The 288,358-nt window shown below is 45.1% G+C and overlaps 3 protein-coding genes and 1 pseudogene across 6 annotated transcripts; 3 read left to right on the top strand and 1 right to left on the bottom strand.

Moving 5' to 3' along the window:
* Positions 1-89,609: 89,609 nt before the first annotated feature.
* NANOS3 (nanos C2HC-type zinc finger 3) lies at positions 89,610-91,508 on the top strand. The gene has a single exon (XM_077473483.1). It carries the CDS (start codon positions 89,615-89,617, stop codon positions 90,128-90,130), a length of 516 nt encoding a protein of 171 aa, XP_077329609.1. The 5' UTR covers positions 89,610-89,614; the 3' UTR covers positions 90,131-91,508.
* A 13,156-nt stretch (positions 91,509-104,664) lies between these two features.
* On the bottom strand, positions 104,665-176,946 carry BRME1 (break repair meiotic recombinase recruitment factor 1). 3 transcript variants are annotated; one of them, XM_077470451.1, is made up of 7 exons: positions 176,854-176,946; positions 149,542-149,579; positions 138,324-139,126; positions 135,808-136,701; positions 124,939-125,063; positions 107,604-107,675; positions 104,665-105,231 (listed from the first exon to the last, which is right to left on the bottom strand). In XM_077470451.1, the coding sequence occupies exons 2-7, from the start codon at positions 149,564-149,566 to the stop codon at positions 105,135-105,137; spliced, it is 2,016 nt and encodes a 671-aa protein (XP_077326577.1). In that variant the 5' UTR covers positions 149,567-149,579; positions 176,854-176,946; the 3' UTR covers positions 104,665-105,134. The 3 variants fall into 3 exon arrangements, with proteins under 3 accessions (XP_077326577.1, XP_077326579.1, XP_077326578.1); XM_077470453.1 differs by lacking the exon at positions 107,604-107,675; XM_077470452.1 differs by lacking the exons at positions 149,542-149,579; positions 176,854-176,946 and adding an exon at positions 148,985-149,518.
* Positions 176,947-177,016: 70 nt separating this feature from the next.
* CC2D1A (coiled-coil and C2 domain containing 1A) lies at positions 177,017-276,670 on the top strand. Of its 2 annotated transcripts, none has more exons than XM_077470449.1 (29): positions 177,017-177,158; positions 184,347-184,470; positions 187,289-187,395; positions 189,689-189,754; positions 193,947-194,078; positions 214,951-215,299; positions 216,045-216,163; positions 219,249-219,327; positions 222,588-222,656; positions 226,566-226,696; positions 228,751-228,823; positions 229,526-229,689; positions 231,820-231,907; positions 233,655-233,827; positions 233,918-234,040; positions 238,771-238,829; positions 245,135-245,251; positions 247,025-247,098; positions 247,178-247,236; positions 249,023-249,074; positions 249,156-249,255; positions 249,340-249,430; positions 251,099-251,230; positions 252,204-252,268; positions 259,766-259,826; positions 262,250-262,376; positions 265,151-265,227; positions 267,498-267,545; positions 275,285-276,670. In XM_077470449.1, exons 1-29 carry the CDS (start codon positions 177,105-177,107, stop codon positions 275,303-275,305), a joined length of 2,934 nt encoding a protein of 977 aa, XP_077326575.1. In that variant the 5' UTR covers positions 177,017-177,104; the 3' UTR covers positions 275,306-276,670. The 2 variants fall into 2 exon arrangements, with proteins under 2 accessions (XP_077326575.1, XP_077326574.1); XM_077470448.1 differs by having other exon boundaries at positions 222,585-222,656.
* Positions 276,671-281,837: 5,167 nt separating this feature from the next.
* LOC143964662 (U2 spliceosomal RNA) lies at positions 281,838-281,962 on the top strand (annotated as a pseudogene).
* The last annotated feature ends 6,396 nt before the right edge of the window (positions 281,963-288,358 follow it).

The raw sequence follows: 288,358 nt of genomic DNA, 5'->3' as shown, positions 1-288,358 counted from the left end.
AATATCCACGTCATCTCCCCCCACTGTAATATCCACGTCATCTCCCCCCACTGTAATATCCACATCTCCCCCCCCACTGTAATATCCACATCTCCCCCACTGTAATATCCACGTCATCTCCCCCCACTGTAATATCCACGTCATCTCCCCCCACTGTAATATCCACATCTCCCCCCCCACTGTAATATCCACGTCATCCACGTCTCCCCCACTGTAATATCCACGTCATCTCCCCCCACTGTAATTCACGTGCCCCCCACTGTAATATGCACATCTCCCCCACTGTAATATGCACATCTCCCTCACTGTAAAATCCAGGTCTCCCCACATCTCCCCCACTGTAATATGCAGATCCAGGAGCAGATGAGGTGGACGGTGATGATGTCATCAGCGTGCCGCTCACCTAGGCCGCCGCCGGGTGTACCAAGATGGCCACATCTCCCCCCACTGTAATATCCACGTCTGCCCCCACTGTAATATCCACGTCTCCCCCACTGTAATATGCACATCTCCCTCACTGTAATATCCATGTCCCCCCCACACTGTAATATCCATGTCATCTCCCCCCACTGTAATATCCATGTCTCCTCACTGTAATATACACGTCTCCCCACATCTCCCCCACTGTAATATGCACATCTCCCCACATCTCCCCCACCATAATATGCACATCTCCCCACATCTCCCCCACCATAATATGCACATCTCCCCACATCTCCCCCACCATAATATGCACATCTCCCCCACTGTAATATCCACGTCACCCCCCCACTGTAATATCCACATCTCCTCCCACTGTAATATCCACGTCATCTCCCCCCCACTGTAATGTCCACTTCATCTGGCCACATCTCCCCCCACTGTAATATCCACGTCTCCCCCCACTATAATATCCACATCTCCACCCACTGTAATGTCCACATCTCCCCCACTGTAATATCCATGTCCCCCCCCCCACTGTAATATCCACGCCTCCCCCCCCACTGTAATATCCACGTCATCTCCCCCCACTGTAATACCCACGTCTCCCCCACTGTAATATGCACATCTCCTTCACTGTAATATCCACGTCTCCCCACATCTCCCCCACTGTAATATGCACATCTCCCCACATCTTCCCAACTGTAATATCCACGTCTCCCCTCCACTGTAATATGCACATCTCCCCCACTTTAATATGCACATCTCCCCACATCTCCCCCACTGTAATATCCACGTCTCCCCCCACTGTAAAATGCACATCTCCCTCACTGTAATATCCACGTCTCCCCCACTGTAATATTCACATCATCTCCTCCCACTGTAATATCCACATCATCTCCCCCCACTGTAATATCCACGTCTCCCCCCACTGTAATATGCACAACTCCCTCACTGTAATATCCACGTCTCCCCCACTGTAATATGCACATCTCCTCCCACTGTAATATCCACGTCATCTCCCCCCACTGTGATCCATGTGCCCTCCACTGTAATATGCACATCTCCCCATGTCTCCCCCCACTGTAATATGAACATCTCCCTCACTGTAATAGTCAGGTCTCCCCACATCTCCCCCACTGTAATATGCGCATCTCCCCACATCTCTCCCCACTGTAATATGCACATCTCCCCCACTGTAATATGCAGATCCAGGAGCAGATGAGGCGGGTGGTGATGATGCCATCAGCATGCCACTGATCTAGGCCACCGCCGGGTGTACCAAGATGGCCATGTCTCCCCCCACTGTAATATCCACGTCTCCCCCCACTGTAATATGCACATCTCCCTCACTGTAATATCCACATATCCACCCACTGTAATGTCCACATCTCCCCCACTGTAATATCCACGTCTCCCCCCCCCCCCACTGTAATATCCACATCATCTCCCCCCACTGTAATATCCACGTGTCCCCCACTGTAATATGCACATCTCCCCATGTCTCCCCCCACTGTAATATCCACGTCTCCCCCACTGTAATATGCACATCTCCTTCACTGTAATATCCACGTCTCCCCCACTGTAATATGCACATCTCCTTCACTGTAATATCCACGTCTCCCCACATCTCCCCCACTGTAATATGCACATCTCCCCCACTGTAATATGCACATCTCCCCCACTGTAATAGCCACGTCCCCCCCCCCCCCCCACTGTAATATGCACATCTCCCTCACTGTAATATCCACGTCTCTCCACATCTCCCCCACTGTAATATGCACATCTCCCTCACTGTAATATCCACGTCTCCCCACATCTCCCCCATTGTAATTTGCACATCTCCCCCACTGTAATATGCACATCTCCCACATCTCCTCCACTTTAATATCCACATCTCCCTCACTGTAATATCCACATCTCCCCCACTGTAATATGCACATCTCCCCCACTGTAATATGCACATCTCCCCCACTGTAATATGCAGATCCAGGAGCAGATGAGGTGGGCAGTGATATCATCAGCGCGCCACTCACCTAGGCCACTGCCGGGTGTACCAAGATGGCCGTAGCTCCGGAGCTAGGCCGAAGCCGCGGCCTTTCCTATGGGCTCAATCCGCGGATCGAGAGGCGAGAGCCAGATGTAGCCATCAAAAGAGCCACATCTGGCTCTTGAGCCATAGGTTCCCGACCCCTGCTCTATGCTGTATGTTCTCTATGTATCTTTTGTGCTCTGTATTCTGTGTTATATACTGTATGCACTCAATGGGGGTTATTTGCAAAAGGGAAATCTACTTTGTACTGCAAGTGCACTTGGAAGTGCAGTCGCTGTAAATCTGAGGGGAAGACCTGAAATGAGGGGAAGCTCTGCTGATTTTATCATCCAATCACGTGCAAGTTAAAATGCTGTTTTTTATTTTCCTTACATGTCCCCTTCGGATCTACAGCGAAAGCACTTCCAAGTGCACTTGTAGTGCAAAGTGGATTTGCCTTTAGTAAATAACCCCCTATGTATCCTTTGTGCTCTGTATTCTGTGTTTTATATGCTGAATGCACTCTATGGGGGTTATTTACGAAAGGAAAATCCACTTTGCACTGCAAGTGCACTTGGAAGTGCAGTCGCTGTAGATCCAAGGGGGACATGCAAGGAAAATAAAAAACAGCATTTTAGCTTGCACATGATTGGATGATACAATCAGCAGAGCTTCCCCTCATTTCAGATCAACCCTTTAGATTTAGAAGGACTGCACTTCCAAGTGCACTTGTAGTGCAAAGTGGATTTGCCTTTCGTAAATAACCCCCTTTGCATCCTGTGTACACTGTGTTGTGTGCTGTATGTCTTCTATGTATACTTTGTGCTGTGTACTCTCTATGCTGTATGTCCTCTGTGTATACTTTGTATTGTATACTGTACCTGTGTGCTGTATATATTCATGTTTTACTGTGGGGGGGTCTACTTTAAAAGACAAATCCACATGTACCAATAATTGGAATTGCAATATTACACACCAAGCCTTTCTCCTGTTTTTGCTGATCTGCATTATACAGGATTTTTGGACTTTGCACACATCAATCGTACTTCACACTCCCCACCTGAATAAATGGCCGTGTGTTATTTGTCATCTCCATAGAAATGCATCAAACAGGAGCTGCCGGAAACCATGTCACTCTGTTGCTAAGGTGTGTGTGTCTGGTTGCCAGGCAACGCTCGCAGACTGTGGTCAGGCAGGCAGGAAGTCGTTGTAGGCTGCAGACCGCACAGCATCATCTTCCTCTCCCCCTCCCTCCCCCCCCCCCCCCCCCCCGTCACCCTTCCCTAAAATGCAGCAAGTTGTGCAATGCAGACGGCTCATAACTGCCAAAATTCTGAAGTCCTGCTTAAGGACATCGTCCCGCTGAGCTGCGGCCCCTGAGCTCATCTGAATAAAATTATTGTGAAGTCAGAGCAAGTCATTCCATGTTGGGAAGTTACTATATGTGGAGCAGCTGTGCATAGTAACCAGTCAGCTTCTAGCTATAGCTTGTTCAGTTAAGCTTTGAAAATGAAAGCTAGAAGCTGATTGGTTGCTATGCACAGCTGCCCCAGATTCTATCTGCTCCAGTCATAAGGCTCTTTCAGACATGCAACTGTAAAAAAAGGCGACTGAGCTGCAGTTTTACTGTCCTTCACCATGACAACAATACCAGACAGGGCTGTACACATGTCGTGGCCATGATCCTTTGGTTTGCACGCACACCATTATTAACTTGGGTTGCAGACTTTGACAGGAGACACTGCCTGTTAAACTCACCTGTGGAGTACAGTGGGGTTGCACCACATCCAAGATACGAAAACTTAATTGGCAGTTGCGGCGTGGTCCCACAATGTAAAAATTACCATTTAGCAATTCAAAAAAAAAAAAAAAGGGTGATCAGTGGCAATAGTGCCTCCAGAACACATGTCAACCACCACTGTAGTGACCATAACACTACAATTTTGTTATCTGCTGGATGTGCGATTTAGATCAGATTTGATGGGTCAGGATGGAAAATTATCAATCATTTTGCATTGATCTGAAGCACTGAGATGCTTTCTTCATGAATATGATCATATTTCAATTGATTGGACTACAAGAATACATGGTGGAAACAGATGCAATTGATAATTACGATCGTAAATTATGATCGTGTAACCAGGACTATAGTTGCTGTGGGACTTTGTTGCTTCTTTTGCTGTTGCTACATTATTCTACTGTGGACCTGACAAAGAAGCCATCTTTAAGAAGATCACTAGCTGATCATCTTGTAAAACAGGGGTGTTAAAGCCACCATTAAGGAGACCACAGGGGGCAGCTATTTTGGGGGGTTTCTGGATTATCCTGAAAAGATAGGGACTTGAGGACAAGAAAAAGAAAGGGGGGGAACTGGACAGAAGGGGAGACAAGAGACGCATGCGTGGTGAGCGGGCGCAAGAGAGGGAGCAGGGAGTCGAGCTGAGCACCGGTAAGGAATCCTGGTGTTGGTGATGGCTTTCATTGTGAACCTGCAGTCCCACTGCTGGTGTCTGCCACAAAGTGCATCCAGAACCCTGCTACTGGAGGCCGCTACGGAGTGAGAGCAGGACTCTGTTGTAGGTGACTGCTGCTGAGTGGCCCTTCCAGGAATCCCAGAAACAGACTGTTTTTCAGAATCTTGACTTGGATTTCAAGAATCCATTCCCTGGGAGGGTATGAGGTATGCTGTGAACACCCTGTGCATATGAACTGCATTAGAGAACCTCCCCTCCCGCTGCTTATATTTTAGAGAAAGGAAAAACTGCTTCAATTGAAAAAATTGTGAGCTTTACAAGTGGGGGGGCTCGTCCGGGATAAACATTTCAGACCAACAATAAAAGGGATGACCGCCTCCATCAACCGAGCCGCCACAGTCGCTGCTGCTGCCCAATGGTGCGAAGAACAAAATGGTAGAACTGGGCTCTGTGTAGTTATAGGCTTTACAAGAGTAACCTGGATAGACCAGCAGATCAAGCGAATGGGTCTGAACAGTTTTGCCTCACCAGATGGTGGATCTGAGAGTTGGTCAGGCAGTCTCTTGTCTTAGCCCACGTACACACGGTCGGAGATTTTGCCAACCAAATCCGTCGGATTTTGCACGTCGGATTTAGTCCGACGGATTGTGTCCGAAACTGTTGCATACACACGGTCGGGCCAAGCTGGCGAAAAATCAGATCTTTCAGAACGTGATGACGTTACGATGGGACTACATTCAGGCTAGTAGCCAATAGCTTTAATGTAGGAATTTGATCTGAGCATGCGTGGCACTTGGTCCGATGAAAATGCTCTACACATGATCGGATTAGGTCCGTCCGGCCCAGTTGGTCTGGAAATATTTCCAACATGTTGGAAAATTGGGTCGGACGGAGATTCGGACGGAATCAGTCCGATGCATACCACACACAGTCGGATTATCTGACGACACGGTCCGATAAGACTCATTCCGACAGATTCTCCGACCGTGTGTACAAGGGCTTAGAATGGAAGACAGGAATCCAAACCGGCTTTCAAGGGGACAGAGTACAGTTAGCCGTGGGACTCAAAGCTCATCTGATTCATCTGCGAGTGCAGAACGCTGACCTTGACAGCTCAAGCCAGGCAACCTCAATCACCATAGGGGCAGAATTCTTCACCGCCCTGGAAAGTTTTATGACTAAGTGTAACCAGGCAAGTGTTGTCCATTCAGGAGTAGTGATGGCCGAACGGTTCGCCCGGCGGTCGTTTCGCGGCGAATTTCCGACATTCGCGGTCCGCACGTTCGAACGCCTTTTTCCGTCGTTCGCCGCGGCGGACTTACGTGTTTAATGTATACAAGAACTTTAACCTTTGGTGACACGTTTATCATGTGATACAGGACAGCCAATTGAGACATGACAGCACATGGACACTTGTACATTCCCCCTAACCTATAAATACACCCGATCCGGTGGCCATTTTACATTCTTTCTTCTGTTAAGATAGGGACAGGTTCCTGTGTGGAGTAGGGAGAGATAAACCACTAGCTATTTGGTACACAAAAGTTCTTTTCAGGACTGGTATAGGTGTTAGGTGTTGATAGGTTTGCTGTGCTGCTGATTCTTGCAGCAGCCTGAGTGTCTTTTGTTAGTTTAGAGAAAGGGAAAGGACGGTGTATGCTACAGGGACAGCCAGATTAGTCTTTCATCATCATCATCATCATCATCATCATTAGCTGTTACTATCAAGGTCCACAAAAGAGCTGTTCCAGTAACCACTAATCGTTCTCTTTTTTTGCCAATTTGTATAGGGACAGGAAGGAAGCAGTGTTGTCAGGCAGTGAGGGTAATTTTAAAGACTTGCTGTTATTATTAGTTCCACAAAGGTTCTTTTCAGGACTGGTATCAGTGGTACAGTAATAGGCTTGTACATGTATAATATTCTTTCTTCCAAATATAGAAAGGATATTATACTTGACTGCTGCCCTTCTGCTGCAGTCTGCTAAACATTCACAACTCACTTGTTCCACAAAAGTTCTTATAAGGACTGGTAACTTGGTATAGGGTGCTACGGTACATAGGCTTGAGTGCGGTACAGTCTGCTGTTCTGTAAGGACCGCTATCGGTCCACAATAGATAGGGTTGACGTGCACCACTGCTGACCGCTGCCCTATACTGCAGCAGTCCTTCAGCGGTATAGGGACTGACGTACAGTCTGCTAATCACTAACACACAACCTGCTTGTTCCACAAAAGTTCTTATAAGGACTGGTAACTTGGTATAGGGTGCTACGGTACATAGGCTTGAGTGCGGTACAGTCTGCTGTTCTGTAAGGACCGCTATCGGTCCACAATAGATAGGGTTGACGTGCACCACTGCTGACCGCTGCCCTATACTGCAGCAGTCCTTCAGCGGTATAGGGACTGACGTACAGTCTGCTAATCACTAACACACAACCTGCTTGTTCCACAAAAGTTCTTATAAGGACTGGTAACTTGGTATAGGGTGCTACGGTACATAGGCTTGAGTGCGGTACAGTCTGCTGTTCTGTAAGGACCGCTATCGGTCCACAATAGATAGGGTTGACGTGCACCACTGCTGACCGCTGCCCTATACTGCAGCAGTCCTTCAGCGGTATAGGGACTGACGTACAGTCTGCTAAACACTAATACACAACCTGCTTGGTCCACAAAAGTTCTTATAAGGACTGGTAACTTGGTATAGGGTGCTACGGTACATAGGCTTGAGTGCGGTACAGTCTGCTGTTCTGTAAGGACCGCTATCGGTCCACAATAGATAGGGTTGACGTGCACCACTGCTGACCGCTCACCTATACTGCAGCAGTCCTTCAGCGGTATAGGGACTGACGTACAGTCTGCTAAACACTAATACACAACCTGCTTGGTCCACAAAAGTTCTTATAAGGACTGGTAACTTGGTATAGGGTGCTACGGTACATAGGCTTGAGTGCGGTACAGTCTGCTGTTCTGTAAGGACCGCTATCGGTCCACAATAGATAGGGTTGACGTGCACCACTGCTGACCGCTCACCTATACTGCAGCAGTCCTTCAGCGGTATAGGGACTGACGTACAGTCTGCTAAACACTAATACACAACCTGCTTGGTCCACAAAAGTTCTTATAAGGACTGGTAACTTGGTATAGGGTGCTACGGTACATAGGCTTGAGTGCGGTACAGTCTGCTGTTCTGTAAGGACCGCTATCGGTCCACAATAGATAGGGTTGACGTGCACCACTGCTGACCGCTCACCTATACTGCAGCAGTCCTTCAGCGGTATAGGGACTGACGTACAGTCTGCTAAACACTAATACACAACCTGCTTGGTCCACAAAAGTTCTTATAAGGACTGGTAACTTGGTATAGGGTGCTACGGTACATAGGCTTGAGTGCGGTACAGTCTGCTGTTCTGTAAGGACCGCTATCGGTCCACAATAGATAGGGTTGACGTGCACCACTGCTGACCGCTCACCTATACTGCAGCAGTCCTTCAGCGGTATAGGGACTGACGTACAGTCTGCTAAACACTAATACACAACCTGCTTGGTCCACAAAAGTTCTTATAAGGACTGGTAACTTGGTATAGGGTGCTACGGTACATAGGCTTGAGTGCGGTACAGTCTGCTGTTCTGTAAGGACCGCTATCGGTCCACAATAGATAGGGTTGACGTGCACCACTGCTGACCGCTGCCCTATACTGCAGCAGTCCTTCAGCGGTATAGGGACTGACGTACAGTCTGCTAATCACTAACACACAACCTGCTTGTTCCACAAAAGTTCTTATAAGGACTGGTAACTTGGTATAGGGTGCTACGGTACATAGGCTTGAGTGCGGTACAGTCTGCTGTTCTGTAAGGACCGCTATCGGTCCACAATAGATAGGGTTGACGTGCACCACTGCTGACCGCTGCCCTATACTGCAGCAGTCCTTCAGCGGTATAGGGACTGACGTACAGTCTGCTAATCACTAACACACAACCTGCTTGTTCCACAAAAGTTCTTATAAGGACTGGTAACTTGGTATAGGGTGCTACGGTACATAGGCTTGAGTGCGGTACAGTCTGCTGTTCTGTAAGGACCGCTATCGGTCCACAATAGATAGGGTTGACGTGCACCACTGCTGACCGCTGCCCTATACTGCAGCAGTCCTTCAGCGGTATAGGGACTGACGTACAGTCTGCTAATCACTAACACACAACCTGCTTGTTCCACAAAAGTTCTTATAAGGACTGGTAACTTGGTATAGGGTGCTACGGTACATAGGCTTGAGTGCGGTACAGTCTGCTGTTCTGTAAGGACCGCTATCGGTCCACAATAGATAGGGTTGACGTGCACCACTGCTGACCGCTGCCCTATACTGCAGCAGTCCTTCAGCGGTATAGGGACTGACGTACAGTCTGCTAATCACTAACACACAACCTGCTTGTTCCACAAAAGTTCTTATAAGGACTGGTAACTTGGTATAGGGTGCTACGGTACATAGGCTTGAGTGCGGTACAGTCTGCTGTTCTGTAAGGACCGCTATCGGTCCACAATAGATAGGGTTGACGTGCACCACTGCTGACCGCTGCCCTATACTGCAGCAGTCCTTCAGCGGTATAGGGACTGACGTACAGTCTGCTAAACACTAATACACAACCTGCTTGGTCCACAAAAGTTCTTATAAGGACTGGTAACTTGGTATAGGGTGCTACGGTACATAGGCTTGAGTGCGGTACAGTCTGCTGTTCTGTAAGGACCGCTATCGGTCCACAATAGATAGGGTTGACGTGCACCACTGCTGACCGCTCACCTATACTGCAGCAGTCCTTCAGCGGTATAGGGACTGACGTACAGTCTGCTAATCACTAACACACAACCTGCTTGTTCCACAAAAGTTCTTATAAGGACTGGTAACTTGGTATAGGGTGCTACGGTACATAGGCTTGAGTGCGGTACAGTCTGCTGTTCTGTAAGGACCGCTATCGGTCCACAATAGATAGGGTTGACGTGCACCACTGCTGACCGCTGCCCTATACTGCAGCAGTCCTTCAGCGGTATAGGGACTGACGTACAGTCTGCTAAACACTAATACACAACCTGCTTGGTCCACAAAAGTTCTTATAAGGACTGGTAACTTGGTATAGGGTGCTACGGTACATAGGCTTGAGTCCGGTACAGTCTGCTGTTCTGTAAGGACCGCTATAGGTCCACAATAGATAGGGTTGACGTGCACCACTGCTGACCGCTCACCTATACTGCAGCAGTCCTTCAGCGGTATAGGGACTAAGAGTTTTGTCACAGGGTCATTTAAAAAATGACATGCAGAGGAAGAGGCAGGCCCTTCCGCAGGGGTGGTAGGGGTAGGGCAGGAGCAACAGGCTTGAGCCAAAGTGGGAAGTTGCAGAAGGTGCGTTCAATTACTTTAAAGGATGCACCAGACTTGGTTGAGTGGCTCGCTCAGCCTTACTCTTCTGCACCCTCCTCATCCTCTCGATCTGCACCCTCTTCTTCACTCTCTGCTATGTGCACCCCCAAAGACACTACCACCAACAACACGACCACCACCACCACCACCACATACCTTCCGCTTGAGTCACTGGAATTATTTTCCGATCCATATCAAGAGGACATTTCTGATGCGCAGCCACTCTTGGTATTGGATCAGGAAGAGGAGGTAGCAACAAGCGCTACTCAGCAGTCTGACGCCAGTACCCAGATCAGCCCAAGGAGGAGGTTGGTCCCCGGTGTTGCTGCCTACTCCGAGATCTCTACTTATAGCGGTGGGGAAGGTGACGTTGATGATGACGTGTCTAGTGATGTCACGTGGGTGCCCACAAGAGAGGAAGAGGAGGGGAGTTCAGAGGGAGATATGGACCAGCAGATAGGGAGGAGAAGCAGCAATGACTTACATTGCACAGCAGGGACAAAGCAGACTGCAAATGTATCAGGAGCGAGTCATCGACCATGTACGGTCACATCTGGCGCTCCCAGGACACCGGCACATGGCTCCGCAGTGTGGGCTTTTTTTAACGTGTCCGCTGCTGACAATAGCGTTGCCATCTGCAATCTTTGCAGTCAACGCGTTAGTCGCGGTAAGCCCAATACTCACCTAGGGACGACCGCCTTAAGAAGGCACATGAGCAGCCATCACCGAGCCCAGTGGGAGCAACGGAACACACAAAGCCACACTGCAGGCTCTCACCGTCCAGCCTCGTCTTCTACTTCTCCTTCTCCTCTCTCCTCACAATTGTCCTCCACTCCACCTTCCATCACGCCAAGCTCACATTTTTCTGCAAAAAGGCAGGCTTCCGTGGGCCTAATGTTTGAGCGTAAAAAAATGATGATGCCGGATAACCCTCTTGCCCAACGGTTGGCGGCTGGCTTGTCAGAACTCATAGCCCGCCAACTACTGCCATATAAACTGGTGGACTCGGAGGCCTTTCGCAAATTTGTGGCCATTGGAACACCACAATGGAAGGTCCCAGGAAGGAAGTATTTCTCAGAGAAGGGCATCCCAGAGCTATATGGCCATGTTCAGCGGCAAGTGAATGTATCTCTGGCACACAGTGTCGGTGCCAAGATACATCTGACCACAGACACGTGGTCTAGCAAACACGGGCAGGGAAGGTATATCAGTTTTACTGCCCACTGGGTGAACCTTCTGACGGCCGTCAAGCATGTAACCCGTGGCACCCGTGTAGATTTGGTTTTACCGCCACGGATTGCATGCAGGCCTGACTCTTCTTCTCCTCCTCCTACTCCATCCTCCTCCCTCTCCTCCTCAGCTGCCTCCTCCTTTTCCGCTGCTAGCGTCTCTTCCACTGCACCGCCCAAGCTCCCCAGAACCTATTCCACATGCCAGGTGAGACGTTGCCATGCCGTGCTGCGTCTGTTGTGCCTGGAAGCAAAGAGCCACACTGGCCCGGCACTCCTTTCAGCTTTGCGTTCACAGGCAGATGAGTGGCTAACACCGCTCAATTTGACAGTTGGTAAAGTGGTGTGTGACAACGGTGCCAATCTGCTTAGCGCATTGAAACAGGGCAAAATCACGCACGTGCCGTGCATGGCACACGTCTTAAACTTGGTCGTGCAGCGATTCCTTGTCAAATACCCTGGGGTCCAGGACATCTTGCGGCAGGCAAGGAAAATCTCGGCCCATTTCAGAAGATCTTACACGGCCATGGCTCGCCTTGCTGACATTCAGCGGCGACACCATCTGCCGGTCAGACGTCTTATTTGCGATTGCCCGACGCGATGGAACTCAACCTTCTATATGCTTGATAGGCTGCTCCAGCAGAAACGTGCAGTTAACGTCTACCTGTATGAACTCTGCGAAAGAAACGGTTCTGGGGAGCTGGGTTTTTTTTCACCGCGCCAGTGGCTGCTCATGCGCGACACATGCAGACTTCTGCGGCCATTTGAGGAGATCACCAAACTGGTCAGTCGCAGCCATGGCGCCATCAGTGACATGGTACCTTATGCCTTCTTTCTGGAGCGTGCATTGCGTCGTGTCATTGATCAGGCTGTGGAGGAGCAGGAGCGGGAAGATGAGGAAGTCGCAATGCTGGATGAATTCCCAGGGGGGGCTACTCTATCTGAGACAAGTCAACAACAGGAGTCTGATGAGGAGTCAGAGGAGGATGGTGCCGGGGCGGATGAGCAGGAGCAAGAAGAGCATGCTTTAAACCTTTCTGGGATCCCTGTTGTGCGAGGATGGGGAGAGGAGAATGAAGAGGACGACATTATCCTGGATGATGAGCAGGAGCCAGGCCACCACACCGCTTCCACTTTAGTGCAAATGGGGGCCTTCATGCTCCAGTGTTTTAATAGGGACCCCCGTATAAAAAGCATGAGGGTCAAGGACCAGTACTGGGTGGCAACGTACTTAGACCCCCGGTACAAACACAAAATGGCGGAAATGTTACCGCCGTCGCAGAGGGCTGTCAGAATGCAGCACTTCCAGGCCTTGCTTCGAGAAATGCTGCATTCTGCTTTTGCGTGCGCTGGCAGAGGAGCAATTCCCACTCCCAGAGAAGGATTTGCGGGTACCAATCCAACAGCGCCTGCAAGAAGAGGCCGGTTTGAAGATGTGTTGGTGACTTCGGATATGAGGTCATTCTTTCAGCCGACCCATCGACAGGTGTCATCCGGATCCAGCATCAGGGAACGCCTAGACCGTCAGGTGTCCGACTACATTGGGTTAACGGCCGATGTGGACGCTCTGAGGAGTGATGAACCCCTAGACTACTGGGTGGGCAGGCTTGACCTCTGGCCAGAGCTTGCCCAATTTGCAATCGAACTGTTGGCTTGCCCCTCATCCAGTGTCCTGTCCGAAAGGACGTTCAGCGCAGCAGGGGGGATTGTGACCGATAAGCGTACTCGCCTAGCTCACCACAGTGTTAACTACCTCACATTTCTAAAAATGAATGAGGCATGGATCTCGGAGGAATTCAACACATGTGACCAGTAGACCATGTATATGTCTATAAACTATTTTTTTAATCAAGCACACAGACCTTCTTAATTCATTTGGCTCACTTCCTTGACCCAAAAAAGCACACCGTACTATATGCCCCTACCCTCCTCTTTGAAGAGGTTGAGCGGTGTCATATTTCTACTGGGGCTGCTTATGATATCCCTGTGCTGTGCTGACTTCCTCCTGGGGGTTCTTATTATGAAGGGATCACACTATCCCTGTGCTGTGCTGACTTCCTCCTGGGGGTTCTTATTATGAGGGGATCACACCATCCCTGTGCTGTGCTGACTTCCTCCTGGGGCTGCTTACGGTGCTGCTGTCAGTGCTGTATGTCACGGTGCTGCTGTCAGCGCTGTATGTCACGGTGCTGCTGTCAGCGCTGTATGTCACGGTGCTGCTGTCAGCGCTGTATGTCACGGTGCTGCTGTCAGCGCTGTATGTCACGGTGCTGCTGTCAGCGCTGTATGTCACGGTGCTGCTGTCAGCGCTGTATGTCACGGTGCTGCTGTCAGCGCTGTATGTCACGGTGCTGCTGTCAGCGCTGTATGTCACGGTGCTGCTGTCAGCGCTGTATGTCACGGTGCTGCTGTCAGCGCTGTATGTCACGGTGCTGCTGTCAGTGCTCTGTATTACGGTGCTGCTGTCAGATGCCTCTATCACGGTGCATGTGTCATTCCGGTATGTCACGCTGCTGGTGATCATCTCCTGCACCCTCTTCTTTGCCTACCCTGGTCCCTGACCTTCCCTCTCCTCCATTGCCTTCATTAGCTCCATAGTCCTGAATTGTTAGAACAATTTCCCAAATAAAATAAAAATGCTTGTAGTTATCGATCCCAAATTCACCTCATACATGTATTATGTCATTGTCCAGATGGTGGGACTACGTTTTACCCCCTAATAATTACCACGTGGCCGCAAATTCGACATGAAGGTTTGCAAAGTTCGCCTCCCATTGAAGTCAATGGGGCCCGCGGCGAACGGTCGGTTTCGCGAACGTTTGGGTCCGTTCGCATTTCGCGTTCGCGAAACGTCCCGTCGGAAGTTCGTCCATCACTATTCAGGAGCAGGCTATAGGAAGTTGTGATGCTTCTCTGGAGCACAGCCAGTGCCTACCGTAAAAGAAGAGTACAAAACCTGGATGGGAAAGGCTATGCAGGCTTTGGAAGAATGGGACGTCCCAGAAATGCAAAAAAACTATTAAAGTGGAGTTCCACCCCCAAAAAAAAATGTATTAATGTGCTTAAAAAAAAAAAAAAATTTGGAGAAAATTTTTTTTTTACTCGCCTCTAAATGCTTGTTGCTAGGGGGTCTGCCTCCATCAGCGTCTGGGCTCCTGACATAACTTCCCCAGTGCAGGAATGGAGATCGCCTCTCCCCCCTCCCTCTTGTCAATCATCTGAGACACGTGACAGGTCCCAGATGATTGCGCGACCAGTTAAGGCGTGTGGCGAGGCTCGCGCATGTCAACCGCAATATCGCAGTCCCGCTATAAGTTGCTGAGTGCCACCATTACTAGTATAAAATTTCGGTATTTATCTCAAAGGTTGGATTTTGGAAAATATGTATCAGAATACATATTGGCCTAAATTCATGAAGAAATTTTGATTTCTTTTAAAAACTTTATTGTATATGTTTTATGGCAGAAAGTAAAAAATACATTTTTTTGTTTTTGGTTATAGCATAAGAAACCAAGTGGTGATCAAATGCCCCAAAAAGAAAGCTCTATTTGTGGGGAGAATTGGACATAAATTTAATTAATGTACAGCGTTGCATGACTGTACAATTGTCAGTTAAATTAATGCAGTGCTGTACAGCAAAAAATGGTCTGATCATGAAGGGGAGTAAATCTTCCAGAGTCAAGTAGTTAAAGTAGAAGTTTATATCATTTATTAATAATACAAATAATAATTTAATTTATTTTGAAAAAAACATGTAGGTGGAGTATAAGTTGACTGACAACAGTTTTCACTTTGTTCACACTGTAAAGATATCTGGAGGAGGTTCTGCCAATCAGACTGTGCCACAACCCACCAGCTTGTGTCTATGGTGTGTATGTGCTGGGACTAATAGAGAGGTGAAACCTCCATCAGTCAAAATCTTATATCTCCTCCAAGTGCTTCGAATTACGAGGACATTATGGAGGGAGGGAGGGATTTAGCAGTGTGTATACCCTCACATGTGTGACTCTATAGTCACGTGGTCTGCACAGATAAGAAAAAGGATGAAATGATGAAGCGCTTAGAAGAGAACTGAGATTGGAGCATACTCAGAAGATGTGGCAACGGCTGTTCCACACAGTCTAAGGCTGCAGTGGGGACACAGACCAGAAGGGAGGGACAATGAACAGCAGACTCAACCAGTTTTTTTTTTGCAATCTACAGAATACAAATGCTCTAGTGGCAAAGTGAGTATTCACACAATGTAATATATCATGGTCAAGGCAGGGATAGCAACCTTGAATTTACAGATGTCACAAGGGATGTAAATGATGACCTTAATAAAAACCAAAATCATTGTATCACTCAACAAGAGTGTTCCAGGGCCCAACCAGTTTTCAACCCCTAAGGCTGTCCCTGCTGACAAGCCAGCGAGTCAAGTGATCTGTTTTAATTGCAGAAGAGTGGGACACCACCGATGCAAAATAAAAGCTGGAAAGTCTACATCTAAAGCCAGCGGAAAAAATTAGAGGACCATAGTGTACGAGCAAATCGGGTGCCCAACTAAGTCAGTTTGCTTTACAAAATCACAAAATCAAAACAGAGTGCGGATGAGGCTCTCTTACACCAAGCCTCATCCAAAGCCTCAATTAGGCTGCCCAAATTATCATCAGGCTCTGGCCCCAGATCGAGAGAGATCAGTGAACACCAAACTGCATACCAATGGTCTAGACCAGGGATCCTCAAACTACGGCCCTCCAGCTGTTGCGAAACTACACATCCCATGAGGCATTGTAAAACTCTTACATTCACTGACATGACTAGGCATGATGGGAATTGTAGTTTCTGAACAACTGTAGGGTCATAGTTTTGAAGACCCATGATCTAGACAGCAATAGAATCAACATCCGACCAAAAGAGGAGTTGCAAGTTTTCAGACACGCTGGTAGGCCTTTCTTCAATAGTGCCTGTTCAGGTGGATGGTGTATACACAAAAGCCCTTCTGGACTTCAAGGCTCAAATCATTTCGAATCTACCATGACTTTTATGACAAACCTCTGAAGCACTTGCCTTTACAGAACCTGAAAGTCTTGGCAATATGGGGAATAGGGACTAAGAAACTGCTAATTTTGTGTTAGTAGAAGTTTGTTGAGTGTTAATTCGTGCTTTTTTTTTTCATTTATCGCTTTTCATTTTGTGCTTTACAGTTAGTTTCTGAACGGCCGTTCGTCAACCAGACGTTGCGGAATCGGAGGAGAAAACGTTATTTATTATTAGCCTTGGAGTTATTGCTTTGACATTTATTTATTTGGTTGAATAATGATTTGATTTGGTAAATTTTCTATATTTTTGGATGCATAGAATGCACGTTTTGGTTATTTTCTATTGGCAGATAGCTGTCTAATTATTATTTTTTTTTTTTAATGCACAATAAAAAACATGTAGCATAATTCTTGGCTATGTGTTTTACTTCAAATGACAGTTTGGGAGTAGGGAGTTACATTTAAAAAAATACAATGTAAAATTGACAAGGGACACCAACATAGTTGTATCTTTGATCTTAAAAACTACGGGATAATGGTGTTGTGGTAACTTGCACAAATTAAAAAAAAATATATATATATCATTCTTGATATCACTAGAAAAAAAAAAGCCTTTGAAAATTAGTTTGCAAGAAAGCAGCTTCATTATTATCCCATTAAAGAAGAGAATTGTGCGCTGCATTTTGAGATTTCATAATTTGCCACGTCACGAATGGTTATTCTCCATTATGACCGCTAGTTTGCAAGACCGACTGCTTTTGCTTCCGAGCATGCGTGTTTGTATTTTGGACTTTTGTCCGACGGACTTGTGTACACACGATCGGAAAGTCTGACAACAAACATTTGTTGCCAGAAAATTTGAGAACATGCTAGCCAACATTTGTTTGTGGAAAATCTGACAACAAATGTCCGATGGAGCATACACATGGTTGGACTTACTGCCAACAAGCTTACACCCAACATTTCCTGATGGAAAATCTGATCGTGTGTACGTGGCATAAGTGTTTCAGTTTGTATGCAGTTAGGCAGGCCCTTGCACTACATGGTTTTGGTAAATCTGAGGATAAAAATCTGCAGAAAATCTAATAGTGTGTATGGGGGTCTAACTCTTCCCATTGATTCAACCCCAAGTCTCTCTGTAACCTTAATACCGCGTACACACGACCGGACTTTCCGACAGACTAGGTCCGACGGTCTTCCCGACTGACTTTTGGCAGAGTTCCGACGGACTTTCTGAATGAACGGACTTGGCCACAAACAATCACACTAAAGTCTGACGGATTCGAACGTGATGATGTATGACCGGACTAGAATGAGGAAGTTCGTAGCCAGTAGCTGCCCTAGCGTTGGTTTTTGTCCGTCGGACTAGCATACACACAAACGGACTTAACTATAGGAACTGGGTCCGGAGGAGTTCCGGCCGAAAAATTTGAAACATGTTCTATTTCTAAAGTCCGTCAGATTTTTGGACAGCAAAGGTCCGATGGAGCCCACACACAATCGAATTGTCCGACGGAATTGTTCTGGCAGACCTTTGCTGTCAAAGTCCGATCATGTGTAACACTCCTCCGGCATAACACTTTTTGTCAATACTAACAGTAACCCTCCCTGCAACCTTAACATTAACACTTATAACCTCAACAGGAACTTACCTTGTAAGGCCAATGCTAATGATCCCTGTGACTCTTTACTAAAGCTCCCAATAACTTTAACATTAACCCTTTGTTACACCTTCCCTGCAACCCTAACACTGATCCACCCTTTAATCCTAACACTAATTCTCAGACTATAACACCTTGTAACCTCAACAAAAACCCACTCCCTAACCTTCACATTATCCTTCTTTTAACTTAAATTTTCCCCCAGGATCCTGTGTGCTGACATTCAACCCTTCACTGAAAAATACCAGTGTCGGTATCCCGGCACTAAAATTTACTGTTTTGCTGTGGAACCACTAAAATGCCCATAAAATACATCATAAAGGCTTTTATACAATGTATAAAAGAGCACAAGTACTTACATGTACATGCATGCACATACATGGTTGCACTCAGAGTATGGACACATATGCATTTTCAGGAAGCACGTGAAGTCAAATCTATGGATTTTATAATGAGATTTTCATCCATCTGCTGTGTGGTTTAAGCAAACTTTACAAATGTCATTGCTGTTCCTGCACTGTGAGTGGCCGGAGCAGCGATACCTGAAAGAAGATGGATGCTTCGTGCTACAGGGGACAGCGCTGGCTCCTGTATCAGGTAAGTAACAAATAATAGGCTACTATGCGATGGTAGCCCATTATGCTTTACCTTTGCAGGGAGACAAAGAAGAAGTAAACCCACCAGGGTTTACTTCCTCTTTAAAAAACATGAATACATTGGTTTTGAACAATGTTTTGGTATGTAACATGAAGAAATATCCATCATGCTTTGTAGTTGCAGTGTTTATTGCTTGTGGTGTGGTCGATAATAATCGCATATAAATGCAGATTAATCCAAAAATGCACATAAATACTCTTGTGATGACTGTAAGAAATGCACTGTGGGAACAGGTTTTTTTTTTTTTCTTGCGCTGCAAGCAAAACCGTGTCCTTTAATTTCTAATACACGTGACTAAACCACATGGGAACATGTTCTCACACTGCCAACCAGCACTGCTTTGCAAATTTATTAGTACATTGGCATGATTTATACTTTATTTATTAGCTGTGATTGGTGTCATGGCTTTGGTGCCCATGGCAACCAGATGGGGTGGCACTTTGGGTTCAGCAGGTCCCATTTCAGCAATTGAAGTGGTTCTGAAGTCAGTTTTTTACCTTAATGAATCCTCTGCATGAAGGTAAAAACTACCTTACTAACTGTCCCCCCAACACTTACCTGGCCCCTCTAATCCAGCGTGGTTCTGGCTACGGCTGGGGAAAAAATCAATTTAAATCTTGAATCGAGTTGAGAGGTAATATCGATTCAAAATTTCAGCAAATAGATTTTATTTTTTTTCTTTCACCAGGGCCCGCGCCGGTCCTGAGGAGCTGTGGGCAGGAGTTTTTAGGCAAGGCCGTGGCCTCAGCCTAGTCCGCAAGACTGGACGCCGCGGACTAAGCCGAAATCGAGACCTCGCCTAAAAACTCCTGCCTGTAGCTCCCCAGGACCGGCGCTGACACCTCGCCGGTCCTGGGGAGCTGCAGGCAGGAGTTCTTAGGTGAGGCCATGGCTTTGGCCTAGTCCACGGCATCCGGCCTCGTGGACTAGGCCGAAGCCGCGGCCTCGCCTAAAAACTCCTGCCTGCAGCTCCTCAGAACCGGCGAGGTGTCAGCGCCGGTCCTGGGGAGCTACAGGCAGGAGTTTTTAGGCGAGGTCTCGATTTCGGCTTAGTCCGCGGCGTCCAGTCTTGCGGACTAGGCTGAGGCCACGGCCTTGCCTAAAAACTCCTGCCCACAGCTCCTCAGGACCGGCGCGGGCCCTGGTGAAAGAAAAAAAATAAAATCTATTTGCTGAAATTTTGAATCGATATTACCTCTCAACTCGATTCAAGATTTAAATTGATTTTTTCCCCAGCCGTAGCCAGAACCACGCTGGATTAGAGGGGCCAGGTAAGTGTTGGGGGGACAGTTAGTAAGGTAGTTTTTACCTTCATGCAGAGGATTCATTAAGGTAAAAAACTGACTTCAGAACCACTTCAATTGCTGAAATGGGACCTGCTGAACCCAAAGTGCCACCCCATCTGGTTGCCATGGGCACCAAAGCCATGACACCAATCACAGCTAATAAATAAAGTATAAATCATGCCAATGTACTAATAAATTTGCAAAGCAGTGCTGGTTGGCAGTGTGAGAACATGTTCCCATGTGGTTTAGTCACGTGTATTAGAAATTAAAGGACACGGTTTTGCTTGCAGCGCAAGAAAAAAAAAAAAACCTGTTCCCACAGTGCATTTCTTACAGTCATCACAAGAGTATTTATGTGCATTTTTGGATTAATCTGCATTTATATGCGATTATTATCGACCACACCACAAGCAATAAACACTGCAATGACAACACTGAGGATGTCTCACCTTTTTTTTTTTTTTTTTTATATACTAGTGCTTGAAATCTAATACATAGGTGATATTACTGGAAATACAAATTAAAACATCAACACAATAATAAAGAGAGCTATAGAAAAATTGTATAGGTAAATTCACAGATACATAGCAATATACCTCCAATTTCTGTAAGGCTGTCTATAGATGGATCCATTTTTGTTTTTTTGGTCAACCAGCAGGTTGACCAAAAAAACAAAAAAAACTGACCCCATTCCCCCATCAACACATTGAAGGTCAGGGGTGGACTGATAACTCATGGGGCCCCCGGGCAATAGGAGATTATGGGGCCCCCAGGCAATCAGAGATTATGGTGCCACACAGTATACACACACACAGTATACAATCACACAGTATACACATACATGTACACACAGTATACACAGACACGTTTCTATAGGCTGAGAAGGTACTGGAGAGGTGGGGCAGCTATAATCTCAGGATTTTTAGACCGAAAGGATGGGTAAGGGACAGTTCAGAGACAGATGTAAAAAAAAAACACAGATTTTTACATACTGTCCCTGGTTTTTCTGAGGCTGGCAACCTTGATGGGGCCCCATAGTGGCCTGGGGCCCTCGGGCAGTGCCCGAGTGGCTGAATGGTCAGTCCGCCCCTGTTGTATTCTCACAACGGGGAATCCTCCCCGTTGTTCTGGCAGAAAGGAGACTTCCCTGCCATTGGAATACACTGTTCAGCATTGCAGGCTTTACCCTGCAGTGCTGATCAAGCAGGGAAAATTTGGCAGGGCAGTTGTACAGTTGAAGTTCATTAGTAGATAGACTTCTGTACAACCACAGTGCCCATACATGGATCGAAATTCGGCCTGTTCAACAGAGCCGCCTTAACACCGTAATGAAGGATACCTTTTGGCGTCAAAACTGCTCCTGGTCCCGCCAAGAATACTCAGACAGGCGAAAGCCGACTATCAACAATTCACATACAGCTGACACAGTGAAGTGTATGTTCAAACATCTGCAATCGTCACCATTGGCAACAAATGGATAAAACAAAAAACACAAAGTGCTTTCAAAGCATTGCAACAAATCTTTGCTTTCTTAAATAGTTGTACCACGCCCTGTTCCCAAATCTCATCTTGTTTCTTGGTTTATCAGAGCCTTTCTCAACCTTTGGTGTACGTAACACATGCTTTTTTTTTGGCTGGGCTGTGACCTACCTGACCTACATACACTGACCTATCTGACCTACAGAGACTGACGGTAGTGACCTACATACACTGACTTACCTACACTGATGGTAGTGACCTACATACACTGACCTACGTACACTGATCTAGATACACTGACGGTGGTGACCTACATACAGTGACCTACCTACACTGACATTTACATACACTGACCTTTACATACACTGACCTACCTACACTGACCTACATACACTGACAGTACTGACCTACCTACACTGACCTGCCTTACCCACATACACTGACATTTACATACACTGTCTGACCTACCTCAGCTCAGCCATGCGATGTCACAGCAGCCAGGCAGTTAGTCAGTCAGTCGTCAGAGGAGGAGGAAAAGAGGAGAGGAGAGCAGCCCACCCGAGTGCCGAGCGGGGATGTGGCGCGGCGACCGCTTTGTACTTCCCGCCTTCTGGAGCCTGCAGCACCTATGATGGACGTCGCACGTCCCGCGGTCCCGTCATTGGACCAGTGGGACATCCATCAAAAGCGTTGCAGGCTCCAGAAGGCGGGACCTGCTATGGCACTCGGCCGCACTTGGCGGCACTCGGCCACACTCGGCGGCGCTCGGGATCAGATCGGTTGCGGTACTTGCCGCTCAGGGCTAACAATGGGGAGCTGCATGCCTGAGACTCGGGGCTTTTCGGGGCCACATTCAGGGCTTCAGCCCCCCCCCCAGCCACCCCCTGCCAGTGGGAAGAATGCTCCTTACATTGGTAGACAGTGGAAAGAAGGTGCATGACATTGGTGTTCAATAGAAAGAACACACCTTAAATTAGTGGTCAGTGGCAAGAATGCTGCTTACATTGGTTGTTAGTAGGAATGAGCTGACGGTTCAGACTAAACTTTTTAGGAATTCAGATAAACCCACATATTTTCCCGTTTCAGCCCCCTGCTCAGTGGGAGCCAAGCATCATGTTTAGAAACAGTATTTCTACCATTTCTATATATGACAAATTCCTGCTGCCATTGGTTCCTAAGGAAGCAGCGAGTGTTTGTACCCGCCAGGTCCTTAGGATCTACTGATGTCACTGGGAATCTCCACTAGGTATGCAAAGGGTCAGGGATAGCAGTGACATGACGGGGCTAATATAGCCACTGATGTCACCACTAACCCCACCCCTTTCCTTATAGAGCTTCTTACAGCTGCCATTTGGCTAGCAGTATCATCAGGATCGGTCAAGCGCATAGGGTCGTCAGGTTTTTTTTTTTCCCGACGAGTAGGCGAGCATCGTGATGATGGATTTTTTTTGGATATTTGTTAGGGATTATTATTTTTTTATAAAGGACTTTCAGGTGTATTTATTTCTAGAATTCAATTGTTGCCTCAGACCTAAAAGCAGAACAGTTTTGGATAAATAACAGACAGATCGAGTTGAACCCAAAAGAGAGGGAGAGGCAGGAGCAAAGGTACTAGATAGGATTTCCAAACACGGCCCAAGGAAAGTAGCCAAAAACACGCGATCGGACATTCCGACAACAAAATCCATGGGATTATTTCCGACGGATGTTGGCTCAAACTTGTCTTGTGACGCGTACACACGACCAGACTTTGACGGACCTGGTCCGGTGGACAATCCGACGGACTTTGCAGTGGAGGTCTACCGGACTTTCAAATGAACGGACTTGGCCACACACAATCACTCCAAAAGTCCAACGGATTCGAACGTGATGCCGTAGAATAAGGAAGTTCATAGCCATAGCCAGTAGCCAATAGCTGCCATAGCATCAGTTTTAGTCCGTCAGACTAGCACACAGACGACTGGATTTTTTGACCGGACTCGAGTCTGTCGGACAGATTTGAAGCAAGTTTTATTTCCTGGTCCGCTGGACTTTTGGGGAGAAAAAATCAGCTGGAGCCCACACACAATCAAATTGTCCGACGGATTCCAGTCCGCCGGACCAAGTCCGCTGAAAAGTCTGGTCGTGTGTTCGTGGCATTACACACACAGTCATACAATGTTGTCAGAAATTCCGAATGACGTACAACAAGCTGAGAAAATTGAAGTTCAATAGCCAGTGCGGCTCTTCTGCTTGATTCCGAGCATGCGTAGAACTTTGTGCGTCAGAATTGTGTACACATGATAGGAATTTCCGACAACCGTTGTCGGAAAATATGACATCCAGATCTCAAATTTTGTTTGTCGGAAATCCCGATGGAAAATGTCCGATGGAGATTACACAAGGTCAGAGTTTCCGACAAAAAGCTCCCATCTAACATTTTCCGTCGGAAAATCCAACCGTGTGTATGGGGCATAAGAGAAAATTGCTGGTCAACCAGTTTATGATAGCTCACCACCTACAGTTTTATTGCTTCATAAATGTGACAAAGACTGACAGCTATCTGTAATGTTATATTTAATGAATATTACAGGGCCTTAAAAAAGTATTCACACCCCTTGAAATTTTCCACATTTTTTTCATGTTTCAACCAAAAATGTAAATGTATTTTATTGGGATTTTATGTGATAGACCAACACAAAGTGGCACGTAATTGTGAAGTGGAAGGAAAATAAAAAATTTTTTAAACATTTTTTTACAAATAAATATGTGAAAAGTATGGCTTGGATTTATATTCAGCCCCCCTGAGGCCGCGTACACACGCGCGGACTGTTCGCCCAACCTTGTCCGCTGAACAGTGTTTGGGCGGACAGTCCGCTCGTGTGTGGGGCTTCAGCGGACAGTTTCAGCGGACAGTTGGCCGAACAAGGTCTTACGGAAATTCCGAAAAACTGTCCGCTGAAACAAGGTTTCAGCGGACTGTTCGCTCGTGTGTAGGCTTGTTCGGCCAACTAAGTCTCGCGCATGCTCAGAAAGGATTTCCACGTCGGAAGGTTGCATTGCAGTGTATAGGACGTCGTATTTTTCGTCCCGTCGTACGTGCCGTTCACGTCATCGCGCACGGTTTCAGCAAACTGTTCGTCCGTCGTGTGTGGCCATGTCCGTCCATGCTAAGTTTGAGCGGACTGTTCGCTCAAACTGTTGGACGGACAAAGTTGGGCCAACAGTCCGCGCGTGTGTACGCGGCCTGAGTCAATACTTTGTAGAACTGCCTTTCACTGCAATTAAAGCTGCAAGTCTTTTTGGGGATGTCTCTACCAGCTTTACCCATCTAGAGAGTGAACTTTTTGCCCTTTCTTCTTTGCAAAATAGCTCAAGCTCTGTCAGATTGGATGGAGAGCGTCTGTGAACAGCAATTTTCAAGTCTTGCCACAGATTCTCAATTGGATTTAGGTCTGGACTTTGACTCAGCCATTCTAACACATGAATATGCTTTGATTTATACCATTCCATTGTAGCTCTGGCTGTATGTTTAGGGTCGTTGTCCTGCTGGAAGGTGAACCTCCGCCCCAGTCTCAAGTATTTTACAGACTCTAACAGATTTTCTTCTAAGATGTCCCTGTATTGGGCTCTATCCATCTTCCCATAAACACTGACCAGCTTCCCTGTCCCTGCTGAGTAAAAGTATCCCCACAACATGATGCTGCCACCACCATGTTTCACAGTGGGGATGGTGTGTTCAGGGTGATGTGCATAGTTCGTTTTTCCGCCACACATAGCGTTTTGCTTTTAGGCCAAAAAATTCAATTTTGGTCTCATCTGACTAGAGCACCTTCTTCCACATGTTTGCTGTGTCCCCCACATGGCTTCTCGAAAACTGCAAACAGGACTTCTTATGGCTTTCTTTCAACAATGGCTTACTTCTTGCCACTTTTCCATAAAGGCCAAATTTGTAGAGAGCACGACTAATAGTTGTCCTGTGGACAGATTCTCCCACCTAAGCTGTGGATCTCTGCAGCTCCTCCAGAGTTACCATGGACCTCTTGGCTGCTTCTCTGATTAATGCTCTCCTTGCAAGGTTTGTCAGGTTAGGTGGACGGCCATGTCTTGGTAGGTTTGTAGTTGTGCCATACTCTTTCCATTTTTGTTGATGATGGATTGAACAGTGCTCCATGAGATGTTCAAAGTTGGGATATTTATTTATAACCTAGCCCTGCTTTAAACTTTTCCACAACTTTATCCCTGGCCTGTCTGGTGGGTTCCTTGGCCTTCATATTGCTGTTTATTCACTAAGGTTCTCCAACAAACCTATGAGGGCTTCACAGAACAGCTGTATTTATACTGTGATTAAACTACACACAGGTTGACTCTATTTACTAATTAGATGACTTCTGAAGGCAATTGACTCCACTGGATTTTAGTTAGGGGTATCCGAGTGAAGGGGAATGAATACAAATGCCTGCTACACTTTGTGTTGGTCTATCACATAAAATACCCATAGAATACATTTATGTTTTTGGTTGTAAGATGACAAAATGTGGAAAATGTCAAGGTGTATGAATACTTTTTCAAGGCACTGTATATGTGGCCCTTTGTTGAGGTCAGGGGCCACAGTTGAGCATCCCTATATGAAGCAAACAAAGCCCTATTCTAAGCTTTCCATACCTCAAAATGTGTTTAAGGTTTGTACCTCAGAAGAATGTGCACTGGCTACAGATACACTTTAAAGTGGTTGTAAACCCTTACAGACCACTTTTACCTACAGGTAAGCCTATAATAAGGCTTACCTGTGGGTAATGGAAATATCCCCTAAAGCTGCATGTTTAGGAGATATTTCCGATAACGATCGTGCCGTTTCTATCAGGCCCGCGCCATAACCGGTGGCTCCCGCGTTCATGCGCAGGAGTGACGTCACGCAACCCCAGCCAGTCAGAGAGCCGGAGTCTACGGCCCCAGTAGAAAGAGGGGTGAAGATGGACATGGCCACCAGTGGACACATCACGGGCTTCGTTTTCAGGTAAGTGCCACATAATGTGTTGCTTTTACTTTGCAGGGGAATAAAGAAGAAGTAAAACCCATCAGGGTTTACTTCCTCTTTAAAGCGGAGGTCCACCCTAAAGTGGACCTTCCGCTCATCGGAACCCTCCCCCCCTCCGGTGCCACAATCGGCACCTTTCAGGGGGGAGGGGGGTGCAGTTACCTGGATAATCCAGGTAACTGCACCCACTTCCGGGATAGCTCTCTGCGGAAAGGGGCGTAACTTACGCCCCTTTCCGCAAGTGCCCGCCCCTTCCCGCAAGTGGGAAACACACAGATCCCAGAGGCAGCGGGGAGCGTCCTTATTGCGCAGCGCGATTCGCGCATGCGCAGTAGGGAACCGGGAAATGAAGCCGAAAGGCTCCATTTCCTGATTCCCATACCCAAGATGGCGGCGGCAGGACCCGACAGGCGACCTAGAGATCGGCTTCGGGTGCCGACATCGCGGGCGCACTGGACAGGTAAGTGTCACTATTTTAAAAGTCAGCAGCTGCAGTATTTGTAGCTGCTGGCTTTTAAAAAAAAAAAAAACGTGGAGTCCCGGTGGACTCCCGCTTTAAAGACACCTTTGGAACATATTAGACGTTTCACCCGTATTTAGGGTGGAATATGTAACATGTTACAGCTTCTGCCCCCTCTCCCCCTGATCCACCCCTCCCTGTGACAGTGGGTGGAGGTTCTTCTCTTCCTGCACCCTCTGTTCATTTTTAAAAACAGTGTGGCTGTGTGGAGCTCTGCCCACATAGTCGCATCATTCACAGATTCACCGTGAATAAATAAACTACAAGTACCATCTGCCACCACGGCAGACTTGTCGTTTCAATGAGCTGCAGAGGCATTGATGAGCTTTCTGGTAGTCTGCTGACATGTCCTGAAGCTTTCAAATAGAAATACCGAGGTACAGGCTGAAAGTAACGGGCATACCTGCAAGAAAAAACTATCAAATGCACTTTTTTTTCAAAAATATGTGCATTTATTTATTTATTTTTCCTGTAAAGGTGAACTTAGCATCCCTGCATGTTTTTATTGCTGTCTGTAGTGGTGCTGGGAGATTTACCCTATTTGCCCATTATAAAAGTATATCAGTACTAGCACAGAGTACCAGTGGCATAGCATGGGTTGCCAGAACCCAGGGCAAGGCAAGTATTGTGCTGCTACACACTCGGCAGGAGCATGCCGCTTGCTCTTCTCAACTCCGCCCACTGTGACCAAGAATCACCTAGCCGGACCCGTCCACATAGTCTAAAATGGAGAGAAAGGAGGGAGTGCGCCACTGAAAGGACTCAAACACGAGTGCATACAAACCGATCTTCTGCCTCTTCCCAACACAAATTCCTTAATAAATTTTCAATCCTCTGCAACGGCCCCTGTGGCCCCCGTGCACACAACACCACTACAATTTTCTCATTTAATTTCCTTCAACTGTGTAGTGCAAGGGCCTGCCTGAAAGTTTTTTGTTTTGACCTCATATATATTATATGGTTTTGGTAAAGCAAAAGGAAAATTGTACAGGAAAATTGTATAATGTATGGGCGGCCTTAAGAAATGTGACATTACCCTATCTTTACACATCTATGCTCTAAGCCCTTGTACACACGGTCGGAGATTCCGTCGGAATGTGTGCGATCGAATCGTTTTGTCGGATATTCCGACTGTGTGTGGTCTGTACTGGACTGTTTCCGTCGGAATATCCGTCGGACCAACTTTTCCAACTTGCTGGAAATATTTTCCGACAAAATGCTCCGATCGGACATGCTCCGATCATGTGTAGAGAATTCCGATCGGACAAAGTGCCACGCATGCTCAGATCAAATTCCTACACCAAAGCTATTGGCTACTAGCCTGAACATAGTCCCGTCATAACGAAATAACGTCATCACGTCGGATTTCCCGACAACTTTGTCCGACCGTGTGTATACAACAGTTTCTGACAGAATCCGACGGATTTGGTTGTCGCAATCTCCGACCGTGTGTACAAGGGCTTAGGGGTTTTTTTTTTCTATACTTAGCACAGAGACAACTCTGTTCAATTGCACTTACTTTGTTATGTATCAAATGCATAAAAAAGGCACTAAAACACACTGAAATGTATTACAATGCACACAGACAAAAGCAATAGAAAAAAAATCAATTTTATAAAAATGTATAAAATTGAGGCAAAAACCACAATTTTTTTCTTCTGCCTTTTAACAAGCTTCTACACGCCGAGCAAAAGCATTTTAGAGAATGAACTTCAACGTGTTGAAAGGCTGGGATAAGACTTCGGAAATAAGTCAACTATTTTGGATACTAAAAATAAAAAGGAAATAGGCAACAGTTTTTCCAAGGTTGCCAGATCAGACTTTAAACTTGTCAAACTGTCGGCGTTGGATGGAAGTTACGAAAAAGCCAGACTATGCATGTTCAGGCAGCCCCCCCGGTCCCCCCCCCCCCGCACCTATAACCAGCATAGTGTATATATACAGTATAGATATATATACAGGGTATTTTCTTACTTGTGCCAGTTTTTTCTTATGACCCGGCAGACTGTTCTGGGCAGGCAAAGGGCTGTACGTTGGCAGACCGGCGAGTGACTCATGGCTGAGATATGTGGCATTCGATGACTCACAGTCGGGTGGGGATGCACCCCTTCCCCCCCCCATCCCAGTCGCTGACACAGGCGCAGCATGCTCAGAATAAAACGCACACTTTTGTGATCTTTGCCTAAATCCATCCTCTTAAATTAAAGAGGAACTCCCTTCTAATTGGAACACAAATGTTAAAAAAGAACAAGTCGAAATCACGACATATATCTGATTGCATTTTAACTTTCTTTTCTCTCATTGAGAAGGTAACGAAAATGTGAGACGGGAACAAACGCTATTACAAATGATCAGGTTTATGGGGTTATCTACTAAAGGCAAATCCACTTTGCACTACAAGCGCACTTGGCAGTGTACTTGGAAGTGCAGTATCTGTAGATCCGAGGGGGACACGCAAGGAAAATAAAAAGCAGCATTTTAGCTTGCACGTGATTGGATGATAAAATCAGTAGAGCTTCCCCTCATTTCAGATCTACCCCTTAGATCTACAGCGACTGCACGTCCAAGTGCATTTGTAGTGCAGAGTGGATTTGCCTTTAGTAAATCAACCCCTTAGTCAATAAAACAGAGAACCAAGTGTGAGGTGCAGTTACCCAGACCAACCAATCAGAATTCATCGTTTAGTTCGTTATCTGAGGGGCAGCACAATGCACATACGCCTTGCACCACTGGGGTCCTTGCTTCAAATCACAGCCAGGACACAATCTGCATGGAGTTTGCATGTTTTTTCGGTGCATGTGTGGGCTTCCTCTAGGTCACGTATGTCAAACACATGGCCCACGGGCCAAATCCGGCCCGCCATGTGGACCTTGTACCCAGTTTGTGCAACTCCATTCTGCTACCTCCGGCTCTCACCCTTGGCTCCCATTCCCTGCTGTCACTTGGAAACATATAAGCCTTTTGTGTTTAGAAGAGACAGCTTTGCTCTCAGCAGATCCCAGAACTATAAGATTCCTGCATGCACTCACAGTGGGGCATAGCAGAGACAGATCTCCAGAATCTGAGAGAGAATGATCTCCATACAAGTTGAGTCAGAGCCGCCTACACAGGAAGGTAGTAGAGCTAGAGCCAGGTATAAGAGAGAGAAGCAAGGTAGCTTTTAGGGGTAGCACACCCCTAAACCCTGCACTCTTTACACAGCACACCCCTGCACTCTGTGATCTGTACATAACACACTCATGAACCCTGCATCCTGTGCATAGCCCACCCCTAAACCCTGCACTCTTTACACAGCACAACCCTCCATTAGGGGTGCTGAACCCTCTCTTCAGGCCACCCTCTATATGCAATGGATAGAATAATGCATAGCACGAGTCACGTGGTGCTTTGTGAATGGCCAGCTTCTCTTCCGGGACACACACAGGTCCCAGAAGGTAGCGGGGGTGAAGAAGGCAGGCTCGCGGCAGAATAGGAAACGACGTCCTGTGCCTCGGCCAAGCTAGGACGGAAGTAAACTTACTACTCCTAAAAAGGTATGAAAAGGAAAAAAAAAATCCCCAAAGATCCAAAAACAAGGGGTCTTTGGTTTAAGACCACCTTGTAAACGTGGGTGGAACTCTGCTTTAATCAAGCATGGATGGATTGTCCAGCAATCTATTTAAGCATTCCTAATTGAGGCTGGTGTGCATTGCAGCATGACCTGTGTTCAGTGCTAAGTAACAACTGGCAACTGGTTACCACAATCTCTTCTTAGGGTGTAAGGCAGGCCAAAGATGATACGAATTTTCTTTCCTTCTACCACAAGTGTGGAAGGAAAGAAAATTGCTTGATGCACCCATCAACACAGTCAGTGTTGATGGGAGAATCCCTCCCGTAGAGCTATTGTGTTCTGTCAACAGGGAGCCCTCCTGGTCAGCAAAACACAATGCTCATTGCTAGTGGCTATAGTCACTGTGAGCAAATGCATGCAAAAAATCCAACAAGCTGATTGTACTTAAGTCGATCGATGGATCAATTCTCGGCCTGTCCCTGCTGAACTGGCTGGGATTCAATCCATCTATGACCGGCTTAACACTTGTTTTTAACAAGGTAGTCTTTAAAAAGAGTTTCAGGAAGGGTTGCTGGTACAAACCCTGCGGGTAGTGTTGCACTCTGCTGGAGGTTGGTACGGTCAGGTACCGGTCTATAAGAACAGGTCTAGGCAGGTCTTGCCCCTAACACCAGAATCAGAAAAAAAAAATACAGAACAAGAGACCAAAGCCTAGGTAATTTTTATCAATTCACTAGGAATGAATGACATCAGCGGGGGATGAGGAACTAAGCGCATCACTGACTAATGATATCACTTGTTCCTGGAGGAACTTAACACTCTGCATTCCAATTCATACCAGTTCAGCTTACTTGTGTCACTTTACAGATCTGAACACGAGAGGAGAGACACACCTCATTATGAACAATGTTCATTCACTCACAAGTGTCAAAGATGAATTCCAGGCATCCTTGGGTTCTACATAGTTATATTGTTCCAGCTTGGTCCAACGTAACTATGTACATACTGTACCCGGCTGATGCCCCCGGAAGCGCTAAATCAGTGAAATAGACCGTTTGTATATTTTCAACATGGTTACATTAAAGACTTTTTTTCCTCAAAGAATAGGTGTAGGAACTACCCCTTTCTGAGTCAATTCTTGTTTCCGCCCCCTACCCATCTCTGAGCACCATCCTTTGATTCCACCCCCTACCAATCTCCCAGTACTGCCCCTTTTAGAGAATACAGAGCCACGTATCTTTTTGTGGTGCTTAGTCATTTGTATGAATTTTGCTAATAATAAGAAGAAAATCAGTAAAATAGATCCCCTGCAGTCAGCAACAATAAATACCCCCCAGTAAAAATAGATTCCCTCAGCAGCAATGGACCCCGCAACAAAAAATCCCCCAGCAGCAACAGATTTCCCAGCAGCCCCAATTAAACTCCTCCTTTAACGGTAGGTACTTTCCAGCAACAATTGACACCCCCTGCAACAATAGATCCCCACCAGCAACAATAGACAACCATACAAGGATAGATCCCCTCCAGCAACAATAGATCCCCAAGCAGCCAGCATCAATAGACTCTCTAGCATACCTCAGCACCCCTTGCCATTACATATAGTACATTCAGTGCCGAAACTACATTTCCCCACATTCTAAGGCCTGGTTACGTTGTTCCAGCTTGGTCCAATGTAACTCTGTATATACAGTTGTGCTCATAAATTTACATACCCTGGCAGAATTTATGATTTCTTGCCCATTTTTCAGAGAATATGAATGATAACACAAAAACTTTTCTTTCACTCATGGTTAGTGTTTGGCTGAAGCCATTTATTATCAATCAACTGTGTTTACTCTTTTTAAATCATAATGACAACAGAAACTACCCAAATGACCCTGATCAAAAGTTTACATACCCCAGTTCTTAATACCGTGTATTGCCCCCCTTTAACATCAATGACAGCTTGAAGTCTTTTGTGGTATTTGTGGATGAGGCTCTTTATCTTCTCAGATGGTAAAGCTGCCCATTCCTCTTGGCAAAAAGTCTCCAGTTTCTGTAAATTCTTGGTCTGTTTTGCATGAACGGCATGTTTGAGATCTCTCCAGAGTGGCTCAAGATATTGAGGTCAGGAGACTGAGATGGCCACTCCAGAACCTTCAATTCATTCTTCTGTAGCAAAAGACAGGTCTACTTGGCCTTGTGTTTTGGATCATTGTGATATTGGAATGTCCAAGTACGTCCCATGCATAGCTTCCTGGCTGATGAATGTAAATGTTCCTCCGGTATTTTTTGATAACATACCGCATTCATCTTGCCAGCAATTATAACCAAATTTCCTGTGCCTTTGTAGCTCTCACATCCCCAAAATACCTCCATGTTTCACAGTAGGAAGGGTGAACCTTTCATCATAGACCTTGGTGACTCCTCTCCAAATGAAGCGTTTATGGTTGTGGCCAAAAAGCTCAATTTTGGTCTCGTCACTCCAAATGTCTTTGTGCCAGAAGGTTTGAGGCTTGTCTCTGTGCTGTTTGGCGTATTGTAAGTGGGATACTTTGTGGCCTTTGTGTAGTAATGGCTTTCTTCTGGTGACTCGACCATGCAGCCCATCTTTCTTCAAGTGCCTCCTTATTGCGCATCTTGTAATAGCCACACCACATGTTTTCAGAGAGTCTTGTACTTCACCTGAAGTTATTTTGGGGTTTTTCTTTGCATCCCGAACAATTTTCCTGGCAGTTGTGGCTGAAATTTTTGTTGGTCTACCTGACCGTGGTTTGGTTTCAACAGAACCACTAATTTTCCACTTCTTGATTAGAGTTTGAACACTGCTGATTGGCATTCTCAATTCCTTGGATATCTTTTTATATCCCTTTCCTGTTTTATACAGTTCAACTACCTTTTCCCGCAGATCCTTTGGCAATTCTTTTACTTTCCCCATGACTCAGAATCCAGAAACATCAGGGCAGCACTGGATGAAAGATGCAAGGGTCTGTCAGGAGTCTAGAAACTCATTGACCTTTTATACACACACTAATTAGGAGCAAACAGATCACAGGTGAAGCTGGTTACCTTTTATAGCCATTCGAACCCCTTCGTGTCAACTTGTGTGCATGTTTTTAGGCCAAAATCACCAGGGTATGTAAACTTTTGATCAGGGTCATTTGGGTATTTTCTGTTGCCATTATGATTTAAAAAGAGTAAACAGAGTTGATTGATAATAAATGGCTTCAGCCAAACACTAGCCATGAGTGAAAGAAATGTTTTTGCGTTATCGTTCATATTCTCTGAAAAATGGCCAAGAAATCGTAAATTCTTCCAGGGTATGTAAACTTATGAGCACAACTGTACCTTACCTGGCTGACACAGCTACTCCAGTGATCACCATTTGCTTCTGGGTCAATGCAGAACAGCCAACCTCCTGTGTTCACAATGCAAGAGGGTAGCCACTCAGCATTCAAATCCATTCACAACATAGGCAGTTGGCTTTTCGGCATGGTCGCCATTCAGAGAACGCATTGTATTTTCCAAATGGATGCAAAAAATTTGAAGCATTTGAGAGATCGGATGGTGCTGTCACACTCTCCACCTTGTCCAATTAGAGAACGCTTTGCATTCGTTCAAAAAATTGAAAGTATTGTCTAAATGGTGGCCATGCCAAGAAGCCTGTGTTCAGTAAACAGAGGTGCAGAAGCTTGGCACAGGCATAAAGACAACTGAAGCCAGATTGTAAATTTTTGTTGGTAGTGGTTTACAGCGATGGTGTGTGGTCCTGCAGGGGATTTGTGCTTACATGGTTTAGCTAGACAAGCTCTTACTGAAAGACCAACACCAAGTAGCACTGTCTGAACCAGCCAGGGATATACACACAAGTATTGAGTGGTGCTTTCTTCTTTCTGGGTTCATGGTATATACAGTACATAGTTACATTGGTCCAAGCTGGACTAATGTAACTATACTATATCACCAGAAGTATTGAGACACCTGCCTTTACACGCACATGAACTTTTATGGCATCCCAGTCTTAGTCCATAGCGTTCAATATTAAGTTGGCCCGCCCTTTGCACAAATAACAGCTTCAACTATTCTGGAAAGGCCGTCCACAATCAGCGTGTCTATGGGATGAGAAGGCCTGTCTCGCTGCTCTAATTCATCCCAAAGATGTTCTATCAGGTTGATGTCAGGACATCCATTTCTTTATGGACCTTGCTTTTTGCACTGGTCCAAATCATTTGGTGGAGGGGGGATTATGGTGTGGGGTTGTTTTTCAGGGGTTGGGCTTGGCTCCTTAGTTCCAGTAAAGGAAACTATTAAGGCGTCAGGACATTTTGGACAATTTCATGCTCCCTACTTTGTGGGAACAGTTTGATGATGGCTCCTTCCTGTTCTAATATGACTGCACACCAGTGCACAAAGCAAGGTCCATAAAGACATGTATGAGCGAGTTTGGCGTGGAGGAACTTGACTGACCTACACAGAGTCCTGATGTCAACCCGATGAATTGGAGTGGAGACTGTGAGCCAGTCCTTCTAGTCCAACATCAGTGCCTGACTTCACAAATGCGCTTCTGGATGAATGGCCAAACATTCCCATAGACATACTCCTAAACCTTGTGGACGGCCTTCTCAGAAGAGTTGAATCTGTTATAGCTGCAAACGGTGGGCCAACTCAATATTGAACCCTACGGACTAAGATTGGGATGCCATTAAATTTCATGTGTGTAAAGGCAGGTTGTGTCCCAACACTTTATAGTGTACGTATAACGTACAAACGCCGGGAAGTATTCTTTAATTCATAGTTGGACAATGACAAGTGGAGCAACCTACTGACAATGAAAGTTCATTAGGAATTGCTGACAGATTTTCCAGCATGATGTAAATGTCAGAATATGTAAACTCAAAGCCCAACACAAGTTTGGATATCTAAGGAAAGTGTTGGAGATTTGTCTCCTGTCTATTTGGTGATCATCAAGTAGAACAGTTGGTAAGGGACAATCTTCCCACTTCCTGTCTGTTTGACGGCTTTAGGACAGAACAGGAAATGAGCATAAATCTCCCCAAAGGGAACACCGGTGAGCATAGTAAATAGAGATCAAGTAGAATGAGGTATATTTAAGTGCAGAAAGATCTCAGATATGTCAGTGGGCACATAATTTTTCTTTCCACCAATCTTGAACATCCGGTCACAAGATAACTGCTTCTGCTTAGGCGTGCAAATTTTTGTCTCCCACATAATCTGGAAGTTTAATGGAGCTGCCAAATGGTCAGAATGCCCAGATCTGACTGTGATTATTGTAAAAAAAGAATAGACTTAAACAGAAAATATTTCAGTAAACACATGTTAAGTCAGACAACTTCAGAGAGAATTCTTTCTATATTTGGACAGAGCAAGGAAAGGTTAGAACCCTTGTTAGCTTTTATTGTTGTCTGTGACACCCTTGGGGAGATTTATCAGAGTACTCTGTGTCTTGGAGACACCGTTGAGAGGCTAGGACAAGAAATACGGATCTGAGGGTCACCGGGACAGGGAGGCACACACATTAATAAAAACCTGACCGGGGTTTTGTTGTGTGTGTTTAATTTTTTTTGTGTCACCTCTTAGGTGTACTAATTGCTTTTTTGTCACTACCTCTTATAGATTTCTCTTTACTTATTGTCCTTCTGATTCCTTGTCACTGGAACAGAAAGTAAGAGGAGCTCTCCCAAAGTGTGGACCAAGACTACATGTCCCATACACGGTGGAGGCAGAGTTGAAGAGAATGCTACCCTTACACCTCCTGTCTTGTTTCCCCTGCAGTTGATAACAGGATATAACATGCCATAGAGTGGTATGGGTGCCTGGAGGACAGGGGTCAGCAACCTTTTTCCACTTAAGGCCCAGATTCAATGTATGTGAATGCATTGAGGGCCGCATTCACCTGCTAATAAATGAAGATAACATTACACAGCCCCTGCACCTCTGGCCACCTTTACATTACACAGCCCCTTACCTCTGGTCCCCTTTACATTACACATCCCCCTGCACCTCTGGACCCCTTTTCATTACACAGCCCTCCACCTCTGGACCCCTTTACATTACACAGCCCCTGCACCTCTGGACCCCTTTATATTTCACAGCCCCTGCACCTCTGGACCCCTTTACATTACACAGCCCCGTACCTCTGGACCCCTTTACATTACACAGCCCTGCACCTCTGGGCCCCTTTACATTACACAGCCCCCATACCTCTGGACTCCTTTACATTACACAGCCCTCATGAAAATCACACAGCTCCCCCCCCCCAGCTGTGTAAGAACACTGTCCCTTTGAACAAAAAAATTCTGATCACTTTTATTGCTGTCAGAAGGAATGTAAACATCCTTTGCGACAGTAATAGGCAGTGACAGGTACTCCTTATGAAGGGATATTGGGACTCCAAATCCCTCCTTTGAACTTAAAAACATTCAAAACTCCAAGTTTGTCTGTTTTGAATACTGTCATTTTTTTTTTATTTGGCGCATTTAAATCTTCACTAAACCAGAAGTGATGTCATGCTATTGCGTCCAGGTTATTAGATCCGAAACTCAATTGAAGATTTTTCCAGCTTTGTTCGGGTCTCCAGGCCAGCCACTGGACGTGGCGGCTGGTCACTCAGGCCTCCCGGTGGGACGGTATGGTGTGGGCGGGCTGTGGAAGGCGGCAGGGGGGGTTCCCCCCTCCCTCTGCTTGGGATAACAGCCAATCAGCTTCTTAGCCACAACTTTTATCCCAAGAAAGCCAACTGCCGGCTTTGAAGGTGTTAAAATGTCCATGTGTCGCGTGCACATGAATAAATCACGTACACTGACAGGCTGGACATTTAGCGACGGCTGGCCGGGGTCCGTAAAGGATATCCTGGCCATGAGACACTGTAGCAGTTGCAGAACTGAAGATTGGTAGCTGGCAGATGTAGGATCAGGAAAGTGTGGTCAGGCAGGCAGGAGTCGGCAGCAACCAGGCAGCAGAAGTTCTGAATCAGTAAACCAAAGCAGAGTCAGGGATGGGCCAAGGTCAGTATCTGGCGGGCAGAGAAGGTTCCGGAACAGCAGGCAGAAGACAAGGTCAGGTCACAAGCTGGAGTCAGCAACAGAGTTTCAAGAGCAAACAGAGTCAAAGAAACCCAAGTCAAAACACAGAAGAAAAAATGGGATCAGGTCACAGGTAATAGGAGCTGAAGACCACTTAGTGATCTTCTTGCCTCCAGTGATTGGAAGGCAGTAAAACCACAGCTCAACTGTGGGGTTTTACCACAACCGAACCGCTGGTGTGAACAAATTCTAAGGCGGAGGGGGGATTTACTCTCACATTTTCTCATTCCTTCTCGTGTCTCTTGAACAGGAAGTGAAACTAAATAATGGGACACAGACATGAAAAAAAAGGACCAAGGGTTCACCATTCCACAAAACTGATAAAAGAAACAGCTTTGACTTTAACCTTAGCAGCTTTTCAACAGACAGCCTTAGATTTACCTTTAACTATGTACTATCAAAAATCCCATTTAAAGTGGAATTCCAGCTTATACCGAACAAGCTTTGAAACTTTACCCTCACCCTTCCTAACAACTATGCTGTTTAACCTGTGTAAGAAAGATGTATATACCTACTTATTTTCAGGTCGCTTTGGCCCAGTCCCCTGATCCCCTGTGTCAGCCAGCAGTGGCTGCAGAGGAAAGGAGTAAGCGCTCAACAGCGGCTAGTAAAGCCTGGAGTGGTGACATCACCCATAGGCTCCTATATCCCATCCGTTGTTGGCATTCCCTGCTCTCCCCTGCAGCTGAACCAGCTGACACAGGCGCACTGGATCACATGACCGGACCAAATCCGGTGGAAAATAGGAAGTATATACATCATTACACTGGTTAGTCAGCATAGGTGATAGGAGTGGGGAAGAGTCAGTTTTAAGGCTAGTTAGGTGTATGGCCAGAATTCCAATATAGTTAAACATAGTAATAGCCCAAAACACTGTAGTTTTATTGTGAGAGGGCAGCAGCTACAGGCCAGGCGACGTACCTGTACATTGCCCAGCACATGCTCACTGGCTTTGAGCGGCCAGACTATCATGTGATTGCTATGCTATGGGTTTTATTCATAACAGCTGTGCTTAGTATTATGATGCTGTGATTGGCCTACAGCTATCGCATGGTAACTGGGCCAGTCACAGCACCCTGTACCATGTGATAGCTGTGGGCTAATCACAGAATCACAACAGTAATCATAGTTGTTATTAATGAAACCCAAGAAAATAAATGTTAAAAATAAGATAAAAACTATACTAAATTAATAAAAACAAACTAATTTTGTTTAACATACTGTCACCCAGTCAGTATCCCTGATCATCTCCACACCAATCATATGATGACGCTGTACTGCACTGGTGACAGTATTTAACCACTTCAATACCGGGCACTCTTACCCCCTTCCTGCCCAGGCCAATTTCCAGCGCTGTCGCACTTTGAATGACTATTGCATGGTCATGCAATGCTGTACTCAAACAAAATATTACAGTTTTTTTGGAGACAGCTAGAGCTTTCTTTTGGTAGTATTTAATCACCACTGGGTTCTTTATTTTTTGCTAAAAAAAAAAAAAAAAAATATGGAAAACTTTGAAAAAAATAACATTTTTTCTTTGTTCTAACATTTTGTGAATAAGTACTTTTTCTCCTTCACTGATGGGCACTGATGAGGTGGCACTGATGGACATTGACAAGGAGGCCCTAATGTGCAGAACTGATGGACATTTATAGGGCACTAATAGGCAATGATGGGCACTAATGGGTGGCACTGATAGACAGAATTAATAGGTGGCACTGATGAGGAGGCACTGACAGGTATCACTGATTGGCACTGATTGGCATCACTGATGATTACTGATTGGCATAACTGGTGGGCATCTCCTGGTGGACAGCACGGATGGGCATCGCTCATGGGGCTGCACTGATAATCACTGCAGTTATTATCAGTGCAGATCTCCCGTCAAGAGAGCCGCTTATGGGCTCTCCTCTACTCACACTCTGTCAGCGTGAACAGAGGAATGCCGAAATTCCTAGTTACGCTGTAATTAGCTGTGATTGGACATAGCTGATCACATGGTAAAGAGCCTATATCATTGACTCTTTACCATGATCAGAGATGCGGTGTGTTGGAGCGACACACCACATAACCGATTGCCAAGATGCGTGCCCCTGAGCGAACACGAGCGGTTTGTTCTGAAGGACATCCAATCAGAACAGGAGAGCTACCACCTGGCTGTCATTTTGCTATAGGCCTGGGCAGGATGTGGTTAAAGCTGTAGTAAACCCGCTGAAAAAATTTTTTTTCATACCTCTAAGGGAAAAGGCATAATGAGCTAGTATGCACCGCATACTTGCTCATTATGAAATACTTACCTTAGAACGTGGCCCCAACATCTCGCCTGATACACGCCAAGGGAGCTGACATGTTCCCTCGGCGTGTCTTCTGGATATCCGGCGCTGCGAGTGGCCGGAGCAGCGATATCGTCACTCCCGCGCATGCGGAGATTTCTCTCCGGTAAAGTCCGGCGTCTGCCAGGCTTTCAGCCGAGAATCCCCTGTGCACATGCGCCGCTGCAGTCAGCAGCTCATTGCCAGGGTAATATCTCCTAAACCATACAGGTTTAGGAGATATTTTTTTTACCTACAGGTAAGCCTTATTATAGGCCTTATTATAGGCTTACCTGTAGGTAAAAGTAAAAAAATAGAGTACTGTATTTTCTGGCGTATAAGACTACCCTTTACACTTAAAAAAAATGCCCAAAAATCGGGGGTCGTCTTATACGCCGGGTATACAATGCTGCCCAATGGATGTCAGCCCCCAAATGTCTGATAATACTGTATGTGGCTTCAGCTACAAACAGTATACGCCGTTGAGCAAATCCCGGCGAGCGATGTATTCTATTAATGAATACAGAGCCTGCTTGGATTGGAGTAACAACCTCTGTCAATCCGAGCAGGCTACATAGAGTAGCCTGCTCGGATTGGATTTGAGAGAGAGAGAGAGAGAGAGAGAGAGAGAGGCAAGGGCTGATGATGCTACAGCCTCTGCCAATCCAAGCAGGCATTGTATACATTAAAATAATACACCGCTCACCATACTTCCCTAGGTAAATCCATTCACTGATCTCCTACTACTATACATCCTGCTGTTTGCCTTTTGAGGTCCCAGGCACCCAAGAGGGACAGGAAAATCTGGGACATATGACAGAGGGTTTATTAAATGCATTTTGGTGGACAATTCCCATAGAATGTAACCCAAAAGTGGTATAGGTTTGGTTAGTGAAAAATTCTACTTTCCAGAGTTGTGGCATTCAATAGATCTCTGTTTGTGTTATTATTATTTGATTTACTTTATGACATATCACAGCATGGCGGATGAGTAGTTGGCATTCTTGCTTTGTGTTTTTTAATGGTTCTAATGTTTTTTTTAAATGGTGTTGCCTCAGAAGGGGGGTAGTCTTATACCGCGAGTATTGCCTAAAACCTATGTTTTCACTTGAAAAATAGGGGGTCGTCTTATACGCCCTGTCGCCTTATACGCCTTATACGCCGGCAAATACGGTATACAACCGCTTTAAGAAAAACTAATTTTATTTAATTTCTTCCTTTTCCAAAAATTGAGACAAAAAATTATAAAATTTCAATAAATTTCATAAAACTCACCATACCTCTTACTAACAACCTCAGACTGTCCACTTTCCAAAAAGAGATAATTTGGAGGATATTTGTACTGTCCTGCCATTTTAGGGCCTCAAGAATTGACATAGGCCATCAATCATTTTTCAAATAAAAACTAAAATAAAATACATTTTATGAAGAAATTAGATTGTAGTGGATATGTTTTATAACAGAGAGTTGAAAATATATTTTTTTGAAAAAAAATGTTGCTCTTTTTTTGTACATACAGTGGACATAAAAAGTCTACACACCCCAACGCAAGCACAGCATGTAAACGCGGCAAAACGGACGTTATAAACGTTGGTTACTATATGTCAAGTTAAATTGTTCAGGAGAGGTTGTAAAAACGTCCCGTGTACATTAAGCCTTAGGCCCCATACACACAGATTTTCTGCAGATTTTTAACTTCAGATGTACCAAAACCATGTAGTAGAAGGGCCCGCCTGATTGCATACAAATTGAAACAATTAAGGTTTGACCTCATATTATATGGTTTTGGTAAATCTGTTTCAAATCTTCTCTTTATTATTTTTATAATAATCATAAAACATACATACCCATTTACAACATCATCATACAACATCATACATAAAACCCAAACATTTTACTCATCATTTAATATAATAAAAAAAAAATAAAAAACACAATCCCCCTTTTCTCCCTCCCTTCCCTCCTCCTCTCCCTCCCCCCCCCCCCTTTCTTTAAATTATAAATATTCTACCATTCCTTTTGAGGACCGAAACTCTTCCCATTTTTTCCACACCATTGGTATCTGGCTTTTCACATAGCCTTCTTCTCTTATTTGTTTTTCCATAAAACACATCTCACTCATTTCGCATATCCATTCTGATATTATTGGACTAGTTGTTTCTTTCCATTTACATGCTTTTATTGTTCTAGCTGCTGTTGTCATATATTGAATTATCCCGTTTTTCATACTATCCAATGTATCTGTCGTAAGAGAAAATAATGCTACCTTTACATCTGGAATTCATTCTTTTCCGGTCACTTTTTGGTATATCTCAAAAATTTTTATCCAGAAATTTCTCACTTTTTTACATCCATACCAAATATGTTCCAATGTTCCTTTTTCTGTCCCACACCTCCAGCGCTTCTCTGTATTTCCTTTATTAACTATTTTTAATGCCACTGGACTCCAGTACCATCTCAGTGCCACTTTATAATTTCTTTCTTGATGTTTTAATGCCGTTGGGGTTTTATGTATTATCCCTAAAAAAAATTTCCATTCTTTTTCTGTAATTGTCTCTCCTAATTCTTCCTCCCATTTTCTAATTCCTATTAGTTTTAGTTTAGTTTTGGTAAATCTGAAGACAAAGATCTGCAGAAAATCTAATAGTGTGTATGGGGTCTAAATGTGACCTATAAACTGTACAACTCAGCTGAACAACAAACTGAAATCTTTTAGGTGGAGGGAAGTAAAAATGAAAAACTTAAATAATACGGTTGCATAAGTGTGCACACCCTTAAACTAATACTTTGTTGAAGGAACGTTTGATTTTATTATCACTCAATCTTTTTGGGTATGAGTCTATCAGCATGGTACATCTTGACTTGACAATATTTGCCCATTCTTTGCAAAAACACTCCAAATCTGTCAGAAACCGTGATTCAGACCAAGACAGAAGTACAGTTAATTACACTTGTTTAATAATAATAAAAGGATAGACAGAGTAAGCGTAGTGAATACATAGCCAGAGTTCAGTAACCAGATCAGGTAGTCAGCCAATGCCAATGTCAGAGAGCCAGAGATCAAAGTAGTAGTACAGCAAGCAGGATCAGGAGCCAGAAAGGACGTCAGCCGAGCAAGTCTTCAACGGGAAGGCAGGAGAAAGTCTGAGAGATGTGACCAAAGGCGAAGGCAGAGATGAAGTGAGCTGGACGGCTTTAAGTAGGCAGGACTGATGAGCAGGATATCATCAACAGCTGAGTAACTGTGGAGAGATAGGAGCTAGCAATTAGCCAACAGCTGAGCAGCCAGCTCAGAGAAGGAAGGGCTAAGCCCAGCCCTGACAGTCAGATTGTGAGGGCATCTCTTGAGCACAGACCTATTCAGATCACCCCACAGATTTTCAATGTGTTTCAGGTCTGGGTTCTGGCTGGGCCATTCCAAAAATGTAATTTCCTTTGGTTAACCGCTTGCAGACCGCCTCATGCCGATATACATCGGCAGAAGGTCTCGTGCAGGCAGAATAACGTACCTGTACGTGCCCTTTAAGAGGCGGCCGGGGGTACTCGCAATTGCCTCACGGGGAGGAAGAACGGAGAGATGCTAATGTAAACAAGCATCTCCCCGTTCTGCCTAGTGACAGTGTCACTGATCTCTGTTCCCTGTGATTGGAGCAGAGATCAGTGATGTGTCACACGTAGCCACACCCCCCTACAGTTAGCAACACAACCCTGGGACACACTTAACCCCTACACTACCACCTAGTGGTTAACCTCCTTCACTGCTAGTGTCATTTACATAGGCATCAGTGCATTTGTATTGCACTGATTGCTGTATAAATGACAATGGTCCCAAAAATGTGTCCAAAATGTCCGATGTGTCCGCCATAATGTTGCAGTCATGATAAAAATTGCTGATCGACGCCATTTAAAACAAATATATATATTAATAAAAATGCCAAAAAACTATCCCCTATTTTGTAAACGCTATAACTTTTGCGCAAACCAATCAATAATCGCTTTACCAAAAATATGTAGAAGAATACGTATTGGCCTAAACTGAGGAAAATAATTGTTTTTTATATATTTTTGGGGGATATTTATTATAGCAAAATGTAAAAAATAATGCATTTTTTTCAAAATTGGCGCTCTTTTTTTGTTTATAGCGCAAAAAATAAAAACCACAGGGGTGATCAAATACCACCAAAAGAAAGCTCTATTTGTGGGAAAGGGGACATCAAACATTGTTTGGGAGCCACATCGCATGAGCACACAATTGTCAGTTAAAGCGACGCAGTGCCGAATTGCAAAAAGTGCTCTGGTCAGGAAGGGGGTAAATTCTTCCGGGGCTGAAGTGGTTAAAGCCATTCCTTTGTTGATTTGGATGTATGCTTTGGGTCGTTGTCATGCTGAAAGATGACGTTTCTGTTCATGTTCAGCTTTCTAGCAAAAGCCTGACGTTTTTGTGCCAATATTGAATGGTATTTGGAATTGTTTATAATTCCTTTTACTTTGACTAAGGCCCCTGTTCCAGCTGAAGAAAAACAGCCCCAAAGCATGATGCTGCCACCACCATGCTTCACTGTGGGTATGTTTTTTTTTTGGTGATGTGCAGTGTTGTTTTTGCACCAAACATATCTTTTGGAATTATGGCCAAAAAGTTCAACCTTGGTTTCATCAGACCAGAACACATTTCCCCACATGCTTTTGGGAGACTTCAGATGTGTTTTTTCTTCATAAGAACAGGCTTCCATCTTCCCACTCTACCCCATAGCCCAGACATATGAAGAATACGGGAGATTGTTGTCACATGAACCACACAGCCAGTACTTGCCAGATATTCCTGCAGCTCCTTTAATGTTGCTGTAGGCCTCTTGGCAGCCTCCCTGACCAGTTTTCTTCTCGTCTTCTTATCAATTTTGGAGGGACGTCCAGTTCTTGGTAATGTCACTGTTGTGCCATATTTTCTCCACTTGATGATGACTGTCTTCACTATGTTCCGTAGAATGTCTAATGCCTTGGAAATTCTTTTGCACCCTTCTTCCTGACTAATACCTTTTAACAATGAGATCCCTCTGATGCTTTGGAAGCTCTCTGCAGACCATGGCTTTTGCTGTAGGATGCGACTAAGAAAATGTCAGGAAGGACCTACTAGAACAGCTGAACTTTATTTGGGGTTAATCAGAGGCACTTTAAATAATGGGCGTGTGTTCTGACTCCTATTTAACGTGAGATTGAATGTGATTTCTTAATTATGAACACAGCTACACCCCCAGTTTTTAAGAGGGTGTTCACACTTATACTGCAACATAATTTTTTTTTTTACTCCCCCCCCTCCCCAAAAGAGTTCTACAGTTTATAGGTTACATTAGAGGTGGAAAAAGTTCTGAAATTATTTATCTTTGACTCGTTTTTTTACATCACAGAAACCTGACATTTTAACAGGTGAGTGTAGACCTTTTACATCCACTGTATAGCAAAAAAAAAAATCCCAGTGGTGATCAAATACCACCAAAAGAAAGCTCTATTTGTGTGAATAAAATTATATAAATTTAATTTTCATACAGTGTTGCATGACCGAGCAATTGCCAGTTATATTAGCGCAGTGCTGATTAGCAAAAAATGGCCTGGTCACGAAGAGCAGAGATCAAGTGGTTAACTGAAAATCCGCTATTTTGTCACTTATAGCACTGCAATACTTCACCTCCAGTGGTGTCAGTGTGCGGAGACTCGTTTCTTGTTGTACCGGTATCTTTATGTCACTATGATTTTGTAATACGCAGTGAAAGTGTGTTATACAAGCTGTGTTATACAAGCTTTGTCACAATGACTCCACTGTTTCTCAAGCATTCTTTTACTGCTTTCTGAAAACTTTTTTTCCTAAGAACTAGAACGTGTATAACTTAATAGGGTTTATCAAAGGCAACCGACAGGCAAGGTGGGCAATGAAGGCACAAAATCAACACGAGTAAGGTTCAACACGCCAAAGGCTCTTTGCCAAGAATGATAGGGCTATTCATCCAGGTTGCGATAAGAGGGCAATCCCCCGTATTCAATAAATTCTTGCCAACCTGTTGATAGAGTCTGATTTACGAATACCCAACTGAGTGTGGAAGGTGTATTCAGGAAGTAATGGTTTCCACACATTTTTTTCTTTAGTTTGGTATAGACTGGGTCAAATTTTTATTTTTTTCTTATTTGGTGTGATAAGAAGATAGGAAGTCACCAGCACTCCAATTAAATATGTATCACATTTTATTGTGAAGACTGTATCACAGCTGTCCAAGAATTCTGATGTTTCTGGGCCCACAGCATCCCTTCCTCAAGTCAGCATGGATTCCATATTGTCTTGAGGAAGGAACCCTGCACGACCCCGAAAATATCAGTATACCTGGACTTAAGTGTAGTGGTGTATTTTGGTTTTGTGTTGCCCTAGGCAAGACTAAAATCGGGCGCTCCCCCCCATCTAAATTTGTCCCACCCCAGCCGCCGTATATCATTCTTGCCTCCGGGTCTGATGAGGAAGCTGCAGCCATTCACACTGAAAAACTGCGGCTTCCTCATCAGACCCGGAGACATGATTCATCCAAGTTCCATATATAGAATTATTGCCCATGACCTGATGTTCGTGGTGATACCTAACGTGTGAGACAATCAATGTTTGCGCTCATGCGTGCGTGTGGGAATGACATGCACGTTTGCCTTTGCGTGGGAGGACAGGGGGACACTTTAAAAATAAAAAAATGTAAATTATTTTATTATTACACCGTTGCTTTCATTTTTTTTTTTTATCACATTTATTTCTGTCACAAGGAATGTAAACATCATTGTGACAGCAATAGGCATGCGACAGATACTCTTTATGGAGAGATTTGGGGTCTATAAGACCCCAAATCCCTCCTCTGCACTGAAAAGCATTCAAAACACCAAGAATGCACTAGATTTTTAAAAACTGGAGCAGATGGTGTCTGAGTAAACCCCGAAGTAATGTGATGTCATCGGTTCCGGTTTACTGTTATGAACAGCAGATCCTGGCTTTGCTTGGCTGTCTGGCCAGCTGGTGGAATGCGCCGGCTGATTGCTCGGGTCTCCCAGTAGGACGGTGGGATGGGAGAGCCCGAGAGGGCTGCGGAGGGAACGCCCCCTCCTGCTGCTTGTAATAGCAATCGAGCGACTGGTAAGCCTCTCCGACTGCTATTACAAGAGAGCCGACCGCTGGCTCAAAAAAAGGATGCCTGCAGCTGCAGATATCATCCCGGTACAACCACCGGAAGTCCAGTGGCCTCCGGGTAGGACACTGGAAGGGAAGAAGTTAAAGAACCACCTCTGCAATTCTTCCTGGGAGGGGTGGACCCCTGAAAAGTGCCTCCCAAGGCAAACACCTTGGTTGCCTGGCAATGGATATGCCTCTGCTTATATGATGCTGTCTTCACAATAAAATATCATTGCAGTTTACTTCCTGTTTTCTCCTCTGGTTTTAGCATGGGACCATCTGTCGAAATCACTACTAATAATAAGTACTGCTAGAAGGGAAGCTTAAAACGTAGGCTTTACCAACATTATTTGGTGTGATTGCTCAGTCCCTGTCCCCTGTCAAATGACAGGATTCAAGGGGAAATTTCCCCAACATGGACACAGCAATATAAAACCTGGTGGAGGTTCTAACCCTACTTGCTTTATCCCAAAGAAATATAACCATAGCCATAAACCTCAACCTAACACAACCTTAAACTAATCTCTTTAGCCGGGTTCACACCTATGCAAATTAGATGCAGGTTTCCCTGCATCTAATTCGCATTGCCGGAGAATTTCAGGGCCGAATTCAGGCATAGAATCAGCTCTAATTCATCCCTGAAAAGGGGAACAGGGATGCACAGTGCTCCTGTGCGATCTGCAGCGAGTTACAGTGTGAACCCGGCCTCAACCTTCAACTTAAGCCTTAATCCTAATGCTGGCCATACACTGAGCAAATTTCATCTGGTTCTTGATGAACTGGCCGAAACTCACTCAGTGGGTGTGGGTGGCCCGTGCCCCACCCCACTAACATGTTTGACAAAATGAGTTTGACTTTTGATTAAAGAGACTGTTGGAAAATCTTGGGACAAACAGCGGCTGAAAATAAGATATGGCCAGCTATATAGCCAGCATTATGGTGGCCACTCAAAGCTCTATTTTTTTTTCATAGCCTGAATGAGTGAAAATTAATCCATTCTCCTCCATGCTACATTTGGCAGTGAGGAAATCTCCACTACTGGATGTAGTAGTCAGACAGCCATTGCCAGCCATGACACTCATACAGTCACAATGCTGCAAACAGTTCGGCCAATAGTCACTGTTCGTCCAATAATTTTCCATATGGCTCAGTTAAAGAGGAGTTCCACCCAAAAGTCGGCACCCACTTCCGGAAATAGACTCCCGCGGGAGTCATGCCCCTTCCTGCACACCCCCCCCCCCCCCGTGCGCTGTCTCCTGGGAAACACACAGGTCCCAGGAGATGGGGGAACCATTTAGGACACGCGGCACGACTTGCACGTGCGCAGTAGGGAGCTGGGAAGTGAAGCCGTAATGCTTCACTTCCTGATTTCCTCACCGAGAATGGCGGTGGCAGCAGCCAAGAGCTGAGCGATTGATCGGCTTCAGCTGCCGACATCGCTCGACTAAAGTAAAGGTAAGTGTCCATTTATTAAAAGTCAGCAGCTGCAGTATTTGTAGCTGTTGGCTTTTAATATTTTTTTTTTTTTTAGGTGCACTCCCACTTTCATTTTTAAATTGACTTTTGTCAAGCCAGGTGGTGCTTACGGGCCACCCATGGCACAAAATCCAAGATGTGGGTGGCCCTTCAAGCATCACCTGGCTTGATAAAATCGATTTAAAAACTGAGCAGTCTGTGAGGTCCCTAACCATAAGTTTCAACATAAAACTTTAAAGTGAACTTTTGCTAAGTATTTATCATTCTGAACAAGCAATAAAAGCACATTAAAACAACCCCTTGGGCTGGGTTCACACTGAAGCACAGAGGAGCTCACAGCTTTCACAGAACCCAGCCTCACTGATCTTCCTAACTGAAGGCATTGTGAAGAAATGAATTTTTAAAGTTCACAACAGAGGCACTGAACTCACAACTCCTCTCCATTATTTTCTGTGGCAGCACAGGTTGGCAAGCTGCCAGCCTTAAAATGCAAACAAATGCCAGTGCTGTTAGAACAGGGGTAGGCAACCCCTAGCATTCGATTCCCTCCCCATCAGCAGAGCAGTGCAGGGAAGTGTCGGTGAGACACTAATGCATTCCATTGTCAAAATTCCCCACACGGCATATGCACTGAGGGGGAGGCACTGTGCCCCCACACATTGTAAAAGATGATTGGTTCTCTAACTTTGCTGTAGCTGCGATCGTCAGCTTTTGTGATAGGGAAGAGATTGGGTGCAGTTCTGCTGGGGGGGGGTTCCTGTTTCCAAAAGGAGGATTGTCTTGGCCACTGCTAAAGCCAATCACAGTCCTGCTAGCCCCGCCCACCATCTGGAGGAAGATGACTCGCTTGGTTGCCTCTACTGATCTCAGAAAGAAGAAATTTCACTGTGATTGGGAAAACCACAATCAGGTGACAGTTTGTGGAATTACTGTTGAGCTTCTGGGAACTGTTGAAATTATTCCTGAACATTTGCGTCACTTACTACTGAACCCCTCTGCACTCTGTGTCCCTTTAAGTCAGAGCCAGTATTCAGCACAATGAAAATCATGCCCTAATCTTTCTTTGGCACAGAGCACTGGACTTTTTGTCAGCTTTGGGGGCCCAAATTATGATCCTGCACACAGGTCCACTGCTTTCACAAAATGACCTGAGCTCATCATTGCTCATCCATTCCAAATGCTTGTATGTGACATCACATACATCCCATATATCTCATACATCCCATATATCTCATACATCACATATATCTCATACATCACATACATCCCATATATCTCATAAATCACATGCATACCATACATCTCATACATCCCATACATCCCATAGAAGCACATGGGCTAGATGGAAGAGGTGGATCAGCAGGATGAGTGTGCCAGGACAGGTAGATGTGCCTCATCTCTGCTTCCTTTCACCACTCTGCATAGTGCGCATATCATAGATAAGAAGAGGGTACAGCAGTGAAGCAGATGAGTAGGAGGGTACAGCTGTGGGGCAGATAAGCAGGGGGTGCAGAGGTGGGGCAGATGTGCAGAGGAGAACAGAGGTACATCAGTGGAACACATGAGCAGGGGGGTTACAGTGGTGGGGCAGAAGAGCAGGGGGAACAGAGGTGGAGCAGATGTGCATGGAGGTACAGTAGTAGGGCAGATGATCAAGGGGTTACAGCGGTGGGACAGATGTACAGGGTAGTACAGTGGTGGGGCAGAAGAGCAGGGGGAACAGATGTGCATGGAGGTACAGTAGTAGGGCAGATGATCAAGGGGTTACAGCGGTGGGACAGATGTACAGGGTAGTACAGTGGTGGGGCAGAAGAGCAGGGGGAACAGATGTGGAGCAGATGTGCATGGAGGTACAGTAGTAGGGCAGATGAGCAAGGGGTTACAGTGGTGGGACAGATGTACAGGGTAGTACAGTGGTGGGGCAGATGTGCAGGGGGTTACAGTGGTGGGGCAGATGAGAAAGGGGGTTACAGTGGTGGGGCAGATGAGAAAGGGGGTTACAGTGGTGGGGCAGATGAGCAGGGTAGTACAGTGGTGAAACAGATTTGCGGGAGGACAGTGATCTGAGGTGTAGAGTTGCAGGAATTGGGGCTGATCTGAGGCGTGAGAGTTGTAGGATGTTAATTTCTCACTACTAAAGTAGTTTACAGCATTTACTTTATAAAAAATCCATTTCGTGATTGAGAATATGAAGTTAACATTTTTTTTTGTTATAAAATCAGCGCACTCAATTTCTTTGAAAACATTATTCGGCACACTGTGCTCAAAAGGTTGCCTATCCCTCTGTTATAAATTGCCTGCTGATTTACATGGGCTGTCTGATCAGGTCTGCCTGTCACTTTTTCAGGTGGGCCTGATCAGACCCTCCAGTCTCTTCTATGGAGCAGCAGAAGTCAGCATCTGATGCGACCCTGTCTGTCAAAATCAGACGGATGGTGGTCCAATTCCTCATCTGTCCAGCGGATCGAATCAGATGGAAATGGACCACCAAATCGATTGCCTCATAGAGGAGAGCGGGTCTGTGTCCATGTCTGCTCTGCATATCGGAGCAGACACGAACCTGTCTGCTTAGCGGGTATCAGCGGAGAGATCCCCCACTGAGAAAGCGGATTCCACTTAGTGGAGGTGCTCATGTGAAAGGGGCCTTAAGAGTGATCTTTGAGCATGAATTATTTCTCAGCTAAAGAGGTCGATGGCTCTGTTTACTTTTTTCTTTTTTTTTTTTTTTACTGCCTGTTAAAAAGCGGAACTTCAGTATTTTTTTTATCTTTCCATCTATTAAATCTTCTGCCTTTTTGTTTTTTTAACTTTGGATAGTAAAACATTTTTTTTTATGCCAGGAAATATTTTATACAGCCCACTTCCTGTTTCTTGTCTGGTAAAAAGCCTGGTCTTATGACATGATGCACAGCTCATTCTCTCACTTGTGAGAGTTTGCCAAGAAGGGAGGGGGGATGAGTCATAAGAGGGCCAATGAGAGCTAGGGCAGGGCTACAGAGATGGAGATGTGCCTCTGCGTGTCTGTGTAAATCCAGGAAGTGAACAGGTAGCAGCTTCAGCTGACTGCAGTTAAAATAGTTGCAGCCAGGCTTAGTGGAGGGAGATTTCTGCAGCATATTTGGAAGGTACAGAATCACAGTATATATAAAATAATGTAGCGGTACCCCCTTAGGGGCTGCTGAGTGTTGTGGCCCACCTGTCACCCTGCCTGGCCCGGCGTTCACCTCTCAGACACTCCAAGACAGAAACAAGGCCATTGTGCTTGTTTCTATGTTTTATTGGGTGATTTAAACTTGGATGGGGTAGAGGAAGTAAGAGATGCCCAATGGAATTTTGCAGAACTTGCTGGGACAAACTATAGACACTCTAGTATAATACACTCCGTTTCTCCTCCTGCACATCACTTCCTCTCTGATTCAGGTGCAGCTAGCACAAATTGATTAGGCCTGACACTGGTAAGCCAGGCCTTAGCAATTGCCTTTTGCAGGCAGGGACCACGGGCCCCTTTAGTGTAGCAGAAGTGTAAAGTTGGTGCTAGCTGTCCTACATGTGGCTACTGAGCCCAGTAACCCATCTTCAGGCCCTGCCAGCCCTCCTGGCTGCAGCTGCCCATCTCCACTGCCCATGACACCACAGTCCACTCCACTGGCTCTGCACCGTCCCAGACTGCATGCTCCCAGTCCTCTCAGGCGTGCCTCCCCAGTCCCCCTGACTGTGCCTCACTCACCAGCCGTCTCCTGGCTGCGACCAGTTGTTCCTCTCTCTGGACACTTGCCAATGCTATCCCCAGCTGTCCTCTCTTGCTCCTCCTGTGGCTCCTGTCCAGAACACCTTTGTGATTTCTTGAAGGGCTGCATCCGCACCTGAGCCCAGACCAAAGGTCACCCCCCCCCCCGAGACTGGGGGAGCTACCTCAAAGGCCCCTGACAGCCAAGCATTCCATCTCCAAGCTCTGAACAACTCAACTCCTCCCCAGCTGGGCTGACCCCGGGTATTTAAGGAGGCCTGCCCCCTGCCAATCCGGATTGGCAGTTGGGCAGGTCTCCTTAGAAAACCCCAGGCAGCTCCACCTCTCCTCCTATCTTTCTAGAATCTTCTAGAAAGAAAAGGGAGGTGTCAGTGATGCTGCCTGTGAGTCACCAGCTGCTACCCTGAGCCACTCCCAGACCAGAATAAAAAAAAAACAGGCCTAGCCACCAGCTAGGCCTGCCTACATTTTCCTACTCTGCTGGAAAAATCTTCACTCTAGCACCTACCTAACTAGAGGGTGCTACAATAATATGCAAAGTGGTTGGAGGGAAGCTTCATAATGGCAAAGATGTTTTTATTACAAATTATGTGAGCAGACTGCAGTTCTTCTTTAATATATAAAAAAAACTCTAATGACCATTTTCTGGGCACAAGTACTCTTAAAATAGAATTAAATGCAAAAAAAAAAAAAAATTCATTTAGGATAGGTTAAGGAAGGGTTATTAACGCCTGCCAGGTTTTTTTTTTTTTTTTGTTTTTTTTTTGCCAACTTTCTTCATTGGGGACATTTCCCCCCACCAAAACTAGTGTTCCAGTTGGAAGACCCCCCCCCCTTCTTCTTCTGGTGACAACTCTTTTACCTTCCCTTTCAGTGATAACTGTCACCAGGACAAACGAGAGGGTGATCTTACCTAAAGCCCCGTACACATTATGTCCGACAGACTTCCGAAGGAGTTCTGCCGGAGTTCCGACAGAGTTCTGACGGACTTTTCAACTGAGCAGACTTGGCCACACACAATCACACTAAACTCCGACGGATTTGAATGTGATGACGTATGACTGGACTCGAATAAGGAAGTTCATAGCCAGTAGCCAATAGCTGCCCTAGCGTCGGTTTTAGTCCGTCGGAATACCATACACACGAGCAAATTTTTCGAAGGGACCGGGTACGGCGGAGTTCCGTCGGAAAAATTTGAAGCATGTTCCATATTCTAAAGTCCGTCAGACTTTGGTGAATCAAAAGTCCGTTGCAGCCCACACACGATCGAATAGTCTGACGGAATCAGTCCGTCGGACTTTGGATGTTGAAAAGTCCGCACGTGTGTACGCGGCATAACAGGCACACAGACAACAATAAAAATCTGTTCCTAGTTAGTGTTCCTAGTTCCTCTTCTCTCTATCCTTCTATTATGTTTTAACCCTAACCCCAATCATAACCCTAAACCTCACCTGACCCCTAAAGTTCAACCTAACTATAAACCTCAATCTAACCCCTAAACCTCAACCTAACCCCTACACCTCAACCTAACCCCCAAACCTCATCCTAACCCCTACACCTCAACCTAACCCCCAAACCTCAACCTAACCCCTACACCTCAACCTAACCCCTAAACCTCAACCCAACCCCCAAACCTCAACCTAACCCCTACACCTCAACCTAACCCCTAAACCTCAACCTAACCCCCGAACCTCAACCTAACCCCTGAACCTCAACCTAACCCCTACACCTCAACCTAACCCCTACACCTCAACCTAACCCCTAAACCTCAACCTAACCCCCAAACCTCAACCTAACCCCTACACCTCAACCTAAGCCTTGAACCTTAACCTAACCCCTACACCTCAACCTAACCCCTAAACCTCAACCTAACCCCCAAACCTCAACCTAACCCCTACACCTCAACCTAACCCCTAAACCTCAACCTAACCCCCAAACCTCAACCTAACCCCTACACCTCAACCTAACCCCCAAACCTCAACCTAATCCCTACACCTCAACCTAACCCCAAAACCTCAACCTAACCCCTAAACCTCAACCTAACCCCTAAACCTCAACCTAACCCCTAAACCTAAACCTAACCCCTACACCTCAACCTAACCCCTAAACCTCAACCTAACCCCCAAACCTCAACCTAACCCCTAAACCTAACCCCTACACCTCAACCTAACCTCTAAATCTCAACTAACTCCTAAACCTCACAATATCTAAATATACATTTCTACCTAACCCCTAACTATAAACCTCAACCAATGCTATCTCCCGTCTTTAGATAGCTAAACAGTTAACAGGCTGATTACATTTATTATTACCTGGTGTTGCCCTGTTATTGTGTTATTGTGGCACCTTTCTAAAACAGGATTTACGTGTTGTCACTACCAACACCGATAAAATAAACACAAGGATTATTTGTCATTGAAAGGAAACCAGACATAATTGGGATTATGCAAGAAATTGAGTAGGATTCATAAAGAGATTCTCTCATTTCCCATTCAAGGCAAAGCACTGGTTTATTTTAGGGCGGCTGTAACAGCCTTGTTAGGCCTGGGCACCTTTGGCACACACCTGGGAAGTTCCAGGAAGTGATTATACAACTGGATGATAACACCTCTATCCAAAGAAAGGAATAATGCCATCTTCACTGACCTGCAGAGCTGTGCAGGGAAGTGACCTGTTTGTTCCCCAGTCAGAGCAGACTATGGAGATCTACGCCAATGCATTACAGGTCACATAACTGTGCTGTGGGCAATCCATAGTACTTGGTTTGTGCAGGGAATTCACAATGGGACGGGAATGGTGTGCTTCCCTGTGTAGTCTTGCAAGCAAGCAACTTACAATATATTGCCAAAAGTATTGGGAAACCTGCCTTTACACACAGATGAACCTTAGTGGCATCCCAGTCTCAGACCGTAGGGTTCAATATTGAGTTGGCCCACCCTTTGCGGCTATAACAGCTTCAACTCTTCTGGGAAGGCTGTCTTCAAGGTTTAGGAGTGTGTCTATGGGAATGTTTGACCATTCTTCCAGAAGTGCATTTGTGAGGTCAGGCACTGATGTTGGATGAAAAGTCCTGGCTCGCAGTCTGTTCTCTAATTTATCCCAAAGGTGTTCTATCATGTGCTCATCATATGTAGCCTGTGTGCCCATCATATGCAGCCTGTGTGCCCATCATATGTAGCCTGTGTGCCCATCATATGTGACCTCTGTGACCCTTCCCCCCCCTCGCCGTCTGACCGGCACACACTTACCCCATCCTGGCGGTGGGTGATGGCTGCGAGCTGTGGGACATGCAGCAGGTGATGGCGGCGTGCTCCTGTATCCTCCATGGCTCTCTGTCCTTCCGGTCTTCCGTTCTGTTAGGCGTCCAGAGGCGGCTCAGTGTTAGCAAGGCAAATTTTCATTTGCTTTGATAACTCACCTGGGTGAACTGCGAGCACAATGCTTTCCGCTTGCAGTTCACCTTTGTTGAAGCCTATTATGCCGCGTACACACGATCAAATTGTCCGGCGTACTTAGTACGGCAAACAATCCGGCGGATAGTCCGGCGGACTTTCTACCGAACGGACTTGACCGCACACGGACACACAGAAAGTCCGGCGTTTGCTAGCGCGATGGCGTACAGCACGTACGACGGGACTAGAAAATGGAAGTTCAATAGCCAATAGCTTCCTTTTCGTACTTGCTTCTGAGCATGCGTCATTCTTAGTCCGCCGAACTAGCATACTGACGAACGTATTGTCCGCTGAAACCCAAGTCCGGCGGAAAGATTGGAGTGCAAAAATACTTTCTAAGTCCGCCGGACTTAACGCTGAGAAAGTCCGCTGAAGCTCACACACGATCGAATTGTCCGGTGAAATGCGTTTCAGCGGACTAAGTACGCCGGACAATTTGATCGTGTGTATGCGGCATTAGAGTCTATGGCTCTAATCAGGTGTATCAAAAACATCCCCCCCCCCCCTGCTGCAATAATTCTGGCACCCAGTGACCGAAAAGGGACCAGCTGCCTGAATGGGGGTATCTACAGCGGCCATGAATAGATTCATGCATTCATGCATGGCCAGCTTTAAGGATACCGAAGGGAGGTGGAGCTAACTATACAATGCACTTCCTAGCTACAGTGTAAGGTAAGGATAAAATAAAAAAGGCAAAGAAATAGACAATGCCCTAAATGTCCAAGATCTTAATATACCACAAAAACACACTAAGGCTCGGTTCACACAGGGGGCGACACGACTTGCCGCGCCGCGACCTGACAAGTCGCCCCCGTTCTGTACTACGGAACCATTCTAAGAGGAGCGACTCGAGTCGCTCCGACTTAGAAAAAAGATTCCTGTACTACTTTTGGGCGACCTCGGGCGACTTTCATTTACTTCTATACAGAAGTCGTTTGCGAGTCGCCGCTGAGGTCGCGGCAGGTCGCGGCGCGGCAAGTCGTGTCGCCCCCTGTGTGAACCGAGCCTAAAGCATTATTTTCATTTGTCACAGCTAAAATACACATTCTTTGCCCACAGGAGACCCATTTTACTGAACAATCTACTTCTACGTTTTTCAGCTCCTCTTATCCACATGTATATACAGCCTCAGCAGCTACTAAACAACCAGGTGTTCTTATAGCTATTCACTGTACAACCCCATTTGTAATTTCATCTGAAATGAAAGATCTTGAAGGCCATTACCTCATTCTTATTGGGCACATTTCTGATGTTGCTGTAACCATTATATCATATTATGCTCCTAATAAACATCCATTATCATTTCTTTCCCATCTCTTTCATGTAATGGATTCACCCAAGTTAGGTACAGAGATATTATGTGCAAACGCGAACCAAGTTCTTTTTCCCTTCTTGGATAAATCTCCCCCTTCTCCCTCCTCCTGTTCCCCTAAACTTTTATTTCAGCAACTTATCTCTAAGCATAACATGTTAGACTCTTGGTGTGAGCTCAATCCAGCTCTTAAACACTTTACATATTACTCCCATCCACACAAATCGATTTCTAGGATTGATCATATCTTCCTAAGCCCTTGTACACACAGTCGGACATTCCAACAACCAAATCACGGATTTTGCCCGACGGATTTTGTCCGAAACTGTTGCATACACACAGTCGGACAAAGTTGTCAGAAAACCCGATCGTACTTAACGTGATGACGTTATTTCGTTAGGACGGGACTATGGTCAGGCTAGTACCCTATTACTTTGGTCTAGGAATTTGATCTGAGCATGCGTGGCACTTTGTCCGATCTGAATTCTCTACACATGATCGGACAAAGTACGATCGGATCATGTTGTCGAAAATTTTTATAGCCCAGATGGAAAACTTGGTCCGTCGGATACTCCGACAGAAACCGTCCGATGGAGCCCACACACGGTCGGATTATCCAACAACACGGTCCTATCGGACATTGTCCATCGGAATGTCCGACCGTGTGTACAAGGGCTTAGGGTTGGCATGGCCCCAGAGATCATCAGTTATTTATTTTGTCCAATCATAGTGCAGTTTGTACTACCATCTCCTTGCCTATCCTGAGATCCCTAGTAGGGATGAGCCGAACACCCCCCTGTTCGGTTCGCACCAGAACCTGCGAACAGACTTAAACTTCGTGTGAACTTTAGAACCCTATTAATGTCTATGGGACTCGAACGTTCACAATCTAAAGTGCTCATTTTAAAGGGTAATATGCAAGTTACTGTCCTAAAAAGTGTTTGGGGACCTGGGTCCTGCCCCAAGGGACATGGATCAATGCAAAAAAAAGTTTTAAAAACGGCCATTTTTTCAGGAGCAGTGATTTTAATAATGATTAAAGTGAAACAATAAAAGTGTAATATTCCTTTAAATTTCGTAGCTGGGGGGTATCTATAGTATGCCTGTGAAGGGGCGCATGTTTCCCGTGCTTAGAACTGTCCCTGCACAAAGTGTCATTTGTGCAGGAAAAAAAGTCTTTTAAAATCACTTGCGGCTATATTGTCGGCTCCCCGTAATACAGAGAACACTCAATGAGTGTTCTCTGTATTAGCCGACAATTCATTCATCATGATAAAAAAAAAAAAAAAGCGTGGGGGTACCCCTAAATTCAATTACCAGGCCCTTCAGGTCTGACATGGATATTAAGGGGAACCCCGCATCAAATTAAAAAAAAAAATTGACGTGGGGGTCCCCCTAAAAATCCATACCAGACCCTTTATCCGAGCATGCAACCTGGCAGGCCGCAGGAAAAGAGGGGGGGGGGCGAGAGAGCGGCCCCCCTCCCTCCTGAACCGTACCAGGCCACATACCCTCAACATTGGGAGGATGCTTTGGGGCTCTGTGACCCCTCAAAGCACCTTGTCCCCATGGGCGTTACATCAGAGGGGGCGGGGTCACCCATACGTCACTGGGGAACCCCTGGCTTCCCTCTCCAGCGTCAGAGGGGCGGGGTCAGGTGACGGGTGGCCCCGCCCTCCTAATATAAGAAACGTCAGCGCTGGGATCCCCGCAGTGTCTCCGCACTGGAGACAGAAGACGGATGTATGGACAGCGCTGGACTGAGAGATCCCCCGTCGCTGGATATGATCATCCATCGCTGGACCCCGGAGATCCGTCGCTGGATAGCAAGAGTGGATTAGCACCGCTGGAATCTTTTTTTAATTTTTTTTTATTTTTAATAAAGGAATTTTTCAAAGGTGTGTTTGTCTTATTTAACAATTTTTACACTTTCTTTGTGAAATGGTAGGGGTACTTTTGTACCCCCTTAACATTTCAAACAGGGGGGGGGGGCTGGGATCTGGGGGTCCCCTTGTTAAAAGGGGCTTCCAGATTCTGATAAGCCCCCCGCCCGCAGACCCTCACAACCACCGGCCAGGGTTGTGAGGATGAGGCCCTTGTCCTCATCAACATGGGGACAAGGTGCTTTGAGGGGTCACAGACCCCCAAAGCATCCTCCCAATGTTGAGGGTATGTGGCCTGGTACAGTTCAGGAGGGAGGGGGGCCGCTCTCTCGTCCCCCCTCTTTTCCTGCGGCCTGCCAGGCTGCGTGCTCGGATAAAGGGTCTGGTATGGATTTTTAGGGGGACCCCACGTCAATTTTTTTTTTTAATTTGATGCGGGGTTCCCCTTAATATCCATATCAGACCTGAAGGGTCTGGTATGGATATTTAGGGAGACCTCCACATCAATTTTTTTTTTAATTTGACACGGGGTTCCCCTTAATATCCATGTCAGACCTGAAGGGCCTGGTCATTGAATTTAGGGGAACCCCCACGCTTTTTTATTTATTTATTTTTTTTATCAATGAATGAATGAATTGTCGGCTAATACAGAGAACATTCATTGAGTGTTCTCTGTATTACGGGGAGCCGACAATTTAGCCGCAAGTGATTTTAAAAGACTTTTTTTCCTGGAAACATGCGCCCCTTCACAGGCATACTATAGATACCCCCCAGCTACGAAATTTAAAGGAATATTACACTTTTATTGTTTAACTTTAATCATTATTAAAATCACTACTCCTGAAAAAACGGCCGTTTTTAAAACTTTTTTTTGCATTGATCCATGTCCCCTGGGCAGGACCCAGGTCCCCAAACACTTTTTAGGACAGTAACTTGCATATTACCCTTTAAAATGAGCACTTTAGATTTCTCCCATAGACTTGTATAGGGTGTTGCTGCTTTTCGAATTTGCTGCGAACAGCCCAAATTGTTCACTGTTCGCTGAACAGGCGAACAGACAATGTTCGAGTAGAACATGAGTTCGACTCGAACTCGAAGCTCATCCCTAATCCCTAGATTCGTCTTGGTGCATTCATGATTCCATTCTAACTCACCCGTCCCATTGTCTAGATATTAACCACTTGACCACTGGGCACTTAAACACCCTTAATAACCAGACCAATTTTCAGCTTTCGGTGCTCTCGCATTTTGAATGACAATTACTCAGTCATGCAACACTGGACCTATATGAAATTTTTGTCCTTTTTTTCACACAAATAGAGCTTTCTTTTGGTGGTATTTAATCACCGCTGGGTTTTTTATTTTTTGTGCTATAAAGGAAAAAATACCGAAAATTCTGTAAAAAAATGAATTTTTCTTTGTTTCTGTTAGAAAATTTAGCAGATTAGTAATTTTTTCTTCATAAATTTTGGCCAAAATTTATACTACTACATATCTTTGGTAAAAATAAGTACAAATTGGTGGATATTATTTGGTCTTTGTGAAAGTTATAGAGTCCACAAGCTATGGTGCCAATATCTGAAAATTGATCACACCTGAAGTACTGACGGCCTATTTCAATTCTTGAGACCCTAACATGCCAAAAAAGTACAAATACCCCCCAAATTACCCCTTTTTGGAAAGAAGACATTCCAAGGTATTTAGTAAGAGGCATGATGAGTTTTTTGAAGTTGTCATTTTTTCCCACAATTCTTTGCAAAATCAAGATTTTTTTTACTTTTTTTTTTTTTTTTCACAAAATTGTCATATTATCAGGTTATTTCTCACACACAGCACATGCATACCACAAATTACACCCCAAAACACATTCTGCTATTACTCCCGAGTATGGCGATACCACATGTGTGAGACTTTTACACAGTGTGGCCACATACAGAGGCCTAACATGCAGGGAGCGCCATCAGGTGTTCTGGAGCATCCAGGACAATTCTGACATTTCTCTCCTACATGTAAAAATCATCATTTATTTGCTAGAAAATTACATAGAACTCCAAAACATTATATATGTTTTTTTAGCAAACACCCTGGAGAATACAATGGTGGTCTTTGCAACTTTTTATCTCGCACGGTATTTGCGCAGTAATTTTTCGAATGCTTTTTTTTGGAAAAAAAAACAGTTTTGGGCTTAAAAAAAAAAAAAAAACAGTAAAGTTAGCCCAATTTTTCCATAATGTGAAAGATGAAGTTACGCTGAGTAAATAGATACCTAATATGTCACTCTTCAAAATTGCACACGCTCGTGGAATGGCGCCAAACGTCGCTACTTAAAAATCCCCATAGGCGACAATTTAATTTTTTTTTTACTGGTTATATGTTTTGAGTTACAGAGGAGGTCTAGGGCTAGAATTATTGCTCTCGCTCTAACGTTCGCAGCGATACCTCACATGTGTGGTTTGAACACCGTTTTCATATGTGGGCGGGACTTACGTATGCGTTCGCTTCTGCATGCGAGCACATGGGGACAGGGGCGCTTTAAAAAAAAACATTTTTTTTTATTGTTCATTTTACTTTATTTATTTTAGTTTGACATTTTTTTCCCCAAAAATAATTTTTTTGATCACTTTTATTCCTATTACAAGGAATGTAAACATCCCTTGTAATAGGAATATGGCATGACAGGTCCTCTTTACAGTGAGATGTGGGGTCGATAAGACCCCACATCTCACCTCTAAGCTGGGAAGCCTGAAAAAAATAAAAAAAAATAAAGATTGTCTTTGATCGTATTAGCGATTCGATAGAAGCACCGGAGGGCGGCGGAAGGGGGGGGGGGGGATGTCTATGGCTGGGTATTGCAGGGTATCACCGACTATGGCTGGGTATCTCAGAGTATGGCGTTGCAGAGTATTGCATTGCAGGGTATTGGCGGGTGTTGCAGAGCATTGCAGAGTGTTGCAGAGTATTGGCGGGTGTTGCAGAGCATTGCAGAGTGTTGCAGGGTATTGGCGGGTGTTGCAGGGTATTGCAGAGTGTTGCAGGGTATTGCAGAGTGTTGCAGGGTATTGCAAAGCGTTGCAGAGTGTTGCAGAGTATTGCAGAGTGTTGCAGGGTATTGCAGAGTGTTGCAAGGTGTTGCGGAGTGTTGCAGGGCATTGCGGAGTGTTGCAGGGCGTTGCGGAGTGTTGCAGGGCGTTGCGGAGTGTTGCAGGGCGTTGCGGAGTGTTGCAGGGCGTTGCGGAGTGCTGCAGGGCGTTGCGGAGTGTTGCAGGGCGTTGCGGAGTGTTGCAGGGTATTGCAGAGCGTTGCAGGGTATTGCAAGGTGTTGCAGAGTGTTGCAGGGTATTGCAGAGTGTTGCAGGGTATTGCAGAGTGTTGCAGGGTATTGCAGAGTGTTGCAAGGTGTTGCGGAGTGTTGCAGGGTATTGCGGAGTGTTGCAAGGTGTTGCGGAGTGTTGCAGGGTATTGCGGAGTGTTGCAAGGTGTTGCGGAGTGTTGCAGGGTATTGCAGAGTGTTGCAAGGTGTTGCGGAGTGTTGCAAGGTGTTGCGGAGCGTTGCAGGGTATTGCGGAGCATTGCAGGGCATTGCGGAGTGTTGCAGGGCATTGCGGAGTGTTGCAGGGCAATGCAGAGTGTTGCAGGGCAATGCAGAGTGTTGCAGGGTAATGCAGAGTGCTGCAGGGTAATGCAGAGTGCTGCAGGGTAATGCAGAGTGTTGCAGGGTAATGCAGAGTAATGGGGTATTGCAGAGTAATGCAGAGTAATGGGGGTATTGCAGAGTAATGCAGAGTAATGGCAGGGTATTGCAGAGTGTTGGCAGGGAATTGAGGGGTTAAATTTCGGTGCGCAGCGATGTGGGCACTGCAGATGCAGCCCACATCGCTGCTGATACCGATCTCTTCCCCCTCCGCTGTACCGATCGGTACAGAGAGGGGGAGGGAGGAACCGGCGTCATAACATGACGCCGGTTTGTTTACAAGTGATCACTCCGTCATTTGACGGAGCGATCACGTGGTAAACGGGCGCGCTGAGCGGCCGTTTACCGTGATTCGTGATGCGCCGGGTCCTGTGGACCCGGCGGTCACGGATGCTCTCGAGTGCGCGCCCCAGGGGGCGCGCGAGAGCAGAATTCTGGGAGGCCGTTAATTAACGGCCTCTCAGAGTTAAACAACCGCCCTGAAGCCGTTAATCGGCAATGGGCGGTTGTTAAGTGGTTAAACATGCTCTCAGTCTCAATGACTATCTCTTTAATAACACTTCTGCAGATATTTCCCCTCCCCATAAACCTGTAATTTGAGGTAAGCTTATCCGGCAAGCAACATTTCTCAAACGCGAGCGTAAGCTCCTTCACCAAAAATTTGAAAATTACTTCAATCTGTGTCACGATGCATTCCAAAATTCTCCCTCCCCTTCTATTAAAGCTAAGCTTGATAGAGCCCCCTTAGAATTCAACCTGTTTTTCACTGACTCTGCAGATGAATTAAAGCAGAGTTCCACCTAAAAATTGAACTTCTGCTTTAAGTGCAGGTGACCCTCCCATTTGGCATGTAATTTTTTTTTATGGGGGAATGGACGGACGGATACCCTCTTTTTAGAGGGATCCAGCTCCCACTTCCTCCTGGGGCACCGTGTTGCCGGAAGCAAGTTAACCTCTCCCCCTACCTCTCGGCAATCATATGGGACACGTCACAGGTCCCAGATGACTGCCCCCACAGTGACACAGAGAGGAGGGGGAGAGGAGCAGGGCTTCGTTCGCCCACATTGCTGGACCATGGGACAGGTGAGTGTCCGATTAATAATATTATATTATAATTCTATGGGTGGAATTCACTTTAATATGTAAATCACAACACCTTTATTACCTCAAAGCAAACAAACCAGATACCCTATTAGCTCGCTCACTGCAAAAACCTATGACATCTGTGAGAATCAAACTAAACTGTGATTCATATACAAGTAGCCCTGTTAAAATTTTACACACAATCCGCTCAAATCTGGCTAAATTGTATTCGCTCAACCATAGATTTGACCATGCTGCTATTGATTGCCTTTTTTTCACAAATTACCCTTCCAATACTTGCCCAAACCCACCGTGAACGACTCGAGTATCCCATCTCTGCAAAAGAAGTCATCGCGGCTATTAAGGCTTTAAAACTTAATAAACGTCCCGGCCTAGATGGATTTTCTGCTTCCTACTACAAGAAAGTTTCTGATATATTATCTCCTATCCTAACTGAGGCCTTCAATATTTTGTTGAGGGGACACTCTTTTCGTTCAGAATCCTTAACCGCTTCAGCCCCGGAAGATTTTACCCCATCCTGACCAGAGCACATTTTGCGATTCGGCACTGCGTCGCTTTAACTGACAATTGCGCGGTCATGCGACGTTTCACCCAAGAATTTATTTTTTTCCCACAAATAGAGCTTTCTTTTGGTGGTATTTGATTACCTCTGCAGTTTTTATTTTTTGCCAATTTTTCGCCAATTTGAGTGCCAATTTTGAAAAAAATTCAATCTTTTTTATGTTTCCTATAATAAATGTCCCCCAAAAATATATAAAAAAATATGTTTCCCTCAGTTTAGGCCGATATGTATTCTTCTACATATTTTTGGTAAAAAAAAATCACAATAAGCGTATATTGATTGGTTTGCGCAAAAGTTACAGCATCTACAAAATATGGGATCGTTTCATGGCATTTTTATTATTATTTTTTTTTTAACTAGTAATGGCGGCAATCTGCGATTTTTATCAGAACTGCAACATTATGGCGGACACTCCGGACAATTTTGACACATTTTTGGGACCATTGTCATTTATACAGCGATCAGTGCTATAAAAATGCATTGATTACTGTAAAAATGTCACTGGCAGGGAAGGGGTTGACACTAAGGGGCGATCAAGGGGTTGTGTTCTCTGAGAGGTGATTCTAACTGAAGGGGGAGGGGACTGTGTAGGGGAGATGATAGATCGCTGTTCATACTCTGTATAACCAGACGATCTGTCTGTTCTCCTCTCAGAGTTTACAAACACGGATCCCTCTTCTCAGTGTGTCAGCCGCGATCGCTGTGGACACAGGGCAAAGCAACGTAGCATAACGCTGCTTCGCCCAGCCGTGCCATTCTGCCACAGTACAACTGTAGCGGCTGGACGGCAAGTGGTTAATGCCCATAATTTCCATGCTTCCCAAATCTAAAGCCCCCTACATACTATCAGATTTTTTGCTGATTTTTGTCTTCAGATTTAACAAAACCATGTAGAGCAAAGGCCTGCCTGATTGCATACAAATTGAAACTCCTAAGGTTTGACCTCATATTATATGGTTTTGATAAATCTGAAGGAAAAAATCAGCAGAAAATCTGATAGTGTGTATGGGGCTTAAAACTGATACAACCTCTTACTGTCCTATTTTGCTTCTTAAAGGAGTTGTAAAGGCAGAAGTTTTTTTTATCTTAATGTATTCTCTGCATTACTATAAAAAACCTTTTGTGTGTAGCAGCCTCCCCAGCACCCCCCCAATTACTTTCCCCTCTCTCTCCAGTGATGTCCATGAATATCTAAGCCATCCGGGACTCTCTCCCTGATTGACTGAGACATAGCAGTGGCGCCACTGGCGCCTGCTGCTATCAATCAAAGTCAGTTAGCCAATCAGGGGCAAGAGGGGGGCGGGACCAGGTCGGGGGCTCCGTGTCTGAATGAATACACAAAGCTCTGACTCAGCCCGGGTGCCCCCATAGAAAGTTTCTGGCGGAGGGGGGCACTTGATAAGAGGGAGGGGCCAGGAGCAGCAAAGAGGGACCCGAGAAGAGCAGTATCTGGGCTGCTCTGTGCAAAACCAACTGCACAGAGGAGGTAAGTATAAAATGTTTGTCATTTATATATAAAAAAAACAAGACTTTACAATCACTTTAATATTGACATTAAACGTTTAGCCAAAATACTTGTGACCTGCTTGAATCAAGTAATAGGCGAACTTGTTCATCGAGATCAAGTTGGGTTTATCCTCTCATGCCAAGCAAGTGATAATATCCATAGAGCTTCTTTACTCGCCCATGTCGCTAAATCCAGATGTCTACCTGCATGTTTTTATCGCTTGATATAACAAAAGCATTTGACACTGTCTCACAGTTATACTTATAATGTGTTTAATATGTTTTTTTTTTTAAAGTGTATTTTTATCCTTATACGACACGCCAAATGCATTTATCAAATATGCTGGTTTTAAACCAGACCCTTTCCCTTTTGGAAGAGGCACCCATCAAGGATGTCCTCCTACCCTCATTTGCACTCCTCATTGAACCCTTGGCCCATTTAATTAGATCTGATCCAAACATAAAAGGTATTGAATTAGCTGGATGTTTTCATAAAGTATGTCTTTTTGAGATGACATCTTACTCTTCATGTCATCTCCCCATATCACAGCACCTAATCCCCCTCTCTGTCCTAAACCATTTTGCACACATTTCGGGAGTAACAATTAACTATCAAAAATCGACTGCACTCAACATTTCCTTGCCTCTTTCATTAGGCTCGGTTCACACAGGGGCAACACGACTTTTGGAGGAAACTTGGACGTGACTTGACGTGACTTGATGTGATGTGACTTGATGTGACTTGACGTGACTTGGACACGACTTACAACACTACTTTAAGTCGCCCCAGGCCAGGCGACTTGCCGTGGCCAATCAGAGAATGAGCTCTCAGGGGGGAACTCCTTTTGAGAGCTGATAATTCTCTGAGAGTCGCCTCTGTATATACAGAGATCCGACTTGGAGGCGACCTCCATTGAAATCAATGGGTACCAGTCGCCTACAAGTCGGATTGAAGTAGTACAGGAACCTTTTCTGAAGTCGGAGCGACTTCAGTAGTGTGCATTAAGACAGCTCTCATTCACTTACATTGATTTCTACATGTTGTGCGACCTGAGGTGACTAGGGGCGACTTGAAGTCGGATCTGAGTCGCCCCTGTGTGAACCGGCACTTAAGCTTGCTAAAGATTCACTTCCCTTCATTTGGACACAACATACCTAGGAATACAACTCACTCCTAGGATAACTGACTTATACTCAGCTAACTTTCCTCCATTATTAAAACAGGTTACTGAATTATTATCACAATGGTCCTCTATCCCTCTATCCTGGTTAGGGCCGGTTCACACTGCAGGCGAGGCGAGGCGACTCCGACTTGCCTCGCCGCGACCTGCAGCGGCCTCGGCGGCGACTTGCAAATGACTTCTGTATAGAATGCAAGTCGCCCCGAGGTCGCCCAAAAGTAGTACAGGAACCTTTTTTCTGAGTCGGAGTGACTCGAGTCGCTCCTCTCAGAACGGTTCCATTGTACAGAACGGGGGCGACTTGCGAGAGCGAGGCGAGGCGAGTCGTGTCGCCTCGCCCGCTGTGTGAACCGGCTCTTAGGCAAAACAAATTTAATTAAGATGGCTATATTGCCCAAGTTTTTGTATCTTTTTAGAGTCTTGCCCATCCCAGTATCATCAAATTTTTTACGGCTTATACAGTGCAGAATTATCTCCTTTTATCTAGGGTAAAATGAAACCTCGAACATCTAAATCCACTCTCTGTCTCCCACAATGCTGCGGAGGTTTAGGTCTCCCAAATATTTCTGCTTAGTATCATGCTGCACATCTTGCACATTTGCCAAAATTCCATGCAATCAAAGAAATTCCTTTATGGGTAACAATTGAGTCTATTACTCGTGACCCTATTTCAGTATTAAGACCAATTGATCCTACTCTTATGCCACATACACACGATCAGAATTTTGGTCGGAAAAAGCTCTGATTTTCCCGGGGGAATTCCAACGGGATTTCGCTCAAGCTGTCTTGCATATACACATAGTTGTATCTGAGTATGCGTGAGATTTTGTGCGTCGGAATTGCATACACATGATCGGAATTTCCGATAGAAACTCTTTCCGTCTGAAAAAGAACCTGCTCTCAATCTTTTGTTGGCAGAAATTCGGCCAGCAAAATTCCGATGGAGCATACACACGGTCGCATTTTCCGAAGAAAAGCTCTCACGGTCTTTTGCTGGCCGAAATTCTGACCGTGTGTACGTGGCATAATTCGCAATCCTATCACAAAACATTCTTTATCCATCTGGGACAGATTCAAAACTTCTCTTGGCCTTGAATCTCCTCATTTACTGCTCCTTTCTTTTTGTTAAAAATTCTGAATTTTACCCTGCCTGGATTTCTCCTAATTCTTTCAAAGCATGGAGTACAGCTAATTGACCCCGTTTATATAATTTGGTATCAGCCTCCTCCATACATTCTTTTCCTACTTTGTGTGATACATTTGGACTTCCTCAATCGGAACCTTATCTCAATTCCCACTCCCAACTATCCCAGATGTCGCGTTTTGATGCATATGTACTTCCGACCCTCATGCTAGAGGACTTGTTTCGTTTCTCTATAAGCACATTTTAGCTAGTACTAACACTGGTCCCCCCTCATATGTCTCCAAATGGGAACTAGACCTTAATCGCTCGTTTAATGCTTCTGAATTGTCTAGAATATGGTCCACCACTAAGTTTGCTTCTTCTAATGTTGTTGCTGTGCAAGCTAACTTTTTAAGGCACTAACCCGTTGGTATTTGGACCCTGCTAAAATATCGAAATATGCTTCTGATTACCCTGGAGCTTGATTTCGTGGCTGTTCAGAGTCTGGCGCTGAACTTCATATTTGGTGGGATTGCCTAAAATTCTGGAAGGCAGTTTTTGACCTCCAAAATCTTTGATACATCTATACAGCCCAATCCTGCTACAGCCCTAATAAACCTGAAACCTAATGGGATCACACAGAATCAATTTCACCTTCTTTTACAGCTCCTAAGCCGCAAAACAAACCATTGCTAAGGCACGGAAAACTAAATATTGAATTCTAGCTGAAACCATACACAGAACGAATAAAGCTCTTATTCATTCTAAAATGGAAGCAATTAAAAGAGATCGAATCTCTGCTAAGCATTGTTTACCTCCAGACTTTGGTGACACACTATTGTTGCTTTGGTAATCTTACTCTATTTGCCTTGACTATACTTTCATTTGGGATCGCATCACCACTTGTAACCCCCCCCCCCCCTCCTTTTACTACCCTCTTCTCTCTATCTACTCCTATTTTTTGCTTTCTACCTTTCTTTTCATATTGTGTGGTACTTATTATCTCTTCTGTTTTTAATCTATACCTATTAGATTGATCTCCTTATTACTGCTCTTGCAAAATGAACCAATAGAATAGAATAGAATTTTAGAATGCTTTCAATGTAATACTTTATTGGTTTATTTGTTGCTCTACTCGCTACATTTTTACATTGTTATATACTCATCCTGTTCATAAAGCGATATGTTTAGCTTTATTGCTATTTGAATATTGTACCACCATCCTTATATGTACTCAATTTGTCAATCATTGTTATATTTAAAAAATAATAAACAAATTTGACGAGAAATAGACAATGCATGTGTAACATGATACTCCTGTATTTCAAATATCAAAAAATTTAAGTGGAGTTTCACCCAAGAGAGGTGCCACATTTGGCACCTTTCGGGGGGGGGGGGGGTAAAGGGGTACCTGTTTTGACAGGTACCCCTTCCCCTTTTCTGGGAGACTGCACTGCGGTGCCGTCCCTCAGAAGTTTGGCCCCCTCTTCCTTCCTCCGCCGCTGGGCCAGTTAGAAAGCGCAGTGTGCTTCGCGCATGAGCAGTAGGGAACTGGCTTCACTGTCGGCTTCCCTTACCAGGAATGGTGGTGTCAGCACCCGGGGGTTGATTTGAAAATCGCCTGGCGTACCGACATCGCAGGCTCCCTGGATAGGAAAGTGTTTGTAGCTGCTGACTTTAATTTTTATTTTTTTTACCCAGGCGGAACTTCTCTTTAAGAATTGAGTCCAAATATTTTCAAGAGAAGACTTATATTCCAGGAACATATGACAAAGAGGAAAGGGAAGAACAAGGAAGAATCATGCAAACATTAAAAGCCATTACTCACGGCTTTAAAATAGAACAGAAGACAGCTTATGAATCTATCTTTCAGGGGGGAAGGCAGCAAAAGAGCCCCTCCAAGTGTATATCTAGACTAGTGACTCTGCAACACTGCTGGGTGTAAGCCTCCGAGGAGCCTGTCCTGCCCACTGTAGCTGTGAACTTAAAAAAAATGGAAAAAGAAAACCAGGAGACCACATGGTCTATGGAGTGACAGATCGGCTTCAGCTTATCCTCTCCCTAACCATGCCCTCTAATGCATTTCACCCAATCATGGTCTTAGTCGTAGAGGTTTTATAAGCTCAGCAATTTCAGCAGCAAACACAGCTGCACAGAATTCAAGCCTGTAATGGTATGTGCTGGTTTTTCAGTCAGCTTGGCCATACCGAGGACAAAACCCACACTTACTTTGTTTCCTTGACTTTGGTTACCTTGAGGTAGACTACCATAGCTGTTGTTTTAACGGAAGAATCAGAGAAAACAAGGATCTCTTTTACAGTGACATCTGTTAGGAATGCCAGGATGTAAGAGCATGGTATGTGAAGTTTTTCGAGAGCTTTCCATAATTTCTATCTTTGTTGTTTCTTTCTTCAAAGCAGATTTAAAAGAATCTTTACCCTGTGTTGGATTGAATTCATATAATACTTCTGGTATTTGTTCATGATTGATAGCCAAGCTATTGTTCTTCTGATTACAAAGCTTTCATGTGCTTCATTCAACTGAGGCTAAGTGGCTATCTCAATCATGAACAAATACCAGAAGTATTATATGAATTCAATCCAACACCCTGAATAGTAAAGGGTGCTATGAAACCCAGAGGATCATAAATGCTGTTCACAGCAGACAAAACTCATTTCATGAAGGTCTTATCACAAGTTGATACTTGAAATGTGAACCTGTCTTGTTTAACACCCCAAAGCAGTTGGAGGCTATGTTGCGTAAAAGGAAGATCTGTTCTTAGCTTGAATCCCTTTACACTAACGGCAAGTCACCAGAGGGAAAGGATTACATTACCTTGTCACTATTAGAGGCAACTTTGAGAAGCCTGATGTTGGCAGTGGAAAGCATATCCTTCTCTTCTCAAGAGTTCTCTTGAGAAGATCAATTGCCTCTTTTCCTGTAGGCAAAGATTTGAACCCATTGTCTATGAAGAAATGATTTTCCGATCCAAATTCTTTTTCACTTTCTTGAGCTGTCCTTCTCAGCCCATAAATTAGGACTGGTACCGAACACAGATACTTTCATTTGGATAGTCTATGACTTTATTGTTGACATCACTGTTGCAAAACCACTGGAACCTGAGGAAATTTCTGTGGTCTTCTCAAACAATGAAATAGTGGAACATTGATGAATGTCACCTATAAAGGCAACTGCTTCTTGTCTGAAGTGGAGCAAAACTCCTATAGATTTGGCTCAGTAAGAATCGTGTCATTGAGGGAAAAACAAAGACCACCCTGATCTGGCACGCAAGGGTGGTACACACCAAAACATTGGAGGTACCAACATTCCTCTACTTTCCTAAGAGTTGGTACAGGCTTAACACGTTCTCTTGCAAACACTTTCTGCATAAAAGTCACCAAATTTTTTTCATCTCAGGTTTTCGGTTCTTTCTGGGCTGGAAAGAAATAAATTATGCTTCTGCATGCTGACTAGTATTTGGTAGTCTCTATCTTTCAGGTTGACCCTTGAGGTATACATGAACAAAGCATATTTTGTTACAGAATTTGTCACAGAGACTTTGCACACAGATTTATGTACATGTAGAGAAAACAAGTTTTGCCTTGGGAGATTACCTGTGGACATAGTGGACTGTCTTGAAATGGATGAAGCCCTTGTATGTGATCATCACTGTTGCTGTTGTTCTATGCACTTAACAGAAGTCTAATGCCCTGAACACACGATCGGACTTTCCGACGGGAAATGTTGGATGTGAGCTTGCTGGCGGCAAGTCCGACCGTGTGTATGCGCCATCGGACAATTGTCGGACTTTCCGCCAACAATTGTTGGCTAGCATGTTCTTAAATTTTCCGCCAACAAATGTGTGTTGTTGGACTTTCCGATCATGTGTACACAAGTCCGTCGGAAAAAAGTTCATAGTACAAACACGCATGCTCGGAAGCAAAAGCAGTCCATCTTGTAAACTAGCGTTTGTAATGGAGAATTAACATTTGTGACAAATTATGAAATCTCCAAATGCAGCGCACAATTCTCTTCTTCTTTAATGGGATAATAATGAAGCTGCTTTGCTGCTAATACTGATGGAGTTATTGCAAACGAATTTTGAAAGGCTTTTTTTTTCTAGTGATATCAAGAATAATATTCTTATGTTTTTATTTTTTATTTGTGCATTAAAAAAAAAAATTAGACATGCTATCTGCCAATAGAACTTAACCAAAAAGTGCATTCTATGCATCCAAAAATAGAGAAAATATACCAAATCAAATCATTATTCAACAAAAAAAATAATGTCAAAGCAATAACTCCAAGGCCAATAATAAATAATACATTATCTCCTTCGATTCCGCAACCTGTCTGGTTGACAAACAGCCGCTCAGAAAGGAAATGAAAAACGTGAAAAGAAAAGTGAGAATCAACACTCACCAAACTTCTAATAACACGAAATTAGCAGGAGCCCAGAGGGTGGCCCTAAAGAGCTGAAAAAACAGGTAGTATGTCTAGTACGTCACTATGTTCGTAATTGTTGGCCAATATTTGTGTGACCGTGTGTATGCAAGACAGGTTTGAGCCAACACCCTTTTTGAACAAAATTCCAGTCAGAAAGTCCGATCATGTGAACGGGGCTTTACAGTTTTAAACAGGGTGTTCTGTGGAAGCACAGCATTTGAAGCAAACCCCAAATTTCTTCACAAGCTCATTGCATCCTTGCAAAGGTTTCTTTCTGAAGCCAATACATTTCCTAAGAGGGTGTCCTTTGTTATGTATAGGACATTGGCAATTTGGGTCCTCGGTTTTTTTGTTCTGATTAGTGTTTTCAGGGACTGTAGTATGTGCAGGTCAAATGTCAGTCCTTTTCAAAAACATCGGACAAATGCGGTCTGTATGTAAAATGCATGAGCTCCCAGGCCTTGGGGAAGGTGGCCCGAGAGGGTTGAATTCACCATAGGAGAAACATGGATCATTCTTAGTATCTGCAATTTTCCTAATGAACTCCCAGAAGCAGGAAAAAGGAAGAAATAAAATAATTTTTTCCTTGTACCTTGATCCAAGTTATGCCCATTTTTCCTTTATACCATAAGATAACTTGATGACTATTGGGTTGACCCCATATTATTTAGGTAACTAAGGCAAGATAGGTGGGTATTAGCTTTGGTGAACTGAAGCTCCAAGAAAAGGTCACTGAGCTCTTGAAACTTTATATTGTCTCTGCCAGATATGTTTGGGAAACTTTGCAACCTTTTAAATAAAGTATCCTCAAATACTTCTGGGCTGCCGTAGTTATGCTCAAGTTGGTCCCAAGCAGCATTAGGACCTGCGACAGGGTTTTTTTTTTAAAGCCGATGGCGTGCAAAACACACACAAAAACTTCACCCGTGCCAAAAAAATGTGCACAACATAAAGAGGTGACACAAAAACGTGCAACGGGTGTACTCAAGCCCTCTAAAATCAAAGGGCCTTGCCCTGAATCCCCCGGGGTGTTCGGCTCCTGATGTGGACAAGGGTACTTACATTGGTTCATCTGGCCGAAACCAGACGGACCCCTTTCTCTGGAGAGTCTGCCGAAACAGACCCACCCAAGTACTCGGTGGGACTCCCCTAAAGGGAGACCCCATGAGAGAAGGTGAACTAAGCCAAAAGGCCATGTCCATCGCCTCCCAAGACTTTCAGAGCAGGCTCAAGGACCTACACCCTACTCCTCACACACATGTAAAACCGTGTACAAACACAGAAATACAAAAAGTGACACACAAAGGAATAAATTAAATAAAATGGGGAAGGAATAAGTGTAGAGTGAAAAGGTGGCCATTTTGTAAAACAATGACCATGCCCTCCAGCCAGGAATAAAAAAATTCCTCTGGTCCCAGCTAAAAGGCCCCGGCCCAAGAGGCAGATGCTAAAAAAGTGTGCTATATGGTGCAGTGACCTTGGTGCCAAAAATCATAGTAACCCTCACTCACAGTGATGTTATGGCACCCCTGGACTGCCACTCCAGGGGCACATACTTCATAGGTTTTTGAGACCATCCTGACCAACAGCCCAGACCACAGCAGCCCCCACCCCAGCCAGGAAGGCATGAAGTTCTGGATGCTTGGGGAGAGCCCAGACCTCAACAAGCTCAACCCTCGCTCCCATCACTCTTACTTAATTATATTCGGGAAGTACTAACCACTCCACCCTGGTGCTGTAGGCGAGCAAAACTGTCCAGAGCTAGAGCTACCCCAATCTAGGCCAGAAGGCCAGGGACCCGACCCTCTGGGTCAGACCCTCTGCAGCACCCATCTTCACCAGGAGAACCCTTCTGGACGGCTCAGACTCGAACATTCACCAGCCCCCAATATCTGTCGGGCAGCACGGCGTGAACCGTCCTTTCAGGTGCTAATGACGCCATTGGAGTTGCGAGCTGCCCCTCTCTATAGGGGAAGCACAGCACCTCCTCTGGCAACTGATAAGAACAGATACTACACTTGATCTTAGCTAAAAGACATGCGACAGGGTTGTGAATGTGAACAGATTTGAATATTTTGATAAATTCTGCCGATTGAGAACCGGCCACCTGATAAGCAGGTGTAGTTCTTCTGCAGTTCACTGATTGTGGCTTTGAAGGTTGATTTCCAGACAAGTTTTTGAAGCTGTCATCAAATTTAGCATGTGGAACAAAGTTAGTTACATTAGCTGATGAGCTGAAATTGAGTGACCTTGGGAGGTATGGTGGTGCAAAGGCATTCATACCTGACACTGGCTTAGAATTGATTGCTACTTTGGGTTGCGACTGTGGAGCGGGGTACCTGGTAAGAGGTGATTGCCTAGCCCCATGGTAAGGTGTATTGTCTATGTTTGCATGCTGGAGTCCACAGTTTGCAGAGGTGTGAAAGCCTGGTGTACGGAGGGACAAGTAGTCAGATTTTCTTGAGAAGTGGTAGGCACAGTGTACTGACCTTGGTTGAGGGATACAGCTGCTGTGATTGGGAGATAGTGTGAGGAATATGATATATACAATGCAACTGAGTGTCTGCCATTGTTATGGCCTTCACTTTGGCCAGCAGCTTGCTCTAAAGACTTTCACCTTGCAATGGCTGTGGCTTGCTCACATTGTTTCTCCAAAGTTTCCAATTCTGATCTTTTTCGTGCAGCTTCTGCTTCCTTTTGGGCAATGGCTGCCTGAATTTTGGAAGTTTTAATAAGTTGTTGGCTGAGAGTGGAAGAACTTGATTGTAGAATCTTAGTGGATCTTGAGGAGTGTCTGGTAGATGCAGAGCAATAAGATTTAGATTCATGAAGTTGTGTGATTTTCACTTCTGACCTTGTCTTTAGTAGTAAACGGTCTCTTTCTAGATTAAGCTCACAAAACGGCTCTTCAGTGTTGTACCGCTTTAACAGTTCAGTATATTTAAAGTGGTTGTAAACTCAAAGAAAGATTAGTGCCAGCTCCTCTATTCTACCAAGCCATATTACACTGTGTACGTTTGTACAGTGCCTTGCGAAAGTATTTGCCCCCCTTGAACTTTTCAACCTTTTGCCACATTTCAGGCTTCAAACATAAAGATATAAAATTTTAATTTTTTGTGAAGAATCACCAACAAGTGGGACACAATTGTGAAGTGGAACGAAATCTATTGGATATTTTAAACTTTTTTAGCAAATAAAAAATTGAAAAGTGGTGCGTGCAAAATTATTCGTTCCCTTTACTTTCAGTGCAGCAAACTCACTCCAGAAGTTCAGCGAGGATCTCTGAATGATCCAATGTTGTCCTAAATGACTGATGGTGAGAAATAGAATCCACCTGTGTGTAATCAAGTCTCTGTATAAATGCACCTGCTCTGTGATAGTCTCAGGGTTCTGTTGAAAGCGCAGAGAGCATCATGAAGACCAAGGAACACACCAGGCAGTTCCGTAATACTGTTGTGGAGAAGTTTAAAGCCGGATTTGGATACAAAAAGATTTCTCAAGCTTTAAACATCCCAAGGAGCACTGTGCAAATGATCATTTTGAAATGGAAGGAGTATCAGACCACTGCAAATCTACCAAGACCTGGCCGTCCCTCTAAACTTTCAGCTCAGACAAGGAGAAGACTGATCAGAGATGCAGCCAAGAGTCCCATGGTCACTCTGGATGAACTGCAGAGAACTACAGCTGAGGTGGGAGAGTCTGTCCATAGGACAACAATCAGTCGTACACTGCACAAATCTGGCCTTTATGGAAGAGTGGCAAGAAGAAAGCCATTTCTCAAAGATATCCATAAAAAGTCTTGTCTAAAGTTTGCCACAAGCCACCTGGGAGACACACCAAACATGTGGAAGAAGGTGCTCTGGTCAGATGAAACCAAAATCAAACTTTTTGCCCACAATGCAAAACGATATGTTTGGCGCGTAAAAGCAACACAGCTCATCACCCTCAACACACCATCCCCACTGTCAAACATGGTGGTGTCAGCATCATGGTCTGGGCCTGCTTTTCCTCAGCAGGGACAGGGAAGATGGTTAAAATTGAGGGGAAGATGGATGCAGCCAAATACAGGACCATTCTGGATGAAAACCTGTTGGAGTCTGCAAAAGACCTGAAACTGGGACGGAGATTTATCTTCCAAGACAATGATCCCAAACATACAGCAAAATCTACAAAGGAATGGTTCACAAATAAACGTATCCAGGTGTTAGAATGGCCAAGTCAAAGTCCAGACCTGAATCCAATCGAGAATCTGTGGAAAGAGCTAAAAACTGCTGTTCACAAACGCTCTCCATCCAACCTCACTGAGCTCGAGCTGTTTTGCAAGGAAGAATGGGCAAGAATTTCAGTCTCTCGATGTGCAAAACTGATAGAGACATACCCCAAGCGACTTGCAGCTGTAATTGCAGCAAAAGGTGGCTCTACAAAGTATTAACGCAAGGGGGCTGAATAATTTTGCACGCCCCACTTTTCATTTTTTTATTAGTTTAAAAAAGTTTCAAAAATCCAATAGATTTCGTTCCACTTCACAATTGTGTCCCACTTGTTGGTGATTCTTCACAAAAAATAAAAATTTTATATCTTTATGTTTGAAGCCTGAAATGTGGCAAAAGATTGAAAAGTTCAAGGGGGCCGAATACTTTCGCAAGGCACTGTATAAAATGAAGCCTCTAAATACCTTATTTTAGTTCATGACTGGCTGGTTACGAGACCTACGGCCGCTCTCCTCCCCCAATCTAAGAGCTACAGTGGGGGGGGGGGGGATCCCCCTCTGATGTCAGCCAGGAGGTCACATGACCGCTGCGCTGTCCATTCAGCCCCTCCATCTATAGCCCTTAGAACGGGGAGGAAAGTGGTCAAATGCTTTGTGCACTGGTGCGCAATCATGATGGCCCCAAACTGTTCCCACAAAGTTGGGAGCATGAAATTGTCCAAAATGTCTTGGTATGCTGACACCTTAGGAGTTCCCTTCACTGGAACTAAGGGGCCAAGCCCAACCCATCAAAAACAACCCCACACCATAATCCCCCCTCCACCAAATGATTTGGACCAGTGCACAAAGCAAGGTCCATAAAGATATGGATGAGCGAGTTTGGGGTGGAGGAACTTGACTGGCCTGACCCCAACCCAAAAGAACACCTTTGGGATGAATTAGAACAGAGACTGCGAGTCAGGCCTTCTCGTCCAACATTAGTGCCTGACCTCACAAATGTGCTTCTGGAAGAATGGTCAAACATTCCCATAGACACACTCCTTCCCAGAAGAGTTGAAGCTGTTATAGCTGAAAAGGGTGGGCCAACTCAAAATGAAACACTACAGACTAAGCCCTTGTACACACGATCGGAGATTCCGACGGAATGTGTCCGATCGGAGCGTTTTGTCGGATATTCCGACTGTGTGTGGTCTGCATCGGACTGTTTCCGTCGGAATATCCGTCGGACCAAATTTTCCAACTTGCCGGAAATATTTTCCGACAAAATGCTCCGATCGGACATACTCCGATCATGTGTAGAGAATTCCGATCGGACAAAGTGCCACGCATGCTCAGATCAAATTCCTAAATCAAAGCTACTAGCCTGAACGTAGTCCCGTCGTAACTAAATAACGTCATCACGTTCTGAACGATCGGATTTTACGACAACTTCGTCCGACCGTGTGTATACAACAGTTTCGGACAAAATCCGACCGATTTGGTTGTCGGAATCTCTGACCGTGTGTACAAGGGCTAAGACCGGGATGCCATTAAAGTTCATGTGTGTGTAAAGGCAGGCCTCAGAATACCTTTGGTAATATAGTGTATATTATAAAATTATCTACTGTAAACTGAGAATAAGTTCTCCTGTAGGTTACTTGACTCTATCCTGTTCTTCATAAAAATCACAGATTTAGCAAATATCACTGCCAAGCAAATGGGTAAGGGGTAGGCAGAAGAGGCAGCCGCCTTGGGCGCTTCAGCACGAAACAGACATAATTCACCCAGTGTGTGACCCTTTTGGCCCCCTTTCTCCCGAAATGCCTCAATGAAAAAATGAAGGATCCAGGTGAAAAATGTTCAGTATCCAATCAGATGTAGCCTTGGTTTAGCTATTTTTACAGATAGTGGGGTTGGTTGTCAAAATACACTTGGCACAGCAGGAGATTCATCCATCTACTGTAGGCTGAACAAAAAAATCTAACAGTACATGACCAGCTTAAAGAGGAAGTAAACCCTGATGGGTTTACTTCCGCTTTCATTCTCTGCAAAGGTAAAGCATAATAGACTACTATGCATCGCATAGTAGTCCATTAGGTGTCACTTACCTGACACAGGAGCCAGCGAAGTCACCGCTGTCCCCTGTAGTCCGGCGCATCCATCTTCTCGGTGGGTCTCCTGCTCCGCCGCTGTCATTCGCCGAAGCCACGATGACGTCACTCCCGTGCATGCGCATGGGAACTGCCACTTGCGGCATATCGCCGTTGACCGCGGCGCGCTCAGTGCGCCTGCGCGCCACTGTCTATGGCCCATGCGCCGTAGACAGTGGTGCCTGTCTTTCGGCAAATATCTCCTAAACCATGTAGGTTGAGATATTTCTTGGACCTACAGGTAAGCCTACCTGTAGGCCAAAGTGTGTTGTAAGGGTTTACAACCACTTTAATCTAGGCTTACCTGTAGGTGAAAGTGGTTTGTAAGGTTTGTAAGGGTTTACAACCACTTTAAAGTGGAAGAAAAGCCTAACAATAACAAACTAAATTGTTTCTTATAATAAAAAAAATGTTATGTGCCGTGGTTTTACACAGAGCAGTCCTGATCCTCTTCTTCTGGACTTCTCCTCCAGCGCTCTCCGCTCCTTATTTCCTGGGTGTGCCCCAACAGCAAACCATGTGCTGAGGGGGCACACATGCGAGCATGCTCTCCAGCCAGACTGTTTGTAAATCTATAGACTAGTAATGAGCCAGATGTTCGAGTCGAACGTAAGAACAATATGCGGTGTTCGTGGCAAATTAGAAAGCCGCCAGAACACGGTTAAAATGGACACTAACATGAAAAATCTAAAATGCTAATTTTAAATGCTTATATGCAAGTTATTGCCATAAAAATATATATATAAATATATATATAAATCTTTTTTATAAACTGAATTTTTTTTTCGGGAGCAGTGATTTATTTAATGCTTAAAGTGAAAAAATAAAAATTAAATATTCCTTTAAATATCGTACCTGGGGGGTGTCTATAGTATGCCTGCAAATTGGTGCAGTTTTCCCTTGTTTAGAACAGTACCACAGCAAAATGAAATTTCTATAGGAAAAAATGTCATTTAAAACTGATTGCGGGTGTAATGAATTGTCGGGTCTCGGCAATATAAGTAAAACTCATTGAAAAAAATGGCATGGGGTCCCATTACCAGGTCCATTACCAGGCCCTTTGGGTCTGGTATGAATAGGCAAAGCAGCTGGAATTTGGTGTGTAAGTCTTTTGTGGAGTTACGCTTTGGGATCTCTTCTGTTTGTTTTATCCCATTAAATCAATGTGGCTGGGATGAGAGACGCTCTAAGGAGGAGATATACAGATAGGAGTTACCAGCCGTGTATCTTGATACAAAGGTCCAGACTGGGGGTTAAATTTGCAGGCACGTTTGATCTCTTTAAAAAGAGATCTGGCTAGCTGGTAAGCCTCACTGGATCTAGTGGTGGAGGATTCTTTCCTTGGTGCACTTGCTTCATATTCTGAGGGTGCTGTCTGCGGTGTCACCTAAGTGGACTGAAGCTTTATTTCTTATTTTGCCTCTATATTTAACCATCGGCTTCTCATTCAATTTTGGACTATATACATTTGTTTCTTATCATCTTTTTATTTCCATTTAAGTTTGTAATATCAATAATTTTTGTATACATGGTGAGAAATATGTTTTTTTCACGGTGGTAATGATTTATTTTAGCACTATTTATGGCATATGAGCATATATCACATATTTTTATGATCTTCAGCGCAGCTTCTTTTTCTTAATTGGTTTTCATTGTGTGTATTTCACATTAAGTTGCAGCAGGAGTTTTTTTAATATTTTATTTTGTCCACGGATATTAATTTATTTATTTATAGACAGCGCTGTTTTTTCACTTTTTGCATGAATATTAAGGGGAACCCCGAACCAAAATGTAAAAAAAAAAAAATTGCATGGAGTCCCCCTAAAATCCATAACCCCTTCAGGTCTGATATGGAAATTAAGAGGAATCCTGGGCCAAATTTAAAAAAAAAATGGCGTAGGGGTCCCCTCCAAAATCCATACCAGACCCTTATCTGAGCACGCAATCTGGCAGGCTGCATGAAAAGAGGGGGCGAGGTGAACCGTACCAGGCCACATGCCCTCAACCTGGGGAGGGTGCTTTGGGGTCTGACAAGGGCCTCATCCCCACAAACCTTGCCCAAGGGTTGTGCGGATATGTGGATGGGTAGGCTTATCGGAATCTGGAAGTCCCCTTTAACAAGAGGACCCGGAAATCCCAGCCCCCCCCCCCCCCCCCGTATGAATTGGTAATGTACCCTACCATTTAACAAAAAAGTGTCAAAAATGGCAAAAAAGACAAGAGACAGCTTGGGACAAGTCGATATAACTTCACGCCACCCGACGTACCGTAAAACGAAAAAAAAAGCCGCAACCGATCCACCAGGAGCCTCCCATGAAGGCGGATCGGTTGCGGCTTTTTTTTTCTTTCCCCATGTTGATGGGGACAAGGGCCTCATCCCCACAACCCTTGCCTGCATACCCCCACAACCACCGGGCAATCGTTGTGGGGGTATTGAGGCCCTTGTGCCCATCAACATGGGGTCAAGTTGCATTGGGGTCAGACCCCAAAGCACCCTCCCCATGTTGAGGGCATGTCGATATAACTTCACGCCACCCGACGGACCGTAAAACGAAAAAAAAAGCCGCAACCGATCCACCAGGAGCCTCCCATGAAGGCGGATCGGTTGCGGCTTTTTTTTTTCTTTCCCCATGTTGATGGGGACAAGGGCCTCATCCCCACAACCCTTGCCTGCATACCCCCACAACCAACGGGCAATCGTTGTGGGGATGAGGCCCTTGTGCCCATCAACATGGGGTCAAGTTGCATTGGGGTCAGACCCCAAAGCACCCTCCCCATGTTGAGGGCACGTGGCCTGGTACAGTTCAAGAGGGGGGGGCACTCTCTCGTCCCCCCCCTTTTCCTGCAGCCTGCCAGGTTGCGTGCTCGGGTAAGGGTCTGGCATGGATTTTGGGGGAGACCCCTACGGCATTTTTTTAAAAAAATGGTGCAGGGTCCCCCTTAATTTCCATATCAGACCTGAAGGGCCTGGTATGGATTTTAGGGGGACTCCCAAGCAATTTTTTTTATTTTGGTTTTGGGGGGTTCCCCTTAATATTCATACCAAACCAAAAGGGCCTGGTAATGGATACATGTCACCTGGGGCAGAACCCAGGTCCCCAAACCCTTTTTATGGCAATAACTTGCATATAAACCATTAAAATGAGCACTTTTGATTATTCATGTTCATGTCCCATAGACTTTAACAGTGTTTGTGTGTTCTGCCAAATTATTTGCCTGTTCAAATGTTCTGCTGCGAACTGAATCGGAGGGTGTTCGGCTCATCCCTACTATAGACACACACACAGCATGGCTTGGTCCCGCTCCCCCACTCTATCCTCAAAGGATTTGACTGACAGCAGCAGGAGCCAAACTGAATACAGGAAGAGGGTGCAGCATTGCTGTAGATGGGCAAAGCGCTGGATCAAGAGAGGACGACGGTGAGATTTTAAGAGGGGGCTGGTACTGGAAGGCTGTTTCCCTTAATGCAGGGAATACATTAAAGTAAAAAACCTTTTGCCTTTAGAACCCCTTAAAAATGTTCCCTCCCTCCTTTTCCTACCTATCCTGCATACCATGTGTAAAAAAAAGACATGTACTTACCACTTTTTTTTCACTCTGGTCCAGTGATGTGATCCTGAAGCTCTGATTCCCCTGTGTCAATGACAGGCTGCTGCAGGGGAGAGGAGGGAGCGCCGACAATGGCTGGGCCATGGGGAAAAAACAAAAGCAAACAGTTGTCACCAGTTTATACAGGTGGTATACAATGTGTACCTGCTTTAAACCTACAAAAAAAATATTAAAGGCCAGCAGCTGCTGACTTTTAATAAATGGACAGGGTACAGCGATGTTGGCAGCCGAGACCGATCAATCGCTCGGCTCTCGGCTGCTGTCGCCGCCATTCTCGGTGAGGGAATCAGGAAATTAAGCGTTGCGGCTTCCCTTCCCAGTTCCCTACTGCGCATGCGCTAGTTGCTCAGCGCAATGGGAATGGTCCGCGCTGTCTCTGGGACCCGTGTGTGTCCCTGCAGACAGCGCACCGAGACAGGAAACAGCATAGAATCCCGTGGGAGTCTATGCCTGGAAGTGTTAGACAGGTCTCTGCAGGTATCTTAGACAGGTATCTGCACCCCCCTCCCCCCTGAAAGGTGCCAACTGTGGCACCAGAGAGGGTTCCAATGAGCGGAAGTTCCACTTTAGGGTGGAACCCCGCTTTAACTAAGTCACTAAGACCCCTTTCACACTAGAGGCATTTTTCAGGCTCTTTTGGGCTACAAACAGCCCCAGTGTGAGAGCCCAAGTGCTTTCACACTTGGGCGGTGTGCTTGCAGGACGTTAGAAAAAGTCTAGCAAGCAACATATTTCGGACGGTGTGGAAGCAGCAAATACACCACTCCTCCACTGTCCCTGCCATTGAAATCAGTGGGCACCGCTGGCAAAGCGATTTGGCAGAGGAGCTTTGCAGGCACTTTTAACCCTTTATTCGGCCGCTAGCGGGGGTTAAAAGCATCCCATTAGCAACTGAAAAGTGCCACTATTACAGCGGTAAATCGCTGCTAAGATTAACAGTGCTTTACTGCTACTCCCCCCGCCCCAGTGTGAAAGTAGCCTTAGTGACAGCGGCGTACTTTGTACATCAAGGGGGTCCCCCTAGTCTGCCGGCAAAGTGGCGCATGTGTAGAACCTGCTGCAGCAAATATGAAAAAAAATCACCTTTAAATTGACTCACGGGTGTTCACCCACCCCCCTCCCTGTTCCTGACCTGCCAGGCTGCATGCTCAGATAAGGGCCGGGTAAGGATTTTGGGGGGACCCTGCACTTTTTTTTTTACCTGCAATTTTTCTTCATTTTATTATTCAGCTGTCAGCGGGGAAGCCCATTGACAGCTGACGACTCATCGGTTGTTAGGGTGTAGAATGCACTGTGTAGGGTGGCTATGACAGTTTCATTCCGGGACACGGTATTGTTCCAGAATGAAGGTGCCCGGGACCCAGGACGGACCTGCAGAATACAGGATTGTCCTGGGCATTTCAGGACACGTGGTCACCCTACTGGGCCATGGGTGATGTCACAGGTTCTAGAATTCATAGAAGTGGTTGAGCACTCCCTAAGCCCCCATTCAGACCAGTGTGACTTGCCGTGCAATCTGATAGATCAAAGTCGCATGACAAGTCGCGCCCTATTTCTGGCTATGGAACTGTTCATATCGGTGCGACTCCGACTTGCACTGATTTTGAAAAGGTTCCTGCTCTATTTTTAGTGATTTCTTGTGCGACTTGCATTGACATCTGTGCATGAAGCCGCATATGAAATTACACTGACCGGCAGCTGAAGTAGTGCGATTTCAAAGTCGGGTGTTACACAGGAGAGCCTGAGCTGCAGGATCATGTAATTGTCCTACGTAAAAAAAAAAAAAATAGGAAGTTCTCTACACAGATCTTTGTTTTTGTTTTTACAGGGTATTCAAGATAGTTAGCTAGAAGGAAATTTTTTAGGAATAGTTAGTGTTGGGCTTTTCTTCCACTTGCTTGTTTGCTGTCAAGTAGTAGTATAAATCCCAGCAAACAAATGATGGGGTAATAAGTGTGTATCCGTTTCTTTAAGTTTTGTTCTCCTCGTCCCCTGACTGCCCCCTCCCCTCCCCCTACACTCCTTCAGCCTACAACAGGAAGCTACCTGATACAATGTAATCTTTTTTTAGAGGATGTTTTCACCTTCTTTGTTATTATTGCAGGAAATTGGTGAAACACTGCCATCTACTGGCAAGAGTTCTCCATTGCAAAGTACATAAGCAATGGGTGAGATACATAGGATGGAGCAGCAGTCTTTCTCACCCTTTTTACCCCAGAGGAACCTTGAAATAATTTTCTGATTTGGTAAAGCCAATGCATAGGGGGTCAATGGAAAAAAAAAATGCCACTTAGTGGAGGTTAACACTGCTGAGATGCGGAACCCTGCGAATCCACTGCGGGTTCCCGCATTGCATGTCTCCCAGCGCAGTTCACACTGCCCTATGCAAACTGCTGGGAGCATCAGTGAAAAGTTAATGACGCCCTCAAATCAGTTTGCATATCGCAGTGAGATCTGCAAATTTGGACAGGAATCGGATCGCATGGGTGTTCACAGTTTCCAAAGAAAGGGTCTTGTTGTGTCTGAATGCGATGCGATTTCAGCCATACTATCTATATGGTTGAGATTGCATCCCACAGATTTCGCATTTGATTTGCACTGCAGTGCGGTACGAATCACATCCGATCTCGGACATCGCAGCAGTGTGAACTGGCACTTGCAGTGGCGGTCCGTGGTAAGAAAGCCCCCCTTACAATGGTGGTCACAATGCCAACCTTACAGATACCTAAAAAGGTCATTGGTGTCACGCCTGTGAATCTGCAATGTAGCTTTGGCCCCCTCCCCAGAACTATGTAGGCACCGTTAGATGGTAGGTCACCCAGCCACTGCATAAAGTGGTTGTAAACCCACTTTTTGGACTTCTACCTATAGGTAAGCCTAGAATAAGGCTTACCTATAGGTAATGGAAATATCTCCTAAACGTACGCCGTTTAGGAGATATTTCGCTTGTAGTCCGCTGAAAATTCCTACGGCACATGCGTGGGGGAAGAAAAAAAACGAAGTGCCGTTTCTTCCCTAGCCTGTGCCGTTAGTCGCGGCTCCTGTGCGCATGCGCGGGAGTGACGCCACGCAGCTCCAGCGGATCACAGAGCCGGAGTCCGCAGCCTGGAAGGAAAAGCGCCAGAAGATGGACGCTGCCCAAACAGGGGACATCGCTGGATTCTTTTTCAGGTAAGTGGCACATAATGGGCTAGTATGCGATGCATATTAGCCCATTATGCTTTTCATTTGCAGGCTGCAGCAGCGAGCAAAAGAGGAAGTAAAACCCATCAGGATTTACTTCCTCTTTAAGGAGTAATGAGCCATCTCTGGAGGAATCCTGGAGTTTCGACAGAACTATGGTTGAGAATGGCTGGATTAGATAGATCGATTGATCGATATAGATAGACAGATGCACAAATAAGAAGATGATAAATATCTAGATTGCATTTTATATATTGCAAGATAATAAACCAGGTTAATAACATTAACAGAAATAAAAAACAGGCAGGTAGCTGCAGCCGCAAGTTTCCTGTGGCAGCAATCGACGGAATGTTGATGCTGGAATGACCGTGCCACGCAGTTAGGAGCGGGCGCTCAGCCCATTTAGACGAATAACCGGCTGACAGCGGTTGCTGCTGTTCACATGTAGCCACACACAGAGCTGTTATCTACAGGCAGTGACAGGCATCCGTGTCAGGAAGCGATCAGCTGCGACCTGGTCACTGCAGCAGCGAGAAATCCGCCAATTCATGCCACAGGGATCCAGCAGCCGCAGCTACCCGACCGCGTGAAAGAGGCCTTAGAAAAAATGGTAAATTCCACTTATACTGTAAGATAGTAAAAATGACTTAGGCCCCTGTCACACCTATGGACCGTTCAGGCGGACCTGAACGAACGCTCCATTCACCTCCATGGAGCGACGGATGTCAGCGCTGACATGTCCGCTGACATCCGCTCCGTTCGGCTAAATCCAGACGGATGGAAACCCTATATTCCATCGCTATGGCAGATCAGATGAAAACGGACAGACAGATCCGTTTTCATTCGACCCCCCATAGAGGAGAGCGGGGCTCTGACAGGTCCGTCTCTGCACAGTTTTTTCATTTTGGATAGAGTAATGGAGAGTTATAACCCCTGTAGGATTTATTTTTCCTATCTTTTTTGCTATCTTTATCTCATTGGGGAGATTCCTCTTCATTTCCTGTCCCATAACCAAAAGAGGAAGTGAGAGGAAATCCCTGCAAATTAAGGGGATCCTTTGGGGACCCCCAGGTAACCAGAACTAGTGTCCTCATTCGAATATTTCCTCTATATTACTTTTCTGGGGACAACCCAGCATTTGGATTTTCTTTTACTTTCAGTTTCAATGATAATGGTAAACAGGACAAATAGAGAGGGTGAATCTACCTAACGGGGGGCACAGACAGCAATAAAAACTAATGCCCTGTACACACGGTCGGAAATTCCGGTGGAAAAAGTCAGATCGGATCATGTTGTCAGAAAATCCGATCGTGTGTGGGCTCTATCGGACTTTTTCTGTCGGAAATTCAGACGGAAAAAGTTTGAGAGCTGGATCTAAAATTTTCCAATAACAAAATCCGATCGGACTTTTTATGATCGTGTGTAGAGAATTCCAACGCATAAAGTTCCTCGCATGCTCAGAAATAATTTGGAGACAGAAGCTATTGGCTACTGGCCTCTACGTAGTTCCCTCATTTTGTACGTCACCTCGTTCCGAACGATCGGATTTTCCAACAACTTAGTGCGACCGTGCGCATGTAAGACAAGTTTCGGGCAAAATCCATTGGAAAAAATCTGACGGATTTTGTGGTCGGAATGTCCGACTGTGTGTATGGGGCATAACAGGTGTTCCAATCCCTCTCCACTCCAGCTGGGTATACATTATCAGAAAATAAAAATTTCGTACGAGGAATGATCGATTTTTGTATAATGTGGACACCATTTTCAACATCCGATTCAGACTTTCCAAATGAATTTCCGAAGGGACAAACTCCAAAGTTTTTCCAAAGTTTTTCTCATAAGTGAACAGAACGAATGATTTTCATTTAACGTGTACTGTTTTTGTACGGTTTTCGTTGGGGAAAAATCTATATGCGAAAGATACGAAAGATACGAAAAGAAAAGATACGAAAATTGGCACACGATCAGAAACAATAAACAGCAAAGTAAGAAGCCTTTGTGGTACAAGAATTTTTGTAACCATAACATAACAAGATAGATAGATAGATAGATAGATAGATAGATAGACAGGTAGGTAGGAAGGTAGGTAGGTAGACAGACAGACAGACAGACAGGTAGGTAGACAGACAGACAGACAGACAGACAGACAGACAGACAGACAGACAGACAGACAGACAGACAGGTAGGTAGGTAGGTAGGTAGATAGATAGATAGATAGATAGATAGATAGATAGATAGATAGATAGATAGATAGATAGATAGATAGATAGATAGACAGGTAGGTAGATAGACAGGTAGGTAGATAGACAGGTAGGTAGACAGACAGACAGACAGACAGACAGACAGACAGACAGACAGACAGACAGACAGACAGACAGACAGACAGACAGGTAGGTAGGTAGATAGATAGATAGATAGATAGATAGATAGATAGATAGATAGATAGATAGATAGATAGATAGATAGATAGATAGATAGACAGGTAGGTAGACAGACAGGTAGGTAGGTAGATAGATAGATAGATAGATAGATAGATAGATAGATAGATAGATAGATAGATAGATAGATAGATAGATAGATAGATAGACAGGTAGGTAGGAAGATAGGTAGGTAGACAGACAGACAGACAGACAGGTAGGTAGGTAGGTAGGTAGATAGATAGATAGATAGATAGATAGATAGATAGATAGATAGATAGATAGATAGATAGATAGATAGACAGGTAGGTAGATAGACAGGTAGGTAGATAGACAGGTAGGTAGATAGACAGGTAGGTAGATAGATAGATAGATAGATAGATAGATAGATAGATAGATAGATAGATAGATAGATAGATAGATAGATAGATAGACAGGTAGGTAGGAAGATAGGTAGGTAGGTAGACAGACAGGTAGGTAGACAGACAGGTAGGTAGATAGATATAGATAGATAGGTAGGAAGATAGATAGGTAGGAAGATAGATAGGTAGGAAGATAGATAGGTAGGAAGATAGATAGGTAGATAGATAGATAGATAGATAGATAGATAGATAGATAGATAGATAGATAGATAGGTAGGAAGATAGATAGGTAGGAAGATAGATAGGTAGGAAGATAGATAGGTAGGAAGATAGATAGGTAGGAAGATAGATAGGTAGGAAGGAAGATAGATAGATAGGTAGGAAGATAGATAGGTAGATAGATAGATAGATAGATAGATAGATAGATAGATAGACAGATAGGTAGATAATCTAAAGATGGATACACATAGAGAGAGATATGAGAAGATGATAGAGATTAAATTGTATATAATGCATGACATCAAACCTGAATAATAACATCAATAACAATAAAATATTAAAAAAATACCTATTAATTCCACTTATAGTAAAAATGACATGAACCTGTTGGATCTTATATATGAGATTTGGGTGATTGGGTTCTCATATTTTGGAGGGCAGGATTTCTGTGGGGTTATGACATGTCTTAGAGTACTATGGAATGAAAACCTACAAACTCCTGTAATTTGTACAGCCAAGTGTTGACTAGAGCCATGGAGTCTGGAGCCCTGTTGTCTGGGGTCACGTCATGTTTGTCTGATAAGGGTTCTTTGTTGGTGGGGCAGTCGTTATTTGGGGTGGGGAGGGTTTGTAGGCACGTGCAGTGTTGGGAGGTGTCAGACCTTACAATGATGTCCCGTGAAGACAGAAGGAGGAGGATATCTCAGGGGCTTCGCTTACACCCGCTGGCCCGGCTGTACCGAGACATGGAGCATGCAGTGATGGAGAAAAGGTCGCAGTTTTCTATGTGGAAGGACTATCTAGGTTTACATACTGTTCTGGAGCGCACTTCACATCAGTGGAGCCAAGAGAACTTCCAGCGGCAGGAGGAGCTTCCAGAGCCTTCCCATGGTACCACCTCGGCAGAGCCAGGTCGAGATGGCCCCTCTGGTCCTCCAAGGAAGATCTCTGAACGCGGCGAGTGCACCTTCTGCAAGCAAAATGGAGAGCACTGGAGGGTGTACAGCGCCCACAACCTGCGGGATCGAGATGGGAACATCCTCTGCCCTGTCCTCAGATCCTACACCTGTCCGCAATGCGGCGCCAGTGGAGACAAAGCTCACACAAGGAGGTTTTGCCCCAAGACCAAGAAGACCTACACCTCTGTCTACAAGAAAGCAGCCAACTCTCCCAAGGAGCAATGAGCCAAGGACTGCAGACGTCTCCAGGGTAAGGAAATCGGCAAGTTAAAGCCTTGGGGCAAAAAAAAAAAACCCCAAAAAGCAAAATGGACTGTGGGCATTTTAGATGTGTACTGCACTGGGACATTTCCATCCAACAGTGGTGCGGAAAAGGACAGGGGTCATTTCAAGCCGTGGTGTGGAAAATTACTAAAGCGTCTTTGATGGGAGAAAAGGACTGAGGGCATTTTTTATCTATGGTGCAGAAAAGGGACAGGGGTAATCCCACCTGCTAGCAGAAAAAGTTTGACTATAATGTCAACTGCCAGTAGGAAAGGACTGGGGGGAATTCCATCTCCCCAGGAAAAGACTAGGGCTAATGCCATCTGCCCTCAGGAATGAATTGGTGGTAATACCATCTGTCAAAAGATTGGACCTAGAGTGATGCCATCTACCAGCAGGACAGGACTGCTAATGCCATCTACTCTCAGGAATGAATTGGTGGTAATTCCATCTGGCAAAATAATGGACCTGGGGTAATGCCATCTACCAGCAGGACTGGAGCTAATGCCATCTGCCCTCAGAAATGAATTGGTGGTAATTCCACCTGGCAAAATAATGGACCTGGGGTAATGTCATCTACCAGTAGGAAAGGACTGGGGGAAATGCTATCGTCCCTCAGGAAAGGACTGGGGTAATACCATCTTCCCTCAGGAAAATATTGGGGGTAATACCATCTTGCCTCAGGAAAGGATTGGGGCTAATACCATCTTCCCTCATGAAATGACTGGGGGTAATGCCATCTTCCCTCAAGTAAGTACTGCCATCTGCCCTCAGAAAAGAACTTGCTGTAATGCCATCTGCCAGCAGGAAAGGACTGGGGGCTATGCCATCTTCCTTCAGGAAAGGACTATGAGCACCACCAGGGCTATATGCCTGCCCAGTGGTCACTGCCACTCCCTCTAATGGTTTATTTTGCACTTTTAATTATTTTATTATTCCTGTTTGAGGATTATTATTATTTTGTACACAAGGCACTGTTTTCCTGGCAGCAATTTCCTTATTGGCACTGTTATGTTTTATATGTTTGCAAGCTTTGTGCTTTTTTTTTATTTTATTTTTTTAAGTAAAGTCATTTGTTGTTAGCACTTTAAACCTTTCTTGTATGATTGATATAAACTCATTTATTCATTTTATTTTTTTGCCTCAAAGTTTATATCTTGGTTCCATAAGCAGTAATAGTGGAGTGGGAAAAGAAAGTACTACTTTATCCACTTCAATACTGGGCACTTTTACCCTCTTCCTGCCCAGGCCAATTTTCAGCTTTCAGCGCTGCCACTATTTGAATGACAATTGCGCGGTCATGCAACGCTGTACCCATATGCCGTTATTTTATCTTTTTTTTTTTTCACACAGACAGAGCTTTCTTTTGGTGGTATTTAATCACCGCTGGGTTTTTAATTTTTTTCTAAATAAACGAGAAAATACTTTTTTTTTAGTTTGCTATAAAATTTAGGGCTGCAACTAACGATTATTTTCATAATCGATTAGTTGGCCGATTATTGTTTCGATTAATCGGTTAATACCCTTAAAAAAAAAAAAAAAGTCGGTCAAATTGATGTTCATTTTCAACCACAGTGACGGGAACATTTGGAAATAGAATTCTTTTGTTCAGTGAACATACAAAGAATTTTCATCTGAATATTCTCACCTGAAAATTGATCCGTGAGGCCAGCATAAGGCTCGGTGCACACCTATGCAGTTTTTGCTTTTGATCTGTTTCTGCAGTGCTCTTTGCTGTGCGTTTAGTTTTTTGCACACATGATTTTACTTCAATTTACGTTTTTTTTTTTTTTTTTTGGCAGATAAAAAAACACAAATTGCTGCAAAAACACATTACATCCTTTTCTGCAGCTTCTCTATTGAAGTATATTGAACCAAAAAAGCAGTTTTGCGTTAAAAGTCCCTAACCCTTTCCAAATACGCAGCGGCTGAAAAAAGCACTTATATGAACGTGTCCCATAGGAAACCATGTAAATGAACTGTAGTGCGTTTCTACAAAAAGCATCAATAAACATATAGATGTGAACCAGGTCTAAGACGTTTAGTAACATAATGGGGATAAAAAGACTAAAATTAGCCCTTTATAGTACAAAAAAGCAGATAATCACTACTGGAAGGGGTTAATTTTTTACTGTAGAACAGTGAAAGTAATATTTGTAGTAGTGATTATATTTTTGTACTATAAAGGGCTATTTTTTTTTATTTTAAAACCCATTATGTTACTGGCCGATTAATCTATTATGAAAATAATAATCGATTAATTTCATAATCAATTAGTTATCAATTAATCGATTAGTTGTTTCAGCCCTAATAAAATTTTGCAAATAAATAATGGTTCTTCATAAATTTAGGGCAAAATGTATTCTGCTACATTTCTTTGGTGAAAATAATCAGTGTATATTATTTAGTCTGTAGGAAATGTATGGATTACACTATGGTATGGTGTGTATATATTGTTTATAACACTGATATTGACTGTTATAAGCAATCATCATGTGCAAAAAATAAAAAATGCTTATCACCTCCCCAGAGTGGTATGGTGTTACTATGGTAACACTGTGTTGCTCTGGTCACAGTATAAAAAAAATGTAATAAAAAAAAAAAAATAATGAAAAAAAAAATTGTATTTATATATTTTTTTAATTGTATTTACATACTACCACCAGTCAGTGTCCCTGATCACCTTCACAACAGTTATATGATAACTCTGTACTGCACTGGTGACAGTATGTATAATAAAAAAAAATAGTTGTGTGAAAAAAAAAAAAAATTAATATGTATTTTCCAAAACACTTGCTATGCCTCTTACTAAATACATTGGACTGTCTACTGTATATTCCAAAAAGGGGTAATTTTGGGGGGGGGGGGGGGGGGGTTATTTGTACTGTCCTGGCATTTTTGGGCCTCAAGAAATGAGATAGGCCAGCCAGATTGATTATGGTAACACTGTGTTGCTCTGGTCACGGTATACAAGAAAATGTTTATTAAAAAAAGAAAAAAAAATTAAAAATAATTAAAAAAATGTTTTTGTTTTGTTTTTTACATACTGTCACCAGTCAGTGTCCCTGATCACCACCACACTTGTTATATGATAACTCTGTGCTGCACTGGTGACAGTATGTATAAGAAAAAAAATTGTTGTGAAAAAAAACAAACATTTTTTTAAAATTTATTTTCCAAAAAATTGTGACAAAAAAAGTTTATAAAAAAATTAAAAATTATTTAAAAAATGTTTTTGTTTTTTACATACTGTCACCAGTCAGTGTCCCTGATCATCGCTACACTTGTTATATCATAACTCTGTACTGCACTGGTGACAGTATGTAAAAAATTAAAAAATATAAAAAGTTTTGAAAAAAACAATTTTTTTTTTTAGTTTCTTTATTTTCCAAACAATTGTGACAAAAAAAATACAATTTCAAAAAATTTGCCATGCCTCTAAATACCTTGGATTGTTTACTTTCCAAAAAGGGGTAATTTGGGGGTATTTGTAAAGTCCTGGCATTTTCAGGCCTAAAGAAATCTTGGTACATCCGGATTTATACATTTTCATATATATATATATATATTTTTTACTGTATGAAATCAATTCATTGTTTACTATTGTGATTAACTGTGATTGGCCACAGCTAATCACATGGTACAGATGGGCTGTGATTGGCCCTGTCTGTACCATGTGATCATTGTGACCAATCAAAGAGATCAACACAATAGTACATAATGGATGGAAGCTATCCACTGAGTACAATTGTCATGTGCTTTGCTGTGATTTGTCACAGCGATCACATGGTACAGGTAGTGGGCCAGTACACTGATCTGTCATCCGCTGTGTCTGGTGGTGATAGATCACCCCACAGTGCAGTGGGGCCTGATTGGATGAGCTGGAGAGTGTAACGCCACCACCCCACCTCTTTACCTCATCCAATAAGATAACGCTTTGGCTTTTGTTAAGAAAATGCTCTGAATGGCATCCATGCCAAGCGGCCGACCTCCTGTGTTCAGAACACAATAGAGCAGCTGCTTGGGGAGGAACGTGGAAGCTAGTGGAGATCATTGGAGTAGCGGTGTCTACTTCAGGGAATTCCAGCTTCCAGGGGCATCAGCCAGGCAGAGTATATACATTGGTCCAAGCCAGGTCCATTCTGGCAATCGCACTGCATTTTGTGATCTGTTTCGGGGTGTCGTTAATCTAACATTGACACCCGCTGCAGATCACATGGATGGCGTGCGATGCAGGGAAACGCAGAAAATCTTGTGCATTTCCCCTCATCGCATCAGTGTGAACCAGAGCTCTAAATAAAAAAAAAACTCTTGCATCAAGTAATTTTGTTTGAGCTCTGGTTCACACTGATGCGATGAGGGGAAATGCACAAGATTTGCTGCTTTTCCCGCATTGCACTGTTTAGCAATCCCACGGCGTCCATGTTATCTGCTGAGGGTGTCAATGTTAGATTAACGACACCCCGAAACAGATCGCAAAATGCAGTGCGTTTGCCAGAAACGCATTGCATAGGTGTAAACACCACAGAGGGGAAAAAAGGGTCCTGTACCATTTTGGTGCGGATGTGATGTGATTTCAGCCATACCAAATGCACAGCACAGACATTGCATGTGAGGGAGGGAGCTGTGCTAGAGAACAGACTCTTCTTGCAGTGGTCAAATTTGCAAGTAAGTTCAAAGGCTGTGGGATAAGATGCCCCTCAAAACTGACCAAGGCACGGTGGGCAGGGGCGAAGCATGTCAGGGGCACGGTCGGAGCAGAGCTGGCTGAGGCCATAGACAGCCATATCCACATCTGAAGCACCGGGTCGGCTTTGAGCAGCGACCCCACATATGTCCACGCTTTTGAATTAGTCCCTGATGCCTGCTGCCCAGGGCCGCTGATAGGCCACTGTTGTACCGGGCCTGGCCAGCAGGGGGGCCCGGGCAATCTGCACAGAGACCGAATTGATGCAGAATAAAAAAAAAGCCCCTGCTCCCGATTTTTAGGGTATTTCTTTCTATTTTTTGCCACCTCCGTACTGATGTTCCTGGAAGGGAGAAACTTATTTCTTCTGTTTCGGGAGCATGTCTCTTCCGCGCCCGGTCCTCATGCTAACTCAAGTCTCAGCCTGCATATTATTTCCTTCCCTGGCGGAGTGATTCCTCTCCCTCCACTCATGGCGCTCTGCTCTGTTCTCCACTCGGCCTGAGAAAGAGACAGTGAGACTGGAGAAGCAGCGGTGATGGCGAACGGCGGTGGCAGCGGCAGAAGAAGGAAGCAGCTGACATCTGAAATTGTTTGTGACTGACACTCCAGGCAGCAGCAGCAGGATCAGAGAGGAAGTGACTCGTGGGGCCCAGCTAACACAGGTGTGTGCTTGCTAGAGTTGCCACGACGAGTCGACGTAATCGATTACGCCGACTACAAAAATACATTGACGTGCGTACAGGGCGTCGATGCGTCACACTGCTCCATGTCCCCCTCTCTTCTCCTCCTCCGTCCATCTGTCCCCCTCCGTGCCGCCATCCCCCTCTCTTCTCCCCCTCCGTGCATCTGTCCCCCTCCGTGCCGCCATCCCACTCTCTTCTCCCCCTCCGTGCATCTGTCCCCCTCCGTGCCGCCATCCCCCTCTCTTCTCCCCCTCCGTGCATCTGTCCCCCTCTCTCTTCTCTGTGTCCCCCTCCGTGCATCTGTCCCCCTCTCTCTTCTCTGTGTCCCCCTCTGTGCTGCCGCCCCCCCTCAGTATCTCAGGATGGAGAGCTGAGGTAGAAGCCGGTAAACCCGGCTCCTTCGTTTTCAGAATGGACAGAGTCAGTGACCACTGACTCTGTCCATTCACATAACATAACATTGTAACTGCCTGTGATTACGATGTCTCAGTTAATGAATGAAGAGAAGCCGCTGTCATTCATTATCAGTACAGCAGAGGCTGCAGAGAAAGGGACTGGGGAATCTCTGTCCCCAGTCCCTTTCCCTGTCTCAAATGGGAGATGTCAGAGGTCTGTTAAGACCCCTGATATCTCACCATAGCCCCCCCAACAGGGCTGATAAAAAATTGCAATAAATAACAAAAAAAAAATGTAAAAAATTATAAAATAAAATAAAAACACACTGACACTGTCCCCACACACCCTCCCTCTTAAAAAAGAAAGCATTGTAAAAAATTAATTATAAACATTCATGAACTTCTGAACAGAAAATAAAAAGCTAAGATAAAAGAAATATTTATATATATATATATATATATATATAAAATATATATATTATATTTATATATTTCTTTTATCTTAACTTTGCAAAAAATAAGTACATAAAAAAAAGGTAAGATAAAAGAATATAAGTACATACTTATATATAATATATATATATATATATGTATGTACTAGTTATATTCTTTTATCTTACTTTTTTTTATGTACTTATCATTTTTTGTAAAGTTATCCAAAGGATTAATTAGCTAATCAAAAAAAAAAAACACTAGATTAATAAAAAAAATAATAATAATAATCGTCTAGTCGATGACTAATCGATAAAATAATCGATAGATTAGTCGACAGACAAACTAATCGTTAGTTGCAGCTCTAGTGCTTGGTGATTCAAGCTGTACTATATCACTGTATCTATCTGCAGCAGCATCTATACATTATGGCATTGGCAGCATTGGTGGCACTGTCTCTGCAGGCAGTGCCACCCACGCCGCCAATGCCATAATGTACTACAGACAGGACCTCCCATGCCATAACAGATGCCATTGGCAGCATAGGTGGCACTGTCCTACAGTACATTATGGCATAAGTGGCACTTCCTGCAGCACATTATGGCATGGGTGGTACTGTCTGCAGCATATTATGGCATGGGTGGCACTGTCCTACAGTACATTATGGCATTGGCAGTATGGGTGGCACTGTCTGCAGTACATTATAGCATGGGTGGCACTGTCTGCAGTACATTATGGCATTGGCGGCATGGATGGCACTGTCTGCAGTGATAAATATCACTTAAAATATGCCCTTTGTTTCAAGTCGAGGTCAGGGGAGGGGCCAGGGGCAGGGCTGAAGGAGGGACCAGGAGCGGGACCAGGGGTGGGGCTGAAGGGTGCCCCATCAGGTAGGCTGTATGGGGCCCCATGATTTCTATCAGTGGCCCTGCTGCTGCCACTTTCTGAGTACCAGTAGGGAAACCTGTTATCCTCCAGCTTTGAGTGGTGCTCAAAGTGGACACATGATCTAAGTTCAAAGGCTCATGGTAAGTGAATAAAAATTTGCTAGCCCTATACACCGATCAGCCATAACTTTATGACCACTGAGAGGTAAAGTGAATAACACTGATTATTGTGTTACAATGATATCTGAAAGCTGGTGGAATACAATGCATCCGGAAAGTATTCACCGAGCTTCACTTTTTCCACATTTTGTTATGTTACAGCCTTATTCCAAAATGGATTAAATTCATTATTTTCTTCAAAATTCTACAAACTCCATAATGACAACATGAAAGAAGTTTGTTTGAAATCTTTGAAAATGTATTTAAAAAAAAAGGGGGAAAAAAAAAACACATGTACAGTAGCTCACAAAAGTGAGTACACCCCTCACTTTTTTGTGAATATTTTATTCTACCTTTTTATGTGACAACACTGAAGAAATGACACTTTGCTACAATGTAAAGTAGTGAGTGTACAGCTTGTATAACAGTGTAAATTTGCTGTCCCGTCAAAATAGCTCAACACACAACCATTAATGTCTAAACCGCTGGCAACAAAAGTGAGTACACCCCTAAGTGAAAATGTCCAAACTGGGCCCAAACTGTCAATATTTCATGTGGTCACCATTATTTTCCAGCACTGCCTTAACCCTCTTGGGCATGGAGTTCACCAGAGCTTCACAGGTTACCACTGGACTCCTCTTTCACTCCTCCATGACGACATCACGGAGCTGGTGGATGTTAAAGACCTTACACTCCTCCACCTTCCATTTGAGGACACCCCACAGATGCTCAATAGGGTTTAGGTCTGGAGACATGCTTGGCCAGTCCATCACCTTTACCCTCAGCTTCTTTAGCAAGGCAGTGGTCATCTTGGAGGTGTGTTTGGGGTCGATATCATGTTGGAATACTGCCCTACGGCCCAGGCTCCGAAGGGAGGGGATCATGCTCTGTTCAGTATGTCACAGTACATGTTGGCATTCATGGTTCCCTCAATGAACTGTAGCTCCCCAGTGTCGGCAGCACTCATGCAGCCCCAGACCATGACACCCCCACCACCATGCTTGACTGCAGGCAAGACACACTTGTCTTTGTACTCCTCACCTGGTTGCCGCCACACACGCTTGATACCATCTGAACCAAATACATTTATCTTGGTCTTGTTAGACTACAGGACATGGTTCCAGTAATCCATGTCCTTAGTCTGCTTGTCTTCAGCAAATTGTTTGCAGACTTTCTTGTGCATCATCTTTAGAAGAGTCTTCCTTCTGGGACGACAGCCATGCAGACCAATTTGATGCAGTGTGCGGCGTATGGTCTGAGCACTGACAGGCTGCCCCCCCCCCCCTCCGGTTAATGTCTAAACTGCTGGAAACAAAAGTGAGTACACCCCTAAGTGAAAATGTCCAAATTGGGCCCAAAGTGTCAATATTGTGTGTGGCCACCATTGTTCTGCCTAGTCCTCTCCTACAGGTGGTGATATAACCCTAAGGTCAAGATTAAAAGGTGCTGTGTCGGTCAATGAACGAAAGAGAAATTTATAAATGGTTTGCAAAATTTTTTACAAATAAATATGATACTCCTAACTAAAATCTAGTGGAATCAATTGCCTTCAGAAGTCACCTAATTAGTAAATAGAGTCCACCTGTTTGTAATTTAATCTCAGTATAAATGCAGCTGTTCTGTGAAGCCCTCAGAGGTTTGTTAGAGAACCCTAGAGAACAAACAGCATCATGAAGGCCAAGGAGAATCTGTCCACAGGACAACTATTAGTCGTGCACTCCACAAATCTGACCTTTATGGAAGAGTGCCAAGAAGAAAGCCATTGTTGAAAGAAAGCCATAAGAAGTCCCATTTGCAGTTTGCAAGAAGACATGTGGGGAACACAGCAAACATGTGGAAGAAGGTGCTCTGGTCAGATGAGACCAAAATCAAACATTTTGGCTTAAAGACAAAATGTTATGTGTGGTAGAAAAGTAACACTGCACTTCACCCTGAACACACCATCCCCACCGTGAAACATGGTGGTGGGAGCATCGTGTTGCGGGGATGCTTTTCTTCAGCAGGGAAAGGGAAGCTGGTCAAAGTTGATGGGAAGATGGATGGAGCCAAATACAGGGCAACCTTAGAAGAAAACCTGTTAAGAGTCTGCAAAAGACTTAAAACTTGGGTGGAGGTTCACATTCCAGCAGGACACCAACCCTAAACATACAGCCAGAGCTGCACTGGAATGGTTTAGATCAAAGCATATTTATGTGCTAGAATGGCCCAGTCAAAGTCCAGACCTAAATCCAATTGAGAATCTGTGGCAAGACATGAAAATTGCTGTTCACAGACGCTCTCCATCCAATCTGACAGAGCTTGAGCTATTTTGCAAAGAAAAATGGATGAAAATGTCACTCTAGAATGTACAAAGCTGGTAGAGACATCCCCCAAAAAGACTTGCAGCTGTAATTGCAGCAAAAGGTGGTTCTACAAAGTATTGACTCTGAATACAAATGCAACCCACACTTTTCTTATATTTATTTGTAAAAAATGTTGAACCATTTATCATTTTCCTTCCACGTCACAATTATGTTTTTTACACTTTGTGTTGGTCTATCACATAAAATCCCAATAAAATACATTGAAATTTTTTTTGTAACTTGACAACATGTGGAAATTTCGAAGGGTATGAAAACTTTTTTCAAGGCACTGTAACTACGTGTAAGGTGTGTGCGGTGTGTTGCTTTTACTAAAAAATCTCGAAGTTAGAGCTTGTTCACTCTGTATAGAGCTCTGTGTTGTTTGTCTACTCTGGGCTGGGATTGTACACAGCCGGTCAGCATGTCCCTGCAGTATAATAACAGTGGGTCCTGTACCTGGAAGTAGGCAGTATTCTGCAGGTGGGTGGTCGTAAAAATGTAATTATCATGTTGATGAGGGGGAAAAGGTGAAACCAGGGAAGGTATAATATAGAGCTGCAACTAACGATTAATTTGTCTGTCGACCAATCTATCGATTATATATTAGTCAACGACTATCCGATTATTATTTTTATTTTTAAATGAATCTAGTGTTTTTTTTTTGATTAGCTAATTAATCCTTTGGATAACCTTGAGAGTATTGTATTGCAGAGTATTGGCGGGCAGAGTATTGTATTGCAGAGTATTGGCGGGCAGAGTATTGTATTGCAGAGTATTGGCGGGGAGAGTATTGTACTGCATTGGCTGGCAGAGTATTGTATTGCAGAGTATTGTATTGCAGAGTATTGCATTGGCTGGCAGAGTATTTTATTGGCTGGAAGAGTATTGTATTGCAGAGTATTGCATTGGTTGGCAGAGTATTGTATTGCAGAGTATTGCATTGGTTGGCATAGTATTGTATTGCAGAGTATTGCATTGGCTGGCAGAATATAGTATTGCAGAGTATTGCATTGGCTGGCAGAGTATTGTATTGCAGAGTATTGCATTGGCTGGCAGAGTATTGTATTGCAGAGTATTGGCGGGCAGAGTATTGTACTGCATTGGCTGGCAGAGTATCGGGCTGGCAGAGTATTGGCAGGGTATGGAGGGATGGCTGCTTCCATCCGACCTCTCCCCTCCACTGCACAGATCAGTACAGAGAGGGGAGAGAGAAACCGGCGTCATGTCATGACGCCGGTTTGTTTACAAGTGATTGCTCCATTGGAGCGATCACATTGTAAACGCCTGGGTGTAGAAAGATGGCCGCCGCTTCGGAGATAGGCCGAAGCTGCGACCTCTCCTAAGGCCGAGACCGCGGATCGTGGCATGTGCGCTCGGATCACGGATCAGTGATGATCCGTTGCACCCCTAGGAACGGCGGCACGGAGGGGGAGAAGAGAGGGGGACGGCGGCACGGAGGGCAGCGGTAGATACTAAGCACTGCCACCACTGTGACGCATCGTCGCCCTGCACACAAGTCAACGTATTTTCTTAGTCGACGTAGTCAATTACGTCGACGCGTCGTGGCAGCTCTAGTATAATATAAGCAGATTGAATTTCAGCTTTAGTCCCCTTTCACACGGGACGGATCCGTGATGATCCCCACCACCAATGCTATGGGTGATCTGCACCAGTTGAAGAGTTGATGATCAATGCCATGTTTGACATTAGTTTGACTATATCAAGAGGTGATTGTTATCCTTACGAATTATTATTTGTTTCTGTTTACTTAGAATATCTGCCTAAGCTCCCGAGGAAGCGCTGATGAGAGCAACATGTAGAGCATTATTATCAGTGGCGGCTGGTGTTTTTTTTTGGGGGGGGGGGCAGTCAACAACCCCCCCCCGGCCCACTGGTGGAGCGCCACTAAACCCCCCCCCCCCCCGCAGGACTAACACACTCCCCTACCACCACCCGCTGTCCTTAGGATGTGGGCGGTGAGAGCGTGGCAGGCTCAGGGAAAGCTGCTCCGGTGTCCTCTCCTGAAGCAGCTTCCCGCGGTGTCTTCTCTCTCCTCCTCCTAGCGCTAGGCGTCTAATAGGATCACCAGACGTTTTGGCCAATCGGGAAACAGGTTTCATATCTGCCTCCCGATTGGCCCGGAGGAGGATCAGTGTTGCAACAGCAAATTTTAATTTGCGGTTGCAACACACCTGAGTGGGCTCCAGATGCAATGCTCTGTGTCCCGCGTGCACTCTATTTTGAAGCCTATTGGAGCCTATGGCTCTAATCAGTGCTTAAAAAATAAATAAATTCAGGCGCCCGGTGACCTGAAAAGGGGTCGGATACATGAATAGGAGGTGGCTGCTATGCATGAATCTATCCATTGCATATAGGGGGTGGTAAGGATGGGGGGGCAGGGGGACGGTGCCTGGGCGCCCCTAATGGACGGGGCCGCTCCTGGTTATTATACCACATCGACCTACACCAAGCCTCATTGGATACTGGCTACTGTCCTTACGTCTACCAGGAATGGGTCTTGGTGGTTATGGTGGTGTTATACATATTATGTTATACATGTTATACATATTTTCAACATTTGCCTTGAGCTATTTTGTAGTGTGCTTATATTTGAATCATTTTTTTAATAAAGTATAATAACTTTTTTATCGAACTTTGTGTACCTTTGTATCTATAAAGTCCATGATATTGTCCAATGTAGTTTTCCGATCTAGTTAGGACGTGACACTTTCTCTACTATTTCTGTATCCACAGTTCCATCCTGTTGTGATACAACCAATTTAATCTTTATGCAGCAAATGTTTATGCGCCTGTGCATACTTGTGTACTGGCACATTGAAAACAATGGCCTGCATTTAGATCAGTGTAAAAAAAAGTGCCTCCATGCCTAAAAACAGAGTTTTTAGGCAGCAGTGAGCAAGAGGTCTTAAAAAGCCATGTTCTTTTTATTTGTATAAATGTCTCAGGCAGCATTGCCTAAAGTCTTCACATTTGTATTTTGTACTTCAATGAATTTGCTGTACTCATCATGCCGCACAATGGGATAAACATTCAGATCTCTATTACTGTTATTGTTTTTGGCCCTTGTGTTTATATCATAGACATTGGATATCTCCTCTACTCCTGATGAAGGAGTTGCATTTTAAACCCTGAAACGCGTCGGCTGGAGATCATCTGCTGTTGTCATCTCATCTTCACACATCTGTGCATTTATAGTCACCTATGTTGCATCTTTTGCATGAAAATGTTTTTTTCCCCAATGTGTGTTTAACCACTTCCTGCCCAAGGTACGTCATATGACGTTCTTTACTTTGTGCGGGTATACCTGAATGATGCCTGCAGCTACAGGCATCATTCAGATATTGTCTTTTTCAGCCGGCGATTCCCTACACCATAAGAACAATCATAGTGGCTGTTCCGGTGTCCTGTCAAATACTGTCCCCCGTCAGAAAGTGTCTGCTGTGTACTGCGCATGCGCAGTACACATGACAAGCAGATTCCGAAAATATCCGAAGATGAACGGCGACTGCGCCGTGAGTCTAGGTTCAAGCCCCAACATCCAAGTGGACATAGAGTTGGAATAAAAAGAGCAGAGCGAATCAAGGCCATGCCTGAAGCGTGGCGAGTGAGGCAAGCCCACAAGGGGCCCTCTAACTATGTGCAGCCCTATGTCCACTTGGATGGTGGGGCTTACACCTGGACTCATGGCGCAGGCGCCGTTCATCTTCGGAGATTTTCTGAATCTCCTTGTGCTCCTGCGCAGTACAGGGCGGACAGTATTCGATAGGTCGGACATTTTTGGACAGAACACCGGCTCTTTATCGTTCTTACGGGCAATGAGAGGGGCCGCCCTTCGGTGCTTCTACAGATTCACCGTTTCCATCGGTGGGTCAGAGAATGGATCCGCCGGCCCCAGATGTTTACCATAGAGATTTGGTCGCCGGAGTCTCTATGATCATTCAGAGGCCTGGCGTGATGTTATGACGTCACGCCCGACCTCTGCATTCAAACAAATGGCACCACCTCGGCTGGGAAGCCGTGATCATTTATTTTTTATTTTTATTTTTTATTTCAGACTTCCCAGCCTAGAGGTGAGATGTGGGGTCTTATTGACCAATTGTGCCATATTCCTATTACAAGGGATGTTTATATTCCTTGTAATAGGAAAAAAAGTGATCAAAATGTTTTATTTTTTTCTAAAAGTGTCAAACTAAAAAAAGACAAGTAAAATTAACAATAAAAAAAAAAAAAAAAGTAAACTGCCTCTGTCCCCGTGTGCCGCATGCAGAAGCAAACGTATACGTAAGTCCCGCCCACATATGAAAACGGTGTGCACACCACAAATGTGAGATATCGTCGCGGACGTTAGAGTGAGAGCAATAATTCTAGCCCTAGATCTCCTCTGTAACTCAAAACACGTAACCAGTGAAAAAAGTTTAAAGCATCGCCTATGGGGATTTTTAAGTACCGAAGTTTGGCGCCATTCTACGAGCGTGTGCAATTTTGAAGTGTGACATGTTGGGTATCTATTTACTCGGCGTAACTTCATCTTTCACGTTATGCAAAAAAACTGGGCTATGGTTAATATTTTTTTTTCAAAATTGTTTAATTTTCCCCAAAAAAAGTGTTCGGAAAATTGCTGCGCAAATACCGTGCAAAATAAAAAGTTGCAACAACCGCCATTGTATTCTCTAGGGTCTTTGCTAAAAAAAAAAACATTTATAATGTTTGGGGATTCTATGTAAAAAAAAAAAAATGAATTTTACATGTAGGAGAGAAATGTCAGAATTGGCCTGGATGGAAAGTGGTTAATAAAAGTACATATCTACTTAAATCTACTTGAATTGACCTGTGACTTTCTGTTCTTCAGATCTCTAGAAGGTAATAATATAAGTTTTAATTTCTCATTAAATTTTATTACGTTTTATTGACATCAATAAAAAATCTGCAACATGAAAGAAAACTTCTTTTTTTTTTTTTTTTATCTTTGTGGTAAAAAAAAGATAAAAGAGAACCTGTCATTCTGACTCAAATGTCAACAAAATGTTTGTGCCCGGCACTGTTATTCACCACAAGGAAGCATCGTAATTCTCTATAGACCAGTAACATTGCAGAGGCTTGTGCCACTCAGTGCCTCATGCCTCCCCAATGTTCTACAGAGAACTAATAGTCTGTATACTGTAACAGCAAACAAGATGGCTGCCTGGTGGAAAACAAAAATAGATCAAAGCATCCAAAATATCAAAACAGACAGAACAAAATTGGAAAGCAGCATACAAAATGGCTTAGAAAGCTATGATCATGGATGAATTTTAGGATAAAATGCAAAACTATAAACCTGCTGAACAGTAGATAGAAACCAGATGCGTGGTATTAGTTACATTTCTCTGCGTCTCTTTCGTGCAGCACCTCTGCCTTGGGGGTACCGCACTCTCTTCTGACGGAGGTCCCGGTACGTGCTCATAATGAGGCGACTAGGAAAAAATAAAAAAAAAGACACATTATATGCTACATACTCAAATTCCCAGATTACCGACCCTAGAAGTGGATGTTCATTTCTTCACTGACGTTTATAAACACCAGTGCACAAAACGCCCTTGGGTGAACAGTGCACCCATGAATGGCTCTGACCCTAAGCCGTCACAGGCACAGGGTACAGAGGTGATTTGAGTTGCTCTGTACCTTGCGATTGCTGTAAGGACCGATCAAAAATGTAAACACACTAGTGTTTACATTGGAGATCCCTCCCCTTCCTCTTACAACATAAGAAAGGGAGGATGGAAGAACTAAGTATTCATGCATTGGTAGAAGATCCTGGCAGTGGCAGATACTCAAAGTATTCATTCCTTTGTGAGATTGTTTTTAACCCTTTCAACTACCTCCTCCTCTGTACATCTCAGCTCTATCCTGTCTCTGCAGTGGCTGAATTTTAACCCCTTCATCTCCCATCTCGTCTTACACATCTGCACATCCCCCCCCCCATCTCCATCCTACCACTGTATGTGTCCTGTAGATTAAAGCAGAGATGCAGCCCCCACCTAAAAATTCAGAGTCCGCAGCTACAAATACTGTAGCTGCTGACTTTTACTATTAGGGCACTTACCTGTCCAGGGATCCAGTTATGTCCTCATCCAAGCCGATTATTGAATCAGCTCTTGGGTGCCGACGCCACCATCTTGGGTAAGGGTGAAGCCTTGCGGCGAACTACAATGTGATTTCTGAATGTGGTGGGAGCCGAACTTCCAGGCTGAGTTCGCCGCTGCAAACTCAGCAGGAAGTGGGAGTGGGTACCTGTCCAAAACAGGTACCCGCTCCCCCCCCCCACTCAAGGTGATACATGTGGCACCGGAGGGGGGAGGAGGCAGACAAGCGGAGAGTCACCTTTTGGGTGAAGCTCCGCTTTAAACCTTTTACCTCCTTCCCTCGCCTCCCTCCTGTGTATGACCTGTACAGTAATGTCGTCCTGTATATAGCCCTCGGGGCTTTCACACTGTAGACACGGTAATGGCTGTTTCAGGTCGGTTTGCAGGCACTATTTTTAGCGCTGTACCGCCTGCAAAACCACCCAGTGTGAAAGGGGTCTAAGTGTGAAAAACATTATAATAATTTCATATGGATACAGTGTTGCATGACCACGCAATTGTCATTCAAAGTGTGAAAGTTGAAAATTGGTGTGGGAAGGAAGGGGTGAAAGTGCCTAGTAGGCAATTCGTTAATTGTATATAAGGTATTTATCGGCATATAACACACACTTTTTTCCCCTTAAAATCAGGGGAAATTGTGGGTGCGTGTTATACGCTGATCCCCTGCCGTTTCTAACCTTCTCTGCCGCTCTCGGCGGCTTTCTGGTATTTTCGGCTGTTCTCTGCTATTTTCGGCCGCACTCGGTGGCTTTCGGCCGAAAATAGGCGAGAACGAGTGAAAATAGGCGAGAACAGACGAACATAGCTGAAAGCCACCGAGAACTACTGAGCGCCGCCGAGATACACAGGACATCTGCTCTGTATCTCGGCGGCGCCCTTTTTAAACAGCAAAAACACTGACAAGGCTGCAAATGACTGACAAGGCTGCATTGATGGGCATTTAAATGTACGTTTTTTTTCCTTAAACTTCCCTCCTAAAAGTTTCTTTCTTTTAAATTCCCTCCTAAACTTAGGGTGCGTGTTATACGCCGGCGCGTGTTATACTTCCGATAAATAAGGTACATAAGAAAGAATATCTTCTTTTTGTTTGCTGCTTCAATCACTGTTGTTTTTTTTTTTCTTTCTGCACAAGTGTGTGGTTTTAACCTATAAGTTAATTGAACACGAATGCGGCGCAGTTCCTGTGCAATTCACATGTGGTTCATAGTGTGAACTGAGGCTTATACTGTTTTACATTCACCTGTCATTAATAGAAATATGAAAGCTGTCGTGATTGTGCTCCCTCTATAAATGTTCAACAATCAAAGTGTGCTTATGATTTTTGCCCCCACCTAGATAATCCTATCCTCCCCTAGATGTATACCGTACTTACCTCCATCCTGGCATCCTGCAATGGTTACATTCCCCCAGCTTCAGGAACTTACGGTGCAAATAAGATTCACACAGAAGTACACTCCGTGGGAGCCAGCAGCCACAGGCAGCCACAGGCAGCCACAGGCTGGATAATAGCATTCATCTTGGGACGGGAAGATGGGATGCTTTAGGTGGGCGGTAGGGGGTGCGGAGAAAATAATAAGTTCATGATGGTTTTTTTGGGGTTTTTTTTTTTGATTGTATTTTTAATAAAGAAAGGCAACCCAAATTACATTGGCTTAAAACAATGATTGTATCCCTTTGAAAGCACCAAGAATGGGAATGCTTACTTCAGATTGGACAGCTCCAGAATGAGGCCCTGCACAGTGGATGAGGCATCCTCCCATCTTCTCTCTTGTTGTCTGTTCAGGAAACACAGAGGATCATTTCGGGTTCCATTGACCAACTCTAAGGCATTCACAGGTTTCAGGTTATACAAGGGCAGCATGTACAGCAATTTACACAGATTTAAGGGAAGTAGCTGTGCTAGGGAACTGACTAGTCAATTTTCTAGCAAAGCACTTTGCAAGTACATAAAAATTCATTTAAATCATGGGTGGTCTATGTACTTTGCAAGGCTTTTAACTGGAATCCCTGTGTTTGTCTGTATCCATGTGGGAACGTGAGTTTAAATGGGAGTGGTTTCATAATGATCAATCAGCTGTGCACCTGCAGGGCACTAATGAGGAAAGCTGCTGGGTCTGCATCCCTTTAGCCATGATTTCCTATTGGGAATGACTCACCAAAAAAATCCCCCAAAAAATCAAAAAAATGACATTTTTGTTGCAGGGGATGCCATAAATTTGACCTGTACCTTAGTGCTGACTTCTGGGAAAATGTCTGATGCCGCGTACACACGATTGGAATTCTCGTTGGAAAAAGCTCTGATGGTTTTCCCGACGGAATTCCACTCAAGCTGTCTTGTCACACCAAATTCCGATCGTTTATAACGCGGTGACGTACAACACTAACGACGGGACTAGAAAAAGCAAGTTCAATAGCCAGTAGCCAATAGCTTCCGTCTCGTAGTTGAATCTGAGCATGCGTGATTTCTGGCGTGTCGGAATTGCATACACACGATCGGAATTTCCGATAGAAAGTTTTTCAGTCAGGAAAATTGAGAACATGCTATAAATTTTTGGCTGGCGGGAATTCGGGCAGCTAAATTCCGATGGAGCATACACACGGTCGCATTTTCCGATGAAAAGCCTTCATCGGTCTTTTTTTGGCCGGTACGCGGCATTAGTGACCTTTACTTTTATTGTAATCATTGTGAGGTCTTGCATTTTATATTACTTTTATCTATATGCATATTTTTACATTTTTTGGAACTTGACTTTTACGTTTATGTTCTATATTGCTTCAATACTGAATATTATTATTATTATTATTGTTATTATACAGGATTTATATAGCGCCAACAGCTTGCGCAGTGCTTTACAACTTGAGGGTAGACAGTACAAATACAATACACTTTAATACAGTAGGAATCAGAGGGCCCCGCTCCTTAGAGCTTACAATCTAAGAGGGAGGGTCAAGAGATACAAGAGGTAATAACTGTGGGCAATGTGCTGATTGAGAAGATAAATGTACAGTTGTTAGGTGGGGGGCCAGATAAACTTCTCTGGAGAGATGAGTTTTCAGGGATCATCTGAAAGTGGATAAAGTAAGAGAAAATCTGACAGATTGGGGTAGAGCATTCCAGAGGATGGGAGAGGCTCTGGAGAAGTCCTGGAGGCGAGCATGGGAGGAGGTGACAAGGGGGTTTGAGAGCAGGAGGTCTTGGGAGGAGCGTGGCTGAATAAAACAGTTTCAAGATAAAAGAGAAGTATGGACTTTTAAGATTCACCTAGGTGGATGCAGCATTGATCGGTTGCTGCATCTGTTCCCCATCGGCTCTGCAGGGAGAACTGAGTGATAAAAAGGCAAATGAGTGCAGCTCTGTAACCATTATTACATCACCAAATGTATTTATTTTTATTTTTTTAAATGGAAGCAGTGTAAGCAACTGCATGTGACCTGGGGATTAGCCTCCTGCAGTCCCTGTACAGTATGGCTGAAGTGGTGGTGGAAAAAACAGAATGAGAAGCCATTCAGTTCAAATGCTGACAAGAAGAATGCTGATAGGAGGAGAGAGCAGAGTGATAGAAAGAGATGAGCTAATCATTGTGCTGCTTCTTCTTTCACTGTCTGTTCACAGGCTGGGACAGATCCAGGATGACCTGGGCTAGGAGGAGGTGGGTTGGGTGATGCTAGCCATCAGACTGAGGACAGCTAAACGGTGGTATAAATGCTGAACTGATACCGAACAAGCTGGTTTTACCTCTTATTTTTTACCATGCATTACCATGGGGGGGGGGGGGGGTCTACTACGTGGAACCCTTTAAAAAAAAAACTATCAAGACCTATCAAGATCCTAATAAAAAGACAGAATCACAGTAGTGTCCTGTACCCCCATCCCCCACAGTAGTGTCCTGTACCCCCCCCCCCATCGCAGCAGCGTCCTCTGACACACAGAGATTAAACAAATCCTCCTACATAAGTTGTACCGGTTTATCTTCAGTGTTCTTTTCTCTACATCTGTTCAGACTTTATAAGCTTGTCTGAGAGTTAAAAAAAAGGAGGTGGAGATCTGAAGTTGCACTCTGCAGAGCTCAGTGAGGAGATCTCTAAGCCCCTGTACACACGGTCGGACATTCTGCCAACCAAATCCGTTGGATTTTGTCCGACGGATTTTGTCCGACGGATTGTGTCCGAAACTGTTGCATACACACGGTCGGACCAAGTTGTCGGAAAATCCGATCATTCAGAACGTGATGACGTTATTTCGTTACGACGGGACTACGTTCAGGCTAGTATCCAATAGCTTTGGTGTAGGAATTTGATATGAGCATGCGTGGCACTTTTTCCGATCTGAATTCTCTACACATGATCGGAGTATGTCCTATCGGACCAGTATGTCAGAAAATATTTCCAACAAGTTGGAAAATTGGGTCCGACGGATATTCCGACGGAATCAGTCCGATGCATACCACACACAGTCGGATTATCCGACAACACGGTCCGATAGGACACATTCCGACGGATTCTCCGACCGTGTGTACAAGGGCTAAGAGCTGATTGGAGGAAGGGACCCCGTCCCCTCCCCCCACAGCACGTAGGAAAAGAGCTAACGTCATCAATCAGCTGTAGCTCCCTCCCCTGTCACCTTTTTTCTCTTGGTGCCAGGAAAATTTGTCACAGGTTATTCATGCTTATAGCAGAGGAATGAAGCAGACAGAGATGACACTTAGTTCTCGTAACTGAGACAAGTACACACTATAGAGGGATATACGTTGTTCATATTTCATGTTTGAGGTTTAGCCCTGGTTCACATTCATGCTACTTTGAAATCATGCTACTTTACTTGAAGTAGCGCAATTTCAAATTAGCAGGTCAGCGCGATTTCAGGTGCTACTTGAAAGACACCTGTGCAGCTTCATACACAGATGTCTATTGAAGTCACACCCGGAATCGGCAAAAGTAGTGCAGTAACTACTTTTGCAAATCATTGCGGCGCTGCAAAGTCATTGGAACGGTGCCATTACCAGCAATAGGCTGCGACTGTTCATGCAATTTGACCTGTCAAATCACTCCAATGTTAAAGAGGGCTAACAATCACTTTAAGATTGCCACGCCTGTGGTATGTGTACAGCCCTATCAGGATGTATTGTTGGAATCGTGGTGGGTGGCTGGGGGGGCAGTGAAACTCCAGCTCAGCCACCAGTGTTTACCACCCCATGCCTAAAAGAGCCCTTTTCTTTGCTTCATGGCCATGGCAATTTTATCTCAGGCTACCGAGCATGACACCTGTCAAACTAGCCCATTGAGATCTCATAAACACCTGTCAGCTGCTGCTACACCGCCCTCTCAAAAGCAAGGATCACTTTTCAGAAGGTGGTAAGAATTACTCCCAGAGCCATTACAACTTACTCTTCTACCCAGAGACTTAAAGAGGAAGTAGACCCTGATGAGTTTACTTCCTCTTTTTTTCCCTGCAAAGGTAAAGCATAATGGACTACTATGCATCGCATAGTAGCCCATTATGTGTCACTTACCTGACACAGGAGCCAGCGAAGTCGCGCTGTCCCCTGTAGTCCGCCGCATCCATCTTGCTGGTGGCGTCTCGCAGCTCCGCCGCTGTCATTCGGCGAAGCCGCGATGACGTCACTCCCGTGCATGCGCACGAGAGTCGACAAATGCGGCAGCTCCATTTTTGGAACTGCCGAGTTCAGTGCGCCTGCGCGCCGCTGTCTACGGCGCATGCGCCGTAGACAGCGGTGCCCGTTTTCGGGCAAATATCTCCTAAACCATATAGGTTTAGGAGATATTGCTTGGACCTACAGGTAAGCCTTAATCTAGGCTTACCTGTAGGTCAAAGTGGTTTGTAAGGGTTTACAACCACTTTAAGCCAGCCATAGATTTTCTTTCATGCAACAGTCGGTGTTGATGGGAGAATGCCTCACATGGAGCTATTGTGTTCTCCTGGCAGGGGGCGCCGGGATTCCTCCCATATTGAGGAGTAAGGATGAGCTCTGGAGTGTTCGCATGGACCACGTGCAGAGCCCGCCAGGAAGTCGGCGCAGCGCTGCACTAGTCACAGGCAGTGAGACATTGCCCTGATGTGCGGCTGCGGAGATCGGGGAAATGTCTCACTGCCTATGATTAGCGCAGCGCTGCGCCGACTTCCTGGCGGGCTCAGAACGTGGTCCATTTGAACAAGCCTGAGCTCATCCTTATTGAGGAGTATGTCTCCCATGGTTGAGATGCAGGATCTTTCATTCTATGAATACCGTAGGACCGACTGATAATGGGGTCCTGTGACGCAGTAGTGTGCTTAAGCACTATATGGCCATATAATGTGACCAAATCCCCATATATTTGCTGAATATGTTCCGGTGTTTTAAAATAGCCTTGCAGGATTTAAATGTCATTTTAGTATGTGTTCGCTGTAATCTTTTCCTCTATCTCTGCTGGGAGAACACACAGTGCTTTTTTTTGCTAGTGGCTAAAAAAAAAAAAAAAAAAAACAGACACGCTGGTTTTATCCAAGCTGATCGATCGATCAACTTGGGTATAATCAGCCAGTCCATATACATAGACCTGCTGAACCAGCCAAGATTTGAACTGTCTATGGCTGGCTTTAACCACATGCCGACCAGCCGCCGCAGTTATACTGTGGCAGAATGTCTCAGCTTGGTGAAACGACGTTATGTAACGTCGCTTCACCCTGTGGCCACTAGCAGGCGTGCTCCGCCGGAGGTGTGTGTGCCCACCCCCTCCAGCCAATGCGAGTGCCCGGCGGTCTCGATGAGCCACGGAGAACCCGGAACTGTGTGTGTAAACACACAGTTTCCAGTTCTCTGAGGGGAGAAGTGACAGATCGTCTGTTCATAAAGTAGAGTATGAACAGCGATCTGTTATCTTCCCTGCACAGTCCTCATCCCCCTTCAGTTAGAACACAAATTAGGACACACCCTCTTCACTGCCCCCCAGTGTTAACCCCCTCACTGCTAGTGACATTTTTACAGTAATCAATGCATATTTAATCGCACTGATCGCTGTATTAATGCCAATGGTCCTAATAATGTGTCAAAATTGTCCGCTGTGTCCGCCATGAAGCTGGATTCACATCTATGCAGTTTTAGTGCTTTTTGCATTTTGCAGATTTGCACTACAGTCCATTTAACATGGTTTCCTATGAAACACGTTCTGTAGAGCAAATCTGCAAAATGCAAAAAGCACTAAAAATGCATAGGTGTGAATCCAGCCTAATGTCGCAGTCACAATAAAAATCTCAGATCGCCACCATTACTAGTAAAAAAAAAAAAAAATGCTATAAATCTATCTCCTATTTTTTAGACACTATAACTTTTGCGCAAACCAATTAATATACACTTGTTGCGATTATTTTTTTTTTTTTTACCAAAAATATGTACAAGAATACATATCAGCCTAAACTGAGCAAAAAAATGTTTTTTTATATATATTTTTGGGGGATATTTATTATAGCAAAAAAAATAATGCATTTTTTTTCCCAAAATTGTAGCTGTTTTTTTGTTTATAGCGCAAAAATTAAAAAACGCAGGGGTGATCAAATACCACCAAAAGAAATCTCTATTTGTGGGAAAAAAATAGGACGTCAATTTTGTTTGGGTACAACGCCGCACGACCACGCAATTGTCATTTAAAGCGACGCAGTGCCGAAATCGCAAAAATGGCTCTGGTCAGGAAGGGAATAGAATCTTCCAGGAGCTGAAGTGGTTAACAAGCATTTAAGTAGACCCCAATGCAAGGGCAAAGTTATGCTCCCAAGAGTAGGGATTTAAAGATTGTTGATATACACTTTAATATAGCTGTTTAATAATGGCATGTATACTGACTTTAGTGAAAACATTTCTTATTCATTTTGCACTTTTTCTGGTCTTTCTTGCTGCCCCCTTACGCAAAACCAGACAGCCTTCTGATCGGAGACTGATAAAGCTCTGCAGAAGTGGGGAGGGGGACACATGTCAGAGGTGAAGAGTTTAGAAAACTACAATCTGGTAGAGATAAGAGTCTACTCCTACAGAGCAGTACTCATAAATCCTTCAGGAACCCTACAGGGCACTTCATTACCTGAAAGCTAATCAGAGAGAGCAGACTGCCAGAGAAAAGGTCATCCTAATATAAGATAAAGCGAAGAGAGCAATGTGTCCACACCTGACCGGCTACACAAGGACAGAGCTTGGTGTGCACTTGATATGAGCTGTGACCTCCCCTGCACACAGAGAGGATATTGTCTGTATACACTGGGATGACTGGTGCTAATTACATATCCTAAGGCATGCATGTGGCAACACATCACAGAGTACATTGCCAGCCAAAAGGACTAATCAAACTGTAATAAAGCTACAGGAAAGGCTTCCATTCTGTTACATCACAAGCTGTATCAGTTTGGTAACTAGGTTGTTGTGCTACTGCTCACAAATACCTTAACAATGTCTGACATCATTTAAAGTTGAACTCCAGACTAAGGACGAGCTCAGGCGCGTTCGCAACTCCACATGCCCGCACCCGCCAGGAAGCTGACACTCCGCAGCGCTAATCACAGGTAGATAAGGATGAGCTCTGGCGTGTTCGCAAGCCCATGTGCAGAGCTCGTCAGAAGTCGGCACTGCGCTGCGCTAATCACAGGCAGTGAGACATTGCCCGGTCTCTGCCGCCGCGCATCGGGACAATGTCTCACTGCCTGTGATTAGCGCAGCGCAGTGCTGACTTCCTGGCGGGCTCTGCACGTGGGCTTGCAAACACGCCGGAGCTCATCCTTAATAGTGAGACATTTCCCGATCTGTACACCCACGGATCGGGAAATATCTCACTGCTTGTGATTAGCAATGCGAAATGTCAGCATCCTGGTTGGCGCGGGCACGCGGGGTTGTGAACACGCCTGAGCCCATCCTTAATCCAGACAAACAGCTACATACATTTTTAACCACTTCAGGAGACCTCACGTACATTTACTGCATCAGGGCGGCTTCTGTGTGCAAAATCATATACCTGTACGTGATTGCACTCTTCCTGGTCTGGGGCGCCGGCAACCAGCTTCCGCTGTGATTGGACACAGCTGGAGCCAATCAGCGGGTCCGGCAGACCAGGTGTTCCTCGGGACCCGCTGATCATTCCCGAAGCGGACAGAATGGAGATCTGCCTATGTAAACAAGAAAGATCGACCACTCTGTGACAGGAGAATACAGAGATCTTGTGTTTCTGCTAAGCAGGAACACGGATCTCTGTCTTTTTACAGTACAAGCACCCCCCCCCCCACAGTTAGAAAGCACCCCATAGGGACACACTTAACCCTTAGATAGCCCCTGATGTTATCCCCTTTCCTGCCAGTGTCATTAGTACAGTTACAGTGCATTTAGCACTGATCACTGTATTAGTGTCACTGGTCCCCAAAAGAGTGTCAAAAGTGTCAGCCAGTATCCAAATTGTCCACCGCAATGTCGCAGCCCCGCTATAAGTCGCTGATTGCCACCATTACTAGTAAAAAATAAATAAACAATCCATAAAAATATTCCATATAATTTTTGCGCAAACCAACCAATATACTCTTATTGGGATTTATTTTTTTACCAAAAATATGTGACCTAAATTGAAGAAGAAATTAGATTATTTTTTTTTTATTTTATTGGATATGTTTTATAGCAGAATGTAAAAAATATAGTTATATTTTTGGAAATTTTATGACAAATTTTTGTTTATAGCACAAGATAAAAACCGCAGAGGTGATCAAATACCACCAAAATAAAGCTCTACTGGTGGGGGGAAAAAAAGGACGTCAATTTTATTTAAGGGCAAGCTATGGTAAACATTTTATATTAAAACATGAAAAAGATTTTATTTTAAGTCTTAAAAACATATTGGTGCAAACATCACCATTAAAATATATGGTACATGATACAGATTATAATATCAAGCCAATAAAGAGCTAGTGAAAGGCATAGAGGTTGCTTTTCATGAAGCCCAACTCATTTCGGGAGTCTCAAAATAAATCCCTTCTTCGGGGATGTAGAGAAGACCATAAATTTGAAGATGCTCTAAAACAGAACAGAACACACAGATTAAGGGCATAATCAGGGCATAAAAAACACCTACATGTGAATCACGACAACTGTGAAATCGCATACATACCAATATGGCATCATATCAAAAATAAAGAATTCCTTGAAAGAAATACAGGATGAAGCTGAATAGAATGGAGGGTTTCCTGTTGGTGTGTCAACCAAATGAATGGGGAACCCCTGAGGCCCGAGATGTCCCACAAAAAGATCCAGAAAACGCATAGCAGCCCAGATATGTTCAGGAATAGCAAGGAAGTAGCAAAAAATCATAATAAAGCTATCATTTTATGCAGGTATTTTTCACCCACCCATATATATTGAAGGTTAACAGGGAAAACAAGCATCATAATAAAGCCATCATAAATAATAATAATCCATCTTGTGGGCATGTAAATTGCATGTGAAACATGCCCACAGAGGAACATATGTAGGTGGTTCTGACAAATACTTGTCCTACAAAAAGCTTTTATATATGGCATTACCGAGACCACTTTGTATTTTACAATGTCAGAGCCTGTCATTCCTTACTATGGTGTTTTTCTGACCCCCCCAGGTCTACCATTATGTATTCATTCTCCCTTTAGGTTGAACCACTTTACTCATATGTATACCCATCTTCAAGATCCTCTTTTGTTAATCTATGGGTACATCTGTAAAGCCTTCATCTTTCGCTCTTTGGGGTGGCTGCAACCATTTTTCGGGATCTTTGTGTGGGACATCTTGGGCCTCAGGGGGTCTCCATTCATTTGGTCGACACACCAACAAGAAACCCTCCATTCTATTCAGCTTCATCCTGTATTTGTTTCAAGGAATTCTTTATTTTTAATATTATGCCGTATTGGTATGTATGCGACTTCCCGGTTGTCGTGATGCACATGTAGGCGTATTTTATGGCCAGATCATGTCCTTAATCTGTGTGTTCGGTCCTGTTTTAGAGCATCTTCAAATTTTTTTTATTCTCTATGCTCCTGAAGAAGGGATATATTTTGAGACTCCCGAAACGAGTTGGGCTGCATGAGAAGCAACCTCTATGGCTTTCACTAGCTGGCATTATAATCTGTATCATGTATTTTAATGGTGATGTTTGCACCAATATGTTTTTCATACTTTAAATAATTTTTTTTTTATGTTTTAATACAAAATGTTTACCATAGTGTGCCCTTAAAGTCCCATAGTACCGGGGGTGGGGGGTTCATTCTAAACATTAAATTAAAGTGGAGTTCCACCTATTTAATAGTCAGGCACTCACCTGTCCCACGGTCCAGCAATGCGAGCGTATGACGCCCCGCTCCTCTCCCCGTCCTCTCCACGGCGCCTGCATTCTAACTGTGGGCACACGGCTGTGGTTTCACAGCCGGGCACACACTGCGCATGCGCGAGCCGCGCTGTGAACAGCCGGGCGATCTTCTGGGACCTGTCTCAGAAGATTGCAGGGAAGGAGAGGGGAGAGGTGATCTTCCTTCCAGTGCCACGGAGCCAGAGGAGGAAGTGGGAGCTGGGTGCCCGCCCCCCCCCAAAAAAAATGACATGCCAAATTTAGCATGTCAGAGGGTCACCATCACTAAAAGCGGAAGTTCTATTTTTGGGTGGGACTCCGCTTTAACCACTTGCTTACTGGGCACTGAAACCCCCCTCCTGTCCAGACCAATTTTCAGCTTTCAGCACTGTCGCATTTTGAATGACAATTGCGCGGTCATACAACACTGTACCCAAATGACATTTTTATAATTTTTTCCCCACAAATAGAGCTTTCTTTTGGTGGTATTTGATCACCTCTACGGTTTTTATTTTTTTAAATTGAAAAAAGATCGAATTTCAAAAAAATAAATAAAATTCTCCTTCATTGATGTACGCTGATGAGGCGGCAGTGATGGGCACCTATAGGCACTGGTGGGCATTGATAGGTGACACTTATGGGCATTGATAGGTGGCACTGGCAGGTGGCAATGTAAGAGGGTACTGTTTGGCACAGATGAGGTGCCTGTGTTCCTTAATCTTCGGGACCGATGTCCCTTTAAGATAATCTGGTGACCGGCTGAAAAAAACGATTACCAAGCTTTTGTTTACATCATGTAATCAGCTGTCATTGGCTGACAGCTGATCATATGGTAAGGGGCCAGGACCGGCCCCTTACTTGGATTGGTGATCACCTGAGTCTGAGTGACTCAGTGATCACAGCGCGCTCCCTGCGCGCCCTGCAGGGCACAGGGGAGGATGTCCTATGACGGCCTCCCGGAAATTGAGGTCCGCGCTGTAGTCGACATTCGGCTATGGCCTAGACCTCAAGTGGTTAAGGAACGGTGGCAACACACATTGGAGATGTACCGTATATACTCGAGTATAGGCCGACCCGAATATAAGCCGAGGCCCCCAATTTACCCCCAAAAAAACTGGCAAACTTATTGACTCGTGTATAAGCCGAGGGTGAGACATGCCTGTCCATCCCTGTGTGTGTGTCCGTCCATCCCTGTGTGTCCGTCCATCCCTGTGTGTCCGTCCATCCATCCCTGTGTGTGTGTGTGTCCATCCATCCATCCATCCCTGTGTGTGTGTGTCTCCATCCATCCATCCATCCATCCCTGTGTGTGTGTGTCTCCATCCATCCATCCCTGTGTGTGTGTGTCTCCATCCATCCATCCATCCCTGTGTGTGTGTGTATCCATCCATCCCTGTGTGTGTGTGTGTCTCCATCCATCCATCCATCCGTGTGTGTGTGTCTCCATCCGTGTGTGTGTGTGTGTGTGTGTGTGTGTGTGTGTGTGTGTGTGTGTGTGTGTGTGTGTGTGTGTCCAGCCTACCTGTGTCCCGAGCCTTTGTCCCGAGCCTCCGTCCCGTGTCGTGCCTTGCCTTCGTCCCGTCCCGTCCCGTGCCGTGCCTTGCCTTGCCTTGCCTCCGTCCCGTGCCCTCTTCGTCGGCGGCCATTGTAAAATTCAAAAGCCGCGCCTCCTCCTTCGCCTGTGATAGGCGGAACACTGAATTTCCCAGCAGCCTGTGTTCCGCCTATCACAGACGTCGTATCATCCTCGTCCGTAGTACGAGGATGAGACGATGCCCGTGATAGGCGGAACACAGGCTGCTGGGAAATTCAGTGTTCCGCCTATCACAGGCGAAGGCGGAGCCGGAGGCGCGGCTTTTGAATCATAGAATGGCCGCTGTCTGTCTGCTCGACACGCTGATCGAGCGGGCAGACAGCGATGACTCGAGTATAAGCCGAGGGGGGCACTTTCAGCCTCAAAAAAGAGGCTGAAAATCTCGGCTTATACTCGAGTATATACGGTAGTTTCTCTGCGGTGGTTTCTTTCTTTAAATCAATTTTATTTGGGTACAATGTCGCAGGACCGTGCAATTGTCAGTTAAAGTAACGCACTGCCCTATCACAAAAAAATGGCCTGGTCATGAAGGGGGGTAAAACTTTCAGAGTTAAAATAAATATATAGGAGCTGTTATCTGTTATCTGCCCAATGATTTGTATGTCTTTCAAGCCAATCCTGAGATTTAGGCCAGGTTCCCACCTATGCATTTTTTAGTGCATTTTCAGTTTTGCAGAAACACATTCCAGTCCATTTAACATGGTTTCCTATGGGTGTAGTTTACATCTATGCATTTTATGGAAAGGACCAAGAACTTTTTTCTGCAAAATGCACCCGCAATATGCAGACTGCAACCTGCACAAGTGTGAATCCAGCCTTAGGCTCGATTCACATCTATGCATGTTGCTTTTGAGCGTTTTTGCAGTGCTTTTTGCGGTGCTTGTCGCGTTTTTGGACACGCGATTTTGCCGCGTTTTGCGTTTTTTTTCTTTTTTACACTGTGGTTGCTTAGCAACCAGATATATACAGTGAAAAAGATTTAAAAAAAAACGCAAAACGCAAATCGCGGCAAAAACGCAGTAAAAACGCGGTAAAAAAGCGGTACTTGCGTTTTTGATGCAGGTCCATTGACTTCTATTACATGCAAAACGCTGCATGAAAAAAAGTCCCCGACCCTTTCAAAAAACACAGAGGCACAAAAATGCATTGATGTGAACGTGTTCCATAGGAACCCACAAAAAATTTCCTTGCATTTCTGCAAAATGCAAAATGCATAAAAAAACGCGCTAGTGTGAATTAAGCCTTAGGCTGGATTCACACCTATGCAGTTTTAGTGCTTTTTGCATTTTGCAGATTTGCACTGCAGTCCATTGTTTCCTATGGAACACGTTCTGTAGTGCAAATCTGCAAAATGCAAAAAGCACAAAAAATGCATAGGTGTGAATTCAGCCTAAGGCTCGATTCACATCTATGCATGTTGCTTTTGAGTGTTTTTGCAGTGCTTTTTGCGGTGCTTGTCGCGTTTTTGCCGCGTGTTGCCTTTTTCTTTTTCACACTCTGGTTGCTTAGCAACCAGCTATATATACAGTGAAAAAAATGAAAAAAAAAAACGCAAAACGCAAATCGCGGCAACAACGCGGTACTTGCATTTTTGATACAGGTCCATTGACTTCTATTACATGCAAAACGCTGCATTTTGCATGAAAAAAAGCCCCCGATCCTTTCCAAAAACGCAGAGGCACAAAAATGCATTGATGTGAACATGTTCCTTAGGAACCCATGTTAAAAAAATTTCCCTGCATTTCTGAAAAATGCAAAATGCATCAAGAAACGCCTTAGGCTCGATTCACATCTATGCATCTTGCTTTTGAGTGTTTTTGCAGTGCTTGTCGCGTTTTTGCCGCGTTTTGCCTTTTTTTTTTTTTTTGCACTGTGGTTGCTTAGCAACCAGATATATACAGTAAAAAAAAAGAAAAAAAAATGGAAAAAAAAAAACGCAAAACGCAAATCGTGGTAAAAAAGCGGTACTTGCGTGAAAAAAAGTCCCTGACCCTTTCCAAAAACACAGAGGCACAAAAATGCATTGATGTGAACATGTTCCATAGGAACCCATGTTAAAAAATGTCCCTGCATTTCTGCAAAATGCATCAAAAAACGCGTTAGTGTGAATCAAGCCTGAGTGCTGCTCTTCCTGTCTGCTCATTCTTGTCTCTCCTACAGGGGATTGCAGGAAGCTGATACTAATGCTAGGTACACATGGGCTGCAAATCGTCCGGTTCAGCAGGAACTGACTGACATTCGGACAAATCTAGAAGCTAAAGTGTTACTAAACCCACAACAGTCAAATCTGTCTGTATATGCAGTAAAACATGCTTGTTATATTCACTGTGGAACGTAATCACTTCAGCCCCGAAAGATTTTACCCCCTTCCTGACCAGAGCACTTTTTGTGATTCGGCACTGCGTCGCTTTAACTGACAATTGCGCGGCCGTGCGACAATACACCAAAACAAAATTGACGTCCTTTTTCCCACAAATAGAGCTTTCTTTTGGTGGTATTTGATCACCTCTGAGGTTTTTTATTTTTTGCGTTATAAACAAAAAATGAACGACAGTTTAGGCTGATATGTATTCTACATATTTTTGGTAGAGAATAAATAAAAAAAATCGCAATAAGCGTATATTGATTGATTTGTGCAAAAGTAGCAAAATAGCGTCTACAAAATAGGGGATAGTTTTATGGCATTTTTATTATTACATTTTTTTTATTATTATTATTATTAGTAATGGTGGTGATCTGCGGTTTTTTTTATTTTTTTTTTTATATTGTGACTGTAACATTATGGCAGACACATTGGACACTATTTTGGGACCATTATCATTTATACAGAGATCAGAGCTATAAAAATGCCCTGATTACTGTGTAAATGACACTAGCAGGGAAGGGGTTAAACACTAGGGGGCGATCAAGGGGTTAAGTGTGTCCTAGGGAGGTGTTATAACTGTGGGGGGGGGAGGGGTTCACTAGAACATGACAGAGATCACTGCTCCCGAAGACAGGGAGCAGTAGATCCCTGTCATGTCACTAGGCAGAACGTGGGAAATGCCTTTACATAGGCATCTCCCCGTTCTGCGGCTCCGTGACATGATCGCGGGCCCCCGGTAGACATCGAGTCCACGGGACCCGCAGGCATGGCCACACTGTACGTTGGTGTAGTTACCTAGTAGCCACGCCCCTAGGCCCTTAGGGACGTGGCTACTCGGTAACTGAGAGTGAGAGGAACCATCGGACGGCTCACGTCTATCTTCACCAAGGTGCTGGCGAGGCCAAGGAGCGGTGAGAGATTTAAAGAGTGTGTCTCGCATACCCTGGGTCCGCTAAAATCCCCAATGCTTTGGCAATCAGCTGTGTTAAAGTGTGCTGTGGCTTGACTTATTTGGCGTGGTTACAAGTTTTTAAATGTGAGAGTAACTTAAGAGGATCTTCTTATGTGTGAGTAAAAGTTTTTTTTTACGGTATCACGCTATGGGAGCATTTCCTTTTTTCTATTTCATGAGAGCACTGTCTATGAAAGTGTCAATTGGGTCAGCTTGTCTCCCGCTGAAGTGAAGGATTGTATGCCTGTCATCCACATCCCTGCAAAAAGGGTTTGGAAAGCGCTTTTCTGCCAAACGCGTTGAGTGTGAGGCTGATTTAGTCGGTGAGTTAATTCACATAAGGGGGAGAGAAATCACATTTCACAGCGGTGTGGTGAAGGAAAGGCAGTTTGAGAGGAAAAAACACTGATCAATATTGCTTGGTAAAGTGAAATATGTTTTGGAGACTCACTGACTTTTGCAACATTGTATGAACACTGCATATGCTCTGCAATACTCCCTGAGGAGTGTTTACATGTATAGTGTGAACTATCACTTATTCACTGGGTTATTTATTTTTATTTAATGTTTATTTATGTATACAATTTTTTTTGAGTTATATTTGATGCACTTTGTAGTATAATATTTAGTGGTGTAACAGTCCCTTGGTTCAGCGCCACGCGTTTCAATTATTTATAATAGGAACAAATACACAGAAATCAGATATAGTGAATGCAGGGTGCTGGGTTTAGTAACACTTTAAAGTGGTTGTAAACCCTTTAAAAAAAATCACCCCAAAAAAAAAAAAAATCACCCCAAAAAAAAAAAATTACTGAAAGACAAAGGCATAATGAGCTAGTATGCACAGCATACTAGCCCATTATGAATTACTTGCTTGATATCTAAGCCCCTGCAGCGGTCCTCGTTCACCATTCGGCCGACATCTCTCCGGAGGGTTACTTCCGGGTATCGTGGCTCCGGCGCTGTGATTGGCCGGAGCCGCAATGACGTCACTCCCGCGCATGCGCGTGGGAGCCGCCGGCAATGGCACAGTACAACTGTTTGCCTAAGTGCGCATGTGCCGATGACATCAGCTCATGCATATACAGGCATATCTCCTAAACCATGCAGGTTTAGGAGATATCCAGTGTAGCTACAGGTAAGCCTAATTATAGGCTTGCCTGTGGTATAAAGTGGTTGTAAAGGGTTTACAGCCACTTTAAGACGAATTACATACATACAGTACCTGCGTTGTTGCTTTTTTATATATGCCTGGAGTTCAACTTTAAAGTTTATGTTTGGACTTCTTTATTAGCTGGGGTGGGATGATGTAACTACCACTCAGTGTGCATGTAATGTGGGTATGCATCATTGAGAACCATAACAGTGCAGTAGCATCCTCTAGTGGACAGCAGTGGAAAAACAAAGTTTCTTAGTGGTTAGCTTTTCTGCCTTGCAGCAGTGGAGTCCTATAGTTGAATCCTGGTCTGGAAACCATCTACATTGAGTTTGCATGTTCTCCCTGTGCTGGTGTGGGTTTGCTCTGGGTACTATGAGAGAGGGACCTTCGTTTGTAAGATCCTTAAGGGTAGAGACTGATGTGAATGTACAGTGTGTGTGTGTATATATATATATATATATATATAAATTGTTGACACTACATAAAAGGATCAAGGCATCCACTGTTGACAGTTTCTATTGAAACTGGCCAACGAAATTGTTGATGGAAATTTGTCTTGCTGCATTTGATTATTTTTTTTTGTGGATTAAAAGCTAATTTTTAAAAAATAGGGCAGCACAGTGGAGTATTGGTTAGCATTTTACTCTAGAAGCAAAAAGGGTCGCTGGTTTGAATCCCGACCACAACACCATCTGCCTGGAGTTTGCATGTTCTCCCTGTGCCTGTGTGGGTTTCCTCCGGGTACTCTGGTTTTCTCCCACACTCCAAAGACATTCTGGTAGGTAAATCAGATCCTGTCTAAATTGGCCCTAGTATATGTATGAATGAGTGTTAGGGACCTTAGGTTGTAAGGGACTGATGTGAATGTACAATGTATATGTAAAGCGCTGCGTAAATTGATGGCGCTATATAAGTACCTGAAATAAATAATAAAATAGTTCAATGTGCTTAAAATTGTCTAAAAATTACTTAATTGATGGTCAGCAAAAGCTTTCTAGATTCATCAACATCGCATCCTAGCACCAGGCATTTTTCACCAAAAAGTCCTGCTAGCCGCATCTTTGGAGCGGTGAAGGTGCCGTGTGTGTACCGCTCCTGCCCATTGAAATGAATGGGCAGCGCCGCTATACCGCCGGCAAAAGCGCCGCTGTAGCAGCACTTTGCGGGTGGTTTTAACCCTTTTTCGGCTGCTAGAGGGGGTTAAAACCGAATACCCCTGCAAATATGACAGTAAAGCGGCGCTAAAAATAGCAACGCTTTACTGCCGACGCACTCACCACCCCAGTGTGAAAGGAGCCTTAGGGTGAAATCCTATGTGAACTGTGCATTACAGCATAATATACAACAGAGTAATTAGGATGATGTGACAGCCAATTACCTTCACTTTTCTATATACAGTATGAAGCAAACAAAGAAAGGTAGAATGGTTTCCCCTCCGCCCTTCCCGGCCCCATCAGACTCCACATGCCTTGTGATGTGACAGGCAGGTGCAAAGTTTGGCCAGCTGTGCCAGACCGCTGGTTTTCAGCAGGAAGGTTGTAGCCGATTTCCACCAGGGTCTGGGCTCCTACCTAGGTTGACCCCCCGCTCTTTATGAAGTGAACTCAGTTGGAAGGGGCTGATTGTACTCTCACCTTCCTGAAGTCACAGTTGATATACCATTAGTAAGTAGATTTGTGCACTGGGCCTCGTATGTTGGTTTCCGCTGGACAGATGATGTGGATATCACTGGAGTGATGGCAATGGTGTCATCTACATTCTGTAAGAAGAGCACAGACATACATTAAAGTTGAATTTAAATTAGAAAATGAAGTCCTACTAGATCACTTCACACAGTAGGTGTGGTTGAAAAAAGACACAAGTCCAACCTATATGTCAGTATTACATTGTATATCCCTGTATGTTGCTGTCGTTCAGGAGCTTATCTAATAGTTTATTGAAACTATTGATGCCCCCCGCTGAGACCATGGCCTGTGGAAGGGAATTCTACATCCTTGACGCTCTTACAGTAAAGAACCCTCTATGTAGTTTAAGGTTAAACCTCTTTTCTTCTAATTTTAATGAGTGGCCACGAGTCTTGTTAAACTCCCTTCCGCGAAAAAGTTTTATCCTATTGTGGGGTCACCAGTATGGTATTTGCATATTGAAATCATATCCCCTCTCAAGCGTCTCTTCTCCAGAGAGAATAAGTTCAGTGCTCGCAACCTTTCCTCATAACTAATATCCTCCAGACCCTTTATTAGCTTTGTTGCCCTTCTTTGTACTCGCTCCATTTCCAGTACATCCTTCCTGAGGACTGGTGCCCAGAACTGGACAGCATACTCCAGGTGCGGCCGGACCAGAGTCTTGTAGAGCGGGAGAATTATTGTTTTATCTCTTTAGTCAATCCCCTTTTTAATGCTTCAGGCTGGCCCCTTTTGCAGGTATAGCTATGTAAAACATTAAAAATAAGTGTCTATACTGTTTAAAATACAGTAGTAAACTGTCTCACTCTGCTTTGCACATGCTCAGTTGCTCTCTATTTTTCATCACTGTGCAGAAAATATAGAGGCCGATCTGCAGACTGCCCAAAGATTTACTGCTGCTGGGGGGCTCTGGGCTTCAGCAAAATGGCAGCTTCCAGTATAAAGAGACAGGAGCAATGCTGGAGGCAATTTTGATAATCAAACCACTAATTTTGGTAGCATAATTATTAATGTATGTTCCTTGGTAAATATTTTTTTTTATCAAGTTGTTAAGGGTAAAGTTCTGCTTTAAGAGTCATGTGGGGTAATCCTGCCACCCCCTATTCATGCGTCTGGCCCCTTTCAGGATGCCGGGCGCATTATTTACAGCAGCAGGGTTTTTTTTTTTTTTTAAGCACCTGATTAGAGCCAGAGGCTCTAAGGCTTCATTCACACCTGAGCGTTTTGTTTTCAAGCAGAAAGTTGTGTGCTTTTACTGCAATTTTGCTGCGATTTTTTTTTTTTTACCACGTTTTTTGTACAGGTCAAATGGTCACCATTGTAAAAAAGAAGAAAAACACCTGGAATCTGCCTAAAAAGAAGCTCCAGAACTTGTTTGAGCTTCAGGCGTTTTGGAGTGGAGATGTGAAACATCTCCATAGAGAATCATTGATTTTTCTCCCCCTCCAGCATTTTTTAGCTTCACACTTCAAGCTACAAAACGCTCAGGTGATAATGGGGCCTATTACGCTTCAAAATAGGGTGGGCTCCGGACAGGTGATCGGAGCCCACCCAGGTGTGTTCGAATAGCAAATGAATAACCGCTATTCTAAGCCCCTGTACACACGGTCGGATGCCCGTCGGATTTTTTTTGTCCGAAACTGTTGCATACACACGGTCGGACAAAGTTGGCGAAAAAATCCGATCTTTCAGAACATGATGACGTAATTTCGTTACGATGGGACTACGTTCAGGCTAGTAGCCAATAGCTTGGATGTAGGAATTTGATCTGAGCATGCGTGGCACTTGGTCCGATCAAAATTCTCTACACATGATCGGAGTATGTCCGATCGGCCCAGTTGGTCGGGAAATATTTCCAACATGTTGGAAAATTGGGTCCGACGGATATTCCGACGGAATCAGTCCGATGCATACCATACACAGTCGGATTATGCAACGACACGGTCCGATAGGACACATTCCGACGGATTCTCCGACCATGTGTACAAGGGCTAACACTGAATCGCCTCTCCGCCAATCAGGAAGCGTAGGTGTGAGACACACTTTGCCGAAAGGAGAAACGTTCTGATTGGACGCCGAGGAGGAGACGGAAGCCGCCAAGCAAGGGAAGGAGATGGCCGCTGCTCAAGATGCCCATGGAGGAGAGCCAGGGAAGCAGCCTGTGGTTGAGGTAAGTACACCAACCGACCCTACCCGGGGTGGGAGTAGGCGGCTGTCACTGGTGGTAACTGCAATCACTTTCAACCAGCTTTTGATTACAAAAAAAAACTAAATAATGGACCAATACAATCTTCCAACAACAATATACATTGTTTCATGTTTGTTTGTTTTTTATAGATCTTATCAGTGGGCACCTTAACCAGCTTGTTTTTTTGGAAGATGAAAGTGGAACACCCAGTCAAATATTTTTTTTTTAATTTTTATTTTATAGACAGCGGTGAAGAGTCTGACAGGTGGCACCTCCTATCAAACTTGCCCATCAAGTTCAGCGGGGCTGCATTGCAACCCCGAGTCAAACAATCGCAATTGTGGCGCAGTCCCACAATGTAAAAATAAAAGTAAAACAAAAAAACAAATGCAACAACAGAAAACAGGCATTTAGCAGGTGGAAGTGCAGCTGCTGTTATACTGCCCTTTAAAAAGCGAATCCCTATGGATTGTGTTTCAGAGAGCATTAAGCAGTACCGCAAGTCTAAAGGAAGCCTAACACAGGCAGAAATATGTATTCCTTTAGGTAACTTTGCAATATTTTTGACACTGTAGAGTTTTTAATAGTGTGATATTTTTAAATAAAGCTTTAAATAATTCTCAATATATTGTAGGATGTGGTTGACTTTATTAAAATACTAAACATGTCATACCCCAATCCCCTTCTTCTGGGTTTCCCCGCTGGCACTCCTGGCTCCTCCTCTTCAGCAAGTTGGGTGGAACAGTGGTGTAGTGGTTAGCACTCTCACCTAGCAGTAAGAAGGGTCACTGGTTCAAATCCCAACCATGACTCTACCTGCCTGGAGTTTGCATGTTCTCCCTGTGCCTGCGTGGGTTTCCTCTGGGTACTCCGGTTTCCTCCCACACTCCCAAGACATGTAGGTAGGTTAGTTGGCTTCTGTCCAAAATTGGCCCTAGTATATGAATGGGGAAATTGGATTGTGGGCTCCTTGAGGGTAGAGACCAATGTGAGTGTGCAATGTACAATGTACAGGGATAGGGACAATTGTAGACACTCACTCAGGTTGAACTGGATGGACTGGTGTCTTTATTCAACCTTACTAACTATGTAACCATGTAGCCACTAACCGAAGAGGAGGAAGCGCCACGGAATAGGAAGAAGCAGATTAGGAAGACTGCCTAGGAACAGGGGTTTCTGGTAAGTAAAAAAAAAAATCAAATTTTTTTTTTTAAGAATACTAATGCTATTTTTTTTTCAAGGCTGGCCCTCCGCTTTAAGTGGTTTAGGAAAAAAAAAATGCTTAAAAACGCTAAAAAAAAAAAAGGTTAAATACTCACTGCAAAGCTACTGCTGTTTTTATGACGTTATTATTTATAACGTCCAGTGTGCATGAGATTTAATTGCACATCAAAACATTGGAAACTGCTGACAATCAGGGCAGAAAGCCCTCCGCTGATACACTTCTCCATGCAGAGGAAATGTGTCTTGTGTACAGGAATGGAGGGGAGCACACTATAGCTCTGTGCATGTCTGTAAACAGAGGAGTGATCCTGGCCCGGCTCCGGCTGTAAATCTTCCATTCATTTACATAGTTTCCTGGCAGTGTTGTGCCATGTCTCTGTGATCAGCACTGTTTATGAGCAGAGCTCTATATAAATCTTCCCCTCTTAGTGACTCCTCTGCTCCTCTGTCCCTAATAAAACCTGACAGTGTTTACTCCCTTATGAATAAAACCATCACTCAAGTCTTTTAACCACTTCACCGCTCAAAACTTCAGTAACTGAGGATTCTGGGTAAAATCTTTATACTTTTTGGCATTTTTTTATACAACATTTTTTTTTTCCTTTTGCCCATAGACTTGAGGAGGAACTTTGAATATTGATATTGTAAAAGGTACAGTTACGGTAAAGACATATAATATATTTTAAAAGTGGTGGTAAACCCTTGTTTGATTGATTTGATTGTTACCTACAGGTAAGCTTATAATATAATAAAACTTACCTGTAGGTAAAATTAATATCTCCTAAACATGCATCGTTCAGGAGACATTCTAGCAAGCAGCAGCAGGCGAAGTCACCGGCGCATGCGCACTAAAGGAGCGGTGTTCCATCAGATTAGGCGACCCGTCAGATTTTCGTAAACGGAAGTGACGTTCCTTCACGGCCATCTTGGTACACTCCACACTAAGCCTGCAGTCTGAAGTCCCCAAGCGGACATCACCCACCAAAGTCTTGCACTTTACACTTATTTTATTTAACAATAAATTTCACACTTATTTTTACTACTAAACTGATCTTGTATATCGTGAAATACAGTATTTAGAAGTCCATGTGACTGTTTTGATGTTGAATTTTAAAAGCAATGGCAAACCTGCTGATCGCACGCATTTGCTAATGTGACAGAAGACCGCTTGCTTTTAAAATTCAACATCAAAACAAGTGTCACAGACTTCTAAATACTGTATTTCACGATATATAAGAACAATTTAGTGGTAAAAATAAGTGTGAAATTTCTTGTTAAAAAAAATATATATATATATATATATGGTAAGTGTGAAATGCAAGACTTTGGTGGGTGTAAAAAGATGTCCACTTGGCGACTTCAGACTATAGGCTTACTGCGGTTGTGTGTACCAAAATGGCGGGTCGCCTAATCTGACAGAACAATGGCATACCCATGCCGCTCCTTCAGAGCGCTGTGCCGAGGCCGTGACTCCCGCAAAGTCATAGCGGCTCAGCTATGTTTTGTTGGCTGACAAATTTGAGAACCTGCTAGCAAATATTTGTTGGCGGAAAGTCCGGCAGCAAATGTCCGATGGAGCATACACATGGTCGCACTTTCCGACAACAAGCTCACATCCAACATTTCCTGTCGGAAAGTCTGACCGTGTGTACGCGGCATTAGACCCCATACACACTATTACATTTTCTGCTGATTTTTATCTTTAGATTTAGTAAAACCATATAATATGAGGTCAAACCTTTATGCCATGTAGACACGGTCGGACTTTCCGACGTCAAAATCCGTTGGATTTTGGCCCAAACTTGTCTTGCATACACATATGCCGCGTACACACGATCGAATTGTATGACGTACTTAGTCCGTTGAAACACATTTCAACGGACAATCCGCTCGTGTGTGGGCTTCAGCGGACTTTTTCAGCGTGAAGTCCGGAGTACTAAGAAGTTCGGTTTGCACAACAATCTTTCCGTCGTACTTTGGTTTCAGCGGACAATATGGTCGTCAGTATGCTAGTCCGACGGACTAAGAATGGCGCATGCCCAGAAAGGATTTACAGGGCGGAAGCGCTCTGTCTTGTAAAACTAGTGTTCATATTGAAGCTAGCATATTGGTCATGCTGCTAATTTTGTGATTTTTTAATATAGCACATTCTTTTCTTCTTCATAATGCAAGAAAAGTGAAGTTGCTTTGCTGCTTATATTCACACAGAGTTATCACAAATGTCTTTATTCATCCTCATCCTATGATTAATATTCCAATTCGAGAATAAATTAAAAAAACAAAAACGGACGAATTAAGCTGAAGTCTGAAAAGCGCGAATCGCCTCTAACCAAACTTCCACTAACGCAAAGTCAGCAGAAGGAGCCCAAAGGGTGCTTTTCTGTGTCTTGGACTTCCTATTTCTAGTCCCGTCGTACGTGCTGTACGTCATCGCGCAAGCTTTCGTCGGACTGTTTGTGTATCCGTGTGTGGTCAAGTCCGTTCAGTAGAAAGTACGCCGGATTGTCCGTAGGATTGTATGACGGACTAAGTACGTCATACAATTCGATCGTGTGTACGCGGCATTAGTCACACAAAGTTGTTGGAAAATCCGATCTTTCCGAACGCGGTGACGTACAACGTGACTATAAAGAGGCCAGTAGCCTATAGCTTTCGTCTCGTAATTTATTCTGAGCATGCATCTAATTTTTTCCGTCTGAATCGTCTACACACGATCGGAATTTAAACAATCGGATTTTGTTGTCGGAAAATTTTAGATTCTGCTCTCAAACTTTGTGCATCGGAAAATCCGACAGAAAAAGTCCACACACGATCAGATTTTCCGACAACATGATCCGATCGCACATTTTCTGTCGGAAAGTCCGACCGTGTGTACAGGGCATAAGAGTTTCAATTTGTATGCAATCAGGCAGGCCCTTGTACTACATGATTTTGGTAGCTCTGAAGACATAAATCTGCAGAAAATCTAATAGTGTGTATGGGGGTCTAAAGGCCCGTACAGATGGTCGGTCAGAAAATCTGAATATAAATTTCGTCCGATGAACGATCTGCCAATTTTCTGATCGTTAGTATGCTGCTTTTGACAGCCAATTACGAATTTCAGCAGGCAAAAACTGGATGTGCAGGCTTGAACATTTTTGACTGATGTGACCCCAACGTCCGATTTTCTTTTCATTAGTACAGTTTTCTGACAATAAAAAAAAAAATCTGAAGAGCAAGACTAGGCATGCTCAGAAATTAAAGAACACATACAAAACAATTCAACACATTACGTAATTTCTGACGTTGAATTCTGTCGGCAGAAATTTTTCTGATGGTGAGTACCCTTTTCACTTTCGATTTCGAGCGAGCCCCCCCCTCCTGAGCCGTACCAGGCCGTGTGCCCCCAACATGGGGGGGTACTTTGGGGAAGGGGGGCCCTGCGGCCCCCCACCCCAAAGCACCTTGTCCCCATGTTGATGAGGACAAGGACCTCTTCCCGACAACCCTGGCCGTTGGTTGCCAGGGTCTGCGGGCGGGGGGGCTTATCGGAATCCGGGAGCCCCCTTTAATAAGGGGGCCCCCAGATTCCAGCCCCTCACCCTATGTGAATGAGTATTGGGGTACCATGTACCCCTACCCATTCACCTAGTGAAAAAAAGTGTAAAGAAAAAACACGTTTTTAAAATAATTTATTGCACAGCTCCGGTGGTCTTCCGTCTTGGGGGGTCTTCTCGCCAGACTTCTCCGCTATCTTCTGCTAGCTCTTTTACTAGCGGAGGAGCCCGGCTTTCTTCTTCTTCATCGCCGCTGCCCTCCGGGGTCTTCTTCCAACTTCGGGGGTTTTGTCCCTCTTTTCGGGGGTCTTGTCCCCCCTTCGGTTCTTTTTGCTGGGCCTCCGCTTTCTTCTTTCAGCTCTTTTACTAACGGTGGCCCCAGGGGCGGATCCAGAGCCTAGTCTCGGGAGGGGCACTGCCAGAAAATATGTTTTTTGGGGGTAAATTTATCAGGGAAATGGCTGGTGTTAGCGCTTCAATCATCACAGCGCCATGGTTGTTATGGTGTCAGGATGATTGAAGCACATTACTATTATTACATTGTTATAAAAAATTAAATGGTTCAACTTACCATAATGCAGAATCAGTGGGAGCCCCGAGCGTGTCATCTGCCACACGTTGCGGATTGTCACTTGCCACGTCGCCTGTCACCAGATGCAGATTGTCAGTTGTCACGTCACCAGATGCAGATTGTCACTCACCACGTCCAATGCCACACGTTGCAGATTGTCACTTGCCACGTCCCATGCCACATGTTGCAGATTGTCACGTCACCTGTCACCAGATGCAGATTGTCACTCACCACATCCCATGCCACACGTTGCAGATTGTCACTTGCCACGTCACCTGTCACCAGATGCAGATTGTCACTTGCCACGTCCCATGCCACACGTTGCAGATTTTCACTTGCCACGTCCCATGCCACACGTTGCAGATTGTCACTTGCCACGTCACCAGATGCAGATTGTCACTTGCCACGTCCCATGCCACACGTTGCAGATTGTCATTTGCCACGTCACCTGTCACCAGATGCAGATTGTCACTTGCCACGTCCCATATTGTCACTTGCCACGTCACCTGTCACCAGATGCAGATTGTGACGATGTGGATTGTCACTTGCCACACGCTGTGGATTGTCACTTGCCACGTCCCATGCCACACGATGTAGATCGTCACTTGCCATGTCCCATGCCACACAAATGCAGATTGTCTCTTGCTCTGTCCCAGGCAGCAGATTACCAGTCAAGCAGCAGAGAGATGATGTTATCTCTCTGCTGCTGCCTGCACACTGCACAGTGAGGGCAGAACTGTAGGGATGCAGGGCGGGCGCCAGGCGATGGTGTCATCTCTTTGCTCCCCCGCCCGCTGGCTCCCTGATTGGCCAGCAGCCGGTCACACACTGTCAGTGAGCCGAGCCACCCGCTGTCTCTCAACGGAGCCGCCCCTGCTCTCAGCTGTGGAGCCGCCCGCCGGCTCTCTCACCCGCGGCGACACCTGCCCACCCACTCACATTCTCGGAGGGGGCAATTGTCCCATTGCCCCCCCCTGGATCCGCCCCTGGGTGGTCCGGTCTTCTGTCGCCGCTGCCTCTTCTTCCGACTTTGGTGGTCTTGTCCCTCTCTTCGGTTCTTCTTGCCGGGCCTCCTCTTTCTTCCTATAGCTCTTTTACTAGCGGTGGCCCGGTCTTCTGTTGCCGCCGCCTTCTCTTCTTCTTACTTTTCTTTGATATACAAGTGTTCTGGATTGCAAGCATGTTTCTTGAACAAATTATGCTCGCAATCCAAGGTTTTACTGTATTGAAATTTTTTTGTAATTATTAATTAAATATATATATTTTTATGCTTACGTCTATTTCCCTGTAAAGTGTATCGAAATCCAACAATACAAATGTAATATATTGCAGCTCACCAGGTATACGATGTGGTGGCTATTTTAGTTTTCTTTTTTCAGGCTTTCATTCTATATTTATACCTGGTGATCCTTGCCAGTAACACACTTCTTGTCTTAGGATGATATTGCTCACTGTACTGTATCTATGGGAGGAGCAGTTTTATCACCCTAGGGCAGGAAGTGTGCCAGGACTACAGAACACCTCTCCCTATCATCATCTCCATTTTGTAGTTCATAGAGGAGAACTGGGAAGGGTGGATAACACTGAAAGAGTGCACAGGACACCGGGCAGAATTGGATTTAACACTTATTGAACAGATATAACAAACACTTTTAACAGTGTAATTAACAGATAAAAAGGGAGTTTGTTAAGGTTTACATACACCGTATGTATGGATGTAATTTTTTTCTCAGATAATAGGTGCAGGAACTCTCCCTTTCCAAGTAACCCCTTTTGTCCGCCCTCACCCACCTCCGAGCACCATTCCTTGGTTCCACCCCCTACCCACCTCCCAGTACTGCCCTTTTAGAGAATATAGAACCATGTATTATTTTGTGGTGCTTAGTAATTTGTATGGAATTTGGTAATGGTAACAAGAAAAGCAGTTAAAGCGGAGTTCCACCCAAAAATGTAACTTCCGTTTAAGTACTCATGGCTCCCTGACATGCCACATTTAGCATGTCATTTTTTTGGGGGTGAGGGGGGGTGCGGGTACCTAGTTTTCAATGGTACCCAGCTGCCACTCCCTCTCGTGGTGCCAGAAAGGAAGTTCACCTCTCCCCCCTCCCTCCCTCTGACATGTCCAAGAAGATTGCCCAGCCATTCAAGAAGCCACAGCCAGCGCCCACCTTTGCAATGCAATGTACTTAAAGTTCTTACATGCATCTGCTACAGCCATATGCCACCTGTTGTGAATGGGATAAACGTCAACACTACCAGGTACTATCTGAGCTTGTCTTTTCTATCCAGCCTCCCCGCATTCCTATTGACCCATTTTATATGACTGGCTACCTCCTTGGCCTATTGGAAAGGGTGTATGAGTTTGGTGGGACAAACAAGTTCAATCACTAAAAGGAAGTGTAGAAGCTTTTGTTTATCTAGAAACACCTGGCATTCTAAGGGACACTCATAGGTGTTCGCAGCCTATTGCATTAGGTCAGGGGTAGGCAACCTGGTGTTCTCCAGCTGTTGTAGAACTACATTTCCCATGAGGCATTGCAAGGCTGACAGTTACAATTACTCCCAGAGGCATGATGGGACTTGTAGTTCTGCAACAGCTGGAGGGCCCCAGGTAGCCTACCCCTTCATTAGGTTATGCACCACAAAGTTCAAACACAGATCTGTTTTTGTATGTATATATAACACATTTTACTTTGCTTCAGTTATGTATGAACACAGTAAATGATTGGTACCGATCACTCACTGTGTTCATTCACAAAAGGAAGGGGCCAGTAAATGACATAGGGGTCTTGGCAGCAGGGGGAATCTTTGCCACATGGGGTGTTTAGGGTGTGCCCAGGTAGATCCGGCACAGCCTATTGCATTAGGGTGTACACCTCAAACACATAATGTATGTGTGCGTGCATGTGTATATATACTGACGGTGTCAGTAGGGCAGTGGACGGGGTCAGTAGGGCAGAGATTAGTGTCAGTAGGGCAGTGGACGGTGTCAGTAGGGTAGTGGATAGTGTCAGTGGGGCAGAGATTAGTGTCAGTAGGGCAGTGGATGGTGTCAGTTGTTTTTTTTTATAATTTTTTACAATTTTATTATCTAATATATATATATATATATATATATACCGTATATAATTTTTTTTAGGAGCCCCGTTAGGGGGCTTTGGTGAAATATCAAGGGTTTAAACAGGGGTAATCTGCATCTCGCAGGGCGATTAGGGTGTGCCCAGGCACATCTGGCACACTCTGATGGAAAAACTTTAAGGGGTTAATGAATGAAAAGCTGAAATGGGGCTGTGATATACCTTCTGAACATGACACAAGCTCTCCTCCAGGGCTCCCAGGAGCTCATTATCTGGCAATTCTGCTGCTGTCTCTGTTCCTCCTGAGGGTTCAGTGGCAGCACCTTGAAATGGGACATCTTCCCTTTCGCTTGTTTCTGTGCCAACCAATCTTGGTGACATTGAGGGTTTCGCAATCGTTTTTTGATTGTGGAAAACTATCACATCCAGTTCTTCTTGTACTGGATGTTCTTCCCCTGCTAGGTGAGACACCTTGGTCATGCTCATTGAATTTTGACCTTCATCTGTCTGTAACTGGGATACATTATCTGGGATACTTCTGTCCTGTTCAGTCCACTGTAAGACTGGTATTTTTAGGAGGCTTACTTCTTCCAGCTGGGCAACTTGGAATTCCGGTATATCAAATTGTTGTTTTTTGCCATCATTTATATCCATGTTTGTTGGGGTACACAGAGCCATTTCACTGCATGTGCCGTTTGGTAGAGTCTCTTTAGTATCTTCTGCCTTGTAGGAGTTACTTGTCACTTTATTGCCAGTAATTGTCTTCACATTGATGTGGTCACTGGACTTTTCAGATGCTACAGGTTCCACTGAACCTCTTTCTGATTGTTTGCGGAGGTCTGGAGGGTTGCATTTATTAGTGAATGAAGTATCTGTGCTATCGCTAGTATCCAACTCAAGAAGCTTTATTGAGAAAACACAAGGTGCACACTGAGTGGCTGGCTCTATACCAGGAGACTGGACTGCATCTGTAATGAATGTCTCCTGTTCTGGTGAGCTATGTACAGCTTTTGTCTGACCTGGCTCTCTCTGGTGACAGGGTATGAGCACCGCAGTCAGAGGCAATGGAGGAGATTCTTCCAGGTTACTGGCCTGTGTTGGTCCAATACTGGGAGTCTTAAAGAAGAGAAAAAAAAATGCATTTTATGTATCATAAATGCTTAGCAACGTAAAGATGTCTTGCACTATATAAAACAATTGATGTGAAACAAACAAAAAATACAGAGACGTGGTGAAGAACCTATACCAGGCTGTTATTAGTTACTGTTTTTTCAACATGCAGTGAGTGAAAAGAAATATGGGGGCACACTGCACTACAACCCTGAAAAATGCTAGTTCCTTATAAAACAAATAAATTGGGTTAGAGTTCAGTTATACTTTTAGTCATATTATAGTTATCTAGTTATAAAGGTAGAAGGTGTTTTTTTTTTTTTTTTTTTACCTTAATGGCACTCTCCACTCTCTCTCACCTCATAGGGCAGATTGATAGCAGTGGGAACCATTGGCTCATGCTGTTGTCAATCAAATTCTATGGAGCAGCAGTGTCTGTGTGAAAGGATGCAGACATCACAGCTCAGAATCGAGCCCACAAGTGTGACGCCATAGGAAGCGGTTTCCTATGGTGGCACACGAAGAAGAGGAGGAGCCAAGAGTGCCGGTGGGGGGACCTGAGAAGAGGAGGATTGAGGCTGCCCTGTGCAAACCATTGCACAGAGTAGCTAAGTATAACATGTTTTTTTTTCTCAATAAAGTTTTTTATTGAAATACAATGAAAGCATTACAGTGACACAAAAAATCTTAGTTGTATATTACGTAAAGAACACAATGGGGGTTTTTTACTAAAGCAAAATCCACTTTGTACTGAAAGTGCACTTGGAAGTAAAGTGACTGTAGATCAGAGGGAGACGTCCAAGGAAAATAAAAAACAGCATTTTAGCTTGCACATGATTGGATGATAAAATCAGTAGAGCTTCTACTCATTTCAGATCTATCGCTTAGATTTAGAGCGTCTGCATTTCCTCTTTCAAGTGCATTTGCAGTGCAAAGTGGATTTGCCTTTCGTAAATAACCCCCAATATGTTATACCTCTAATAATCATAGATTGAGTTTGTTCGTTTTACATTTATTGTATAAAAAAAAACAGTAACCTGGCTGGGTTTCCCAGTCATGATCGAGGACCCATATTACATAAGTTTTTTCACAAAAAACTTTTATGGTTATATTATAAGTTTTAATTTAAGCAACCTTGCAGGGTTACAGGAAAAGATGTGGAAATAGAGATAGTACATGTAAGATGAAAGGGAAGGTACTTTTTGAAGATGCAAGTTCCAGGACTGTCCTTTACACATGTATGCAGCCAGTGAAATTGAGACCCAAGACAAACACAGTTGTCCCACGTCAATGACTTACTAATTAGTGAAACAAGAATGGCAATGACAGCTCCAGGGCTTGCACTTTCAAAAGCTGAGTTAAGCCAGCCATACTGTACATGGATCGAAATTCAGCTGGTTCAGCTGCATTGATCAACTTGGGTACAAACAGCCTGTTGGGTGTTTCCTAAATGATCGGTACTGCCAGTTGTAGCCCGAAACACTGATCATTGTATTCGGAGCCTTCCCCATTGTCAAAATACAATACCACAGTGGGAACTATTCCCCCATCCACTTTGGATGTGTGAATGGGGGAATTGGATAATATGTCAACCTACTTGTTGGAAAAAAAACTTGTCAGAAACTAACCATCCAAGACACAGGTTGTGCATCATCACACTGCGATATCCTCAACTGAGAGGAACACAAGTTCTCTCCTGGATTCTCAGATTCCTGGATGCAGGGGCCTGTTTCCTGATTGTCTGGAGTCTTCTGAAGGCCAAAAGTCTCATGAGGGTCTGTAATCTTCTGAGGGCTTGGAATCTGCAGGTAGCCTGGAGTCTCTTGAGGGTCTGGAGTCTGCTGGGAGCCTGGAGCTTCCTGAGTGCCTGGAGTCTTCTGTAGGCTTGAAGTCTCCTGAGGGTCAATAATCGTATGAGGGCTTGGAGTCTTCAGGTTGCCTGAAGTCTCCTGAATCTCTGGAGTCTTCTGAGGGTCTGAAGTCTGCTGTGAGTCTAGCGTCTTCTGAGGGTCTGAAGTCACCTGAGGGCCTGGAGTCTTTTGAAAGCCTGGAGCCAACTGAGGGCTTGGATTTTGCAACATGCCTGGAGTCTCCTGAAGGCCTGGAGTATCCTGAGGGCCTGTAGTCTTCTGAAAGCCTGGAGTCTCCTGAAAGCCTGGAATCTCCTTAAGGTCTGGCGTCTCCTTAAGGTCTGGCGTCTCCTTAAGGTCTGGCGTCTCCTTAAGGTCTGGTGTCTCCTGAGGGTCTGGAATCTCCTTAAGGTCTGGAATCTCCTTAAGGTCTGGAGTCTCCTTAAGGTCTGGAGTCTCCTGAGGGTCTGGAATCTTCTGAAAGCCTGCAGTTTCCTGAAGGCCTGGAGTCTGCAGAGAAGGGTCCGAAACTGCATTCATGTTGCTTGTCTCTGTATTCTTTTTGATAGGACACCGGAACCCTGAAAAGAACTGAGAGTTATATCTGAATTGTGTGACAGGTGTGATAATACAACCATTGTGGATCTGATATCAAATGACAATGAAACTAGAGTATACCCAAATATTGTCTGCATTATCATATGATCTGAACCGTGAATACAAAAGAAGAAAATTATTATTATTAAGGCTTCATGTACACGGGACGTTTTAAAACCTCTCCTGGATGAGTTAACTTGACCGATAGTAACCGACGTTTAAAAATGTCTGTTATACCGCGTTTGCGTTTAGAAGTGTTTTTTTACATTGAAAATAGTCAAAAATGTTTCTCACGCGTTTACAAGCTGTTACAGGCATTTGGCCTTTCAAATGCCTTTGAATGTCTGTCGTAAACGCATTTTTTTAGCATTCCAAAAAATAAAATGACCCTGTGTACATATACTGATAAGATAACAGAGGAGAGTTCAGGCGCAATTGAAAAAAACACCCAACTGTTTACCAGCAGCAGAGTACATGAGGCCTAAGGGTTTCAAAAAAACTAAAAACTTGGAAAAACTTGGTCACATATGTTACAATCACCAATTATATCGTCCAACGTTCTTTCTGACTGGATATAAACTTAAAGTATAACTAAAGACAAAACTTTTTTTTTCGTTTTGGATAAAGTGGAGAGGGATTAGAGCACTTGCCAGTTGTATTATGACCCACTGCAAGGGTATTTTTTATTTTTTTTAGAATTTATTTAGCATATTTATTTATCATTTTTTTTACAAGATGTTGATACATGATTAGTTGAGCAGGGGTCTCTCAGCATAGAAGTGCCAAGATGGCTATAGATCAGATTTATTAAGCCTGCGGGCTAACCAAAAGAAATCCAACAGATTCTTCCATCCATACTAAAGCTTGGTACACACTATTCCGTTTTTTTCGTTCAACGCAGTGGGCTGAATTAAAAAAAAAAAAAAAAAAATGAACAGCTTGGGAGGAGCTGCTATACTATGTGATGTTAGTACAACGATCTCCGCTGTTGTGCTATTGTATTCTAACAGGGGGATGCCTGCCCCCCAGAACACACCAGTCAGCACATTGGCTGCGAGCGCTTATCGGATGCTGATAGGCAGACCTTTTCCAGGCATGCCCCTTCGACAGAAGCCAGCCGAACGGGCGCCGGTTTCTGTTGAACCGGCCGATGTCACCTGATATTTGGCCATGTGTACGTCCCTTAAGGCTATGTTCACATCTGTGAACCGGTGACTGCCACTGTGGGACCGCACCTGTTCTGAAAGCTGCAACCCCCAGCACACAAAAACGCAGGAGATGTGTGTGGGTGTCATTAATCCTAATGGCACGCCGCATGCACCGGAAGTCCTTCCGGCACTGCACTTGGGGCTCCCATGCGAGCTGTGATTTCAAAAAATGGCGCCTTTCCCCTGTGTCTCAGGGAGTACAGCAGCCCATTCAAATGAACGAGCTGCCATGCCCACGCAAAACGCGTCTTGCAGAGCCGCACCAATGTGAACCTGCCTGAAAGCATGGATGGACAAATCACCATGCTGGGCTCTTATATTCTGGCAGCTGAATACCCAAACAGCGGCTGCATCTGATTGACTGGTGGAAATTTTCTCAGTGCATGGTCAGCTTTAGAAGAAGAGGAGCTAGCAAAGGGCCGGCATGACAGGGTGATGAGGGAGACAACAAGGAGTTAAAGTTTAATAGTGGACAAGTGGGGGGAATCAGGTTTAGAGGAGAACAGACAGAGGTAGGGGTTTTACTTCTGTAAAGGGATGTGGGGTGCCCCGGGCAGCATAGGAGGGGAGCTGAGACAGCAGCAGTTTCACCTGTATGCTTGCTGCTAGCATGGCCAACGTGGACAAGATTTTGGTCCAGTTCTGGGCGGCTGCTGCTACCAAGAGCCCTGGTGGCTATACAGCCAAGTGGCCTCTTTACTACGGGATCAACCCTCCGGTTTAGCGGCGGGGGCAAGAGCTTCCACATGCTCGGAGGTCCCGGCATCCGGAACGGTTTTCCCCAGGAGCCTCCCCTGAGCTTTGCGCCACGGAACCCGTCAGGCCCACAGGCGAAGCGACAGCCGATGTAGCAGATGGCTCAGGATGGGTCTTGGCAGGAACCCGATAGCTGCAGATCACCGGATGGGCACCCAGGACTGGAACTCCGTGTTGCTGGATCAGCAGGCAGAGTCGTGGTCGGAACATAAGCCAGGAGGTCATCAAGAGCTGAGCAGAGCAGGTACCGGAATGTGAGACGGAATCAAAGACAGGATACAGGACGGGTTCGGTACACAGTCGGACATCGTAGTACAGGAGCATGAAGCAGGAACAAGGTCAAACTCAAGCCGGGGGCACAGGAAGGCAGGCAGAAGTCAACGGGAAGGTTCAGGTACAAGCCGGGTCAAACACAGGAACCCTGGGACAGATCAGATACAGGTACTAGCTGAAAGACCACTCAGCAAGGCTCATGTGTCAGCGTTCTGTTTAAATATACTACCTGGCGCTCAGATGTGTGCATGTGCACGCACGTGTGCACATTGGCACGCATCTGTGTGCGCGCATTGGTGTGCATCTGTGTGCGAGAATTGGCGCGCATCTGTGTGCGAGAATTGGCGCGCATCTGTGTGCGCATTGGCGCACGCGTCTTTGCGATCCCGTGTATCCGCCGATACACACTGGTGTGCCCATGCTTGTGTGCAGGTGTACGTCTGTTAGCCAAACTTCCCTTACATTGCCCCCCCAATGGGCAACCTCTAGATGCCCATTTGTAGTTTTTTTTTCGGGGTGAGCCTGGAAAAAAGCCTGTATCAACCTCTTGCCATGCAAATTGGACTCTGGTTCCCAGGCGTTGTCTTCAGGTCCGTAATCTTTCCATTTGATCAAAAACTGGATTACCTTTCTTCTTTTTCTACAGTCCATAATATGGCTTCAACCTCATACTCCTCATTACAATTGATTAAGGTAGGTGCAGGTGGATCCTACTCACGACCAGGAAAGGGATCTGACCTTGCATTCTTTCAGTAGCGAGACATGGAAGACTGGATGGATCTTGTAATTCTCTGGAAGTGACAGTTCGTAGGCTGCAGGATTGATCTGCCTTTTGACAGGGCATGGACCAATAAATCTTGGTCCGAGTTTCTTAGATGGACAGGATAATTTTAAGTTGCCAGTGGATAACCAGACCTTGTCTCCGATTTGAAGTTTTAGGTCTCCTCTTCTTTTCATGTCAGAATTTTTTTTATTGTCCTGTTGAGCCTTGGAGATGTTCCTTTGTAAAACCTTATTGTTCAAGTGAAGGGAGTTTAATCTTTCCTGGACTGCAGGAACCACCTGCGAAAAACTGGGCTTGTCCCGTAGCTGAGTGAACCGCATCGTTGTATGCAAATCTGCCAGGGGTAACAGTGATGCCCAGTCATCCTGGGTAAAGGATGAGAAACACCGGAGATATTGTTCCAGAGTCTGGTTTGTACGTTCAGTTTGACCATTGGTCTGGGGGTGGTATGCAGAGGAGAAATAAGTTTAAATTTTCAACATCTTACAGAGATCTTTCCAAAATCTGGAGGTAAATTGCACCCCCCGATCTGAGGTGATACTGCTGGGTACCCCATGGAGTCAGACTACCTCCCTGATGAAGGTGCAGGGAGTCTCTGTTGCTGATGGAGTTCCTATCAAAGGAATAAAATGGGCCATCTTGGTCAATCTGTCCACAATCACGAAGATGGCGGTACATTTTTCAGATGGCGGAAGTTCCATGATAAAATCCATATTAATCATCTCCCAAGGCCTCTTGGGAATGGGCAGTGGTCTTAGCAGACCCCAGGATTTGACTTTATCATTCTTATTTCGGGGACAGACTCCACAGGTGTTCACATAATCCTTACAGTCAAGTATTAAACCCAGCCACCAAAAGAACCGTTGCACAAGATCCACTGTTTTGGTTACCCCGAAATGTCCTGCTAGAGGGTGGTCATAAGAGAGACTTAGGATCTTGGGGCGCAGACTCGGGGGTACAAACACTCTTCGATCGTGTAAAAATAGCCCTTCTTGTTCCTGAAAACAGATGCCCGAAAGCAAAATGTCCCTTGTGGATGCCTGCTTGAGCTGGGTAATCAGGTCTACTTGTAGTACCCTGTTTCCCCCAAAAAAAGACCTAGCGTGATTGCCGGTGATGGCTGCAATATAAGCCCTACCCCCCAAATAAGCCCTAAAGTCCTTATAGGTCTTATTTTCAGGGTAGGGCTTATTTTTGGGGAAACAGGGTAGGGCTTATTTGGGGGTAGGGCTTATATTGCAGCCATCCCCGACAATCACGCTAGGTCTTATTTTTGGGGAAACAGGGTAGCAGAAAACTTTGTGCCGGCAAAAATGTGTCTGCCTGGTGGGATTCTCCTTCCTCTGGGTACATTCTCGATAGAGTGTCCGGCTTGCCATTCTTGGAACCTGGCCTAAAAGTTATGTGGAAGGAGAAACGGGAGAAGAATAGCGCCCACCTGGCCTGCCGAGGTCTTAACTGCTTAGCTGTTCTGAGGTATTCAAGGTTTTTATGATCTGTAAAGATCAAAATAGGGTGGGCTCCAACAAAATAACGCCATTCCTCCAGGGCTGTCTTTATGGCTAACAATTCACGATCACCCACATCATAGTTCCTCCCTGTGGAGCTAAGTCTTCTGGAGAAGAAAGTGATGAGGTGCAGTAGAGACTTTGCTCCCTGGTGCTGGGACAGGATGGCACCCACAGCATTCTCTGATGCGTCCACTTCGAGAACGTATGGTGATGCGGGGCCTGGATGGCATAAGATGGGAGCTGAGGTGAACAGGGCTTTCAGTTGATCGAAGCTGGATTGTGCAGCAGGAGTCCACTGGAAGCCTGTATTCTGCTTTGTCAGTTGAGTGACAGGCGTGATAATGGTGGAGAAATCCTTAATGAATCTGCGATAGAAGGTGGAAAACCCAATGAACCTCTGTGTGCTTTTCTTGTCTGTAGGAGTGGGCCATTCTAGGATGGATTTGACTTTTTGGGGATCCATGGAGATTCCTGAGGTGGAGATGATCAGTCCCAGGAATTGGATGGTGTCAGTCAAATTCGCACTTCTCAGCCTTTGTATATAGTCCATGCTCTCTTAGCCGACTGAGAACCTTTTTCACATGCTCAGAATGAATTGGAAAAGATGAGGATATCATCTAGATACACGATAAGGAACAGGTCAAGGAAGTCTCTAAAGATATCATTAACAAAATGCTGGAACGTTGCTGGGGCATTACATAAGGTACTCATAACGTCCAAATCTAGTGCGGAAGGCTGTTTTCCATTCATCCCCCTTGTGGATTCGTACAAGGTTATATGCCCCTCCCAATCAAGTTTTGTGAAAACAACGGAAGTCTTAAAAGCTTGAAAAAGCTCCGGAACTGAAGGCAAAGGGTATCTGTTCTTGATAGTCATTTTGTTTAATTCCCGGTAATCTACACAAGGGCACAGGGTATGATCCTTCTTCTCCACGAAGAAGATTCCTGCGCCTGCGGGGGATTGGAAGGCCGCATGAAGCCTTTCTCCAGATTCTCGTCAATGTACTGACGTGAAACCTTAAGTTCTAGTTCTGAGAGGGGAAAAATGCACCCAAATGGAATTTCAGAACCCGGTAACAGTTCAATTGGGTAGTCATATGGGCGATGAGGGGGCAGAGTGTCTGCTCCTTGTTTATCAAAAACATCCAGAAATTTGTGATAAACTGCAGGTATGACTTGTGACACAGAAGAGTCAGTATGTACTGCCAGGAGAGGTGCAGGTGTCATGGACATGGGGTGAAGGCAGGACTGCTGGCAATAGGCAGAATAGAAGGTAATTTTCCCAGTATCCCAGTCTATCAGCGGATTGTGAGCCTGCAACCAGGGAATGCCCAAGATAACAGGGAGCAAGGGTGATTGGATAATATCCTGGCGTAGGTGGTCCTGATGACCCGTATCAGACGTAGCCAGTAGCGGGCAGGTCTCATGTGTAATCAGCCCGGACCTGAGATGGGATCCATCGGCCAGGTGGATGGACAGCTGTCGGGTCTTTGTTTGTACAGGAATTTGGTGATGACGAGCAAAGTCCTTATCCATAAAACAGCTGCAGGCCCCCGGAGTCGACTATAGCTGGTACCTGAATGTTTCTCCCGGGAAGCTGAAGTGACAAGTATAGGGTGACATGAGCAGATCCCTTTGGTCCAGAGCAATTGGCAAGGTAGGCTGAGGAGGTGATCTCAGTCCTTGTGGATCTCAGGGGCAGTTTTGGAGAAAATTACCCGCTACCCCACAGTATATACACAGGCCCATTCTGCGTCTTCCAGCTTCTCAGTACTGGAGAGTGGAGAACGAAAAAGTCCCAATTGCATAGGTCTGGTTATGGTGCCCATCTTCTCTGCTCTCCTTTCCCTGAATCAACGATCAAGCTGGATAGCAAGATTAATGAGGCCTTCAAGGCATTTGGGAGCCTCCACTCGGGCAAGCTCGTCCTTGAGTCCTTCGGATAAGCCAAGGCGGAATCAATGCCATAAGGCCGCATCATTCCATCCGGAGTCTGGGGCCCATAAGCAGAATTCTGCAACATAGTCCTCGGCGGATCGATGACCCTGTCGCAAAGTATGGAGGCTGGATTCTGCAGTGGCAGTGCGCTGGGGATCATCATATAGCTGGGCCATTGCTTCAAAGAATGAAGAAAGAGAGTCCAGAACTGAGCTATTTTGCTCAAGGAGTTGGTGGGCCCAGGATTGAGTCTCTCTAAAGAATAGAGAAATAACAAATCCCACCTTAGTGATTTCAAGTGCGAAAGATCTTGGCTGCAAGGCAAAATAAAGTTCACAAGAGTTCTTGAACGCACAAAACTTGTGCCGATTGCCTGAGAATCACTCTGGTGCAGGAACTCAGGGTTCTGGTGGTGATATGACATGTGAGGAAGCTAAAACAGTCTAGCAACCGTGGTAGAGATGACAGGGAGTGAAAGACAGAGTGGCACGAGGGCCGATGTAGCAGATGGCTCAGGATGGGTCTTGGCAGGGACCCGATAGCTGCAGATCACCGGATGGGCACCCAGGACTGGAACTCCGTGTTGCTGGATCAGCAGGCAGAGTCGTGGTCCAAACATAAGCCAGGAGGTCATCACGAGCTGAGCAGAGCAGGTACCGGAACGTGAGACGGACTCAAAGACAGGATACAGGACGGGTTCGGTACACAGTCGGGCAGCGTAGTACAGGAGCATGAAGCAGGAACAAGGTCAAACACAAGACAGGGTCACAGGAAGGCAGGCAGAAGTCAACAGGAAGGTTCAAGTACAAGCCAGTTCAAACACAAGAACGCTGGGACAGATCAGATACAGGTAACAGGTACTAGCTGAAAGACCACTCAACAAGGCTCATGTGTCAGCGTTCTGTTTAAATACACTACTTGGCGCCCAGATGTGTGCATGTGCGCGCGTCTGTGTGCGCGCATTGGTGTGCATCTGTGTGCGAGCATTGGCGCGCATCTGTGTGTGCATTGGCACACATCTGTGCACACATGTTGGCGCGTGCGTCTGTGCGCGCCCATGTATACGCCGATACACACTGGTTGTGCCCGTGTTTGTGTGCAGGTGCACGTCTGTTAGCCAAACTTCCCTTACAGGCACTGATGGCAAAATCCGATATTGAATGGGCATTTTGCTTGCTCCTGGTCTATCCGGACAGCTTCTGGCCGTTGGGGTGCTGCTGGCAAGAGGAATTTTATGTAAATCGTTGCCTGCCTATGGGCTGCTCCGTTTCCTGCGTATTGTTCGAGACGTTCAGCTTCTTTGTTGAATGGGTGGTTTGTGACGTTTCGGGGCTTAATTCCGTCATTCATTACTTGGATGACTTCCTGTGTGTGGGGCCACCTGCATCTATTGTGTGTACAGTTCTTTAATCCACATTGCAGCACATGGCGGGTAGGTTCGGTATTCCTTTGGCTGAGGTTAGGGCAGAGGGCCCGACTACCGCTCTCAGCTTCCTGGGCATAGTTATCGACTCAGACCCCATGGAGTGTCGTTTACCGGAGGAGAAGCTGATGGCGCTTAAGATTCAGCTCAAGATTCAGCTTCAGAAGCTACAATCTTTGCTTGGTAAGTTGAATTTTGCCTGTCGCATTATTCCTATGGGCAGGGAATTTTGCCACTGGCTGTTGGCAGCTACAGCCGGGGTTCGGTCCCCCACCCATTTTTTTCGCGTCACTAGGGAACATCGGGAGAACTTGAGGGTGTGGCCTGCATTCTTGGACAATTACAATCGGTGTGGATTGATTTAGAGCTGTTTTTTGGATGCAGCCGGGTCGACGGGGTATGGGGCATTCTACCAGGGGCATTGGAGCGCAGGGCCTTGGCTGAGATCATGGTTAGAGGCGGGCCTCCTCCAGAATCTGGTGCTCCTGGAGCTTTTTCCAGTGGTGCTGGCTATGGAAATCTGGCATGAGTCATTCAGAAATTTGAAGGTGCGATTGAATTGTGACAACATGGGAGTGGTGCAAGTCATTAACCGCATTTCAGCGTCATCACAGCATGTAGAACAGATGCTACGCCACCTGGTGCTGCGTTGCCTACAGTTGAGTATTTTTATGTATGCGGTACACCACCCGGCGGTCGACAACACTTTGACTGACGCCTTGTCTCGCTTTCAGTGGGACAGGTTTTCAGAGCTGCCACCAGCGGCCTATCAACAGGTGGTTCCGTGTCCCCCATGGCTCTGGGCGATCGCCTTGGAGTCATCGCTGGATGGATAAGGAGGTCGGTGAGTGAAGCCACGTGGGCGGCCTATGCTAAGGTATGGCAGGAATGGTGGACTAGGATGGTAAGGTGGTCAGAGAACAGCTGTTTTCTCTGACAACCTTCATAAATGTGCAAATAAGCAGAAAATAAATGTGCAAATATGCAAAGTATAAAGTAAATCGCCGTAAATGACATGAACATAAAAAATGTCCAAAGTGAGACTTTGGACACTCTTCAGGGTCAGAATACAGGGCGCACTCACTATTGCCTACTGGACCGACTGCACCGAGTACAGGCTTCAGTCCCCTCCCCTCAGGCTCTTTATGCCCTCTTTTTACCCTGGTATACTGAGCATCTGAGCGATCCCTGATACCTATTCATTGGAAGTAATGGAAATCATCCCCTCTGGCTCTGCTCCATACCCATTATGAACACGCAGGAATATACCAATCCGAAGGGATTCACCCCCCTCTCTCCTCTACATGCTGTTTACCTTACAGTAAGGTAATAATTTAGCACATTCACGGGTGTCAGTGACACTGAAGAAACACTCTGCACTTAAAGTCACAGTGACACTGGATATTACTGCATCACCACTCAGTGTTCCTGTAAAACACCCTCACATTTGCACATTTTTTTGCACACTGGATCCTGAAGAGTGTCCAACATCTCACTTTGGACTTTTTATGTTCATGTCATTTACGGCGATTTATTTACTTTATACTTTGCATAATTGCACATTTATTTTCTGCTTATTTGCACATTTATTTATTGCACTCAATAGCATTTATACTTTGCATATTTGCACATTTACTTATTGCACTCAGTAACATTGCTGATTATGTTTGCCTTTATTTGCACATTGCTTATTACGTTTGTTTCTATTTGCACATTGATCTTGGACAGTAGCACTTTATTGTGAGAGATTTAACTTGGTATTGCCTGTTCTATGGGGATTTTATTCTCACTTTGATGTATGGCAATTATATACATTGATTTCAAACATTAACTTTAGGAGCGCAACACCACCCACTGCTTTAATCTTTTCTTGTTTGGGTACAGTTTGACCCCTACGGTGTATGCAGCACCTATACACTTTATTCACATTCCCTTTTAGCGCAGGAGTACCTATTTTTCATGATGGGTAGTCTTTGATGGTGGCAAGAAAAGCAACGAGATGGAAGTGTGGGGGACTCATCGGTGGTATGTGCCCCTCTGGTGTATTCCAGTTAACATGGTTTGGCTGGAATATGGTAATAGTTGCACTGTGGTTTGTCTCCGAGCTGGTGTGTTATGGCTGGAGGCCCATCACAGTAAAAGGCCCGTGGTGTAGAAATGGAACATAGTCTAATTTTGGGGGGTGCTGTCAAAGACCACCAGGTTGAGCGACTGATAGTTGGGGTTTGTTCTTTATGTTTCAAAGAAAGTTATAATTTATATTTTGTTAATAAAAAGGCTGCTATGGCCATTTATACTCCATTCCAAGTGTGGTCTCTTTAATCCTAGCTAACGTTAAGGGGGTTAGGGCTGTAGTATATATTATGGTTTAGCAGTCACGAGAAGGTTGGGACATCTTCTCTACACTGGTCAAGGATAAACTGCTACAGCTATGATCACAGCTGAACAACACATGAAAAGATAAAAGGTGTCTGGAGACAAGAGGTTATATTGTAGAATACACTAACGGCTCTCCTTCTTCTTCTTCCTCATCTTTCTTCAGTATCTAGAACAAGGAAAAGAAAACATCATTAACATCTTCTGATACAACAGCGGACTCTGATGTTCTGAGAACATGCTGGGGTTGATTTACTAAAACTGGAGTCCAAAATCTGGTGCAGCTCTGCATAGTGACCAATCAGCTTCTATATGAAAAAGCCTAAGGGGAAGTTCTGCTAGTATTATCCCTCCCCCCCTCCGGTGCCACAATCGGCACCTTTCAGGGGGGAGGGGGGTGCAGTTACCTGAATAATCCAGGTAACTGCACCCACTTCCTGCCAGACCGCAGCAGACCCCCGCATTGCTCCGCCCCCCCCCCCCCGTTGTGTTCTGGGAAACACACAGTTCCCAGAGACACAGCGGGGGACCATAAGAGAAGCGCAGCGCGACTCGCGCATGCGCAGTAGGGAACCGGGCAGTGAAGCCCTCATGCTTCACTTCCCGATTCCCTGACAGAGGATGGCGGCGGTGGCTGCAGCGAGACGAGCGATCGCTCGTCATCTGCCGCGACATCGCTGGAACCTGGGACAGGTAAGTGTGATATTATTAAAAGTCAGCAGCTGCAATATTAGTAGCTGCTGGCTTTTAATATTTTTTTTTTAGGTGCAGCTCCTCTTTAAGTTAGAAGCTGATTGGCTACCATGCACAGCTGCACCAGATTATGAGTGCTCCAGTTTTAGTAAATCCAGCCAATTGTAATGGTAGTTCTTCAGCAATTTCCCAGCCAGTTTATTTATTTATTACAGGTAATTTATATAGCGCCATCAGTTTACGCAGCGCTATATATATTGTACAACTAACTCAAATTCATACAACTTACTACATACAACAAACTAGGGTCAATTTAGACAGGAGTCAATTAAAGGGGTTGTAAACCCTTGTTTAAAAAAAAACAAAAAAAAAAACACATGTCATACTTACCTCCACTGTGCAGTTCGTTTTTTCACAGAGGTCCTTCTGTTCTGGGGTCCCTCAGCAGCGCTGGTGGCTCCTCCTCGCATTGAGTGTCCACGTTGGAGAAGCGCTCTCCTTGGTGGTCACCTGTGCGGACATGCTCCCAAGTCCCGTATCTGTGCTCATTCACACAGAATGCAGGACTCGGCTACGCCAACCCCCCCCCTCCGGGCGCCATGTCATTGGATTTGATTGACAGCAACAAGAGTGAATGGCTTCTGAGGAAATCTCCCCCTAGGAAGGGAATTTCACTCCTTTAAGAGCTATCATGGGAAAAAGGCATCTCCACTGAAGCGTCATTACCAAAAAAGATGAGCTCAGGCGAGTTTGCAACCCGCACTTGCAAAGCCCGCCAGGAAGTCGGCACTGCACAGTGCTAATCGCAGGCAATGAGACATTTCCTGATCCATGGCTGCAGAGATCGAAAAATATCTCACTGCCTGTGATTAGCGCTGTGCAGTGCGGGTTGTGAACACGCCCGAGATCATCCTTAATCACCATTCCTTGTTTCGACAACCCAAAATTTTCAAAATCCAATTGTCACAGAGACAGGAAGTGAGGTGAAATCTTCTGAACAGGAGCACAGACAGCAAAACAAACATTACAGCGGTGTTAATCCTTCCCTATGCTATCCCAAAAACTTTAAAAATTATAATTTTTTGGCTGTAATTACACTCAAAAAAAAGTACCTTTTCCGAATTACAAATTCAACTTAATGTAGTTGTAAAGTCAGAAGGTTTTTCACCTTAATGCATTCTATGCATTAACCACTTGCTTACTGGGAACTTAAACCCCCCTCCTGCCCAGACCAATTTTCAGCTTTTAGCGCTGTCACTTTTTGAACGACAATTGCGTGGTCAAACAACAATACAACACTGACTCAAATTTAATTTTTATAATTTTTTCCCCACAGATAGAGCTTTCTTTGGGTGGTATTTGATCACATCTGTTTTTTTTTATTTTTTGTTAAAAAAATTTAAAAAGGCAGACTTTAAAAAAAAAAAATACAAAACCGTTTTATATTTTGTTATTAGGGGTGCAATGGATCATCACCGATCCATGATCCGAACAGGTCACCCTGCTCGGATCGGCACATGCTCCGCGGTCTCAGCCTTAGGATAGGCCGCGGCTTTGGCCTAGCTCCGAAGCGGCGGCCATCTTTCTACACCCAGGCTGTTTACACTGTGATCACTCCGACGGAGCGATCACTTGTAAAAAAACCGGCATCATGTCATGACGCCGGTTCCTCTCTGCCCTCTCTGTACTAATCTGTACAGTGGAGGGGAGAGATCGGATGGAAGCAGCCATCCCTCCATACCCTGCAGTACCCAGCAATACCCTGCCTGCCAATACTCAGCCATACCCTGCCTGCCAATACTCTGCCATACCCTGCCTGCTAATACTCTGCCATACCCTGCCTGCCAATACTCTGCCATACCCTGCCTGCCAATACTCTGCCTGCCAATACTCTGCCATACCTAGCCATACCCAGCCATACTCTGCCATACCCAGCCATACTCTGCAATACTCTGCAGTACTCAGCCATACTCAGTCGTACCCAGCCAATATTACAGTGGGGGAGATTGTGGATATTACAGTGGGGACTATATGGTGGTGGAATTTTCACAGGTTTTTGCAAATTAAATTATTATTTGCTGATCCGAAAAATGATCTGATCCGTGACTCTGATCCGAGGAACGATCCGATCCATGAGTTTTTTGATCCGTTGCACCCAAATTTGTTATTAAATTTTGCAAACTGGTAATTTTTCCTCCTTCATTGATGTACGCTGATGAGGCTGCACTGATGGGCACTAATAAGGCAGCACTGGTAAGTTGGCATTGGTGGGCACTGATGGGCACTGGTAGGGGACACTGATAGGCAGCACATGGCACCACTGGTGGCACTCGTGGGCATTGATAGGTGGCACTGATTGCTAGCATTGTTATGCACTGGTGGGCACTGGCAGGCGGCACTAGTGTGCACAGTTGAGATGGCTGTGCATCTTCCTCTTAGGGACTGATGTCCTTTGTACAGAAGCTGGTGAGCGGATTTTTTTTTTCTCGTGAGGAGAAAACAATAAATAAAGTTTCACCAACCTTCTGTTTACATCATGTGATCAGCTGTCATTGGCTGACAGTTGATCACGTGGTAAGGGGCTGGGATCAGCCCCTTACTCCGATCTGTGATCACCTGAGTCTCATTGACTCTGTGATCACAGCGTGCGCCACACGTGCCCTACAGGGGGTGCGTGCAAAGGGGAGGACGTCTATTGATGGCCTCCCGGCAAATCAGTGAATATTATTTGGTCTTTGTGAAAGTTATAGAGGCTACAAGCTGTGGTGCCAATCTCTGAAAATTGATCACACCTGATGCACTGAAGGCCTATCTCATTTCTTGAGACAATAACAAGCCAGTAAAGTACAAATACCCCCCAAATGACCCCTTTTTAGAAAGTAGACATTACAAGGTATTGAGTAAGTAGTATGGGGAGTTTTATTTACGTTATACTTTCTTCCCACAATTCTTTGCAAAATTAAGATTTTTTTTTTTTTTTTACAAAATTGTCATATTAACAGGTTATTTCTCTCACAGAGCATATGACACCACAACATACATTCTGCTACTCCTTCTGTGTATGGCAATACCACATATGTGAGACTTTTACACAGCGTGGCCACAGACAAAGGCCCAACATTGAAGTAGCACCTTCAGGCATTCTACAAGCATAAATGACACATCTCATTTCTCAACCACCTATTAAAATTTTGAAGGCCCTGGAGCACCAGGACAATGGAATTGCCCACAACACTACCCGATTTTGGAAAGCAAACACCCCAATGTATAATCTATGACAGGGCTCAAAATTTCAAGTCTTGAGCTACTAGCCAGACCTCAAGGGTTACTCGCCACCAGTTGCGCCGCCCAACCCTACCATGCCCCGCCCCTAATCCCACCCTAAACACGCTCTCATAAATGATCTCATGAAATTACACTTAAATGTTTTATGCAGAATTATGTTATAAAAATAGATTTGTCTTATATTCACCGACCGACACAGCTCCTCTCTGTACAAAGTGGTTTGTTAGCCTGCCACTAGGAGAAACTAGGCAAAATTGTAACACAATACACAGAATTGTCAGCTCTGCCCAGGGGGGCGAACGCTGTGCTAACAACCCTCCCCGCTGCTACAGCAGCTTCAGTTTTATTTTGTCTAGTGAAGGAGAATGATCATGGAACCCTGCGGGCCCTTCTGGCCATTTTATCAATGCAGGACTTATATATTTTTGCGCAAGGATTGATCCTGTGATCTTCTATCAACTGCCAGCTGGGTGACAGGCTTGTTAAGTTATCCTTGTAGTCCCCCCAGTCCGGCCATCGAGCGTGTGCAGGTCGAAGCTAAGGCTCGGCAGGCCACGACATGCCTCAGATCCAGAGGTGGTCAGTGAGCTTTAATGCTCCGGTGTATACATATGACCGGGCTACTGAGGTCTGGATCAAAGTATACCGGGCCAGCAGCCACCCTGTAACTGCGTAGGAGTGGGTCTGTAATGGAATGTCTCCCAGCTCTTCAGGACTGGCAAGTACGGCTCTCCCAGCTTCGGTGGGGTTGAGCAGCTGGGCATTCCCTGGGAGGTCGATTTGGGGGCCACCTCACCTCCTTCTCTTCTCTCCCACGTCCCTATCTTTCCTCCTCCACCCTGGGGGGGCGGTTGCATGTATCTGCTGAGCGGTGTGTGTGAGGGGTTCGCTGGGTCTCTCACCTGCGGGGGGTCTGTGTGGCTAGCGGTGGTCCTGCTCCCGGTGTGGGGGGTCCCAAAGAGGTGCCTGTGGGGGTATTTTGCTGTGGCCAGCGTTCTGTGCAGTGAGTTTTATTCTTCACCGCATGGCACTGTCCGGCGGCCATTTTGGCTGAGGGCAGAGCAGGTTCCCCTTGTGAGCTTCAGCGGCCATTTTCTATAGGATTTTCCTATTCAGAGCATTGGCGACCATTTTTTTGAAGCCCGAGCGCTTTTTCCACCGCAGCTCTCTAGTGGCAGCTTACCATATGCTATCACACACTGTTTCCTGTGGGTACTGTGTATACAGGACACTGCACGGCCATTCACTGAATGCTGGAGCCAGCTCTGCAGATAGTTTCAGCGCTCATATCTACTGCTGCGGCTGGCACAGCCTCTTCACTCTGCACTTGGGTAACCTCCTGGGGATTACAGGCACGGCTAGTAACCGACACATTGCCACAGGGTGGTGAGTCTGGCGCCAAGAGCCCCCCCAGCCAGCGGCAGCAGGAGGAGGGTGGGACCTTCACTGTTTTAAATCCCCCTTCAGGTGGCAGACAGGGTAGGGTCAGCATGGCTTCAGAAACTGGTGTTTCTTCCCCCGAAATCCAGGCTATTGCAACCGGGTCACCTGCGGATGGCGCTGTGCCCATGGACACCCTGACGGCAGTCCTTAAATCATTTGTTGCTAAATGGGAGGCGGCGCGTGGTAGGAAAGGTGCGCTGAAAAGGCCCGTGCCCCCCCATCCTCTGGGGAGAGCTCTGATGCAGACCCCTGCTCTGACCTATCAGACGAAGCTGACCAGGACCAGTATGACAGCGAGGATGATTCCCCGTCCGGGTCCGGGCACGACAAAGCGCTTGTTGGAGCACTTATCACAGCTGTGCGCGATACCCTGAAGATCCAGGAGCCAGCGGATTCCTCTGCTGATGTATCGGTCCCTTTTGGGTTCCGCAAGCCAGCACATTCACCTAAGGTGTTCCCGTATTTAACTTATTTCGACAAGTTCAAGTGGTGGTGCGTTACCCTTTTGAGGAAAGCCTTCTCAAGAAATGGTCGGCTCCTCCAGTCGTGGCATCCAGGTTAAATAAAATAACCGCAATTCCGGTAGAAGGGACTCCTGCATTCAAGGATCCCACGGACAGAAAGGCCGAGGCAGTGGCTCGTTCCTTGTTTACGGTTGTGCGGTCCGCCATACGACCAGTACTGGCATCTGCACTTGTGTCACAGACACTGACTGAGTGGGCAAAACGTTTGCACCGCGAGTTGGGGGAGCAGAAGGCTTCTCCTGTCTGCGTGGAGTTGGTGGACAAACTAGTGCATGGCCTGAAGTACGTTTGTGACACGTCCCTGGATACTCTTCCCTTGTTATCCAGGGCTTCAGTGTCAGCTGTGGTGCTGCGGTGCCTGATTTGGTTAAAGTGCTGGTCTGCTGACCAGGCACCTAAGAAAGCCCTGACGGATCTCCCCTTACTTGGCGACTGGCTCTTTGGGGCCTCCTTGGATGACATTATTAAAAATGCCACTGGGGGTAAGAGTACCCTACTCCCACAAGCCAGGAAGGCTAAGGAGCCACGGCCTAGGAGAGGGCCCTCTTTGTCCGCCCGGGGCTTCAGCGAAGTGCCCCCAGCCTGACAGGATGGCCAGGGATGGTCAAAAGCGTCCCTGCCATCGCAAGCCTGCGACCAAGAGTGCTACCGCATGAAGGTTTGCCCCCACCCCTGTCTCGGGTGGGGGGTCATCTTCGGGAGTTTGCAGCCCCGTGGTCTTCCCGACTGTCCGACCGATGGGTTTGCGATCTGATTTCCTCAGGCTACAAGATAGAGTTCCTCTCTTGGTCACAGACAAGATTCTTCCCCTCCAGCATTCCCGTAGCCCCGGCTTGCCGGGAGGCCTCTTGGAGGCAGTGAGGGACTTGCTGAGTCGCGGGGTGGTGGTACCAGTTCCGGAGTCGGAACGCTTCCAGGGGTTCTATTCAAATTTATTTGTAGTTCCCGAGAAGGAAGGGGTACGCCCAATTTTGGACCCGAAAGCCCTGAATCACTTTGTAAAAGTGCAGAGGTTCAGAATGGAATCAGTTCGCTCGGTAGTTGCTGCACTCCATCAAGGAGACTTCCTGGCGTCTTTGGATATCCAGGATGCGTACCTGCCCATTCCCATTTGTCTGCGGCATCAAAAGTTTCTGCGATTTGCAGTTGGAGAAGCCCAATATCAGTTTGTGGCTCTTCCATTTGGCCTGGCATCAGCCCCCAGAGTCTTTACCAAGGTATTGGCTCCAGTTTTGGCGTTGCTGCGACAACGCAGGATTGCGATCGTGGGGTATCTAGACAATCTCCTCCTGAGAGCTTCTTCCGCCTCAGAGTTAGAGGAGGATATTGTGATCACCGTGCAGACTTTGCAAGAATTTGGGTGGCTGTTGAACCTAAAGAAGTCGGTGATTGTACCGACCCAGCGTCTGGAGTACCTAGGCTTGCTGATGGTCTCCAAGGAAGCAAGAGTCTTTCTCCCTTCAGACAAAATGCAGACTCTCAGGTCAGCAGTAAAACTGCTGGGGAACCGCGAGCAGTCGTCGCTTCGCTTTTACATGCGAGTCCTGGGACTCATGGTCGCCACCTTCGAGGCTGGGCCGTAAGCTCAGTTCCACACCAGAGTCTTGCAGAAAGAGATTCTGTCAAAATGGGACAAATCTCTGTTGTCCCTGGATCATTCAATTCAGGTGAGCCAGTCAGTCAGAGACTCCCTGATATGGTGGCTGAGATCCTCGGCAATTCAGTCGGGAAAGTCTTTCCTACCTCTACAATGAACGGTGATTACGACGGATGCCAGCCTAACCGGCTAGGGTGGAGTGATGGGAGGTCAGTCAGCTCAGGGTCTCTGGTCGACGGAAGAATCAAGGTTGACGATCAATCTGCTCGAATTGAGAGCGATCAGGCTGTGCCTCTCCACATGGTCCATGAGACTAACAGGACGTCCGATCAGGATCCAGTCAGACAACGCCACTGCGGTGGCATATGTCAATCACCAAGGGGGGACAAGAAGCTCAGCCACGGCTCAGGAGGTCACTCACATACTTCGGTGGGCAGAGCAACACGTACCGGCCCTGTCGACCATTTACATTCCCGGAGTGGAGAACTGGCAGGCGGACTATTTGAGTCGCCAGATGCTGAACCCAGGGGAATGTGTCCAGGACAAGGGATTTGTGGGCAGACGCATCAGACACGCTGGTGGCTCCGTGGGATCAGTACCAGCTGATCTATGCCTTTCCTCCACGGAAACTATTGCCACGTCTGCTTCGCAGAGTGGAAGCCAAGGGGATCCCAGTAATAATGGTTGCCCCAGATTGGCCTCAGCGTCCCTGGTACGCAGACCTGGTGCCTCTGGTGGCAGACACTCCCTGGCAACTGCCGTTGCGAGAGGACCTCCTATCTCAAGGTCCAATTCTCCATCCTGCTTTACCTTCGCTGGCTTTAACTACATGGCTATTGACAGCCAGGTATTGAGGGACCAGGGTCTGTCGAACTCGGTGATTCCAACTATGTTGAGGGAACAGAAATCTTCTTCTCGGACGATATACCATCGTACCTGGAAGGCCTACATCTCCATGTGTGAGGAGAGGGGTTGGCCCCCGCGCTCCTTTTCCATATCCAGGATCCTGCTGTTTCTCCAGCAGGGGGTAAACCAAAAGTTGGCTTTAAGCACCATTAAGAGGCAAATTTCGGCTTTGGCTGTCCTTTTTCAGCAGCCCCTGGAGTCTCGCTCGCTGGTGAGTAGCTTTGTTCAGGGGGTTTGTCATGTAGTCCCTCCGGTGCGTCCACCGTTACCCCCATGGGGTTTGAACCTGGTGTTGTCGGCGCTTCAGAAACTGCCGTTTGAAAATATCCAGGAGATTCCCCTGTTGACTGTTTCTCAGAAAGTCGTTTTTCTTGTGGCCATCACATCGGCCAGGAGGGTTTCGGAACTGGCAGCCTTGTCTTGCAAGTCGCTCTATCTGGTTATCCACAAGGATAAGGTGGTGTTGCGTCCGCAACCATCTTTTCTACCAAAGGTTGTATCGGTCTTTCATATCAACGAGATTGTGTTAGCATCTCTGTGACCTAAGCCGAGGCACCCTAAGGAGGTGGCCCTTCGCGCTTTGGATGTGGTTCGGGCTCTGAGGGTGTATTTGTCTATCACTGCTCCCTTTCGGAAGTCAGACTCACTGTTTGTCTCGGTGGCTAGTCCAAAGAAAGGCATGGCTGTTTCATCGGCCACCATTTCTAGGTGGATCAGACAGATTGTAGTACAAGCCTACATTTTGAAGGGGCATGTGCCCCCCTTTCAGGTCACAGCCCACTCCACAAGGGCAATTGGCACGTCTTGGGCCTTCTGACAGCAAGCGTCTGTCGCTCAGGTGTGTAAGGCGGCGACCTGGTCGTCTGTCCACACGTTTACCAAGTTTTACAAGGTAGATGTTGGTGCATCGGCTGATGCCTGTTTTGGCCGCAAAGTCTTGCAGGCGGCCGTGTAGTTACCTTGCTATATGCAAATAGCCTTTTTTTCTGGTCTTTCGGTAATGCACTGTTGCATTACTTCCGCAGTTTGATGCGGTTTTTGTTTGGGTAATTACTCCGGTTGAGAGTACCCTGTTTTTTGGTGGTGGTTTTTCCATGCACTTTTGTTTTTGTGGGAAGAGTTTCACTAGTTCCCACTGCCATGATGGATTAAGTTTTTATGCTGTTTTTTCCACCCCTCATTTTGGCACTGCTTGGGGACGTCCCACTTTGTGCAGAGAGGAGCTGTGTCGGTAGGTGAATATAAGAGAAAATAGGATTTTTTGTACTCCCCGTAAAATCCTTTTCTCTGCAATTCACCGACCGACACAGCACCCACCCCTCCTTCTCTCTACGTTATACTGCTTGTTGATGTACTGAAGCTGCTGTAGCAGCAGTGAGGGTTGTTAGCACACGGTCCGCCCCCCTGGGCGGAGCTGACAATTCTGTGTATTGTGTTACAATTTTGCCTAGTTTCTCCTAGTGGCAGGCTAACAAACCACTTTGCATAGAGAGGAGCTGTGTCGGTTGTTGAATTACAGAGAAAAGGATTTTACGGTGAGTACAAAAAATCCTATTATTACAGCGTGGGGAACATAACAGCTTTCATTTCAATAGCTGGGTGTTCCCCGCCATGCGCAGTCATATACAGCCCCTCCCCCTTATCCACTTTGATAGAGAGATCACCTGTCCAATCTTGGGATGCGTGATCTGTCTATCAAAGTGCTCGTTCAAAGAGGAGGGGCTATATCTGACGGCGCGCGGTGGGGAACACACAGCTACTGAAATGAAAGCTGTTACGTTCCCCACGCTCTAATCAGGCGATGGCGGCTCTCCTCTCCCTTCCATAGCTCAGACAAACCCAGGATGCTGGCAGTGCTCTGCCCCCAGGCAGTCCTCAAAATCCACTCGCAAAATGCGAGCAGGCGAGTGGATTTTTTGAGGACTGATCTGTGAGGCATGAGTCTTTTGAACAGTTCATTTTTTTTAAACATTTTCCAAAAACTTCTGAAAAAAAAAATGAAAACCCGTTTTTTTTTTGTTTTTTTTTTTCACAAAGTTGTCCATTTATAAAATCATTTCCAACACATAGCAAATATATAGCAAAAATGACACCCCAAAATACATTCTGCTACTCCTCACGATACCACCTGTGTGAGACTTTTACACAGCTTGGCCACATACAGAGGCCCAACATCCAAGTAGCACCATCAGGCATTCTAGGAGCATAAATTACATATATCATTTGTTGGCAACCTATCATTTTTGAAGGCCCTTCATATTTCTAACACATAGCATGTACATACCAAGAATTACAATCTAAAATAAATTCTATTGCGGAAAGGGTAAAAAAATAAAAAATAAAAAAAAGTATTAACTGTGCTTTTAGTAGTTTCTACAGATGAGAGCACTGATCTAGGCAGGAGGGAGGGATATGCTTTGCAACAGCAATAGTAATTATTCAGGAAGCAGCCAGGAATATTGTCTATAGTCAGCACAAGGATATTGTCAGGACAGCCAAAGCATTTGTCCATAGAAATTGTCCAGGCAGCACAGCCATAATATTGGTCCTGGTACACGGTTACCTGCAGACACTCATTACTGTACCGCTTTCCAGCCTTTCATAAACTCTTGCTACAGCTAATTATTTGCATAGTGCAGGTAGCAGGCAGAGATGTGGTCCCTTCATGCGGCAGGCAGAGGCATGATGGCAGTAAGTCAGCAGCAGGCTGAGGGCCGCAATCAGGTAAGACCTGTGCACAGGGGCAGAGGCTTCCGGACTCCAAACCCTAATCTGGAAATTCCGAAAACCAGGAGAAAACAAAAAAATAGGATTTTTTGTACTCACCGTAAAATCCTTTTCTCTGTAATTCACCGACCGACACAGCTCCTCCAAAATTGGTTGTCAGCCCTATCACTGGAGATTACTAGGCAAGTTGTAATACAACACTTCAGAGCTTTTAGTTCCACCCATGGAGCGGTCCCTAGGCTACAACCCCACAGCCTTCTCAGGCAGAACTCAGTACATCAACAAGCAGTATAACATAAAGAGAAAAAGGAGGGGTGGGTGCTGTGTTGGTCTGTGAATTACAGAGAAAAGGATTTTACGGTGAGTACAAAAAATCCTATTTTCTCTTATATTCACCGACCGACACAGCTCCTCTCTGTAACAAAATGGGACGTCCCCAAGCAGTGCCAAGCGAGGGGTGGGAAAAACAGCATAAAAACTTAATCCACCATGGCAAGTGGGAACTAGTGAAAACTAAACCCACAAAAAAACAGCAGTGTGTGTAAAAAACAACACCACCACATAACCGGGTATCCACAACAGGAGAGATCCCCAAGGCCGCAACCATTTGCTGAAGTAATGCAACAGTGCATGAACATAACAGTACTGCGTTTTTTTTTAAAAAACAGGAAAAAATAAAGATTGCATATTTAAATTGCAACTACACGGCCACCTGCAAAACTTTGCCGCCAAAACAGGCATCAGCTGATGCACTGACGTCTACCTTGTAGAACTTGGTAAATGTATGGACAGATGACCAGGTCGCCGCCTTACACACCTGAGCGACCAACGCTTGGTGTCAGAAGGCCCAAGATGTTCCGATTGCCCTTGTAGAGTGGGCCGTGAGCGGAAAGGGGGGCACCTGCCCCTTCAAGGCATAGGCTTGGACTACAATCTGTCTGATCCACCTGGAAATGGTGGCCGACGAGACCGCCATCCTGGAAATGGTGGCCGACGAGACCGCCATACCCTTCTTTGGACCAGCCACCGAAACAAACAGCGAGTCTGACTTCCGAAAGGGAGCCGTGACAGACAAATACACCTTCAGAGCCCGAACCACGTCGAGAGCATGAAGGGCCACCTCTTTGGGGTGCTTCGGCTTAGGACACAACGATGGTAATCCAATGTCCTCATTGATATGAAAAGCCGAGACCACCTTCGGTAGAAAAGACGGTGACCAGATAAGGCGACTTGCAGGACAAGGCTGCCAATTCCGAAACCCTCCTGACTGATGTGATGGCCACTAGAAAGACCACTTTCTGGGAAAGAGTCAACAGGGGAATCTCCCTGATATTTTCAAGCGGCGGTTTTTGAAGCGCCGACAACACCAGGTTCAAATCCCATGGGGGTAACGGTGGTCGCACCGGAGGGACTACGTGTCGTACCCCCTGAACAAAAAGGTACTCACTAAGGAGTGCGATGCCAAGGGTCGTTGAAAAAAGACAGCCAAAGCTGAAATTTGCCCCTTGATGCTGCTTAATGCCAATCTCTGGTCAACTCCTTACTGGAGAAACAGCAGGACCCTGGATATGGAAAAGGAGCGCGGATGCCATCCTTTCTCCTCACACATGGAGATGTAAGCCTTCCATGTATGATGGTAAATGTTCCGAGAAGAAGATTTCCGTGCCCTCAACATAGTTGGAATCACTGTGTCTGACAGACCCCGGTTCCTCAACACCTGGCTCTCAATAGCCATGCCGTTAAAGCCATCAATGGTAAAGCAGGATGAAAGTTTGGACCTTGAGATAGGAGGTCCTTTCGCAACGGCAGTCGCCAGGGAGCGTCTGCCACCAGACGCACCAGGGTCGCTGAGGCCAATCTGGGGCAACCAGGATTACTGGAATCCCCTCAGCTTCCACTCTGCGAAGCAGACGTGGCAACAGTTTTAGTGGAGGAAAGGCGTAGATCAGCTGGTACTGATCCCACGGAGCCACCAGTGCGTATGGCGCGTCTGCTCACAGATCTCTTGTCCTGGACATGAATCTTGGCACCTTCCGATTGAGACAGGAGGCCAATAGATCCACATCTGGTGTGCCCCACTTCAGGCACAGCAACCTGAATATCTCCGGATGCAACGCCCATTCTCCTGGGTCCAGCATCTGTCGACTCAGATAGTCCGCCTGCCAATTTTCCACCCCCGGGATGTAAATGTCAGACAGGGCCGGTACGTGTCGCTCTGCCCACCGAAGTATGTGAGTGACCTCCCGAGCAGCGGCTGAGCTTGTTCCCCCTTGGTGATTTATGTATGCCACAGCCGTGGCGTTGTCCGACTGTATCCTGATCGGACACTCTTGAAGACTCATCGACCATGTGTGGAGGCACAGCCTGATCCCTCTCAATTCGAGCAGATTGATTGGCAACTCGGATTCTTCCGTCTACCAGAGGCCCTGAGCCGACTGAATCCCCATCACGCCACCCCAGCCGGACAGACTGCCGTCCATAGTGATCACCGTCCATTTCAGAGGAAGGAACGATTTTCCGGACTGAATCTACAGGGACCTCAACCACCAGATCAGAGAGTCCCTGACTGGCTGGCTCACCTGGATCTGTCGATCCAGGGACAACTGAGAATTTTCCCATTTCAACAAGATCTCCTTCTGCAGTACTCTGGTGTGGAACTGGGCATAAGGTACTGTCTCGAAGGAGGCCACCATGAGTCCCAGTACTCGCATGCAAAAGCGGAGCGACGACCACTTGCGGTACAACAGTAATTTGACCGCAGATCTGAGAGTCTGCAATTTGTCTGAAGGGAGAAAAACTCTTGCTTCCCTGGAGTCCAATAGCAAACCTAGGTACTCCAGATGCTGGGTCGGCACAATCACCAACTTCTTTAGGTTCAACAGCCACCCAAATTCTTGCAGGGTCTGCACGGTGATCGCCACATCCTCCTCTAATTCTGAGGCGGAAGATGCTCTCAGGAGGAGATAGTCCAGGTAGCCCACGATCGCGATCCCGCGTTGTCGCAGCAACGCCAATACTGTAGACAGTACTTTGGTATAGACTCGGGGGGCTGATGCCAGGCCAAAGGGAAGAGCCTCAAATTGGTAATGGGCTTCCCCGACTGCCAAAACGTAGAAATTTTTGATGCCGAAGGCATATGGGTATGTGCAGGTATGCATCCTGAATGTCTAAGGACGCCAGGGAGTCCCCTTGATGGAGTGCAGTGACTACGGAACGAACTGATTCCGTTCTGAACCTCTGCACTTTTACAAAGTGATTGAGGGCTTTCAAGTCCAAGATTGGACGTACCCCTTCCTTCTTGGGAACCACAAACAGATTTGAGTAGAATTCCTGGAAGTGTTCCAATTCTGGAACTGGTACAATCACCCCCTGATTCAGCAAGTCCCTTACCACCCCCAACAGGGCCTCCCGGCGAACCGGGGATACGGTTATGCTAGAGGGGAAGAATCTGTTTGGCGGCCAAGAGAGAAACTCTATCTTGTAGCCTGTGGAAATCAGATCGCAGACCCATTGGTCGGATACCCGGGAGGACCACCGGGCTGCAAACTCCCAAAGGCGACCCCTCACCCGAGACATGGCCGGGGGCAAACCTTCATGCGGTAGCACTTTTGTTCGCAGGCTTATTAGGCTTGCGGTTCCAGAGACACTTTTGACCATCCGTGGGCGTCCTGTCGGGCTGGGGACGTTTTGTCGAAGCATCGGGCGGACGAAAAAACGCCGCTTGTGAGCGGAAAAAGAGGGTCCTTGCCTACGGCGAGGCTCCTTAGCCTTCCTGGCCTGTGGGAGTAGAGTATTCTTACCACCAGTGGCATTTTTTAATAATGTAATCTAACGAGGCTCCAAAGAGCCAGTCGCCAAGGAAGGGAATGTCTGGTCAGCAGACCAGCATTTTAGCCAAATCAGGCGCCTCAGCACCACAGCTGACACTGAAGCCCTGGATAACAGAGGGAGAGTATCCAGGGCCGCGTCACAGACGTACTTAAAGCGGGATTCCACCCTAAAGTGGAACCTCCGCTGATCGCATCCCTCCCCCCCTCCGGTGTCACAATTGACACCTTTCAGGGGGGAGGGGGGTGGAGATACCTGTCAAAGACAGGTATTTACACCCACTTCCGGGCATAGACTCCCGTGGGAGTCTACGCTATTTCCTGCCCTGCCGTGCTGTCTGCTGGGACACACACGGGTCCCAGTGACAGCGCGGAGATTTCCTATTGCGCGACGCGACTCGCACATGCGCAGTAGGGAACCGGGAAGTGAAGCCGATTCACTTCACTTCCTGATTCCCTCACCTAGAATGGTGGAGGCAGCAGCCTAGAGCTGAGCGATTGATCGGCCTCGGCTGCCGGCATCGCTGGAACCCGGGACAGGTGAGTGTCCATTTATTAAAAGTCAGCAGCTGTAGTATTTATAGCTGCTGGCTTTTAATATTTTTTTTTTTGGTGAAATCCCTCTTTAAGGACTTGCACTAGTTGGTCTGCTAGTTCCACGCAAGGGGAGGCCTGTTGCTCTCCCAATTTGCGGTGCAAAACTTTTGCCAACTCATTCAGTGTCTGCGACACCAGTGCGGATGCCAATACAGGTCGCACGGCTGACCCCACGACCGTAAACAAGGAACGAGACACTGCCTCTGCCTTCCTGTCGTGGGATTCTTGAATTGAGTCCCCTCAACCAGGATCGTGGTTACTTTGTTTAACCTGGATACTGGGGGGTCCACGACCGGAGAAGCCGACCATTTCTTGAGAAGGCTTTCCTCAAAGGGGTAACGCACCGCCATGTATTTGGGGACCGAAAAGGTCCTTGGCGGGCAACCCCATTCCTTGTAAATTAACTTATCAAAATAAGTCAGATACGGGAACACTTTAGGTGAACGTGTCATCTGACAAGACAGAGCAGGGGTCACCGGCCTCAGCAGGACCCGAGTCTGTGTCAGAGCTCTCCCCAGAGGATGGGGGGGGGGGGGGCAGGGGCCGCTTTTTATCACCTTTCTTCCCACGTACCGCTTCTATCTTGGCAACGAACGAATTGAGGACCACGTAAGAGTGTCCATAGGGACCGCGCAGTCCGCAGATGACCCGGTTGCAATTGCCTGGATTTCGGGGGAAGAAACGCCAGTTTCTGAAGCCATGCTGACCCTACCCTGTCTGCCACCTGAAGGGGACTTAGGACAGTGATAGTCCCACCCTCCTGCTGCTGGCTGAGGGGCTCTAACCCGCTGGACTCACCACCCTGGGCCATTCCGCGCTGTATTACCACAATGCCTGATGATCCCCAGCGCTCCCAGATGCAGAGATAGCAGAAAACTGTGTCGGTGGCCGGCCGGTCGCACGATCGGTGGGCGATCAAACACACATGTATAGAACACAGGATAACCTTCCCACCACCCTGTGATGACCAAACAAGAAGCAGAGGGCACAGGGGCAGCTGCTAGAGCACAAAAACGTGGTCTGGCTACAAGAAAATGGCCACCGGTGTTCTCAATAGGGAATCATCAGGAAAATGGCAGACTGAAGCCAGAAGCCAGTCTGACCCTTACCCATACTTAAAATGGCCGCCGAACAGCGATATGAGGGACTAGAGAGAACATGTGGCAGGCACAGCGCTGCACCAACCCAGGGGCATGACTACACAGGCATCCAGCGGGACTAAGCTTCAGGACCCAGGCACCCAGCACAGCTAAAACCCCCAGGTAAGAGCCCAGACACACACACACCGCTCAGCACATGTACAGCCCCCCCATGGGGGGGGGGCGGAGGGAGTTAGGGACAGGGGAGAGAAGAGAGGGGGTGAGGGGGCCCCTGAATCGACCTCCCAGGGAATGCCCAGCTGCTCCACCCTGCCAGGCAGGGAGAGCTGTACTTACCAGTCCTGAAGCTGGGAGACATTCCACGGTAGTCAGCTCCTGATCAGTACAGGGAAGACTACTGGCCTCGGCATACTGTGATGCAGACATCGGTAGCCCAGTCATATGTACGCCCCGGAGCATAAAGCTCACCGACCTCCTATGGAGGTGAGGTATGTCATGGCCTGCCGAGCCTTAGCTGCGATCTGCACATGCTCGATGGCCGGACTGGGGAGACTACAAGGATAAGTGAACCAGCCTGTCACCCAGCCGGCTGTTGATAGAAGATCATTCATCTTGCACAAAAAGCCAAGCTTCTGCATCAAAGAAACACGGACCTATGGGCCTGAACGGTTCCTAGGTCTTATTTCCTCACTAGGCAAGAAAAAACTGAGTTCTGCCTGAGCAGGCAGTGGGGTTGTAGCCTAGGGACCGCCCCAGGAACTAAAAGTTCTGAAGTGTTGTATTACAACTTGCCTAGTAATCTCCAGTGATAGGGCTGACAACCCATTTTGTTACAGAGAGGGGCTGTGTCAGTCGGTGAATATAAGAGAAAAAAAAGTTTTCTCCATCCGGAAAAACAATTCTGGAGTCCCTCACATATGTGAGACCCCTGTGTACTACAGTAGCAGGGCAACAAATCAGTCCAAAGCATAGTCCATAAAACAAGCCAGGGTTAGTTCACGTGCAAGCAGTCCAAACAGTAGGCAGAAGCGTAGTTGATAAAGCAGGCCAGGGTCAGTTCACATGGAAGCAGTCCAAACGGTAGGCAGAGGAATAGTCACAAAATAGGCCAGCGTCAGTTCAGGTTGGGAGGGACACTGGGGACAATGGTAGCTGTTATCTTTTTTAGAAATCCTCTTTTGCTGCACACACATTTTTTTTTTGCCGTCTTCGGCCTGCTTCAGATGGTGGAATGTTGTACGGGAAGTGGCGCTCATGAAGTCAGCTGAAAGCATCAGAGCAAAGGTGTTCTGGGGGGGGGGGGTCTTTGTTAATAGATGAGGGACAAGACAATTTCTTTAATGAATTTTAGGAAGGGGGCGGGGCTTTCCATGGATTTGGTGTAGACTATGTAGGAATTATAAATGGCCAAATGGATAATGGAGATAAACTGCTACCTTCTTGTATCAGAATCGGGACCTCCTTATTGAGAATTAGGGCTGAATCATTTGATAAATGAAATCCGCCCCCCCTGTGTAGAGATTGTGATCTTGGACACGTTGGCTTTTCAATGGGACCTCGTCTTCTTTGAAACCTCAATTGTAGTGTCATCATGGATGGTGGATATCATGTGCATGTTCCGGTTATCCTTCCACCTCAAGACCAGCACTTTGTTGCATCTCAATGTGGCTCTTTCCCCCCTTCGCAGCCTTTTGTTCACTAGAGATTGTGGGAAGCCCTTTCTATTCTTTCTGGAGGTTCCACAGGCCAGGGTTTTTATGGTGTATAAGTGTTTGAAAAGGGGGAGGCCGGTGTAGAAGTTGTCATAGTATATGTGATATCCTTTGTTCAGAAGTGGGTATGCCAGGTCCCATACAATTTTTCCAGTTGTGCTCATGTAGGCTGGGCACTTAGGGAGCTGGAGCTGAGAATCTCTTCCTTCATATATGCAGAATGCATAAAGATATCCAGTGACTTTCTCACAGAGCTTGTAAAATTTGAGTCCGTATCTGGCCCTTTTGCTGGGAATGTTTGGTTTTATTCCTAGCCGGCCTGAAGTACCAGGGACTCATCTACACATATATGGTGATTGGGGACATAGAGTTCTGCAAATCGTTGGGAAAAGAAATGTATGAGTGGGCAAATTTTATATAATAGTAATTATTTATGATTGTGGGGAGGGCACTGGGCGTTGTCGCTGAAATGAAAGAATCGCAAAATCCTCTTGTATTGGGACCTGGACATTACGCCAGAATAAATGGGCATGTAGTGGATGGGGTTGGTGGACCAACAGGCATGTCTTTCATTTTTTTTTCTAAGCCCTGGGATTATGGTGAGGCCCATAAACAATTTAAACTCCTCCAAATTCAGATCTCTCCACTCAAACTGATGGGCATATGATGATTGGGGGTTGTTGGTAATATATGCTGGGCATATAAATTGGTCTGGTCCCCAATGAATTGCAGCTAAGTGTCAAGCAAAAACAGATACCGTATATACTCGAGTATAGGCCGACCCGAGTATAAGCCGAGGCCCCCAATTTACCCCCAAAAAACTGGGAAACCTATTGACTCGTGTATAAGCCGAGGGTGAGATATGCCTGTCCATCCCTGTGTGTGTGTCCATCCATCCATCCATCCCTGTGTGTGTGTGTGTCCATCCATCCCTGTGTGTGTGTGTGTCCATCCATCCATCCATCCCTGTGTGTGTGTCCATCCATCCATCCATCCCTGTGTGTGTGTGTGTGTGTGTGTGTGTGTGTGTGTGTGGCCTTGTGTGTCCAGCCTACCTGTGTCCCGAGCCTCCGTCCGGTCCCGAGCCTCCGTCCGGTCCCGTCCCGTCCCGAGCCTCCGTCCGGTCCCGTCCCGTCCCGAGCCTCCGTCCGGTCCCGTCCCGTCCCGAGACTCCGTCCGGTCCCGTCCCGTCCCGAGCCGAGCCTCCGTCCGGTCCCGTCCCAGGATCACCGCTCTTCGTCGGCGCCCATTCCCCTGTTCAAATGCCGCGCCTCCCTGTCTGTGATAGGCGGAACACAATTTCCCAGCAGTCTGTGTTCCGCCTATCACGGACATCCTTTCATCCTCGTCCGTAGTACGAGGATGAGACGATGTCCGTGATAGGCGGAACACAGGCTGCTGGGAAATTCAGTGTTCCGCCTATCACAGGCGAAGGCGGAGCCGGAGGCGCGGCTTTTGAATTATAGAATGGCCGCTGTCTGTCTGCTCGACACGCTGATCGAGCAGGCAGACAGCGATGACTCGAGTATAAGCCGAGGGGGGCACTTTCAGCCTCAAAAAAGAGGCTGAAAATCTCGGCTTATACTCGAGTATATACGGTAAAAGCAATCAATCTCTGTGAAATTTTGGGTGTTGGCCTGCACATCTGGCTGTACTGTGAAAGGGGGAATAATTTGTGATCCCGAGTTGGAAGGCAGATATGTTGGGTTGGCAAGACCATCTAGCATGTATGTATGCGACCCTGGCTCTCGGAGGAGATGACACTCCAGTAGTTGGGGGAATTGAATTTCCTGTGCTGGTACTCAGGCATGATGTGGCAGCACTGGTACTGGGCATTTGTTCCCAGGGCCTATCGCTGGCGGCAGCGCTGGTACTTGGCCTGGGAATATAATCTTGGTTGCTGGCGGCTGCCTGGTTTCCAGAGCGCCGAGCCATTTTAGGAGGGACCCATTCTTCATCCAAATCATTTGTCGATCCACTACTTTCGATCAGTTCAAATGCCGAATTTGATTCGGAATCAGAATTGGCATTGGAATCTGAAGTGTGGTGTTGCTGCAGACACAACAGAACACAGATCAGTAACTCACTGCTCCTGGCTCTTCTCTCACACTGGAAGCTGTGTGTGAGGAGGGAAGAGCCAGTAACAGTTTGTTTATATTTTGTGAATGGATCACAGGCAATCATGCAGGTGAGGCTTCTTCCACTCCTCCATGACGACATCACGGAGCTGGTGGATGTTAGAGAACTTGTGCTCCTTCATTTGAGGATGCCCCACAGATGCTCAATAGGGTTTAGGTCTGGAAACATGCTTGGTCAGTCCATCACCTTTACCTTCAGCTTCTTTAGCAAGGCAGAACAGATCATGTTAACTTGTGAAAGCGGGTTAACAACCACTTTAATCATTCTGCTACCAAAATGAGTGTGTGCTGTAAATTGCCTCCAGCATTGCTCCTGTCTCTTCTTGCTAGAGGCGGACATTTTGCTGAAGCCTGAAGCAGCAGTAAACCTTTTAGGCTGTCAGCTGGTCAGCCTGTACATTTCAGGCACACTGCCAAAAAAAGAGCAACTGAGCATGTGCAGAGCTGGGTGAGACCGTGTATTACTGGTTTTTAACCCTTTCACTATCAAGTCCGTACATCATCCCAATTCCGAAAACCAATACTTTGCGGTGTGATGTGTCCATACAAAATGAATGGGCCCCAAATCACACTGGAAAGAATCGCATTAACAGTAATGCGGTGTGATTCCTGTCCGAATCGCATGCAACTTTCCTGCAACGCTTCTGTGTGAGTCCAGGGTGAAGTCATTATGACAAGCCTGAGTTCCCTAAGGAGTGGCGTGAGAAAGCGCATGCGATGCGGACAGGAATCACACCGTATTACTGTTCAGATCACATGCGGTTCTTTGCGGTGTGATTTGCGCTCCCGGTCATTTTGTATGGGTGCAAAGTGCACTGCAAAAGGTATCAGTACTCGGTATCGGCAGGGGTCAAGTCCTGGGGAAAAAAGTGTGGGAACTCGCACCCAAGATCCACTCCCCCCCCCCAAAAAAAAAAAAAAGATACTCTCATATGCACGAACGCTTTAAAAGTGGTATTTTTCATCCAATTTTCGTATTGTGTGTATGAAGCTTAACTGTTAGTATATAAAAAAACAAAAAAAACAATCCTCAATAAACATAAATCCGGTAATTCTCTGAATAATCAGCATTCATTCAATTGTGCTTCCATGCAAATGTGAACATCATGCAGGGGTTGACAAATTTGCTTTGAATTTAGGAGCCAGTTAAAAAAGTTAGGAGCCAGTTTGTTTTTTTCAGCTCCCGGCTTAAGGCCACTCATTTTCACCCCCTATCCCTAACTCACAATGGAGCACCCAGTCAATAACTCCATTGAAACGCTGTTACATCAGGGGTATGGGCTGACCAGAAAGAGTAAGGCTGGCAACAGATGGAACTGGCTGGCAATGGCAGGGTAGCACTGGTTGCCACTGGAAGGCACGTGGAACTGCCAGATGGCACCGGCAGGTGACACTGGTTGGAACTGGCAGGTGACACTGGTTTGGAAGTGGCAGGTGACACTGGTTTGGAAGTGGCAGGTGGCCCTGGTTGGTGATGGCAGGTGGCCCTGGTTGGTGATGGCAGGTGGACCTGGTTGGCGATGGCAGGTGGCCCTGGTTGGCGATGGCAGGTGGCCCTGGTTGGTGATGGCAGGTGGCCCTGGTTGGCGATGGCACTAGTTGTCACTGGCAGATGGCACTGATTGGCGGTGGCACTGGTTGGTGTTGGCAGGTGGCACTGGTTGGCGGTGGCACTAGTTGGCACTGATTGGCGGTGGCACTGGCAGGTGGCACTGATTGGTAGTGGCACTGGTTGGCATTGGCAGGTGGCACTGGTTGGTGGTGGCACTGGTAGGTGGTGGCAGGTGGCACTGGTTGGTGGTGGCACTGGTAGGTGGTGGCAGGTGGCATTGGTAGGTGGTGGCAGGTGGCACTGGTTGGCACTGGCAGGTGGCGGCACTGATTAGCGGTGGCAGATGGCACTGGCAGGTGGCACTGATTGACGGTGACACTCGGCACTGGCAGGTGGCACTGACTGACGGTGGCACTGGCAGGTGGCACTGATTGGCACTGGCAGGTGGCACTGATTGGCACTGATTGGCACTGGGTGGTGGCAGGTGGCAGTGGGTGGTGGTTGCAGGTGGTATTGATTGGCAGTGGCACTGGTTGGCACTAGCAGGTGGCACTGATTTGTGGTGGCAGGTGGCACTGATTGGCGGTGGCAGATGGCACTGGTTGCCGCTGGCAGGTGGCACTGATAGGTGGTGGCACTGATTGGCGGTGGCAGGTGGTATTGATTGGAGGTGGCAGGTGTCACTGGCAGGTGGCACTGACGGTGGCACTGATTGGCACTGGCAGGTGGCACTGATTGGCACTGGCAGGTGGCACTGATTGGCACTGGCAGGTGGCACTGGTTGGTGGCAGGTGGCACTGGTTGGTGGTGGCAGGTGGTATTGATTGGCGGTGGTACTAGCAGGTGGCACTGATTGGCAGGTGGCACTGGCAGGTGGCACTGGTTGGCGCTGGCACTGATTGGCGGTGGCACTGGTTGGTGGTTGCAGGTGGTATTGATTGGAGGTGGCACTGGTTGGCACTAGCAGGTGGCACTGATTGGTGGCAGGTGGCACAGATTGGCGGTGGCAGGTGGCACTGATTGGCGGTGGCACTGGTTGGCACTGGCAGGTTTCACACGGAGCACTCTGTTACTGAAATGTGTTACTGTCAGAATTGAGCTTAATGTCGGAATGGGCGGGACCCTGCCAGGGTGTGAAACTGACAAGTAACAGAGAGGCGGATATGTCAGATTTCAGCCTGATGTCGGGGTGGGCGGGATATCAAACACCAGCCAACGATTGGGCTGCTTAAGAAAAGGGGCGGGCCACATACACGTAGCGGCCCGCCCAGATCCCATTGGCTGGTGTTTGATAGCTGCTGGGTCCCGCCCCCACCCCGTCCAGGTCCCGCCCACCCCGACATCAGGCTGACAGATCCTCCTCTCTCCATTGCTTGTCAGTTTCACACACTCAGCGCGGCTGAGTGTGGAGGTGGGAGGAGGACGGCAGTCAGTGTTAATGCTGCTGCATGCCTGGGGCATCGATAGTGAGTGGGCTGGTGGCAGCTTAGGCGCCAGGTCGCGATTTCTGGTCGCATTGGCGACCTGGCGCCTGGGGTTTGTCGAGCCCTGACATCATGTTCTGATCTTTATTGGGGAATTTTATTTTGTATATAGAGTGTTTATGTGGTGAGTTTACACTTTTCATTGAACATAGTTTGGATAACACAGGGTTAAACGGAAAGGTCAAAAATGAACTGCACATTATCTGGACAGAATGCTAGGGAGATAGTGATGTGTCCCTGCTTAGGAGATGTATGTTAGCTTGGGGGGGGCTGCAAACTCTGCACCTATAACGAAACGTGCGTAGGGTGGTCTCGACGTGTTGACGCCATCACGTGACAGGAGCAATTGGGCGCTCGTTTTGCCAGCCGGCATTTAATGCTGTTTTTACAATTTCGTTTGTGAGTATGTTACTTATATTTTAATAAAGTGTTTATACTGTGGATTTATACTATGGGAGTTTTTCTTGTCTATACCCTGCGAGTGATCCCGCCAGCGGAGGTCGTTTGGAGAAATTTTGCTGTTCCACCCTGATGGTCCTTTCGGGAGCTTTAGTGGCATTAGTTGTGAGCTTGGATTCTGTTTCAGTCTGGTAAGTGCATTCGGATTGATAATCAGCACACTGGTGGTGAAGGAAGCTTTTCTTTGCACTGAAATTTGCTGGAAGAATCATTTCTTCTTCTTTAACCCAACGGACTGTTGCACCCTTTTTTCTGAAGCACTTTAATGAATTTATTTATTTGATCTATCACGGTGGGATTTAATGTTTTTATTTATAATAATTATATATATTTTATATTATCACATTTTTTGACATACCCATTTAAGTCATTTATGTACAGTGCCTTGCGAAAGTATTCGGCCCCCTTGAACTTTTCAACCTTTTGCCACCTTTCAGGCTTCAAACATAAAGATATAAAATTTTAATTTTTTGTGAAGAATCACCAACAAGTGGGACACAATTGTGAAGTGGAACAAAAATCTATTGGATATTTTAAACTTTTTTAGCAAATAAAAAACTGAAAAGTGGTGCGTGCAAAATTATTCGGCCCTTTTACTTTCAGTGCAGCAAACTCACTCCAGAAGTTCAGCGAGGATCTCTGAATGATCCAATGTTGTCCTAAATGACTGATGGTGATAAATAGAATCCACCTGTGTGTAATCAAGTCTCTGTATAAATGCACCTGCTCTGTGATAGTCTCAGGGTTCTGTTGAAAGCGCAGAGAGCATCATGAAGACCAAGGAACACACCAGGCAGGTCCGTAATACTGTTGTGGAGAAGTTTAAAGCCGGATTTGGATACAAAAAGATTTCCCAAGCTTTAAACATCCCAAGGAGCACTGTGCAAGCGATCATTTTGAAATGGAAGGAGTATCAGACCACTGCAAATCTACCAAGACCTGGCCGTCCCTCTAAACTTTCAGCTCAGACAAGGAGAAGACTGATCAGAGATGCAGCCAAGAGGCCCATGATCACTCTGGATGAACTGCAGAGAACTACAGCTGAGGTGGGAGAGTCTGTCCATAGGACAACAATCAGTCGTACACTGCACAAATCTGGCCTTTATGGAAGAGTGGCAAGAAGAAAGCCATTTCTCAAAGATATCCATAAAAAGTCTCGTCTAAAGTTTGCCACAAGCCACCTGGGAGACACACCAAACATGTGGAAGAAGGTGCTCTGGTCAGATGAAACCAAAATCGAACTTTTTGCCCACAATGCAAAACGATATGTTTGGCGTAAAAGCAACACAGCTCATCACCCTCAACACACCATCCCCACTGTCAAACATGGTGGTGGCAGCATCATGGTTTGGGCCTGCTTTTCTTCAGCAGGGACAGGGAAGATGGTTAAAATTGAGGGGAAGATGGATGCAGCCAAATACAGGACCATTCTGGATGAAAACCTGTTGGAGTCTGCAAAAGACCTGAAACTGGGACGGAGATTTATCTTCCAACAAGACAATGATCCCAAACATACAGCAAAATCTACAAAGGAATGGTTCACAAATAAACGTATCCAGGTGTTAGAATGGCCAAGTCAAAGTCCAGACCTGAATCCAATCGAGAATCTGTGGAAAGAGCTGAAAACTGCTGTTCACAAACGCTCTCCATCCAACCTCACTGAGCTCGAGCTGTTTTGCAAGGAAGAATGGGCAAGAATTTCAGTCTCTCGATGTGCAAAACTGATAGAGACATACCCCAAGCGACTTGCAGCTGTAATCGCAGCAAAAGGTGGCTCTACAAAGTATTAATGCAAGGGGGCTGAATTTTTTTTTTTATATCTGTCCTTGATGTGTATCACATCGTAATAATTGCGGCTTTAAATATTTAGATTATTTTTGGTGTTGTTTTTAGGTAAGCGCAGTATTTTTTCTTGTTTTTATTTTAGTTCAACACACACTCGCTGCTATTCCAAACCTTCACATATTTCCACGTAAACTTCCCTCCTGGCATTAAACTTTGCCAGGTATTGTGCTCAGCTTACCACCCCAAACTGATGTTCCTCCCTCAGCTCACCTCTCTCCCTGCATGTCCTGTGAGCAGAATAGCTGTGCTCCTCCTCTGGGATCTCTCTTCATATGGCACTGAAGATAGAGGAGGGGGGATTCAGCGGGACACACAGAGCAAGTATGCAGGAGACTGGGGGAGGGGGGATGAGGAGACAGGAAATCAGGGGGGGGGCGGCGGGGAGGAGCGCATCATGAGAGGTCTGACTAAATACAATCTCTTAGCAGCAGGGACCTGATCTACCCGTCAGCTAGCTGTGATTGACAGGTAGATCGAAGCGGAAGCTGTCATGGGGCCCCCTACTGGCAATGCCTGAATGGTCAGGTGTGCGGCACTTACTATTGCGAGCTGTGTCAGCCGCTGCTGGTGTAGCACCTGCCACACAGCTCACATACTTCAAAGTCTTGCAGGACACGGCTGCTAATGGGAACTGAGTTCCTGTTGTGTAAAAAGTACAGGAACTCCGTTCCCATGCGTTCCCGCAGGACTTGAGCCCTGGGTATCGGTGAGTGCATGACGGAAAGTATCAGTACTCATTGATAAAAACACCATTATAACCCTCCCTTACTACTCTATACAAAAGAAGTTCCTTTAGTTCTATACATACAAGCCAATGAGGTGGATGAACCTGCGAGCCGCTAGCCAATCGGAATTCTCTCAGTCGCTGGATTACCATTCTACAAGACAAGCCATAGACTCTCCGCTGTCTCTAATGACAAGTCTGGTCTGGTATTTCATTTAAATTAAAGAAATCATTTAATAAAAGTAATTCACACTACAAACAATGATAGGATTTCATAAAGATGACACGCCCCCTATTGAATGATATCACAGTCTGGTGTGGCCCCATATATCCCCCTCATAGATACCATGTGACCCCCTCACAGGACCCCCACATTTACCTCAGGACCAGAAGACGCGCCCACGACCCGCAAGACACACCTACTTGCGCGGTTCCGCCCCTGCCGCAGAGCGCTACTCTCAACGGACACGCCCACTGCGCGGCCCCGCCTCTCCCACAGACCTCTACTTATCTAACTCAGGTGGGTACACGACTCACCACACACGCCCACTACGCAGCCCCGCCCTTACCACAAAGCGCTTCTCTTTACCTTAGGAACAGCTGACACGCCCCCTGGGCAGCCCCGTCCCTACCACAGAGCGCTCCTTTCTACCTCAACATGTAACCGGCTCACCAGACACGCCCACTGCGCGTTTCCTCCCCTCCCACAGAGCCTCCTCATCTTCCTTAGGACCAGCAGCCCCGCCCCTACCACAGAGCGCTACTCTAGAATACCTCAACGTGTACCGGGCTCACCAGACACGCCCCTCCAACAGAGCGATTCTCTCTACCTTTGAAATAGCAGACACGGCCACTGCGCAGCCCCTCCCACAGAGCGCTCCTCATCTACCTCAGGAACAGAAGGCACGCCCACTGCCTTCCCCCCCCACCCCGGGCGCTCCTCGTTTATTTACCTCAGCGGACACGCCCCCTCTACTAGGTCAGGGGGATGCCGGGAATTGTAGTCATGCCCTCGGATCACGTGACGGGGAACGCGGAAGTAGCCGGTGATCTCTGTGGTTGGAATATTGAGGTTTGAAGGATGAGCGGCGGCCGGAGAGTGGGGCGAGGAGCCGGGGGAGCGCCGCCTAAAGTGGTGAGAGAGAGAGCTGTGTGTGAGATATATATATATATATATATATATATATATATATGTGTATTGTATATGAGGAGGTCATGGCTGACCTACACCTGTCACTGTGTACATCATATCATTATACATATGTCATATCCCATTATTCAGACATGTCACCCTTCCCGGGCACTATGCTCTGCTGGAACCACTCACCCATGACGGAGCTTCCCCCAAGCCCCGGACGGTGTACCCCCTCACCCAGGACAAAGCTTCCCCCGAGCCCCCTGCCCAGGACGAAGCTTCCCCTGAGCCCCTCGCCCAGGACGGAGCTTCCCCCGAGCCCCTCGCCCAACACGGAGCTTCCCCCGAGCCCCTCGCCCAACACGGAGCTTCCCCCGAGCCCCTCGCCCAACACGGAGCTTCCCCCGAGCCCCTCGCCCAGGACGGTGCTTCCCCCGAGCCCCTCGCCCAGGGCGGTGCTTCCCCCCCGAGCCCCTCGCCCAGGGCGGTGCTTCCCCCCCGAGCCCCTCGCCCAGGGCGGTGCTTCCCCCCCGAGCCCCTCGCCCAGGGCGGTGCTTCCCCCCCCGAGCCCCTCGCCCAGGGCGGTGCTTCCCCCCCCCCCGAGCCCCTCGCCCAGGGCGGTGCTTCCCCCCCCCCCCGAGCCCCTCGCCCAGGGCGGTGCTTCCCCCCCCCGAGCCCCTCGCCCAGGGCGGTGCTTCCCCCCCCCCGAGCCCCTCGCCCAGGGCGGTGCTTCCCCCCCCCGAGCCCCTCGCCCAGGGCGGTGCTTCCCCCCCCGAGCCCCTCGCCCAGGGCGGTGCTTCCCCCCCCCCGAGCCCCTCGCCCAGGGCGGTGCTTCCCCCCCCCCCCTCGCCCCTCGCCCAGGGTGGTGCTTCCCCCCCCCCGAGCCCCTCGCCCAGGGCGGTGCTTCCCCCCCCCGAGCCCCTCGCCCAGGGCGGTGCTTCCCCCCCCCGAGCCCCTCGCCCAGGGCGGTGCTTCCCCCCCCCCGAGCCCCTCGCCCAGGGCGGTGCTTCCCCCCCCCCGAGCCCCTCGCCCAGGGCGGTGCTTCCCCCCCCCGAGCCCCTCGCCCAGGGCGGTGCTTCCCCCCCCCGAGCCCCTCGCCCAGGGCGGTGCTTCCCCCCCCCGAGCCCCTCGCCCAGGGCGGTGCTTCCCCCCCCCGAGCCCCTCGCCCAGGGCGGTGCTTCCCCCCCCCGAGCCCCTCGCCCAGGGCGGTGCTTCCCCCCCGAGCCCCTCGCCCAGGGCGGTGCTTCCCCCCCGAGCCCCTCGCCCAGGGCGGTGCTTCCCCCCCGAGCCCCTCGCCCAGGGCGGTGCTTCCCCCCCGAGCCCCTCGCCCAGGGCGGTGCTTCCCCCCCGAGCCCCTCGCCCAGGGCGGTGCTTCCCCCCCGAGCCCCTCGCCCAGGGCGGTGCTTCCCCCCCGAGCCCCTCGCCCAGGGCAGAGCTTCCCCAAGCCCCTCACCCCGGGCGGTGTACTCCCAAGCCCCTCACCCCGGGCAGTCTACTCCCAAGCCCCTCGCCCCGGACGGTGCTTCCTCCTCGCCCCAGGCGGTGCTTCCCCCGAACCTCTCACACCAGACGGTGCTTCCCCCGAACCCCTTGCCCCGGACCGAGCTTCCCCCTCGCCCCGGACCGAGCTTCCCCCTCGCCCCGGACCGAGCTTCCCCCTCGCCCCGGACCGAGCTTCCCCCTCGCCCCCTCGTCCGGGACGGTGCTTCTCCCTCGCCCCCTCGTCCGGGACGGTGCTTCTCCCTCGCCCCCTCGTCCGGGACGGTGCTTCTCCCTCGCCCCCTCGTCCGGGACGGTGCTTCTCCCTCGCCTGGGACGGAGCTTCCCCCGAGCCTCTTGCCCTTCAAGGTGCCCCAGCAAAACTGCCCCACATCAGCCAATCAGATTACACATGGAGGGATGGAGCGGGGACCCCAGTTGATATGGTAAACAGCTCTGCTGTGTGTTTTATCATTTGATCATCAGTTTATAGGTAAGCTGTAGTTTGTGTTTTAAAGACACCTGGCTTTTTTATTTACCTCGTATGACGGACATACCCTCACGACAGGTGCTCTTTATGGATGACGCCATCTAATACCTCCTCTGCCAGCTGCCAATACATATGCCAACTTCCTGCTACCCTGAAGCTGTGGACCTGGAAGTGTGCATGTATGGGCACTTCAGGGTATCAATAACACAGAGACGTCCACGGATCTCTTCCCGCCCTCTCCAACCTGACGTGGTCTGCAGAGTTCCCGTCCTTACAGAGGAGACAGATGAGTCCTGAGCCTGAGGAGCAACCAACATGACCACTGGCCAGGAAACATGGGGTCTACTCATCCATGCACGATCACAGAATGTTGGCTGTAATTTCTGTAATGGAGTAAGTCTTACATCGTCTGTTCCATCTAGTGGACACAGTATGTATGGTATCGTTTTCTGAAATACTTCATTCAGAAAATATACCACATTCTGACCCTAGATGGAGCTGATGATCATAGGAATTAATCTATTATGGAAAGTTGAGCATGACAAATGTGTGTGACATTTGTCTGACAAATGTTTTTATAAATGGAGCAGGCTGTGTTGGGTACTTGAGTATCCACCTGCTCCTCAGCATGTCCTAGCAAAGCAACAGCTCTGCACCGGTCTTGGTCTCTTGACTCAATACAAGCTTTAAAGCGATATTAAAGAGGAAGTAAACCCTGATGGGTTTACTTCCTCTTTCATTCCCTGCAAAGGTAAAGCATAATGGACTACTATGCATCGCATAGTAGTCCATTATGTGTCACTTACCTGACACAGGAGCCAGCGAAGTCACCGCTGTCCCCTGTAGTCCGGAGCATCCATCTTTTCGGTGGGTCTCGCCGTTCCGGCACTGTCATTCGGCAAAGCCGCAATGACGTCACTCCCGCGCATGCGCACGGGAGCCGACGTCTTCGTTGTTGACGGTGCCGCGCTCTGCGCCTGCACGCCGCTGTCTACGGCGCATGCGCCATAGACAGCGGTGCCTGTCTTTTGGCAAATATCTCCTAAACCGTGTAGGTTTAGGAGATATTTCTTGGATCTACAGGTAAGCCTTAATCTAGGCTTACCTGTAGGTCAAAGTGTGTTGTAAGGGTTTACAACCACTTTAACCACTTGCTTACCTGGCGCCTAACCCCTCTCCTGCCCAGACCAATTTTCAGCTTTCAGCGCTGTCACACTTTGAACGACAATTGCACGGTCATACAACACTGTACCCAAATTACATTTTCATAATTTTTCCCCCACAAATAGCTTTCTTTTGGTGGTATTTGATCACCTCCTGGGTTTTTAAAAATGTAAAAGACCAAAATTTATAAAAAAAAAAAAAAAAAAAAAATACAAAACCATTTTATATTTTGTTAATACGTTTTGCAAACAGGATAATTTTTATCCTCCTTTTGATGTACGCTGATGAGGTGGCACTGGTGGGCACTGATAGCTGGCATTGATGGGCACTGATGGGTGGCAGTGATGGGCACTGATCGCCACTGGTAGGTGACACTGATAGGCAGCACTGCTAGGTGACACTGATGAGGCACTGATTGACATCACTGGTGGGCATTGATAGGTGGCACTGATTGCTGTCACTGTTGTGTACTGGTGGGCACTGATTTGTGGCACTGTGGGCACTGGCAGGCGGGAGTTCGGGACCGATGTCCCTTCAACAGAAGATCGTTGATCGGCTTCTTTTTCTCCTTGCACTGTCAGAGTGAGAAGAAAAGAAAAAAAACTTTTACCGATCTCCTGTTTGCATCACGTGATCAGCTGTCATTGTGCAAAGGGGAGGTCATCTATTGACGGACTCCCGGCAAAGTAGATCCGCGCTGTCACCGTCATTCGGCTATAGCGCGGATCTGAAGGGGTTAAACCCAAAACCAATCCTTAGATGTGGTGTCTCCGTTTGTTTTTTTTTTTTTTTTTTCCTTAGGCTTTTTTTTCCCCCTCTGTTTTCACCTGGTGATCTGCCCAGTAATACACCTTCTGTATTAGAATGCCCCCACTCTGGATGAAGGAGCACAGGGGGTCATCTTTGGACAGCAGAATTGTCAGTCTGGGGGGAAGTGGAGTATTAGATGTAATAGCAGATTTAGATACACTAACACATTGAAGCCAAACTCCAGCTATAACTTTATAATCAGTTACAGAAACTGTTTTTTTTTTTTTTTCCTCTTTAGGATAAATGTTTTACATAAATGCTGATCATTGTAAGCACCCCTGACAGTGGTAAATGGTTAGTCTGATCACTGTAACTGATACATATGCAGGAGGACTTGTTCTTTTGAAAAACAGATGCACTGTCCAGATCACCAGGTGAAAATAAAAGAAAGAGAGCTCAAAAATGAAAACTAACGCAGCCATCACATGTAAGAGTTGGTAAGCTGCAATATAATAAATGTTTGCTTTTGGGTTTAATACTCCCCCTAATACTTACCTAAGCCCGATCCAGTATTGTGCATGAGAGCTAAGGCACTCCTGGGTCTCTCCCTCCTCATTGGCTCCCATTGCTGTCAATCACAGCCATTGAGGAGGGAGCGGGTGGTAAGCCTGAGCCACGTTTTCTGTATCTAAGGACACACACAGCCGGCTCAAGAGTAAGTGCGCATGAGTGCCCTCATAGCATACAGCTTGCTATAGAGCATGGGTGCTCAACCTGTGGCCCTCTAGCTGTTGGTTAACTACGAGTCCCATCATGCCTCTGCTTTTGGGAGTTTTGCTTGTAACTGTCAGCCTTGCAATGCATTATGGGACTTGTAGTTTCGCAACAGCTGGGGGGGGGGGCACGGGTTGACCCCCTTTTTGCTTTCATTCTTTGTGACATGGATACAACAAGGTGTTGGAAACATTCCTCTGAGATTTTAGTCCATAGTGACATGATGGGCATCACACAGTTGCTGCAGATTTGTCGGCTGCACATCCATGATGCGAATCTTCCATTCCACCACATCCCAAATGTGCTCTATTGGATGAGATCTGGTGACTGTGGAGGCCATTGGAGTACAGTGACCTCATTGTCATGATCAAGAAACCAGTGGTGAGATGATTTGATGTTTGTGACATGGTGCATTATCCTGCTGGAAGGAGCCATCAGACGATGGGTACACTGTAGTCGTAAAGGGATGGACATGGTCAGCAACAATAGGTCATAGTCGATTGTTCGTGGTGTTTAAACAATGCTCACTTGGTACTAAGAGGCCCAAAGTGTGCTAAGAAAATATCCCCCACAAGGCAGGATGGATCCATGCTTTCGTGTTGTTTACGCCAAATTCTGACCCTACCATCTGAATGTCACAGCTGAAATGGAGACTCATCAGAACAGGCAATGTTTTTCCAATCTTCTGATTTTCAATTTTGGTGATCCTGTGCGACTTGTAGCCTCAATTTCATATTCTTAGCTGACTGGAGTGGCACCCGGTGTGGTCTTCTGCTGCTGTAGCCCATCTGCTTCAAGGTTCAATGTGTTGTGCATTCAGAGATGGTATTCTGCATGCCTTGGGTATAACGAGTGGTTATTTGAGTGACCTCAACACGGCACTTTCTTCCACACAACTGCCGCTCACTGGATATTTTCTCTTTTTCGGACCATTCTCTGTAAATCCCAGAGATGGTTATGTGTGAAAATCCCAGTAGATCAGCAGTTTGTGAAATATTCAGATCAGCCCATCCATGCCAAGTCACTTAAACGCCATTTCTTCTCCATTCTGATGCTCCGTTTAAACTTCAACAAGTCGTCTTCACCACATCTAGATGCTTAAATGCGTTGAGTTGCTGCCGTGTGATTGGCTGATTACCAATTTGTGTTACCAAACAATTGTACAGGTGTACCTAATAAAGTGACCGGTGAGTGTATTAGTAGCGTTGACAGTCTGATGTGGAGGAGGCAGAGGATTATTATTAATATAATACAGAATTTATATAGTGCCAATAGTTTGTACAGCGCTTTACACAATAAAGATATCTAAAGCCCCATACACACTATTAGATTTTCTGCAGATTTTCGTCTTCAGATTTGCCAAAACCATATAATATGAGGTCAAACCTTAAGCCCTTGTACACAGGGTTGGACATTCCGACAGCAAAATTCGTTGGATTTTGTCCAAAACTTGTGTTGCATACACACGGTCGGACAAAGTTGTCAGAAAATCCGATCGTTCGTAACGTGATGACGTTATTTCGTTAGGACGGGACTACGTTCAGGCTAGTAGCCAATAGCTTTGGTCTAGGAATTTGATATGAGCATGCGTGGCACTTTGTCCGATCGGAATTCTCTACAAACGATCAGACAAAGTCCGATCAGACCATGTTGTCGGAAAGTTTTATAGCCCAGCTCTAAAACTTTGTCGATCGGATATTCCGGCGGAAACAGTCTGATGAAGCCCACACACGGTCGGATTAGCCGAACAACACGGTCCGATCGGACATTTTCCATCGGAATGTCCGACCGTGTGTACAAGGGCTAAGAGTTTCAATTTGTATGCAATCAGGCAGGCCCTTGCACCACATGGTTTTGGTAAATCTGAAACAAAAATCTGCAGAAAATCCGAGAAGGATCAGAGGGCCCTGGGGGCAGAGTGGGACAGTGGTCATCAGCCCTGTCCTCAGGGCCCTCTAACAGGCCAGGTTTGCAAGATAACTGAAATCCATCACAGGTGATGTCATTTGCTGCTCAGTGATTGCAGTGTTCTAGTCTGCATCTCCCCCAAGGTAATATATCAGGGATATGCAATTAGCGGACCTCCAGCTGCTGCAAAAGTACAAGTCCCATCATGCCTCTGCCTCTGGGTGACATGCTTGTGGTTGTCAGAGTCTTGATATGCCTCATGGGAGTTGTAGTTCTGCAACAGCTGGAGGTCCACTAATTGCATATCCCTGTAATATATAAAACCTGGCCTGTTGGTGGTCCCTGAGGACAGGGTTGATGACCACTGGAGTAGGAGATAGCTGGGCAGATGAGGGTAGGGAGTTCCAGAGGATAGCAGATGTAAGGATGGGAGGAGGTGATGAGAGAGATCAGGAGGTCTTTGAGAAGAGTGAAGAGGATGTGTATGGGTGTCAAGCCTGAATTTCAAATAAGTTCTTGCACGGGAGCAAAGTTGCTAATAAGTGAATATATTTATTTATTTCTGCAGCTCTTGGTCTCTCTTGCTAATCCTTTCTTCCTCTGTCCTCCACACACACACACAGGCCCCCTTTCTCCTGGGTTTACCTGAAGATGGCGACTCTGACGATGACGCAGGTTTGGAAGCCGAGCTCCTGGCCATCACAGGAGGGAACAAAGCAGCGAACAAACAAAAACCCAAAGGAAAGAGTGAGTGATCACGTTCCACATAATACTTACAACTAAAGAAAGCTGGCCATACATTATACAATTTTCTTGTTTCAATTTCCCTTCAACTTTTTAGTGCAAGGACCTGCCTGATTGCATACAAATTGAAAGTGTTCAGGTTTGACCTCCTCATTATATGGTTTTGGTAAATCTAAAAAAAAATATATAAAAATATAAATTAAAAAAAAAAAATGTGTATAATGTATGGCCAACCAAAGGGTAATGTCGATCAACAGTTTTTGACACTATAAGACCCCTTCCACACTGGGTTCCGTGTTCCCGGTGCTTGTTTTAGCAGGTTAAGCAGCGCTTTTGCGCCACTTTTTGCCAGCTAGCGGGGCACTTTTAGGCTGGGTTCACACTGCTGCGGGGGGAGATCCGGATGTGATTCGCACCGCAAATCACATCCGATCTCCGTAGCGATGCGAGTTCAGCCATACAGATAGTATGGCTGAATTCGCATCGCTCCCGCAGCAAACTCGCACGGGACCCTTTTTTTGGTCCACAACAGAATCGGATCGCATGGGGGTTCACACCATGCGATCCGATTCCTGTGCGAGTCGGCAGATCGCACTGCGATATGCGGACGGATCTGGGGGTGTCATTAACATATCATTGACACTCCCAGCCGTCCGCATAGGGCAGTGTGAACTGCCGGTGGGAGTAATGCGATGCGGGAAAACGCTGCGGATTTGCGGCGTTCCCGCATCGCAGCGGTGTGAACCTGGCCTTAACCTCAAAGAAGGGGGTTAAAAGTTCCTGTGTTGCGGCACTTCTGATGCACTTTTCAGGCGCTTTGGAGAGTTCGGTAAGAGGCGTTTTGGGAGTGTTATTAATATTACTCCCAACCTGCCCCAAAGATGCTGCTTGCGGGACTTTTCCGAATGTCCCGCAAGTGCACTTCTCCAGTGTGAGAGCACCCATTGCAGAGAATGGGAGGCAGTTTTCAGGCGCTATTTCTAGCGCTAAAATGCATGAAAATGGCCTCAGTGTGAAATGGGGCCTCAGGGCCCCATCATATGCAGCCACTGTGTCCCCGCCGTCCCCCCACCCGCTCGCTGTCTGACTGGCACTTACCCCATCTTGGTGGGGGGACAGGCAGCGGGTGATGGTGATGAGCTGTGGGACAGGTAGCGCAGGTCAGGCAATGGCTCCCGTGTCCTCCATGCATCTCTTCTTCGCTTCTGCTAGCTGGCCAATAAGATCGCCTGTGCCTTCAGCCAATCAGGTGACCGGTATTAGACCCGCGCCTCCTGATTGGCGGAGAGGCGGTTCAGTGTTTGAAAAGCAAATATTCATTTACTTTTATAACCTATTTAGGTGGACTGCGAGTGCAGTGCTCTGCGCTCCAAGTCACCTTTTTTGAAGCCTAGTAGAGCCTATCAATCTAATCAGGTGCTTCAAAACAAACGCCCCTACCGCTGGAATTCAAGCGCCCAGCGTCTAAAAAAAAGTGGCTGGATGCCTGAATAGGGGGGGGGGGGGGGGGGCTACAGTGGCCATGGATAGATTCATGCTATGCAATGCGTGAATCTATCCATTTGTCATATAGGGGACAGCGTGACAGAAGGGGCGGCACCCGTGCGCCCTTAATGAGCGGGCCGCCCCTGCCACCTTCTGTCTGGATTTGTCAGATTAGATTGGATATCGGCGGATGTCAGTGGACATCTGCCGCTCTATAGGGGTGAATGGATGGTCCCATCCGCCTGAAAAACAGACAAGACAGGCGGACCCGATTGGACAGCCTGTGTGAAAGGGGCCTAAATGACTGGAAATTGTGTGTTTTTGTAAATGTTGTTCAGTAAAGACCAAAATTTAGGTAAACATTTTTTGTCAAAAAAATCAGCACAATGAAGGGTACTTTGATCCAGTGAGAAGTGTACTCTGCGCTTGTGCCAGCTGTCCCAGTTGAAGTCCTCGATCTCACCCTTCCCCACACAGGACTTTGAATTTCAGCTAGGACATTTGGCACCAGCACAGGGGAAGATGGTTGTAAAGTCTAAGACCCTTTTCACACTGGGGCGTCGGGGCCGTCGTTTTTGCGGGGGGTTTTGATCACTAGCGGGGTGGTTTTAACCCCCGTTAGCGGCCGTTGAAACGGCCCGCAAAGTGGCGTTTCTGCAGCGGTGCCCGTTCAGTTCAATGGGCAGGAGTGGTGTATACAACGCTCCTTCACTGCTCTAAAGATGCGGCTTGCAGTACTTTTTTTTTTTTTTTTTTGCTTTTAGCACCCTACCAGCGCACCCTCCGGCTTTCGCACTGGAGAGATGGGAGAGAAGCTTTACAGGTGCTATGCAGCCACTATTTTTAGTGCTGTAGCGCATGTAAAGCACCTCTGCTGTGAAAGGGTTCTTAAGGTTTTTCACCTTAATGCATTAAGGTGAAAAACCTTCTGTGCTGCAGCATGTCCCCAACCCCTTCAGCCACCCTTCCCCTTTTTTCTTACCTGAGCCTGATCCGATCCAGAGATGTGCACGAGTGCAGCGGCTTCTATTGGCTCCCACTGCTGTCAATCACATCCTGTGACACGAGCTTGGGGCAGAGTCCCGCTGCATGTGTCAATGGATGCAGCAGTGGGGCTCGGGAGCGAACATGCAAAGAGGAGGGGCATGGAGCGCCAGCAGGGGACCACAGAAGAGGATCATTGCTGCTCTGTGCAAAACCATTGCACAGAGCAAGTTAGTATTGACATGTTGGTTATTTTAATGCAAAAAAAAAAACCTAAACTAAACTGAGGCTTTGAGTATGGTGGCTTATTTTTCGTTCATTTCTTTCTTTCTTTTTTCCTCCTACCATGTAGCTCCCCTCCCCATGGAACACATCGAACGAATGGCAGCTCTCTGCATGAAGGATATAGACGAGGGCGATGTTGATGATGACATTATGGATGATGATGAAGATTTATTGGTACGATCAGAGAAGTACAATTCTGGAATATGTGTCCAAAGTGCACACAGTGGCAGTAGCGCTTTTAGTGACCCTTTTAGTGACTTCAACAACAGTCCTAGAGATCCAAGTGATTTACTAGAAGGTTGATTTACCAAAGGCACTATTCACTTTGCAAGTGCGATTGCACCTACTAGGTAATAATCCCCTGAGCTTAAAGTGGTTCTCGGCCACAGCACTGGATCGAGATCAGACTCGGGTAAGTATTTAGGAGTGACTGGCGGGCACAAGTAAGTATTTAGGAGGAACTTGCTCCTTGCTGCAAAGACAGTTATAGCTGGGAGCAGTGGCCACTTGTTTGTATTTTTAATTATATTGGTCAGGCAACGCACTGAAGTTTTTGCCGTACTGCTGGGTGTTCAGTGCGCCAATGTATCTTTAACCACTTCCGGACCGCCCACCGCCAGTATACGTCGGCTGTTTGAAAGAGGTTATCGTTGTTATGGCAGCGGCTAGCTGCCATAACCCCGGTATCCTCTTCTTCAGTGAATGGTCCAGTTGAAGATAAAAGTGGTCTCTGTGGTGGATTGCCCCCACACGTCTCCATATCATTGCAAGGCGGAAGCGACGTCAAAGCGTTACTTCCACCCATAGCTCTTAAAGGGCCTTTTTTTTTTAATTGCACTTTAGTGTGAATATGAGATCTGAGGTCTTTTTCTATTACAAGGGCTTTTTACATTCCTTGAGATAGGAATAAAAGTGACACTTTAAAAAAAAAAACAGTGCAAAAATAAAAAGCAAAATAAAAAAGAATAAAAAAAAAAAAAATGTTTTTAAGCGTGCCCCGTCCCTCCGAGCTCGCGTGCAGAAGCGAACCGCATGCGTGAGTAGCGCCCGCATATGAAAACGGTGTTCAAACTACACGTGAGGTATCGCCACGATTGGTAGAGTGAGAGCAATAATTCTAGCCCTAGACCTCCTCTGTAACTTAAAACATGCAACCTGTAGAATTTTTTTAAACGTCGTCTATGAAGATTTTTAAGGGTAAAAGTTTGTCGCCATTCCACTAGCGGGCGCAACTTTGAAGTGTGACATGTTGGGTATGAATTTACTCTGCATAACATTTTCTTTCACATTATTAAAAAAAAAAATTGGGCTAACTTTACTGTTGTCTTATTTTTTTATTCAAAAAAGTGTATTTTGTTTTTCCATAAAAAGTGCACTTGTAAGACCGCTGCGCAAATAATACGGTCTGACAGAAAGTATTGCAACAACCTCCATTGTATTCTCTAGGGTGTTAGAAAAAAAAAGTTTAATGTTTGGGGGTTCTAGGTAATTTTCTAGCAAAAAAAAAATGTTTTTAACTTGAACAACAAATTGCAGACAGAGGCTCGATCCTTATGTGGTTAAGGAGGGGGTGGGCTCCTTCCAGGCTCACCTACCCTCTGCCTATCCATTAAAATGCTTACGCACGTATTTGCAAGTGTGTGCAGACTAAACCCCTGTTCTTAATGCATATTCTTAGACAGGTAAATTTGTTTATGTGGCTGGCTGGTTGGTTGGTAAGTTTGAGCTTGGAAATCTCTTTATATTTGTTTGACATACGTCGCCCTTCCAGTGCTCCTTGCTGCAAAGACCAGTTATAGGTGGGGGTAGTGGCCACTTGTTTGTAAGTTTTTAGGGGGAGCTTGTGGAGAGCTAAACACAGAATGTGTTTTTTTTTGTTTGTTTTTTTTTTACCTTTAATGCAGAGAATGCATTAAGTTAATAAAAACTTTAAACCCTTAGAACCACTTTAAGCTCAGGCTACCGATAGAGACAAAACAACCTTCTTGTAGGGCTGGGAAAAAAAATCGATTTAAATCTTGAATCGAGTTGAGAGGTCAAATAGATTCAAAATTTAAGCAAATCGATTTTTTTTAGATTTATTTATTTTTTTCACCACCGCGCCGGTCCTGAGGTGCTGCGGGCTAGGCCAAAGCTCAAGACCGGCGCAGTGTCCATAAAAAAAAAAAAAAAAAAAAAAAAACTTGATTTGAATCGTGAATCGAGTTATATATATTTTTTTTTTTTTTTTTTAAATCACAGATTTTTTTGATTTTTTTTTTTATTGATTTTTTTTAGAAAATCGCCCAGCTCTACCTTCTTGACAGCATTGTTGAGAAGCAGACCAACATGCCCAGCAAAAATTAAGTGGTTGGTTGTCTCTGCTTTTTATTGTAGTGATAAAAAAAAATATCTAATTACCCAGGTGATGGGGTTCGTTATCACAAAACGGAGCATTCTATATCACTATCTTATTATTATTTTACAGGCAGAGCTGGATGAAGTCTTGGGAGAGGAAAAGGAGGAACCTCCGATTGTATCGCCTCCTACAAAGGTACAACTACTTCTCTAAGCATAGTAAGGGCTCATGCAAATGGGCGTACAATAGCTCTGTACAGATCTGTAAAATATATATATATATATATATATATGTATGTATATGTATGGATCTGATCGGAGCACTAAGGGAACATTCACATTGTTCCATTTTGCTCCACAGCATTCAGCTGCATAAACCAAAACTAGAAAAATCTTTGTTCACTGTTTTGACTATAGACATATTTTATTCTGTACACATTAAAATGCTTTTGCTAAGGTTTACATGTGTATAGCATACATGGACCCTATTTGCCACCTCTACTGGTCTGGGATGATGTGTAAGTATCAATAGCCAGCGCAGCTGCCGCCTCTGATTATGCACTATTGATGTTTACATCTCCCCCTGAATAAGTCATTTCTGCATCGGCGGTGCACAAATAGAATGACTTCAGTCATTTAGAATCGGCCAAGGGCATTCTGAACATGTTCCCCTGCCACTTGACTGACTGTAATGGCTACACATTGTTGATATTTACATGTCGGCCCTGAGAGCAGCGACAACTAATAGGGTCTGTGTACGCATTAAATGTTGGCACAAGTCTTAGCCCCATTTCACGCAATAAGCCTGCTCGGATCCACCTGTCTGTTTTTCAGGTGGATCCGAGCGGGCCACCCATTGACTCCTATGGACAGTCGGATGATGTTAGCGGAGATGTGTGCAACGACGCCTGCCATCCTATCCGCTCAAGACAGACTTATGTTAGATCGGATGGGATCTAATGAAAAAGGACATGCTGTCTGTTTACGTCCGATCTCTCCATAGGAATCAGCGGGACTCTGACAGGTCCCTCCCCTGCTCAGTAGGCAGAGACAGACCTGTCATCCGCCGGCTCAGCAGAAATAAACAGCGATCTCCCGCTGAGCTAGTTCAGCCTGCTGAGCGGATCAGCCCCCTGTGAAAAAAGGGGCCTTACATGTATACGGACAACTTGCTGCCAGCAAGAGCTTGCATGAAACAATACACCCATGTGGGTAAGTCAGTGAGATTGATTTACGAAAACTGAAGAGTGCAAAATCCGGTTCAACTGTGCATGGTGGCCAATCGGCTTCTAACTTCAGCTTGTTCAAATAAGCTTTGAAAAAAAGAAAAACTGGAAGTTGATTGGTTTCTATGCACAGCTGCACTAGATTTTGCACTCTTTAGTTTCAGTAAATCAACCCCAATGTCTGGACTCTGTAGTAGAAATGTACACTGTATAAAATGTGGGGTCATTTTTTTTTTTTTTTTTTAACCATTGCAGTAAGGCAGTTTGAAACCTTTTCAATGCAATATTGAGACCTAGCAACAGGGTAGTGAATGCAGCAACCTCTCTGTCTTGGAGCAGATCTCAAAGACCCCCCCCCCCCTCCCCACCACTACCACCTCTAAGACCACCCTTCCTTCCCTAACTGAAAGTAGAACTCTAGTGTTGCCACCTCATCCCTTTAAACCCGAACACCTTTGAATTACACAGGTTCTGAGGCTAATTAAATGCAAATAAGGCACCAAGTGAGTTTAATTACCACCTTAATCAGCCACAGAACCTGTGTTAATATGTGATGAGGTGACACTGACAACCATAACGCCAATATATATATCTTTTTAACAAGGATCAGGCTTCTGATCACATGCAATACTTCTAAAAGGAAAGTATATCAGGGGTGTTAACGCTACTTTTTTGTTAGCCGGAGCAAATGATTGTTAGATTTAGTTAAATAAGGGTTTTGATTTCTTTTAAAAAGAGAACCAGTCATGGTTGGGCTTATGCTGGAATGTGAATATTCAAAATTATTATGACCCTACAGGCTTACATAATCAAGACTTAAATGTATTACTTTAACATTTATTTTCTTTGCCTGAGCATTTCGGCTTTGGCGTTTATTTTCTATCAGTGTCCTGCACGGTATGACACTTACTAAGGCTTGCTGAAAATCCAAGTGGCCCGGCTATTACAGCTGACCCTCTGGATTCAATGCTTTGAGAGCCACTGACCCAGAACAAGCATTCTGATCAGGAGGGTCAGAGTATGGTCAGAACTCCTTCTCTGTATACTTGTTCTGGGTCATTGATAGGGTTGTCCCGATACCACTTTTTTTAAGATTAGTACAAGTACCGATACTTTCTTTCAAGTACTCACCAATACTTTTTTTTTTTTCCCTGTCATGTGACTGTGGCACTAATATGCAGCACTGATGATGTGTGGATTGTGTCAGTTTTTTTTTTTTTTTTTTATAATTTTTTTTTTTGAGGGGGGTGGGGAGGAGTGGACAGTGTCAGTGTATTTTTATTTTATATTTTTGTTATTTTTACTTAACATTTTAAATATTTATTACAATTCCTTTTATTTTTAATTTTTTTTTTTTTTGTAGCCCTGTTGGGGGGCTTTGGCGAGAGGGAAAGGGACGAAGGACACAGATTCCCCAGTCCCTTTCTCAGCAGACTGAGCTGCACTGGAGATGAATGAACAGGAGACAGCAGCTCACGGAGGAGGACAGAAGCACTGAGGGGGGCTGGAGGAGCACAGAGGAGGACAAAGGGGGACTGGAGGAGGATACAGGGACAGTCAGGGGTGATCGGTGCGGTGGTGGAGGGAGTTACAAGCACCGATTTCCCCCTGTATAGATTTCAATATATCAGCTGAAAGCCACGGGGAGGGGGACATGGGAGAGGAGGAGAAGCAGTTGTTAGATGCGTTATTGAAATCTATACAGGGGATATCGGTGCTTGTAACTCCATGTCTCCATTCTTTATTTTGCTAGGAAATTGCGTTGAAATACACCCCTCAGCATTTATGGCCATGGTCATTTTGACTAAGGGCAGATGACTCATGTAGCATTTACTTCCTGGGATCCAGCTGCCCTTAGCTCAGGCATGCTGACAGGAGGGTGCTTGGCTGAGAAGCCCTCCTCCCCCCTCCTAAAGACTCCTTGAATGTATGACATTTGCCTAGGCGGGAAGTAACTGAAGAAATGTAAAAAGAAAAAAAAAGTTTCACACTTAAATATGATATACCGTATTTATCGGCATATAACACGCACCCCAAGTTTAGAAGTCAATTTTAAGGAAAAAAACTTGCATTTAAATGCCCATCAATGCAGCCTTATCAGTGTCCATCTGCATGCTTATCTGTGTAATTTGCAGCCTTCTCAGTGTCATTTGGAGCCTTGCATCCTTGTCAGTGTCATTTGGAGCCTTGCATCCTTGTCAGTGTCATTTGCAGCCTTGCAGCATCCATCTGCAGCCTCCTCAGTGTCATTTGCAGCCTTGCCCAGTTTGAAAATGGTGCCACCGAGATACACCTGCCAGTCCTGTGTATCTCGGCTCCTCGTGGAGGAGTGAGCGCCGCTGGTAGCTATACATAGCCGAGTGTGCTTGGCTATCCTCGGCTAGTTCCGCTCAGTCACGCCCAGTCCCGCCCTATGATGGACATAACACAGGGACTGGGCATGTCTGTGAGCGGAGCCAAGCGCCGCCCATATACATACATACATAGCCGAGTGTGCTAGGCTTGGATAGCTCCGCTCATTCACACCCAATCCCTGTGTTATGTCCATCATAGGGCGGGACTGGGCTTGACTAAGTGGAAATAGCCGAGAATAGCCAAGTACACTTGGCTATGTATAGATATCAGCGGCGCTCACAATCAGCGGGAGATCGGCGTATAACACGCACCCACGATTTTCCCCTGATTTTAAGGGGGGAAAAAGTGCGTGTTATACATTGATAAATACGGTACTGTCTATTAACTAAAGTTAACGCATGAGGATTAAAAATGGTGAATGTTGACTGAGAGAGTGAAGTTCCGCTTTAAGGAAAGGCCGCCCTCAGTGAATACTCAGGTCAGAATGGTCACTAGATTTCAGGAAAGTAGGTTGTTTAAATTTTTATGTAACTCTCAACCTTTTCAGCTAAATTTTAACTTCCAGCTCATGAGCCATCCTGTTGGCCATTTAGGCCAATGATAGTTTGAAAGTAAAAGAATACAAAATGTACCTACTAGAGCCCTGTCTAAAGAATATGTCTCTTTCACTAGCTTCAGTAAGTACTTGGGGTCCGAAGGTCGCGCAATACGTTCCAAAGAGCCATAGGCTGTACACCAAGAATGTACAGGGTTTGAGGTGTCTTAATTCTCATTTTAAAATCTCTTTTTTTTTTTTTTTTCCCCCAGAGCACTCCTTCCTCGGCAGGCGGTATCGAGGGTACTTTGACGGAGCGTCTGGCCATGTACAAAGAAGCTCTGGTCAATGCCAAGCAGTCAGGGGAAGGGACCAAAGCGAGACGATATGAGAGAGGGGTTAAGGTACTGTTATTGCTCTGACCAAATTATTGTTGTCTGTATTGTCTTTTTTTTTTTTCTCACTCTGTTAATACAACTGGTACCTTTAGTAAGGCCATATGTTGTTGCTGTTTTTTTTTTTCTGAAAATATGAAAAAAAATACGCTAAAACAAGTCTCTTTCAACCTTTTTACTCCAGGGAAACCAGTGTATCTCCAAAAATTTGAATTTCATCAAAAAGTTAATTTATTTTAGTAATTTAATTCAAAATGTGAAACTCCTATATTCTATAGATTCATTTCACAGTGAGTGATATATTTCAAGCATTTCTTTCTTTCTTTTTTTTTTTACTGCATAAATGGCGGTGTGGCATGGAGGAGATCAGCCTGTGGCACTGATGAGGTATTATGGAAGCCCAGGTTGCTTTCATAGCAGCCTTCAGCTTACCTGTATTGTTGGGTCTGGTGTCTCATTTTCCTCTTGACAATACCCCACAGATTCTCTATGGGGTTTAGGTTGGGCGAGTTTGCTGGCCAATCAAGCACAGTGATGCCATGATTATTAACCACTTGCCGACCGCCGCACGACGATGTACGTCCTATTTTTGAAGAGGGATATCTTGGTAACGGCAGCAGCTGCTGCCACAACCGAGATATCCATCTCTTCAGGCGGCGGTCGGCTGTACGATAACGGTGGTCTCCGGCGGATTCGCCGCAAGATCACCGCTATCGGCGGCGGGAGAAGTGCCACCCCCCCTCCCGCCGCCCTCCCGCACCTTCCGCCGCTTACCGGAGCCATCGGTAGCGGCGGAGGTGATCGGGTCCTTTTCGTTAGCTGGGCATAGAGACAAGTGAGGCTAAGATGGCCCCCACTCGTCTCTATACCATAGGAGGGCGGAAGCGACGTCAAAACGTCACTTCCGCCCATACCTCTTAAAGGTATATTTTTTTTAAATGTCAGATTTTCTTTATTTTTTATTTTTTTTTATTTTTTTTTATTTTTTTTGCATTTTAGCCTAAATATGAGATCTGAGGACTTTTTGACCCCCAGATCTCATATTTAAGAGGACCTGTCATGCTTTTTTCTATTACAAGGGATGTTTACATTCCTTGTAATAGGAATAAAAGTGATCCATTTTTTTTTTTTTTTAAACAGTGTAAAAATAAATAAAATCAATTAAAAAAAATAAGAAAAATAAAAATTTTAAAAACACCCCGTCACGATGAGCTTGCGCACAGAAGCGAGCGCATACGTGAGTAGCGCCCGCATATGAAAACGGTGGTCAAACCACACATGTGAGGTATCGCCGCGATCGGTAGAGCGAGAGCAATAATTCTAGGCCTAGACCTCCTCTGTAACGCAAAAAATGCAACCTGTAGAATTTTTTAAATGTCGGTTATGGAGATTTTTGAGGCTAAAAATTTGACGCCATTCCACGAGCGGGCGCAATTTTGAAGCGTGACATGTTGGGTATCAATTTACTCGGCGTACCATTATCTTTCACAATATAAAAAAAAAATTGGGCTAATTTTACTGTTGTCTTATTTTATTATTCAAAAAAGTGCATTTTTTCCAAAAAAAGTGCGCTTGTAAGACCGCTGCGCAAATACGGTGTGAAAAAAAGTATTTCAATGACCGCCATTTTATTCTCTAGGGTGTTAGAAAAAAAACAATATAAAATGTTTGGGGGTTCTAAGTAATTTTCTAGCAAAAAAAAACAGTTTTAAACATGTAAACACCAAGTCTAAAAAAGAGGCTTGGTCCTTAAGTGGTTAAACCAGGTATTGGTACATCTGGCACTGTGGGCAGGTACCAAGTCCTGCTGGAAAATGAAATCAGCATCTCCATGAAGCTGGTCAGCAGAGGGATGTATGAAGTGCTCTAGAATTTCCTGGTAGAGGGCTGCTCTGACTTTGGACTTGATAAAACACAGCAGACCAACACCAGCAGATGACTGTGGAAACCTTACACTGGACCTCATGCAACTTGGATTCTGTGCCTCTCCACTCTTCCACCAGATACTGGGACCTTGATTTCCAAATGAAATGCAATATTTACTTTAATCCGAAAAGAGGACTATGGACCACTGAGCAACAGTCTAGTCCTTTTTTTCCTTAGCCCAGGTTAGATGCTTCTGATGTTAAACGTCTCTGGTTAAGGAGTGGCTTGACATAAGTAATGCAACAGTTGTAGCCCATGTCCTGGATAAATCTTTGTGTGGTGGCTCTTGAAGCACTGACACCAGCCATAGTCCACTCCTTGTAAATCTCCCCCAAATTCTCGAATGGCCTTTGCTTCACAATATTCTGAAGGCTGCGGTTATCCCTGTTGCTTGTGCATCTTTTTCTACCGCACAGATGCCTTCCACTCAACTTTCCATTGATATGCTTGGATACAGCCCTCTGTGAACAGCCATCTTCTTTAGGAATGACCTTTTGTGCCCTGCCCTCCTTGCGGTGGGTGTCAATGACTGTCTTCTGGGCAACTGTCAAGTCAGCAGTCTTCCCCCATGATTGTGTAACCTGCTGAACCCGACTGAGAGACTATTTAAAGGCTCAGGGAACCTTTACAAGTGTTTGAGTTAATTAGCTGATTGGAGTGGGACACCATGAGTCTACAATATTCAACTTTTTCACAATATTCTAATTTTATGAGATACTGACTTTGGGGTTTTCACTAGCTGTCGGCCATAATCGTCAACATTTAGGCCTCATGCACACGAGACGCTGTTAAACGCGTGTTCAGATGCAGTTGGACACTTTTTTCTCAACTGCCCCTGAACTCATTCAATGTTATCCTATGTGTCCATGCACACAGTCTAGTTTTTTGCCGCTTTTATGCAGTTGCGTTTAACCTCGTTTTTCCAGAAGCAAAAAAATGGGTTCAGACGCAAAAATTTTCACGTTTCAGATGCTAAACGCAGCACCCGCGTTTAGTCGTGTTTGCGTTTATAAGCGTTTTTACAAATATAACTTTATTCAACTCCAACCAAAAGGGCACACAGGGCCCACAATACATAATAAACAAAGTACATCAAGGCATAAGGCAGAAGGAGAGACGTAACATAAGTATCCTAAATATAAATATTCCTTCTTACAGCTCCATAAACAAAGTGAGACCAACCGACCATGGTCATCTCAGCCCTCTGCCCGCCTACATCACCTATAACCCGTAGAGGGAGGGCCCAGCGTGCCCAATTTTCACTTTTTACCAGTAATAAAGAAAAAAGATAGAAGGGAAAGAAAAAGAAAGAGGGAGAAAAAAAAAAAAAAAAAAAATAAGAAGAGACATGGAAGAGATATGGGAGTACTCCATGACGGAGATATCTTGCTAGGACGCCAACAGTCGACGACCCTCCAACGAGAATCGAAAGACACACCAAGCGTCCCATGTCTGTTTAAAAGTTTCTTGTTTGTTCAAAGAGGTTAGAATCAAATCCTCCATCTTCCTGATCTCTTCAATTCTTCTAACCCAATGTGAAACCGACGGAGGGGTACGCTGCTTCCAATAAAGAGGAATACATGATTTCGCCGCGTTTACCAAATGCCGCAAAAGCGACTTTTTATAGCATTTTATTGGAATCTGTGAGTGGTGGAGGAGGAAAAAGGCTGGTCCGTCCGGGATAGGATAATCAATAAGTACTTGTATTATGCGACGGACCTCTGTCCAGAAGTTCGTCAAACCCGGACAGGACCAGAAAACATGAAGCAGTGTACCCTCCTCAACTTCGCATCGCCAGCATCTGTCCGAAACAGATGGGAAACACCTGTGCAATTTAACCGGTGTCATATACCACCTAGTTAAAAGTTTAAAATTCGACTCCTGTATCTTTGTACACGACGAAGTCGTAAGAGCTAAGTTAATAATGCGCTGACTCTGCGAGGGAGAGAACGAACAACCAAGATCCCTTTCCCATTTAAACAAACAGGACAGGTGAGGGTGATCCAGGTGTCCGTTCAGAAGATTGTAAGTCCGAGAAAGGACGTGAGCCAGCGGGCCCTCTTCCCTACATAAGGTCTCAAACTCCGTCATGGGGCCCGCAAAAACCTGAGGATCGGGAATAGAGCGCAGAAAATGATTTAAGCGTACCGCTTTCCAGAAAGAAAGACAGAACAGACCTGTCTGGTCAGTCAAATCGGCAATAGATGGCCATTTCCCATCGATTACAAATCTGGACGCATGGTCTACATGTAGCTCACTTAGTGATTTATAATCTCCTGGGTAGATCCCTGGTTCAAAATGCGGGTTACCTAGGATCGGGTACAAGGGGGAAGACAATGACGTGATTTTGTTCTGAGAGGCGATCCTATATCCCACTCTTAGAGAGACCCCTATGGTAGGATGCGATCTCAGTTCCACTGGCAGCGCCTGGAAGCACCACATGGCACTTCTCAGCGGAATGCGAGATTGAGATTGCTCCACTTGCACCCATAATTTGGTAGCACTGTTGCGATTCCAATCCAAAATCCTTCCAAGATGGGAGGCCACATAATAACGCTGTATATCAGGTAACGCCAACCCTCCCTGTTGTTTAGAGAGCGTCAGCTGTGGCCACCGAAGTCTGGGTTTCTTGTGCGCCCAAACAAATTGCATAATCACGGATTGTACCTGTTTAAAAAATGAAGAAGGGATCTTAATGGGAAGGGCCTGAAAAAGGTAATTAAATTTAGGAAGTATATTCATTTTTACCAAATTACATCTCCCAAACCAGGAGTGGAGCCCAGAGTGCCACTTTTGAAGCAAAATACGTGTTCTAATAAACAAAGGAGGGAAGTTCAACTTAAACGTATTCGCGACGTCCGGTGGGACATAAGTGCCCAGATATTTAAGTGCGGTGGTCGTCCATCTAAAACGGAAATTCAATTGCACATCCCGAAGTAGCCCTGGGGGGACAGCCACCCCCATGGACTCCGATTTTGAAAAATTAATTTTCAAATGCGACATCTGCCCATATGTCTGGAATTCCCGAAGAAGATTCGGCAAAGAAGTTCTTGGGTTTGTCAAAGAAAACATCATATCATCTGCGTAAGCAGAGATCTTACATTCATTCCCACCCATGCGCAAACCTGTGATATCTGGGTTACGCCGGACCGACGCCAGAAAAGGTTCCAGGGATAATGCAAATAAAAGGGGCGATAGCGGGCAACCTTGTCTGGTCCCATTACCAATATTAATAGAAGAAGAGAGCACCCCATTTACCTTAATTTGCGCAGAGGGTCTTGAATATATTTTACTAATCCAAGTTAGCATCCGTTCACCTAATCCTACATGACGGAGAACCGAAAACATAAAAGGCCAGTGGACCCTATCAAAGGCTTTCTCCGCGTCTGTGTTCACAAAGACACACGGAGTGTTCGACACCTGAGCCTTATGTATCAGGGCCAGGACCTTGATGGTATTGTCCCTCGCCTCTCTAGAGGGAATGAAGCCTACTTGGTCTGCATGAATGAGAGATTGCAGATAGTGAGCTAAACGCATAGCAAGAATTTTAGAGAATAATTTTAAGTCCAGGTTAAGCAAGGAAATAGGCCTGTAGCTTCCGCACAGGCCTGGATCCTTATCTTCCTTGGGAATCAAGGAAATATGTGCCCTAAGGGTATCAAAAGCAAAGTCTCTTTCGGAACTCAGAGCATTAAACAAGTCAACCAATCGTGGGCCGAGGATGGGGAGAAAGACTTTATAATATTGCGCGGTGTATCCATCCGGGCCCGGCGCTTTACCCAGTTTCAGAGAGCCTACCACCCCCTGTACCTCCTGCAGGGTAATTGGTTCTTCTAGTAGTTCCCGATCCTCCGGCGACAAAGAGGGCAAGCCAGCTCCAACCACATACCTGTCTATCTCCTCCTTCCCCGTCCCCGTATTTGGGAGATTATAAAGCTCAGAGTAAAACCTCCCAAAGGTCTCAGATATCTGCTTCGGCGTCAAGACCAACTTGCCGGTAGCATCTGAAATCTGTGATATAAAAGCAGCCGACTTCAAGTCCTTAACCGACTTGGCCAGAAGTTTCCCGCACTTATCTCCAGATTCGTATGTTAATTTGCGACAGAACTGGAGTGCAGCCTTCGCTCTATAATGAAGAAGATCATTAATCTGGGAGCGAAGCGACCCAAGTTCAATCTCTAAAGGTCGTGAGGGGGCATGTTTATGTCGTGCTTCGACTCGGGCCAGCTCCTGAAACAGGCCATGCAACTGTTCGTTTCGCGCACGTTTAATACGTGTCCCGTGTTTAATCAACACCCCACGCAGAACAACTTTATGAGCTTCCCAGATCATACCCGGATCAGAACCCTCCAGTTCATTCTCCTGAAAATAGAGTTCCATTGCTCTAGTCACATCTACGAGGACATCTGGTATCTGAAGGAGACTCTCATTCAGTCGCCAGAATAATGACCTGGATGAGGGATTTCCCGAAAGCACATAGGTGATCACAACAGGTGCATGGTCCGACCAGGTAATATGGCCAATAGCAGAAGAGCTCACTAAATGTAGATGATCATGGGGAATCAAAAAGAAGTCTATCCGTGAGTAGGATTTATGGGGGGAGGAGTAAAACGAATAATCTCTCTCTCCAGAATGTTGAAGTCGCCAAACGTCCATTAGCTGGGCCGACTGTAGGCATTTAGTCACCCGTTTCCTAGCTGAGACTGGGATTGAAGAAGAGGAGGTAGAGGAGTCCAAAACTGGAGAAAGAGGGATATTAAAGTCCCCTCCCAGAATCAGTTGGCCCTCTTGGAAGTCAGCTAGACTACGCATGGTACACTGTATGAAAACATCCTGATGGTCATTAGGAGCATATACCGTAGCAAGAGTGAAAAGAGACTGCCCAACCTGGCCCTTGAGAAAGAGAAAACGCCCCTCCGGATCCGCCATTAGGTCCCGATAAGCCCATGTCCTTTTATTAGATATCAAAATAGAGACCCCTTTAGTTTTAGAATGGGAGTTAGTCGAGTGATATACATGAGGAAAGCCACGGGACTTCAAGATCGGCAGACTAGAGGTTTTAAAATGGGTCTCTTGAATAAACGCAATATCTACGGAGTTAGTCTTCAATTCTCGTTGCAAGATCCGTCGCTTCTCCGGGGAATTCAGTCCCTTGGCATTTAGCGAAAGGAACTTAATAAGATCCGCCATCCGTCCCTACCATGTCAAAGGAGCAATATAAAGAAACATAGAAAAAAGAAGGGGAAAAAAAAAAAAAAAAAAAAAAAAGGGGGGGGGGTAGGAGGACCTTACCGTCCACGCTCAAGGCGCGACGGAGACGAGCCTCCACTTAAACTAAGAATAAAGCACAAAAACGTGCTTTGGCACTTACCTACCCTAACTGGGCCAGAAGCGCCGGCCTATTCGGGGGTGTGGACAGACAGGGCAGAGAGCGAGGTCCCGGAGCTCGGTTCCCCTCACTCGACATACTGTAATAACCTACCACTATCAGTATATACACCTAAAAGAAAAAAAAAAAAAAAAAGCTCAAACAAGAATAAAATAAGAAAAGCTACACATAAATGCAAAGGAAAACCATAACCACATCAAAACAAAGAGCCACCCGCAGCTCCGGTGGACCATTCCGTGTCCTCCTAATCTAGGGTAGACACCAGAATGAACCCATCGGAGCAATCCCCACCAGACCAGAACGGGATCCCCCCAACCACCCTGTCATCCACCCTCCCAAGTCACCTAAAAAAGATAACCCCCTCACTTCTCCATAAAATCAACCAAGGTATCATTTTCTTTCCTTGATGGAGGACTTCCCTGCAATAAGTATTGCTAGAGGAGGGGGGGGGGGGAGGGGAGGGGTAAAAAAAAAAAAAAAAAAAAAAAAAAAAGGCCCCCATCCTCCTCCACCCCCCCTACCCAGCACATATCAATCTCAAATTCTATTGTTAACCCATAAACATTTCCCGTTTAATATCCCAAGGTATCTTGCAATATCTCTGGCAAGGGTCACCCAAAGGGACCCAAGGGAGCAACCCCCAGGGCAACATTCAACAGTCGTCCAATGGCTCCTCCCAATGGGTCACCCCCCACAGATGACAAGTGGCAGACCTAATAAGGGATATTCATTGACCTTGTTTTTTCCGAGAAATATTTATCGAAGAATTCCAGATATTTCAGATATTTTCAGAATATGATATAAACTATAATCTATACTGCCCACCAAATTAGCCACCCCCCTCCCCCCATCCATTATCTCACATTATCCCATACCCAAGAGGCTCCCCAAGAGGCTCCGGCCGCATCCCTATAACCGGGAGCGATCAACAGGGCCACACTCACTGGGCAAAAATGGCACGGGAGAAACGGCAACCAAGTGCCAGTACACGGTGGGAACCTGAACAGTCCAGGGCCAACAGGACAGGGGGGGGAGGGAGAAGCAACCCGGGGGCTACTAAGAAAACCATCAGTTAGGATGAAGGGGTTAGAGGTTAGTGATTAATCCATCAACAGGGGGACAAGGGGGGGGTGGGCACCCATCCGTCTACTCGCGTTGGGGATCTCTAGATGTCACTCTCCGTCACTCGCCTAACTACGGACGGTGATGGGGCAGAGGACCCTGATGTTGACGGGCTCCCGATCTACCTGTGGGTCGTGGAAGGTGTAGCAACCAGTCCGGTACCGAGCACGGTACTTCTCCAAAATAATCAAACAGCGCTGGCAGATCCGCAGGAGTCTGCAGTTTAAACGCAGACGACTCCTTCCGAAAAGTCACCGACAATGGATATCCCCAGCGATAGGAAAAACCCCCCCGCTTCGCTATATCCAACAATGGTCTGAGCAAGGCTCTTCGACGCAGTGTAGCCCTGGAGAGATCTGGGAGAAGCTGGATCTGTACACCATTGAACTCCAATGCGCCATGTTCCCAGGCACATCGGAGGGTCATTTCCCTCTGCACATAACGATGAAAGCAGCAGATCACATCTCGCGGTCTCGTAGGCTCCACTGACTTTGGACCCCATGTCCTATGTACCCTGTCTAATTCAAAGTCCATATCAGGGTCTGCTACTACTTCACGTAAAATAGACCTTACCACTTCTCCGAGGTTGTCAGTTCCATGCGACTCTGGGATGCCACGCAGCCTGATGTTAGAGCGGCGGCTCCGATCCTCTGCTTCTTCCAATTGAAGATGTAGGGCAGTCACCTCTTCCTGGTGTTGGTCTCTCGAACGTTCTAATGACAGCACCCGGTTCTCGAGTGCTGTAACGGACGATTCGCCTGCACTCATCCGTTCGGATAGGCCACCTACTTCTTCCCGCATCACTTGAATATCCCGCCGGTGAGTCTCCTCCACACGTAGGATCAATGCCTCTATGTCCGTTCGTGTTGGGAGTGCTTGTAAAAGCGCTCGGATATCACTGTCCACAATCACGGCGGAGTCCCTGGGAGACATCTCTCCAGGCGATGCGGCTGTTTCACTGGTCTCGCTAGCGGCGCTCGCGGGAGCGCTCGTGTTGGATGTAGGACTGGCCAGGCTTACCGGATCTTCCCGCGGCGGGGAGACCCTCGCAATTCTGCCGCCCGAACCACGTGGAGTTGCGGTCTCGTAACCCGAAGGAGCAGGCGGAATCTGCTCAAAGAAGCGGCGGATTTCCAGCGGGTTTTTAGCCGTCCCTTGGGTATTGGCTCGTGTTCTGTGCCGCTTGGAAGGCGACATGCCCGTATAGCAGTATGACAGTATAGCAATGTAGGTAGGTGAGGATAATGAAATATAGTCGAGGAGGGGATCAAGCCCGGGAGCTCTGCAAGATCACGTCCTCACACCGCCATGTCCAGGCCACGCCCCCTATAAGCGTTTTTAAAGGAGCCCAATTTTTTTGGACCTGAAAACTCAGAAATATGATCTGAGAATGACATTTTGTGACCCGACTTTGGGGGCCCATATCTTGGGGCCACTTATTGCCAGGAACCCCGGTATGCAGACACTGCGGAACTAGCACTACAAGATATCCAAATTTGAGGTTCCTATCACCAAGTGACCCCGAGATAGGGGGCCCCAAAGTCGGGTCGCAAAATGTCATGCACTTTTCTGCATCAGAGATACATGGCCTCAAAGTCAACTGTGACCATCTGCGGCAATGTAATTTGGTCATTAGGGTTGGGTGTTTTGGTAAGTGGTTATCCGTTAGGGTTAGGGTTATTGTTTAGGATTAAGGGATTAAGGGTTGGATTAGGGTTAGGGTTGTTTAGGGTTAGTGTTAGGGGTTAGGGTTAGTGTTGGGGGTTAGGGTTAGTGTTAGGGTTATTGGTTAGGGGTAGGGTTAGTGGTTAGGGTTAGGATGAATAGTTAGGGTTAGGATTCTGGATATTTTAATAAGGCGTTAAAAAATATACTACCATATACAGCAGCAAAGAATTAAAATATATTAATCAATACATGTTTCACGATAAAAATATATTAAAAAATTGGCCAAATAAATTTAAAACAATTATAAAAAATCTAATTAACATAGATTTGCTTTTAAATAAAACAGTTTGAAACTAGAAAAAATGAATAAAAAAAATATTAAGATTAAAAAAAACAAAAAACTATTTTAATATTGTTTTATATTAGAAATAATGAAAACATTTTTTTTTCTCTTTTTTTTTTATTTATTTTTTTTTTTTTTTATTAAAGCCAGAAATAATGAAAACATTTTAAAAATTGCCACAAGAAAATTTTAGATATTTAAAAAAATTGGATCATTTGCTATAAATAGACCATTTTTTTTTTTTTAAATAAAGGACAGAGAAAAAAATTAATCTGTACATGTATAGATAAATATATTTTATAAATATATACACATACCTGATCGTTACCAACAGACGTTCCTCTGGTGACGCACTGTTTCTCATATTGGTGTCCATGAATGTCAGACCAGGTCGTACTTTTTCTAAGAGCAGATCAAATGTGACAATGGACATCCGGCTAAAATTAAAAAACTTGTCGGGGGAGGTACGCAGCTGCACATACATGTTTGTGGAATATCCAACAGACATTCGCTGTCCCATCAACGGATGGGTCCTATATCGACGAGCTCTGACTCTGGACCTCTCACGAAATTTGCGACGTGGTTGCTGTCTCATCAAGAGCAACATCAGGAGCATTTCCTGACATATATTCAATATGGGATCCATTTCAAAATATATACCACAGAAAGAGAGGCAAATGCAAGTGTACAACTGCTCTCTATGCTGCTGCTGCTCACTCTGATCAAAATAGCAGAAATTGTTAAAAAAAAAAAAAAAAAACATGCTTTGAGAGCTTGGGGAGGGTCTACATGATGTTATCTTTATAAAACGCGACATGCAAATGCGGCAAAACGCGCATTTCAGCTTTTTTTGAGCAGAGTTTTCACCTGCGTCTTGTGTGCATGAGGCCTAAAAAGAAAGAAATGCTTGAAATGTATCATTCTGTGTGTAATGAATCTATATAATATGAGTTTCACTTTTTGAATTTAATTACTGAAATAGATTAACTTTGTGATGATATTCTAATTTTTTTGAGATGCACCTGTACATTCCAACTCCACGGAACCCTTCCTAAAATCTGTATATCTACTGTTCATGGTACGTTATTGTTATCTGTTGAGTGTGTGGGCAAGTGTGTACAGGACCTAAAACATCCTTTCTTAACGTTTCTACCCTAGAGAAACCCCAATATAATTTTCAAGTCTTGGAACCTCTGCAAAAATTGATTCACTGGTGGTCAGTGGGATGAATGCCTCTTACATTGGTGGTTAGGTAAAAGAAATTGGTGTCATACCACTGGTTCTGCTCAGTGGGATTGTTGAGCCACCATATGATAGGTTCCTTGAGCTGTGGCTGATTGACCTAACAACATTCCTCTCAAGGAATCCCAGTTAAGAATTTCTGGTCTAAAATGTCTTTGCATTCTGTGGCACTTATTAGTATCTTTTACTGAAAACACATGAACTCAATAAATTGGAGGGGTGCTTGGCCATATAGTGGTATATTTTGAACACGCACAACACATCTGAGGTCAGGTCCAGGTTGTGATTGCTACTAGGGCTGCACCGATACCGAGTATTTCAGGAGTACTTGTACTACGTAAATTGCTCCTGATACCTGAAACCAATCCTCTGCGGTGTGATTTGCGTCCATGCAAAATTTATTGGTGCAAATCGCAATGCAAAGAATCGCATAAGTTTGAACAGGAATGCGGTGCGATTCCTTCCTGAAATGCATGCGGTTTCCCACGCCGCTGCTGTGTGAACCCAGACTGAAATCTCTGCCATAATTTTTCATTTGAGAAAGTGATGTCCTACCATTACCTCCACCCCCCCCCCCCCTTTTTTTTTTTTTTTTTGATACTATAATTGAATTGACCACCGTTAGATAAATATAATAAAGATCTAAAAATGAACATTTCAAGCAAAATTCTGCTGGTGTATGGCCAACCTAAGGCAGAACTAAAACTGTATCTGAGCATGGCATATTTATTTCTGTTTTAATATTCAAACAAACTTACCCATCCATGTGTCTTTGCTTTATTTTGTTGAGAAATCACTTTAAAAAAAAAGCCCCATAGCATTTCTAGCCATGGTCATCTTGAGTGAGGGCAGTTGATTCATGTAGTGTTTACTTCCTGGAGTCCATCTGGCACTAGCTCAGGCATGAAGGCAAAAAAAGTATAAAAGAAGAAAATATAACATACTTTTTTTTTGCTATTTACTAATGCTAGCAACATAAGAAAATACAAATAGTTAATGTTGATTGGGAGGGTGAAATTCTGCTTCAACCGCTTCCCGACCACCTCATGCCAATATAAGTCGGCAGAAGGGCATGTACAGGCAGAATCACATACCTGTACGTTGCCCTCTAAGAGGCGGCGAGGGGCGTGCGTGCGCACCCATGGGAAGCTCCGTGAGTCTGGTCGTGGGTCCCGGGACTTGATCACCGCAGGGATACCCGCGATCGCCTCACGGAGAGGAAGAACGGGGAGATGCTACAGTAAACAAGCATTTCCCTGTTCTGCCTAGCAACAGTGACTCTGATCTCTGATCCCTGTGATTGGAGCAGAGATCTGTGATCTATAAAACACAGCCAGGTCCCCCACAGTTAGCAACACGCCCCTAGGACACACTTAACCCCTACATTGCCACCTAGTGGTTAACCCCTTCCCTGCCAGTGTCATTTACACAGGAATCGGTGCATTTGTATAGCACTTATTGCTGTATTAATTACAAAAATGTCCAATGTGTCCACCATTATGTCGCAGTCATGATAAAAATTGCTGATCGCCGCCATTTAAAAAAAAAAAAAATTCATAAAAATGCCATAAAACGATCTCCTATTTTGTAAACGCTATAACTTTTGCGTAAACCAATCAATAATCGCTTATTGCAATTTTTTTACCAAAAATATGTAGAAGAATACGTATCGGCCTAAACTGAGGAAAAAAAATGCCTTTTTATATATTTTTGGGGGATATTTATTATAGCAAAAAGTAAAAAATTATGTGTTTTTTTTTTTTTTTTTTTTTTTTTTTTTTTTTCAAAATGGTTGCAATTTTTTTGTTTTATAGTGCAAAAAATAAAAACCGCAGGGGTGATCAAATACCACCAAAAGAAAGCTCTATTTGTGGGGGAAGAAAAGGGCATCAATTTTGTTTGGGAGCCACGTTGCATGACCGCGCAATTGTCAGTTAAAGCGACGCAGTGCCGAATCGCAAAAAGTGCTCTGGTCAGGAAGGGGGTAACGTCTTCCGGGGCTGAAGTGGTTAAAGTGTTCAAAAAAAATTAAAAGGTACATTAACACTGTACACGCTCCCCATTCCACTGGTTCTCCCAGTACCTCCTGAGGATGCTGAACTGTCCGTGCCAATGCAGCCGGTCCAGCGGTCAGGGGATTTGAAATCCTCTCGCTTAAATATCAGAGTGGCGCTAGCAATAATAATTAAGAATTCTAAAAAAAATTGTTTTTTAAAACCTTGAACATAAATATGCATAAATAGCCCAGAGGGCTATCGTAGAAGATTCCAAATAGGTGATACAGGAAAGTTGAAGGTTGAGCTCACGTGTGACACTTTACCACACGTGAATCACAATCAGAATAACACTCAGTGAACATATAATCCCATGTGCAGCTGACCACCAGAGATACCGCCACCTTAGATGAAACAAATGCCTGCTTACCAGCAGTACTGGACCTCTTCTTTTTTTTTTTTTTTTTTTTTTTTTTTACAAATGATTACCCCGCCAGAGCCTTTAAGCTGTGTTCCTGCAGACTCTCAATGGGCCATAGAAGGATTCATCTAGCTGGAGTGTCCGTAATGTCGGGCTCAAAAACAAAAATTGCTCCACAGTGTAAAATCCAATAAACTTTATTTAAGATTAATGAAGATGCCCTCCCATTATAGTGAATAAAAGCATGCTATAAATCTCGCCAGATGGCATAAAAACCAAACGCCCACACTTCCAGGACTTGTGGGAAGCAATGATGTCAGCGTGTCGTCCACCCTATGCGTTTCGTCACAACTTGCCATTGTCCTGGGGCACATGCGACATGCTGCGCCATCGTCTCATATAACAAAAATATAAAGTCAAGCCTCAATCTGAATCCCGAGTGCTCAGCTGGATGGCAACCAAGTCTTGTTCAGCTTGAAAACCCATTTCCTTGTAGATTTGATCACTTATTATACTCTACATAAAACCTGTCCGGATACGTTGCACCCCTATGCCGGGGGTTCCATTGTTGCACTTATCTCCATCATGGTCACCTAATGAAGAATTCCCAGATCTCTGATAGTGGTGTGTGCCAATATTTTCAAATTTAACTTTTTTTTTTTTTGTCCTTAATGGCATTTCTGTTATACTTTACAAGGATTTTCAAATAAAAGGAAAAATAAATGGAAAAAAAACATGTCCGGATAATATAATATACACATCATCACAGAGGGTACTATATTTAATTTCTATCCAATTCTCGGATGGATGCTGACTATAAAGCAGAGGTGCCTAACCTTTTGAAGAGCGAGGGCCACCTAAGCGACTTGGTAACCGGTCGCGGGCCACAATGAGCGGAGCAGGTGCATGGCAGCCCACTCTATTCTATAGAGCCCATTCTACTTTTTTTTTTTTTTTTTTGCGGATCGCATTTGTAAACGGACACAAATCCATTTAAGTCTTCTACTCCTTAGAGGTGAATGGGTCGGACTGACCGCGTGAAAGGGGCTTATGGCTCAGTGGAGGTAACCCCCAGGTGCACTGCTCTGCACCTGCGGATCAGTTTGAAAGCAGCCCAGTAACCACTGCAGAACAGATCTGCCCATATATACACTGTGATATTAGTAATAAACTTACTATTAATAACAATATTCTATTCCATCACAGAGCAGGAGGTCACGGGCCACATCAGAGGGCTCCGCGGGCCACATGTGGCCCCCGGGTCACTGGTTGGGCACCCCTGCTGTAAAGCATATCTCACAACTATCTATAGCCTATGGGACTTTTATCGAGTCACAACACCAAGGTAAAATAAGAAAATTTATTGCATAAATTTGCATACATATATTATAAAACACATATCGTTCTACATGTATACCAACAATGTAAAAACGTCAAATGGCATTCAAAACTCCTCAAGTTTGAAAAAGACCTGACATCAACACATGACAACTGAGCTGATGCTGTCCATCAATCAAGATGGTCTGTCCTTAAACTCTCTACGCGTTTCGTGAGATAAAAACTTGCTTCCTCAGGAGAAGCGCACAGGGCTATCTGAAGATAGAAAGCACATGAGAGGTTAAAAGGTTTAAAAGAAAAAAAAAAATCCCCATACGGCTTGATGTTAGAAACTTACATAATTAAGAATTCTGTCAAAGCCTTCACGTAGTCAAAATGTAAAATCATATTTTTTATTTCCACCTTGTATTTTAATTATAGCCTCCTCCTATTAATCAGAAAGAAGATCTTGAAGTTTGTAAACTTACTTTGTGAAGATCCCTCACACATTTACTTCCTTGATTTCTGTGACCTGTAGTCACTATACCCTATAAGTAGGCACTGCTGTGTCACACATTTCACAGAGCCTGCCTTCTGAACTACAGAGGGGCTGAGAGGAGGAGTTTCGGGAGGCGGAGTCAGTACAGGAATCACGGCAAGGTACCATGGGATATGTAGTCCTTAGATATTGTGGAGAAGCTGCAAAGCATGCAGGGAATCCAGGAAGTTGTGGAAAGAGATGACAGACAGGCAGAACTGACAACATGAAAGGAGATTTTCTAAGCAAGCTTATATTGAATTGTCAGATATAGGGCCATCTTTAATATTGATTGGACCCTGGGAAAAAAATGCCCCCCCCCCCATGCCATAAGGCAGCAATTGCAATTGGTTGCCAGCTGTTACAGAATATGCTTACTAATACTAATAAGCTTACTGGCTGGTTGATAGAGGTTACAGCACACATTACGGCTCACTGATTGGTTGCTAGAGGTTACAGCAAATGATTTCTGCTTGTTAATTGGTTGGTACGGTAGAGATTACTGTACAGGAATACTGCGCACTGATTGGTTGCTAGAGGATATAGTACATCATCTCCTCACTGCAGGGGGGGCATGATATACATATAAATGCCACTTTTATTTTCATATCAATGCCGTCGGCCACAGCCATTTACTCATGAATGCTGCCACTATTTACATATGAATGCCGGTTATTTACATGTAAACACAGGGTCTGCAGGTGAGTCATCTGTACACAACAATAGGGCAGAGCTGTGCAGAATTAGTACCAGCACTTCACACTGTGATATCGGGACACAGCACAGGACTAAAAGTTCAAAGGACAAGGGAATTTAAACTGGGATAGTTGGCAAGTATGAGGCAGCTGCTTTGGGCCCCACAACAACGACAGGGCCCAGGGCAGCTGCCCCTTTTGTCCTGCCTTAAAGACAGCCCTGGTCAGATATAACTATTGTTACGATGATGATGTTATAAAATGAAAGCTGTGACCATAGATCTCCTTAAATGCAGTGATGCCTAGCATGAAACAGTGATTGTCATTGTTCAATTGTACAACATATTGATATTCAGGAAGGAAATTCTTGCCATTATGACACACCCTTTCTCTCCAAATTCCATGCTTCTGTTAGCTCATTGGCAAAGCAGAGGGAGCCACAAGCTTGTTATTCCACAAATACAAGTACCTGTGAATAAACAGAGAGAATGATTAACAGGAAACACATTAACCACTTTACATATGTTGACTCTATAAACAGCTACAATTGCTTTCAAGTCTTAAAATATTGATTTATGTCGGAGGTTAAGGTACATTTATATAGCTTAGGCAAGCAGTTGTGCAAGATGTATTGCAGCATTGGAATTTTAAGCATGTACCTATGATCAAACAATGTGGTTTGCTGTAGATTAACCACTTGAGCCCTGGAAGATTTGGCTGCTGAATGACCAGGCCATTTTTTTTTCAATTCGGCACTGCGTTGCTTTAACTGTCAATTGCGCGTGCGACGCTGCACCCAAACGAAATTGACGTCCGTTTTTTTCCCACAAATAGAGCTTTCTTTGTGGTGGTATTTGATTGCCTTTGCGTTTTTTTTTTGCCCTATAAACAAAAAAGGAGAGGACTAGGCAGAACATGTTATACATGTGAAAAACAGAACTTTCTAGTTCCGCCCAGGGGGCGGTCCCTTCAGTAACAACCCCCCAGCCTACTTTCATTAACTTCAGTACGCCAACAAGCAGTATAATGTAATCATTAGGAGGGGAGGGTGCTATGTCAGTCAGTAAACTTCAGAGTTCAGTTCAGAGTCTAATGCCAGAGCCTGTACTGAACAGTGAGGCTTTGGAATTGGTCTGTTAAATGGCAGAAGGGGGAGGGGCTTAGTGCCAACCCAAAGAGAGCTCACAATGAAAGTGATAAGAAAGGCCTGACTGTCCTTGACCCGTCCCTTTCATTCATTCGATTTTGGATCTTTCGAATGTAAGGGCTCAGTGCCACACGTGGGATCTACATAGGGTGCTCTGAATGCAAATACAGCCTGCCTAGATATACCTACTCCTGCCAATCATGGCATTATTTAATATTTGCATCATTCCTCCAAAGAGGCAGCGCACTGATTGTATCGGCACTGAGGACTCTTGAGGTGTACCAAGGGGAGGGTGCTTTGTTTTTGGGAAGCTTTGTACAGCACACTGCTCGCCCCTCCCGCTGGTCATAATCTGGCTGCAATACATGTAGAAGCACGGAGACCCAATGATGACATTGCCAGGTTAAAAATAAAGTATGTAATTAATAAAAGTGGAAAGGTTTTATTTGACAATTTCGTTAGCAAGTTGATGGGAGGAAAGTAAGGACCAGGGACGGCAAAATATAAGCAGCTAAAAGCAGACCTTCAATCGTTTTTTCATCTTTCTAGCTGTTAAATCTTTTGCCCTTGTTGTTGTTTTAACTTTGGATAGTAAAACATTTTTTTTTTCTGCCAGTAAATGCCTTATACAGCCCTCTTCCTATTTCTTGTCTGGTCATTAGCCTAGGCTTAGGACAACATGAAATAACCTCACAATAGAAAAAAAACTCTCTCTCGATCTCTCTAAATCTCTCTCTCTCTCTCTCTCTCTCGCTCTCTCTCGCTCTCTCTCTCTCGCTCTCTAAATCTCTCGCTCTCTAAATCTCTCGCTCTCTAAATCTCTCGCTCTCTAAATCTCTCGCTCTCTAAATCTCTCGCTCTCTAAATCTCTCGCTCTCTAAATCTCTCTCTCTCGCTCGCTCTCTAAATCTCTCTCTCTCGCTCGCTCTCTAAATCTCTCTCTCTCGCTCGCTCTCTAAATCTCTCTCTCTCGCTCGCTCTCTAAATCTCTCTCTCTCGCTCGCTCTCTAAATCTCTCTCTCTTGCTCGCTCTCTAAATCTCTCTCTCTTGCTCGCTCTCTAAATCTCTCCCTCTAAATCTCTCTCCCTTTAATCTCTCTCTCTAAATCTCTCTCCCTCTAAATCTCTCTCTCTCTCGATCTCTCTCTCTCTCGATCTCTCTCTCTCTCTCTCTCTCTCTCGATCTCTCTCTCTCTCTCTCTCGATCTCTCTCTCTCTCTCTCTCGATCTCTCTCTCTCTCTCTCTCGATCTCTCTCTCTCTCTCTCTCGATCTCTCTCTCTCTCGATCTCTCTCGATCTCTCTCTCTCTCGATCTCTCTCTCTCTCGATCTCTCTCTCTCTCTCTCGATCTCTCTCTCTCTCTCTCTCGATCTCTCTCTCTCTCTCTCGATCTCTCTCTCTCTCTCTCGATCTCTCTCTCTCTCTCTCTCGCTCTCTCTCTCTCTCTCTCGATCTCTCTCTCTCTCTCGATCTCTCTCTCTCTCTCGATCTCTCTCTCGATCTCTCTCTCGATCTCTCTCTCGATCTCTCTCTCGATCTCTCTCTCGATCTCTCTCTCGATCTCTCTCTCGATCTCTCTCTCGATCTCTCTCTCTCTCTCTCTCTCTCGATCTCTCTCTCTCTCTCTCTCTCTCGATCTCTCTCTCTCTCTCTCTCTCGATCTCTCTCTCTCTCTCTCGATCTCTCTCTCTCTCTCTCTCTCGATCTCTCTCTCTCTCTCTCTCTCGATCTCTCTCTCTCTCTCTCTCTCGATCTCTCTCTCTCTCTCTCTCGATCTCTCTCTCTCGATCTCTCTCTCTCTCTCTCGATCTCTCTCTCTCTCTCTCGATCTCTCTCTCTCGATTTCTCGATCTCTCTCTCTCTCTCTTCACATATAGAAAAATTTAAATTTATTGTAGAAAAAAATCTTATGGTGATAATACAAAACATCATAAGAGTAGTATTATCGACATTGTACTTTGTATGAATACAATTTGCAAACATTGCACATTGGGATTGCCACTTCATGGTTCAAATAGCCAATCTACTTGCTGTTCCCTTTAAATCGTAGTTTCTAGCAAGGAATGCTACAGAGAGGGATATCCAACACGTTTCTAAATTTATTGTTCTAAATCTTCTTCAGGGAATATAACAATAATTTGGAAACGTGTTGGATATCCCTCTCTGCAGCATTCCTTGTTAGAAACGACGATTTAAGGGAATAGCAAGTAGATTGGGATTGCCACTTCGTGGTTCAAATGGCCAATGTGCAATGTTTTCAAATTTTATTCATACAAGTGCAATGTTGATATGATGTTCTGTATTATCACCATGAGATTTTTTTTTTTTTTAATACAATTTTTCTACAATAAATTACATTTTTCTATATGTGAAGTGTGTGTGTGTGTGTATGTGTGTGTGTGTGTGTGTGTGTGTGTGTATATATATATATATATATATATATATATATATATATATATATATATATATATATATATATATATATATATATATATATAATATAAAATATTTTATTGCCCATAAAATCCCACTTTTTGAGGTTATTTCATGCATTATCAAGGGCTGGTGGCAATCTACATATGTGTTCTTGTGAATCCGTTAAATTACTAGGCTTATGACATCATGCGCAGCTCTCTTTTCTCTCTCTCTCTCGAGTTTGCCAGGGAGGGAGGGGGGATGGGCCATACAAGGGCCAATGAGAGCTGCAGAGCTGGAGGCGTGCCTCTGTGTGTCTGTGTAAATCCAGGAAGTGGGCTTCAGCGGCCCACAGTTAAAATGGTTGCAGCCAGACTCTGTGGAGGGAGATTTCTGCAGCATATTTGGCAAGTACAGAATCGCAGTATATATAAAATAATATGCAAAGTGCTGGGAGGGAAGCTTCTGAATGGCAAAGATGTTTTTAATACAAATGATGTGAGCAAACTGAAGTTCCTCTTTAAACTTCAGCTTTAATTATTATTGTGGTCTAAGATGCCTTTTAAGCCCCAACAGGTTCACTAAGCAACCCATAGACTGTGTTGGATGCAGGACTGGAACCCATATTGACTTGGTGATTTATCTCTACTTTTTATCTTCCAGACCTTAGAGGATTTGCTGCGTACCGCTAAAAGGGGCGGATCCGTGTCACCTGATGACATCCCTCCCCCTGTGGCTGTGGGAAAGACCACCAGTTCTCCTGCAATTTCACCTACTGCTGCTGTTGTACCAGATCTTCCCATAAAACCCACTCCACCTACAAATGGTATACCCCCTCAACCTCCTATATCAGCCAGAGCTCCTCCCCCAGTACCTTCCAAACCTCAGAGTCTCCCACAGCCTGTGACCTTGTCTTTGCCAGCAAAATCATCCGCACCAATAACTCCCATTACACCACTCACTCCAAACAGCATGATGGCAACCTCCTCAACACCAGCCAGTCCAAGCCCAGGTAGGCAGAGCACTGAATCGTACAACTTATTTATCAAAGTGTCTCAAACTGAGCTGTCTGTGTTGCTACAGAACAGGCAATCCAATGTAATCTATTATTTTCCAGGCAGTCTAATTTTGATCAGGTGTTATTGGGAAATGAAGACTTCTAATATTAAAAAAGTAGCTTTTTTGGCTGTACTTCTGTGAATCCCAGGAGTACAGTTCGTTCTGCACTCCTATGACCCGTTTTCAGCTGACAGCAGGCTAATGTCACAGAGCCGGTCCAGGCTCTGAAAAGATCCCTACCATATGGTCGTGATCCACCCATAATCCTGGAACGGCACTGGGCTGAGCCTCTCAGTCAGTGATCTGCATAGAGTCTGAGCCAGTCGTTCCCACCCCCTCCACAGCCCAGCTCTCCAGTGAGCGCTGGAGGGGATAGCAGACAGTCGCTAACTGACCATCATGGCTCTTTGCTCGAAGGAGGAGAAGTGATCGGCTGTGTTTGATTGCTCAGTGTAGCGGTGGCAGGGGACAGGTGAAGCATCAGATCGGTAATATAATCTTTTGTTTTTTTATTTTAAAAGCCATACTTCTCTTTTTAAAGACCATGCTGATTTTTTCAGGGTAACAATGCCAATATTAAAAGTGTAGTGTTTGAATTAAATTAGTTAGTGTGGGTAAAACGTGCACATTTATGTCAGATGCTGTTAAGCATGGTGTCCATGTCCTCTGTCTCAACTGATGATGTTTTTTTATTCTAGTAATTGATGGAAACAAAGCACGGGTGCTGGAGCGTCAGAGACAGTATAAACTGGCAGCACTGAAGAGCAAACAGGAAGGAGATGCAGAACTGGCCAGCAAGTATTATCGTATTGCAAAGGTGATTCTAAAACAATCAATAAGACAGGCTGAACATACGGCCCAATAACAAGGCGGGACCAGGAACTCAACCCATCTGGCCTCATATGTCAACTGGGATGCTTTATTTCCAGCTAATTTATGTTTTGACAATGTGGGAAAGGCTTTGAGCCCCCATTCACACCAATGCGAATTAGATGTGCGTTTCCCCGCATCTAATTCGCATAGCAGGACAATGTGACTGGCTCCCAAATCTCCGGGGCGGCTGCGGAGCGCATTGCACAAAAACGCTGTGCGTCTTTGGCTTTGTTTCAGGGCCGAATTCAGGCATAGAATCGCCCTGATTCATCCTTGAAACAGGGAACAGGGATGCACGGCGCCCCTGTGCGATCTGCAGTGTGCTACAGTGTGAACCCAGGCTGAGACTTTTTATTGGCAAGTCCACATTAGCATAATTTACAGTCACTTGTCCCTATCACCGGGATGAAAAGTGATGGGGCTCTACACTTTTGTTTGGATCATTCTAGGATTTTTACTGTTGTATGTGGGGGTTCTTTACTAAAATTGAAGCAGGTTTTATTGTCAAATCCTAAAGAGGAAGTAAACCCTGATGGGTTTTACTTCCTCTTTTGCTCCCTGCAAACCCTGCAAATTAAAAGCATAATGGGCTAGTATGCATCGCATACTAGCCATTATGAGACATTTACCTACAAACGAAGCCCGAGCTGTCCCCTGTGCAGGGCACATCCATCTTCACCCCTCTTCCTTCCAGGGCTCTGTAAATGGCCGAAGCCACGTGATGTCACACCTACGCGCATGTGCGCGGGAGCTGTCAGTCACGGCACTTGCGAGTGAAGAAACGGCACGGAGTTTGGTTTTCTTCACAGCGCATGCGCCGATGACATAATCGGCGCACTACAAGGGAAATATCTCCTAAACGGTGCACGTTTAGGTGATATTTCCACTACCTATAGGTAATCCTTATTCTAGGCCAAGATTCTCAAAACATAAGAAAAGGGCCATTTTACTGTCCTTCAGACTTTAGGAAAGGGGGGGGGAGGGGGCGGACTGTGGCCATTGGGAGTTGAAAATGTCCCAGCATCAGTGGGGAAAAATAATGCCCCATCATTTGATGCAGTGGAAGTAATTGTGCCCCATTATTGTTGTCAGTGGGAGGAACGGTACCCCATCATCATTGGTGTTATTAGGCTCCATTGTTGGTGTCGTCGAGAGGAATTGTGCCCCATCATTGGTGTCATTGGGAGGAATTTTACCCCTTTATAGGCATTAGTTGGCGGGAATTAAGCCCCATTGTTGGTATCAGTAGATTAAATGGTGCCCCAAGGGCCGGTTAAAAGCATGCAATGGCCCGCATCTGGCCCCCGGATCACAGTTTAGAGACCACTGATCGAAGTTTACCTATAGGTAAATGTCACACAGAAGGGTTTATAACCACTTTAATTGAACAAGCTGAAGTTAGAAGCTGATTGGCTACCATGCACAGCTGCGCCAGGTTCTGGGTGCTCCCGTTTTAGTAGATTGCTCTTAATTGAGTAGATTTTAGTAGATTTGCTCCAATGTCTTCCTGTCCCAGTGACAAGGATAAAAAAAAGAGCCTAGAATTGAATTGCAAACCGTAATATTCAAGTCCAGATATAAGTATATCCTAAAGACAAAAGACGACACGTTTTGGAGGGCTTAGCTCCACCAACTTCATCAGGGCTTGAAGGAGGAAGGAAACAAAGTATGCAGAATCAGAATTTAAAGGCTGTGAAAACACTCAGCATAGCATCCATCAGCAGCTGGTTCAAGCTCAGCACCCAAATAAATAGATTTTTGTAAACCGTTTGTCTTTTGGAAAAACTTTTATCTGGACTTGAATATTACGGTGTGGGACTTCAATTCTAGACTAGATCATCCTCATCATTGTGGAAACCCAGAAGCTGCCAGCCCAATATCCAAATTAATCTATAGCCCTAATACTATTGTACTATTGGTGCTTACTACAACAATAAAAAATGTAATAACTGATAAGACTCCAGGATTCCAGCTCCTTGAACCCACTTAAGGACAAGGATGAAAAATGATGAACAGGATTGCACATACAAAAATAAAAACCTCGCCCTCAACAGAAAATTTGATTTCCCTCTAAAGCCTCGTTTTACACAAACGTACTTAAGCGAAGGCCCACATGAGGACCTTGTTTACCTGCATAGGAATGCACAAGTGTCCCATGCATCCTTGTGCAGGTAGTCCTATTTATGTCAGTGGGGATGCAGTGGCTGCACAGACACAAAATCTGCTCCCAATTTGACAGCTGTGTGGGTGCGTGTCTCTGAATGCATGCGGTCTGTGTTCAGGGACACTCACGGATGTCAAATTTGGAGCAGCTGTGTCCATGCTGCCACTGTATCCCAATTGACATGAATGGGACTGCCTGCATGTGGATGCACAGGAAACCTGAATATTCTATGCAGTCAGACCTGGCCTTTGGGTGTACTCTTAAAGTGGTTGTAAACCTCAGACATGAAATACGAACAAAAAATATCCCTCTACAGTGTGTACTTGTCTCAATTAAGAGCATTAATGTGTCAATTTTGTCGGCTTCTTCATTCCTCTGTTATCAGCATGATTCACTTCTGATAAGTTTTCCTGACACGAGAAAAAAATTATGAGAGGAAGGATCTCCAGCAGATTGACAGCCTCTGCTCTGTTCCTGTGTGAAAAGGGGGTGGGGGGAGGTTGTCCCTTGCCTCCAATCAGCTTTCAGAGCTCCCCTCACTGAGCTATGCAGAGTGTAACTTCAGCTCTCTGCCCCCTGTTTTTCTGAAAGCTCCGAAGGCTGTATAAATTCTGGAATTTGAACAGATGTAGAAAAGAGAAGAGTGCAAATAAACTGGTACAACTAATGTAAGAGGATTTAATTCATCTCTGTGTATTACCCGAGGCCAGTCACTTCACTGGGTATATGTAAGGTTTTACAACCACTTTAGATATCTCATGTAAATGAGACTTAAATGTAAAATGTTATGTGCAGTATTTGTGTCGCCTCTCTGCCATTTTTAAAGCACCAGTCCCCTGTCTTCTTCTTCTCCTTCTTCTTGCAGTCCCTTGATCCCATGCTCTCTGCGCTGGATTCAGGACAGCCAGTAAACTTGAACAGTCTCCCTCCTCCTCCTCCACCAGGTCAGACAAAAACTTTTAAATCTTTTTTGTTGGCAGCAAATCCAAGCAGACTTTTTGTAAGCTGAATTAGTTGTCCTAGGTATGCGACAATTCGTTGATGATCAAATTGGTCCCTGGATTACATATCCTTTTTAAAATGTGTTTTAGATGTGTATGAGAATATTATTATTTATCATTATTATACAGGATTTATATAGCGCCAACAGTTTACGTAGCGCTTTACAACATGAGAGCAGACATTACACTTGCAATACAAATCAATACAGGAGGGATCAGAGGGCCCTGCTCGTTAGAGCTTACAATCTAGAAGATGTTTCGAATAAATTAAGAAAGAACAACAATGCATGGGAAAGGCTGAAAAGTTTGTTTCCATGTACAGTTTGTAATCTATGTATATGGGCGGCCATTTTTACCTTTGTCCCTTTTTAAGAAGGCGATGTACCCATTATCATGTAAATATGATCATTACAAATGCAGTAATGCAAAACAACCATGTTCAGTTTGCATCGGTCAGTGATGAATTACGATTGGCAACCATAAGTCTAGTATTTTATGCTTTGTCTTTGAAACTATAAAAATGTGTCGATTTGTTGTTGTTGTTTTTTTTTTTTTTTTTTTTTTTTTTTAAGTTGAGTTCTAATTGAATATTGGTATAAAGCTGTACCAACAGTCATGCTAGCATGGCTGAATAAAAAATATTAATAGGGTTGAAATGCTATCCCTGAAGAAAATGCAGCTTTCAGTTATTTTTGATTCTGCTCAAATACTCAGAAGCCCCTGGAGGGGAATCTTTAATATCCAGTGAAGGGGTAGATCAGCTGATGTAAATTCGAATCTCCTTCATAAGAAATCAAATGGCCATATGTCTAGGCTTTTTATTTGGTCCGCAGTAGATGGACATCTTGGTCCCCATTTCCCCCATTTGTATTTTATTTGGTTAGTTCCATTTTGGGATGTGTTGTGGGGCTAGAAGTAATTATTTTCCTAGGAGATTGTCAGAAACTGAGAAATCCGACCAAGACAGAAGTACAGTTGAATCACATTTGTTTAATAATAAAAGTAAAAAGAACAAACGTAGTCAAAACATAACCAAAGTTCAGTAATCAGAATGGATAGTCGGCCAAGCCAGAAGTCAGGGATCAATGTAATGAAACAGCAAGCAGGATCTGGAGCCAGAAGGGATGTCAGCAAGGTGAAGGCAGCGATCCACTGGGCTGAACGGCTTAAAGTGGTTGTAAACCCTTACAAACCACTTTGACCTACAGGTAAGCCTAGATTAAGGCTTACCTGTAGGTCCAAGCAATATCTCCTAAACCTATATGGTTTAGGAGATATTTGCCCGAAAACGGGCACCGCTGTCTACGGCGCATGCGCCGTACACAGCGGCGCGCAGGCGCACTGAACGCGGCAGTTCCAAGAATGGAGCTGCCGCATTTGTCGACTCCCGTGCGCATGCGCGGGAGTGCCGTCATCGCGGCTTCGCCGAATGACAGCGGCGGAGCTGCGAGACGCCACCAGCAAGATGGATGCGGCGGACTACAGGGGACAGCGCGACTTCGCTGGCTCCTGTGTCAGGTAAGTGACACATAATGGGCTACTATGCGATGCATAGTAGTCCATTATGCTTTACCTTTGCAGGGAAAAAAAGAGGAAGTAAACTCATCAGGGTTTACTTCCTCTTTAAGTAGGCAGGACTGATGAGCAGGATATCAACAGCTAAGTAACTGTGGAGATATAGGAGCTGACAATTAGCTGAGGGCTAAGCAGCCAGCTCAGAGAAGGAAGGGCTGAGCCCAGCCCCGACAGAGATATTATTTAGGTAGTAGGAGATATGATATTGCTGGGGAATATTGGAAGGGGTAGGGTGGATAAAAATCGATGCTTTAAAAAAAAAAAAAAAAAATGATATTTTTCTTTCTTTATTTAAAACAGATTTTTTTGATTTTTTTTTATCAAATTCATTTTAATAAAAAGCATGAAATGGAGCTTGGTTACATAGCATGAAGCTGTATATTCTGCAATATTTACATTTTTGGTAAACTCATTCAATGAATCCAAGCTCTGCAAGCTGAGATAGCATGCACTGCATTGATGCATTCACACAATGTCACAGTAACCATGATTTAAAACAAAGTTCAGGAATATTCCTTTATCCCATTGTTTTGTAAATCTATGTGCACTACAAACTGTATGACTCAATCGGTTCTGATATCACTGTTTTACTAACCTGACAGCCTATTATTCTAAATAGGAAAACTTAATTTTGTTTGCAGATATTAAAGATTCTAAATACGAGCAAGAATAAGGCAGGCCATACACTGGCCTAATTTCGAAAGAATTTTCTTTTCAAAAATCTTATCTAAGCATTTTCGTTCATATTTCGCACTATTAGTGGGCTGCAGCAACAGACTATTTTCGTGCGGCCATCGAATTTGAGGAATCGGACATGTTGGAAATGTTTTGGAAAAACAAACAATTTTCTAATCAATGATGGGAGAATCGTGTGGGAAATGTAATCGAAAAAGAAATGCGCATGTGCAAGAAAAGAAAATTCCTGGAAAGAAAAGAAGATTCACATCCATGAAAATTCTTTTCTGTAGCAACATAAGGTGAAAATGAAGGCTCAGTTGAATTTCGAAATCAATGGTGGAACCATCAGATCACAAAACGCATGAATTTTCTGATTTTTCAAAAGAAAATTATTTTTCGAAATTCAACCCTGTATGGCCAGCCTTACATTTAAAGAGCACCTGTCATTTCAGATCCATCATGGCAGCGCCTGTTAGCGGGGCATCCACTCACCTGCTCCCGCCGCATCCCTCACCTTGTTGTCACTGCCCCATCACCAGCCATCCCATTAAAGTGAATGGGAATGTCGGTGAGTCAACAGCGGGTCAGAGGAGGAGCCGCTGCGGGACAGAGATGACAGCTGCTCTTTAAAAATGATCATTTAAATTGAGATGATTTAAATCAGATCCACCCTGCAAGGGTGCTAACTGATATTTTAATATTGGGGATTATTAGCAACGCTTGGGAATATCGTATTTATGGAAGTTTCATTTTGGTATGGGTTCAGGAGATAATAATATTATGGTGCTGGAAGATCTTCTAAGAATGGGGGAGGCTATTATTATATAGGGAAAGCTGTTTGCTATGGGCATCAAGACATTTTGCACTGTGTTTGTTGTTATGAATATTCTGATTGTTGTTTACTAGTAATATGGCAGATTACAAAAATTAAGAATACCTGTCCACAGCAGATGAGCAACCGTCCAGTAAGCCGTCGGTCCCTCAGTCTCCAGTGAGCACAGAGTCTCCAGTCTCTGCAGGTGAGTACTGCTCACTCTACTGTGAGTTTGCAGACTCTTTTGTATGTGTCATATATTTTTGTTTTATTCTTTCTGTATTATCATTTTTGATGTCTTTTTCCATAATGCAGACAAGACAACTGTACCTAAAAACACCTTAACATTTGTAGTAGTTTTTCAGCTATAGCCACCTACTGTACCTCACTACTTTGCCTTTGTTTTAGACGCTATGGAAACAGTGCTTTGTTTACACGCAGACTGTCTTTGCCTTCACTCTAATTGGCTTCTAAAAGGATAATTTCAATTTAAAAAAAAAAAATTCGAAGGAACCTGCAGAGCATTGCACCAGCGATCACAGGGCAACGTCCGGCTCCTTTAGACTTTTAGTACAGCTGTCTACCTGTACCTTCATAGGGGTAGATTATTATTATTATTATTATTATTATTTAAGGTACTTGTATAGCGCCATCAATTTACGTAGCGCTTTACATATAGATTGAACATTCACATCAGTCCCTACCCTCAAGGAGCTTACAATCTATGGTCCCTAACTCACATTCATATACAGGGGCCAATTTAGACCGAAGCCAATTAACCTCCCAGCATGTCTTTTGGATCATTTACTGGAGAGCAGGAAAATTCAATGAGCTACGAGAGAGCTCCTCAGCACCATCTCAGTTCATTGCAAACTACAAGCCGGCTGCCACAGTGGAAGATTGGACTTGTAGTTCATTTGTTCGCAGAACTCTGTAAATGAATGACGCAGCTTTTATAAATGGAGCACCGCACAGCTGTGCTGTGTTCAAATGGTGACAGCAGGTGCGGGGAGAGGATCCTTCGCCCACTGTCACAGGTAAGGGGGGAGTGCGGCAGTGCAGGAGGAAGTTGATGAACATGTTACATCTGTATTTAGGATGCGACATGTTCAGCAAGGTGAAATTATCCTTAAAGCTCTTAGCACTGCATCATAGGAGCAAAGGGAGTGGGACATTTGCTCCCTCATACTTAACAATATTGGGTATTTCCCTGAGCTCCAGCTAAGAAATGAAGGCGCACCAGTAAGATGCATATCTACTGCTAGAGTGAACCCTGCATACAGGCTGCCCAGTGCAGCAGTTATGCTGTAGAGATAAATATGTACTTTTCTTTAGTATTCAGGGGCACAGAAATTCAGAGACTATTGGGTTATATCACCACCATCAGGATTATATGGACACTGGCAAACCAAAGAATTGTGACCAGCCCAGTATAACCCTTCCTACTCCCAGAATGCCTTCGTTTTTTGCTAGTATCCAGGAGGATCGACATCTTTCCTCTGCTCTTCTTGACCTTACTAGTTAAACTCAACCTACACATTTGACTTCCTGCAGGTCAATCACAAGGCGGCCATGTCGCATAGGCTTACTTTAATTTGCTGGGGTGCTGGAGGGGACACCTGGTGGTTCACGGAGCCCCAGCCCCACCATTTAACGGGATTTTTTTTTTTTTCCTGGCTTGACTCTGAAAGTCTACTGGTGGGAGAGTCCACCTTGTTTGTCCGATACCCCTCTGTGACATTATTCCCTAGACACCGAGGTCGATCGTCTGGGAGGCCTGCCTCCCTATTCTGTTGGCTTTTATGTCATGATGCACTTGTTGAGATATTATCCATTATCTTCTTGATATACTGTTCATTAATTCACCATGTACCTTTTTTTTCTGTATATACGCCAAGACGATTGGCTTATTGTTGGGCAGCACAGTGGCTTGTGGTTAGCCACCTCTACCTGGCAGCTCTAGGGTTGTCGGTTCAAATCCCAAGCAGGACACTACCTGCCTGGAGTTTGCATGTTCTCCCTGTGCCTGTGTGGGTATCCTCCGGGTACTCTTGTTTTCTCCCACACTCTAAAGACATGCTGGCAGGCCTTTCTAAATTGGTCTTAGCATGTGTACCGTATTTTTCGGACTATAAGGCGCACCTAAAAGCCTTAAATTTTCTCACAAATCGACTGTGCGCCTTATAATGCGGTGCGCCTAATGTATGGCAAAAATCTGTCAAAATGTTTTAGCACGGCCAGCATGTTGTACTGCGTGACTGATAGCCTTGAGTTTGAAATCCGCTTCGTAAGCATGTCTCTTAACAGGAGCCATTTTTTGGGCAGCGAGTATAGAAAATGAAAGAATGAATGCGCACACCTCCTGACTACGATGGCCGTAATGCCCAATCCAAGCAGTGCAGCTTCGTAGGATTACCAAAGCTAGGAAGCTGCACTGCTTGGATTGGGCATTACGGCCATCGTAGTCAGGAGGTGTGCGCATTCATTCTTTCATTTTCTATACTCGCTGCCCAAAAAATGGCTCCTGTTAAGAGACATGCTTACGAAGCGGATTTCAAACTCAAGGCTATCAGTCACGCAGTACAACATGGAAATAGAGCAGCTGCGAGAGAATTCAACATTAATGAGCTTTGTTTAATTTAATGCGCCTTATAACCCGGAGCGCCTTATATATGAAAATAAACCCCGTTAGTATCCGATCATTGCTAGTGCGCCTTATAACCCGGTGCGCCCTATGGTCCGAAAAATACTGTATATATGAATGTGAGTCGGGGAGCTTAGATTGTAAGCTCCTTGAGATCAGGGGCTAATGTGAATGTACCATATGCATGTAAAAATCGCTGCATAAATTGACAGATATATATTAGAATAAAAATAATTGTTGGATTTTCTTTAACTTACCCTGATGTTTGAAAACCTTAAAAAAAGCAGCTATCCAGGTAAGTGTTTTCCAGCTTTGGAGACCATATCCAGAGTCCGCTGAGCTGCTTGATCGTGGTGCCAGCCTAGAATGTGATCTTTTGGACACTGCATTGTACCACTTTTTTTTTTTTTTTTTTTTTTTTTAAGAACTGGTTGTACTCTGTTAGTAAGCCACAAAATGCTTTCTGGATACAGAATTGTGGCATAGCCCCAGGTGTGACCCTGCCATCGTGTGAGCTGAGCATTGGAAACAATTTTTTTAAAACCATTGAGTGCTATTTAAATCCCAATTTTCAGTCTGCTTACTATTAAAGGGGTTTAACACCGAGGGACTGAGTGCTGACATCAGCCGCTAGGTAGTCGCTCTCTTCAGCGAGGAAGCACCTTTCCATTTCGGCTCTTGACTTGCAAGTGTCACAGATCCATCCTAGGTTTGCCTCTGCTCCCCATCTACAGGGATCTGGTCTCCTCCATCTGCCCAAAGCTTTTCAACTGCCAGAAGTTGGTACGTGGGTGTTCAAGGCCTAGCCTTGTACCCTGAACTGTGTTGTCCCTGCCATAGGATGCAGCATGTCAGGAACTAGACTCCTGTTGAGTGGTCCTTCTATATTATTATTATTATTATTATTATTATTATTATTATTATTATTATAATACAGGATTTATATAGCGCTGACAGTTTACACAGTGCTTTACAACATTAGGGCAGTCAGTACGATTACAATACAATTCAATACAGGGGGAATCGGAGGGCCCCGCTCGTTAGAGCTTACTATCTATTAGGTGCCTCCAGCTCACAATTCACTTCTGGTTCCAGTGTTTCCAACAGTGCACCAACTGAAAGGAATGCAGCTGATGGCCTGAGATTTTGCCTTTAGATCACACAAGATCTTACTAATTTGCTCATGCTAATTCATAGTTCAATGAGTAGTTTGTAGAGAAGGCAGTGACATGGCAAGCTTCTCTGGTTGTGTTACCTTATGGCTAGATAGTGGGATGGGGTGTGTGCACATTACATATACTATATTGTATTACAAATAAAGTAAAAAAAAAAATACAAATAATTTCTAGGTTTAATGCACAGGGAACAGTCATGAAAGTGATTAAATTGTGCCTCTCTCTCTGCCCAAAATGAATCCATCCTCATTGACTAGAGTTCAATTTTAATTTCTGGATCTTCTCCTGATTGCAGCTCCTCCTGCACCTCCTAAGGACCTCTTGGAGGCCTTGCAGCAGAGGATGGAAAAATATCGCAGTGCAGCAGAGCAGGCGAAGGGGAAGGGTGATGATCGCAAGGCACGGATGCACGAACGTATTGTGAAGGTAACAAGAATGTAATCTGATCTTGTCTGTTAACATTTTCCTTTATCCAGGTCATGGTATACCTAGCAGTAGTTAACTGATTCCTGCCCACATGATGGACGGGCAGGAACCCTGTTGTTGTGGAAGGTTATCATATGACATCTTCACAAGAACGTGCCTCATGCAACTGCTCCAGGCTCCGCTTCGATGCGTCCTTTCACTATTTCTATTGAAAATGTGTGGGTTTTTTTGTTTTGTTTTTTTAGTCCCTTGACTACCTATAGTGTATGTGTGCATTTGATTCTCCTGTTCACTTGCAGACATATTTTTCCAGTTTTCTGTCACAAATCGGTACACTTCCTCCCATTTCAGTCTCCTTATAACTCTATCCGAGTATCCTGGACATGCAGCGTCCCATATCTAAGTGGGGCATGCACCAAGGCTATAATGGTCTCATGAGAGAGATCATGGGCCGTCATCGCTCTTTTCTCTATTTGTATCCTCCCTGCAACTTTCTGAGTCACTCTCAGCTATCTCCTGTGATTCTGATGTGCTTCCTGTTGTTTTTCTTAAAGCGGGGCTCCACTGCCTCCGAAGGTTTTTTTTATTTTTATTTTTGTGACATTTAAAAGTAAAATTAGTGTGAACATTTTTTACTTACATGTTCAGTTTTTTTAAGTTTTCCCATTGGTTTTTGTCAAGCAAAGAACGCTTTATAAATAAGATATCGATAGTTGTCATCTTGCCTGTGGGCATGTGAGGCCCACAGGCATTCTCTTCCTGGATTCTGTGACGTGCATCTCCCAGAATGCAGCGCCCGTTCTATCGTAGATCTCGCGCATGCGCAGTAATGTTTGTATAGGAGCGCCGTCAACAGTGTCGACCTAGCGGCAGCAACACCACCAATATCCGCAGCAACCCCGCCCATATCCGCAATCCCCCGAACACGGAAATGGCCAGTAACTCGAGGATAAAAAAGGTACAAGAAAATTAAATGTCCTCATTATATATAACAGAGAAAAATAATATGCGGGAGCTATTTTTTATAAATCGGGTGGAGCTCCGCTTTAAATTTTTTTCCACTGCTATCTGCAGGTGAAATTACACACTGCGATATCTGCGATAAATCGCTCCTGGACGCACTCAACCTTTTTTTTTTTTCCCCCGCACAAAACAGCATGAAATTAAAGTGGTTGTAAACCCTTACAAACCACTTTGACCTACAGGTAAGCCTAGATTAAGGCTTACCTGTAGGTCCAAGCAATATCTCCTAAACCTATATGGTTTAGGAGATATTTGCCCGAAAACGGGCACCACTGTCTACGGCGCACTGAGCGCGGCATTTCCAAGAATGGAGCTGCCGCGCGTGTCGACTCCCGTGCGCATGCGCGGGAGTGACGTCATCGCGGCTTCGCCGAATGACAGCGGCGGAGCTGCAAGACGCCACCAGCAAGATGGATGCGGCGGACTACAGGGGACAGCGGCGACTTCGCTGGCTCCTGTGTCAGGTAAGTGACACATAATGGGCTACTATGCAATGCATAGTAGTCCATTATGCTTTGCCTTTGCAGGGAATGAAAGAGGAAGTAAACCCATCAGGGTTTACTTCCTCTTTAAACAATCGCTAAACGCAGTGTGTGAATGGGGTCATAGGAATGCATTGTCTGAGTGTAGTTACGGTAGATAGCTTTGTCTGCAGCTAAAAGCTGAATTCTAACCACCTATGGGAAAGTGGCCTAAGGCATGTTAGACTTTTAAACGGCAAATATGGTGCCTTTTGAACTGGAAACCAGAGGCAGGACTTTTCAAGTTTAGTTTGTAAAATGGCATTTGCATTTCTGCTGTGCTTGGTATATACCTGTCTCACCATATGTAGGCATTTTCTAAATGTGTTCTCTCCATTTGGGCATGAGGATGTTGGATATTACTCAGTGGCGGCTGGTGGGTTCTGATTTTGGGGGGGCGGCAAACAAAGGACACCCCCCCCCCTCGGCGCATGGAACAGCACTGAATTGACTTTATTTTTAGCGTTTGTGTGTGTGTGTAATTACATTGTCTTCTGTGCCCCTTTGCAGCAATACCAAGATGCCATTCGTAGCCACAAAGCTGGGAAGCCAGTCAATGTAGCAGAGCTACCGGTGCCACCAGGTCTGTATGAACAGTTCAGCCTGCTGTTGGTAATGCATTGTAGAGGATAAAGTGCTTCATCCCCATGATAATCAAAAAGAATTTAAAGTGATTGTAAGGTTTTTTTTTTTTAGTTTTTTTTTTTAATAACAAACATATACTTACCTCCACTGTGCAGCTCGTTTAGCACAGAGTGGCCCCGAAACTGCTCTTCTGGGGTCCCTCGGTGGCTCTCTCGGCTCCTTCCCGCTTCAGATAACCCCCTAGGGGAAGCGCTTCCCCGAGGGGGTTACCTTGCGGGTGCACTCCCGAGTTCAGCATTCGGCGTCCATAGTCACCGAATGTATGACTCCTCATTGGATTTGCTTGACAGCAGCAGGAGCCAATGGCTGCGCTGCTATCAATTTATCCAATCAAGCTGAGAACCCCAGGCAGAGAGACAGCGTGTCCCCGGCGGGTAAAGTTCCAGGGCTCAGGTAAGTAAAATGGGGGGGCTGGGGGACCAGTCACTGCCAGGTGTTTTTTCACCTTAATGCATAGGATGTATTAAGATGAAAAAACAAAGGTTTTCAACCCCTTTACAGGAAAACCATATCCTAGTTTTACACATTTAGATTATAAATGGCTTTGCACACCTATTAAATCAATAATATAGATGCTATATCTTTTTTCCATGTAAACTTTGTTTTTACCATTGACTGCTTTTTCTTTATGTATATTTAGGGTTTCCTCCAATCGAGGGATCGAATGCTGCGCCTGCAGACCAAAGTCTGGTAGGAGTGTTGGAGACGGCAATGAGGTTGGCCAATCAGCAGGAGGGAGATGGTGATGACGACGATGATGACGAGGAAGAGGAGAAAGGGAAAGCCTCTTCTGTTGCGCTGAAGGTTAAGCTTTGTTCTTGTAATGAGGGTTATAGCTTTCAGGATCTCTTGACTCCAGCTTCATTACTTTTCTGATTTGGGTAAATAGAAAAGAGTTAAATATTCTGTCACATATGGAAATTTCCACTTGCTTTCTTTCCATGTGACACCAGGACAGGAAATGTGGGTTGTGGTTGTCATTGGGACAAGAAGGCACGAGGAACAATAAAGGTTCTAAGCCTTCATCACTTTGTTAAAAACCTGTATCAGTATGCTCTTTGGAGAGATTGCCCTTCACTTACTGTCTTGACAGGATGTGAAGCAAAATCTCCAGAAGAGGGATTGCAACGAAAAACTCTAATCGAGGGATGTCCAACTCCATTTCATAATGGGCCACATCAGTATAGTGGTTGCCCTCAAAGGGCCAGTTGTATCTGTAAGACTATATAAATGGATCTACTTTAATTTATCATATTAACCGCTTCCCCCAGGTGGACGTCATATGATGTCGCAGACTTTGAGTGGAGATATCTGAATGATGCCTGCAGCTACAGGCATCATTCAGATATCTTAATTTTTTCAGCCAGCAATTCCCTACAGTGTAAAAGCCATCTTAGCAGCTGTTTTAGACACTTGATTGCTTTTACAGATGGTGGGAGGGGACATCCCCCCTCTCCTACCATCCTCCGTTGCTTCCCTGGGCTCTCCCGTGTGATCAGGGAGCCAGAGAACGGATCTGGCGGTGCTGCCAGTTTACCATAGAGCTGGCCTTGGAGGTGACGTCACTTCGGCTCTGTGACGTCACTTTTCGCCAGTGACGTCACTTCGGCTCTGACAGATGTAAACACTGCCATTTTGCTGAAAAGTCTGAGGTCGATTTAAAAAAAAAAATCGGGCTTTCCAGCAGAAAGAGATGTGGGGATTTATAAACATCCTTTTGTAATGGGAATAAAAGTGATAAAGAAATGTAAAAATAGTGTAATATATATATATTTTTTTTTAAAGTCCCCATCCTCTCATGCTCGCACGCAGAAGCGTACGCATCTGTAGGTCGGACTTTTATTTGGTGAACTGTTTTAATAAAATGTTGCTCTATTTTGTATTATAGGATGAGAAACGTGCAAAAATAATATAGCAACTGTAATCGAATACTGTTATTGTTAGTGTTACTAAACCCAGGACCCTGCATTCACTATATCTGGTCTCCCACAGTACACAGAACATGGAAATGCAATTATTTTAGTAAATATAAACTGCTAAATACCTTTTCTCATCAGCAATTAGAACATTCTTTGACCAGACACGGATAAAGTCACAAGCTTATAGGAGGAGTTTTCATTCTCCCCTGATTGTCCTATGAGGCTGCAGGGCCCCTGACTCTGTCTGAACAGTGCTGATTGGCTATGTGCTGATCACCTGCACTCTCCCAAGAAAAAAAACTCTAGAAACACACACCAAACTGAGCATGTGTAACTTGTCCCCAAGACTATTTTCTATCAGAAGATAGATTTGGGACAGTGGAAGAAGGGGCGGATCAGAGAGACGGGATCAAACTGCCTTTTTACACAAGGATTAACCCCTTCCAGTGAGTATAACATGCTTTACTGTATATACAGACTGATTTTACTGTTGTGGGTTTAGTAACACTTTAAAATATATAAAATGAAGGCACCCTGTGACAGAAAAGTTCTTATACTCACTCCTCCAGCAGCCTGTGCCTCCGGCCTTCCTTCTATTCCAGCTCTGCAGCCCCCACCAGACTCTCCAACCTTTAACACTTTGCCACTTCTGGGGGTGTCCGATGCCTTTGTCCTCCACCGCGTGCCTTGATTCAGTCCTCCAACTCCTAAAGTACTACAAGACCCAGCAGTGACATAGGGATTGGAGAGAGGGACCACAGTACTTGGTGAGGGAAATGGGCATCCTGGCATCCAATACTCTCATAAATTTATAATGCTGAGATTGGTGGAGGCGTCACCACTGGAACAGAGGGGAGGCCTCGGAGACGGAGGATGACTTGACAAGTTATTGTCTTGCAGAGGACCTTTTATTTGGATTTTTTACCATGAGAAGCTTGTTTTGAAATAAAGCGATTCTAATTGGGACTTTTTTCTCTTTTTTTTTTTCCTTTTTATTGTGACTGTTTTCTTACAGCCTGTTCCTCGGCCAGGAGCATTGACACAACCACAGTCAACAGCGCCCAAGACCTCTCCTTCCAAAAGCCCCAAATTGTCTGGAAAAGGTTTGATTTCCCCTTAATCCTCCTTTTTTCTGTTTACTTTTAGTTAAAGTGGTAATAAACCCAAAACCTAAAATGTAATCTATGCAGCTTACCAATCATTCAATGTGATGGCTGCATTCCTTTTTAGGCTCCCCCCCCCCCCCTTGTTTTCACCTGGTGATTTGGCCAGTAACACACCACCTGTATTAAAGTGCCTCCAGTCTGGATGAAGGAGCACATGGGGGCAGCTACTGGATAGAAGCATTGTCAGTCTGGAGGGAGGAGAGTGTTAGATGTACTAGCAACCTGTACAATTTATACCCAACATGTCACACTTCAAAATTGCACCCGCTCGCGGATTGCCGACAAACTTTTACCCTTAAAAATCTCCATAGGGGACGTTTAAAACATTCTACAGGTTGCATGTTTTGAGTTAGAGGCGGTCTAGGGCTAGAATTATTGCTCTTGCTCTAACGATCATGGTGATACCTCACATGTGTGGTTTGAACACCCAGTTCCAAATGCGGGTGCTACTCGCGTATGCGTTCACTTCTGCACGAGCGCATTTATTATAATTTATTTTGCCTTTTTTGTTTTTTTATTTTTACACTGTTCTTTAAAAAACAAAAAATAATTTTTTTTATTCCTATTACAAGGATTGTAAGCACCCATTGTAATAGAAAAAAAGCATGACAGGACCTCTTAAATATGAGATCTGGGGGTCAAAAAGACCTCAGATCTCATATTTACACTAAAATGCAATAAAAAATAAATGTCATTTGGGAAAAAATAGCCCTTTATGGGCGGAAGTGACGTTTTAAAGCCGCTTTCGCCCTGCAGTGTTACTCGTCTCCATACCCAGGAAGAAGGATCAGATCGACTCCACCGCTACCGACGGCTCCGGTAAGCAGCGGGGGGGGGGCCCTCTCCCGCCACTAATAAAAGTGATCTTGTGGCGAATCCGCCACAGAAACCACTATTATCAGAAACTGGACCACCCGCCAAAGAGATGGATACCAGGGTTATGGCAGTTAACTGCTGCCATAACAAATATTTCCCTCTTCAAAGTGAGGACGTATATTGGCATGCAGTGGTCCAGAAGTGGTTAAAGTATAACTGAAGGCAAAAAACTTTTTATTTTTATTTTGTATATAGTGGAGAGGGATTAGAACACCTGTCAGTTTTTTGTTGTCTGTGCCCCCGTTTAAACAGATTAACTCTCTCTAGTCGTTCTGTTTACTATTATCGTTGAAAGTAAAAGAAAATTCCAAATTTTGCGTTATCCCCAGAAAAGTAATAGAGGGGAAATCTTCCAATGGGTACACTAGTTTTGGTAAACTGGGGGTCCCCAAGGAATTCCCTTCATTTACAGGGATTTCCCCTTACTTCCTGTTTGGCTATGGGACAGGAACTAAAGGTAAATCTCCGCAATGGGAAATAAATCTGAAGGGGGTTATCCCTTCCTTGCTCTATCCAAAATGGAAAAAAAAAAAAGTTTTATCTATAGTTTAAGTATTTTCCCTAATTTGAAACAAATATGCACATCAGGATTCTGACTTAGAACCTTAAATTACACGACAGCGACAGCCAGGTAGCTATCATTTCCAGGTCAGGAGCGAGTCTCTGTCTTCAGCCATTCCCATCAGCTCTAGAGCTTTCACTGTTTATCGTGTCTACTGTACTGTTTTGCCCCTTCCTGCAATTTCAGCTCCGTATTGATCCAATTTCCCAAATTTCTCCTCTTTTTTCTGTCCTCCACTACTTGTAGCTGGGCAGCAGCTGCAGTTTCTGGAAGGAAGAAGAAAACAGCTTATGGCAGCTGCCCTCCGTTCAAAACAACACAAAGACATAGAAGGGGCCAAGATTTATCTACGCCAAGCCAAGGGCCTGGACCAAATGCTGGAGGCGGCACGTGGTGGACTGCCTGTGGATATCACCAAGGTAGCTTAGAAAATATAGCACTGGCTGCAGTGTAATGGTACCTCCTCTGCTTGCAAGGGCAAATATGTGACCCTTCATGTTTAACCACAGGTACCCCCTGCTCCCGTTAGTGAGGGCGATTTCAGTCTGGACCCACAAAGGAAAGGTGCCGCCTTAGCCCAGAATGGTGAGAAGTACAACAAGATCATGGACCAGCTCAAAAAACAGCATGAGGTAGGCACTGCTTATTGACAGACTGAATTTAATGCCCTTTAATGCAGCCTTTCTTAACCTTTTCAACATGGAGGAACGCTTGAAATTTCTGGTTTCAGGGAACGCCTGCTAAAAATGACTATATCTACAACTCAGGATACATTAGTGTGATGGTCGATGGAAAGTATGCTCCTTACACTTGTGGTTATAGAGAAGAATTGCCCTCTTACAGATCTGGGATGTCACTGGAATTGTATCTGAGAGGCAGAATCTGGGATTGTCAGCAAACTCTGGAGCAGCATTTCTCAACCAGGGTTCCTTGAGAGGTCTCCAAGGGTTCTGAGGTGATCTACCTGTCAGTTGCAAGCAGCTGACAAGTAGATTGCATGGACACTATTGGTACTATTGGCTGTAGCATGCTGTTCCCCGTTTGCCCCTCCTCCTCTCATGTCCATCCCTGGTGCTTGTATATGACATCATCTGGGATGGACAGGATAGGAGGAGGGGCCAGCGGGGAACAACATGCCACTGGAGGAGTTATGAATGCTGCCTCTGAAGTGAGAAGAAAGCTGGTACTGTAGTGTGCCCAGCTGTGTCCCATGTAATGTGCACTACTCTCATGAAATGTGACCTGTGCTCTGTTCCATGTAATGTACAGTGCTTTGAAAAAGTATTCATACCCTTTGAAACTTTCAATATTTTTGTCATGTTACAACCAAAAACGTAAACGAATTTTATGTGATAGATCAACACGAAGTGGATAGAAAATGGCAAATGGTTTTCAATTTTTTTTACAAATATGTGAAAAGCGTGGCATGCATTTGTATTCTGCCCCTCTGAGTCAATACTTACAATGCACTGAACCACCTTTCACTGCAAGTCTTTTTGGGGATGTCTCTACCGTATTTGCACATCTAGAGAATGAACATTTTGCCCATTCTTCTTTGCAAAATAGCTCAAGCTCTGTCAGATTGGACGGAGAGTGTCTGTGAACAGCAATTTTCAAGCAGATTCTCAATTGGATTTAGGTCTGGAATTTGACTGAGCCATTCTAACATAAATATGCTTTGATCTAAACCATTCCATTGTAGGTCTGTCTATATGTTTAGGGTCGTTCTGCTGGAAGGTGAACCTCCGCCCCATTCTCAAGTCTTTTGCAGACTCTAACAGGTTTTCTTCTAAGATTGCCCTGTATTTGGCTCCATCCACCTTCCCATCAACTCTGACCAGCTTCCCTGTCCTCACTGAAGAAAAGCATCTCCACAACATGATGCTGCCACCACCATGTTTCACGGTGGAGATGGTGTTTTCAGGGTGATGCGCATTCTTCGTTTTCCACCACACATCGTTTTTCTTTTAGGCCAAAAAGTTAAATTTTGGTCTCATCTGACCAGAGCACCTTCTTCCACATGTTTGCTGTGTCCCCGACTTGGCTTCTGGCAAACTGTGAACGGGACTTCTTATGGCTTTCTTTCAACAATGGCTTTCTTCTTGCCACTCTTCCATAAAGTCCAGACTTGTGGAGTGCACGACTATTAGTTGTCCTGTGGACAGATTCTCCCACATGAGCTCCTCACATGAGTTACCATGGGCCTCGTGGCTGTTTCTCTGATTAATGTTCTTGCCCGGCCTGTCAGTTTAGGTGGACGGTCATGTCTTGGTAGGTTTGCAGTTGTGCCATTCTCTTTCCATTTTCGGATGATGGATTGAACAGTGCTCCGTGAGAGGTTCAAAGCTTGGGATATTTTTTATAACTTAACTCTGATTTAAACTTCTCTATTATTTACTAATTAGGTGACTTCTAAAGACAGTTGGTTCCACTAGATATTTATTTGTAAAAAAAAAATTGAAAACCATTTAGAATTTTCCTTCCACTTCACAATTATGTGCCATTTTGTGTTGATCTATCACAAAAAAAAACCCATTAAAATACATTTACGTTTTTGGTTGTAATATGACAAAACGTGGAAAATGTCAAGGGGTATGAATACTTTTTCAAGTTACTGTACATCTTACTATGTACAACAGTCTTTAAAGCTTAGATTTGGTGCTGGTAACCAGCAGCCAGGCTTGATCTTTTCTTTTTACAATAGTTTTTATTGAGATTTGGGAAATGCAAGAATAACTTGGCAAAGTATAATGCACAAAGTACAAGAACTGTGCCCTCATCAGGACTGCTGTTAGAAATCACAGGTCCTGTACAGTCTACCTGACTGGGTCTGGGGCCTGAGCCCAACCACCGCTCCCGCTAGTCCGCAGGCAGCAAGCAGAGAAAAAGGAGGCAGCTTGGACTGTTTGCCTTGGAGAAATAAGGATGTTGCAAAACTGCACTAACAGTGCAGGTATCAGGTGTATGTATAACATTTACAAAATGCAGGTGTCAAGAATATGTAGTGCAGAGTGCAGGGGTCAGGACTATGTAACTTACACAATGTAGTTTCAGGAGTATGTACTGTAGTGTTTGCAGGATTCTGGGGTACGTACATAGTGCAGGGGTCAGGAATGTTTAATATACAGATTGCAGAGGTCAGGAGTGGGTAATGCATGTAATGCAGGGGTCTGGAATATGTCAACCCGAAAATGAAGAAATATTCCGCTTACTGTCCCCAGGGCCCCCCACTGAATACAGGGGGACCAAAGACGTTTGTTTTCTAACCCAGCTGCTTAGCGGGGGGTGAGCTTATTGGTGGGCAGGATTTGTGAGTCCCCGTCCACTCTACCTCTGGGCCCCCCTCCTGGGATGGCAGCTCCAGGCCGGGTACGGGAGGGCTGGTGGCCCCTCCTTATCAGTGGCCCTGTCCCCCACATTCAAAAGCCACTTGCAATCAAAGAAAACAGAAGACACTGACATTATATACTCTCAAAAACAGAACCGCTTACGCACAATAAACCATAGTACAGTTAATGACTGAGTCAACTAGGCTGAGCGAGTGGCCACAGAAACACATCCATCTGAGAGTTAAGGTTGCTGAAGCAATGATCAAAGGGCATTATCATTGCTAGGGATGGGAAAATCTGCTATGCGTATAAGATGCTCTTTCAAAACTTTGAGAACGTAACCGATTTACCGAGACGACGATAATGTGACTAAAATATGGGGGACGTCCCTCTTATGTAGCATAGGGACAATCCACAATGTTAAGGATAGTAAGATGAGGAGAAAGGAAGAACTGACAGAGTAAAAGAATACGTGGCAGATCCACTGGCTATCCACTCCAAGAACGTTGCTTTATAGTGGATGTAAACCCAGTGTCATCCTTTCTAAACTACTGCCATAGGGGTTATCTATAAGGATATACATGCCTCCTGCATGTATCTTTACCTGTCAAATGTCTCCCCTCTCTCTGTTATGAGACCCGAAAAAAACTGCATATTCTATGGGTGGGTCTGTTGTCTGGAGCTTGGTGGGTGGAGTAATGTCAGACTCCCCGCCCACCTCTACACCCCCCTTGTCAATATGCATTTTCTCCTGTGTATTTCTTACACTGAACTTCTGCTATGATCTCTAACATCCAGTGAAAAGACAGGAAAGTAACCACATGACTTCAGCATGCCCAATTATGCTGAGGTGTGGAACATCCAATCCTGGCAGAGCAGCAGAAGAAAGGAGTTGGAGGGAATTAAACAATAATGCATGTCTCTTAGGCTAGTGCACGAGATATGTAAATCACCTGTCACTCACAGCAAGGGGGAGGATTTGACAAAGTTTTTCTCTGTTTGTCAAGATTTATCTCACTGAACAATAAAAGAGGATTACTCAGAGCTGGATTAATGCTTTGTGGTAAGACGGCTCAAATGATAGGAAATCTTATATTCTACATTATGACATCAAAAAAAAATAAATGGGTTTACATCCACTTTAAGAGAATTTCTCTGGGGTGTCCTGTTAAATATTTAATCCAGAGGCCCCAGATTTGTTCAAAGAGTTTTACTTTTTCATTTAGGATTGCTGAAAGATGCTCATTGGCCATGACCCAGGACAGTTTGGCTTCAACCAAGTCAATTGGTATTGTAGCCATCCTTCAGGACCTGGCTATGGAAGAAAAAATTCTGTCGCAAGCATCAATGTAATCAATCTTCACATGTATCTCGAGGCACCCTCCACCGGGGTACACATCAACGCTTATTGTGTGGATTCTTTCACACTTCCATGGGTGAGGGAATTGAGGAGGTTCTATATATGTATCCAAAAATGCCTCACCTTCGGGCATTGCCACCATATGTGATATTTTGTCCCCTCCTGCCCGCAGCCTCTAAAACAAAGCAGAGGACATAGGTTGCAATCCTAGCTGGGACCTTGTATCATCATATTAATACTTTATAGTTTGCTTTGATTATTGAGGTATTGATGAGCTATCTTGATGCATTTTGCTCCAACGTATTCCACTCCTCTATTCTCAGTGTTTTTAGGATTGCGATTGTTTGCTGGGCTTGGAAGTGATAACTCCTTGCAATGAAGTTTCTACTAGGGAACTCTGTACATAGTAATTGTACATAATTGTAATGGCTGCATCCAGCTGCTCCAGTTACTGGCAGCAGTTCAAAATTATATATAGCCTGATGTATCTAATGTGCACCTCTGTCATGCCTTATAGTGAACCTGTGAGACCGGGCTTTAGATTTTCAAGTATTTACATATATATATAACACTTTGTTTTAATTAGGTGAAATTTCATGTATATTAGCATAAGAACGTCTGTATCCATTGTTAAGGTCTGTTCTAATGATTGTCCCTTTTTTGTATCTTGCAGATGTGTACATCTTCCTCTCAGCAGTTCACCCATATGGGAAACATTACAGAGACAGCAAAGTCAGTACTCTTTCTTCCTGTGTGGTTGTTTGGTGCATTTGAGTTGCATGTTACACTCCTCTCCTAGTTTTTCCGTCTGCATTTGAAGTCTGAATTTTCTCGGCTCTGATTCGGTTTGTGTTGCTTCCTTACACTGCATAATGCTCTCTGTTTAACCACTTGCTGACCAGGCCTTTTCTGGAACTTTTTGTTTTAAAGTGGTAAACCCATACAAACCACTTTGACCTACAGGTAAGCCTAGATTAAGGCTTACCTGTAGGTCCAAGAAATATCTCCTAAACCTACACGGTTTAGGAGATATTTGCTAAAAGACAGTGACAGCTGTCTATGGCGCATGCGCTGTAGACAGCGGCGAGCAGGCACACTATCGCCGTTAGCAGCATTCCGCATGCGCGGGAGTGGCGTCATCGCTGCTCCGGCCACTCACAGCGCCGGAGCAGCGATGACGTCACTCCCGCGCATACCCGGAAGGAGGACACTCCAGACTACAGGGGACAGTGGTGACATCGCTGGCTCCTGTGTCAGGTAAGTGACACATAATGGGCTACTATGCGATGGATAGTAGCCCATTATGCTTTACCTTTGCAGGGAGACAAAGAGGAAGTAACACCCATCAGGGTTTACTTCCTCTTTAAATCTCAATTTTTTGCTAGAAAATTACTACTTGTCACACAGCGTTTGCATAGTGGTCTTTCAAACGCAATTTTCTTGGAAAAAAATACACTTTAATGAATAAAAAAAGAAAAAAAACACAATATTTACCCCAAATTTTTGTATAATGCGAAAGATGTTATGCCAAGTAAATAGATACCTAACATGTCGTGGTTTAAAATTGCGCGGACGCTCGTGGAATGGCGACAAACTACGGTACTTGAAAATCTCCATAGGTCACACTTTAACATTTTTTTACATGTTACCTGTTTAGAGCTACGAATGAGGTCTAGCGCTAAAATTATTGCTCTCGCTCTAACGTGTGCGGCAATACCTCATATGTGTGATGTGAATACCGTTTTACATATGCTTGCACGACTTACATATGCGTTCATTTCTGTGCGCGAGCACGGAGGGATGGAGTGCTTTTAAAAAAAAAATTACTATTATTTTTACACTGTCTCTCTCTATCTTTTTTTCTAATCACGTTTATTCCTATTACAAGGAATGTAAACATCCCTTGCAATAGAAATAAGGATGGCAGGTCCTCTTTGAGAGATCTGGGGTAAAAAATACCTCAAATCTCTCATTTACCTTTGAGAGGAAAAGATAACAAAAAATAAGTTTTTCTATGGCCCGGGAACCGGAAGTGACATCAGACATCGCTCAGGTCCTCCCAGGGCCATTTTGGCCTCACTCTTCTCCATTCCCAGCTACCGATAGCATCCGATTGGTCTTTGGCTTCACGGATCGGTCAGGTAAGCCCGGTAACAACTGGGAAACGGTGGGAGGGAGGGGCAACCCTTCCACTACTTTTCAAACGTACTCCCATGCTGAATCAACTGGTGGGACCATTTTTATCAGAAAGAGAATCGTGTAAGGGAGGGTTATAACCCCTGTAGGTTTTTCTTCCATCTGTGTCCCCTTGCAGAGATTTACCTTCACTTACTGTCCCATAACCAAAGAGGAAGTGAGAGGAAATCCCTGAAAATTAAGGGAATCCCTGGGGGTCCCCAAAGTCACCAGAACTATTGTCTCCACTGGAAGATTTCCCCTCTATTATTTTCCCAGAGACAACCCAAAATGTTTCACTTTCAGTGATGGCAAACAGGACAAATAGAGAGGATGCATCTTCCTAATGGGGGCACAGTAACGCTTTATCACTTTACATAGTTAGTCAGGTTGAAAAAATTCCTGCCTGATCCCCCAAGAGGCAATCTGATTTTCCCTGGATCAACTTTACCTATAAATGTCAGTACCCAGTTATATTATGTACATTTAGAAAATAATCCAGGCCTTTTTTAAAGCAATCTACTGGGCTTGCCAGAACCACCTCTGGAGGGAGTCTATTCCACATTTTCACAGCTCTTACTATGAAGAAACCTTTCTGAATTTGGAGATGACGTTTTTTTTGCACTAGACGTAAAGCCTGCCCCCTTGTCCTCTGTGATGACCTTAAAGTGAATAACTCAACACCAAGTTAACTATATGGACCCCTTATATATTTGTACATGTTGATCATATCACCCCTTAATCTCCTCAAGAGGGAATAGATTCAGTTCCTCTAATCTTTCCTCATAGCTGAGCTCCTCCATGCTTCTTATCAGTTTGGTTGCCCTTCTCTGCACTTTCTCTAGTTCCCCGATATCCTTTTTGAGAACTGGTGCCCAAAACTGAACTGCATATTCCAGATGAGGTCTTACAAATGATTTGTACTGGGGCAAAATGATATTCTCTCTCTCTCTCTCTCTCTCTCTCTCTCTCTCTCTCTCTCTCTCTCTCTCTCTCTCTCTCTCTCTCTCTCTCTCTCTGGAGTCCATACCTCTCTTAATACAAGAAAGGACTTTACTCGCTTTGGAAACTGCAACTTGGCATTTCATGCTATTATTGAGCTTATGATCTACCAAAACCCCCAGATCCTTCTCCACTATGGATCCCCTCAGTTGTACTCCCCCTAGTATGTATGATGGATGCATATTCTTAGCCCCCAAGTGCATAACTTTACATTTATCAACATTAAACCTTATTTGCCACTTGGTTGCCTAATTAGACCGTGCATTGAGGTTGGCTTGTAAATTGCAGACATCCTGTAAGCATGTTATTCCACTGCATAGTTTGGGGTCATGTGCAAAAACAGAAATTATACTTTTAATCCCAGACCTAATATCATTCATAAAGATATTAAAAAGTAAGGGTCCCAACACCAAACCTTGGGGTACACCACTGATAACCTTAGACCATTCAGAGTAATGCCCTGTACACACGATAGGGTTTTCCGACAACAAAATCCATGGATTTTTTCAGACGGATGTTGGCTCAAACTTGTCTTGCATACACACGGTCACACAAAGTTGGTTGCAAATTCCGAACGTCAAGAACGCGGTGACGTACAACAAGTACGACGACCCGAGGAAAATTAAGTTCAATTGCCAGTGCTGCTCTTCTGCTTGATTCCGAGCATGCGTGGCACTTTGTGCGTTGGAATTGTGTACACATGATCGAAATTTCTGACAACGGATTTTGTTGTTGGAAAATTTGAGAACCAGATCTCAAATTTTGTGTGACCGAAATTCCTATGGAAAATGCGTGATGGAGCCTACACACGGTCGGAATTTCCAACAACAGGGTCCTATCACACATTTTCCATCGGAAAATCCTATCGCGTGTACAGGGCATTAGAGTCATTAACCACTACTCTCTGAATTCTGTCTTTTAGCCAGTTTTCTATCCATTTACAAACTGATCTTTCCAAGTCTGTAGTCTTTACCTTACACATGAGCCGTGTGTTGGGAACTGTGTCAAACGCTTTTTGCAAAATCCAAGTATACAATGTCCACCGCCACCCCTCTGTCCAAGGTTTTACTTACCACCTCATAAAAAGAATCAGGTTTGTTTGTCTTTATTGAATCCATGATGTCCGTTGCTTAAAATATTTTTTCCAAAAAAAACTCGGCTATGTGGTCTTTTATTAAATGCTCCAGTATCTTCCCGATTTATAGATGATAAACTAACAGGTCTATAGTTACTTGGTAAAGACTTTGATCCCTTTTTAAATATGGGCACCACATTGGCCCTACGCAAATCCAATGGTACTATTCCTGTCATTAATGAGTCCCTAAAAATTAGAACCAATGGCCTTGAAATGAGCTCAAATCTTTTAGGATCCGTGGGTGAATGCCATCAGGTCCAGGTGCTTTATCCACCTTTTATTCTTTCTAAATATTTCTGGACCATATCTCTTTTGAGCCATTGTGGATCATCTGGGGCTGTGTCACTACCACCCCCATTATGGCCATGAGCTCCCCCATGCTCCTTTGTTTACACAGAGCAGAAGAAAGTATTTAATACATTTCCCTTCTCTTTGTCCCCAGTCATCCATTCTAGATTATTTTGTTAAAGAGGAAGTAAACCCTGATGGGTTTACTTCCTCTTTTTTTCCCTGCAAAGGTAAAGCATAATGGACTACTATGCATCGCATAGTAGCTCATTATGTGTCACTTACCTGACACAGGAGCCAGCGAAGTCGCCGCTGTCCCCTGTAGTCCGCCGCATCCATGTTGCTTGTGGCGTCTCGCAGCTCCGACGAATCACAGCGGCGCAACCGCGATGACGTCACTCCCGCGCATGCGCACGGGAGTCGCGTCTCGCAGCTCCGCTGCTGCCATACGGCGAAGCCGCGATGACGTCACTCCCGCGCATGCGCACGGGAGTCGACAAATTTGGCAAATCCATTCTTGGATTTGCCGCATTTAGTGCGCCTGCGCGCCACTGTCTACGGCGCATGCGCCGTAGACAGCGGTGCCCATTTTCGGGCAAATATCTCCTAAACCATATAGGTTTAGGAGATATTGCTTGGACCTACAGGTAAGCCTTAATCTAGGCTTACCTATAGGTCCAAGTTGTTTGGAAGGGTTTACTTCCTCTTTAATGGCCTACATGCTCAGACCTGACCTTTTTACTATTGATATATTTGAAGAATTTTTGGTGGTTGTTTGTATCTTTTGCAATTTGTCATTTGTTTTGACTTTCCTTTTTACATATACTGTTATATTCTTTGTAACATTTAAACAATGATGGCATTCCTTCGTTTTTATATTCTTTAAAGGCTCTTTTTTTATTATAGCCATTTTAACTTTGGCTGTGAGCCCCAGGTTTTACTTTTAGCCTTTTAAAATTATTGCCTATGGGATTATACTTCATAGCGAGTTTACATACAGTGACTTTGAAGAATTCCCATTTCTGTTCTGTGTCCATTGATGCCAATATTCCTCCCCAGTCTAAGTCCTGGAGAGCAGCCCTCATCCTTGGAAAATTTGCTCTCTTAATGTTAAGTGTTTTTATCTTACCCGTATGTGTTTTGTTGCTTACAACTAACATTAAATTAAATCATGTTGGAAGTCACTACAGGCTGCTGTAAGGGTAGAGTAAGTTGCTCCATGTACAGTAATAGACCCACATTTATTTGGCAATTATACAGCTCTGTTGTATTGTTTGTGCTTTACCTGTTGAAATTATGTTTTCTTCTGAGTACAATTCTGTCTCCCCACATTTATCTGTGCTGTACTCTGTCTCATTTTATCTCATCCATACTCAGTCATGTTTGGGGCCAACCATTTTCTCTTCTATGCTCTGTCTTGTCCTGGCCAACCATTTTCTCCTCCGTATTTTTGTCTTGTCCTGGCCAACCATTTTCTCCTCCACACTTCGTCTTGTCCTGGCCAACCATTTTCTCCTCCACACTTCGTCTTGTCCTGGCCAACCATTTTCTCCTCCACACTTCGTCTTGTCCTGGCCAACCATTTTCTCCTCCACACTTCGTCTTGTCCTGGCCAACCATTTTCTCCTCCACACTTCGTCTTGTCCTGGCCAACCATTTTCTCCTCCACACTTCGTCTTGTCCTGGCCAACCATTTTCTCCTCCACACTTCGTCTTGTCCTGGCCAGCCATTTTCTCCTCCACACTTCGTCTTGTCCTGGCCAGCCATTTTCTCCTCCATACTTAGTTGGCCAGGACAAAATGATTTTCTCCTCCACACTTTGTCTTGTCCTGGCCAACCATTCTTTTCTGTATGCTCTGTCTTGTACGGGAGGTGTACTGCCTCTCGTACCACCAAGTTAAAGTTTTTGTTTTTTTGTCCTTGGACAGTCCGACTCCTAGATTCTATTGATACACCAGACATACAATAAAGAGGGAGGTTCTAAGAGGGTTAGTTGTGTGTAGCACTGGAAAGAACTACAACTTATTTACAATTTTTAGATTTTTTTATTGTAAAACAACAAAGAAATTGCTTGGTTCTCTCCATCTCCTGTGTCTCTAGTTGTCCTTTTTACTTTCTGTTCTGTCCTCTTTCCCTTACCTATCTTCCTCTTACTCCCCATCTGTCTCTGATCCCCTACACAACCATGTGCATGCAGTAACACCCAGCGATGCACATTTTGTTTTTGCATTTTAAATGCATTTTTTGTTCATGTTTGCGTGAGAGAGAGAGAGAGAGAGAGAGAGAATAGATTTTCCTTGGTGCAGAAGAACATTTTTGCCCTCTTGTTTGCTCTCTCCCCTTCTCTTCTTCTTCACTACTCTCTCCCTCTCCCCTCCCTCTCTTCTTCGCTCAGTAGAAATCTGAAGACTTTTTTTATTTTTTCGTTATCGCCAGGTATGAGAAATTAGCAGAGGAATGCATGAAGTATATAGAGATTGTGAAGCAGGCACACGTGCGTGGCCTACCAGTGCCTCACTGCCACTATGAGGAGCGAACTGTCAGCATTGTCAAGTAAGTAACTGTAATATATGTACAGTACAGACCAAAAGTTTGGACACACCTTCTCATTCAAAGAGTTTTCTTTATTTTCATGACTATGAAAATTGTAGATTCACACTGAAGGCATCAAAACTATGAATTAACACATGTCCAATTATATACTGAACAAAAAAGTGTGAAACAACTGAAAATTTGTCTTATATTCTAAGTTCTTCAAAGTAGCCACCCTTTGCTTTGATTACTGCTCCGCACACTCTTGGCATTCTGTTGATGAGCTTCAAGAGGTAGTCACCTGAAATGGTTTTCACTTCACAGGTATGCCCTGTCAGGTTTAATAATTGGGACCATCAGTTGTGTTGTGCAGGAGGTGGATACAGTACAGCTGATAGTCCTACTGAATAGACTGTTAGACTTTGTATTATGGCAAGAAAAAAGCAGCTAAGTAAAGAAAAACGAGTGGCCATCATTACTTTAAGAAATGAAGGTCAGTCAGTCCGAACAATTGGGAAAACTTTGAAAGTGTCCCCAAGTGCAGTGGCAAAAACCATCAAGCGCTACAAAGAAACTGGCTGACATGACGACCGCCCCAGGAAAGGAAGACCAAGAGTCACCTCTGCTGCGGACGATAAGTTCATCCGAGTCACCAGCCTCAGAAATCGCAGGTTAACAGCAGCTCAGATTAGAGAACAGGTCAATGCCACACAGAGTTCTAGCAGCAGACACATCTCTAGAACAACTGTTAAGAGGAGATTGTGTGAATCAGGCCTTCATAGTAAAATAGCTGCTAGGAAACCACTGCTGAGGACAGGCAACAAGCAGAAGAGACTTGTTTGGGCTAAAGAACACAAGGAATGGACATTAGACCAGTGGAAATCTGTGCTTTGGTCTGATGAGTACAAGTTTGAGATCTTTGGTTCCAACCACCGCGTCTTTGTGCGACGCAGAAGAGGTGAACGGATGGACTCTACATGCCTGGTTCCCACCGTGAAGCATGGAGGAGGTGTGATGGTGTTGGGGTGCTTTGCTGGTGACACTGTTGGGGATTTATTCAAAATTGAAGGCATACTGAACCAGCATGGCTACCACAGCATCTTGCAGCGGCATGCTATTCCATCCGGTTTGCATTTAGTTGGACCGTCATTTATTTTTCAAATAGGACAATGAGCCCAAACACACCTCCAGGCTGTGTAAGGGGCTATTTGACCAAGAAGGAGAGTGATGGGGTGCTGCGCCAGAGGACATGGTCTCCACAGTCACCGAACCTGAACCCAATCGAGATGGTTTGGGGTGTGCTGGACAGCAGAGTGAGGGCAAAAGGGCCAACGAGTGCTAAGCATCTCTGGGAACTCCTTCAAGACTGTTGGAAAGCCATTTCAGGTGACTACCTCTTGAAGCTCATCAACAGAATGCCAAGAGTGTGCGGAGCAGTAATCAAAGAAAAAGGTGACTACTTTGAAGAACCTAGAATATAAGACATATTTTCAGTTGTTTCACACTTTTTTGTTCAGTATATAATTGGACGTGTGTTAATTCATAGTTTTGATGCCTTCAGTGTGAATCTACAATTTTCATAGTCATGAAAATAAAGAAAAACTCTTTGAATGAGAAGGTGTGTCCAAACTTTTGGTCTGTGTGTGTGTGTATATGTGTGTATATGTATATGTATGTATGTGTATATATATATATATATATATATATATATATATATATATATATATATATATATATATATATATACCGCCGGTAACCCAGCTGCTCTCTCTGACTCTTGTCTGCCACCTACAGGGTCTTCCCGGACCTGACCCTTTCAGACCTTGTGCTGTATGTGTCGAAAGCTGTGAATTTACCCACACCCGCCGGTAAATATTACGCACTTATACCTGCCTGTCATTTTCCTCTTCTGTTTTAATTTTTTAAGGCAATTTATTTCTGTCTCAGGATCATCTCAGAGTGATATGGACACCTTTGTTCGATTTGAATTTGCCTATCCTAGTACGGTAAGGAGCACCAAAAGGCTAAACTATATAAATGATTCCCTAACTCCTCTCGCACACTGTGATCAGTATTAGTGTATCCTAATTTATTGAATTTTTCATTTTCTTTAAATTAAAGATGTTTCCTTCAGAGATATAAGACTCCAAGGTGGGAGAGGAGGCAAAGCTTGGCAGTCTGCAAAAATAATTCAATGAGTGATGATTTTTACTAATAACTGGAATTCCATCCATCACTAAATGTCTGAGGTTTGGTGAATTAAAGAGACCATGCTGGGCAAATGGAATCTTTTTTTTAAAGCCCACTACCCTACGCTCACCTTCACAGCGCTCCCCTGTGCTCTGTCCTCCATGAAAGCTGCTGCTGCAAAATGTCTGTTGCTGCTGAGTTTAGGGGAGCATGTGACCTCCCAAGATGCAGTGCTCAGATCTAGCAGTTAATTGTCAGGGCAAAAGGATCTTTTTGAATGGAATCTATCTGTAACATGATGAACCCCAGGCTAATGATGCTGTGAGGAGTCTGGCAATAGTGGCCTCTAGTGATTAATGGGAGCTTTGCCTGCGAAGGGCAACAACGTTCTTGACCATTTTTTTCTACCTCTTGCTTTTATTTACTTTATACATGTGAAGAGAGATGTCATTTTTTTTTTTATGTATATCCCTCTAACTGTATACAGCATCGGTGCTCAACCTGTAGCCTACCAGCTGTTGAGGAACTCCCATGAGGCATTGCAAGGCTGAGAGTTACAAGCATGACTCCCAAATGCAGAGGCATGATGGGACTTCTAGTTCCCTAACAGCTGGAGAGCCACAGGTTGAGCACCCATGGTATAGAGCAGTGATGGCGAACCTTGGCACCCCAGATGTTTTGTAACTACATTTCCCATGATGCTCATGCACTCTGCAGTGTAGTTGAGCATCATGGGAAATGTAGTTTCAAAACATCTGGAGTGCCAAGGTTTGCCATCACTGGTATAGAGGCACCTCTCGGCTATCACTAATTGTTTCAAATAAATAAAAATGTTACTTGGTGTTTTTTTCTGATCAAAATTTTTCATTGATAGAAGATGTGTCTGCATGGGGTATATACAGGTACATCTCGAAAAATTTGAATCTCATCAAAAAGTTTATTTATTTCAGTAATGCAATTCAATAAGTGAAACTCATATAGATTCATTACACACAGAGTAATATATTTCAAGCATTTTTTCATTTTCATTTTGATGATTTTGGCTTACAGCTAGTGAAAACCCAAAATTCAGTATCTCCGAAAATTTTGAATATTGTGAAAAAGTGCAATATTGTAGACTCGTGGTGTCACTCTAATCCGCTAATCAACGAATGGGGTCAAATCGCACCACACTGAATCACATGTGAATTGCGCAGGAATGTGTTGCCGTTCCTATGCGATTCATATGCAGTTTATTGTGTTAGCCGAGGCTCAGTAAGCTTATATTGGATTGTCAAATAATTGTTTGTATTGTTATTACAAAGCTGATATTCTAAAATGAAAGTGTCTGTTGTGACCGTAGAAGGAATGATTTAATTTTAGATTGTTGCTAGGTGTCTGCATCCCTGGCTAAGCTCCACCTAACTGCCATTCCGATGTAAAAATGGAGCCCTATAGTCAAGAGCACAGCTATTGGACAGGGTGCATTCAGGTAGGTGGAGCTTAGCTGAAAAGTCAACAAAGTCAGGCCCCCTGTTACACTGGGAAATTAAATCGAATGCACAAACAGGGGAAGGTTTAAATATGCAACGTTTACTTACCTAGCTTGTTGATGCATTGCAGGAGGAAGCCCAGCGAGATAAAACCAATGTAATAAAGGGGACCAACTCACCAGGTATGGCAAAGATGTGTTATCAGAGTGGTGATCGGTGTTCTGTAACATGACTACTTTAATGTCTCTTGTGTTATGTTCTAGTGTTTAAGGAGAAGTTTAAGCTCAATATTAATCGTAATCACAGAGGTTTGAAGAGGGCGATACAGGCAAAAGGAATCAAATTTGAAATCATCCAGAAAGGGTAAAATAGGGATTAGCGCATTTGAAGCCATGTCGTGGATCTCATTAGATATTAATACATCTGCATTGTGTACTGTTGTTGAAGGGGGCTCTTTAAGTCCGATCGTATCTTGGGTTCAGCGCATCTAAAACTGGAAACTCTGGAGAGCAACTGTGAGATCCGAGATATTCTGGAGGTAAAGGGATGTTCATCCAGTAGTATCACTGCTCTTCTACTCCCCTGTCTTTGCCATAGTGTCACTTCATCAGATACCTCAACAATCTTACAAAGGAGATCACCCAACAGACTGCTCTCCTTCTCTACACCCGGCTTACATCCTCTCTGCTCTCCTTCTCTACACCCGGCTTACATCCTCTCTGCTCTCCTTCTCTACACCCGGCTCACATCCTCTCTGCTCTCCTCCTCTACACCCGGCTCACATCCTCTCTGCTCTCCTTCTCTACACCCGGCTCACATCTCTGCTCTCCTCCTCTACACCCGGCTCACATCCTCTCTGCTCTCCTCTACACCCGGCTCACATTCTCTGCTCTCCTCTACACCTGGCTCACATTCTCTCTGCTCTCCTCTACACCCGGCTCACATTCTCTCTGCTCTCCTCCTCTACACCCGACTCGCATTCTCTCTGCTCTCCTCCTCTACACCCGACTCACATTCTCTCTGCTCTCCTCCTCTACACCCGGCTCACATTCTCTCTGCTCTCCTCCTCTACACCCGGCTCACATTCTCTCTGCTCTCCTCCTCTACACCCGGCTCACATCCTCTCTGCTCTCCTCCTCTACACCCGGCTCACATCCTCTCTGCTCTCCTCCTCTACACCCGGCTCACATGCTCTCTGCTCTCCTCCTCTACACCCGGCTCACATTCTCTCTGTTCTCCTCCTCTACACCTGGCTCACATTCTCTCTGTTCTCCTCCTCTACAACCGGCTCACATTCTCTCTGCTGTCCTCCTCTACACCCGGTTATATTCCTCTCATCCCCTCTGCTTTCTTCCTGCTCTTATCCTCTTTCCTTCTCCACACCCTTCTCTTTTCCTCCTTCCTCTATCTGCTCTGCTTTCTTCCAGGAGACTTTTCATTCTGTACTCTGCTCTTGTTTTCCCTATGCCTTGCTTGTATCCTTTCTGCTCCATCTGCTCTGCTTTCTTCCTCTAAACCCTGCACTTCATTGTGCTTTCCTTTTCCTCTAAGTCCTGCTCTCCGATTCTCTGCTTTCTCCATGTACACTGTCCTTTCATCTTCTATGCACCTTCTTCTACCCCCTGCTCTTATGCCCTCTGCTTTTCCTGCTCTATATTTTCCTCCTGTGCCCATTACTTTTATACATTCCTCTCCATCTGCTGTGTTCTTTTGTTTTGCATCCTACTTTCATCCTCTATGCTCCATATGCTTTTCTCTCCTTCTGTACGTGCGTATCTCTGCTTTCCTTGCTGTACATTCTGCTGTTATGGTTTATGATTTCCTGTACATCCTGTTCAAATAGTCTACTCTCCTATAAACTCTGCATTTATAGTCTGTGCTGTCCTTCTATATACCTTACTGTCATCCTATCTGCTCTGTTCTCCACCTTTCCTGTGTTCCTCTAAACCCTGTTCTCATTCTCTCTGCTCCACTGAGCTCTGCTTCTCTACACCTCGCTGAACTTTCTTCTGTCTCCATCAGCCCTCCATTTACCATCTTCCTCTTACCTCTGCTCTGTCTGATTTACTTTCCTTTTTCTACTATGCTTTTTCTCCACTATTTGTTTTTTTTTTTCCCCCAATTTTTGTATGGTCTGCTCGATCATTGTCACAGCTTGGCAGCATTATTTTTATGTTTGTCTCTTTTTTTTGCATTGTTTTCCTAGGTGATGGATGGCCGCAAACCTACTGGGGGAAAACTGGAAGTGTTAGTTCAAATTCGTGAACCCCTCACATCTCAACAACTCAGCAGCACCACCGAGAAATGGCTGGTTGTAGAGCCCATCTCTCTTCCTCCAGTAATAATCTTCAAAGTATTTTAATACCACATGACCATTTTAACATGCATGATATCTTTAAATTCCCCAGAAATGCTAACCATGATTATGAAAATAAGGATCAATACTGATACAAAAAGAGTTTGACATCTTCGTTTTTAAATCTAGCCGTTAGTGCGTTGCCCATAGTAGAAATGGGCAACTCATAAATAGAACTTCATACATTTAGGCCAAAATGCAAAGAAAATCCCAACAAGTGTATATTAATTGGTTTGTGTGAAAGTTATAGAGTCTACAAAATATGATTGTATATACTGGAATTTTTGCAACTGTAGATGCTAAACTCATAATGGCAGTGATCAGCGAGACTGTGATAGTGTGGCGGGAAATCTGGTGCTAACAGACCCTCTGGGAGGTACACTGACATCAATAGTGACACTAATACTGTGATCAATGATAATACTATACACTGTTACTTTAATAGTCACCTCGGCTTGGGAGGGGTTAACATTTAGGAAGGGGTTAACTGTGTGTCTAACATTGTGTAATATGCGCTGCTTTTACTAACAGATCTGGCTATTTTTTCTCCCTGCTTTGCAGGGAGAAGAAACAGCCAATTGCTACTCTATGTAGAGAGTCTTGTGTTGTTTGTACACACAGGACTCTTTGCTCTGACTGGACACAGCCGATTAGCAAGTCTCAGCCATAAAGCACTGGCTGGGACTTGCTGACAAAATCCCACTGTATCCAACCACAACGTGGGTCAGCAGGCTCCCAATGTTTAGGTTGCTGAGGTGGAATTGAGCTTTAGGAAAATCATCTGCTTGAAGTGAAAAAAAAGAAAATTGGCTCTAAAGAAATTCAAAAAAGGTGCTATACGGTGGTATAATTATAACATAAAAAAATACAAAACGACAGAGGGGACTATTGGCTAAAAGTACACACATAAGTCATCTTCTTTTGCTCTGTTTCTAAATTGCAATTTTCTTTTCAGGCGACTGCTCCAAAACCCAAACAGCCAACACCTAATAAGTCCGGAGGCAGTAATTCTGTATCCAAGTAAGATTATTATTATTGTAGCAAAGTCTCTAGCCTCCTCCAGTCTAAGAACCTTCAGGGCCAAAGATAGCTGACCTGCTTCTGTATTTGGGGGGGTTGTGAGGCATAGTGGGTGCAAGGTGAATAAAGTTATTGGGCGCCAGACACTTCTTGGATGTAAAAGAGGTTTTATTTCTCAAGTCCTTTTTAGATTTTGAGGGGGAAAAAGGGTTAGGGCCAGGACACCCTTAAGTAGTTGCAATTTCAATTGACAGACTCCGAGACTTCAATAGGAGAACAGCCATACAGGGAAAGGCACATCCAGGATTGCTGTCCCCTATGGCAAAAGTCTTTAACAGTTCCTAGCACAAATTTTTAGTCTTCTTTGCTTCAATACAACTTCTTGTAGTTCTTCAGCCCCTTGAGCTCCTGATCTCTCACTAGACCCTCTGACTCACTGACTCTGCATCCCCAGAGCTCCTCAAAGCTTTGTGGTGGTATCTCCCTCAAGCGTCACCCACACTTCCCTGCCGGGTCTCTAGCTTGGGACTCCAGATGCTTCTCAAGCTTCACCCCTGCTAACCAGCTCAGTCCCTGGTTTGACACACAAGGTTGCTCTGCAAGCGTCGCCTCCACTGTTTGGGTCCCTGACTTGATCACAGCCTGAAGTTTCCAGATTCTTCACCGTGACCATTTGGCGAGAATGCTGCTCCAGTACTTTCTTCAGTTACCCAATGTGGTCACTTGTAATAGGACGATTGGCCCCTTTGTGGCGACAGCTTCCCTTCTTTCTCCAACCACTGACCGGTTCCTTGACCACCGGAAACGTCACTTCTGATTGGAATGCAAGCCGCAATCCCAACCCTGCACTGCTCTCTTACTTCTGGAGAGGTCCCTACACAGCCTAGCAGCAGGATGCCCCTGGGATTGGCACAATCTCCGGCCTAGCAGCCTGGGGGCGTACGAAACATGTCCACCCAGAGAGTCGTCCAGGTGGCACAGAATATAGATCACCTAACTCCACCCAAATATATATGCTCTCCCAGCAGGCCAAGAGTTTCAAGAAGACCCCTGCTCATTGGCTGAGATACCCCATATATCCATAACCTGACCTTAAAGGGATTGTAAAGTGATTTTTATTTTTTTTTTGTTTTTTAAATAACAAACATGTTATACTTACCTCCACTGTGCAGCTCGTTTTGCACAGTGTGGCCCCGAACCTGCTCTTCTGGGGTCCCTCGGCGGCTGTCTCGGCTTCCTCCCGCAGGTGCTTCTCACGTTCATAAGAGCTCCCTCGCATGGTGAGAAGCATCTGCGGGCGCGCTCCCGTGATACAGCCGGCGGCTATAGCCGCTCGCTGTATTACACTGCCCCGCCCCTGGCGCTCCGCGTCAGTGGATGTGATTGACAGCAGCGCGAGCCAATGGCTGCGCTGCTTTCCATCCATCCACTCCAGCCAATCAGCGGCCAGGCTGAACAGTGGAAAGGATGTCGGGGGACAAGCGCGAAGGGTGAGGTAAGTAAAACGAGGGGGCTGGGGGCGCAGGCACTGTGAGATGTTTTTTCACCTTAATGCATAGAATGCATTAAAGCGGGAGTCCGCGTTTTTTTTTTTTTTTTTAAAGTCAGCAGCTACAAATACTGCAGCTGCTGACTTTTAAAATAGTGACACTTACCTGTCCAGCGCTCCCGCGATGTCGGCACCCGAAGCCGATCTCTAGATCGACACTCGAGTGCTGCCGCCGCCATCTTGGGTATGGGAATCAGGAAATGGAGCCTTTCGGCTTCATTTCCCGGTTCCCTACTGCGCATGCGCGAGCCGCGCTGCGCAATGAGGACGGTCCCCGCTGCCTCTGGGATCTGTGTGTTTCCCAGCAGGCAGCGGGGCACTTGCGGAAGGGGGCGGGCACTTGCGGAAAGGGGCATAATGTACGCCCCTTTCCGCAGAGAGCTAGCCCGGAAGTGGGTGCAGTTACCTGGATTATCCAGGTAACTGCACCCCCCTCCCCCCTGAAAGGTGCCAATTGTGGCGCCGGAGGGGGGAGGAATCCGATGAGCGGAAGGTCCATTTTAGGGTGGACCTCCGCTTTAAGGTGAAAAAACATTTACCTTTACAACACCTTTAAAGGGGTTGTAAAGGTTTGTTTTTTATTTTCTAAATAGGTTCCTATAAGCTAGTGCATTGTTGGTTCACTTACCTTTTCCTTCGATTTCCCTTATAAATGTTTTTTTTCTTTGTCTGAATTTCTCACTTCCTGTTCCTCCTCGGTAATCTGTTCAGTGAGCTGTTCTGGCTGACTAACCACCAGCTCGGATGATGGTGAGAAGTTTACTGAGGAGAAACAGGAAGTGAGATATTCAGACAAAGAAAAAAAACATTTAGAAGGGAAATCGAAGGAAAAGTTAAGTGAACCAACAATGCACTAGCTTAGAGGAACCTATTTAGAAAATAAAAAACTAACCTTTACAACCCCTTTAAGTTGTCCTTCTCATATCTAGTACCACCAAGTAAAAGGCCACCTAGTGGTAAAAGAGAAAAGCACAACCAGGCCAAGCTTAGGGAGAAATCAGTGGATCTCTAACAATTGACCAGGGTGACTACTCCTGGAATATACATTTGTGAGGAGCATCCCTGACTAAACCCCAGGGTGGTACATCAATATTTTATTATACAGGGTTTTTATGGCGCCAACAGTTTGCGCAGAACTTTACAAACTGGAGGGAAAGGACCCTGCTCATTCTAGCCTAGAATATAAAGGGAAGCATCTAGTGACACAGAAGGTAACTGGGGGGGGGGGGGGGGGGGTGGATGAGCTGATGGGGAAAGTAAAAGTATGGTTTGAGTTAGATGCTGGTTAGGCCTCTCTGAAGAGATGAGCTTTCAGGGATTGCCTAAGGGTGGATGGAGTAGGAGATAGACAAATTGGGGTAGGGAGTGCGAGGATTTGGTAGGCTCTGGAGAAGTCCTGGACGCGAGTATGGGAGGAGGTGACAAGGAAGCTAGAGAGCAGCAGGTCTTGGGAGGTACGAAGGAGAACGGTTTGGTTGGTATTTTGAGATGAGCTTGAGGCTGTAGCTGGGGGCAGAGTTGTGGATGGCTTTGTAGGTTGTTTTTCGTATTTTATTCACTGGGTGAGAGCTCAAGAAAATGTTCTAGAAATTTTTTTTGTAGGCACTATTACACCTTGTTGTTTATTAACCGTCAGACAAGTTTACAGTAATTTTCAATATTAGAAGTTGTGCCTGCTTATGAATTCTCGGCATGTCATAGCTGAGCCAGTCTGAGCCATGATAAAAAGAAAAACACGCTCTGCTATGATTTAGCAGCCAACATGCGAGTCACACGTGGCCCACCGTGATGGGCACTTTGTAGAGTGTCAGCGGGATGCCGAGTGCTGGAGCGCACTCTGTGCTCCACACTTGGTACTGAAATGAATCCAGTATTATCATGCGGAGCATTCTCCGCCTGACAATAGGAGTATAATCCTGGTTCCAGGTGAGAGCATATGATGTATTAGTGTTGTCATTGACACCATAGTTGGGGGATAATATTGTGGCAATGGACACCAAGCTGAGGGTTCTGATTGTGGTCACTAATACCAAACCAAAGTGTTATTCTGGTGTTTGCTAACACCAATGCTGGAAGTTATTGCAGTCACTGGCACCAATGCTGGGTGTTATTATTGTGGCATCTTACACCAATGCAGGGGGCTTATTATTGTGTTCACTGACAGCAATGCAGAGGGTTATTACTGCACACAATACTAGGAGTTTGCACACTATTCCTTCCACTGACACCAAGGATAGGGAGCGTATATTGCTCCTGCTTTCTTGTTGCATCTAAAAATCCTAAAAGTCCCCTTTATTTAAAAATGCAGCAAGACTAACATTTTTGGGGGTTGAGGCGCATTACAGTCTATTCATTTTAAATGGGCTGCCTAACTTGATGCAGTGTAATTCAGTGCACAAAAACAAGCTGTTTTTGTGCAGCCCTCTAAAGTGATTGTAAAATCTCGCTTTTTTTTTTTTTTTTTTTTTAACCACTTGCTTACTGGGCACTTAAACCCCTCTCAGTCCCAGACCAATTTTCAGCTTTCAGCGCTGATGCACTTTGAGTGACAATTACTCAGTCATACAACACTGTACCCAAATGAAATTTTTATCATTTTTTTCCCACAAATAGAGCTTTCTTTTGGTGGTATTTAGTTACAGCTCGGAGTTTTATTTTTTACTAAACAAACAAAAAAAGATGCAAAAAAATAAAATAAAAAAATCATGTTTTAATAGTTTGTTATAAAATTTTGCAAACGGGTCATTTTTCTCCTTCATTGAAGTGCGCTGATTAGGCGGCACTGATAGGCTGCATTGGTGGGCACTGATGGGCTGCATTGGTGGGCACTGATGGGCTGCATTGGTGGGCACTGATGGGCTGCATTGGTGGGCACTGATAGGCTGCACCGGTGGGCACTGATAGGCATAGTTAAGGCGGCACTAATAGGCACAGATAAGGCGGCACCGATGGGCACAGATAAGGCGGCACTGATGGGCAAAGATGGGCACAGATAAGATGGCACGGATGGGTGGCACGGATAAGTGGCACGGATGGGTGGCACGGATGGGCACTGATAGGTACCACAGATAGATGGGACTGATGGGCACTGATAGGTGGCACTGATAGGTGGCTCTGATAGGTGGCACTGCTGGGCACTGATGGGCGGCACTGCTGGGCACTGATGGGCGGCACTGCTGGGCACTGATGGGCGGCACTGGGGTGCAGCACCTTTGAGGCAGATTGGGTGGCACTGTGGGTGGCACTGTGGGCACTATGGGCACTGACGGGGGGCACTTACTTTTGCTTTTATTTAACTTCAGGATGGCACTGCGGGAGGCAGGTGGGCACAGGCAGGTGGCAGGTGGTCCCTTGTATTGATGGCCGTGATCGGGACTGATGTCCCGATCACGGCCGCCGGTGATCGGCTTTTTTTTTCTCTCCTCGCGCTGTCAGCGCGAGGAGGAATAATAGCCGATTACCGGCTCCGTTCTATCACATGATCAGCTGTCATTGGCTGACAGCTGATCACGTGATAAGGGGTCGGGATCGACCCCTTACACGGATCGGTGATCAGGCGAGTCTCACGGGCTCGCCGATCACAGAGCGCGCCGCGCGCGCCCCTCAGGGGGCGCGCAGGCCGCTCGTAACCGGGACGACGTCAATAGACGTAGTCCCGGAAATGTAGGTCCGCGCTAATGCCGTCATTTGGCAATAGCGCGGATCCCAAGTGGTTAAATAACATGTTATACACTGTGAAGTGCAGCGCGGACCCTCCCCTTCTCGGGTCCCTGGCTGGAGCTCCTGGTCCCTCCCTCCTGTTGAGTGCCCCCACAGCAAGCATCTTGCTATGAGGGCACCCGAGCAGAATCACAGATCCGTGTGTCCATTCAGACACGGAGCCGTGGTTCTGCACGTCCCCCTCTTTCCTCGCTGGCTGAGTTTGACAGCAGCGGGAGCCATTGGCGCCGGTGCTGTGTCTCAGCCAATCAGGAGGGAGACTCCCGGGCGGCCAAGGCATTTGTGGACATCGAGGAGGGCTTCAGGTAAGAGGGGGGGCTAAGGAGGGCTGCTGCACACAGAAGGCTTTTTATCTTAATGCATAGAATACATTTAAGATAAAAAAAACATTCTGACTTCACAACGCCTTTAAAGGCTCATGCATTTAGGTCCATTATAACCACCACTGATTAGTGGTTGCTTCTTCTGTAGGTATTTGCAGATACAATATAAATGGATTGCTTGCTAGCTGCCTTCTAATTACAGACAAAGGAGGTGTGATAACTGGCAGTGATTTCAGCAACTCCATACTGCTTCTAAGGTAAAGAAGAAGTCCAGCCTGGGCTCGTTTTGGCTGGGCTTCTCCTAAGGGTCACAGGAGTGCAATTCGTTTTGCACTCCTGTGACCCGTTTTCAGCAGAAAAAGGTCTGCAGTCCGCTCTCTGCTGACGTCGCCAAGTTCAGTCCAGGCACTGTGTCATCCCGTGTCTGGATCCGCTAGGTGCCTGTACTGATGGCAGTCTCAGCCTCATAGCGAGCCGCTGAGACAGCCGCACCCCGCCCCTCCACAGCTCAGCTCTTCAGTGAGCGTGGAGGAGAAGGGCAGAGAGCTGCTAATACACAGTCAGCAGCTCTCTGCTCGGGAAGGTGAGAGAACCGAACCATCGGCGATGTTTGATCGCTCAGTTCTCAATGCAGAGACGGCGGGGGACAGATGCAGCATCCACCAAGATAAGTATGATTATGGGGGAAAAAAATTCCCATACTTCTCTTTTAAGCTCCGTACACACGGTCAGAACATTGTACAAAAAATGCCACTTTTGAAGCAATCATATGATAATCTGATCGTTGGTACACAGCTGTCGTCTGAAATTTTCCAAAGGCAGAAACCAGAAAATTTTTCTCGTACGATCTGGGATTTTTTTCTTTTTAATCAGTACAGTATTCGTCCGAAAACACATTACATCACTTCAGAATTTTTATTTTGTTGTACGAGAATTTTCGTATTTTAGTATCCTAATCGTTTTCGATATGAGACTAGCATGCAGAAAAAATGGACCATTATTGGTCGTCTGATCTCATCGTGTGTACTAGGCTTTAGACGGGAGTTTTTCTATAAATTCATATGAAGGGATTATCCGTCTTGGCACAACATTCTCTCTAATAAAAAGTTACTAAACATTTTGTGATCCATCTTACAGTTCTAGTTCAAAAACAAGTAAGTGGACCTTGCATTTTAGTGCACGATCCCTCTTAACTGGAGTTATGCGCCCTGCCCAGGTTACCTCTGTAGTGCTATTATACATCCTATACTAGTGTGCCAACGCTGCTGCTCAAGGAATAAAGTATAGTGAGTATCAGTCTAGGGCAGGAAGTGGGTTACTGGCAGGATCACCAGGTAAAAAAAAAGGGCAAAAAGTCCTAAAAAAAAAATTAAAACTTTCACATTAAAGTGATACTAAAGTATCTTGTTTAAAAATAACACACGTTATACTTACCTGCTCTATGCCGTTGGTTTTGCACAGAGCAGCCCAGATGCTCCTCTTCTCGGGTCCCTCACTGGTGTTCCTGGCCCCTCCCTCCTGCCAAGTGCCCCCACAGCAAGCGGCTTGCTATGTGGCACCTGAGCCGAGCCACTGCTCTGTGTGTCCATTCAGACATGGAGCCACGACTCGGCCCTGCCCCCTCTCTCTCCTTATTGGCTAACTGGCTTTGACTGCAGCGAGAGCCAGTGCTGTGTCCTGGACAGCCAGGTCTCTCATGCAACATCACTGGATTGTGATGGGGCACAGGTATTAGGGGGTCTGATTGAGCTGCTGCACACAGATTTTTATTTAATCTTGATGCACAGATGTATTAGGATAAAACACCTTCTGCCTTTAGGACTGGTGAGCTGCTATATATACCATTTTTGTTTTATGATAAGATATGCTTTAACATATAAAAAAAATTTTTTGGTTCTGTTTCAGTGCTCCAACTCTGCACAGCTTGAGCGTTTTGGCTTATGAGAAAGAGAAATTGGAGAAGAAGGTAAGTGTGATGTTTGTATTTCTCTTTCTGAGTGATCCTCAGCAAAAGTTAAGGAGGGAGAGCTCTGTCTAGATTCTCAGTCACTTCATTCAGAATTTAGAACTCCCCCCCAATGTGAAACACAGTGCTGTAGCATAAAAGGAAGGGAGCACCTACTCTTTTATACACAGAAGTACCAGGTGTAAAGTAGAAACAGCTGTGTAGTAGATTTAAAACTGGGTGAGGAACAGCCAAACTCTGCTACTAAGGTGACGTTGTGGAAGACAGTTTCATGTCACAGGTCATACATCATGGCAAGCCTGAATACAGCAACAAGACACAGGGTAGTTATACTGCATCAGCAATGTCTCCCAGGCAAAGATTTCAAGGCAGACTGGGGTTCCACTTATGCTGCCCTTGCACAGGAGATGTTCATCAACTAATGCATTCAAAAACAATCTATGGGGCCTGGTCAGCAACATTTCAGCAGAACATCGGGTCCGCCTGTCCGTTTTTCAGACAAACCCGATTGGAACCTCTATTCTCCTGTGTTCGTTTACGCCTACCTACATCCAATATGATCTACAGAAAACAGATGGATGGGGGATCCGATCCCCTTCCGTCAATTGCATCAGATGGTGTAAACAGAAGGTGTAAACGGACAGGTGGAACTTTAACAACCCGCAACCCATAAAGTAGAACAGGCTGTGTCTGCTCTACGTAAGCGGAGTGGGCACAAACCTGTCACCTGTCTGCTCAGTGGGGATCAGCGGAAAGATCCCCTACTAAGCAATTGGATTGCAGGCGGAGTCTGCTCTGTGTGAAAGGACCCTGAGTTCACCTTTAGGAGCATGTTATATGTTACACCTATATTTTAGGGTGTAACATGTAACATGCCCCTATCCACCCTTCTACTGCCAGCGCTCCCCGCTCTGTAACAGTGGGCAGGGAATCTTTTCCCCACACCTGCTGTCACAACTTTAAAACAGCGTGGCCATGCCTGGCACCTTCCACGCGGTCGTGTCCTTCTTTCACAGTTTCCTGTGAATGAATAGTCTACAACTACCATGAACCATTGCGGCAGGCAACTTGTAGTTCTCAATGAACTGCGAGAGTGCTGGTGACCGTCCTTGTAGTCCATTGATCTCCCTGCTATTCAATAACTGCCTGCCCGTATCAGAGTGTACTGACGGTCTGCAGGATCCTGGCATTTCACCCAAGATAAGCTGATTGTGGGTGCAATGCTTTACAGCAGTGGTCTCCAAACTGCGGCCCTGGGGCTGGATGTGGCCCTTTGCTTGCTTTAATCTCTCCCACAGGGCACAATTCCTCGCAATGACCCCAAACGATGGGGTCCAATGACACCAATGATTGGGCGCCATTCTTCTCAGTGATACCAATGATGGGGCACAATTCTGCCCCATGACGTCAATGATGGGCCCAGTGGTGGCTGGTGCTCAATAGTTGAGGGGGGAGGGCAGGCAAACCTGCCCCCTCACTCGCACATACCACCCCCCACCCCTACACAGGCTGGCCTCGGTACTTACACTGCACCCCGCACTGGCAATCTCGTCTGCTCCTTGCCCAGGCATCTGACTGGGAGGACCCGCTCATTGGAGCTCTGGGCTCTGCTAGAAGGACGGTGTCCAGTGCGAGCTCTATGGAGCCAGGCAGGCGTTGCTTCTCCTCCCGGCCGAACAGGAAGTGGGTCCTGAGACCCGATTGGCCAGGAAGTTTTAGGACTCCAGGCCAATCGGATCTCAGGACCCACTTCCTGATTGGCCCGGAGGAGAAATCAGGAAGACATTAGCAAATATTAATTTGCTAATGTCATGCAACTGGGTGGGATCAAGGCGCAGTGCTCTGCGACCTGAGCCCATCCTTTTTTAAGCCAATTAGCGTCTCAGGCTCTAATCGCCTGCTTAAAAAAAAAAAAAAAAAAACATCCTGTATGTAGACTAGGGGGTGGCACCCCTGTGCCCCTAATGGATGGGCCACCACTGGATGGGGCACAATTCCTATCAATGAGACCAAAGATGGAGCATTGTTTACTCCGACTGATGCTGGGACATCTATTGCCGATGACCACAGTCCAGCCCCCCTAAAGTCTAAAGGACAGTAAACCAGCTCTTTATTTAGAAAGTTTGGAGACCCCTACTTTACAAGATACAATATAAAAGAATTAAAAAAAAAATTATCTGCAGAGAGATGAGTATTGTGTTTTTTTTTTTGTTTTTTTTTTTACAAAAAAAGTGAACTTATACTAACTAAATTAGGGGCGATCACTAATTCTTTGAATAAGCAGCCCTGGGCTCATTGCTCCCACCACCCTTCCATTGATGCAAATATCAGCATTCCTGTATATTAATCTTTTGCCCTGGCAGGTAACATCCTAGGACCCAGGCCTATGGGTACTTTATACATTTTTTTACTTCTTCTTTCAGATTGAAGGCTACAGGCAGCAGCAGCGGCCTCCCCCTGAAGACTTGGTGACTCTCCTCAATGATGTTAGTCAAAGGGGTCAGCAGCAGATACAGCGGCTGCGTAAGGGAGGACCTCCACTTCAAGCTGGTGAGGGCCTAAATTCTTAGCTTAGCTGAGGAGGATCAGGAGCTCTGCCTCCCCTTACGTTTACTTGCTGCATACTTTTTGCAAGTCATTGACTCGGAGTAATAAAGCTTCATTTTCAGGAGGAACTTGGCATGGTCAACATTGGTGACAGATGGGGTACTATGCAGTGCAGCCTCTATGAATGCTATGGAGGGCAGTGTTAAAAACTGGGCAACACGCAACCAGTGCTTTCGTTGGGTCAGATTCCTGGCTTTTTAGCAAGAAAGGATATCAGCAGGTTTATGGATGTAGTTCAAACAGAAGCTGTAAGTAGGAAATCGGTACCAAAAAAAAACGTAGAGCCAGAGCTGGTGGTATGCATTCTCTGTATATCACCCAGTCTTTTTTCATCCAAACAATGCCAACCCACCTGGCTCTCCTATCCCGGCAGTTACCCTTGTAATGCAAAAACCTGTAGGTACTGTAACCTGTGTGATCTGGGTAAAACATTTGTTGCTACAGTTGAAGAGTTTATTATACAGCAACTCTGGCACAAATTATGTAATTTACTTGATCACCTGTATTTCATGCAGCCTCCAATATGTCGGCTGTACCACACATCCTTTGAGAACCCGTATAGGGGAACATTATTGTGACATTAATAATCCAAACGCTAGAAATATTTCAAATGCAACACGTCACTTTAGAAAATATCACCAGGGCGATCTCTCCTATTTCCGTTTTAGAAGAATAGAACGGTTGTCTCACTCACCCAGGGGGGTTGATAGGGAGAGAAGGCTACTGGGGAGAGAAGCATGGTGGATCTTTAGATTAAAAACTAGATTGCCTCAGGGGTTAAACCTGAGGTGGGATCTGGACTTGCACTTTCAATAAGAATGCCTCTCCCCAGAGCCTTCTCTCTCTCTCTCTTTTTTTCCTCCTCTGGTGTCTTTTTTTTTTTTTTCGCATACCTTATCGTTTTTATTTTTTGTATCTAATGTTTTTTGGTGTGTTTTAATTATGTATATGTGCATTAGTGCATGCACGAGTGTGTGCATTCATGTACTTATTATCACTATAAGGTGTGTGAGAAATAGTGGCATACATATGGATCACCCTATATGCAGTGTAGCTGATTCCCCCTTTTTCTCTTATATTCACCAACTTACACAGCTCCTCTCTGTAACAAATGGGTTGTTAGCCTTATCACTAGGAGAATACCTAGTATTCTCCTAGTGATAAGGCTAACAACCCATTTGTTACAGAGAGGAGCTGTGTCGGTCGGTGAATTACAGAGAAAAGGATTTTACGGTGAGTACAAAAAATCCTATTTTTTGGGTAATTGCCTGCAGTCAATTAAGACAATTAATGAGTGGAGCCTGTGATCCCTAGAGCCACTATTTATTTCAAAGTTTCACGTCTGTAATGTGGTTATGACTAAGGCCTTATAGGCTGAAACACGTCAACCTTTCTTATTTGCGTTTGGTCACTGTGGCTTGTTAATACTACATTTTTTAAGAGCAATAACCAGAGTGCGGATCATCTTTTTTCCTCATTTCCCTACTCAGCCAACAACTGCGGATCGAGCACCTAGGAGCTCTGCTATCTATGTGATTGAATGGGTCGTAACACTGACTTTGTTTATATTCTCTGTATAGGTTTTAACAGCCGCCAGTTTGAGACCCCTGCTATAGAGGGATGTGCTTTTTTTGTATTTTATGTCTGAGGTTTACAGACACTTTAAAAAAGAAGTAAGGGAATAAAAAAAAAAAAAAAACATTTATAATCGCCTAGGTGGATGCACCGCTGATTGTTCTTGTTCTTGATCTTTAGTGAGCAGAGAGCTGGTGATCGTCAGTGCCAGGCTGCGGTTGGGGCAGAAGCGGCTGGCTCAGTCTCCCAGCGGCAAGCTGAGAGGCTGGGGCAGCTGCCGGTCAGGCATCTGGGTGGATCCCAACATTAAAGTCGGGATCCCTCCCGTGTCTGGACTGGCTGAATGACATCAGCCGACAGCAGACTTTAGCCCTCATATGTGTCACAGGAGTGCAGAACGAAGTGCACTTCTTAGACTTGTAGGAGCGGCACAGTGGTGTAGTGGATAGCACTCTCGCCTAGCAGTAAAAAGGGTCGCTGGTTCATATCCCAACCACAACACTACCTGCCTGGAGTTTTCATGTTCTCCATGTGCCTGCGTGGGTTTCCTCCGGGTACTCCGGTTTCCTCCCACAGACATGCTGGTAGGTTAATTGGCTTCTGTTCAAATTTGGCCCTAGTATATGAATGGGGACCTTGGATTGTGGGCTCCTTGAGGGTAGGGACCGATGTGAGCATGCGATGTACAGTGTACAGGGATAGGGACAATTGTAGACACACACCCACACTCACTCAGGTTGAACTGGATGGACTGTTGTCTTTATTCAACTTTACTAAGTAACTCACAGGGCCCTACTTCTTCTTTAAAATTTGCAACAAGTTATTTTCTATTTATAATGTAAAACCTTAACCTAAAAAAGTCTCTCTGCTGAACTTGGGAACACTACTCCTTACATTATGATGAGGAGAGGGGGAGGATTTCTGTAGTCCACAAGGGGAGGTGGGGCTGACAGCACTCACTGGGGTGAGGTTTCCGTGCTGCAAAGGTAGCTTTGTCAGCTTACTATGAGAAATTAGGAGCTATTTTTCTGCACTTGAAGCATTTTTAAGAGGCAAAACAAGAGGGACTGTTCGTGTATTGCGTTTTTATTTTATTTTATTTTTTTGGCCAAACACTTGAACTCTCTTCTTCCATCTTTCAGAATACATTCGGCAGCTGGAACGGTACCTGCAGTTTTATTCTGACTCTGCCCGGCGTCTTGGCCAAGAAGGAAACCGGGTGAGCAAATGGAATGGGGCACAAATTTATTATTGATTACAGCATGTCATCGATCTGGATTATTATTATTTTTTTTTTTGAGGGATTTTACTAACCCTTTTTTCGAATCTGTTCTCTGCCCAATGCCGATCAATATTGTATCTACATTTGTGGATTTGCACAGAGCAGCTTGGAATCTCCTCTTCTCTGGTCCCTCTTTGCTGCTCCTGACCCCTCCCTCCTGTCAAGTGCCCCCACAGCAAGCCGCTTTCTATGGGGGCAGCCAAACTGCAGCTTTGTGTGTCCATTCAGACATGGAGCTGCCATCCGGCCCCACCCCCTCTCTCTCTCTCCTGATGGCTAACTGACTTTCACAGCAGCGGGAGCCAGTGGCTCCGATGCTGTGTCTCAGCCAATCAGGAGGGAGAGTCCCGGATGGTTGAGGGACTCGTGGACAGAGATGGGGCTCAGGTAAGTATTGGGGGTGCTGGTGAGGCTGCTACACACAGAAGTCTTTTTATCTTAATGCATAGAATTCATTAAAGAGGTTGTATACCCCGCTTTCACATTTTTACCTACAGGTAAGCCTATAATAAGGCTTACCTATAGGTAAAATGAATATCCCCTAAACCTGTACAGTTTAGGAGATATTCACCTTGCATGCAGCCGCTGACGTCAGTGGCACATGCACGCTGAAGGTCCGGCGGGCGCTGCCTGAAAATCGGAGCTCTTTGCCGGAAAGAGGACTCATCGTGACTCTGGCCGCTCACAGTGTCGGAGTGGCGAACCCAGAAGAAACGCTGAAGGAACATGTTCGCTCCCTCATCGGTGACCGGGAGGCAATGCCAGCGCTTCGTTCTAAGGTAAGTATTTCATAATGAGCTAGGGTGCGGTGCATACTAGCTCATTATGCCTTTGCCTTACAGATTTTTTTTTTTTTTTGCGGGCATACAACCACTTTAAGATAGAAAAGCTTCTGCTTTTAAACTGGTTGTAAACCCTAAACCCCCCCCCCCAAAAAAAACCTGCAAGACAAAGGCATAGTGAGCTAGTATACATAGAATACTAGCTCATTATGAATTGCTTACCTGAGATCGAAGCCCTTGCATCGGTCCTCGTTCACCTCTTTGGCGACCGACATTACTCCCCGGGGGTTACTTCCGGGTATCGCGGCTCCGGCGCTGTCATTGGCCACAGCCGCGATGATGGGAGCCACCAGTAATGGCACAGTCTAACTGAAACAACGGCACATAGGTGCCATTGCTTCAGTTTACTTCAGTGTACATGTCCTGCCGATGACGTTGGCACATGCAAATACAGGGGATATCTCCTAAACTGTGCAGGTTTAGGAGGTATCCAGTAAAGCTACAGCTAATTATAGGCTTGCCTGTAGTTGTAAAGGATTTACAAGCGCCTTAAGCAAACGCAGCCTCAAACAACCTTACCCTTTAACTCTTTTTTACTGCCGCCACCATACTTATTATGGCATGGCACGATCAGGATGTAAACAAACTCCACCCATGGGGCTGCCTACATTTTGAAGAGCCGCCTTTGGGTTCACCAGTAGAAATGATTCCCCCCACCTGACTGAAACACCCCCACACATGTTCTGGGCTCACCCGAGCCCTGTGGTAGACCAGAACATTATCTGCAGCCGTCAGGATGGAGAGAGTAGGAGAGGTGAGAAATCTCAGTTTCTTGATCTTTCCTGTGAGGCATGAACACTTCCAGGTTCAGAGCTGTCAGATCCCAGCCGGGGTAGCTTGGATAACAACAGATTGAGTTCTGTTTGTACTTAATCTGTTAAGCCAGATCCCTAATGTCTCCATAAGGAGGACCTGTCACCAAAAAAAGGGGTTATGTGTGTACATTATACTTCAGATTTAAAGTGCAAGAAACCAGGGTGTGACTCATGTCAAAGGCTGGCCAAAAAAAAACCCACAATATGACGCATAGGAAAATAATTCTTCTTTCTATGGGTCTGCTGTGGGAGCAATAAGGAGCATTTTGTGAAACCATGAAGCGAATATCAGGACTTTATTTAAAAGGGTAGACAAAATAAAAACATTTTTGCTGCCTGACAACAAGCAATCGGGTTCAGACCTGGGCCAGAATGTGTTTCTTTCAGTAATGGTGTTGCTTATTAAATGCACTTTAATAAATAAGGCGTGTATTTTTTTTCTGTTATTGCACGACAGGTACTTTTTATTCCAATCACTAAGATGAGCAGTGGTATCTGAGCGCGAATAGACTGCTAACCAATCATGATTTATTTCTTTTTTTGCTTCTAGGAAGGAGCCAAGGAGGCGTTGTACAAGAGAAATCTTGTGGGGAACGAGGTGTGTACAATGTATGGTTTTTCTTTTCAATCACCTCCGGAAGATTTACCCCCCCTTTATGACCATGCCATTTCTTGGGATATGGCACTGTTACTGTTACTTTAACTGACAATTGCGCAGTGCCACCTTGCCGCTGTATATGTAAGTTATGTGGTCGGAAATGGTTAAAGGCATTTTATTAATTTCCATATACCAAAACAACCAGACAGGGTACATGTTGTCCAGTCAGAAAGACAGATTGGCAATAATAAAAGAAAAACAATGCTTTACATAAGTACCTGAACCTCATACACAGAACCAACAAATGGTACAACTATAACCAAACCGCTGGTGATTACGGAACTTCGTGATAGTAAAAGATCGATTTTTTTTTTTTTTTTTTTTAAATAACAAACATGTCATACTTGCCCTTGGTGGGGTTAACTTGCGGGCGCGCTCCCGAGTTCAGCATTCAGCGTCCGCAGAGGCCGGAATGTAGGACTCGTCCCCGACATCAGTGTCGTTGGATTTGATTGACAGCAGCACAGCTATTGGTTCCTGCTGCTGTCAATCCAATCAAGAGCTGGAAACCCGTTGAGAGAGGGCCGCACCGACTGAAATTCGGGGCTCATGTAAGTAAAACAGGGGGCCAGTGACTGCAAGGTGTTTTTTCACCTTCATGCATAGGCTGCATGAAGGTGAAAAAACTCGAGCCTTTACAACCCCTTTAAGCTGTTCAAGCTATTGCATTTGAAGCATGCAGGTAGATAAGCACTAAAAAGATATAGAGTATGGCAGGATCAAATAAGACAGTGGGGGGGGGGGGGAGACACCTTACCCCAGTTAAGTTTCTGTATCTCTCGAGACTGGTGGTAAAACTCGACCAGATTTCATCAAATTTCTTTGGACAGCCCCTCGCAGTATAGGTCATTCTGTACGTGGGCAGGGCAATTTTTGAACAAGTCAATTCACATCTGCAAACTAGAGGGGTCTGGCCTCTTCCAGCACAGAGCAATGGCTTTTTTTTTTTTTTTTTTGCATTAGAAGAAGAGGAAACGGATCAATATTTCTTGGGAGACATCAAGGCCCTCCTCCTCCAGGTCTCCAAGAAGACATCTTGCAGGAGTACATATGTTTGGCAAAGCTAAGTTTGTCTCCATAAAGGAGGCAATGCCAGAGCAAAACTGACGTATCCTAGGGCACTCCCATACCATGTGGAAAAAAATCTCCATTAGCATTGACACCTATAGAATTCAGGAGATGTCAGCCTACCCAATTTGCATAGCCGAAGTGAGGCGTAATAAATTCTGTGGAGATATTTGAATTGTGTCACCTTGTCCTCAGCGGCTATAACCCCTGGAAGTTGGTTCCCTAGGGCCTCCTCCCAAGTCTCTTCCTGTAGCGTGGGTATATCAGTTTGCCATTGAGTTTTTTAACCTTGGCCAGATGGGTAGTGGAAGAGGATATCCACATAGAAGAATATCTAGAAACCAGTTTGTAGTGCTCTTTTTCATATAGCAAAGCTTCCAATTCTGAGGACTGAAGTTGAACGTCCTGTGAGGCCAAACTGGGCCGCCACCACCTACCTTCAGTCATTTTTTCAACTTTCCATCTATTAAATCTTCTGCCCTTGTTATTATAACTTTGGACAGTAAAACATTTTTATTTCTGACAGTAAATACCTTATACAGCCCACTTCCTGTTTGTTGTCTGGTAAAAAGCCTAGGCTTATGACATCATGCACATCTCTCTCTCTCTCTCTCAATCTTGTTTGCCTGGAAGGGGGGGGGGGGGGTCATAAGAGGGCAAATGAAAGCTTCAGAGCTGGAGGTGTGCCTCTGTGTAAATCCAGGAAGTGAACAGGCAGCAGCTTCAGCTGCCCACAGTTAAAAATGGCTGCAGCCAGACTCAGTGCAGGAAGAGTTCTGTAGCATATTTGGCAAGTACAGAATCACAATATATATATATATAAAATAATATGCAAAGTGGTTGGAGGGAAGCTTCAGAATGGCAAAGATGTTTGTATTACAAAGTATGTGAGCAGACTGCAGTTTGTCTTTAATTGTATATAGAAAAAAAATGTGGTAGGAATTCGGCGTTCAGCCCTCAATGTGAAAAATGATTTAAGGGTCCCAGAGGAAAACAGCTGATAAACATATTTGAGTCGAACGTTGTACTTCAGGAAGCTTGGCGAGCTCTGCCAAACCCTCGTTGAACCACAGAGGAGCATTCGGAGATTGCGTAAGGGAAGAAGCCTGCATCTTTCGGTTACAATGTACGGGTTTTATTGCTAGCAGCTCATCTTTGCTTTGCAGTAACGTTTGCATTAACAGCAGCATCATTTCATTAGCGTGTTGCAGTGCCATTCAGAATCAACGCAATAAGGCAAAGGTCCTACATCACCGTACTCCCCAGGGCACTGTGGTGTGTTGTAGTGCACTGTGTTGCCAAAAAAAGGGTTTAGATACAATATGAGGTTTTGCTGTGCCTTGAAAACGTATTCATGCCCCCTTGAAGTTTTCCACATTTTGTCATGTTACAACCAAAAACGTAAATGTATTTTATTGGGATTTTATCTGATAGACCAACACAAAGTGGCACATAAAAGTGGAAGGAAAATGATAAATGGTTTTAAACATTTTTAACAAATATGTGAAAAGTGCGACGTGCATTTGTATTCAGCCCCCCTTTACTCTGATACCCCTAACTAAAATCTACGGAACCAATTGCCTTCAGAAGTCACCTAATTGGTAAATAGAGTCCACCTGTGTGTAATTTAATCTCTGTATAAATACATCTGTTGTGTGAAGCCCTCAGAGGTTTGTTAGAAAACCGTAGTGAACAAACAGCATCATGAAGGCCAAGGAACACACCAGACAAGTCAGGGATAGCGGCCCATGGTAACTCTGGAGGAGCTGCAGAGATCCACAGCTCAGGTGGGAGAATCTGTCCACAGGACAACTATTAGCCGTGCACTCCACAAATCTGGTCTTTATGGAAGAGTGGCAAGAAGAAAGCCATTGTTGAAAGAAAGCCATAAGAAGTGCCATTTGCAAGAAGACATGTGAGGGACACAGTAAACCTGTGGAAGAAGGTGCTCTGGTCAGATGAGACCAAAATTGAACTTTTTGGCCTAAAAGCAAAACGCTATGTGTGGCAGAAAACAAACACTGCACATCACCCTGAACACACCATCCCCACCGTGAAACATGGTGGTGGCAGCTTTATGTTGTGGGGAGGCTCTTTAGCAGGGACAGGGAAGCTGATCAGAGTTGATAGGAAGATGGATGGAGCCAAATATAGGACAATCTTGAGAATGGGGCGGAGGTTCACCTTCCAGCAGCACAACAACACTAAACATACAGCCGGAGCTACAATGGAATGGTTTAAATCAAAGCATATTTATGTGTTAGAATGGCCCAGTCAAAGTTCAGACCTAAATCCAATTGAGAATCTGTGGCAAGACTTGAAAATTGCTCTTCAAACGCTCTCCATCCAATCGGACAGAGCTTGAGCTATTTTGCAAAGAAGAAAGGGCAAAAATGTCACTCTCTAGATGAGCAAAGCTGGTAGAGACATCCCCAAAAAGACTTGCAGCTGTAATTGCAGTGAAAGGTGGTTCTACAAAGTATTGACTCCGGGGGGCTGAATACAAGTGTACCCCACACTTTTCACTTATTTATTTGTAAAAATATTTGCCCGCCATTTATCATTTTCCTTCCACTTCACAATTATGTGCCACTTTGTGTTGGTCTATCACATAAAATCCCAATAAAATACATTTACCTTTTTGGTTGTAACATGACAAAATGTGGAACATTTCAAAGGGTATGAATACTTTTTTCAAGGCACTGAGGTGCATTGGCATACCATTCACTTCTGTTCATCCCTGCAGATTGCTCTGTGCGTTTGACTGACTCATTCATTGATTAAATGGGGACCTCATTCTTTATAGCCTCTAAGATATAAACTTGGGTGACATATTTCTGTGCGATTATTGTTACCGCGCTAAAAGCGGAGTTACACCCATATTTTTAAGTCCTCAGCATCCATAGCCCCTCTGGGCGCTAAAAAAGAATTGGCATATCGTGTTTTTTTTTTTAAACTCCCTGTGATATTTTGTATAGTATCGATTTCCTGTGCTCGGCCACGGCCGAGCGCTTCTTTTCCTGTCTCTGCAATGCCTCCTGGGAGATGTTTGCCATTAATCCCAGGAGGCAATAAACATCGCTGGGCCGTAGCAGCGTGTTATTTTATGTTATTTATATAATGGCTTGCACACAGGCATATAAAACACTGCGTTCGGATCTGTACCATGTACTTTTATTTTATTTTTTTTATAGATCTGCACAGTCTTGCTGGCTATGTGCCCATGTACACAGGTGCCAGGTGCATTGTGGTCAGTACTCCCCCATAGCGTTGAGCTGTGTAAACATAAACTTGGAAATTTTGCATCGTGGTCTGATCGTATTGCATGACCACTTACCTGGCCCTTAATGGGTCGTTCACTAGGTAGTACAGGCGTAGAGACACATGTATGTCCGTATGGAGGTGAATGCACTATAGACTTTTTTTTTTTTTTTTTTACGTTGGATCTTCCTGCCAGCTTTCTACCAGCAAGGTGTCAACTTCTACACCAGTGTGCATGATCCCTAAATCCAAAAATGCAGGCAGATATGAAATGTACAGAGCATTCAAGGCGACCTAAGAATATTTTTTATACTGCCAATGCTGCACGAGCAAAAGTGGGGGGGAAAAAAATCCTCCTAAAGATGGAATAAAAAGAATGTTAACATGATACAAGAAACATTGAAAGCTGTGATTTCTCTTAAGGGTCCTTGCACACAATTTTGGTGTATTTACACCAGATCTTCCTGGCAAAAATACAGGTATAGTGAGTGCATTCAAATGCATAAATGCACTTATGTGCATAAAAATTATTCTAGCTCAACTGCTATAATACAGGAGAGATGTAATTTAGGAAGACATATGCACATAAAATACTCACCAGTAGTGCAGATTTTATTTATTACTTTACTGGTCTAACAAGTTGAACGATATTTGTATTAGGAAATAAAGTGTTGCGCAATTTTAAGTGAAAATAATATAGAACATATAAAAGTTGCTCAAACGTGATAAAGTTCAAATTGGTGCCATAAACATGATGGTGAAAAGAAGTAGTAGTAGATCTTGTAACTAAAGATCAGAGATGAATTGAATCGCACTCCCTCCACCGCAGAGGCCGACCACCAAGATATAGATAAGCTCTTACCAAAAAGCCAGGACCCCCTGAAACAGGAAGGTCAACGCCCCTTTTAACGGAAAAAACAAAGGTACCATCTCAGGGTGTGATCCACAATAGATGTCACAGACTACCAAATACGTGATATAAGTGAAAAAACACTATATAGTGTAAAACCTTAAAAACAAACATTCATTAAAAAGATTGTCACTCACATAATTAAACATCCAGGCAGCAAAAAAATGGCGTCTGTCTTCACTTCTGGGTAGCGCGATGACGTAGACAAGTTGCTCTAACCTACGCGTTTCATCACCATACCCAGTTTCCCCTAAAATAAGACCTAGCGTGATTGTCGGTGTTGGCTGCAATACAAGCCCTACCACCCAAATAAGCCCTACTCTGTTTCCTCAAAAATAAGCCCTACCCTGAAAAGAAGACCTACAAGGACTTTAACTAGGGATTATTTGGGGGGTAGGGCTTTTATTGCAGCTATCACCGCAATCACACTAGGTCTTATTTTAGGGGAAACGGGGTAGGACTTTTTCTGGGGGACTTCTTGCGGTAAAGTGAGTGTGATTCAATTCATCTCTGATCTTTTTGTTACGAGATCTACTATTTATTTTTACCATCATGTTTTTATGGGACTGATTTGAATCACATCTGGAATTTATCACGTTTGAGCACCTTTTGTATATGTTCTATATTTTCACTTATGATAGCGCAACACTTTACTTACCTACTTTTTATGTGATCAATATCTCATGGATATGGTTGCAGTTTTCTCAAGTTCAATAGTGTTAACCCAAACGCAGTATTTATTTTTATTTTTTTGTTTTTTAATTTTGTCAATACTGATATTTACATGCCTGTGTGTACAGGCCCATTAAAAGTGAGGGGCTGTGTTCAGATTGGATTCAACTAGTTACCGACCGACCGCCCGCCCGCCGCAGTTGTACCGCGGCAAGTTGGCTTCCCTGCACGAATCGCCATCATTGTACGTCGGGAGCTTACATGGCAGGCCAATTAGGGACACCAATCTCTCTCCTCCAGTCAGCTCAACCCCTATACAGTTAGAAACACCTCCCTAGGGAATACTTAACCCTTTAAACGCCTCCTGGTGTTAACCCCTTTCCTGCCAGGGACATTTATACAGTAATCAGTGGTTATTTTTTTAGCTCTGATCGCTGTATAAATGTCAATGGTCCCAAAAACGTGTCAAAAGCATCTGATCTGTCCGCTGCAATGTTGCAGTCCTGCTATAAATCGCAGATCACCGCCCATACTAGAAGAAATTAAAAATGGCATAAATCTATCCCATAGTTTGTAGACTGTGTCTTCTTTGCGCAAACGAATCAATATATGCTTATTGAGATTTTTTTTTTTTTTTTTTTTTACCAAAGAGCAGAATACATATTGGACTAAACTGATGAAGAAATTTTTTTTCTGGATATTTAGTATAGCAAAAAGTAAAAAATATAGATTTTTTTTTTAATTGTTGCTCTTTTTTTGTTTATAGTGCAGGAAATAAAAACCAGAGGTGATCAAATACCACCAAAAGAAGGTTCTATGTGTATGGGAAAAAAGGACATCAATTTTGTTTGGGTACAATGTTGCATGTGCAATTGTCAGTCAAAACTACGCAGTGCCGTATTGCATAAAATGGCCTGGCCATTAAGGGGAAAATCCTTCTAGTCCTTTAGTGGTTAAAAAATAAATAAAAGGAAGCCTGAATGCCTAAAAAAAAAAAAAAATTGTGTTTTAGGCACCTACATGCAAGAGCCCTAATGGGGCTGTCAGCGTACTGACCAACAGAATGCCCAACTTTTGCACATGCTTTATTTTATGATTGTTTTTCCAGTCTGTTGTATTCAGTAAATGGTAACTGTGCACACTTAGCCTAGGTTCACACTATAGCGATGCAGGAACCAGCACGATTACAGCGTCGGTTCCTGCATCGCATCTCTCCCACAGAAAGTTCACGCTGCCCTCTGCAAACCACCGCGGGTGTCAAAACCATGTTAATGACACCCCCAGATCGGTTCACAGATGACAGAACTGTGAATTTGCACAGCAGTCAGACACCCATGCGATCCAATTCCAGTGCTGGGGAAAAAAAAAAGTCCCTGCACTATGTTCCAGCGAATCCAATGCGAGTTCAGCCATACAACTGTATAGCTGAACTCACATTGCACAGACATCGCATGCAATCGGCACCGCATTGTGGGTGCGAAATCACATACCATGTCTGTGTTCGCACAAGTGTGAACTCAGGCTTGCAGAGATGCCTTGGTTAAATTTCTTGTATGAAGAGTAGAGGCAAATTCAAATAAACTCCCATTTAATCCGGTTTTTATTTTCAACAAAGAAAACCATTTTGGCCGGCAGTGCCCAGGCTTTTGTATACGATTTTGTCTCCTTTATTTCTCAGGAGAATCTGGTTTCTTCAGACACTGTTATAAATCTTCCTACAATCATAAGGTACTTATTCACAATGTTTATTCTTTCCTTTTCTTTGCAGCTTCAGAAATTGACCAGATGAAGATGATTCCAGATGCTGTATTCATTGTTTACATGCCCTTCTCCTATAGAGACGGGGACTAGTGCCTTATCACTCCCATACATGTGTCACCCTCCTCATAGAACTTTGGACACCAATGTCCCTGGCTGTTGGCAGGCTCACTCAGGGGCAGAAAATGTATTACTGTATATATGGGTAATCCCCTGTAAAGGTGGATCTGTTTTCAACAAGTTTATTGCACCCCAACACCACACTGGATTAAAGTGTATGTCCAGGCATTACCCAAATTTACCCCCAAACCCCTTTATCCCTCCTGTTAAAGTGGATGTAAACCCTCACCTATACCCAGTGAAGTGAACAGCCTCAGATAATACAGAGGGCTGAAACAAATCTCCCTACATAAGTTTTACATGTATATCTGCTGTCTTCATCGTTATATATTCTTTAGAAATTTCAGATTGTGTTAGATTTTCTCTACCTGTTCAACACTGCAGTGAAGCCTGGGCATACAGTCAAGACAGCTGGTTGGAGGAAAGGCACACACACCCTCTCCTCTTAGGTAGAGACTTACAGCACCCTCCCCAACACACAATTCAGACTGGTTTTATCTCTGTTGATGGAGAACTCGTCAGAAGTCATCAGGCTGATAACAGAAGAACGGAGCAGGAGACAGCCATGGGACATAGTGCTTTGAAGAGAGATAAGAAAACACTGCAGATATTGGCCCAGCTCAAATTTCATGAATCGGGTTTACATCCACTTTAAGGCATGCCCCAGCAGTATTTAGTTTTTTTACATTGTTCCGGTAGTAATAAGCAGCTTTTATTATTCCATGTGACAACATCACCAGGCTTGTAATATTCTGGAAGGGGCACCTGCTGGGAGCTCCGTTCCTTATGATGAAGGCAGCCCCTCAGAACTACATCTCTCAAAAGCCCTTTCTCTATACATGTGTGGGAGAACCCTAGGGAACCAAGGCAGCAGCATTGTTTTGTTGGGACAGAAATCAGTGGGGCTGGTTTACTAAAACTGGAGAGTGCAAAATCCAGTGCAGCTGTGCATGGTAGCCAATTGGCTTTTAACGTTCGCTTGTTCAGTTAAAGGGTAACTCCACTTTTGTGGGGGGGAGGGGGGGATAGAAAATAAAGAAAAAATAATATAGCGTATACAATTGCGACACAAGCCATATTTTTATTGAATGTTTAAAAGTTACTTTTCCTTTTCAATTTGCAGCCGCTGTAATTTTCTGTAAAATGCAATGCAATATGACTAAATATAAACAGAAAGACTTTGCACCAAAGGAAGTGAATAATCTATAAATAAACACTTTCCAACAGCATTCGGGGGAATGAACAAGCCGAGGGAAAGAGCTTAGCTTGTGTACAGAATGCCTACAAGTGGTCATATTGCATCAAATGGTAGAACACCGCGCTTGGCTAATGCAAAGTACAAACCTATTTAACATGAAGTGAATCAAACACATTAATCGGTAAAAAAACATCCCACTTGTGAAGTGCTCATGTATAAAAAATGATAGATGCTCCAATTTCAGTGTTCAGAGGTGTGCCCCACATGGATGTGCATTCACCCCTAGATGTTGACCATCTATCGCTAGAATGGTCACTTGCGCTTTATGGGGATTGAAGATCCCTTGGGTGGCTTTAGCCAAGGTCAACTTTGCTTAGGATAATCCTCTATGGATGGTAGGAGAAAATGACATATGGGGGGCTCCCATAGCATAAATCTGTTTTTTATTATAAAAGAAGCATAAAGGACGCACTTACATGATATGGTGCCTAAGCCTGGCACCTGGTGTGATCAGTATGTGTAGTATTATAGGATATTTGGCCACTCTGTGTTGGACGCCGTGCGTTTGCGACGAGGCTCAGTCCCTCTATGTAATTTTTTGGGGAGATCTGCAATGGCGGATCTGATGGCGCAACACTAGATCCATCTGAAAATTACATAGAGGGGCCGAGCTTTGCCGCAAACGAACGGCATCCAACACAGAGTGGCAAAATTATCCTGTAATACTACACATGCTGATCATGTGAGTGCGTCCATCCTATAATACTACACATGCTGATCATGTGAGTGCGTCTTTTAAAACTATGCTCGTTTTATAATAAAAAAAAACGTTTACACTATGGGAGCCCCCCCATCTGTCATTTTCTCTTCCCATCCATGGAGGATTATCGTTCCCTGTAAAAGCGCAAGTGACCATTCTAGCAATAGATGGTCAACATCTAGGGGTGAGTGCACATCCATGTGGGGCACCTCTGAACAATGAAATTGGAGCACCTATTTTTTTTTGCACAAGCACTTCACCAGTGGGATGTTTTTTTACAGATTAATATGTTTGATTCACCTATTCATGTTAAATATGTTTATATTTTTCATTAGCTAAGCGCAGTGTCCTACCATTTGATGCAATATGACCACCTGTAGGCATTCTGTACACAAGCTAAGCTCTTTCCCTTGACTTGTTCATTCCCCTGACTTGTTCATTCCCCGACTTAGTTTGGGTAGGGAGAACCCTTTGGTGGGGGTGGGTCAGCCATGCCTCTTGACCTCTGGGGACACGCCTTCTGACCTTTTGATCTTTGGGGCAGGTCCCTATTCCAACCCCTGAGTGCTAACCTTGTTCTTCAAGGGAAAACCCTAACCCTTACTGATTTTCCAGCATCCCCTGCAACAAAAATGTTATTTTTGGTGAGATATTCCAATAGGAAATCGCATCTAAAGGGATGCAAACGCAGCAATTTTCCTCATTAGAGCTCTACAGGTGCAGCAGCTGACTGATAAATATGAAACCACACCCATTAGGTTTGCTTCCCCACATGGACACAGAAAAACACACAGGATTTTCTTCAGAATAACAAAAAGTAGGAATTTACAAGAAAGTTTGTTGAACTCCTTGTTATGTACATATATCACCTGGGGGGAATGTTTTTTTTTTTTTTTTTTTTTTCCAACAAAAGTGGTGTTACTCTTTAAGCTTTGGCAAGAACTGCACTAGATTTTGCACTCTCCAGTTTCATAAATCAGCCCCAATGTGTATAGATCTGAAGTGGGGAATGGGCAGAATGCTGTCTGTCCAGCTGGTCTGACCACTCTGTTTAGGATTTCCTTTCAGCAGCGGCACTGTGTTGTCAGTCCAAACAGGAGGTTGGGAGCTCGCTGGATTTCTGGCAAATCAATATTTTTTTTTCTGTCCATGCAGTGTTTTTAAAGGGATAAAACATGGGGAAATGTACATGTATTCAGATGTATCAATTATAATTTTGCCCTGACATACACTTTAACCCTTCGAGTAGCCTGGAGGCTTGAGATCTTTTTATTTTTTATTTTATTTTTTGCAGATAGGGCTGAATGACAACGAACTTTGTTGAGCATCTGCAGAATATTGTTTTACACAAAACAATTGCTGATCGTTCTAGATCTAAGCGGGGTCTTTCCTGGCACTTGTAATCGGTGAACAAGTGCAGGGAAAATCCCCACTGGTTGAAAACGGAAAACCCTTTTAATAGAATGGTACTCTTATGTACTGTATGCCATCCGAGCGCCTCCTTTCTCTCGGATTCCTGGAACTTCTAGGCTGACTTGAACACTAAAAAATGCATTCTGCAGAACTGTATTAAGGTAAAAAATGGAGACTCCTAACAACCAATCCGATTGCACCAGTGTCATAAAATAGGGTAGGAACTAGAAGCTTACACCTAATTAGTAGCTATAGGCAGGGCTTGAAAAGTCAAGGTGCCAAATTTTTGCTTTCACCATGTCATGTTGTGCCTAAGGGCTGGGTGTTTGGTTCAGCCCTTTGTTTTTTCAATTATGTCTGCATTGTCATCGGACAGCAGTCAATAGCTCCATAGTCAGTAGATTCTTAACCATTAATCTTTGCTGTTTGCCTCTTGGGGAACACTTTATTTGCATAATCTTGATGAGCCATGAACCATTGTCGGCTTACACCTCCAGCAGAATTCATACCTTTTTATCTTTTTGTTTCTGTCAAATACAGAGAGTCCCGGCACATGTACCCCCAGGATAGAACAGAGTCTGTGGCCAGCCATGTCACTCTGTTTCCATCCTCTGTGCTTGTACAGGCAGATCAGTACGCTCCTGGCCTGTAACCGATAGAATGTTAAATGCATGCTAGGCAGTGTGCAATATTCGTTACCTCTCTCACCTCCGGCAGAATTTGTACCTTTTTTATCTTTTTGTTCCTGTTGACTACAGAGATTCACAGTCTCTGCATATGTACATCCAGGATAGAGGTCTGTGGCCAACAATGTCACCCTGACTTTATCCACTGAGCTTGTTCACTCTGGGCCGGTATCAGATAAAACATTTAAGTGCATGCATTCTCTGGGCCGGGTATACTCTGCTGGGCTGGGTACACTCTGGGCCAGTATCAGATATAACATTAAGTGCATGCCTGCTCTGGGCCGGTACACCCTCAGCCAGTATCAGATATAACATTAAGTGCATGCATGCTCTGGGTCGGGTACACCCTGGGCCAGTATCAGATATAACATTAAGTGCATGCATGCTCTGGGCTGGGTACACTCTGGGCCAGTATCAGATATAATATTAAGTGCATGCATTGCTAGGTAATGTGTAACATTTTATTACCTCCCGCAGAGATCACAGTACTCCCCCTGACAATACCCTAATCTGCTTTTCTCTCTAGAAGGGATGGAGCGATCTTTGTTCAGCCATCATCCAGAGGGCAGCATCTAAATCCTAGATGGTTATGCTGGCTAAGAGATGGCACAATCATGCAAATCCTGGTGCCTGTGCAGTTTTTGGATGTGTTAATAAATGTCCTGAAACAGATCAGCACCTTCTGTATCGCTTCACCTTGTGACTTTCTACAAAGTCACCATTCTGCAGGTTGATCTCTAGGGGGGAGAGAGGAAACACTTCCTGTTGCCTGCAGCATATTTGATGAGCTCAGCCTAGGCAAAGTCACTTGACTGGAGCTCTTAGATGGCTTTGTAATGATAAAAGGTGGAGCTTTTCAGTAGGGTTGCACCGGTACCGGTATCCGTGCCGAGTATTTTCATGAGTAAATGCTTTGAGCCGTGAAACCGATACATTTGCAGTGCGATTTAAACCCATACAAAATGAATGAGCTCAAATCGCACTGCAAAAAATTTGCATGCCATTTGAACAGAAATGCGATGCAATTCCTGTCCCAATCACATGTTTTCCCGCTCCGCTCCTGTGTGAACCCAGGCTCGACATAGAGATTTTAGTCTGAGTTTACACAGCACCACATTCCTGTTCAAATCACATTATTTTTATTTTTTTTGCAGTGCAATTTGATCCCATTCATTTTGTATGGGCTCAAATCGCACTGCAAAGGTATCAGCGAGTACTTAACTGAAAGTATCGTATTCGCCGATATCGGTGCAACCCTACTTTCAGGTATACGATTACCATTGCTGTATATTATGACTTCAGAATCATATCAGATGAACACTTGTATCAAATCCTAGTTTACAGATATAGAAAGTCTAACAGCTACGTAATGTGGCTGACAGGGACCACATGACTTGGGCACAGTGGCACCTTGGATTTTTCAAGCCTTAGATGTAAATAACACTCCATTAATTCTTCCTGTCATGACAATCACCCCCATCATGCATTCCCAGATTCTGCCTCCCCTTTTTACTAATGCACTAGAACAAAGGCCAGCAGTGAGTATGAGTGTGTCCTATGAATATATTCCCTGTACTGTATGCTATGGCTTGCTGTACCCATATCCTAACACTACATATATGTGTACACATCTTCCTGTTGTCTCTCTTGTTTCTCATTATTGTGTGGGATTTTAACATAAATTATACTGTCGTCAATCATCTCTTTGTTGCTGCGACCAATTAAAAGAAAACAGTGAAATGGTTGAACAGCTGTCATTTCATGCTCATTATCCGTCTTGTGTCTGTATACTTGTCCACCTTTGTCCTTGTGTTCTGTGGGATGCACTAACCATGTTTGTTCCCTGGCACATTCCATGTTTTATTAGTTATCGATTATGAAAGTTCAGAAGGGTGAACAGTTTCTAGAAAAATAAAGATATTTAGCCAAAAAATGTAAAGGTAATTGCCAACTGATTCACAATCAACTGGACTTGTTATGTAATGTAGATGTTTCACAGCTTATCCAAGCCACTTCTTTGGTTCTAATGGGTATCGGAAACCACACCCTACCCTAGCATTTATACCCATACCGACTATTTAATCCAGTCGCCATGGAACGTTGAGCATAGGTGGTTATCCAAGAACAGGACGGGAGGTGTAAACGTTGTGGAACCACCCTGTTCTTATTACATAATCTCAGCTTTGGTGCCAAGAAGCCTGCATAGGCGTTGACCCTTTGAATTACATGGCTTAATGTGTAAATTGTTATTGAAACACGGGGAGTAGTGATGTTAAAATGTCACTATATGTGGAAGATAAATGGTGTCAAGGAACCCCACCCCTGTTTAGTGATCGTGGTGTCAGTTTTACGTAGATGGCCTCTTTCTTGTGAACCAGTTGTCCCCTTGGCTTCTTGGCCTTTTGGCTAAGATCAAGTGTAGTATTTGTTCTTATCAGTTGTCAAGAAGGAGGAGCTGTGCTACTGCCCCGACTATGGTGGAGGTTGGGGTGGCAGCTATGCAAATCCTCTGGTGTAATGGTACCTAGAAGGTTAGTATTGACAGAGTCCGGAGTGTCCTAATGAACTTGGAGGTCGGCGGTAGGTCCCCTAGAGAAAACCAGAAGGGTACTCCTGGTGAGGATGGAGAGGCACTGGGTCTGGCTGAGGGCCGGGTCCTGAAGAAAGCCTGTGGTGCATGTGCCCCTGGAGTAGCGGTCCTGGGGTACCGTAATTTCACTGTGAGCGAAGGTCACTGCACTATCACATTTTTTTCACACCTGCCTCTTGGGCCAGGCTTTTTGGCTAGGACCAGAGGATTTTTTATTCCTGGCCACTTTGCACTTTGTCCACTTCCCCTTTCCCCACCTTTGTTTGTTGTGTCTGTCACTTTATTTTTTCTTTTTATGATGGGTTTGTACACTTTTTACGTTTGATTAGTAGGGTGTAGGTCCTCGGCCCTGCCCTGAATGGCTTGCGAGAGGGTGGGCATGGCCTTCTGGCTTGGTTTGCCCTCTCTCATTGGGTCTCCCTTCGGGGGGGGCCCACATAGTACTTGGGGTGGTCTGTTTCGGCCGACCTTCCAGAGAACGGGGTCCTTTGGTCTCGGCCAGATGGACCATGTGAAGTACCCTAGTCCCTGTCTGGAGCCCAACGCCCCAGGGGATCAGGACAAAGGTCCCTTTATTTTGGAGGACCAGATGTACACACTGTGGCAATTTCTAGGTCTCACTTTTTGGTGTGCGCTTTTTTTTTCTTTTCTTTTTTTTTTTTTGCACTGGGTGGAGTTTTTGGAGTGTGTTCACACACCACGGACTTGAATAAAAATAAAAAAAGGTTGTCTTCTTTGTCCGAAATGTACACCTAATTGTTCTTAAAAAGAATGTCCCTTTTCCTTCCCAAGGTTTAGGAAAACTTGACCTGTAGGATTGTTCCTTCTGTTGGGTCATTTGTTTTTTGAGACGTTGTTTCATCTCCCCAATGTACAGGTCTTTTCTTTTACAGGTCTACGCTGCATATACCAAGTTACTTCACTAGTGATGGGTCTTTGGGATGTATAAGCTTCTGTTTCAGTGTATTGCTGGACTTAAAAGACACAGGGATTGTTTAAGATCCTTCTGCGTTTTTCTAACACTCTAACTTTCCATATTTTCAGCTTTTTTTCCTCTGTTTGATAATCCCACATTTTTTGCTCGACTTGGTGGATGTTTTAACAAAAGCCCAGTCTGGCTAGCCACAATCCTTTAAAGCAGAGGCCCCGTCCCCTTGGGCCATGGACCGGTGCTGGTCTGTGGCCTGTTAGGGGTGGTGGGCGAGATTCTATTTTTACTGGCGGCCTCTTGGCGGTGGTGGGGGGCCTGCTGTGGGTTTGCACGTGTGGGGGGTTTTGAGTCTTTGTGTGGGTCTAGTGCACTGCCATCCTCCCACCACCAGAGGGTGCCCGCTCACCTTATCCCAGCAATACCACTCCCTTCCCTCTCTATGATACTCAGTGTGTATGTGAAATATATGTATGTGAATCTTTATATCTGTTTGGCTGACCATATGAGCTCAATCAATTTTATTATTCTTATAGAAAAAAAATATTTAATATGAAGAAATGTTATTGAAAAAAATATTTTTTTAATCTTTATTTCTATCTTTTTGGCTGATTGCATGAGCTCAATTCAATATTAAATAGGGCTCATGTGATCTGCCAAACAACTAGAAATAAAGATTAAAATTTTTCATGGAAAGTTCATGAACGCTGGCTGCGATCCGGACTTTTCCAATCATGCGACAATCGCGGTGGTCACGTAGCCATAAGCCTCACCTCCTGGCATATCAAACCATTTACAGGGCCAGCGACAAGGGGTATGTATGGCTAGTTGAGCTGCACGATTAATCGTTAAAAAAAAAAAATTGTGATCTTGATTATTCAACCCCCCTCACGATCTCTATGAAGAATTTCCTGATTCATTCATGTAAGATGTGTAGAGAGTTCTCTGCTCATTCAGCTGTCAAAAGAAAAAAAAAACAGACTGCCTGCCAAGTTTTTCACAACATTGTTGGTGCTGGTAGATAACTAGAAACATTGTAACTTTTCGTTCTTAGATCAAAGAAATGAACTGCGGTCTGTAGATGACCACGTAAAAACTAAACCTTTTTCTGACACTTGTTTCTTACAAAGTTAAAATCAGTATTGTTTGCTAGAAAATTACTTGGAATCCCCAAACATTATATACCAGGGGTGCTCAACCAGTGGCCTAGAGGCCACATGTGGCCCGCGGAGCCCTCTGATGTGGCCCGCGACCTCCTTCTGTAGGATGGTGGATTGGCAAGCCCAGATCAGAGTTGTGGAGAAGAGCTGTATAAGCTGAGGCTTCCTGTATAGCGCCGTCTCTTTCCGCCGGCGGAGTGATACCAAATGCACTCTGCTGGGGACAGCAACAGCAGACGATACCTGAATGGAAGATTACTGGGCTGCTTTCAAACTGATCCACAGGTGTAGTGCACCTTTAGTTTACCTGCACTGAGGCATAGACTTCTGTTATTACCTGCAGGTTTGATGAGCTTTCAGAAAGTGCACCACACCTGCAGGATATAATAGAAGTCTATGGCAATGTGTAGCTAACCCGCAGGAAAGACACAGGTTCACTGCATTAGTGTGAAAGGCCCCTTTCACACAATCGGTCCAACCCAATCAGACCCTCCATTTACCTGTATGAAACGGCAGATGTAAACAGATTTGTGGCCTACCTCCAATCTGATTTGCTAAAAAAAAAAAAAAAAACAGAAGGGGTATCAATCCCCTTCCGTCTTGGCGGATCGGAGGACCTGTAGAGTGGGCCGTTTCCTGTCATCCACCTGCTCTGCTCATTGTGGCCCGCGACCAGTAACCAAGTCCCATAAGTGGCCCTCGTACTGCAAAAGGTTGGGCACCCCTGTTATATACAGTGCCTTGCAAAAGTATCCCCCCTCTCCTTGGCTTTTTTTGTGTTTTGTTGCCTCACAACCTGGAATTAACATGGATTGTTTGAGGATTTGCATAATTTACAGAACATGCTCACAACTTTTTTTTTATTTATTTTTTATTGTGAAGCAAACAACAAAAAGAGACAAAATAACAGAAAAAGTCAATATACATAACTATTCACCCCCCTAAAGTCAATACTTTGTAGAGCCACCTTTTGCGGCTATCACAGCATCAAGTCACTTTGGATAAGTCTCTATGAGCTTGCCACATCTTACCACTGGGATTTTTGCCCATTCCCCCTTGCAAAACTGCTCCAGCTCCTTCAAGTTGGATGGTTTGCGCTGGTGAACAGCAATCTTTAAGTCTGACCACAGATTTTCTATTGGATTGAGGTCTGGGCTTTGACTAGGCCATTCCAACACATTTACATGTTTCCCCTTAAACCACTCAAGTGTTGCTTTAGCAGTGTGTTTGGGGTCATTGTCCTGCTGGAAAGTGAACCTCTGTCCTAGCCTCAAAGCTTGTTTTTTTTTCTACTTTTTGCTCTTTTTTCTTTTTCTAAATGGTTGATGGCTTTTTAAATATTTTTGAATGTCACTCTACACACATCACATGCCTGACGAAGGGGCCCTGCGCGGATCCGAAATGTTGCACTATCTTTGTGTTGTGATCATGCAATAAATCACCCGTTTGGACGCTATTTGTGTCGTTCCATGGTGTGCTGGCAAATATCTTCACCTAGCCTCAAATCACACACAGAATGGTACAGGTTTTGTTCAAGAATATCCCTGTATTTAGCACCATCCACCTTTCCCTCAACCCTGACCTGTTTCCCAGTCCCAACGGCTAAAAAAACATCCCCACAGCATGATGCTGCCACCACCATGTTTCACTGTGGGGATGGTGTTCTTTGGGTGATGTGATGTGTTGGGTTTGCGCCAGACATAGCATTTTCTTTGATAGGCAAAAAGTTCCATTTTAATCTCTTCAGAGCAGAGCACCTTCCTCCATACATTTTGGAAGTCTCCCACATGCCTTTTCGCAAACTCAAAACGTGGCATTTTGTTTTTTACTGAAAGTAATGGCCTTCTCCTGGCCACTCTGCCATAAAGCCCAACTCTATGGAGCGTACGGCTTATTGTCGCCCTATGTACAGATACTCCAGTCTCTGCTGTGGAACTCTGCAGCTCCTCCAGGGTTACCTTAGGTCTCTGTGATGCCTCTCTGATTAATGCCCTCCTTGCCGGGTCTGTGAGTTTTGGTGTGCGGCCGTCTCTTGGCAGGTTTGCTGTTGTGCCATGTTCTTTCCATTTGGCTATGATAGATTTGATGGTGCTTCTAGGGATCATCAAAGATTTGGATTTTTTTTTTTATAACCTAACCCTGACTTGTACTTCTCAACAACATTGTCCCTTACTTGTTTGGAGAGTTCCTTGGTCTTCATGGCAGTGTTTGGTTAGTGGTGCCTCTTGCTTAGTTGTTGCAGCCTCTGGGGCCTTTCAGAAAGGTGTGTATATGTAATGACAGATCATGTGACACTTAGATTGCACACAGGTGGACATCATTTCACTAATTATGTGATTTCTGAAGGTAATTGGTTGCACCAGAGCTTTTATGGGCTTCAAAACAAAGGGGGAGAATACATACGCACATGCCAATTATCAGTTTTTTTATTTCTGAAAAATAGTTTTATGTATAGATTTTTCTAATTTTACTTCACCAACTTAGACTATTGTGTTCTGATCCATCACATACATTACAGCCTTTGGTTCAATGTTTTTTTAATCTGAATTATAACAAAATAGCTAAAAAGCCAAGGGGGGTGAATACTTTTGCAAGGCACTGTATATATATATATATATATATTTTTTTTTAGCAAAGACCCTAGGGCAGTGATGAACCTTGGCACTCCAGATGTTTTGGAACTACATTTCCCATGATGCTCAACTACACTGCAGAGTGCATGAGTATCATGGGAAATGTAGTTCCAAAACATCTGGAGCGCCAAGGTTCATCACTGCCCTAGGGAATGAGATGGTGATTGTTGCAATATTTTATGTTGCACACTATTTGCGCAGCGGTCTTTCAAGCACAATATTTTGGGAAAAAAGTAATAAAAAATAAAGTTAGCCCAATTGTTTTGTATAATGTGAAAGATGATGTTATGCCTCGAGGATTGTGAGGGAATCGTGATCTCCATTCTAAGCAAAAAAAAATTGATTCTCGTTTTAGCCAGAATCGTGCAGCTCTAATGGCGAGCCTAAAGCCGCGTACACACGGGCGGACTGTCTGTCCAACTTAGTCCGCTGAAACACATTTCAGCGGACAGTCCGCTCGTGTGTGGGCTTCAGCGGACAGTCTGGCGGACTAAGTCTTTCGGAATTTCCGTAATACAGTCCGTCCAACTTTGGTTTCAGCGGACAGTCCGCTCGTGAGTAGGCTAGTTGGACGGACTAAGTATGGCGCATGCTCAGAAAGGATTTACACGGCGGAAGGTTGCATTGCTGTGTATTGGACGTCCTATTTCTAGTCCCGTCGTACGTGCTGTACACGTCATCGCGCACGCTTTCAACGGACTGTCTGTTCATCGTGTGTGGTTAAGTCCATTCATTCAAAAGTAGGACGGACTGTCCGTCGGATTGTCTGACGGACTTAGTTGGCCAGACAGTCCGCCCGTGTGTACGCGGCTTAAAGCTCGCCATAGATGGTTCAAACCTTGGCCGGTTTAGCAGGGACCATCTGAGATTTTAACCATGTATGGGCAGGCTGATTGTACCCAAGTTGGCTGAGTACAACCAGCCTGTCCGATTTTTAATGCGATTTTATGTCCAGTGGCCATAGTCGCTAGCAATAATCACTGTGTGTTCTCCCACCAGGGATGGCTCTCCATCTCCCCTACTGGGAAAATGATGACTTTGTTGATAGGGGAATCTAGCCATTTTCTTTCTTGCAACCTGTGGTTACAGGAAAGAAAAAAAATGCACCATCTATGGCCGGTCTAACTTTCTGTTCAGATGGCAAGAGTTGGGCAGAGCATGTAAAGATGGGATATTATGGGATATAAGGTAATGTCTTGTACAGCAGCAATTAGACTGGGATAGGAAGGAGCAGCAGTAGAATCCAGCCAGGTGTCCTATGTGCACATGTGCCAACAAGGATCATGCTGGAGAAGAGAGCAGAGGGATGTCCTCCTCAGCTGTTGCTGCTCCTTCACTATCCAGTCACAGACTGGAGTCTGATTTAGCTGTGTTGTTGCAGTAGAGAAAAGTCTCATCACTGGGCAGGCGGTGCTCTCTGGTACAGTGCTGTATATTGGCTTTATAAGGGTAGGCAAAGTTTTGATCCTTTGTCAGGTTTTTATTGTTTTCTCATTTCCCTGCCATGGTGTCCCCTGCACACTCATTTCTTGTCCTGCTTTTACCAAGACTGGAAGTGACGGGGAATCTCCCCAACAGAGACACAGACAGCACTCA

Source organism: Lithobates pipiens, unplaced genomic scaffold, assembly GCF_037356315.1.
Source record: "Lithobates pipiens isolate NorthernLeopardFrog02 unplaced genomic scaffold, aLitPip1_a1.2 Scaffold_8, whole genome shotgun sequence".
NCBI classification, from domain to species: Eukaryota; Metazoa; Chordata; class Amphibia; order Anura; family Ranidae; genus Lithobates; species Lithobates pipiens.
The sequence above is the reverse complement of the archived record's forward strand: the minus strand, read 5'-3'. Positions and strand labels throughout refer to the sequence as shown.

What these genes read in the sequence shown, in the direction of transcription:
- BRME1 (XM_077470451.1), bottom strand. Translation starts at nt 149,566, where the DNA reads ATGAGGAAGAAGAAGAAGGAGAGCC. An exon ending in GAAGAAGAAGAAGGAGAGCC is followed by an intron (nt 139,127 to 149,541) that starts GTTAGTGTATTC and finishes AGTTCTTTTCAG; the next exon opens with GGTTCCGGTGTCCTATCAAA. An exon ending in GCTTGTGTCATGTTCAGAAG is followed by an intron (nt 125,064 to 135,807) that starts GTATATCACAGC and finishes CTCTTCTTACAG; the next exon opens with AATGTAGATGACACCATTGC.
- CC2D1A (XM_077470448.1), top strand. Translation starts at nt 177,105, where the DNA reads ATGAGCGGCGGCCGGAGAGTGGGGCGAGGAGCCGGGGGAGCGCCGCCT. An exon ending in AACATTACAGAGACAGCAAA is followed by an intron (nt 238,830 to 245,134) that starts GTCAGTACTCTT and finishes CGTTATCGCCAG; the next exon opens with GTATGAGAAATTAGCAGAGG. An exon ending in TTTGAAATCATCCAGAAAGG is followed by an intron (nt 249,256 to 249,339) that starts GTAAAATAGGGA and finishes CTGTTGTTGAAG; the next exon opens with GGGGCTCTTTAAGTCCGATC.
- NANOS3 (XM_077473483.1), top strand. Translation starts at nt 89,615, where the DNA reads ATGATGTCCCGTGAAGACAGAAGGAGGAGGATATCTCAGGGGCTTCGC.